The 288358-nt window shown below is 38.8% G+C and overlaps 1 pseudogene across 1 annotated transcript; it reads right to left on the bottom strand.

Annotated features, from left to right (window-relative positions):
• Positions 1 to 45269: 45269 nt before the first annotated feature.
• LOC308518282 (large ribosomal subunit protein eL6-like) lies at positions 45270 to 45800 on the bottom strand (annotated as a pseudogene). Its single transcript has one exon. The product of its transcript is annotated as a large ribosomal subunit protein eL6-like (transcript).
• Positions 45801 to 288358: the final 242558 nt, after the last annotated feature.

The raw sequence follows: 288358 nt of genomic DNA, 5'->3' as shown, positions 1-288358 counted from the left end.
TGTATTTCTCCTCCTCCAAGGCTCCACTAAATTATCAACAATATGCCTTACTACCACCATCCATTATTCAGTCAGTGAGATACGATTACCATATGCTCATTAACCATGACCCTTCACTGCCACCTTACTGTATTTTGCTATCTGTGGCCTTTTATTATTTTCCCATGTATGCTTTAAATCTTTAACCCAGAATTCCATCTAAAATAGCTCATGAAAAGGTATTTTATATTTTCAACATGCCCTATGATTTATGAAATGTTATTGTACTCTTTGTCTCATCATACAGTCAAAACAATCTGGAAGTGAGAGTAGATACTGTCATTATTTTTTTACAGGAGAAAAAAAGACTGAGACGTTAGGCATTTGTCAGACTTCCATGAGGAGATTTTAGAGCTGAGTCTCCACCTTCAGGATTCTATCTGCTCACTGCTTTTTCTATTGTACAACTTATAAATAGTACCGTTTGCAACAAGGATGAAAAAACAAACATAAAAATCCATAAAAGGTCATATATTTGCATTTCTCCGATGTTAGTAACTTGAGTTGTGGGACAGTTTCTAGTTAAGTTGGGAGAAACAAGATTCTCTTGATTTTGGGGTAGCAGATCATCTGCATTGCTTATTTTCAAGGACATTGAATGTGCTCTGTAAATAATGATAATGCAGTGGTACTTATCTGTGTTTTCTCATTATCTACTTACATAAAATGAAAGACTCAGACCAAGAAGAGTACTGAGAGATCTTCTGGTTGTCAGTTCAAACAAGTATATCATAGACAGTAGCTATATGATACTCAAATGCCCGGTCAATTCAACAAGTGGAGTGACCTGTTGTTGGACTGAACTGATCCAGGAAAGGCCCAGATCATAGAGCCCTGGTTGAAGCAGCTCCATCACTACAGACTGGGGATAAAAGCTCTCTCTGTGGTTAATTGACTAAGCAGCTCAGTCACAAAGCCTCTTCCTCATCTGCCTTCCTCTTGCAGTAGGGTCATCATTTACTTAGTAATTTACTGAAGGCTTACACTATGCAAGTGGCTTCAAAGACAAAAAAATAAATACAGCCTTTGACCTAGAGCAGTGATGGCGAACCTTTTGAGCTCGGTGTGCCAGCATTTTGAAAAACACTAACTTAACTCTGGTGCCGTGTCACATATAGAAATTTTTTGATATTTGCAACCATAGTAAGACAAAGATGTATATTTTTGATATTTATTTTATATATTTAAATGCCATTTAACAAAGAAAAATCAACCAAAAAAATGAGTTCGCCTGTCACCTCTGACACACGCGTCATAGGTTCGCCATCACCGGCCTAGAGGATTGATTAGTCACTATAGAAGGCAACTGTCTGAGACAGCAGAAGTCATAGTGTTCAGGAGGTTTCTTCAGACCCATAGAATTGGTGGAATAACATATGGAGAGGGTATTTCACACTTTGGGGAAACTTTGGGTCTGACTTATAAAATCATAAAACATTAAGTGAAAAATGAATTATCCTGCTCAATTGTGCTATAAACCTAAAAGTGCTCTAAAAATAATTAAAAATTAGGATAATTATAATCTCCAGAAAAAAAGAAAATGCAGGTGGGACAAAAATAGGTTTCTAATTGTTGAGTATGCAAAAAACAAATTTTATTCTTGTATTATTATTATTTACTAATAATTATATTATTATTCATATGAACAGCTATAAGCCTAATTTTTCGACACCCTGTACGTAGGAAAGAAAAGGAAAGGTAATCACCAGTACTATCTGGCACAGCTGTGAATAGCATTTCCATGCCTGTTATAATGTGGAAAGTGCAAACTAAATAAAAGGAATAAATTGGGAAGAGGGAGAGAGAGGAAATATGTGTCTGCATTGTAGGGAAAATTGCAATCCTATTAAACACATTCTGAACCTTATGTAATGAGTTTTTGAAAGCGGCTTTAGCATGCACTCCCGTACTGCTTATGTTATTAGCCTTCTCTATTGATGTACTACTGGTAACTAGAATTGTAATATGTTTTAAATGTGAATAAATATTGGGGAGTGTTAGTAAAGCATTGAATTACCACCAATCACACCTTTTAAGGTTTCCGACTAGGTGAATATTATGGAAAAATATGAAATGATAACATTTAGGTAAGACGGACTATCCAAAAGCAAGTAACAAAGCATGAATATTACTACTATTTTCCAAGATGCGTATGAATTAGTAGAGGTAATTTCCCTCACTAAGAGAAAAGTTTGGGCCTATGTACAAATAATGATAGTACTACAAATTATACCATTCATGCTGTATCAGAGGTCTCACTGTTCCCCGAAATTTCAGAAGAGAGATGAAACCTCATGAGGAGGGAAGATTACAGGAGTAGGTGGACTTTGTGTGGATTTGCACCCACAGAGCGACTACAGAAAGCTTCCTGTGCTTTGCCTACCCATGGGACTGTGCCTGCTTTTAGTCATCTTTCTTCTTTCTCCACCTGCTTTCAGTATATTTTGTTTTTGATGTTTTACTATTTCACTTTAATGTATTTAGATATGGACTCCTTTTATTCTACAGTTTGGGATCTATTGTCCTTCCTGAATCTACAACCAAATTTCATCATCATCAAGTACAGCTTTTTAATTGCCACCTTATAGAACTCCAAGAGATGTATTTAAATCTTTTCATTTTTATTGTTTACGTTTCCAGTTTTATAATTTCACTTTGTCTCTCTTGGATGCATTGTAGGATTTTTCTTTCAGTTCACGAATTGTATCAGTTGTTTGCTGCTGCGTAAGAAATAAACCCAAAACTCAGTGGCCTAAAACAATGAACCAGGTCAGCAGAATAGATCCTTCTGGTCCTGGTTGGTCTCCATTATGTATCTGTAGGGTTGGGCTCATTTGTGTCTATAGCCCGCTGTGGGTTGATTGTATAGCTTTGCTGGTTTTGATTGGTGTCAGCGCAAATGTCTGGGGCCTCGGCTGGGATAACTCAGCTCTGCTCTGGTAGCCCCCCATCTCCAGCAGGCTAGCTGTGGATCCTCACGGTGGTGACAGTGCGACAGTAGAAGAAACAGAAGCACAGGAGGCCTATGGAGACCCAGGCTAGAACTGGCACATTATCAGGTTTCATTATTACTTATGAAGGCCCGAGCTACTTTTACCATTGTGGACCTCGCTCCATAAAAATGTCTTCAAAATTGTATTTTACAATGATCTTGGCGTAAAAATGAATGTCACCCAGCCTCTATTTATTGCTGTATATCCTTTATCCTGTTTATCTTTTCTTCTTTTAAAAGAAATTAAGATGAACCTTGGCATTTTGACCACCATGCCTAATGTCTAAATCGGACCTGCACACCATTATTTCTGCCACAGTCTATTGGCTGAAGCCAATCACAGAGCACGTCCAGACTGTAAGGCTGGGGAAATGGACTTCAGCATTGATGGGAGGATCTGCAAAACCACATTGCAAAGAGTCTGATTAAAGGGAAGGATGAAGAATTGAGTCCGATTTTTAATCAATTTACCACATCAATTCTCTCTTCCTGTATATTTTATCTATTTAGTTCATCTGCTATTTTTCTTTCTCGCTTGATGTTTTGCTCATTTTTATGTTCTGTTTTGTTTCCCTAAACATTGAAAACATACTTATTTTGTTTCGATTATAGTAATTAAATACCTAAACTACTTGCAAGTCTAATTTGCGCTGTTGTTGTTTCTGCTAGCCTGTTCTTGGGGACTTTTTTTGGTACGGTTGGGAACTTTGGTTTGGTGGGATGTTCTGTTTGCCTTTGCTTTTGCCAGATGCCTGGGATATTAAACTCGGAACCATGTAAAGTTTATTTCTTGCTTTGGAGTTTTTTTTGGTCACACATTGACCAAACAGATTCAACTGCCAATCTGCAAGGATGCAGCTAATCCTTAGGCGAGATGTTTTCCCTCATCTGAAGCTGAGACAGAGAATTAAATTTCTTTGCCATCTCCCATTTTTTTCTGAAGCAAGTCATTTTTCCTTTAGCTTACCCAAAGGGATCAAGGCCTTTATTATTTTTTCCTGAATGATCTTTATAAAACAAGGCATTAAGGTTTTCTTATTAACAAATGGCACTAGGTAATGCCATCTCTCCTGCACTTACCCATCAATAGCATTTTCTTCTCCTCCTCCTCTTCCTTGTTTTCCTTCTCTTTCCCCACCTTCCCCCACAGGATAGTCTTTTAGTTCCTGTGAGTTTGACCTTTTATTTTTTTTTTTAAAAAGTTCGTTATATTGTATCTCTCATTTTTAGGCATTGTATAGTTGGGTGGCTTTTAAAATATGTAGTTGCCACATGCTACAAATGGAAGTCAGTTTTACCTGCTTTAAAATACACAAGTAAAGATCAGTGAATAAGTAAATTCTACAGCTGCGAGATAGACTTGAAGAATAGGAATGTACCAGAGACCCAGATAAGCTATTGCTAGGAACTCAGGCTAAAACTCTCCTTGACTTCTCTATGGACTTTGCTCTCCCCCCTCTCCTGCTCTATATTCATCTTTCTACATACATTGGGATAGCTGGTCAGTGTTCCCATTTCTTCAACATAGCTGACACTGGCCTAGGTCTGCTTCCCCTGGGCATGGCATTTTTGGAAACATTTATGCCCCATCAAATCTTATTTGGCCTTCATTTTATTCTTCTTGTAGGATTTTGTTTAACTCTAGCTTGATAAAGAAAATTGAAAATGAAAATTGGTAAGAGAACGTCTGTTTCTGCGCTTGTAGTTGATGATGGGTTAATGTGTATCTAGAGGAAAAAGATGAGGGTGTAGGTTCTTTTTCTGACATTTCATTACATGAGAATCCAAGGTTATAATTTATATTTTTGAGGTTTTCGCTTTTTATTTATACCATACAATCTTTTCTATCTGTTACGAAGGTCATATCATATAAAGTATATAAAGGCACTTCATGAATTCTGATGTGTCAAGTAACAGAAAGAGAGCGTTGTTATTTACTACCACTTAGTTCAGTTCAACAGATACAGATATAAAAACAATGACAACAACACCAGGACTGAATTTGATCCGTACTTTCAAGGTGTTCACTTTGCAGTGGGGAAGAGAAGATGGCCAGTCACAGGGCAGGCACGTCCCAGGGTGGAGAGGAGGCCCAGGCGGGCACCGTGGGGGGTGTTCCCACTGCCCCGCAGGGAGGGGAGGCGCTCTCACGAGTGCTAACAGGAGAGCAAAGCCCTTTGGCAGAGGAGGGAGCCACTAGGCAGACACGATTTGAGAAAGGCAGGATAGACATAACAAAGATTTTATTGGGAAACCGTGTCTTAAAACCAGTGTCAAAGAACAGAACAAAGGCCTCCAGAGCAAAATTAACAACAAACATCAAGTCTAACGGATTCACTTGCCAGGCAGGAGAGCATATGACAGGGAAGAAACGCAATGCACTGAGCCACTGGCTGAAGAAGAAAGTCGGGGTTGGGGGGGTTGGGGGGTTCTTTTCAGTTTATAATTACACTAAGCAGAGGAAACCAGCACTGTGAGCAGGCAGGATGACTCCCGGGTCTGTGTACATTTGGTTAAAGTTGTCCCATCTTTCATTTTTCAGGAAAGTGTCTTCAATTAGTTCCAATAGAGATCTGGCATTCGGGTCACTGAAAGTTCAGGGACACTTCTGTTGTTCAGAGCCAGCTGTGATAAAATAGGACAGTCCATGTGGATGTCTCCTGGGCAAGCAATGCTTGGAGGTGGGGAATTTTTATGTGCATTTGCTTAATGTAGATTCTGTATGTAAAGAGACATACACCAAGCTGCCTTCTAGATCAAAATGTGGTCCGTGAGCCAGAGCATAGGCATTAGCTGGTGCCTGCTGGAGGTATAGCACTTAGAGCCCATTCCAGTTCTACTAAACCAGAACCTGCATTTTAATAAGGCCTTTGGGGTTTTCAGGCACACACACACACACACACACACAGCAAAAACAATTTTACAATAAGGTTCTACAGTTGCGTTCTTCAACTTACGTGGGTTACAGAACCAATTGGAGAGCTAGATTCCCAGACTCCTTGGGGTAGGTTAGGGCCTGGGGTCTCTGTATTTTTACCAAGGAGGTCTTGATCACAAGCAAAGCTAGAGAAGCATTATTTTAAAACATGCTTTGTCTATTCAGAACCATAAACTCAAAACTGCACACCTTGAAGAGGTGCATTCTATTTAATATCCTGGTTTTACTGTAGAATCGAACCACTGTTTTACAAGGAATTCACCCTTTGTAATTACGGAGTAACAGGGTTTGTGACACCTAGATTTTGGTTACCTGCAAACATGTCTGGTACATTTTTCCTAAAGAAAACTATAAGAAAAAAAACGACTGTGCCTGTGAGAACATTACAATGAAGATAATCTACTAAGAAACAAATTCCCAAGTCTTTGGAAGTGGTGAAAATAGCTATGATAGCAGTTTACTGCAGCAGAGAGAGGACAAAACTTCAGCTTATATTTAGGAAATTTCTCTTTGTATTATATATCAAGTCATTGTGATTCTTTGTGTTAAAACATTAGACACTTCTTCTCTCAGTTAATACAAATTGGTTTTTGTTCTCATGATTTCTTTTACAAAAAAGTAAATTCTGGTGTGTCATACTTAAAATCCCAACCAAAAAAAAAAAAAATGACAAGCTTTCTTACTGTCGCTTCTCTCTAGGGCACCCTGAAGTTGGCATGAGAACAAATGAGGTCATGTGCCTTTAATAAACCCAAATGCCATCAGATATAGGAAATTATGTGGTTATTTCCTTTACTGGATATGAAACCTTATATTTATTAGTCATTTAATTATGAGTGCAGAAATGAACTTGTGATGTGGAAGAACAATATTTATTAATAATTAGGGATATGAGCAATGCACAAAATTTTCTAATAGGTTCAACCCTTTTATTTCCTGCATGGTAAATGTTTGTGAAGGAAATATGCTTTAATAAGATAAGAGGTTTCAGCATACTTGTAACTTCTCCCTGAATAGATTAAATATGAGATTGGCAACTGTTTTAAGAAATACACTTGATCCTGTTTCATTATTACAATATACTCTGCTTGCTTTTCAAAGCATTATTATAAAATCCTCAACTTCCTTTTCAAAGCACTATGTAAAGAGACCCTCATTTTACACACGAGGACACCATAAAGCCCCAAAACCAGAGAAAGTTAGCTGTTCGGAGGTATGAGTAAAAAAGAATTATTTCTAAACTTGGAACTAATATAATGCTATACAGGCAGTCCTCAGGTTATGTTGGACTTGACGTACGTCATTTCGTGGTTATGTGGCCATCTCCCATTTATAAAAAAAAAAGTTCTGTCATTTTGACGTATGTACAAATGTGCTTTATGTTTTTTTTGTTATTTATTTACCACAAGTAAAGATCAGGAACTGTTATCTTTCTTTTAATTTTTTTTACTGTTTCACGTCATTGCTGCTGTGTATGTGCTCCATGTGAGTGACGTAGTTGCTTATGTAGGTGGGTTCTGACTTAGGGTGAAAATCGTGTTACCTTGCACCGTAGAAACGGATCTCCGACATAACCCGAGGACCTACTGCATGTCAATTAAATCTCAATAAAAATAGTCTTTTGACTTTAATGCAAAGATCTTTCCAATAATACTATTATCATGTGGTTTGTATCTGAACAATCCTATATGATAAAGGGCTAATATGCAAATTGTCCCCTCGACTGGGAGCTCTACTGGGAGTTCAACCAGGGGGCAGGGCTGGCCAGCCAACTGCCCGCAGCCCCTACCCCGGCAGTCCCCACCCCCAAGTGCCCCCCATCCTGATCGAGGGTAGGCTGGCTGCCAACTTCCTGCGTCCCCTCTTCCTGGCTGGCTGGCCTGATCTGCCCCCATTGGGGTGGGCTAGCAGGATCCCACCCATGCACAAATTTGTGCACCAGGCTTCTAGTACATTTATAAAATAAAACTGAATATTGTGAAGAAGAAGAAGAATCTATGAACAAGTGGATACTTGTGGATTCAGTAATTCCAGATCAAGGCCTTTATCCTTAGGAAATAGTCAACAATAAGTATAAATATATCTGTATCAGAATATTTATTGCAGTGCTGTGAAACAAGACAAAATCTGTAAGCTGACTTAACAAAAGCAAACTATGTTAAAATTGGTGAAAATTTTAGAAAAATATTTGAGCCCATTGTCTAAGTTCACATACAAAAGTGTCAATGAAGTCTCAATTAGTCACTGGCAATTTAGGGTCAGAATACTCCTTCTGGAAAATGTGAAGAGCTACACAGCCAGAACACAGCATGAGAAAAGAGAGGCCACCTTAAAACTCCAACTACCTTCTTATTTCAATCTTGATCCTTTCAGACTATGGAATAGTGTCTTCAAGAAAACCAGTCTAAATCTCAGAGGATAAGCCATCCCATTAAGTATCTGGTTTATGTGAATATTAATAAACTATTCTGTGCAAATTAAATATTCAAAATTAGGATATAACTATTCAGTGGAATATTATTGGCCATTAAAACTCTTCTAGAACAGGGTTCTCAACCTTCTGGCTGAGATACAGTTCCTTATGTTGTGACCCAACCATAAAATTATTTTCGTTGCTACTTCATAACTGTAATGTTGCTACTGTTACGAATCATAATGTAAATATCTGATATGCAGGATGGTCTTAGGCGACCCCTGTGAAAGGGTCGTTCGACCACCAAAGGGGTCGTAACCCACAGGTTGAGAACCGCTGTTATAGAAGAACTAGAGGCCCGGTGCACAAAAATTTGTGCACTTGGGGGGTGGGGGTGGGGGGGTCCCTCAGCCCGGCCTGTGCCCTCTCGCAGTCTGGGACCCCTCAGGAGATAATGACCTGCTGGCTTAGGCCTGCTTCCAGGTGGCAGAGGGCAGGCCTAATCCCTAGGTGCAGCCCCTGGTTGGGCTCAGAGCAGGGCCGATTGGGGAGTTGGGGCGCTGCCCCCAGTCATGCACAGAGCAGGGTGGATTGGGAGGTTGCGATGCCACCCTCAGTTACACTCAGGGTAGGGCCGATTGGAGGGTTGGGGCACCGCCTCCTGTCACACTCAAGGCAGGGTCGATGGGGAGGTTGTGGCACCACCCCCTGTCATGCACAGAGCAGGGCCAATCAGGGGGTTGGGGCGCTGCCCCCTGTCACGCACAGAGCAGGACCGATCAGGGGGTTGAGAAGCTCCCCCCTGTCACGCACAGAGCAGGGTAAATCAGGGGGTTGGGGAGCTCCTCCATGTCATGCACAGAGCAGGGCCCATCAGGGGGTTGGGGAGCTCCCCCCTGTCACGCACAGAGCAGGGCCCATCAGGGGGTTGAGGAGCTCCCCCCTGTCACTCACAGAGTAGGGCCGATAGGGGAGTTGGGGCACCACCCCCTGTCACACACAGAGCAGGGCCGATCAGGGGGTTGGGGCACCACCACTCTCACACTCAGGGCAGGGCCGATGGGGAGGTTATGGCTCTACCCCGTCACACACAGAGCAGGGCCTGTGGGGTGGGGGGGTTGGGGAGCCACAGCCTATCACACACAGAGCCGCAGGGTGATCAGGGGGTTGGGGAGCTCCCCCCTATCAGGCACAGAGCAGGGCCGATCAGGGGGTTGGGGTGCCTTCCCCTGTCAGGAACAGAGCAGGGCACATAGGGAGGTTGTGGCCCCGCCCCCTGTCACACACAGAGCCGCAGGGCGATCAGGGGGTTTGGGCGCTGCCCCCTGTCATGCTGATCCCGGTGCCGGGAGGCCTCGCGGCTCCGCTGATCCCGGTGCTGGGAGGCATATTACCCTTTTACTATATAGGATAGAGGCCTTGTGCATGTGGGGGGCTGGCTGGTTTTCCCTGAAGGGTGTCCTGGATCAGGGTGGGGGTCCCCACTGGGGTGCCTGGCCATTCTGGGTGAGGGGGTGATGGCTGTTTGCAGCTGGTCACACACCCTTCAGGGTGCTGGGAGGCATATTACCCTTTTACTATATAGGATAGAGGCCTTGTGCATGTGGGGGGCTGGCTGGTTTTCCCTGAAGGGTGTCCTGGATCAGGGTGGGGGTCCCCACTGGGGTGCCTGGCCAGTCTGGGTGAGGGGCTGAGGGCTGTTTTCAGGCTGGGACTGAAGCTCCCAACTGCTCCTGTTTTTCTTTTTCTTTTTTTAAATCTGGGCCAGCTTTCGCTCTGAGGCTCCAGCTCTTAGGCATCCGCTGCTGAAAGCAGGTATCTGGTTTGTTTAGGTTCTATAATTGAAACTCTGTATCAATTCCAGCTCTGAGATCTGGGCTCGCTGAAAGCAGGTTTCTGGGGTTTTGGTTAGCTTCTATATTTGTAACTATGTTTCAAACTGCAGGCTCAGAGGCCGGCAAGGCAGGTGGGGAACGTTAGTTTCCTCTGTCACTGAAGCAAGCAAGCCTCATGTTAGTTTCAAGCTGCCTGGCTGCCGGCCCCCGTCTTGGCTGGCAGTTAATTTGCATATCGCCCTGATTAGCCAATGGGAAGGGTGGCGGTAGTACGCCAATTACCACGTTTCTCTTTTATTAGATAGGATGTTTAAAAACATGAAATAGTCATAATGAAGTGTAAGGTTTGAAAGAAAGGATGGTAAAAGTAGTGTGTTCAGCATAATCTAAAGTTTATACAGCTATATCTAACGCATACAAAAAAGGGAAAAAAGGGATGTACTCAAATGATTATAGGGATTCTCTCAAGTGGTGGCATTCAAGATTGTTCATGTGTTTATTGGAAGGTAGAATAGCATCTTTATCATCTGTTGTTAGTATAACACAATACCACACACGTAGCAGCTTAAAACAACACCAATTCATTGCCTCACAGTTTGTAGGTCCGTAGTCCAGTAGGCCTAGCTGATTCTCCTGCGTTAGGTCTCATAAGGCCAAAATCAAGGTGTTAGTCAGCCAGGGCTCCTACCTGAAGGTTCTGGAGTAAAATGCACTTTTAGGCTCTTTCAGGTTAAGAGAATTCAGCTCTATGTGGTTATAAAACTGAAGTACGCATTTCCTTGCTGGCTGTCACCAGGGTTGTTCTCAGCTTCAAAGTCAGCAACAAAGCCATGCCTTTCATGCTCCTACCTTTTTATGCCATGGCTTCTTTCTGACCAAATCCAACTAGAGACATTTCTCTGTGCTTGAGGCTTTTGCAAATTAGATTGAACACACTTGGAAAATCCAGGATTTTCTAAAATTACACTGATTAGTAACCTTAATTTCATCCTCAAGGTTCCTCCTTCCAATAAACATGACATATTATGGGATCCATGGATTAGGGTATACACATCTTTGGGAGACAATTCTTTGAACTGCCACACAGTATAATGGTTAATGGCTTGGGCTTTGGAGACCGACCACAGACATACTTTGTATTCCAAAAGCTGCCCACTGATACATGGAAATTTTTGGAAAGCAAATACATTCACATTCCAGTTTTCTCATATACAAAAAAGGAATAATAACTACAATTATTTCACTGGACATGTATGAAGATTAAAATGAGATACTACATTAAAAGTATATGGTAACAATTCTCAATAAAGATTAACCATAATACTATTATTGCTACCTTTGATACATTTCTGTCTTTTCTACAATGAACATATCCTATATAATAAAAGCCCAGTGACCAGACGGTGGAATGACCAGAATGACCGGTTGATCAGTTGCTATAATGCGCACTGACCACCAGGGGGCAGACGCTCACTGTGGGAGCGCTGCTCTGCTGACCAGGATGAGTGGCTGCTCCCGCTGTAAACCCTGGGCCGACAGGCTGGAACCTGGGCTGCGATCCTCTCCTCCTCACTCCCTGATGCTTCCTCTGGACGCCTGTAGGCCTTGCAGCTCTGCTGCCACTGCCAGGTTCCCAGAGCTGACCCTGGAGGCTGGGAGGCGGGTTCGTGGCTGCCGTGGGACTGAGGCCTCCTCTGCCTCCTCACAGTGCTATTGTCCCTGGGCCCGACCCCAATTGGGTCCCCTGGAGAGGCGAATGCTCTGCTCCATGGAAGGTACTGGACCAGGGAGCAGCCGCTCAGAGGGTGGGTCCACAGCCACTTGGCTGATCAGGATTAGCAGCACTCCCACAGTGGGCCAACCCCCACAGCCACGTCCCCCACCAGTGCACGAATCCCATGCACAGAGCCTCTTGGGTTAGTAATAAGAAAGACAATACAAATTACTTTAGAAGTAAGAAAGCTTAATCCCATGCATGTGGTTATGTCTGTTGGCAAATACATATTTTGTCCCTTTTAAAATCTTTCTTTTGTAGGCCTTACTAAATATTTAATTTCAAACATGTATATTGAAATGCATACAGATAAGTATATGTATATTTTTTTACATATACATATTCTCCAAGTACAGTAGTGTCCTCAATCTTGTTCCTTGATGTTTCCTTGGTTTTTTAAAAAAATCCTGACACTCAATAGGTACTTTATAAATATATGTTAAATAAATGAACTTTTAATACCCACATACAAGAGCCTAACTGAAAGAATTTTGGATCATCTAGCAATTTTTCTTTGACCTTAATTCCCTAAAAGGAAAAAGGCAAAACAATGAATATCTTTTTATTTTTAAGATGAAGTTACTTAAAATTTAAATTTTCACTTTTATAAAATGTTCTTCCCTGTTTGTATATATTGAAAATGTAATTGCTCTTATACAACATCTTATTTGCAGGCAAGAGAGGTAAATGTACACAGTAATAATATATTCACATGGGTTTGCTTTAACCCACAAAGCCTAACTCTCGTTTCGATTATAAAAACTATTATATATCCAAGCCAGTGAGATTTATTTATTTTCATTCATAAGTTACCTTGGCTCTCCATATGTTATGGGACCAGAGAGTTATAATTTCAGCGTCTGATACAAATTTGTCCAAAAACTCTCCATGAACTCACCTTCTGCCTAAAACTTCCCTATCTGCTTTCTTACAGCTGAAATGTCATAGTTGTTATTTCTCTTAATAAGAGTCCTTGCATTTTAATCGTGGATAATGTTGTGTGAGGAAGTCTTATAAAAACATGCTAGAGGGAGACAAAGGAGTAATGGGGGAGGATGCTGTGTGGAGGAGGAGGGAGGACCACTGTCAGCACAGGAAAAGAGATGAGAATACGATCGAAAGATTGAGGGTGCTGAATGCTTCCATTCACCTCCTAACTCTGGAGCAGCTTTGTTCTTAAGATAGCTGTGAGTTAAAACTTGGAAATCTTACTGCATACATAATCCCACTCTGACAAATGAGCCCAGAGCCTGATGAAGGACAGGTGATGACTTTGGTTTTCAGTGGGATTAAGGAGCCCTGGGAGAAATCCAATGCCCTCTGCTAAAGACTGCATATATGTGTTTTCCCTGGTTGGTTAGCAGTGGGAGAAACCCTGGAATGGCTGGGGTGTCTATTTCCTGCAGTGGGCGACTATGGGAAATGTATGACTAATGCACATTTAATGAGCCAAGTCACTTCGGCAGCAAACACCTTGGCTAATGTGTCTCCTCTGCATGTGTCTGAGAACATGAGATGAGGATGCTGGATTCTAGGCTTTGACTTAATCTTTACTAGGCCATTAGGTCAAAAGAAGCATGTAATGAAAATAGTCACTGAATACATCATTATGGTTCAATGCAACAGACATGAAAATCCATAATTATAATACAAAGGGAAATTTCTAACAGTTTTGTAAAACAAACAAACAAACAAAAAACACCAAAAACTTGATAAATGGATGAAGCGACTCTTGTTTTTAAAAAATAACATGAAGCTGAGTCCTGTCATCTCCACTACACTAGTGTTTTCAAACTTGGTATGCTCCATTAGTAAACCATGAAGTAAATTTAGTGGGTTCCTACAAGAATTGTAAAAAATAAACTGGACTAGAACGGAAAGCAGACTGCATGTTATGCATTAAGAAGCATATATATTACTGTACCACAATTTTTAATTCTTTGGTAACTATTTCAGTACCTTAGTTTATGTTGTTCGCTCTGTTTTTATAACTAAAAAAGTAATATTTTAAGAAGGTAATCATAAGTTTACCACACTGTCAAGGTCCCAGATCGCCCTGCAACAGCATTTTGGTGCTCTGTGTCTGTGAGGCTTGCTAACGTCTTATCGGCCAAAGAAGGTGGTTGGCCAATTCAGACTCACGGGGTGAGAAACAGATGTCACTTTTTGTTGGAGATGCTGCCATGTCCCATAGCAGGGGTGTATGTAGGAAGGGAAGGGTGATGGTCCTTCTTATAGTCTACCACACTGTTAAAAGCAAAGTGAAGAAAGCAGTAATTATTTTCTGTCTGCTACTTTATAGGTAGACCTATTAACGCTCTGGTAGAGTCTAACAAGAGTCTTACAGTGGGATTCTCCTCTACATGATTAAAAAGATCCTTTGTCAGGAGAAACTCCTGACTATTATAGTTCTGGGGGTGGGGGGGTATAATATCAGACAGTGTTAATTGAGTATTAAGGAGTCTTTCTGCTTTCATGCTTCAGTACTTGGAAATTGAAGTTCTAGAATATAATTGTTCTATTTTGACAGTTGTTTTTTTTTCCCCTTGGAGCTTTGATTGTACAAACCCTAAAAATATTAATCAGTTTATCAAAGAAAACAAACTATGTTTTAGATTTGTACTACATGGTGAATAAAATTATTACTTTACAAAAACCTAACACATACTCTTTTAAAAAAGAGAGAGTGGGTTTAATCTTGGAGAAATGGTAAATATTTAAGTCTCTCTAAGAAACAGAGCAGAATAATTACTCTAATGATATGGGGATATATGTATCTATATCTTTATTAGCCTATGAGATATTGGGAAGAAGAATGGGATATTTAAAAATTTAGTGTTTTAAATGAGCAAAACCAATGTATATTTCATATTCTGAGGCATGAGTGCATTGGATTTTATCTTTCCATCAATAATGTATAAAACCTAATTGAATTGTTCCTATATTAGAGAAGTGGGATTGAGTCACCTAAAGCAAGAAATTATTTGCCTGAGTAACATTTTATGGTCAAGAGGACTAGGAAGAGAAATGGGCCACTTTAAGCAAATTTGTCTCCCAAGCACCATTCTTTAATGAGATGACGTAACTCAGTTTATTTTATGACAGACTCTGTGGCTCAAGTAGTGGACTTGATTTTAATTTTATATGAATTAAAGAATTTAACTTTCCCCCAGCGTATTTTTAATGACTTTATTCACAGACCAAGTCTTTCTCACATTGTCTGAAAGTTTTGTTCCCTCTGACACCCAAGGTTGTGCATGGTTTTCCATGAATCCAGATATTTTCCCTTTTAGCTACTTTTTATATGAATGAAGAACCACAGATAAGTTTGAGTTGCTGTAGAAATTCAGTTGTTCAGGCAACACAACAGAAAATGTACTCAGCCTTAGTCATTTATTTTCCCTTTCTGACATTACTCTGAGTTTTTTTTTTTAAAATATATTTTATTGATTTTTTACAGAGAGGAAGGGAGAGAGATAGAGAGTTAGAAACATCGATGAAAGAGAAACATCGACCAGCTGCCACCTGCACATCCCCCACTGGGGATATGCCCGCAACCCAGGTACATGCCCCTGACCGGAATCGAACCCGGGACCCCTCAGTCCGCAGGCCGACGCTCTATCCACTGAGCCAAACCGGTCTCGGCTACTCTGAGTTTTTGGTTGTAAGTAGTGTTTAGATAAAAGTCAGTAGAATTCAGTCTTTGTGCATTCAGTGCTGTGTTCAGTAAGTACCATGTGCCACACATTGTGCTATGTGTTGGACCTGTGCAATTGAAGAAATTAACCCTTGGCAGTGACTTAAAAGGAATAGACACATAATACCTAGCACCAGGGACCCCAACCAGTGGCTATATGTACATCATCAAATCCGGTACCCAAAGGAACTACCCCAACCTGGCTTGATATCAGAATAACCTGAGGAACTTTAAACCTACTTAGATTTCTGAGTTCCATATCCAGAGGTTATGATTCCATAATTTAGTGGCAGGGCTGAGGATTTAGTCATTTTCTTTAAAGCTCCCAAGTAGATTTTGATGCAACTGGCCTAGTTCTGGTTCCAAGAAAGGCAATTGGGGACCACTTGCCTTGTTGAAATGTCTTAGAATAAAATGCTAGAAGTAGCTTGGATGTGCGTATTATTGATGTGAATGGCACCCTTTACCTACAAAGTACATTTTTTATACCTTGGTTTCTAAAGCCCAAATTGGCTCAAATCCATCTCTGTGGATGCTGCTGGTTTGTAGGCCAGCGACATGTAATAGTTGTCCAGCTCTGGAGAAAAATGTGTAGATTACTAATTGCTAGATTTTATTACTTCACAACATAAGGAATCCACTTCCCTTTTGCTCTATAATTATTTGTGAGAAAGGCTGGAAAAAAATTCCAAGAAAATGAAAAAAATTGGGAAGGATTAAAAGACAAGAATCATGTTCCAATAATTCTCTCCCTTCCTTCCTTCCTTCCTTCCTTCCTTCCTTCCTTCCTTCCTTCCTTCCTTCCTTCCTTCCTTCCTTCCTTCTTTAGTTATGAGCAAAAGTTTATTTAGGAAGTCACAGAGATAGAAGTGAGCCATGAAAGAAGTGAGCCAGCTGGTTATGAAAACAGAAAGAGCTGGAATCAGGTCCTGAAATCTCAGAGAAAAGCTGGTTAAGAATACTAAGGAGCAAATAGAATTCATTGCATACTTTTTTCTGGTAATCACTTATAGGCCAGTGGTAAAGGTAAACAAAGGCAAAAAGCTGAGGAGACTAGGAAAGCACCCCAATAATACATATTCATGCGATGGAGTTCTACTTTGAGAAGTTCAAACCCTATGATGACAAATCTTTCCTATATCTTCTTGATAATTACAGTCGATAAGTCCTTTACAAATATGTGAACTCAACTAATATCCACAAAAAGATCTTTGAGGAAGAAACCAATTTCTTCCTTTCATAATTTGAGATTGAGGCTCCTAGAAGCTAAGTGATTTTTCTGAGCTCACACAATTAATACCAGTAAGCAAAATAGTGTCTACAAAAATATCCTTTTTGTCCTTATTTGTTTTCCTTGAATGCATCTGCCATGTAATAATTAAAAGTTTACTTTAAGAAATAGTTTCTATCAGGATTGACCAATACACCATCTTGAGCCTGGGGCAAGTCTATCAGCTGCCTTTACAAAATGATTTTGTCCTGATTCTTCATTAACTGCAGCACCTGCTCTGCCTCTGGCTTCTACCCTTGAGGTCTAAACCCCATTCCTTTGGTTTGCCATTTCTTGTCCTTCCTTCCTTCCTTCCTTCCTTCCTTCCTTCCTTCCTTCCTTCCTTCCTTCCTTCCTTCCTTCCTTCCTTTCTTCCTTCCCTCACTCCCTCCCTCTCTCCTTCCTTCCTTTTTTAATTATGAGCAAAGTTTACTTAGAAAGTCTCAGAATAGAAGTGAGCCATGGAAGAAGTGAGCCAGCTGGGCTGCATAAGCTCAGGAAAGAAGTTACAGAAGCCAAAGAAGGATTCTTGGAGTTTAGGAGAAAGAAAGCAAGGACATATGTGCCTGGAGAAAGAAGGGGGGAAAGGCTATGGCATACTCTAGGGAGAACACACACTGGGGAAAGAAGAGGGAAAGGTGCTAGTGGAATATGACAGAGGGAGAGAGAGAGGGGAGAGAGAGAGAGAGAGAGAGAGAGAGAGAGAGAGAGAGAGAGAGAGAGAGAGAGAGAGAGAGAAACATATCTCAACTTTTTTCAGTTCTCAACTATCAACTTCCTCAACTCCTTTCACAGCTCCCTTATTTTCAAAGACCTGGCTGACTTCCACCTCAGCATCTAGTTTTGATCCAAGGGCCCAAGGTCTCCTGCACAAATACAGGGGACACTTTCAAATTATACAGCAAGAGCATCTTTCCCAAAGCTCATTACAAATATCCTCAACAAAGAATCCATCAGGGATTCTTTCTTCTAATGACCCCATTTCTTGTGAATGTTCTTGAGTCATATCTTTATAAGTAGAGGAAGAAGACACTGATACATTTATACTAGTCCATCAGCTCATCGGGTCAGTAAAATTAGAACTGATGGCTTGCTTGCATTGCTGAGTTAGATGACTAGGTGGATTCAGATTCATAGGTTCAGGAGAAACCTACCAGTGGGTTGGGTTAACTGATATCTGAGTAATTAAATCAGAAAACCTAGAGACTTATTACTGAATTTTAATATTGAAAGAGATCTCAGGAGTAATTTGGGTAAATCTCTTCATTATGTGGGTGAGGAAATTGAGTTCCAAGGTCACAAACCCAAATATTCAGCTCAGGTCAATGATTTTATAACAGCTATTCTTTTGTGTCCTAAATATTTATGGTTTTCTCCATGTGCTATATCGTCACTGACACCGACTGTTCTCAGCTCTTTATGCTGAGGACTGTGATACCATGTTGCTTCTATGTCCAAGCCAAGGCTATGGGGGAACTTAAAACCATAGCAGCAAGGTTGCAATCTTGGGGTAGGAGGACCAGGACTGGGCTGAGAACAACAAATTTAAATACAGTCCAGAGAATGATTTGTCCACACAAATTTGGTATCAAGGAAGAGAATTAAATCTGACAATGGACTGGCTATCAAAGGTTTAAGCATGCCCAGAAAACAGAATTCTAAAAAAATTTAAATGTTAGACTTTTATCAAAAGCAGAGGCACTTAGAGGCAGTGCCACACAGTAATTCAGAGTTTTGGTTTTAGAGCAGAAAACCCAAGTGTGAATTCCAGCTCTGTCACTTAATAGCTATGTGAGAAAATTGCTTCTCTGTGACTCTTGTTTTCTCTCTAATTCCAAACTGAAGATAATGATAGTACTGAATTCAAGCACTTGTTATGAGGATTGAATAAATCAAGCACTGTAACCATGCCAGGAAGATAGTAAGTATGCTGTAAATGAGTGCTAATAACCACTCTGCCGAGGTAGGTACAAAGATGAAGAATTGAGAACAGTAAAAATATTCCTTAGGAGGGGTTGGTTAAATAGATGACATTATAGCCATAGAAATGGACAGTATATTTTTGTTCAAGAATGTGAGGTTTTCCACAGGTAGATGATATATGGTTAGGTTAATATTTTAAGAACTACAACAGGATGATATGATTTTGTTGAGAACTTACAAAATACATGTTATGTGTGTAATGTCCCAAAGGTGTTGGTGTTTTTATATCAGTCTATGGAGTGTTTTCCCTTGAGGCCTGGCATTGTGGCTGGGGTGGGCAGTGACAGGGAGGAGCCATGGGAAGAACTTTTGTTCACTCTGTAATGTTTCAATTATTTCTCAATCAGAAAATAATATTTAGAAAATAATATAAATCTAGTAAAATCTGGGGTGAAAAAAATGCAGTAGTAAATGAGTATGAGGAGTTAGAAGCAAGATGCTAATGAATAATCCAAACTGACTTTGGAAACCATCCACCTTTATCTGTGAGGAACACATAGACTTGTGTTTCTTTCTGGTCATGAGAATATTTATGTGACATTAAATGACCTGTACAAGTGATGCTTTTCTGTACAGACCAGGAAATGCACAATAGAACGGGGAAGAACCGGCCTCTTATCTTTATAATGTGCGTAGGTGAAGTGGCTCCTAAAATATGACATGCTAGACCCATTTACTAAGCCCTGGATATATTTCTCCAGGGCACTATGACACAAATGTCCTCTGACACTAAGGTGATTTATTGGCAAGTTCATTACTGCTGTGCTCTCTTTCAAATTAGTGGAGCGTAACACAGGGGGATTGAGAAACTTTAGTGGTGAGATGTGAGTGGGGACCAGTGAGAGCCTGCAATTTGCATAGAGAGATGAGTCAGTGGCAAATCAGTTGGGTGGTTGTAGGGCTTTGAAAAATCAGTGCCTAATTGACTCCCAGAACATGACAGACTGAGTAAACAATTCATTTGTTTAGCATTATTTATGAACAGTTCGGCCTCAGCTGTCCTCGTGGTAAGCTTCCTGCGTCAGTTTGAAGCACGTCTTGTGATGGATTAAAGAAGTATGTCTGATAATATAAACCAGGAGCATGGTTTTATGGACTCATTGCTGCCCTTAATTTACCTTGTCTCCTAAATATTAGTGTAATAAAAAAAAGATTAAGGAGAAAATGAGAAGAGGCAGGAAAAGTAAAGCCTTAGTCCTCCTCTTTCATATTGATTTATTTATTGATTAATATTTACTTAATTCTATTTAACAAGCTCATATAATGCTTGCTTATTTTTGCATTTATCAATGTTGGGATGCTATGGTTTTCAAAACTATACAAACCATGTACAAATGGCACACCCATTTTCAAGATTAAGTTAATTGACCTGTTGATTACAAATAATTCCATAATCTTAGCTCTAAGGACATAGATGACCATTTAGAATCCCTCAGACCTTGACTGGTCAGTAACCTTGACCATAACTTTCTTGCCCAGCCCATGTATGCCTGTATTGATGCCTTTCTTTACTCTTAAGATATTACTCCTCCACTATTAATGTCATGAAAAAAATGAGACATAGGGTTTATAAAGAATTATAAACTAAGGAACCTCATCAAAACTGAATGTGGAAGAGAGACACACATACAGTAACTTAGCTAAACACAGTGTAGTATGTAATATATATATTTAATTTTGTTTTTTACTAAAACTAGTAGCCCTGTGCACGAATCCGTGCGTGAGTAGCTCACTGCCGCTTGCTTCAGCTGGCCACCCGCCCACCACCGCTGGTAGCTCTCTGCTTCTCCTAGCTCACTGCCCCGCTCTCCTGTAGCTCTCCACCTGCTGCCCCGCTCTCCTGTAGTTCTCCACCACTTGTAGATTGGTTGTGACATTACAGTGTAGTAAATAATTAGCATATTCCTCTCTTATTATATAGGATTATTTTCATTAGCCTAGAGTTATTTTACATGAGTTGGAAAGTCTCAGCAATAGGTCAATTTATCCAAATATGGCAGATTCAAACTCAATATTTATAACTTATAGTTCACTTAAAAAGTACCCATAACCCCAAATATTTTATTACTATTATTATAGCATAAATGTCTTCTTCTTGGTGTATAAAGTATGGTTGTGCTTTATTTTTGACATTCCTGATTTCATTTTGTAGAGCTCAGAGGAGAGTCTAATTTGGAATGAACTTGGGTCCTGAGTGAGAGCTCCAGTCTTCCCCTATATCATCCCACATATTTAGATTTTTAACATGGTCATTATGCATATTTTTAAATGTATTTTTATTGGTTTCAGAGAGGGAGTGAAAGGGAGAGAGAGAGAAACATCAATGTTGAGAATCATTGATTGGTTGCCTCCAGCACACTCTCTATTGGGGATCGAGCACATAACCCATGCATGTGCCCTGATGGGGAATCAACAGTGACATCCTGGTTCATAGTTTGATGCTAACCACTGAGCACCACTGGCTGGGCATGTCATGGATGAATATTTTGAGAAAGAATTATTTAAGGCACAGAAGTGAGAGTCTCCTCCTCCAACATTTTCTACTATATAAAATTGGCACAAAATGTGAGGGATATTTATAGAAGAGCTTAGGAACTATTCATGTGGTGTGTTTGCTTTGTTAAAACTGTAACAATCAAGTAGAGATTAGGCAGAACGTGGAAATTTTGAATTCTTATGTGTATAGAATGGCTTCTTGATATCACTCTCAATATTGGCAATCGCATTGTTTTATATTCTCTGAAAGTGCAATGGATTATAAATCCTAATACACAGAATCAATATTTTTCTTTTAATTACAGTCAGAAGTTTAGCAATACTAACATATTCTATTATTTAAGAAATTGCCTTTCCAGACCATAAATCTTCACAGTCTAAAATAAAATGGAAAAGTTTATTTCTGAGAATCATAAATTCAAGATTATGATCCAAAAATTAGCATTTGATAGATGCAATTGCAATACATACTTGTAAAGGATATACTTTCAGGATTGAAAATAATATTGTTATAATAGAAACAATATGAAAAATGTGTGCCATCTATCAGGGTTGGTGAACTTTCTATAAAGGGTCAGGTAGTAAGTATTTTAGGCTTTGCAGACCATGTGATCTCTTCTATAAATACTCGACTCCGCCATTGTAGCAGGAGTATAGCCACAGACAGTGCACAAATGAGCAAGTATGGCTGTGTTCCAGTTAAACTTTATTCATAAACATAGCGGCCTAGGTATGCCTGTGGGCTGCAGGATATCGACATTAAAATGTGTTATCATATGAAAAAACTCATTATACATTGGTGTGTGTAATGTAACATTATTACATAAAAGCTACATGAATAGATAGAAAAATATTTAACTATAAACAGTGGTTATTGTTGGTGAAGTTATTTTTGTGATGAAGTTATTTATATGATATCAAAGTACAAAAATAGAATGATTTTAAAATAAAAATATTTAATATTATAAAACAATTTAGAAACTAAAGCTTATAAGTGCATTGAAATGAATAAAGCAATGGTGAAGTAGTCTGTTCTACATAAAAGCTATATAAGATACACATAATTTTGTGTATGCAGTTAGAACTGTTATCATGTCAGGTTTTTTTGTGTTGTTTTTTTTAATGATGGCTATGCTCTTTATGTTGCTATTCACATGGGACTCTGTCAACTCTGGGTTTTCTTAATTATTTTGGGCTCTAGTTTCTGGTTGTTTTAAAATAGAGGTTTTATTATTATTTAGATATGACAGGGCCGAAAGGCCTGGAGGCACCAGCCATTGGAAAGATGGTTTGCTGCATTCATAGATCTGGAGAGGAGACACGCCTTGCCCTGGGGCCTACACAGGGAAAAAAACAGGGTCTGACAAGAGGTGAGGGTTGGAGGTGTTAACAGAGGGAGGGAGTGTTGGCCAGAGCCTTTCTTGTGGTTCCCATAGGAAGGAGCAGGTGAGGCAGGGTAAGTAAGTTTTGTTAGACTGTTTGAGAAGTATCACTGGGCTCTGGGCAGGCTGTCGCTCGTTGTCTTGGACCTGGGCCTTGGGTGACTGGGAAGGTGCAATGGCTCAGAGTATAGAGTCTGATTAAGGAAGTGTTAGCAGTATGGGCTCTTGATTGGCTGGTTTGCATAGAAAAGGCATGCCCTTGGCACATAGTTTGCTGTCTCTAGAAATCAGCAAGGTCCCAAGATGTCCAAGCATGAGAAGAAAAGAGGCCTGGCTAATCCACTGGTACACTAGTAGTTTGGATAAACACATGGATTATGAGGGGGTTAATAAATTTGGACCATTTGAAAAGAAAATGGTCGACATTTTACTTTTCATTTAAATAATCTATATGCAGTGTACTGAGAACCAAGTTATTGCTCTTCTTGTTAGAAGGGTCTAGGATCCTTTCACATGATCTCAGTAATATCTCAACTGATAATATATTCAGGCTCTGTATAAAACTTAATTTAAAACATAATTGAACTACTAGGTGGAAATGAGTGAATCTGGGTATCTTGGTTGATCATGTTGCTATGGCAATTCATGGCATAAATATATAGAATGTATCAGGAATCTTTAGTTTACAAGCTCTGCCATGAACTGAAAAATTTTCATCACAATTTGAAAAATTTCATCACAAATTTTCATCACAAAAATGGCTCAATTTTGAAATTTGTAGATTGAGAGTATGTATAGTTTTCCTGGTTGCTTATTGGGGTTGTTGTGAGAATGAAATTAAGTAAGCACTTGAAAGGCTCTAATGTATTAAAAAGATGGAGCACCATTAAACTTGTTTTTCACCATTTTATCTCTTTTACATGGATGCTACCTGGATAGTCTCATCAGCATGTCTGACCAGCGCCTAAAAGTTAATACTTTTTTTCCATTAAAAAAAAGTGTGTGTGTGTGTGTGGGGGGGGGGGGGGTGTATTTTGCCTTTTTCTCTCATAAAGTGTAATGTTATAGGGAATGCTTGGGAAAACTCAGGAAAACCCCTGAATGGTGTTACTACTTTGTGGTCATCTTACCAAGTAAAGTAAGGCAGCCCACAGAGAGGGATGATGAATTATGTATGCAAATACTCTCCTTGAATTCATTCTTCTTTAATCTGTTTAGATAAAATTTGTTTCCTTTGTTCAAAAACTGTTGGGATTTCTCTGGGCAAGGACTGGGAATTTCCCTGGGCAATTTCTTCTGAAAGATTAGCTTTAGGTTAGACTGTCCCAGATTTTGTTTATAGCCACTCATGGCCCAGTCACATTTCTATAACTAGGTCAGTACCTTCTTCTCCCTTGCTGGGATGAAAGATGAGTCAAGTCCTCTCTCTTCTATAAGTGCCCAGTCACCAGTTTCACTATTCCCTCACCCTCCAGTATTATCTTTGATCAATTAGTCACAAAAATGAACAATACTACACTGGGGCTCTGGGCCCTTCTGAAAAGTGATATTATTACCTTCAGGCTAAGGACTGAAAACAATGAAATTAATGAATTCTACCAATTATTTATGAGACTATGGTAAATGATCTCACTATAATTCACCATTACCTTTTAAAAAAATGGTATTAAATTAATTTTTTATAAATATACATTTGCATTTGTTTTTAGACTCTACTGTTCTGTTGGTCACTTTGTCCAAATTGGGACAAACAATAGTGTCTTATTTACTACTAGAGGTCTGGTGCACAAAATTTGTGCACTGGGGATGGGGGGGGGGTGAGGGGTGGGTGGGTGGGTGGGTGAGTTCCCCTCAGCCCAGCCTGTACCCTCTCCAATTCGGGACCCCTTGGGGGATGTCCGACTGCCGGTTTAGGCCCAATCCTGGCAGTCGGACATCCCTCTCACAATCCTGGACCACTGGCTCCTAATCGCTCACCTGCTGCCTGCCTGATCTCCCCTCACTGCCTCTGCATGCCGACCTGGTCGCCCCCAACTGCCCCCCCTCCCCCGCAGGCCTGGTCACCCCTAACTGCACCCCCTGCTGGCCTGGTCGCCCCCAACTGCACCCCCCGCCCCCGCCGGCCTGGTTGCCCCCAACTGCCCCCTCTGCTGGCTTGGTTGCCCCTCATCCCCCGACCCCCGCCAGCCTGGGTGCCCCACACAGCCTGCTTGTTCAGTCATTTGGTCATCCCTCACTAACCCCCCTGCTGGCCTGGTCATAGGCAGCCATCTTGTGAGGGAGTGAGGGTCAGTTTGCATATTACCTCTTTATTACATAGGATATTTCTTTTTTTTTTTTAATATATTTTATTGATTTTTCACAGAGAGGAAGGGAGAGAGATAGAGAGAGTTAGAAACATCGATGAGAGAGAAACATCGATCAGCTGCCTCTTGCACATCCCCCACTGGGGATGTGCCCGCAACCCAGGTACATGCCCTTGACCGGAATCGAACCCAGGACCTCTCAGTCCGCAGACTGACGCTCTATCCACTGAGACAAACCGGTTTCAGCATGGATATTTCTTATTTACCATTGCTTTACCTTGGGTCTTTACCTTTACCTTATCTGCTCAATAAGACTTTCAGCATTCTTCTTCCAAACTGCCTTGGCTGTTCTTAGCCCTTTGCTTTTCCATACAAATTTTTGAGTTAAATAATTAATTTAAGAAGAAGCAAGAACTATGATATTTCTTAGGATTCCATATAAAGTGTTGATTTATTTGGGGAAAATTGTCACCTTTTCAGAATTGGGTTTTCTAATCCATGAAATGATATGTCCTTTTTCCCTCCTCTTTTGTTTCTGTCTTTTTTTTTTTTTTTTTAATATATTTTATTGATTTTTTTACAGAGAGGAAGGGAGAGAGATAGAGAGTTAGAAACATCGATGAGAGAGAAACATCGATCAGCTGCCTCCTGCACATCTCCTACTGGGGATATGCCCGCAACCCAGGTACATGCCCTTGACCGGAATCGAACCTGGGACCTTTCAGTCCAAAGGCCGACGCTCTATCCACTGAGCCAAACCGGTTTCGGCTGTTTCTGTCTTTAATATTTTATAGTTTCATTGTTTTTCACATAAGATTTTGTACCTCTAATTTAAATATATTTCTATGTTTTTGAGATTTTAATGCTATTGTTATGGTATCATGTCTTAAATTTTTTTATACATAGTTGGGCTAAAACGTGGAAATGCAGTGAATTTGGGTATCTTGATAATCATGTTGCCTGTAACCTTTCTAAATTTACTATTTTTAAATTGTTATTTAGAAAAAAATAAACATACAGAGAAGTTGCAAAAATAGTACAAAGTACTTCTAAATATCCACCAGTTTATATTTTGCCACATTTGTTTTATCATTTTTACTCTATGTAAAATATCTATTATTATTTAACATTTATTATTATTACTATTATTTTAAATCTTCATTTGAGGATATGTTTTCAATTGATTTTTAGAGAGAGTGGAAGGGAGAGGGGGAGAGAGAGAGAAACACTGATATGAGAGAGACACATCAATTGGTTGCCTCTCTCATGCCCCCTACCAGGGCCAGAGCCTGCAACTAAGGTACATGCTCTTGAGCAGAATTGAACCCAGGACCCTTAAGTCTGCAGGCCGACGCTCTATCCACTGAGCCAATAGCTAGGGTTATTATTATTTTTTGATGTTGAATTACTTAACAATAAACTGCAAATACAAGGGTCATCTGCTCCTAAAATGCCCTATATTTATCTCTTAAAAATAAGAACATTTTCTTACACAAAAAGGGTAAACATTATAAAGTTTACTAAATTTAATTTTCATACAATACTATTATCTAATATACAGTGCATTATCAAATCTCACCAATTATCCCTTTAATGGTCTTTTTACCATTTTTATGTTTCCTGGTCCCGGATCCCATAAATATCACACATTGTGTCAAGTGGTGTCTCCTTAGCCTCCTCTGACCTGGAACAACCCTCAGCCTTTCTTTGTCTTTCAGGATGAGCACAAGCTGGTTGTGTTGTGAAAATAGCCCTCAATTTTTGTTTGAATACCTCCTAGGATTATGTTCAGATTATTAACTTTTGGTAGAAAACCACATATATGTTGTAATCTTTTCAGTGCATCACTGTAGGATACATAAGATACCAGTTTGTTTCAGTATTGATTATATAAATTACATGTTAATAGATAATTTTTAATGTATTGATTAAAAATATATTGCTAATATTAACTTTACTTGTATCTTTTTTTAAGTTTTAGCATGGTTTCTAGATAATTAAAATTATACACACAAAGTATCTGTCTGTTGGACAGGGCATTCACTAAAAATATAAAAGAGTTATAATAGGAAACAACTAGTAAAACACAAAACAAAACAAAAATAAATCTACAAGAAAAGAGGAAAAAGGAACAACAAAAGTATGGGAAAATAGAAATCAAATAGCAAGATGAAGACAAATTCCACAAGAGGAACTATTCTAGCTTTATTGGTATGCTTTTAACCAAACAATTAAGGAATAAAACAACATCAGTCCTACATAAACTCTTTCAAAATATATAGGAGGATAAAATACTTCACAATTTATTTTATAAAACAAAATTAATCTGATACCAAAGTCAGACAAAGACACTGTAAAAAAATTCCAGACTAATATCACTAATGAACAGATATAAAAATGATTTTCAACATAATGAATCAACTTCAATAATATATGAAAAGCATAATATATCAGTAACTAAATGACAATTATTTCAGGAATGCAAGATTTATTTAGTATTTAACCAAGTAAAGTTTATTTTAGAAATATAAGTTTTGTGCAATATTGAGAAATCAATAGTTACCATATCAACAGACTAAAAAGAAAAAAATGATTATATAAATATAGAAACTTTTTCTCATGATATTCAACATTCATTTAAAAGAAAAACTCTGTAAATTAGGAATAGAAGGGAATTTCCTTAACTTAATAAAATATATCTATAATGAACCTACAGCTAACATCACCTTAATTTTGAATTTTTGAACTTCCTATAAGGTGGGGAGCAAGACAATGATGTCCTCTCATCACTTATTCTCAACATTGTACTGAAGGTTCTAGCCAGTGCAATTATACAAGAAAAGAAAAAAAGACATGAATTGGAAAGTAGTAAAACTGTCTTCACAAATAACATTATCATATATGTAGAAAATCTCAAGTAATCTACAAGATATCTAAAAAATTTAATAAGTGAAATTAGAAAAATTTCAAAATACAAGTTCTATATACAAAAATTAATTATATTTCTACCCTTTAGCAATAAACAATTGGATAATGAAATTACTTTATGTATCTAAACATGAAGAGAGACCTTTCTTGAATCGTGGGTTTTAAACAGAGTATAGGGATAGCTTCATCTCCATTTATTGGATATTTTGCTGGCTTTATTACTTTTTTGTATACAGTTGACCCATGAATAACATGGTTTTGGACAGCAAGGGCCCACTTTAAAAAAAATTGTATAAGTGGATGCAGTTCAAAGCTGTATTGTTTAAGGGTCAACTGTCCATTCCACCTGCAGTTGGGAATCTGCAGATGCAGAGGGCCAGCAGTAGTTATATGTGGATTTTTGGCTGCGCAGGGGTTGGTGCCCCTAATTGCTATGTTGTTCAAGGCTCACTACTGCTTGAACTCAGACATTAATTGACTATGACTATATTTTCCCCTATTTTATCATAAATATTTAATGGGAATTTCAGAGAAATTTGTAACGTGGGATGCAATAATTAAATGTTATATTAAATCTTTTAAAAAAATCTTTATTGTTGAAAGTATTACATAGGTCCTCCTTTTCCCCCCATTAACCTCGTCCATCCTGCTCCCGCTCCTGTGCCCCGACCCCCACCCCGCCCCAGGCCCTCACCAACCCATTGTCTGTATCCACAGGTTATTTTAATTTTGACCTTTTAAAAGTAGAATAGTTATTCTTAAAATAATCTTAGTGAATATATTTGTCAACATTTATATAATTTTAAGATAAAATTTCCCTAGTGTCATGTACTTGACTAACTGATATAAACTAGTTTTTTGTAATTCAGAAACTGGTAGACCTGGTTGAGGAGTAATGGTATTGCTCTCAAATACTGGGACTGGGATGATTAAAGAAGAATCTTAAAATAACTTCTTAAAGACATAACTATTTTGCATACAACTTATAATTTTGTAAAAGTATTAATTTCTCATCTCTACTGTTAATGTTGAGATTAAGAGACTGATTTAAGCAGATGAAGCAAGTGCCAAGTTGTTCTAAAGAGAAAAGAAAATGGCAGTTTATTTCTTCATTTACATATAAATTTCCCAAAGTAATTAGTTTCAAATTAAATCTCTTATGTCTTCATCTCTGTTGTCACCAGATTATAATCATAGTTGAGTTTGCTTTCCTGAAGGGAAAAGGGAGACAAAATATCCAATAAGCCCACCCGTACTAACCAAACAGTTTAGATGTAGAAATTAATTCCATGTGTGAATGTGTATCATGACTAAAGCTGCAACTGCATTGAAGGTGAAATCTGCTACAGAAACAACCAGCTCATCTTGACCTCAGACATTAATGCCTTTTGTCCTGGATTTTATTTATTTTTTTAAACTGCAACTTAATATGCATATTGAATCTCAAAAAGGCAACATCATTAAGAAAGAAGTTTCCAAACATTAGGGGAGGAAAAGGTTTTTGACTCTCCTTTCTTAATGAAAGGACGTTTTCAGAATTAGGGCAGAATCCTGTGCCACTCAGAGGGTAATTCACCCTCCTTGTTGATTTCTTAGAAGCTTCTCTTGTACAAAAAGAGAAGGTCCTAGCTTAACCATTATCTTCATGTGCATTTGCACAAATATACAAGTGCACAGGGAGGTGCACTGGCTCTTCATTCTTCTGCTGCCATTGTGATATCTTCAAATATTTGGTGAAATGTAATAGAGATATAAAAGTATCTTTTAGGAATATTCGGTTAATAATGTGTGGGAATTGAAAATTTCCTTTTATAGGACATAGTTATTGAGACAAGCATTCTTTATTATAATGCTTCTAATTTATTAAAAAAGTAATGAACTACACTTATAGAAATGATTTTTTTAACAATAATTTAAGAGCTGGATGCAAACTAAAATTAATTATATGGTTGACCAACAGCAGAAGTCAAACACTTGAAGACTGATAAAAACAAAACAAAAAACAAATTGCAACAATCCAAACTAACAAAAATCTCTGTCATCTCTGTAGATCATCATGATGGCCAATGCTGTGGTTACTCTTCACTTACGAGGTAAGGTATTACACCAGCTCACACTGATTTTTGTGGTATGTATACACATAAACATTGTTGGTGCGTCATTATGGTGCATCGTTCCTGAGGAATAACACAAGGCCATGAGGAGGAAGCCAGTTTTATGCTCAGAATGAAGAAATAAATAGACCACCAGAGTTAAGCAGGAATTATGAAAAGAACTCAGTGCTAAGCTGAGAGAGACTTTGAATGAAATCTGATAGCTTTTAGAGGGCAGCTGAATGAAAGTCAGGAAAATAAAACTTGGTCTCAAGAGATTGTAAGGGAGTGGCTGTAGCAATGATGAGTTAAAAGCGAAAAGTAACAAGGTACAAAGCTTAAGGACCAAGGAGCCTACAGGTAATTATTAAAAGATAATCAGATATCAAACAAGGGTTGACTCTACTGAGAACATTGTTGGAGTTGGCTTCAGGGCATCCTATAGAGATAAGTTCTTTGTGTGGTAACTATTTGAGTCTGATTTTTCTCTTTCTTGCTATGGTCAGACGTGGTGGAATATCATTTTCTCTCTATGAATAAAATTTGTAATGTCCTTGTTGCAGATTTTAATATCGGTGCTACTTTATGGTCCCAGACTGTGCTAGCAAAAGATCAGAGCCCAGTTTAGGATCCTAGGGATGACATTGACTGGATATCAAGACTGACTTTACACACACACACACACACACACACACACACACACACACACACACACTTGTACCTTTCATGTTTTAAGTTATATACAGATCTGGGAAAATGAGGAGATTGATTGGGAAGAGAACAGATATGGAGCTTTGGTGTCAATCACAGGCAAGAAATGGGTGAATAAAAATTGACAATCTGGATGAGATAATATATTAAGTTTCCACTGGTCAGGGAAAAATTAGGATAGGGCATAATTATAAATCAGGGCACTTGAAGATATGCTTGTTTATGTGGCACACTGTAATGAGTCAATGAGAAATAAGAGAGAAAAAATCCTATATTGTTGTCAAAGTTGGTTGACATTTTTATTGAAGAATTTTGAGGAAAGCATTTATAATTCTGAATTTACAACCTGAGGTGAACAGTGTATCTAGCGGGATAGTTAGGAGCACATATTGATGAAGGCAAACCAATTATTGGACATAATTAGATTAACTGTGGTTCATTCAGGCTTCAGAGGGAATCATCCCTTGCACTCAGAGCTTACCTGCTTGGGGGCAGGTCTACACCAGCAAGAACAACAGTGATTTTAGGAAGTCTTTAAGAAGCACTAAATAGTAAGAGCCACTTTACTTTTGGAAACCAAGGAAGAAATACAGGATACCCATCTGTAGCAGAATTTTAATTCAACATCATTAATATTTTGACACTTCAGTGCTTTGTTTCCTTATCATGATGATCTGGATGTTTGTTGGCTTGAATGTTTTCCTTCTATGGTTGGCTCTACTCTAATATAGAATGAACTTTCTAAAAACATTTCCTGTTTCACATCCTTCCATTGTACCTCAAAGCCTTCCTCTTAAAGAGTGTGGCACACGGGGGCCCTCAGGACATGGCCCTGGATATACTGCACAATCCAGTCGGCATGAACTGAGCAAAGGGTCCCCAGTGCCCTGCTTTCTCTACACATTTTGAGTTCTCATTCACCTGGAGTACTTCCCTCTTGTGTGTTTTTTTCCTGTCTCCCCACACTCAGCTTCTATGCTGTGTGTGTACACATAATCCCTGTGGGTGGTGCCCCTCATGAAGCCTTCTCTGGCCTCTCCCTGTACCCTCAGTTTGAGTCCATCACAGACCGCATTTCATTGTGTTGTCATGGTCTTTCTTATCTGGTCCCTCGACTTGAATAAAGGTTCTTTGAGGATAAGAACTCTGTCTTATTCATCTTTGTATTTCCATTAACGGGACTACAGGCCACCCAATAAAAAGTTTGTTGAATAAACAGATTGTAATCTGGTACGAACCATATTTTGACTAACAGGCAGGGCCTTCTGAAACCTACACATTTTTGAGTAAGGATAATCCTTAAAACAACCCTCCATCTCCTCTTATTTGAATTAAACCTCTGTTAGGAGTTAGAGGGAAGGTCTAGGAGTTAAAGATCACGCTTCCTACCTCTGTTTTTAAAAGTCTCTTATTCAAAGCCTTCAATGCAATCTCTCTTCTCCAAGCTATTTTTAAAAGGTGTTTGAGTGTTTTTTTTCATAGGGAGGGGATAGGTTGTAATTAGTCATCCCAGTTCTCTCCTCCCAGTCACATTTGGAACAAGTAATAACTTACCACCATGACATGAAACTCCGCTCTGACAAGTACTGGGGTGAAGACTACATCTACAAGACGTCTGGTCAGATTAGGGCTTGAACTTGGGACTTTAGAATTGAAGTTTTGTAAGGAGCTATTGAAACTGCATTAAATCTCATAATTATAATAGTGGCTTTATTAGCAATTACTTTTGTTAATTTATGTTGTTTAGTCCGGACCAAGAGATATTAAATGGAAACCACACATGTGAAGAAAAGTCACAGTAAGAGAAAATTCTGTTATAAGAAATCATAATATTCTGTTAAACTTAATATTTTGATGATGCTAAAATTGGGGACCAATCTATCTTTACCAATATTGTGATCCTGTTACCTCATTTAAAAAATATGTTTCTTATCTCATTTTTTTGAAATTTATTTTCTGTAATACCCATGAATAGTTCCCCACATTTTTCAGAGTAAATTTATAGCATATGGAAAAAGGCTACAAAAGTAAAATAATGTACATGTTTTTATCAAATTGATTATTTGGAAAATTATTCACTGAAAAGGGAAGTATTTCTTAGAAAAAGAATAGGCTAATACAATAAGTATACTCAACTAAAGCTTTTTTTAAAACTCCAATTAAGGGGCAACCACTATTTCCTTAGTGTCCAGGAGTCTGTATTAGTAAGTCAGGGGGTTAGTCCTGAAGTGATGACACTTAGCTCTATTATATCCTGTTAAAATAATTAGTCACCCTTCCCCGAATTAACTGCATCCTCTGTTTGGCCTCACTTAGATCATCCAAGTGGTGGTGATAAGAATTGGTACTTTCAGATGTAGTCTTCACCCCAGTACTTGTCAGAGTGGAGTTTCATGTCATGGTTTTTTGTTGTTGTTATTTTTACGGAGATATCCAGTGACTGAGTTTTGATTTTATACCATATCATAAAAAAGACAAGCACAAGATAAAATTGGTATTCTATAAAGATACTTTTCTGAGAGAGCTATATAAGGTCCCTTAAGTGTTATTCTCAGGTCAGGTTCTGAGGGTGGGACTTGGGAAAGACAGTGTCTATTTAAATTATTTTACAATAACCTGTAGAAATGAAGTCTGAAAATAAGATTTGATTATTAACATTAGAATTTATTACTAAAGGTCAGTGTTAGATGGAACTAGTGATTATATTGCAAAATAATATGACCACAGCAATATATTAATGAATTCCAAATGGAATTAAGTTGTCCATTAAGTGTACGCAAGGTAGCAAAAATAATTAGCACATTGTCTGGCCCTCTTTTGTTTGCATTCAATAATATTAATTTAATTCCCTTTGTCTGAACTTGTATTTTAATCTATACCCATAAACTCCCCCCCTCAGATGTGTTTTTCTTCTACTCTAATTCAATTTAATAAAAGAACTGGTAGAAATTTTCCATATTCCCGAAAGATCTGTGTTTATAGCTTATGGCCAGTGACTTTTTTTCTTCCTGGCCTGGGGCATAGGTCTTTGAACATCAAATTTAATGTGTGGGCTTCAGCCTGGGTTGTGTAAATATTTTTTTATCAGCTCTATGAGACTCCTGGAAGTCTCACCTGAGGTGATTAAATATATTTTTCAAAATCTCCCTTGTCTTATGTAGTTGTAATATTAAGTAAATTGATAATTTATGGGTTCTACTTTCTAACAAATAATAAACATAGAGGAGGATTAGGAGATGGGATATTTTAATAAAGATTCTACATATATGTGTAATTTATATGTTACTGATTTGGGTAATTTTTGTATTTAATACAAAAATACATTCAGAACACTACCAATCTACCTAGCATCAGTTAATCAACTTCAATCACTCAACACTTTATTGTCTTACTGATCTTCTTGATATTGCCAAGGTTATTATTTGTCAAACTGTAAATATGAGGAAACACCCATTACAGTAATTTTCCAGATTAAAGAATTCCAGATAAACTGTGGCTATAGTTTTACACACATACATATACACACCATGTGCACATGTATAGATCTATATCTGGTCTCATCATTTCTAAAGACATCTTTAAAAAAATTTATATATATATAATTGATTTCAGAGTGAAAGGGAGATGGAGAGATAGAAACATCAATGATGAGAGAGAATCATTGGTTGGTTGCCTCCTGCACACTCCCCACTAGGGATCGAGCCTGCATTCCGGGCATGTGTCCTGACCGGGAACTGAACTGTGACCTTCTGGTTCATAGGTTGACACTCAACCACTGAGCTATGCCAGCCAGGTTCTAAAGACATCTTACTAATCGGTATTAAGTAATTTACCTCATAATAAATCTACCAACTAATAAGTTTAAATTATCTTAAACAAACAGTCATCATTATAATGACTGTCATCCATCCATAGAATCAAGATTTTTTAAACTATTCAAACCCTGAAACATGAATGTCCTTATTTTATAATCATCTTGTGATATTTACTCATGGATTTTGCTTTAGTAGCTTTTCATAATAGCACTCTTGGGCATGAGATTTCATTTAGCAAGAAAAGACATTTGATTCATACGTTTAAAGAACCTCCTATACAGTGGTTCTCAACCTTCCTAATGCCGCAACCCTTTAATACAGTTCCTCATGTTGTGGTGACCCCCAACCATAAAATTATTTTTGTTGCTACTTCATAACTATAATTTTACTACTGTTATGGATCGTAATGTAAACATCTGATATGCAGGATGTATTTTCATTGTTACAAATTGAACATAATTAAAGCATAGTGATTAATCACAAAAACAATATGTAATTATATATGTGTTTCCCAATGGTCTTAGGCGACTCCTGTGAAAGGGTCGTTCGACCCCCAAAGGGTCACGACCCACAGGTTGGCAACCCACAGGTTGAGAACCGCTGTCCTATATCATCTTTTCCCTAGGAGATGTATACATAAGTAGTTTGGTGAACAAACTAAGCAAATCAAACAAATTTTCTGTGACAAGGCAGCTGTTGTGTGCTTATTCATGGAGCTATGATCTCTTCAGTACTCTCTGCAGAGAAAAATTCTACTTTGCTTTCATGGGGCCATTAAATATGTATCACCACTAGCAGCAATCTTTGTTGTTAATCTTTTTTTCTTAATGCATGGACAGATTAATTTTAAAAAGTTTGCTTTAGCTTTCAATGTTTGGTATCAGTTTAATTTTATCTAAAATTGAAAATAAATTATTGTTTTTCTCACCATCTAGTTATTCCATTCATATTTAAAGGGCTTAGACTAAGGTCTGCTGAAAAGCAAATTAAAACCCACTATCATATAGACTCTACATGGCTCTGAGAAGTTTAAAGGGAGAAGTTATTGGTGGAGGAGGAGTGAGGTTGATGGTGGTGAGTGTGCAATATTTCAGACCAAATGATCAACACGAAACATCCAAAGCTGTGAGACTACAGTCACAAAATTGCCTTAATCTCTGAAGCCTCAATTAAATACCCAATCAAATTAATCAGGAGAACCAAGCCAGGCAAGAAGTGCTGTTGAATCTCATTTATGTCAATCAGTCTTGGCAATTGAAACCTGGAGGGCATATTTGAATACCGTATATGCAGGCACAGTGCTCCCCAAGAGAATGTGGAGATGTCTACTGGGAAAAGAGGCCCAACAGGCTGGTTAGTGGCTGGTTTCAGAGAAACTGGATGGGTTTTCAGTAGAATCCACGTATCTTGGAAGAGTAAGGTTAGCAATACCTCAAGTACCAGTTTCAGGATTTAATAAAATCCAATATATGGGAGCTTTCAAACTCTTTCAAGAATGAGAATGTGGGAACTAAATTAAATTGAGCCATTGCTGAGAGCCAGTGTTATGGTAGGTTTGGGATGTTTCCAAGAGTGCGATACACTTACTGGTAGAGGTTAAATGGTTAAGGGGCCAGGATTCCCTAGGAGTGGTCAGTTTACATGGACTTAGGTTTCTCTGCAGCATCTTCATTCGCCATGTCGGCATAGTTCTGCATTTGGATCTGAATCCTGGTACTAGCTCAGGGAAGAGCTGTATACTGGACTGTGTAAAAAGTGATATCTCATTAACACACCTTAAAAACATTCTGCTTTGAAGATTGAAATGAATGTTTTCCTGGAAACAAATAGATGTGTTTATAGTAAATCCATTAGAGAGATGGGTAATTTGACCACAGGTATTGCCTGCTGTAAACATTAATATTTTGTTTTGGTTATTAGAGAGGAGAAGTGGGTAAAATATTGAGATGAGAAAATCACACATTAGTCATTGGGGAATTTGGTAAAAAATGGACTCTTTGGGACTTACTCAAGCTGGGAAATCAGGGAAAATGCAGAAATGATATCTGTCAGAAAAAGGGTGAACTGGGTGAAAGAAGGTGAAGGGATTAACAATAAACCATATATACATATCTCATAAACATAGACAACGGTGTGGTGATGGCCAGAGAGAAAGGGGAGTGAGGGTAGGTAGGAGTGGGCAAAGGAGGGATAAATGGGGATGGAAAAAGACTTTACTTGGGGCAATGGGTGCATGGTGCACTGTGCCGATGATGTTTTATTAAGTTGCACACTTGAAACCTGTGTAGTTTTGTGAACCAATGTCACCCTGATAGATAGATAGATAGATAGATAGATAAGTGAGTTAAGTCAGGTTACATATACTGGCCAAGAGGCAAATAAACATATTTCTGTCCTTTAAAATTAGTCATAAAGATTTATACCGGGAAGAGTCCTTGGTGATGATTTTATCCATCTTGTCTTTTATCCAACTGGTATTACAGGTGAAGCACTGAGGGCTGAGCTCAGTGTCCTGGTGGTCAGGTTAGAACCAGGCTCCCCTTTTCAGGCCTGTTTTTTCTATTGTAGGTCAGACTTGCCCTGATTCTTCCTTGTTTGAGAGATTAATTCTTCAAATAATAAACATATAGTTAGTCACCACTTACAGAAAGCTTAGAGCACTTCAGGCCCTGAAGGTATTAAGAACATTTTTATATCTCCATTGTGCTGAAAGGGAACTGGGCACAGAGAAGTTCAGTTACCTGCTCAAGGTCCCAAGAGAGGAAGGCACTTCAGCAAGGATTCCAGCGCCTTGGTGTCAACCTGGGTCCCGAATGCAAATGTCCAACATTGTGTAAATGTGCAAAGTGTGATCAAGTCCAGCAAGAAGAGGGCCGTGAAATGATTCATAGCTTTAATGCATGACCTTTTATCATGAAAGTCTAAAGTCCCTCACTTTCTTTGAATCATTTTGGAGGTGATAGGTGAAAGCATCCCCCACATTTTGGGCAGGGCAGTACTGAGGGGGTTCTTTTAAAATATAGGCTGTACTGAATCTAAGAGGAGCTGTGGCTTTTATACTTCAGAACTAAAGAGATTTAAAGAGTAGCCAAGCAAACCTTTTCTAGATGGTTCGAGCAAATATATATGAAGAACAGCTTATACACAAAGGAAGAAAATTCCACCCAGAAATAATGTACATTATTTTTACTCTTATTATACAGGGTGGTGTATGACAAAGTATAGTCACTTCTGATCTTCTTAATGTCTTAGTAATTTTATGCTAACAGCAATGTTCTCCATCCCCACCTCCTTCTTGGGGAAAAGATATACCGAATAATTTTGTAGGTAAATGGGGAACAAAGTTCAAACTTACATATGTCATTAGAGACAGAAAATGTTCTCAGAATGTCCAAGTAATGCAGCAGGAAACCTAGGGGGCGGAAGCCTCCAGGTCCCTTAATTCTCTATGATGACTAAAAGCCGAGACAGGAGTGGCGCGCTGAGCGGAGGGGCAGTTAACCACACAGCAGACAGAATCTTTCCCCGCTATTATTACATTAGCATTACAAGCTGCCTCCTCCCGGGTTGTAGTCCCAGTGCGCTTTCTGTTTGTTTGCTTGCTTTCTCGTTGTTGTTGTTTGTTCGCTTGTCCATTTTGCAATTCTTATTTATACATTTTCACAGTGTTCTCTTCTAAATTTAAACCAGGGAAGATTCTAATAACTACAAGGAAAGACAAAAGAGTGCATTTTTACAATTTCACCCGTCACCGTGGCATCGTCCGCCATACCCCTTGCCGAGTTGGAGTGCCTATTTTCTCTCTCTTCATTATGTCAGCCTGAAGCCTGACTGCCAATGACTTTGTCAAAATGTATGATAAGAATGCAAGAACAGCAGCAGGGATTCTGCTGGCCTGAGGTAGATAATGGATTCGTGTGGGTGGATTCATATGTGCTTATCAGAAGAGAGGAAGGCATCAGGGTCTCCTGGGCATCAGGGAGGGCATAGGTAGGGAACTAGGTATTCCAACTGGGACCAGGAGCGTGGTAAAAGAACTTTGTAACTAAGTTCTGGAAGGGCTAGGGGAGTTAAAGAGAGAAAAGGAGGAAAACCAGAGGAGCAAAAAGGAAGAGGAGATGAAGAAATAACCAGCACCCCTGGACTGGAGCTCATGGCCGTCCCTGCTGCTGGAGATGCTGGGCCCCCAGCAGCTGTTGCCGCTGAGGAGCTCAGGAGTCTGCAGTCACCCCAGGCCACCGCTGCCATTGCTGTCAGTGTCTGAAACTGGAAGCTTCTCTTTTCCTGGGGCCTGCTCTTCTCCTGCCAGTGCCTTCCATTAACAGGACACAAACAGGAAGCCAGACAAAATGCAATCTGGGAAATGTAGTTTCAGCCCCTCAACCTCAACTGTTCAGAGCAGAGTATGGAAGTATAGGTGACTGGCTGTACTTACACTTGCAATAAACTGAAAAACACCACCAACTTGAATGCAGAAGTATCAGCATGCTAAGGGTTCTGAGGAAAACTAGCATAAACATTACTTTTAAATCCTGTTCACATGTTTGGCTAAGGGTATTTAATCTATAGTCTATTATAGATTAAACTAGAGGCCTGGTGCATGAAATTTGTGCAAGGGGATGGAGGGTGGGGGGTGTCCCTCAGCCTGGCCTGCACCCTCTCGCAATCCTGGACCTGGACTGGAGCATTACTCCTAACTGCTCACCTGCCTGCCTGCCTGATTGCCCCAACCACTCTGGCTGCCTGATCGCTCCTAACCGCTCACCTGCCTGCCTGATCACCCCTAACCACTCTGCCTGCCTGCCTGATCTCCCCTAAGTGCTCGCCTGCTTGCCTGATAGCCCCTAACCACTCTGCCTGCTTAACTGATCACCCCTAACTGCCTCCGCCTGCCTGTGTGATCGCCCCTAACCACTCACCTGCCTGCTTGATCGCCCCTAACTGCTCGCCTACTTGCCTCATCACCCCTAACCCCAAATTAAACAGAAAAATGCTTAACAGTTAGAAAGCTAAAATGCCTAAAAGCCAAGAATTTTGTTTCAACTCTCTGCTGCAATTTACATTAACAATCAAAACACTGCTGAAAATTTTGTATTCAAATTGGTGAGGATTTTGCAGTTTATGAAAAACACAAGGGAAGAGTCCTTTCTTTAAGCTTGTGTCCCTGAAGGACCCACATTCAGGTTCTCCAGGACAGTGGAATAAGACTTTCTACAGGGGCTATTAAAATCTTACCATTTGGGATGTAGAAATCTGCTTCCAATACTTAAATGACAAAGTTTTCTTGATATTTAAACGGTCAGGCTAAAATTTCTAGTGGGTCATTCAAATAAACAAATATATCTTGGAACACAGAATTACCCTATTTTAGTTTTTCTTTCTGAAAGCAAAGTACTATTGAAAGTTGTAAAACTGCATAAGTGAGTTCATGTTTAACAATGACTATTAAATTCTACTTTGCTTTTCTCAGAAGAAATACATTAGACCAAGTTTGTTTGTTGTTGCTGTTTTTAAAGGCCCAAAGATGTCCAGGTTTAATTTAAGATCATCCGGAGGTGGTGTCCCTAAGTTTCTTCTTTCATGAGGCATCAATTTGATCCTTGTTAATGAAACACCTCGATAATTCTAGTTGGATTGTGGTGATTTCTTGTGACTCCCGGTATCTGTCTTAATGGCCATCAGGCTATGAATGATGAGAAATGTAATACCAGAAATAATCACGAGACGTCTGCAGATTCTACTTGAATATCCTTTCTGCATAACTCTTTGCAACCAGGCCCAGTGATGATCAATTTGAGTAGCAGAGATCATGATGAGTGTCACCTGCAAAGACTGGTATTAAATGCTGCTCCTTCAGAACAGAAACCAGCAAACACCCTTCAAGATGAAACACCCAGACCAAGTTTTTAAAAGCCAAGACATACCACCTATGAACACTATTGATACATATGAGGAGGGGGATAACTTTATGACCTGTTGGAATTGATTTAGTTTCTCCATGTTGTTAGAAAGCATTTCATTAGTACATGTTTTCATTCATTAAAAGAGTTTCCTTTTGCAAAATCTACCTGAAGTTATTAGGAAATACTAAGCACACAATTTCATTTTAGGAAACTATGCCATAAAATTAATAACATTAAAATACTCAATATAATATTAATATACTAAAAATCATGATACTAAATAAAACCTTCTCATGTTGATAATTGATTAGTCATGGCTGAACAATGTTTGTAGCTCAAGTTCTGATTAGCCGATATCTATTAACAGTATAAACACACACATATATAAATATATATGAAAATACATACATATATTTTTAATATGTAATTTTTCTTGTGCAAAGTAAATACAGCACTGTCTCTACAGGATGATAGCAGGACTCAAGTGATTTCAAATTACAGAAGGCAACTAGGTAGAATATATATTATTGTAATATTGAGTATTCGTCACTTCCTTATTCCTTAAAAGTATTTTAATTGAAGTAGACATTTTTAAAGAGGGAAAATTGCTTGGGGTTGTAGCCCAGTCACAGAGGAAAGACTAAGCGAATGTTTTGTAATGATTTGGATTTAATGGTAAAATTCAATGAGCCCTAGGGTAGCAGTTCATGTTTAATTCATGTGGTAAACGGTAAATCACAGGTAGATGAAAAACTTTCTACTCTTCATGCATTGGAGCTTACCAAGATAAAAATAATATGTTTTTTATTAATACATTAAAAATAAAACAATATTATTATTTAATAATAATTTAATGATTCTACTTGGTTCTAGTTTATTGAGTAGAGGATTTCTTTAAAACCAAGTATGATTGGAGGAGAGAAAATCAGCTTTCAAAAAGGGAGGAAAAAATATGCTCTTGGGTGGCTGGCAGAGCTCTAAGCCAGAGATGTGTGGTCTGATGGGTCTGGTGGGTCTGGCATTTCTCCAATGTAAATCACAAGGAGCATGGGAAAATCGAGAGCAATGCTATGTGTTTATTATGGTCAGTGCCACACTGAGACGGTCAAGGCAGTAACCTTGGCATTGCCTTGTGAACATTAATGATTCTCACTCATAATTTTATGAAAGACCAATGGGCAGGAAAAAACAAAACGAGGTAATTAAACTGAGAGTACTGAAAATATTTTACTTGAGAGTTACTGAGCGGTCTCATCTGTGCCCATATTAAGGGGTTGATTTTAGCATTTTGTACTGCTAAATTCTGGTCCCCAAACCAAAAGGTTAAAAAAGTTCTGGGAAGACATTTGTTTCTGTCACTTTTTGCTTCTGAGCCATGTGAAAGTGAAACCATTTTTATCAGCTATAATTCAAAGTTACTTTTTGTAATATCTTGGGAAGAATCAAAGTTTTTGTAATTATTTCCATGGAAAATTATTGTGTGTGGGTTTTCCTTTACCTTTTACTGTACCACCTCTATTCTATAGATTTATTATAAAGTTTACATTGAAACATTGTCTTTAAATTGTCAATTTTGCCAGTAATATCAATTTTGGCATTCATTACACTAAGGAATATTTAAGATACAGTCATGGGCAATTGATTAAGTAAGATATCTGTGAAACTTAATCCATTCAGAAAAATACAGCTAATAGCACCTGCCCTGAACAAATATTATGAATTAATAATGGGCATAATATGCCTAGTTCATAGTAGGAATTCAGTAAATGTTAGCCCTTATTGAAGGTTCATATTTGCCCAAATTCCAGGTCCCCAAGACTAGTCAAAGTACCCCAATTTTTAAGTGAATAACTGACCAAATCAAATTAAAATTATTTTTAAATGTACTTTATCAAGGTGGGGGTGGAAAGGGCATAAGAACAATTTTGTAGAAAATCTGCAGTCATTTAATTTTTATTTTTTGTTAATCCTTGCCGGAGGATATTTTCCCACTGATTTTTTAGAGAGAGTAGAAGAGAGAGGGAAAGACAGAGAGAAACATCAATGTGAGAGAAACACATCGATTGGTTGCCTCCTGCACAAGCCCCGACCAAGGCCAGGCCCAGGGAGCCTGTAACCAAGGTATGTGCCCTTGACTGGAATTGAACTCAGGACCCTTTGGTCCGCAGGCTGACGCTCTATCCACTGAGCAAGACCAGCTAGGGCTTTGCAATCATTTTAATTTAAAGAATGTAGATTTTTCTTTCTCACATTTTTATACAAAATGGAAGATGGCAGTGAGTGGTGTACTATATGAAAGTCTGTTTGGAAGAGCAGAGACCTGGTACTGGTTAGGAATTTCCCCTTGATTCTACATTTGACAACAGGTTATCTTTATGGAAAGAGTTGAAGGAAGTGGGCTGTTGGTATAAAGTTGAGAAACAGTTGCTTGGGGCTTACCAAGATTAGATGAAGGCTTGGCAAATCTGACTCTCAATTTTTAAAAAAAAGCAACAACAATGAGGCTCAGCCCCAGTCCTATTCTGATGAAGATAAGGTGACCTATGACTAATAAAGCTCTCATGGTCTGTAACTCCCTCAAGGTATATTGTGGGAGCTTATCTTCCCCCCAAGTAGTTATCTGAGGCTAAAATTCTTAGCAAATGCAAACAGGATTTATGGGTTTACTATAGAACACAAATAGCTAGAGAAAAATTATGCTTCAGCACCTCATTCCTCAAGAAGATGGAGTCCCAGGGGGAAAGTTTTGCTGTGGAAAAGAAGAGGAATAGGCAAGCCAATCCAAGGAGACTCCAGAAGAAATGAAATGTGGGAATTGATTTTCAAGAAGTGATGAGATCAGGTGTCCTGGTCAGAGTGCACTGGATCTCCCCACCTTGTTGCAGCCCCAGCTTTTCTCCTTCATGTACTCTTTGAGGATCTTTTTCTCTCTGTACTGTGAATGACTTGTAGAAAGGTAATATATAAGCCACTTTCAGGAAAACTCCCACTTCTAAAGGAAATTTTTCAGAGATTATATGAAGATAAATAACTACTTCTGTCATTACAGAAACCCCAAATCTATGGCAGGCAAATGGGTACTTTCTTTGGGGCCAGATTTTTAGAAAGCTCTTGAATTTGTGCTACATTTTTCTAAGGCTGGTCTTGATTTGGACTTGTAGACATGAATATGAGTGCTCTAATTACATGAAAAGAAAGATTCAAAAAATACAACTGAAAATTCACCTTTATTTTCTTTTGTATATTTTAATTTAGTGTTTAACCTTTTGAGTAATTTTTAAAAAATATATATTTTATTGATTTTTTACAGAGAGGAAGGGAGAGGGACAGAGAGTTAGAAACATCGATGAGAGAGAAACATCGATCAGCTGCCTTCTGCACACTCCCTACTGGGGATGTGCCCACAACCAAGGTACATGCCCTTGACCGGAATCGAACCTGGGGCCCTTCAGTCCAAAGGCCGACGCTCTATCCACTGAGCCAAACCGGTTAGGGCTTGAGTAATTTTTTACCACGTGGACTTCAAACTTATTTTCTCCAATGAAAATATATTTTAAATGGCATCGCAGATTTCAAATAACCACATCTCTTTTCTCCTTTCAAAGTGCAGAATATGAAATGATTATTTCAGTTTAATTCCTTTCCCAGGCACCACCCTCTGGATCTTTTCCTCTTTTTAGCCTGTCCTTGTCTGTTCTGAAATATCATTGTTAGTAGCATTTTCCTGTTTCTAGAAACAAAAATAATTATACCTAAGCATCTCTATTTAAAAAACAATCTGTCTGTAGTGCTGACACCAGGTCATAGACAAGAGCTGACTCACAGGGTAATTGGGAAAACTTTTCTTTGCACATTTCTCCAACTTTGCACTGTTGTTTTCCCTACTGGCCACCCTGATTGTGTTCTTGCGTCCCAAACATTTTAGGTGAATTTACTTCTCCTTCTACTAATTTTCAGGTGTCTTGGTCTTTTTCTTCCTTGATTTTTTTTCTGTCTTTGAAAGTTAAGTTCTTGGACTTTATCCCCTGAGAGGTGTCTGCTGATCAAGACAAGTTCAGCAGGAGAGACACCTAATAACAACTTTCAATATCAGTGGGACCAACAGCCTAGTAGCAAGTTCTCAGTGACCTTTGGGTTCAATTTTTTAAAAAATCTGAATTAAAAGCATGCACATAAATTGTATACCATATACCTTTCTAGGTATCTTTGACTACAAAATAATATCACAGTTTGATCCCTAGTCAGGGCACATGCCCTGGTTGCGGGCTTGATTCCCCGGCGTGGGGTGTGCAGGAGGCAGCCAATCAGTGATTCTCTCTCATCATTGATGTTCCTATCTCTCTTCCTCTCCCTTTCTCTCTGAAATCATATATATATATTTTTTATTTTTTTAATATATTTTATTGATTTTTTACAGAGAGGAAGGGAGAGAGATAGAGAGTTAGAAACATAGATGAGAGAGAAACATCGATCAGCTGCCTCCTGCACATCTCCCACTGGGGATATGCCCGCAACCCAGGTACATGCCCTTGACCGGAATCGAACCTGGGACCTTTCAGTCCGCAGGCCGACGCTCTATCCACTGAGCCAAACCGGTTTCGGCAAGAAAAAATATATTTTAAAAATAATATCAACTTTCTGTTGTTGTTGTTTTTTTAACATATCAGTTATTTAATCGGGTTCTTATAAGAAATTCAGAACACCAGTTTGTGAGGATAAAGCCCATTGGTGAGAGTGAACAGAGAGTGGAGGTAGCCCTGGAGCTGAGGAACAGCTTTGATTTTTGGCAGAATTTGGGAGTCCACAGCTTTCTGGTCAACCTTGTGCTGTTCTGTAATCTCCTATTTCTCTTTCTCTGTGTCAAAGATCTCATCCTCCCGGTGTCTGGGCTTGCGCAGCTTCTTCTTGAAGTAAGCATCAGTGAGATGTTTGGGGATTTTCACACCACTGATAACAATTTTGGTGGAGGTGGCGATGACAGATTTCTGGTGTGTTCTACGAAGAGGAACTCGATTGAGGGACAGAGGTCCAGTCACAAGCAGCAAGCCACTGCCCAGCTGCTTCAGGAAAGCCACCCTCTTGCCTCTGTGGCGCCCGGTGAGGATGATCAGAATGGGCCCAGGAGGGATGCTGGCCCACAGACTCCGCACATGCTGACTGGAGGGTTTCTTGCTGTGGCTCAGCAGCTTTCGAGGCACATCTTCAATAGGGTAATATCTAGGCATTTTGCGGAGTTTAACCACTCGGGTACCACCATTCTTGTCGCCACCAACTGGTTTGTGACAGTAACAAGAACTTTCTCCTTTTTCTTTTCAATCCTGGCTTTAGGGGCCGAATACTTCCTCGTGTGCATGGCTTTTCGCCAATACATAGCTGACCGGGAGGATCTGCCTCCTCTGACGAGGACGGGGTTTCGGCTGCAGTGGGGCTTCCCCTTCTTAGGGGCCTTAACCTTGCCGCCTGCGTCAGCCTTCTTCTTGGCTTCCGGTTTCTTCTCCTTAGTGTCAGGCTTCTTCTCCTTGGTATCCGGCTTCTGTTTTCTTTTCACCCGCCGTCTGGCAAGGTGGGAAAAAAAGCAATAACATCAACTTTTAAGAGGCCTAGACTATGGCCACTACTCTGGATCATTCATTTGTTCCTAATAAAATACTGGTGTCTTTTCCAGCCCAGTATTGTTCCAGTAACAGGATGATATATATAATCTGACGGGTCATCTTTAGCCCTGTCACTTCCTAGCCCAGTGATGGCGAACTTTCTGAGCTCGGCGTGTCAGCGTTTTGAAAAACCCTAACTTAACTCTGGTGCCGTGTCACATATAGACATTTTTTTGATATTTGCAACCATAGTAAAACAAATATTTATATTTTTGATATTTATTTTATATATTTAAATGCCATTTAATAAAGAAAAATCAACCAAAAAAATGAGTTCGCGTGTCACCTCTGACACGCGTGTCATAGGTTCGCCATCACTGTCCTAACCAGTCAGTTCACTTCACTTTCTTCACTTTCTTATGTCATGTAACTGAATCACCTGTATCTTCCTCAAACCACGGTACAATCTTGAAGAATGCTTGCTTCCGTTACCTCTTGCTCATCCCGTTCAATCTCCTGCCAAGTCCAGCTCAGTATCTCTCCACAGGGGAACGCTTTTCTTGTATCTGGGCTTCATTCACAATCCCACTGTCATCACCATCAGTTAGACCACCTTTTCTTGCCAGAAATATTATGAACTTATCTCTCTGCTTCTTCCTATCTCTCCCCACTTCAAAGTAGTTTTTATCATGCTGCTGTCATAGTAACTGTCTAAAAATGTCACTATGAGTATGTAATTCTCCCATTAGGTGTATGGGCATTGAAAATAATAATTTCTGAGCCTTATAATTAAAGCATAATTTATCTAGAACTTAACTTTCTTTTTTCTTTTTTAAAAGTATCTGAGTATTTTTAAAAATATATTTTTATTGATTTAAGAGAGGAAGGGAAAGGGAGAGAAAGATGGAAACATCAATAATGATAGAGAATTATTGATTGGCTGCCTCCTGCATGCCCCCTACTGGGGATGGAGCCTGCAACCCCAGCATGTGCCCTTGACTGAATTGAACCTGGAACCCTTCAGTCTACAGGCTGATGCAGAGCTTAACTTTCTGACCTTTTCTTTCACTATTGACCTACAAAGTGAAACAAATCATGGCTTTTGCCAGGACCTGCATTGGAGATGGTGCCCTTGCAGTTAGCCTTCCCCGTGACCTCCTGACACTTACCTCAAGGCCTGTCTCAGATCACATTTCATTGACAACTTCTTTGTGGTTCCCACCTCCACCATTTGCACCCCATCATTCTCTAAAATATCCTTTGTGGAGACTGTACAGTACCGGTTCAGATAAACCTAAATTCAAACCCTAACTCTGTCCATTACTAATTTCATGACTTTGAATAGATTACGTATCTTCTTTAAGCCCTTTTAAAAATCTGTATAATGGAGGGAATATTTTCTTTTAATGTGAAGTTTAGATGAAATCATCTGTGTGTGATATACCCACAGGCCTGACATTATTAAAGATTGTATACAGGTTGCTCTTATTTAGTAACTCTTCTTTGGTATTAACTCTGGCTTTCCTTCTAGCCGCTTGAGGTCTTGGTACATTTTCTATTTAATTGCACATACACTGAGTGTATTACTTATTTTTTTAATTCATCAAAATAGCAATAAAATACCTAAATCAGGAGATTATGTAAAGTGCTGAAACTGATTATTTTAGGATGAATTAGATCCCCAAGTGGATTTAACATCTGTGAACAGATGCTACACATGGTCTGGCCACTCAAGATCTAGGCCTACCAGGTCTCTCTTAACCACTATTAAAGTAATTACCTGCATGCATATAAGCATAACCAATGGACACAAGACACTGGGGGTATGGAAGGCTAGGGGAAGGTAAAGGGGAGAAAAAAAAAGACATATATAATACTCTTTGTAATACTTTAAGCAATAAAACAATAAAAAAGTAATTACCTAAGCTGATACTTCTATGAGTTTATTTGATCAAATGTATAAAGGAGAGCTTAAGAACACAAAACTATAGGGCAAAAAATAGAGAACTGGAAGAAGTGAGAAACGAGAATGGTATTGGGCCATTGTCCCTGCACATTGCCCTAAACACATACATTCAGGCTGAATCCTAATTGGGAAAGTAACTCTATTATATTTTATTAAGAATGGAAATGCAAATGGAATTACCCACATTTCTAAGTGAAAACAAAATTATTTACATGATATACACAACCCAAGTGATTAGAGATTCATCTGCTACTATTAGAATTTGGGAGAAAGGGAGGGAGGAAGAAGCTGAGTACTTTATGACACCAGAAATAAATTAATCTTATGATACAAATGTGTTCTGGAATGCATTTACTGGGTGGTGAATATTCTATCCAAAACATGTAGTTTTATATACTTTTGAAGTTGGAAATTTTGATTTTTTATTACATGGAAAATAACTTTCTACAGAATTATCTCAAGCTTTAGAAAGAAAGAACAGAGTCCCTTCCAGGAATTTTCTTCAGTAGTAAAACTACTGTAAATTTGAGGGTATTTTGTTTTCTAAATGTTAAGTGGAAATTTAATCCTGGAGTAAACTTCTACTCTTAGGAGAGTGAAATCACTGTCATCTTTACATGAAAAACGTTGAATGAATCATGATCTATGATGGCTTATTTCAAATCTTTGGCAGTAATACAGAAATGTCTGAAAATCAGGCTCAAATAAATGACACAATGAAATGAACTTTGCTTTAGGACTGAAAAAGAATAAGTCTGTTTCATGTTGAAGGAGGAGAGGGCACACCCACAACAATCAGTTCACTGGTTATTTATGGAGGGTGGAATTCTAATAATATCAAAGTATATGAGCAAATAAAGGTTACATTGCGTATGTGACTCATCTAAACACAAGGGCCTTCCTAAAGGAATCCTGGCCTGGCCTGGGTGGTTCAGTAGTTGAGTGTCAACCTATGAACCAGTTCAATTCCCGGTCAGGACCTGCATTGGAGATGGTGCACATACACTGGGTGTATTACTTATTTTTTAATTCTTCAAAACAGCAATAAAATACCTAAATTGGGAGATTATGTAGAGTGCTGAAACTGATTATTTTCATACCTGATTGCAGGCTCAATCCCCAATGGAGGGCATGCAGGAGGCAGCCGATCAATGATTCACTCTCATCATTGGTATTTCCCTCCCTCCCTCCCTCTCCCTTCCTCTCTGAAATCAATTAAAAAGAAAAAAAAAAAGAATGATTCCTGAGGCTTGCCTTTTTGGAGTTCCAACTTTAATTTCCACTTGTGGATCTCAGATATTCTTTTTCATTGTGCCTAACATTTGGACAACTGAATACGGACACTGAATCTAGAATAGATCTTCCAGGAAGTCTCATTTCTTGAGGAAGGCCCTGAGTGAAGAGAAGGTGGGGAAATTGCAGTTGTGATTTGCATTTCTGTATCTCTTTTTCAGTTGTCATGAAATAATCCCATTCCTTCAATTGCTTTAATCCCTTTGTTATGCTTTGGCCCACTTTTTATTATTTCTTGCAAGAAAATAGCCCCCCCCCCCCCAACACACACACACACACACACACACACACACTTATTAATTGAATTCCTTTTTGATTCTTGTGAATTCTAATACATTTTTATCCATCTTGTGTTTTACTGCTCTTTATACTTTTTCTTATTTCATCTTGTTGTATTCTAAGGTCCTAGCACTAAATAACTTCAGATATGGCTTATTCTTAAGGCGAAGAATTGTGTCATTGGAGATTCTACATAGATCAGTTGACTTTGGTCTTTTCCATCTTAAGATGGGACTGGACCTATTTTCTGTCCATCTCAGCAAGGAGACCATGAAAACCATAGGTGTGAACATGTGTTAGGTTTGGGTGCTGGTAACACATAACGGGATTTTTTTCAGTCTCCATCTGGTTCTCTCAACCTCAGCATGATGATCACTTCACATCAGATAATTCTCTGTTATTGGGGGTCTGTGCTGTGCATTATAGGATAGATATTTGTCAGCATTCCTGGACTCTCTATGTACTCTTTGATAGTGGCATTTCCTGTCACTCCTATGGACACTATCAAAGATGTCTCTGACATTGCCAAATGCTCCCTGGAGAGCAAAATCACCCAGGTTAAGAACCTCTGCTTTAAGAGAACTGCACTGCAATGTAAAATTCCACATACCTTTTGCTTCCCAACTGAGTTTGTGGTTGATAAATAGAATACAAAGCAGTTTAAGTTGATTATTACTTATTAATCATTAGAGATCATTGATGATGTGCTTTTGGAAAGACTATAGTAGCCATTTCTACTAATGTCTACTGTATGCAGATGAGCCTTGTGAAGACCTATTTACGCTATGACAGGAATTTGTATTACCAAACCAATTTCTGTTCTGATTTCCTGTGAGTAGCTGTGACTTCAAACATGAACAAAGGTAAATGTAGCTGATGGTCAGACATCTAGCCAGGAATTTCTCCTTGAATGTTCTGATTAAAACATAGTCTGCCTTTTTTGAAGTATTTCCTTGAATCTTCTGGCTTTTATTGTACTTTCTCTTACCATGATTACCATCTGGGCCCTGGGTATCAATTATATATTGTATTACATTACTTTCTGACCGTAAAATAAACGTTAGAGTTGGCTTCCTAGTGAGATTACAAGCTCTATGAGCAAACATACTTCTCTTTTATAGCTCATGACATCAAATGGAAGTTACACTTATTAAAACAGGGCATAAACTTTGGAGACAAGCAGATGTGGTCTCTACTTAGGGTTCTATCACCCAAGGGCTAAGTAAACTTGCAAGCTACATAATCTCTCCATGAATAGTAGCCACTACCTGCCACATGTTTGAATTATACAACTAACTTTTGTGCATTCCAAGCAACCCTCTGATTTGAATTTAGCTTCCTATCCAATTTTCCATTTTGTCTAAAGAAAACAAATACACTGGTCATGCTAACTGGGTTGTCTGGATCCATGATTGCTATCATACTTAATTAACTGAATTAATATGTAAGCACCCTCATTTTGTACATTCATCTCTTGTGAGCCTGGTTCATCTAAGGCAGTGTTTAAGAGATGAACTTCTCCCATTATACTGATAAAATTAGATTTCAGAACCATGACGCTTAAGGACTTGGGAATGTGGGTAATGTTAGTGTAAATATCACATCCCCAGGCTACTTAGAGACCCTCTTTGGAAACCACCAACTTCCCTTCAGGGCCTCTTCAAATTGCAGGCTTGTTGGGTAGACCTTTTCTTGAAAGATTCCAAAAATGAATAGAGTCAGAGATCTTCCCTGTAGGAGCTTACCTTCAAGTAGTGTATGGGTTCTATAGCTGATGACTTTAGTCTACTTTTTTATACTCAAAAGTGATTTAAAGTGGTGCAATAATGTTTGTAGATTTACATAATTTAAAAAATTAAATTAGCATTGTATATATACAGAATTATTTTATATAGCTTGATTTCAAACTTTTAGACCACATTGAGCAAGTCAAAACTTTCTCTGTATGTCATTCTTGGCTTTATAGTTGATTTTATCTGGGGAGCATATTTGGGAGGATTATGTGAGCTGTAATTATGAAAATCTATTGTTCTGTACTTCAATAGATGTTTAATATTTAATAAAATATAGAAATAAAAATCCAAATAACTATCTGAATCTTATATTAATAAAGATATTTGTAAGAATGGATATTAGCAGAATTACATATTGACCATGAAACTCCTTATTTGACTTTTGGTCTTCTTTGCTATTGTAATTAAAAGTCTTACTTTTTTATGGAGCCACAATTTAGCCAAACTCCCATAAATTACCTTATCAAATTTTCAGAACTACTATATATGGTAGATATTGTCTAATTGTGCAAATGAAGACACTTAAGCATAAGAATATTAAGAAACTTGCACAATGAGATATAGAAAGGGCTAGGTAGCACCCTAAAAGAGAATTTTGCTGTTCAAGTTCATCTAGCCATATTTCACCAATACTAACTTTTAGACTTGTAGGTCACAAGAAACTATTAATATAATAAAGGCCATCTGTACTTGTAGGAGGTAGTGCAGCTTAAAAATGACAGATATCTGTGACCTCTGCCTAAGCTTGAATTTATAATAAATTCCTTATTTTCTTTCCCCATCCAACGAATAATGTCTTTACTGTAGAAGACATCTGAAATGATGTGACCTAAGGTGACTTCTAAGCTGGGATTTCCAAGCTACATTCTCATTTCTCCAGGGTCTCCACAGAATTGGCTCTTAGCCTTTAGATAAAGGAGGGTAAGGCCATTAGGTTACTGCTTTTCATTTCTAAATAGTGGAATACCTTCTATATATTTCATTTTGTGAAGCAAAGCACTTACCTATTTTTTAAGATAAAGTTTCAAAATCACTTTTCTGTTTGATCTCTGTTTGTAACAAAGGAAACTAAGGTTTGGGGCAGTGATGGCGAAACTTCTGAGCTCGGCGTGTCAGCATTTTGAAAAACCCTAACTTAACTCTGGTGCCGTGTCACATAGAGAAATTTTTTGATATTTGCAACCATAGTAAAACAAAGATTTATATTTTTGATATTTATTGTATATATTTAAATGCCATTTAACAAAGAAAAATCAACCAAAAAAAATGAGTTCGCGTGTCACCTCTGACTTGGGGAGTGTAAGCAATTGGCTCCAAATTGTCAGAGGGGAAAACCCAGGTAGTCTAAGTCCTAGTCCAATCTGCTTGTCAGCAAGACTTTGTATTGCTGGTCTCCAGGGATACAGTGTAGGTGTGGTACATTTGGTCACCCGACCTGGCCTGGCACTCTGCACACCCCCACGAAGTCGCTGCTAATTCACCTGACCTCAGTCTCTATTGGAACAGCAGATGCTCCTGGAATTTGTTCTTAGACACAACCTCTACTTGCAAGTATCTGATATAGGCTCTGACCTGCATTATTTGAAAGCCTCCGGGAATGTCAACACTGTACCTCCATGTTGTTTAAGGTCAAGATTAGAACAAACATTTGATGATAACACTTGAACTCAGAACTACAGCTAGGCAACCTGATTCATTCCACAGACATTTTTTCAGTGCCTACCATGTATCAAAGTTGGGATACAAAACAGATAAAGCTCCTTGATGTCACTGAACTTAACAAAAAATTGGGGTAAAAGGGATAAATCATGCAGAGAAGAGGAAATGGGAAATATTAGAAGGTATCCTACTATTTCACATAGGGTTGTTAGGACATTACGAAGATACATTTATGTTGCTACCTGATTACTAACAATATTTTCCTTTGCAATACTTCCAAATTAAGAATGGTGGTTTTAAAGTTTATTAAGAGAACACTTCTGCGTGCATATGAGAGAACTTCTTGAGTTTTAATCCTTTCTTGATTTCACTATTGTTACCAAAGAGTTTATGATTCATGCTTACAGATTAAAAGATCAACTCTCAAAGGATGATTCATTCTATAAACAAGATAATTTTTTTTTAATTTCAAGTAGCCAGTTATGCCCAGAAGCCACTGTCTCATTTTGAGATGGTCTTGCTGGGTCTCCAAGAAGATAGCTGGACTGGGCACTAATTCTGTCCTATGGCATCTGATTCCTAACCCGACTTGCATTCTGGCTAATTCTGTAGCCTCAGCTCTTCCAGTAGGCTGGTCTTAGACACTAATATGTCAGCCTGTGCAGGTTCTTGCAGAGCATGTTGAATAGCCTTTCAGTGACCCTAGACTCTTGGATGGGTGACTAGACTTCTGTTTATTCAATTCAAAACAAGAACTTAGATTGACTGAGTGCTTACTATGTACTAGATGCTTTATACCCGTAATTCTATTTACTAAAGGAAATTTAATAATCTTACTTTATGAAGAATAAACTAAGGTTAAGATATCTCAGCAACTTGCCGAAAGCCATGTGACCATCAAATGGATGGGCCAGGATTTGAACCCAATTCTGTTTTATTTCAAAGCCCAAGCTTGGAATTGTGGTGCAAGATTACTCTGCATAGGGCAGACTGTGTGCGTGCATATGTGTGTGTGTGTTAATTTCCTAGGCTAGGATAACAAATTACCACAATCATGGTGGCTTATAATAACTAAATCTACTCTCTCATAGTACCAGAGGCCAAAAGTCTGACATGAAGGTGCTGTCAGGGCCACACACCCCCAGCTTCTGGTGGATGCTCAGCATTTCTTCGCTGGTGTTTGTATCACTGCAGTCCTGCCTCCATCTTTATGTTGCCCTCCCCTCTGTGAGCATTTGGAGCTCCTTCTGAATTTTCCATTCCAGCTTTACAAGAAAATGTGGTTGATGTTACAGCTTCAATCCTCATTTAGACCTTTGGGCATGTCCTTGAGTACTTGGAACCCATAGGGGATGAGGGGTGAAAAATTAGGCTTCTGTAAGCTCCAGTTTGTAGGAAGCAATACACTTGGAAGTGGCTGCCTAGAGAATGAATTTGGAGCTATGTATTAATCTGCCGTCCAGGTAAAGGGTTTAGACATAGTTTATAGGTTTAAAAAAATAAATCAATCAAAAGAATGTCCCTGAGTATATCATCCACACATCCACACAAGTGTTCTTGGATAAGCATTTTTTTCTCAATATAAAGCTTCACAGAATTAAAGAGAATTTTTGCCTTGATATTACATATATATATATATGTAATATATATGTTTTAATATATTTTTATTGATTTCAGAGAGGAAGGAAGAGGGAGAGAGAGAGAAACATCCATGATGAGAGAGAATCATGGATTGGCTGCCTCCTGCAAGTCCCCCAGGGATCGAGCCCACAACCTGGGCATGTGCCCTTGACTGGAATCGAACCTGGGACCTTTCAGTTCCCAGGCTGATGCTCTATCCACTGAGCCAAACTGGCTAGGGCTCCCTTGGTTATATTAATGTGAAAATATGTCATTGTCTATTCATCAAAACTTATGCTGCCTTTTGTCAACTATAGCTGTGGCAACTCAGGATTAAAAACCACGTTGTTAATATTCTTCTAGAACCTCCATGCCTACCTTACTTTTCATTCTTGCTTCCTCTTTGCATCTCTGTGTTTGCCATTTAAAAGTCAATAAGAAAACCTTTCCCCAGAGCTTCAAACCCTAGGCTAAGTATCTTTACTAACCTGATGTCTTTACATTCAATTGTCAATGATTTTAACAATCTCACCTGGTTTCCGCTAACAGTATCTCCATATCATGTCAAGAGCTAAAAAGTGACTGGAAGCTATAAATCCAAACATATCAACAGATTGCTAGTTTGGTTTACTTTATACAAAACCTCTTATTTCATGGTTAAATTCTATTGCACTCAATTAAATCTCTTCTGAAGAAATGTGGTGAAGAAACCAATGATGACGTAGGGGGGGAAACTATGGCTTGTGGTCATCCAGTGGTTGGGATTGAAAATGTGCGGTGGTCATGTTTTGGCAGAGTTTGTTTGCCAAATAGAAATGTAGACGATTATCCTTACTTGTTATCTACAAGGTCTTTTGTTTATGTTACTTCTCCATAATGTGTATTTAAATGATCTGCTAAGAATGGATTGAGACATTTGATATTCTTTCTCTATTTCAGAATCTTTGTGCTCTGTCTGTGGTGACATTTAAGCTTGTCCTTTTTTTTGCAGTAACAGTAGTGATCATAGTATGCATTGTGTGTGTGGTTTTAAATCATTTCTCCTTTTCCTTTAAAAATTTTTTTTTTCATAGAGGGAGGAAGAAGGGAAGACAGAGAGAAACATCGGTGATGAAAGAAAATCATTGATCAGCTACCTCCTGCATGCCCCCCATTGGGGATCGAGCCCACAACCCAGGTGTGTGCCCTGACTGGGAATCGAACCGTGACCTCCTGATTCCTAGGTCGATGCTCAACCACCAAGACATGCTGCCAGGGCCTTAGTATGCATTGTTATAGGCACTTTTGATAGTGCTGTTGCTCAAAATACTTGATTCTCTCCCTGGAGGGATTGTAGTTTACATCTCTTTTCTGAAGGAGTGTTTTTCTTGTCTGTCCTCTTGAATTCATGCTGACTCTGGACAGTGAATTGTGAATAGAATTGATATGGAATATTTCTCTCCAGAAGGTTTTTTTTTAAAATAAATTCATAGTTGTCAATCTCTTTACCCCTCATAAGATCCAAAGAGAGAGGGAGGGAGGGATGGAGAGAGAGAGAGAGAGAGAGAGAGAGAGAGAGAGAGAGAGAAAGAGAGAGAGAGAGAGAGAGAGAGAGAGAGAGAGAGAGAGAGAGAGAGACTGTCCTCAGTCTGTGTGAGGAAGAGATAAACTGTTATAAGCCCACTGGAATCCTTTGAGTTGTTTGTTAGTGTAGAAAAATGCAGACTAAATTGATTGATAAAACCATTTTGACTTAGCAATTACATCTTTGGAAATTTATTCTCAGAAATCACTTCACAAATGAATCACCATGAAGAATTAGACATTCTCATGACATTGTTCTAAAAATATTAAAATATTAGAACCAAAACTTATCAACAATGATTTCATTAAATGATGACATATTTCTACAATATTGAGACATTTGATATTCTTTCTCTATGCAACCATGCCAAACCATGCAGTCATTAAAACTTAAAATGACAAATATTTACATATATACTTTTATAAAATCATATATGCACATATCTATATTGGTATAATATAACAGAAGGATATCCAACATACATTGCTAAGAGAAACATGAGGTCATAAAAGGATATAGCACAACTGATCATATTTCAGCAAAATGATATACTCATCAAAAGAATGTATTCTTTTTTAAAATTAAATCTTTATTGTTGAAAGTATTACATATATCTCCTTTTTACCCCCATTGACCTCTTTTAGCACCCCCAAACCCAGGCCTTTACCACCCTATTGTCTGTGTCCATGGCTTATGCATATATGCATACAAGTTCTTTGGTTGATCACTTCCCACCCACCCACCCTCCCCTGCCTTCCCTCTGAGATTCGACAGTCTGTTCCATGCTTCTATGTATTTGAGTACCAAAATATATTTGTGGGAGTATAATGATTATAACAAACATCAAAGGCAGACTGAAAGAGAAGAGAGGCGAACCCATAAAATTATGCCAGGAAGGCTTGTGGGCATATGTAGTATAAAAGATATGCTGTGGTTAGCTTTACCTTTTGAATAACATAGAAAAAGCACAGAAGGACTATACTGATTATCATCCCAGTTTTGGGGTTTCCTTTCTCCAGCTGAAGGAACGGGAACTTCAATTCAAGACCATGTACTTTAGGTCACATTTCTGATTTTAGCCACTCCCACGAAGGGTATTATTTCCTTACGTAATTCCTGCAGTCTTTGAACTTGGGATTGTAATTAATATGTTCTCTGAAAAAGAGTTGATGTGCCCTATGTCTGTACACAGTTGACACCTACTTCTTGTGATTATATTTCCTTCAAAATTGTAATAATGTGTATAAAGTCAAGAGTCATGGAATACAACATTATTTACTTATACTTGTAAAGACAGTATTGTATAATGGTAAAGACATTGGACATGTACATTTGTATCCCTACTTTGCCATTTAACAGTTCTGCAAACTTAAGTTACCTCAAATCACTAAGTCTTCATTTCATCATCTGTAAAATAGAGATAAAAGTATTTACAATACCTAATAGGAATTTTTGAGGATTAAATAAAATCCTATATAATAAAAGGCTAATATGCAAATTGTCCCCTCAACCAGGAGTTTGACCAGGGGATGGGCTGGCCAGCCAACCTCCTGTATCCCCTTCCCCCCCTAACTGCCCCCCCAGCTGGCCCGGCCTGATCAGCCTCAATTGGGTCAGGCCAGCTGGACCCCACCCGTGCATGAATTTGTGCACCAGGCCTCTAGTCTATAATAATAAAAGCATAATATGCTAATTAGACCAAACATCCTTCTGGTCATCCTTCCATCCTTCCGGATGAAGCTGGGGCTGTGAGGGAAGCCCTGGTCCCGGGTGCCTGAGAGAAGCCGGTGTTGGCAGCCAGGGGAAGGAAGGCCTACTCTTGCATGAATTTCATGTGTCAGGCCTTTAGTGTTATATAAAGAACTTAGCATAGGCCCAGCTGGCATGGCTCAGTGGTTAATTGTTGACCTATGAACCAGAAGGTCATGGTTCAGTTCTGGGTCAGAGCACATGTTTGGGTTGCTGGTTTGATCCCCAGTGTGGGGTGTGCAGGAGGCAGCTGACCAATGATTTTCTCTCATCATAGAAGTTTCTCTCTCTGTCTCTCTCTTTCTCTCTGAAATCAATAAAAATATATTTTTTAAAAAGGAAAGAACTTAGCATAGTACCCAGAACATTGGAACATAGTAAATCTTCAAGACGTGTAAGCAATTATGGCGATGATGATGATGGTGGTGGTGGCAATGCCTGTATGAAAGAGTCTACTGGGAAGACTGATTAAAAATAGCTAGGTATGGCCTGGTGTATTTTAAGTTCTCTGCAGAACTGGCATATATTTATAAGCATAGTTCTATATATGAGTTTTTATATATTTATCTTGTTTATAGAATGAAGTCCACAGAATACTTAGGACCCTTCCAGGGAAAGGTTCTAGCCAAATAAGGTCCTGTTTCCAAGTCAAGTAGGAATCTGTCGAAGGAGCTGGAAAACTAAAAAAGCCAGTGCAGTGCTGGGTCAAATTAACTAGGAGATGCAGCACAGACACTTGCCGTCTGCTCGCAGCATTCTTCTGGTACAGTGCAATGCAGGGCAATCAATTCCAGTCACAGAGAGCCTCTTCTCTAAGTTGCTCTGCAGTAAAATGGAAGAAACGGGCCATTCCCTTCCAACTGAGCATGTATTTTCCTTTTCCTGAGTACTCCTCACATTCTACCTGAGTCTAACCATCAGAGATCTTACATTTTCCAAGTTCAGTCGGCCTTCAATTGACATATTCTAATATCCCATTCTACTACCTCTCTTTTCTCATTTTCTTTTGTAATTTCATCCTCCTTTTCTCTGACTTTCTTAACTTTAAGCAGTGTAGTTTCCTAAGGTTCTACCCTGGGTCCTCTTCACCATTGCTCTGTGATTTCTTTTCCTAGACAATGTAGGATAGCCACGCCCATAGTCAGCTCTCCATTGATAATTCAAGCTTATATGTTTTAACCTTAACTTCTGAGCACTACACCATATATTCAACTATGAACAGGTACACTAGTATACTTTCTCAGTACTTAAAAATGGACATATCCAAAACAGTATTTATCTTCAACTATCGCAAATGAGTTTTCTTTCATTATTTTCTATCTCAACAAGTGGTACCAAAATACACAATCTTTACAGGTCAGCATCTTCAGTGTTTTCTTCTCCTTTTACATCATCCCATATCCAAAGAATTATTACATCTTACTGAAATTAAACTGATACTTTTTGAATATTTAACTGATTCATCTACTCCCTTCACTACTGCATTCACACTAGTCAAAGTAACCATCAACATCCTTCCCCAACAAGCCACAACTATTCTCCCCCATCTGTTCTTGTCGTTTTTGGTCCGACTTTCACATAGAAGCCAGACATCATTTTTTAAAAACTTTTTTATTTTGAATAATTATAGATTCATAGGATCTTGTCAAGAAATTTTCAGGGAAGTCCTACAACCCTTCCCTCAACCTCCCCCAATATTAACACCTTATGCAAGTATAGTACAATATTAAAATCAAGAATTTGACATTGCTATATTCCAGATTTATTCAGATTTTACCAGTTATTCATGCACCTGTGTGTGTGTGTGTTTGTGTGTGTGTGTGTAGTTCTGTGCAATATTATCACAAACGTAGCCTTGCACATCTACCATCACAATCAAAATCATTTTATCAAGGAGGTCTCCTTTGACTCCCGGCACCTGCTTAGACCCCTCTGTTAGGCACTCTAATAGCCACTCTGCCCTCCCCTTGTCCATCCCTCACAATTATAATTCAATAACTACTTGCGTAAATTAGTTATTTAATATCTCTATTTGGTGCTATAATGCAAACTCAGGGTTTAGAGCTCTCTAGTTCATTACTGTTCCCACTGCTCACCAAGTATTTGAATACATGCATAATTTTCATTGCTTAGATCTTTAAAATTTAGTATGTATTTGGAACTTTCTGTCTAAGACGTTTTATTGAATTTATTGGGGTGACATTGATTAATAAAATTATATAGGTTTCATGCGTACAATTTTATAATACATCATCTGTATATTATATAGTGTGTTCACCACCCAAAGTCAAGTCTCCTTCCATCACCATTTATCCCCCCATCCCCTCCTCCATCTCTGTAGACCCTTCTTTCCCTCTGGTAATCTCTGTCTGTGTCTATGAATTGGTTTTATTGTTTGTTTGTTTTTTGCTTAATCCCTTCACCTTTTTCTTTTGCTTATTCCCTTCCCAACACCCCCTTTCTTCTAACAGCTGTCTGTTTTCTGTGTTCCATTTTCAAAATGGTTGTAGTCATTAATAAGATATTATCAAAACAGTCTTGAAAGTTTAAGAAATTAAAAATTACACAGTAGTTCAGACAAAGTGTTTTGTTTTATTTTTTCAAAGCCAAGTATGAGGAAGTTCCTCCCAGCTACAATGGAGAGTTCATAGTGAAAATACCTCTTTCTCGTTTCATGGCAGGTCAATAATTTGTCCTAAAGAATAGCATTCAATAATTTCATTCACAGTTATTTACTTCAATCAGTCAAGCCTGGAGCAAGAATTGTGATGAACAAGACGGCCTAGTTTTGCTTTGATCAAACTTGGATGTGGAAAACACAAAGATTATCTGCATTAAAGGAATAACACCATGATGTCAGATTACTTTACCCCTTATTCGAATGAAAACCAACAACTATGGTGTTTGCTATTGAGAATTAGTTTCAGTTCCAATATTTCTAATTTTTGCACAACTAAAAGAAACAGAAAAAATATCTGTTTGAATAATGAACAGCAGAGTTCAGAGAATAGCAGCGTGTTTGAAGAGGAATGTTGGGATGTTCATAGGACGGTAATTTTCCCTAAATCTGTAGGGGATTTGGTGTATTCTGTTTGGATTAGTTACTTCAAAATAGAGGAAAAAGATCTCAAGTAACAATGTGTTGCATAATGTTGCAGGAAATCCTGTGTACAAAGTAATGCCACTACCAATGTAAAGTTGCTTTTATTTCTTTAGCAGAGTTTATAAACTGAATTTTTGTTCCAGTAAATAGACTGCAGCAATAGTTTTAAGGAGAGGGGAAGTGGTAGTTCCCCAGCATTTCCTAACATTAAATAAAACAAAACTCCAAACCCTCTGAGACTGTTGTCATCTTTCCTTCAGTAAAAACTAATTAACCTCAGTTCACTTGTTTGCCAGCATCCCAGTGAGAAGAGTAAATTGTAATTGCCGGGAGCGGGTCCATCCTTGCTGCTTCAAGGGACCTGGCATATATGGCATACTGTTCTTAATATGTTTGCTCACCTTCTTGGCACTATGTGTTTTAACCAAGGTCTCCTCTCTGAGAAAGGTTGTTTCCCCAGGTAGGGATTTTCCCCTGAAGTTAGGGAGGGAATAAAACCTCTTAACTAAGTGCCAGGCGGGTAATTAATCACTTTAACTACGAACAATCATGCTTAAGCTACAAAATCTTTACTCCCTGGAATGGAGATAAGAAACGCCCTAACCTTTGGAATAGAGATTGATAGGATTGGAATCAACTGGTATAAATACAGAAGTAAGAAGACAGAACTTAGAAGACAGAACCTACACACAGAACTGAGAAGACAGAACCAGGAGGCACAGAACCTACACAGAACGTTCTCTAGAGACAGAAGAACTTCGCTGGAGAGAACATGGCAAAAGATCCTGGACAGAAACTGGCCTCAGAACCTAGAGACAGAACCTAGCGAGAGAACATGGCAAAAGATCCTGGACAGAACCTGGCAACAGCACTTGGCAAGAGAACCTGACTAGAACCTGGTGACTGAACCTGGCTGGAGAACCTGGTGACTGAACCTGGCTGGAGAACCTGGACAGAACCTGGCTGGAGAACCTAGCGAGGGAACATGGCTACAGAACCTGGCTGGAGAACCTAGCAAGAGAACATGAACACAGAACCTGGCTGGAGATCCTAAGCAGAACCTCTCTGGAGATCCAGACCAGAACTTGGCTGGAGATCCTGGCTAGAGATCCTGGCTAGGCTGCTGATCAACTGAACGCTGCCTCCTTGTCATTCCTTCTTCGCCGACTCCGTCCACACCTTTGGGGACCCCTGGACCCGCTGGGGCTGGACCCCAGCATGTAACATTTTACTATTCTGGTCTTGACCGCTGGAAACATGGTTGAAAAAGATGCTGATGAGGCCATCGCAGAGCTCTCCGGCAGGTCCTTCTGCCGAGGCCGCCTCCTCATTGGGAAGCGGAGGAGGAGCAAAACTTGAAGATACTTCATTCTGACTTAGTCCTCAGTACTTTCTTACTCCTACTTTCTTCTATAATGCCAATTTATCTGTGGCCAATTCACTCTTTTCTCCATTGAGACACTAAATGACTAGTAATTCACTTGAAGGGAAAGAGGCAAGCTAAGTTCCATAAAGGTACCTCCATCAACTTTTTTACCTTCTCTGATCTTTATTTGTCATGATACCACACTGAACTGTTTGTTTATTAGATCCATTTGACAAATGTGTATTCAGGAACTACTACTGGTGGGTTGTGTGTTAGACATGATGGACACAACGCTGAGCAAAACAAAAAGGCATTATTTCTTCAACTAAAAAACATAGTCTAGTAAGGAAAAAAGACATCACTCATACAATTATAAAAATTAAATGTAAAAGTAATTTGTAATAATTGCTAAGGATAGACACATGGTACTATTGTAGCCACTAAGAAGGGGGATGGAATTAGGTGGGAGATAAGGACGACTTCTCTGAAGAAGTAACATTTGAATTGAAATCTGAAGACAAGTAGAAATAGCTATAATAGCAGCAGGCAGTATGCTTAAACACAGGGAGTAGATGAGGCCTAATTGTGTCTATATTTAATTAAAAACTTAAGGGTTGATCTGGCTTTTCCAAACATCATATTTTTCTTTCCAGAACAAAAAAATGGATGTTAGTGATACAAATTTAGTTGCCTATAGCCGTGGTCGGCAAACTGCGGCTCGCGAGCCACATGCGGCTCTTTGGCTCCTTGAGTGTGGCTCTTCCTAAGCCTTAGGAGTACCCTAATTAAGTTAATAACAATATACCTACCTATATAGTTTAAGTTTAAAAAATTTGGCTCTCAAAAGAAATTTCAATCGTTGTACTATTGATATTTGGCTCTGTTGACTAATGAGTTTGCCGACCACTGGTCTAGAGTATTCAATTATGGTAATACTAGCTACTAAAAAATGAGACACAATTTCAGCGGCTTGACGTTATAGAATTTCTTCCAGTCATGAGTCCATTGAGCATGTTTCTGCTTGGTGGTAGCCTTCCACAAAGTGTTCCAGGTACTCAGGATCCTTCTGTCTGTGACTCCACCATCCACGAGGGTCCAGCAGGTGGAAGGAGACAGTGAAGAAGGCACACCACCCTCTTTAAAAAAAAATTCAAGTTCCAAAGTAGCACATATCATTTTGCTCACATTTTATTGGTCTGAGCTAGTCATGTGACTATGCCTCTATGCAAATGGGTTCTGGGAAATGTACTCACTAACTGGGAAGATAAATCTGAGCAAAACCTACTATATTCTAGAAGGGGGAGCATAAATTCTTGTGTGGACAACTCACAACTTTGTCACACTTACTCAATGAATGCAAACTGCTGATTTGCTCTTTCAATACATTTTCAACCTTGAATTTCATCACTCTCTAGACAGTTCTGCAAACTTTTCAAAAAACCGTATCAATTTTTAATTTAACAAAACACATGCCATTTGACATTTTGAAATAAGGTATGCAAATCTTCATGGCGATAGGTATTTTTATGATATTTTTATAAGAGGAAAATATTCCTTAGCAGGAAGAAAGAAATTAGTCAGAATGCTTGTCTTTAATAATTTTTCTGAAATCTTAAGCAACTAGTTAAGTCTAATGAGTACAGAGAACATTCTTAATTTTTTACAGTTTCCTTTTTAACCGTAAACCTCTATTCATTTGTTACAGGAAATTAAACGAATTTCAATGTCTGAAAGTTCAGTTTGAGGTATTTTATTGTTATCATTCTTGAAAACCCATTGGTTCATGTGAACTTTTGCATAGTAGAATTTATACTGTGAGTTTTTATCAGCAGACTTTATAACGGAAAATACCACAGAAGTGTGTGTATGTGTTTGGTTTGCCTGGAAGGAACTTTAGAGAGATCAGATAAGAGTGGGGAAGGCTAATAAAGTGGGAGAAATTAGTACACATTGTGCCACCCAGAGCCCTGGAGTGAGCGGCAAATGTGACTTTCACCCCAGAAACCTTGAGAGTAGAAATAATATCTGACTCATCCATTCCAGTGAGGACAAGTAACTGGAAGTCTCCCGTCTAAGAACCATAAGGCAGCAGGGCTGAGATCCTGATCAGATGCACATAAATTTCAGCATAACTGGCAAATGTCTGGAGAGTGCTTTGGGATTTCCAAAGTGCTCCCTGGGGTTGATACTTATCACTCCTGCAGCACCGCCAGAAAGAGAGTCAGACAGTTATAGCATGGTCTTGTGTTCTAGGGGTGTGTGTGTGTGTGTGTGTGTGTGTGTGTGTGTGTGTGTGTGTTTTCTAGCACTTCAGAGTTTTGTGACCACGCCTGAATTTATTTCTGAGTCTGCTTCTTTAGCTCTAAAATAGGAACAAAATTCTTGTCCTTGTCAGTGTCATGAACCACACATGGAGTAATATATAAAGACAGACATATTTTTATAAATTTTAACTGTTCCACAAATATAAGGCAATGCTATTATTTGGCTTCTTCTTTCCTGTTGGTTTTTAGATTCCAATCAAATCCAGAGATAAATGGATCTAACCTAATGGGGTTGAGCCTAACAAAAATTGGTGCTTGGGATTATACATTTGTTTTACAATTTTCTAACATTAACATAAGTTGGCCAACTCTCCTTGTTTGTGCAAGATTTTCTGGATTTTATCACTGAAAGTCCAATGTTCTGGTAAACCCCACAGCTGACCCTACCTTTACTTTCTGATTGTAAGCATCTTACAGAGAAATGGCTTTTAATCTTTCTTATTGTTAATATGAAATATTCCTTTGGAAAGAATATCTTTGCCATATGAGTTTATCCATTTGTTTTTCAGAATATAAGACTTCCAAACAAAACAGATGCCTAAACAGTATATAATACAGTTCATGTGCCTACATAATGACATAGGACTTAGACACAGAGATCTATGTTCAGTTCCTTGCTCTGCCAGTTAGTAGGTATAGTAATCTCCATCCAGCACTTATTACATTTGATTGACATTATTTAACCGTCTGTCTCCCTCATCAGATCTCAGCAAAAATCCAGTCATGTTCCTCTTTGATTCTGTAGCATCTAGCAGGCTGCCTGACAGGTTGCAGACACCCGGGTAGTGTCTAAACTGAAATATGGAGCTTAGGATTCCACGGCTCAACCCTTATGAGAGTCAGGTTTTTGATGAGCAATCAAATGTACATAATGAAATCTTCATGTAAGCCTCTTAGAGTTTAGTGAGGCTTAAATGAAATAATATGAAAAATGTGAATTCCTTTTGTAAACTACAAAGTATAATACAATTTAAATTTAAGAAAAGATTGACAATATTTAATAGCTCTAACATTTAAATTTGTTAGTCTGCCATGACTCCTGGATTTTTTTTAATTTGGTCTTTGAATATTAAATTTGTTTTCCTAGACAAGAGTTTATGTCATCTATCTTATATATAAATGACCACAGGACAAGGAAAGCAGTCTTCCTGTCACGGATACAGGCACTTATAAATTAATATCATCGTATCTAAATATTAAAAGAAATGTGGATACATTTAACTTCAGTCCTATGTATTTCCTGGAAGACTTCACTCAAGAGAAATCTATATTAATATTGTGTAATAGTTGGTAAGTCAATGAAACTGAAATGAATTATATATATAATTCACAATTGTCCCGCCCACTGTATTCCTGTTTAGAAAGTCTTGCTTAAATGCTATCATGTCCAGCACTTGATTTTGGTAGCCAGTTGCTGGTACTATATTCTTATGACAATTCTCATTTAGTTTTTCTTTGGTTCTGAAAAATCTATCAAGAACTCAGAGCAGCTTCACTGATGTGGAAGATAGCCTTTGGCTTTGCATATCGATTAATTTAACTTAAGGGATAATTTTTGGATTATCTTGATGATGGAACAGGAGGCTTGCTGGGGCTGGCCAGCAGACCCTGAGTGACAGATGAATGGATTACTCTGACACAATGTTTGCTGTGAAGGAGAGGCTAAGGGACTGCCTGGCTAAAGGAACCAGAGAAACTTCAATCGCCTGGCTTGCTAGGCATTTGTTGTACCAGCAGTTTGAGATAAAGTTTATCTTTTAGATAAAAATCAGTGGGGTAAATAATCTTGAGAGGACACACATGTTATAGTGTCTTTTAAGCAAGGACACCCAAAAGATTAAGCATAAGGATTCCAGTAAACACCTGGGGGTCTGCTCGTCACAGACTTGTTTGGAAAGGTCAGGAAGAATTAGGGGCACTGCCTTTGGTACTCCCTTAAGTCAGAATTCTGATAAACAGGGCAGGCAGCCTTCCACACACTTCCCTTTTCTCACAATGTCCTCCTTACAAACTTCCCAACCAAGTCTCATGTGCTCCCCAATAGAGGCTCTTTAGTTTCTTCTTGCAGGATGCAATGTTTAGGATTCCTCCATCACTAAGTACTCTCCTATTACAGTGATCTCAAGTGGGGCCCCACACAGAGGAGATTATTCTAGAACCTACCATTTCCCCCTGGTACTTATACTACCTCCTTTCTGAGATAGTTGGAGGGAGAACATGGTGTTTGGAGTCCATAACTGGAGTTGAATTGAACTATTCTTTTGTATTACAGGCTCTCTAAAAAAGAGGACACAAGAGACCTGGGATAGACTGGGAGGACTCCTAACATCAACCTGAACTTTGAGTTGTAAAAGCTCTAGTGGAGGGTAGTGGGAATGAAGTAAAAACCAACATGGATATGGCCAGTAAAAGATAAGATGTGCTGACTTCCTAGGTCAAGTTGTTAGGAAGAAGGGTCTAGAATATTCATTCTTTCATGCATTCATTCCTTTATTCAACAAATATGTATTTTTTACCTGCTATGTATCAGGTGAGCTCTAGGCTTATAGCTGTGACTCTGATAGATCTTTGCTTTCATATAACTAGCATGTGTTTTTTTTATGTGTTGTTGACTGGTTGGAGGACACTTGCTGTAGAATGTGGTTTGGCCAATCTGCTTGATGAGAAATGGTATTTCGTCATTGTTTCAATATTTATTAGAAATTCATAAGGAGCTTGAGTCAATTTTTATATGCTTATTAGCCATAAAAAGTTTGTGGGTGATTTACTTGCTCTTATGCTTTTTCTGTTTTTCTATTGGCGTTTGGAATCAGGTAGGTCATGGTACTTCAGTATATAATGAAGTAATAATAGTATTACAACCTTAAAGAGAATGAGGGAAATGATATGAATTAAATAGAAATATAATTATGCCATATTGTTAAGTAAAAATAGTGCTGTATGGTATGGAAAGTATAATTTCACTTCATTTTTCATTTGGACAATATATATATATATCCTATATAATAAAAGGATAATATGCAAATCGACCGAACAGTAGAACAGCCGGTCACTATGATGTGCACTGACCACCAGGGATCAGATGTTCAATGCAGGAACTTCCCCCTGGTGGTCAGTGTGTTCCTACAGGGGGAGCAGGCCTAAGCCGTCAGTTGGACATTCATAGCGCCGCCGCGGAGGTGGAAGAGGCTCCCACCGCTGTCACTGTGCTTGCTGGCAATGAGCCTGGCTCAGGGCTTCTGGGTTATGGCCTAAGCCATGAATCAGACATTGCCCGAGGGCTCTCGGACTGCAAGAGGGCACAGTCCGGGCTGAGCGACCCCTCCTCGCCAAGTGCACGAATTTTGTGCACCGAGCCTCTAGTATATAAAGGGTGTCCCAAAATTCACGCAAGAAGTAATTTTAATAGAAAACAAACAGTTTATAATTGAAAATTGTAAACTTTTTATTGATTCATAAAATATACCGTATAAGGTTATGTATGGAATAGCATATCAGGTAAATGGCCTCCACGGCTTTGCTGGCACATACGCACTCTTGTTATTGCCTGAGCAGCCGCATTTTCAAAGAAGAATGGTCCAATGATGTCTCCAGCCCAAAATCCGCACCAAACAGTGACACGTTGTGGATGCATTTGTTTCTCAACAATCACTCATGGATTTTCTGAACCCCAAATGCAACAATTTTGTCGATTAACCAAGCCATCAATATGAAAATGAGCCTCATCGAAATTCAGCCACATTTATGCAAAACGGTCATGGAAAATTTCAACACAAGTGTGCATATGTGCCAGCAAAGCCGTGGAGGCCATTTACCCGCTATTCTATTCTGTACATAACCCTATACTATATACTTTGTGAATCAATAAAAAGTTCACAATTTTTAATTACAAATCTGTGTTTCCTATTAAAATTACTTCTTGCGTGAATTTTGGGACACCCATTATATACACAATATGAACATCCACTATTGAAAGGGCACTTTCTCTCCTAACTCCTATTTTTTGAACTTTTTCCTATATCAGTACTTCCTGTTCCATTATGTTCTATTATAGCTTCACATTCATCTGCACTGGATTATATTTCTAATAACAGCTATTATATCCAAGCTCTTATTAGGGAAAACCTGTTTGTTTGTTTGTTTTTAATCCTCACCTGATGAAAATTTTTTTTCCACTCATTTTTAGAGAGTGGAAGGGACAGAGGGAGGAGGGGTGAGAGAGAGAAAGATAGAGAGAGAGAGAGAGAGGAAATCAGAAATATCGATGTGAGAGAAACACATCGATTGGTTGCCTCCAGCACACTCCCTGACCGGGGTCGGGGATGGAAACTGCAAACCAGATGCATGCCCTGGAATCGAACCCAAGACCCTTGGTACTTGGGCCGAAACTCTAACCACATAGCAACACCAACAAGACAGGGCAAACCTATTTTTTATTTACATGTCCTAGGTATTTCCTTATGATAAATCATTTTTTTGCCATTCACTATATATTCACTGAGAAATAGATCTTAGAAGAGATCGATTGTTTATTTCTTCTTGAAACTCAATGTTTTAGCACTAGCAAGCAGCATTATTTATACTGGAGCTTCCAGACATGGCTATGCCCCAGAATCATTTAAAGGTTTTTATAAAACATAAATTCCCAGTCCTACCTATGCAAATTTGATACAAGAAGTCTGGATGGGCTTTAAAATATATATTTTAAAAAGTTCTCCAATTGATTTATATGCATGAAAACTTTGGGAACAACTAATTTAAAACTTAGCAGAAACATTTTTTTTAGAAAACATTTTCAATATATTTAAAGGTTTAGCTTCAAATATTTTTTTTCTCTCCTTCAACATGGACTATAATTTAAAATTTTTATTTTGGAAGTTTATCAACCCTTCAAGATATTTGCTATTTTTATACTGGCATATAGTGAAATGTAGAAAATAATCCAAATGTCTAAAATGTTCCAGTGTATGCCTGGAACGGTGACCCCCAAAACAGTAAGCATTGACTTCCCGAGATAAAAGAAAAGCAGCTGGTAATTACTGGAATTTAAGTTATGGGCTTAATGAGAGTCAGGCCTTAAAGGAATTAGTTCCATTCTATCTGTTTTTTCTAATGCCCTTTCAAAGAAGTTGGGTTTATTGATAATAGCTTCGGTTTCGCTTCTGGAGAATGAGAGAGATAGATGTGCACTCTTACTGTTGGATTCTCTGGAACTCTCCAGCACTCACATCTTTAATTGTGAGACACACTTTCCCGGGGGTTTCCATGGTTCCTGTGTACACATCTGTTATCAGACTCCTCGCTGAGTTCCTCTTGGTGACAGTTACCTTTGTCTTCTCCATGTTGGTATCCCCAGCAAGGTGCCAAGCAATACGACCTCATCCTGAGTTCTTTGCAGTTACTCTCATTTCTGGAATGCTTCTGATTCCCTTAGGCATGACGCTGGACAGTGTTCTACTGATACCCAGCTGAGATGTGTGGTCTTGCCGTCCCACATATGGAAGTTCTTAGAAGACAGTACATTTTCTGTCTTTGTTTTGCCATCACCTCTCATCGTGTCTTGTTTGTAGTAAGAACCAATGTTTGCTGGACTGAACTGAAAGTCTGTACACTAGAGAACATGTTCTATAACTTTTTAAGTTTTAAAAAAATACAGTTAATAATATAATGGGTGCAAAACTTGTTTGAATTCAATAGACTCAGATTTTTAAAGATTGAATATTTTTGAATGAAATAAACTTCATTTTGATCTCCCAGATTGCATTTTCCTTAAAAAAAGCACAAGAAAGCCTGGCCAGCATGGCTTAGTGGTTGAACATTGATCTATGAACCAGGCAGTCAGGGTTCGATTCCTGGTTGGGGCACATGCCCAGGTTGCGGGTTCAATCCCCAATGTGGGGCATGCAGGAGGATTCTCTCTCATCGATGTTTCTATCTCTCTCATCAATGATTCTCTCTCATCGATGTTTCTATCTCTCTCTCCCTCTCACTTCCTCTCTCATCAATGATTCTCTCTCATCGATGTTTCTATCTCTCTCTCTCCCTCTCACTTTCTCTCTCATCAATGATTCTCTCTCATCGATGTTTCTATCTCTCTCTCCCTCTCACTTCCTCTCTGAAGTCAATAAAAATAACTTCTTTAAAAAAGCACAAGAAAACTTCAATTTTTGGCTTACACTTCCTTTACAAATGAAAATAAATTATCAAATATTATTTAGAGTACATGAAAGAGATAGAATGCAATTTGTAAGTATATTTAAAATAATATATTATTTTTCTTCAAAATTATTTCTTTTTTATTTATTTTATATATATTTTTATTAATTTCAGAGAAAATGGGAAAGGAAGAGAGAGATAGAAACATCAATGATGAGAGAAAACCATCGACCGGCTGCCTCCTGCACGCCCCACGCTGCGGACCAAGCCCACAACCTAAGGAGGCAGCCCCACACTGGGGACCAAGCCCACAACCTGGGCACGTGTCCCTGACCAAAATTGAACCTGGGACCCTTCAGTCCGAGGCCAACACTCTATCCACTGAGCCAAACCTGCAGGGCTCAAAAGTAGTTCTTCACATTCAAATGGATGCATTTTAAAACATGAAACAGCAATAAAAAGAAATACAGTATTAGTTACTTAAAAATAAGAGTCAATATGTCTAAACCATAGATCCTTCTCCATGTTAAGAAAACCAGGGGCTACTGAAGAAAGCTGTTGAAAGGACTTGTAGACCCACTGAAGCCAATGAACTTCTGGTTCCATTAAGTTTCACTTTGAAAACTCTTTATTTAAGGAACATAGCTAATTGCATCTGTCATGAAACATTTAGTGCCAATACCCATCCAAAGCAATAAATAGAGAGAGTTTCTGCTGAAGAAGGGACTGATTGTTGACTGCTGAAATCTGGAATTAATGAATATTGGTGTGAATTAATGAATATTTGGGCACCATATCATCAAATGCACTGTTAATTATTTTAATGGTGTGGTGTAGTGTGGAGTCTGACAATTTTGGGGAAAAAATAATTTAACGTATTTTAAAATAGTTAGATAATCTTACAAAATCTAGTGTTTACTTTGGAAAGAATATACATGCAATTGTTAGTTTTAGTGCTAGGCATCTCTGATTAAATAAAAGAAAATCAATTAATCAATGGGGAACATATTCCAAGTACAATTTTCCAAAATTAAAATATTCAGGTGATTTCAATAAATAGTGTTAACTTAGGGTAATTGGGCATTGGATGCAAATCCTTGTCCCCCAACACAATATTTTGGCCAGTATCTTCACTTGATGGGGTTTACAATGGATATTTTTCATTTACTCCGAGAATAAAATATCTCACTTAGAGACAACGGCATTGTTTTTTTTAATGTTGGTTAGTCAACAAATATTCTAAAATAAGAATTCTCATTGGGATATGAAATTCAGTTTCCCAAAATTAAGAGCAAATGCCTTTTAAATACTTGTGTTGAAGTATTGAAGACGTGGATGTAGAATTTATCTTTGCAAGAATATTACTGAGTTATTTCAGTGATTAGAATTACTTGGAAGTGGGAGGTGACCATTTCAAAGTATAGATACTTGATCCTAAAATCATGTAGAAGTTAATGGAAATGAGATTGAATGGATTTTAGTTTTTATATTTGTAACCAGAATGCATCGGCACTGTTTCAGTGTTTAATGGCCTCTCTGTGGAACTGATTACATATCAATATGCAATCAAGTCTTCCCAGGATTTCTAAATTTGAAGTTGATTATAACATACTAGTGGCCCAGTGCATGTATTCGTGTACTTTGAAAGGAAATTAATTGGAAGAAATGTTTTAGTATCACTATTCGCCCTTTCTCTATAATAGAAGTGTCAACCAAATTCACAATCGACAATGACAGATCAAAACACATGCATGTGATTGGTGCTAGCAAGAGCTTTATATAAATCGCGCATGTGCATGTCAAGTTAGCCTTTTATATATATAGAATTAATTTGCTTAATTAGACCTACTTTCTGATGTAGCTAAGCTTTCTCCAGCCCAGTGAAGCACTCCAACTTGTCTTTCAGGTAATTGTCAGCAACACAGAGTAAATATCAACATGAAGCAGATTATTATTGTAGATCACGCAGGGAGACCAAAGAGTAAAATATTTAACTGCAGCAGTGTTTGACTATATTCTGTGCAGTGAGAAAACCTGAAGTCATTTTCAAGGTCCACCATTTCTTACTTTTCAGTCAGATCAAGTTTCTAAACTTTCTAAATCTCTGTTTTCCAGCTAATGAAAAGAAAATAAGATTCCACTAAGTCTCCTATCTACCTACTCTAGGACTCATGTGAGGATCAAATGAGATGAGGCATAGGAAAATACTTTACAGACATTTGGTTAAAGTGTGAAATGTTTGCACCTGGCTATAAAGCAAGTCGTGTTCCTGGGCTGAAGAAACTGCAAGGAGGCTAGTTGCTAGGGAGAGGAAGCTGGGCATTGCTATGTGACGTCATTACTCTCGGTACCCACAGTGACTATTTCCAGGCTGGGCTGGGCTATGGGCTGCATTTTGCACCATGGGGTCTCGGCAGTGTTGGCTGCGATTTGGTGGGCTGTCACTCCAGGGTGGTGTCAGGACCTGTGTCCCACTTGTGGGAAGCTGAGTGTTGCTTTGTGGGCACCAGGTCCACGGTGCCATTTCTCTGTGCACATCACGGCAGCTCCTGCATTGAGCATCTTCCCCCTGGTGGTCAGTGTGCATCATAGTGACCAGTTGGACAGTCAGACACTTAGCATATTAGCCTTTTATATATATAGATGTCATTGCCAGTTCCATCAGGCTAACAAAGCTACCTCTTTTCCTTGGTCCAGAATCTTAACATCTTTAGAAATGATGGTAATAGTGAGCAAGGCTCTTAGATCTGACATAATGATTAGTTATAGTAACACAACAGCCAAATGGCAAGATAATACCAACAACTTATGTGGTCAAGTTGTAACAGTCCTTGCAGCTGAAAAATAATAATTCAAAGGCACATTTGTCTACATTTTTGTGGCATGTCATGGAAATTACATGGCATTGGGTATGCTGACAACTCGAGATGATTACTGCATTTTTATTATGGAAGGGAGAAGAATCTTTGGCATTAGGGATGGGGAAAAGAGAATTGTCCCTCTCTCACAGCGCTTTAGGCTGGGAAATTTCATTTCTAATAAAGCCAGCGTCGGGAACTTGTTAATGCCTTGCAAGTTGGATGTGTTCACTGGGATTTTAAAATTTAAAGTTGTGACCTTATTGCAGATTTTGCATTACTTCGGGAGGTTATTACTTTCTCCGAGGGAACTGAGGTCTGAAGAAATGAATAAGGCAAATAAGAAGCTGTTTTGTAAGATCATTCTTGGAATGTTCCTCATACTTGAATTACTTCCGAAGTTGTTTAAAACCTGGCAGCTCCTGGGGACTGTTGTCTGTTTACCTCCAGACAAGCCTCTGTATGGAGATGCTTCCCAGTGCCTACTTTCAACCAGGATGGAATATGCCTTTTCCACGTTCCTAGAATGAAATCAATATAGTTTGAATTTTTTTGGATCCCAAATAACTAGACTTAGATATAGTGCATCTATGATTCATACTACACTCCTGGAGAAAACACTTTCTGTTCTTCCTACAGAATACCTATGAGGCCTTGCAAAATTGGATCCTAATGACTTTTTATTTTTTTTTATTTTTATTTATTTATTTATTTATTTATTTATTTATTTATTTAAAAATATATTTTGTTGATTTTTTACAGAGAGGAAGGGAGAGAGACAGAGAGTTAGAAACATCGATGAGAGAGAAACATCGATCAGCTGCCTCCTGCACATCTCCTACTGGGGATATGCCCACAACCAAGGTACATGCCCTTGACCGGAATCGAACCTGGGACCTTTCAGTCTGCAGGCCGACACTCTATCCACTGAGCCAAACCGGTTTCAGCAATAATGACTTTTTTAATGTCAGTGATTTGTATTTTTCAGTCTTATTTCTCCCCCTGGTGGTCAGTGTGTATCATAGTGACCAGTCGGACAGTCAGACATTAAGCATATTAGCCTTTTATATATATAGATGTCATTGCCAGTTCCATCAGGCTAACAAAGCTACCTCTTTTCTTTGGTCCAGAATCTTAACATCTTTAGAAATGATGGTAATAGTGAGCAAGGCTCTTAGCTCTGACATAATGATTAGTTATAGTAACACAACAGCCAAAATGGCAAGATAATACCAACAGCTTATGTGGTCAAGTTGTAACAGTCCTTGCAGCTGAAAAATAATAATTCAAAGATTATGAGACGTCCATATTATACTCCTAGTAGAATCTCTTAAGTGTTGGAAAAGTGCATGATTAAACTGTCTTTCTAATGGCCATCTTAGATATAATGGATAATTTAAATTCCTCTAGGCCTAACTTTAACTAGCACATGTGAGAATTAAATTTCATTAAACATTTTTTTCTTTTATTTTGCCTTGTTCTAAAATGATGTAAGGCAGTTAGCAAGATGCATACAAATAAGGACAAAAAAGGGGGGTATTAAAAGTGCAGATGAACAAATACGGGAAAATGAAGATGAGAAAAGTAAGAAGGAACTAAGAGTGTGATTAGTAAGCAAAGCATATGCTGTAAGGATGCTTTATGATTTCTACTGGTAGGAAATGGTTACATCTTAAGTTTTCAGACAGACCTTGAAAACACAGAACTATGGTTGGTTAACTATCTCAAAGTGTCCATACAATAAGAACAATGAGGTTACCCAGAAGAGCAAATAATTCTCCATATTGAATCTATGGAAATATTTTCATAGTATGTTCTCCAAAAGAAACTATAAGCTATGGTGCAATGTGTTAAAGGACTCTTTTAATAATACAAAAATATATTCAGAAAGCTTTTTTTAATAACGCCCTTCAGTCTGGGTCTGTCTGCTCTGAATGGTCAGTTTACTGTAATCCTTGGACCCTTCCAATCACCGGTTGCTTTGGCGATGTCATCAACAGCATCTTTTGGAGACAGACTCAGGGCAGTGATCTTGGGGGTCAGGGCAGACGTGGCACTGACTTCCCTACCTGTGCGCCTTAAATATATGACTTGATATAATTGGGATAGAACTTTAGGGGCATAGTGGAGGCGGTTGGTGTCAGATGAACTTGTATTAGTGACGACTGAAGAAGTTGCACCTATGCCCTTCTGAGTCAAAAGCCAAAAGTGGATTTCCTTCTTTTTAGGGGTAGAATAACATTCATTGGACCTGAAGTAGTGGAGGCTAGATTTTTAACTGGAATATACAATAAGAAGATTTTGAAACTTTAATTAGTGGCTTATTTGAAAGAACTTGGGATTGGCTTGGAAAAGAGCATGACCACAAGTCCAAGGGGAGATGCCGAGGGCCTTACAAGACAGATTCTCTGGGCTCCTGGAGTACAGTCTCCTATTTCTCATTGTAGTTGCAATTGGCTTTCTGGGGGGAAAAAAGTTGTATTTTTTTTCTTAAAAATTCTAACATGCTACAATTTTAATTTGAGCACTCACAAAAATTTAATGAAAATAACAGAGAAGTAGCTTCTCTGGGCTCCACAAAGACTGAGCAGAGAAAAAGGTACAATTAAAAAACAAACAAACAAATAGAAAACCCACAGATTAATTCGAAGCTCTTAAGGGCCCTCCCTTTACTAATGAAAAATGGGCGATCCATTATTAGTGCACAACACAGTTGGGCACAAAATTTAAGTCAAGGCATTAGAGGGTTCTGCTAACTCCCTTCTTAAATTCCAGTGGCTTTTAAGAAACCAGAGCAAACTGATTGATTTCTGGGTTGAATTTACTTGCCTCAAACACTGAGCTTAAATTGCACACACAGATGTCCAGGTGTGAGGTCTTTGTGGCTGGGGATTTTGGCAATGGTGGGAGACTACATCTTCTGGGAATGCTGATGGTAAAATATACCTCATCAGGAGTCCAGAAAATCATTCTATGGAAAAGGTGTCTGGAATTGCACAAAAGCATTATGTTGCTCTAAATCTATCTAACTTTTCCATTCCCTATAATAAGACAATGTACTCCTTGGTTACATTTTGGATTAAAAAGGCCCATTATTTTGCTACTTGGAATAATAAAATATTCAAAATGAAGATTTAAAAGTTGACCCTAATTGCCTCAATTTCCCTGATGTTTTTCTAGTTTCTCTTCTGCCTGCAGAATGGTTCAAGATTTTCCTATTCTAAAGAAGAAAAAGTTTATCCAGATAAAATTACTTTTCAAATTACACCCTCATTTCTTCTTCTTTTCATTTAATAAGTTTGTAGTAAACTTATACATACTCCTGACTCTATTGGTTACCTTTCACCCTCTTCTTCACCTCTTGCAATTTGGTTTTCCTTCCAGCAGATTCCTGAAAATGCTCCCATGAAGATCACCTCTTAAGCTTTGGGCATCACCAAATTAATCTTCAACTTTCATTTATTTGGGGAATTTGATTGAGCTAATATGTTCTTTATGAATTTTTCTCTTAGCTTCCATTCAGTCTGTATTCTCCCAACTTTCCCCTATTTTTATCAAGATATTTTCCCTCTTCACTTTATTTCTTTATGGACTCTTCCCCTTGTGGTGTCTATTCAATTATCATCAATATGGGTCCATTAAATCTCTGCATTTTTATTTTTTAATAAAAATATGCATCTTTAGACTTTCCTTCTTTTCTAAGCTCTAAACATTCTTCTACCATTTGATCTACTTGTGCTACTAATATCTCAAGTATATGAAGTCTCAGATCAAACTTAGTGCATCCCCCCCCATCTCTGTTTTATTAGGAAAATATCAATTTTCAGTTGGAAAAGCTAAAATTCTTAGATTACTTTTTGATGTGAGAAACGCTGATGCATTGTATTTAATTAGTTGCTGAGTTTTATTAATTATATAGGAGATGGCCTTTTCATGTGCCATAAGTAAGTTTATTGTAGAAGAGAAGCAAAAATCTAGAACAACACATTTTTCTGAGTCATTGGGTCAAGATTCGTAATGACCTAGTCTCTGTTCTGGACTACAACAGGGTTCAGTTTGAATGCTATAATGTGGCAATATTCATTGGTATCATATGGGTCCCTGAGTCCTGTATCAGGAAGGATATGAAAAGACTATGAGAACAATGATTTCCTGGGGAAGTTGTCTGGCAGGAAACATAGTCTGTAATCAGGCCCCCATCTTTCCTAGATGGTGTATAGGCCAAGCTGCAGACTTGTTGGGAAACCAAAGTGGGCATTGGGCCCAGGAGGCAGGGTAACCAGGCAGGTTGGCCACAGAAGTAGATCATTGGGATGGTGTAGCAGATGCTCATGTTCAAAGGACTAAACCTATCCCAGGAATAGAGACTATTACTCGCTCTTACCCTCTTATGAGGGTGGAACATACTGGGCATGCTGTCATTGGTTTAGGTCTTTATGTTGTTGAGCCAGCAAAAGACAGGTCTTTAATTTCTATGAGACGAAGGAGACAGGAAGAACTATTTGTGCATGTCTGTTAAATCTCTCATGTCTCTGCTCCAACCCAATGTTCACAGTTACTAACTTAGTTCTGACGCACTCTGATTATTATTCCCAAAGCATAGTTAATTTACATTAATTTCTTATTCAGAATCACCCAGTACCTAACTATTTACTTCCCTCTTTCAAATATTTTCACTCTAACTTTTCTTTTTATCTGTATCACCCATAATTTTCTTGCTTTTTAGTTGGATTAAAATGCTCATTTATTTGCTTTCTAATCCAATAACATAGCATTTTATATTCTAAAAATTATGATAGATTTTAGAGAAATAAAGATGATAAAAATCAAGTCTCTGTTTTTTAATGTTTTTAATGATTTTAGAGGGAGAAGAAGGGAGAGGGATAGAGAGATAGAAACATTGATATGAGAGATCAATCAGCTGCCTCCTGCACTCCCCCAACTGGGGATCTTAGCCCACAACCTGGGCATGTGCCCTGATAGGGAATCAAACCAGTGACATCTTGGTTCTTGATTTGATAATCAACCACTGAGCAACACTGGCCGGGCATTAAGTTTCTATTTTTGAGCAACACTTAGTCTTATAAGCACAAAGAAACAGAAAACAAAAACAAAAGCAAGAAACACCCATCAGATATTGTGACAAATGCCTAGTAATTGTAGGTACAGAACACTAGGAAGAAATGAATGTCCTGATTCCCTTTAAATATATGTTTTAAAGAAATTTTTCCCCCTCTGATCCTTTGTTGATACTATATCCTACTGGACAATGGTCTTCACCTGTAATCCATTTTTCCAAATTCTATTCTCTATAAAATACTTTTTTTATTAAATGCCAGCTTCTCCACGAAGCCTTCCTGATTTCCTACAACCCAATAGAAATTTTCCATAGTACTTTGGACATTTTATGTGATTATTCTGTGTCTAATAGTTGTTTATGTTTTTTATGTTATCTTCATCCCAAACCTTAAGGTCTGGACAAGTGTGGTCATTGTTTGGGATAGGGAAGGTAGGTGGAGGTGGAGGAGGGTAGAGGGGGGATAAATGGTGATGAAAACATAAAATAAAATAAATAGAAAAAAAGGTTCTCAGATTAGGCTTTCAATCTATTTAGTCATGTTTTAACCCCTAACAACTCTACCCATGGTTCTTTGTACTCAAAAGTATTTATCTTTCAAATTCCTTTAAATAAATTATTGGTGTGGTGGTTTAAGGTAAAAATGGAATTTCATTACTTTATCTTCAGATAATATGAATAAAACTTGGAGAAATTGAAAACAACCTTTAAAAAGTATTCATATCCAAATTTCTAAAACAAAGAAAAATTATCTGAACCACAATTTTTTTAATGAAGTAATCTACTAGGGAACATGAAAAAATCTTATTTTTTGATACTTAAAAATATTAAAACTCTTTTAAAAAGACCCATTAGACTAATTCTGACAAATAGTTTGTTAGCATTTATTATGTATACTTTTGATTTTAGCATTTCTTTTGGGACATTTTGATAAGACTTCAGAATGCTTCAAACAAGCATTTTTTTCTGTGTTAAGACTAGATTTTTTAGATAGAAAACATATACTGTTATACAAATAAAAAGCATTTAAATATATTCTGATTATCTACATGTTCATATGTGTTTCATATTATGTTGTTCAGATATTATATGCCAATAGTGGGTATTTTTTATTCTTGGATTTCTTGGGGAAATAACACCAGAAGGGAAAAATTATTATAAGGAAAATAAATAAATAAAATAGTGACAGGTGGAGAATTGAAAGCCACACACAGAATCAATAACTCAACACTTACATTTCAGCTCTCAAAACTGTCTTCTCTCTACTCCTCATTAAGTAGAATTTGTAAATATTTTGATTTCAAATCTAGTCTCCCTCTATTTAAAACCTTAATTCAAATTCTAATGATGAAATGATAGCTCTAAATGGTAATTTGTTATTTTAAGTTTGCTCTGATAAAGCTATATAACCTCACTCTCATAAACTCACTTTTAAATGTGTTCATCTGTTTAATCCATTGAACTTGTAATTTTTTTCAAAGTAGACCCTGCTGAAAAATTAATTTAAATGGCATGGTTCTAACCTTAACATTGATTAACAAGATTTTGTAGTATTACATGAAATATGTTACATTTTAGAAGAAAGATTAGTTTGAATATGGAACAATTTCAGTCTAGTCTATTAATCTGCAATTTCATTTTTTTTAGCCATCACAAAATGCTTTATAAATACAGCAGCTTGCAAAAAATGTGAGCACAGGTTCTAATGAGAGAAACCAAAATGGCTTCCTTGGGACAGAACATGAGTTGTGGTTTAACTCCTCACAAGGGCCAAAGAAAACAGGAGCCCACAACATGGAGAGGTCTGTGTCTGATACCAAATTGTTGATAGTCATCCTATATAATAAAAGCCTAATATGCAAATTGTCCCCTTGGGAGTTCAATCAACTGGGAGCTCAACTGTTCACTATGACGTGCACTGACCACCAGGGGGCGGTGCAGAACAAAAGGAAGTCCCCAGCCAATAGCCGGCAGCCAGGGGAAGGAAGGCCCCAATCGGCCCTGATGGCCGGCCAGGCCTAAGGACCCTACCCATGCATGAATTTCATGCACCAAGCCTCTAGTCGTAAAATAACTCATTGTTCACCGAGCAAGACATAAACTGTTCAAGTTGACTGGATGTGTTACTTATTAGAACTAGGCTAAGAGCTTAAAATGCAAGCTACCTCTTTATGCCAAGGATTGAATGCAATATTCATTTTCTGAGATAAATATCTTTAAAATTGTTGACATTTACCTCGGACATTTCCACTGATTTTTTTTAGTTCTCTCATAATTTTTAAATTTTTTAAATTTTATTATTTAAGGTATTACAAGTAATAGTATATATGTCTCCTTCTTTTTTCCCCATTGACCTCCCCCAGTCTCCCCTACCCTCCTGGCACTTGCCCTCACCCCCTGCCAGTGTCTTGCGTCCATTGGTTATGCTTATATGCATGCATACAAGTCCTTCAGTTGATCTCTTACCACCCCCCAACCCTCTCCTGCTCTCCTGCTGTAGTTTGACAGTCTGTTCAATGCTTCTTTGCCTCTGTATCTATTTTTATTCAACAGTTTATAATGTTCTTTATATTCCACAAATGAGTGAGATCATATGGTCCATTGATTTTTAGAGAGAGTGGAAGAGAGAGGGAAAGACAGAGAGCAATATGCCTCCTGCATGCCCACTGACCAGGGTGGTGCCCCAGCTGGGGAGGAGCCTGCAGCAGAGGTACATTCTTTTGACTGGAATAGAACCCAGGACCCTCTGGTCTTCAGTCTGATGCTCTCTCCACTGAGCAAAACTGCCTAGGGTTGATTGTACTTTTGTACTTCGGGATACATAGCTGTGGTTTTGAATTCTCTTTCTGTTGTTTAGGTGTATATCTTTCAACAATTTTTAAATCCTTTTGAGTCCCAATTTCTTTATCTTTGAAATACCTAAGGTTTGTCTTATTGGGATTATTGTGAAGATTAAATGAAATGATGTGGATAAAACCTCCAATAGTCTGCATGGAAAAGAGGACCAAAAATGAAAAGCCAGAGAAAGTAGAAGAAGCCAGGAAATTGTAATGTCCCTCTTATATGCTCTCACTGAACACAATGAAAAATCCAATTCTGATACCTACTGTACAGTGCTTTTAGACTTATCTCTCTATGTCAACAGTGAGCTTTTTAAAGGAAGTCCCATTGTTTTTTTATTTTAGTTCATAATTTGGCCTGGTATCTGACTCACAGTTAACATTATTAAATTTTACTAGTTTAATAAATAATAGAATGACCTCAGAGATTCTTTAATTTGAGAAAGATTTTGTCACTAGAATTGGTTAAGTCTTAGGACAACTGATCAATGGTTAAGGCACAGGTTATTTGTCTCAAATGCTCTTTCAGAAACTCTAAAGTAATGTGAGAATTCTTTTTCTAAACTACCAATTTCAAGAACTGGGAATCTATGAATCTGTAGTTTTAACAAGCTCCCCAGGCTATACTGATAGTCAGATTTTTCTTTGGCAATTCTAAAGCTCTTGGCAGTCATGATTCAACAAAAGTTCAGTATTAGAGTGACTAAGGTGAACTAGTCAGGACCCAAAAAGTGGGTAGAGTATGGAGCAGGCCATCAGAAAAGAGGATTCTAGGCAGTCAAGTCTGTGAAAATCATCTTGGATGATGCTTGCAAAATATCTGATTATTTGAATCAGGACAGAAGATCAGAATAGAAATATAAAAACAGTCTGGCAGGGTTAGAATCCTACCTTCGCTTGACAATTAACCTTTCTAACCTCAGTTTCCTAGTCTATAAAATAAAGATAATCCTATTTCTACCTTATAAGGTTCTATGAACACTAAATGAGATAACTTACGCAAAGCAAAGTGATTGGCATAGGTATGTGCTCAATTCATACTAATATCATGACCATCAACACCATTATCTTTCTTGGACCAAATATTATCTTCTTTATAAACTCTTAGCTGATGTTTCTAGGTCACACACATTTACCTCTATTTGAAATGTCTTAAATATAAATCATGAAACAATTTTAGAATTTAGTTCTATACTCTCGTATAATGATATTTTAGTAATGATTTCCTTGTCTTACCTTCATTCTTTTGAAGCAAATTACATTCTTACTGATTGATAGTCTATAAATTACACCTATGTTAGGCTGAATATACAGTAGTTTTCAAAAGCACATGTTAGATGGGAAATTGTATTCCACAAAGCAATGCCAATTATAGCTAGTTCCCACTGGAACATTATAGAACATCATCAACACTAACAAAAGCGGAGGTGATTCTTTTCACTTTGTAGCATGTGCTTCCAAAATTAATTCTAATCACTGAAACATATATAGAGAAGATGCTTTGGTCTTAAAAACTGGTAATACACAAGCTTTTGTGTTTGGAATGATAGACACTGGTTAAGTGTCTATATTTTCAAGAGAACTCTCTATGGGACTTAGATTGTGTAAGTATGGGATAAACTAGAAGTGAATCCACTCTGACCCATTGCTAACAAACTTGCTGCCCTCTAAACACAGTCAAAGAAGGCTTATTGTGTTTCTATTCTATATCAAAAGTGGGTAAAAAAATAGAGATTTAATATTAGCCATTGGCTCCTGCAGTCCTTCAGATATGACATTCTTGCAAGCACTTACTGAAGTGCATATTTCTTATTTTTAGTTTGAAATTCAGCTATATTCAATAGCAGTCAAATTAAAATATTTGACACTCTGAATTCTAGATCTGGAATGTACATCAAGGTCAATTTTATATATCTTTGAAGTCTTTTGTGAAGTCTTCATCTTTTTAAACTTCCTCAAAGGACTATAATTTTGCCTCTTTAATTTTCCAGGGTAAAGATTCTATAAATACATTAGTCCATTGAGATTAATTTTCATTCTCCAATAATCCTTTGTATGTTTAACCAAAATATTTTGTTTCAATTATATCCTTATCTCTTTGGTTCTGTCTATCTTGAGATACAGTACGTATAGAATATTTGATTACTTATTGAATGCAGCTATATTTTTTTTTCTGTGCTTTCTTTACTCTAGACTTAATATAAAGCTAACTCCTTTTAAGATTTATTATTGAGTTCATTACCCCTCCTTGATCATTTCTGGTGCTCTTCTTTGAAGCCTCTTTCATTATCCCATATTTTTTTCAAAAGAGATAAAGTGAAACTGACAATAACTCTCCTGTGCTCAATATGCCAGGCAACTTCAGAGCTTTGAAGTTTTTTTTCTCTTTAGACATACTTCTTTTTTAGCAGCGCCACCACATTGCCTAAGATAAACACGTCTATGGTGGCTTTGTTATGTTGTAAATCAGAAGATGCCTTAATCACTAAGCCAAATTTATTTGGAGTCCTTTTCATTTTTGCTAGTGCTAGCGGGCCCAGAGGAACTCTTGCTTCTCAAATTCTGGGGCCCAACATGGTGGAAGTCTTTCCTATTTATAGGTTTTTCAGCTCTTAGTTTTCCAAATTTGGAATGAGACTTCCGGACCTTCTGAGAAAGAAGCCCTGTGAGCTGGGAAGGGGCCCTGAGACCATCTCTCAAGGCCTGGCCTGGCGCCAGCACTGACAGCTCTGTCTGGGGCAGAGTTTATGGCCTCTCTGGAATGGGAGTAGTCTTATTTTCCTTATTATTTAAGCAAACAAGCATTTACAGAAGCCAGAATAGCAGGGTTAAAATTTCAAACAGTAGTTTTTACCCAAGATGGAGGTTACTGTGCTTCAGTTTTAATGCCAATAGCTGTTTGCCTTTATTTCCTTATCAATAGAACTCAAGTTAAAGAATGAAATGAAAAGAGAAGCTTTTGTAAAAGACTCTCTCTAAACCTCTCTGACTTGATTCACCCCAGAAGCCAGTTTTTTCTTTCCTGCTATGACAGAAATCTTCTGTTAGATTGTCCTTAGAATTTATTTAACAGCTACTAAATGCCAATGGTGTTGACAAGAAATAAGAGGTAGGATTAGCTTCTGTTGGAAGGGTTTCACATCCCATCCAAATAGCTTTTCAACGCTGAAGTGGGGAATGTGCTTGTTACATTTGTAGGGCATAAAAATAACTGGCTTACACTTGGCAAATTTTATCAAATTGATATACATTTTTTACTTGTTTTACCAAGTAGTCCATATATTTTGAAAATAATAACACATCCTATAAACCATTTTCTTCAGGTAAAAGTAAAATATTGTATTAACCAGGAAATTCACCAAATAGATGATATTCCCAGGCAAAAAGCTACTTGGGTTTTTGCTGAAGCAACTATTGCTGCTAAAATATATACTTGTCAGCCAAAAATACCAGTAACTGATACATTATAATAAGTAAATAAATTAATTAAATAACTAAATAAAATCTACTCAATCAATAAATAATAATACAACAATTAAAAATCTGCCAATATAGACAGTATAATCACCATGTAAAATTAACCCTTTTTCTGAAGAATTTAATGCCAGTTATTTTTATAGATCTGAAATATACCAGACAGGCAAAAAACTGTGTATGAAATGTTTGGTTATAAGTTATCTTTTTGACAATGTTATATTTGTACTTTTTCTCTTAACCTCATAGGAGCTAATATTATTAAATTATATGTAAAATAATCAACTTTGCATAGCTCCTTATATTAGAGTCTCTTTAAAACTTGAGATATTAATACAAATCCATAAGCACTGATAGATAGTTACTTGGTTAAAAGTGGGAATGATTGAATAGATATGTGTGTGGTTCTAATGAATAGAAAGCTCCAAGCTGAGTAGCATAGTACAGAGTAGTTTCTCTATAAGTTGCTTTTAATGAGAGGAAACATACTATAAAATTTTTTTTAAGATGAAAATTTTAAAAATAATGAAACACTAGTTGGGAGAAAAATAAAATATGTCTCATGAACATGTGGCATCAATTTTGTTGGTAGGACATGTGAAAATGAGATTTAATGTACCATACATTCATAAAAACAAACGTGGAAACTTCTTACCTGGTATTCCATTGGGAAATGATTAAATATGGTTCAGATCAGCCTTATGCTGGTCAAAAGAATACTTTTATTGATTTCCAATATTTTTCCTTAATTTGAATAATTATTAAACAAGCTTCATAATTATAAACAAGCCTTACCTCTTATTCAAAATCTCATTTGTCCAACATTTTTATTAATACCAAAGTCTCTACTCTTTTCTCTATTCACCAGGATTATAGCTATTTTCAGAAAATATTCAGTTGTACTTACCTGAATTGCATTGATTACATGAATCAGATAAGATTTCTTTAAAATATACACAACATCCCTAGCCAGTTTGGCTCAGTGGGTAGACTGAACAGTCCCAGGTTCGATTCCTGTCAAGGGTGCATGTCTGGGTTTTGTGCTCCATCCCCAGTGTGGGGTGTGCAGAAGGCAGCCGATCAATGATTCTCTCTCATCATTGATGTTTCTATCTCTCTATCCTTCCTCTCTGAAATCAATAATATATATATATACATATATACATATATATATGAAAATAAAATATACACAACAGAAGAAAAGATAATAAAAGTTATGACCAAATAGAGCGTGCTGCATCAGATCTAGAATTCAAACATACCCAAAAGGGGAAATTGTGTCTTAAAGCACAGGCTAACTGGTAAATATTTATAACAAGCATAACCTCTGAGATTATGTGTATGTGTTCTTATAAGCAAAAATAAATAAATTATTGAATCTTGGAGAAAGAATATGTCTTGAAGTTGGCCATGCAAGTAAAGCCAAAACAGATAACACTGACTAAAAGGAGGTGGGCGTGTGTGACTGGAAAGTAGATTTAATGCTGTAAAATAGCTCATTGATTATCAAGCAAGACATGCGTGATTTGAATGGACTGAGGATGTTATTTGCTTGACCTGGACTGGGAGCTCAAGGTAAAGGTTATGTATTCACTGATTTATTTATCCCAAGGCCTTGCTATGGTGTTAATACTTTGCATGGTGCCCTCACACAGTAAGTGTTGGGGGAAGGCTTTCGGGGTGGTTCATGCCGTGAATGCCTTTTGGTGACACATTGTCAAGTGCTGTGTTAGTCAACCTTAATGAGCTTCTCATCTATAAAGTGGAATTCATGATACCTACTTCATAAGGATACTGTTTGCATTAAGTGAGTACATACCTATGAAAAACAAAACAGTATTTCCGAGCAACATGACTCAGGGCAAAGTGTGTGAGTCTTATCATTAGACAAACAAATTTACACTTGGCCCATGAAAAATTGGGTTATTATTGGTTTGCATGAGAATCGGCAGTTCTTTGCCCCTTGATGCTGGGTTTGGCAATAAGAATGTTTTTGACCGATGGAGTGTTAGTGGAAGTGTCAAGGCCATGAGAAGCAGTGTGTGTTTCCACTCTTTCTTTTGGGCTTTGGCATTTGCAGGAGGAAAACATGTCCATGTTAGTATGCTGTTTCAAAAAGAATGAGAAGTAATATAGAGAAACTTGAACTCAACCTTTAAATTGGATCCAAGTGGTTGATTCTAGCTAAGCCACAGCTTATCTTTAGAAAAGTGATAAGTAAATGCTAGTTACTGTTGGCTAGGGAGGACTTTAGTAGAGTTGTTTGTTCCCTAGCACTATCTTAGCACTAGTTGACTACTATATGGCTCCAATCAATTATCTTGATTGAAGAGTTTGTTTTCTGCAGAACTGTTTACATGGTTTTACATTAAATTCCTAAACATGCCTGAAAGGTGGTGGCTACAATGCTTTCTCTGGACATTTATGGAATCCATGGACTAAGAAGCAAGATCTATCTTAACATTAAATAAGGTACCTTAGCATAATTTTGTATTTTTGCTAAGTAGTTGTATATACTTCATTATATGTATTTATAAATATGGAATGCAAATAGACTAATTTTATACCTAGCATATCTCTGCGAATCTCTGAAATTTACCTATGACAGGCATAATCCACCTCTGAAGGCACACCTGCTGACTTAAGGCAAGAAAACATTTACCCAAAAGTCTGGGCTCTCAAAGTCTTCGAGGTCTCTTTATTGGAAGAGATCCAGTGTGTTGGCTTAGTTATGTGGCTGAAATAAGGGGATAGGGATGATGGGGAAGGCTTTCTATCTTCACGGTGCTTACATGTATAGCTTTAACTTGACAGTGTCTGCTTTCCCTATGTATATAGCAATGAGATAAGCTAGAATTTAAAAAGACCCCAAAATAGAAGGTCAAAGAATATACAATACACTTTTTTCTTTCTTATGTAATGTTTTTGAAGTGAGCCACTCTCAAAGGGAGAAAAACTGATCCTCATGGTCACTGGTGCAGTCCTTTTCTTTGAGATGGAACTCCGCCATTAAATAGGGTGCTGTCGTCATCTATATGTTTAAAACTAAGTGACGGATATGCTCAGGTTTCAGCCAGTGGAAGAGAGAAGAGAAAGCAGAGGTGCCCCTACAGTTTTAAGACTCCTGCCAGAAAGTGACACATATCACTTTTGTTCATGTATTGTTAAGAATTTAGTCACCTGATCCTATCTAACTGCAAAGGTCCTGGGAAATGCAGTCTCCAGCTCGGAGCCAAGACCTCAGCTTTAGCCCTGGTATTATGAAAGTCTACAACGCGTACAATACGTTGGACGATAAAGGGTCTCCTCAATCTCTTCTCTACTAAAAAGAAGCCCCTTTCACTCATGCTGTTACCGTTTCTACTTTGTTCCTAATTGCTGATGTAAATTTTCGAGATCATATGTACAGAGCTCTTATTTCAATTCTCTTTTTTCTAGTAGTGTGACATTGGACAAGTTACTCTGGAGTACAGATGCCTTATATAGTATCTTTAAAATGGGAATGAAAATATTCATCTTGTAGTTATGAACTGTAATAAAATATTTGTAGAAGCACTTGGAACAGTGGCTGGCATTAAGTAAGCATCTAGCAGATATAGCCTAAAGAGGCTGTAGCCATTGTATAGCTTTTGTTGTCATTGTAATGGCCAGAGACACTCATCATTGGGAGGTACGAGTAATGCTGTTGCTGGAGGGAAGCTGAGATCTGGATTCCCACATGAATGAGATCCCAAGAAGGACCTCCCCTTTTTCCGCACCTCTCCCTGGCTGCTCCTCGCATCATTCCCCAGAAGGTCGGGCAGATTAGTTGTGTGACATACTGCATTGGTCGGCATGAGCCTCCATGGATGCTCACCTGTCCTCAGAGCCTCATTTCTGCAGCGTTGCTCTTCGCCACTCCCCAACACCTCCTCCAATGGTATGAAAGGTGCCAGGGCAAGCCATGCAATTCTCTGCAAGGGTCAGCTGGGCCTGCTTGTGACAGAAGAGGGTCTCTTCTTGCAGAGCCTCACCAGTTTGGCTTGGTCAGCCCCCAGACACCCAATAGAGTTCTGTGATCAGAGACATTCCAAGGCAGGCCTGTGTGGTCATCTTTACAACAGGCCTGGGCAGGGGTGTTCCCACTCAGATATACTCCCTGTCGTGCCTTCTCTCTCAGGAGGTTGGATGGCTTTGTCTAGGCTGCTGTGGGGACTGCCATCCTAAATGAAGGGAAACTCAGCCATTGGTTCACTGGAAAGTTCCTGGCCGATATGATAGTACAATCTGGTGGGTGGAAATTATCTTATGCTTTTTACCGGCATTGAGTAAGTATAGTCAAGCTTACCACTCGCTTCCCCCACAGCCGCACTAGAACTAAACTGTCCAGTACAGTATTGGACCATGTGTGACTAGTGAGCTCTTCAAATGTGCTGAACATTTAAATATAATTGAGATGTGCTGACATTTTAAACATACTCCTAGTTTCAAAGGTTGTTTAGTGTGAAAAAAAATAATATCATGAAATAATTTGAAATGGATTATGTTTAAAGAATATTTTGAAAATATTGTCTTAAATAAAATACATTGTTAATTTTATCTTCTATTTTTACTTTAAAATTGTCACTACTAGGAAATTTAAAATTATATATGTGGCTCAGATTATATTTCCACTGGACAGAATTGTAGACTGTGGACCCAAGCCATGTAGGGTTATAAATTTCAACTGTTTTTGTCCCAGTAAACTTTAAGAAATACTAGGCAGGTATTTAGATAGGACATGGTGGAAATGTAATTTGCAAAAGCAAGATGTTTGAAAAAACTGTTGATTACCACTAGCTGACTCTAAGAGCTTTATTATCATTGATCAAAACCACAAAGAGGAAACATTATAGTTAATGGTACCTGGCACTATATGAAGTGTTATTAAATTCTGTAAATTTCAAATGATGTCAATCTTTCCATAAGGATGACTCAGATAAGAAGATAATTTGGATGACTCAGTAACCCTTAAAAACTGCAAATTAGAAATGATGAGATACAAACTTCCAACATTAACTGTCAAAACATGTATTTTTGAAATAATTTTGTCACATAGTTAATCTTAACTGTTTAGTAAGAAATAAATAGTGACAATGTCTAAGCAAGTCATAGAAAGATTCTAATTAGTTGAGGGTATTTCTTTTTAGTTACTCTCTCTTCATACTATGATGGATAAAATAACTACTTTGTCAAATTAAGGGAACTCATATACATGGGACTCTGATTCTGAACTGAAATCCAGTAGATAGGGGGCGGTCTATACTAGCAGGCTGACAGTTCTTAAAGGTAAACACTAGGGGTATTATTCCATCAACTTTTAGAAACCTGATTTCTTGTGATCTGTGTCTGTATCAGTCAGACACAACCAGAAACGCAGAACTACTGGGTGCTATATTCATCCAGCCACTCATTTATGTATTCATATATTCGTTTATTCTTGTATTGATATTAAAGGATTTATTATGGGGGTTTGACCTTATGCAGTTGTTGTGGGAGCTGATTAGCAGAAACTGTGAGGCTGTTGTTTTTGTGTCTGATGCTAAAGCTTGAAGGATAAAGGAAGATGATGTAAAATGGAGGAGAGCAGGAACAAGCTGCCTTCCACCTGGATGGCCCTTCATCCTGGGCTACACACACACACACACACACACACACACACACACACACACACACAGAGTTGGAAGGAGAATTTAGTGGAAGGTGGAGCAGTTGTGGCCCTGGCCCCTGTCTCACATCAACAAGGTGGCCAAAGGATAAGTGCTGGTTTGTGTGACCTCCCACAATGGCTGTGGCTTCACTTCCAGCCTCCAAATCTGCATCTCTGTGGCTCATGGAAGGAAAATATGGGGAATGTAGTTCAACGTCACCAAATGGACACGATGCAAAGCTGAGTGTCTCTTCAACTGTGTCCTTTTCTGTGCTTTTCCATCTGTCCTCTGTGTATAGTGTCACCGGGTGCATGTGGACAGCCTTGCTTGTTTTTCTCTTCTCTTTTGTATGTTTTCAACACATCTGTATTGTTTCCTTGGTGTATTTCTTTTTTGTTACTATTTATTTTGGGCTTATTTTTTCTCTGAGACTTATTTTTTCCTTTCCGTATCTTGGCCTCTTGCCTCATGCACTTCCTCTTTTATGACCAAGAGATTCAGTTGCATTAAAAATTTTTAAATTCCATTTAGTGAATATATTTTTATGGTCTCTATTCTATGTTCAAAAAGACTACAGGGCAACTTAGATATCTTTCTAGAAAAAAATCAACTTTAAAACAAATTGAATGACCCTAGATTAATGTTTTATATGAGAAAACAGCGCTGGTAGCAACAATATAATCAACATGAAAAGGAAATGATGCCACGCTTTAATGGCTGCCTTTGAGCAGCTCTGACAGCTGCTGAGTGGTATCTCCTGCCACAGCAGCATTTAACCAGCACTCCATCTGGTTGTTAAAGGTTATTTATTACCTCACATCACTGTTATGCATTTTTCAGAAGAGAGATTGCCACAGGCATGTCAGAGCTGATAGCCACCACTAAAATAAGGGATCTCCAGAAAGTTTTATTGTCCAAGCAATTTTCTCAGAGACTATTAAAAACCATTATCCATTTGTATCAATTACCCAATTATTAAACAAAAAGTTGCCCATGTGGATGTTGTTATTGTTGTCACACTCCCATGTGGACCCGATCAATGGGACACTTTCTGTCTATAACCTAACTGCATGGGACTATGGGTTTGGGGCAGGGTTACTTGGAAAGCATCACGTGTTGTTTAGTGTGTGCTGGGACATTCGCCAACAGAACCGCAGAGAGCAGGGGACACTGAGGTGGAGAAAAGGAAAGGTCGGAATAGGCAGGATGGGAGCGTGCAAACACATTGTCTCTGCTTCTCAGCTTAGCTAGGACAGCGCTGTCCTGCCGTGTGTCTGCCGAAAACCTCACTGGTAATTAGTGAGCCGTGTGTGGGTCTTGCTTAGCTACGTGGGTTTCGGCCCTTTCTGGGCAGGAAGGAGTAATGGATCTCTCAGTACAGGACATAGGACCGTTTGTGACAGCTTGGCTTTTCTCTCAAGTAACTACACATGAACTCGCACAGTGCGCGCGTACCAGTCACAAACCACAGATTGCACAGAGATGAGTTATCATGATAGTATTGGTAGCTGACAGTGGCACAGAGTCTTAGAATTTACAGTGTTTTCACATATCTTACCTCAGAGTGAAGAGAATAAAGATAAGAACCAGTCACCAGCAGTAGGCGGAAAGGTGGAGAGAGTGACTAGGAAAGATCTAGGTAGGTCAGGAAGACAGTGCCCGTGGGCGGGAACCCCTAGAAGGCAAGAAACAGAGAATGGCAATTAACTGGGGGAACCTGTGTCTTATCTCTAATCTAACAACCCCTGCTGGCAAAAAAATGCCTTGAAAAGAGATGCAGCAGATTGGAGAGTGTAGAGATTTCACGGCCTAGATGCCAAATTTAGTGAAGAGCATTTGGAAAAAAATTAGTACGAAGACTTCAGAAAAGGACAGCTGTGCAGGCTGCTTTACCCAAGTTCATGTCAACCGTGGCCTGAAAACAAACCTTGGGCCTTGCGGGGCTGGGGACACTGGTGGAGGCCCACGCGTGTTTCATGTGCTCTTTGGCCATGGGATGGAAGAGGTGGACAATCAGTGGGCTGTCAACTCATTCAGCATTCAGGATCGTGAGGTGGGGTGGGGAGGGGGTAGGCAATTGAAGCAGCCTGCCAAGGGACCTGAGGCCTGGCAGCGCAAACACCACAATGGTCCAAACTGACTTCCCCAGCACTGCAGACATATGGCTCTGGCTGGATTGGCTTGAGAAGTGTGAGCAAACACCTTGCGGGTCCCCCCACCCTAGATGGCTGACATCAATAGGGAGGAAAGGATGGACATCACTTAGTTCCTCAGCGGTCGCTCTTGTGTAGATTAAATGTCATTTTTTAAATCTAATTCGTGGTGGTTATATCAAAGCTAAAATGCCTTTGATCTTGGCAATGGAGTTGTTCTCTCTTCTTCAAGGTTCGCACATTCATTGCTGTTCTCTTGGGAGTCTCCAGGCATCCTTAACAAGTACACTTGGGCCGAACCGGTTTGGCTCAGTGGATAGAGCGTCGGCCTGCGGACTCAAGGGTCCCAGGTTCGATTCCGGTCAAGGGCATATACCTTGGTTTGCAGGCACATCCTCACTGGGGGGCGTGCAGGAGGCGGCTGATCGATGTTTCTCTCTCATCGATGTTTCTAACTCTCTCTCCCTCTCCCTTCTTCTCTGTAAAAAATCAATAAACTATAAAAAACAAAAAACAAAAAAACAAGTACACTTGGATATTCAAAGCAATGGCTTCCTGAAACTTTTTCCTGATTTGCTATGACCTTGTCTATAGTGTGGGTTTCCCTGATGCAATAGAGGAGAAAATAAACAAGAAGTACACATTTTCAGTTCTGACTCTGCCCCTTAACACAGCATCAGAACTGGGCTGGTGTTTCCTCATGTTCAGCAGGAGGCAATCCTGCTGGGTGGTCTTCAGGTCTACTCGAGTTTTTATAACGTGTGACAGAAGCAAGCTCAATGCCTTCGGTTAGACTTTCTTTTTGTAATAAGCACTTGCTTCTTTCCAATAAACTTATCAGCAGATTGCTTCAATATTTTGGAAGCCTCCAAAACATAAAGAAACTTTATTCACATATGAAGAATTTTGAAGAGATTTGGACGTGTCTCTTAGAACAAGTCAATAATCCCATGAGAGCAGAAGGTACCAGCACACAGCTTGTCTGGGTGGATGTTGGGAGGCATGGGCACGGTGTGGTGTTGCAATGCCGTGACACGGAGATGAGCGGGCCAAATATGGGGTGTGATGCAGAGACAAGCTGGCTGCTATGTCATGGCTGGAAAGGGTCTGGGTCCATCTGGGTCCAGGGTGTGTGGTAACCAATCAGGGTGCTGACCATTGACTGTTACTGAAGAGCTATGTGAAAGCCATGCGCTGTGAAACGTGGGGATCAAAGACCCAGCCAGGGGACACGTTGCCTTTCACCCTGGTGAGCTAGTGCCACAGGCTGCGGGGGCAACAGTGAAGATGGTGTCACAGTCCCATGTTCTCCAGGTAGAGTCTCTCAGAAACATGCTCTTAGTGGAAGCCAGTCTTCTACTAAACTTCTTAAGACAGATCCCTGGGAGGTTTATAATGAGTTTCACTGTGGGAAGGTGTGAGTTCTTTCGATATCAGGTAGTATGTGGTGTCTTTGTACGTGCTGATTAGGTTGTGTCTACAGCAAGAAACCTACAAAGGAGAGGAAGAAAAGGTTACAGTATTGCTTATTCCTTCATTTATTTTGTCATCACAATGCTAAGGAACAGTAAACAGTTAATTTTAATCTGATCCGGCTGTTTGGGGCCTACCCATCATTTCAAGGATCAGCCTTACTTGGATTTGGTTTATGTGTTCAGCCTTGTATTATGCAGTTTAGGGAGGAGAAAAAAGAAAACTGAACAGGCATATTCTTGAATTATTTGCCAAGTTATCTGCAGTCATAATTCTGTTGTTTTCTTATGACCGTGCTCATTATTGCCAATACCTTCACCACCAGAGGTCACTGCTATTAACATTAGGAGACATTTATTTGTAGTTGTTTTCTTTGGCTCTGTAAATCATAGGACATATTACTAGCAAAATTTTTTAATTTTAAAATGGGCATGATTCTTATTTCCTCTCATTAAAGAGGGCAGTAACAAGCCAGTGCCCCTTCTCAGCCATTTTTTAAAGTAGACCACACTTATCTTTGCTGGCTCTGATATTTCCGCTTTGCCCTGCTGACTTCCCCAACTTCAAGTACCTCACATGGTGGTGCTTCTGCCCCACCCCAACCCCATTTCATCACAGCAGCCGTTGTGTCTCGATTTGACCTGTGGTTCTTTTGAAGATATTCCCCCACCATCTGTCCCACACTCCAGTGCTAACCTTCAGTAATCTATGTGTATTCACATAGGGATTTTTTGAATTCTCAGAACCTTTTGACATCATATGATCAATCCACTTATGAGGTGGAATGAGAAGCCCTCAAATCCCAGCATGTTGTACTTGGAGCCCTTAGTTGAGCCTCCATAAGGGATGATTAGAAAATGTTCTCAAGCTGGTGCCTCAGCGATGTGCTGCCCTTTTGGAGTTAACTAAGCCTTCGATTTATAACTTGATTATGAAGATAGCCTATTTCTACCTGAGTATCTGTCTATTTTTTCTTATTTCTCTTTTATAAACATCATCTTGTCTTCTCGCTCAGTCTCTAGAGGTCCCATCATAGGAGTTTACAGATATGGGGTATCAGCTATCAGACTATGTGAGACTATTCTACAGAAAAGTTTTAACCAATAAATCTAAGAGTCATTTCTGATTCCTCTCTTTCCCTCATCTGCACACCTCACATGTAGGTAATAGGATAAGGTGATATTCTTTATTCTTAGATTCTCCAGAAAGGAGAATCTAAACAAGTGATTTAAGTGTTAATACTGTAGTGGCAAGTGAGACCCAAGGATATGGAGAGAGGGCCAGGTAAGCAGGGAAGGAGGAAGAGCAGAACAGAGGTGCATTATGAAGTTGGAGTTGGCCACAGCTATAGACAAATAGTTATTTGAGCTCCTACGCCTGCCTAAAGAGTCATATGAAATGCACTCAAGATTACCAGTGTAGGGGATAGAAGGGGGATGGCAAATCCATCAGCATACATTTCCCATTAGTTTTAGGCTTATTTCAGAGGTTGATAATTTTGCAGTATTTTCAAGTTACACGTTTGTGAATGCCAAGAGAATTCACATGGGTTCGCTACTATAATGTAATTTTTAAAAGGCTCCTGGGCAGAAAGTAATTGACATGTGGTACAGATCTGAGGGGGGAGGCACCATCAGGTTGTACCAGCATGAAGCCCATTGGTCAGAATAAGAGATAGGTGAGGCCATGAGTACCTGCATGGTGTAAATAAATGTTTAAACATAAGGAAAGCAACAACATAAAAATGGAAGACAGAAGACACAGCAAAACAGAAAATAATTGAACAGTGCAACCTTGTACAACACAATTCACCTCTTGCATACTCAGACCCTTCCACTGTGAAATAAAGAAGTTAATGTTGCCTGAATGTTGAAGTAATCTGGGGATCTGTAAATTAATAATGCCTGGATCCATACCCAGTTATTGCAATTTAAGTAGTCTCTGGTGCAGCCTAAGTTTTGGGATTTTTAAAAAATATATTCTTTATTGATTTCAGAGAGGAAGGGAGAGGGAGAGATAGAAACATTAAGATGACAGAGAATCGTTGATCGGCTGCCTCTTGCATGCCCCACACTGGGAATTGAGCCCATAACCCAGGCATGTGCCCTAACTGGGAATCAAACTGTGACCTCCTGGTTCATAGGTCAATGCTCAACCACTGAGCCACACTGGCCAGGCAGCAAAGGGATTTTTTTAAACTGTCTAGGACTCTAGGTGATTCTGATATGTGGGCAAGATTGAGAATCCCCACCTAGAATCTCTAGAGTGTCATTCAGTTCTAAAGTGTTATGATTCTAGCTGCTATTTTAAAAAATTCTAAGAAAAAATATTTTTCAATCAACTTCTTCAGCCAGCTATGTTTTGTAAGAACTTTAAAACTCAGTGAATTTATGCTTATATTGGTCCATTTGGGGAACATATCTCAAACAGATGATTGTGGATTCCTCAATATTAGACAAATTATAAAATAAATTAATTATTTCCATTAGGCTTTGAGTGCTATGTTTTTGTTTCTCCAGAATAACTCTGTTGCAATTTCTATTGACTGCAGAGTATCATTCTTCAGAACCTCTGCCTGGTGATCTTTCTCCTTGCCAAATTCTTTTGGAGAAATTGTTAACTGGAAATTCTTTTTCCTATTTTGCAATATTTGGACTGATTTTTAGTTATTCTTCTCTAAAAATATGAAATACTAAGCAACTATAAAAATTTTAAAAATGTAAAATATATGTATGGTTTAAGGAAGGAAGATACCAAAAAACAACAACAACAGCAACAACAAAAACACACTCGTGCCTCCACTACCCACCTTAGTAAACAAAGTTACTAACATTCCCTGTGTGTATGCCTTTGCATCCTAACTTATTCCATTACTACTACTCAAAGGCGGTCAGCGTCATAAATATTATATCTATGGTTCTCTGGCTTCTCTTTTAACTTTATATGTTAGCAAAACTTAATGTGTAGATCAGTATTGCATATTTTTGAACTTTATATAAATAAGTAATATTATGTGAATTCTTCATCATCTTATTTTTTAGGCTTAGATTCATCTGACATTTACTTAAATTGCTGTAGCTGCAAATTATTCATTTTTGCTGCTGTATGGTATTCTACAGTGGGACTAACATACAATTCATCTATTTGTTTAGGTAAGATAGATAGAAAATGACCTTAAAACATCAAGTGGCTTATTTTTTGCTCCCATAGTGTCTGATGCAGATGTACCTTGTTGGGTAGCTCTCCTTCTGTGTGTCCTCCAACCACTGACCTCAGGGATCCTGGCTCCTTCCAACTGTGTGCGTCACCATCTTGCAATCTTGGATTGCAAAATGGAGATGGGAGTGCGGGTGTGGGCACTGTGTCTGTGCAGGTGAGTGAGCAGAGCGAGAGATGGAGAAGGACATAGAGACACAGGGAGAGCACATGGGGGACAAAGAAGGACAAAGAGAAGGTTACTGCGTGAGGCATGTATGACCATTACTAAAACAGATGCACATATTCTCTATGTTTTCTACAGAATTCAGTTACATGGTTCCATCTAAATGGCAGGAAGACTGAAATATGTAGTCTTTCTATGTGCCTAATATGAAAATAGCATAACATATTTTCTGCTATACCATAAAACCTTGATGAATATTTAAATTGTTTTCCTCTATTACAATTGAACTTCCATAGATATATTTATGTCTCTCAATGTCCACGTGCAAGAATATCTCTAGTATAAAAGCTTTTCAACAGTTTTTAACCAGGAGATATATTCTACATCATCTCCCATAAATATTTAAAACTGGGAGAGAATTTTCACCAAGAAAAGCTTACTGATATGCTTTACATAAATTTGCCAATTTAGAACTCTCAATTTCTAATATTTCCAATCTGTGTAAACTTTAATACTAATTCTCTTCAAGTAGAAAGAATTAAAAGCTAATGCTGAAATGTTACCTTTTATTTTTGAACAAAAAATAACATTTCCTTTATTTTTAACATTTTGAACTTATTAGTTTCCCTAACTTTCCAAAAAACACAATATCTATGATGATGTTAACTAAGAAATTACTCCCTTAGAAGCAAATCCAGAATTCTAGCACATTTTTATAAATAGCAAAGAAGTAATTTACTCGTACAGTTTTATAGAAAAATTATTTAATTAAAACAAGTTTACATGTTGACTCTTATGGTTTAACTAGAATAATCTGTTCACATTTTAACTGTACTAAGGACCAAACAGATATTTATAGCAAGATTTTCCTCAAAACATTGGGTTCTTGTTCTATTGTAAAACCTTGCAAAATTTAAGTTCCAATTATTGAAATAATTCAACTTCGTATGTATCGATGAAAAGCAAATTACTTGAGAGGTCAAAACATACAATGAATGCCACAGGCAAACACAAGTATTTAAATGCCTTTTTCCCATGTTCATGGTTTCAAAACGGAAGTGTCTTTTAGCTATTAAAACACACTAACTGCTCTTGGAAATATTATTTGTTAAAAGTTAGCCTTAAGTCAGGATGTTAACCTTGGTTCACCCTGATTTAGTCCATATGTGTGAATGTATATACTATAAAAAAACACTCCTTTATTTTGTCTACTGACTCAGAGCAACTAATGTTTCCACTGTTGGCAATCCTGTCACATGTACAACACAGAAATAAAAATTCCCTTCGAAGATAGCCATGTTTTCAAATAGATTAGTTTCCTTATGTATATTTACTTTTATTTACTGCATAAGTATCATGGGATGTTTTCCAATGAAAAAATACTACTTAAGGATTTTCTTAATGAGTGTGTCTTTTAAAAAATTTAGGAATGTCTCAAAAATAAACTTTTATAATTTAATTTTTAGTTTCAGCTACTAGTGTCTATAGAGGATCTTAGATGGCTACTTCTAGTTGTCCCCTTACAGCTACAAAAGGAATGAATTTAAAGGCTATGCAACTTTTTAGTAGCAGGCATAAACACGCTAGTTCCTTAGACTCACTGAATATAGCAGAGGCATGTCACATCCCAATAAAATTTGAAAGATGCAATTGCTATAATTTTTTGTCATCTTTAGGAGGTTTATTTTTGTTGGTTTACTTTGTGTAATAGAGGAAGATCTTTCTCAACTTTCTTTGCTGTTAAATCTACAGTACATAGAACACTCTCTGGCATACACTAGGGCTCAGTACTTGTAGAATAAATGAAACATGTTTTTTCTCTTTTTTAAATATATGTTTTTATTGATTTCAGGGAGGAAGGGAGAGGGAGAGAGAGATAGAAACATCAATGATGAGAGAGAATCATTGATTGGCTGCCTCCTGCATACCCCACACTGGGGATCAAGCCCGCAACCTGGGCATGTGCTCTGACCAGGAATCGAACCATGACCTCCTGGTTCATAGGTCAAAGCTTAGCCACTGAACCACACCAGCTGGGAAAGCATGGTTTTTATGATAGCTCAAACAAGTTACTAACACTAAAACTCGTTTATGTGTATTTAGAAAGGATGTAGTTGATCAATTCAAATATATTGTGTCAACAATTTTATAAACAATGCCAGCATTGTGCAGAAAAGAAAAACAAACAAAAACCCCACCTTTCTTGAAGTTCCCTTTGTTTGTGTTCAGGCAGGTGGAGGATGGAATGGGGAGAGGACCAATAAAAGTTCATGTTGTATAGAGAAGGCGCAAAACTTTCCTCCGTAGGCTCAGGGCAGCAAAGAATTCATTCCTAAGGAGGCCGAACATATGGGGCATGTCAACATTGAAATTGGCAATATAAAAAAATTATCAAGATTGTTTCTGAGACAAGGTGTTTAAACAGGGAAAATATAAGGACTAAAGTTATGAAGTAGACGTAGAAAGGAAGACAGACAGAGTTTCCCAAATTTTGTTTTTTATACCCAATCCCTTTTATTCTCCACATGAACTCTCCACCAATGCAAAAAGGCAAAGCAATGTTACCTTCTTGGTTTCATGTTTTTCAAGAAGCCCTCACCTGATTAAAGGTTGGACTGTTGAAATCAAATTCTGGCTCAGCTGGTTACTTAACCTATTGGAAACTTGGTCGCCTCATCTTTAAAATGTAATAATAATAATAATAATAATAATAATAATAATGTAGTTAAATAAATAGGTATGCAGCCAAATGGCTTGACACATAAATTTTCCTTATTTCCCTTCCTTCTAATTGTCTTTCATCACTTTCTTTCTCCCTCTTCTTCTCTTCTTTCCCTCTTGAGGAAAAAAAAAGCCTTTGTACTTAATCATAATACTCTATAAGCACCAAGGGAAAATTTGACTGAGCTAGATCTCTGATATTCCTTTGGGTCTCTCTCCCTTGATGGTGAAGCTGAAGCAATATGTGATGTGGGCCCTGCACAGTGTTTTGGGGAGTCAGGATTTATGCCCATGAAACAAATAGCCACAGGTAAGTGATATAATGCTAAATTTAATGCAAGCAAACATCCTTTTGTCCAAATAATAATTCCCCTGGCCAGTGAGGAAGCAGAAAGATAAACTCTACTTACCAGTTTCAGTTCAGGGAACTGGAACTGCCAGGCGAAGGCATTCATTCTGGGAAATGAGCTGCTTCTGCCAAAGAATGAGAAAGGCTATTTTGACACCACTCATGTACACGGTCTCTGCTTGAGCCTATGGTCTCATTTGTGTACCACACTTGTAAATAAAATGAATTATCATGTTAAGTAGATTCTGGATACTATAGAGAACATATTCACTTTCAAAGAGCTTTCTTAAAATCCTCTGAGTTCTTGAGATCGTAAATTTTCTCCCTCTCAAATTGTTGAATCATATGTAATTTGGGAACAGGATATTTTCAAGGTATCATAAAAATAAGACATCCCAGTAGAAACGAGAACAAATATAATCCTAGAGAGATAATTTCCTCAATTTTAACCTTTATTTCCCTGTCTTTCCTCCAAATCCCATGCTATTGGTCACAACATATCAGGTGAGAATGAGAGAGAAACGTGAGAAACTTCTGTTATGTTAAAAGTGCAATTAAAGAAAAAATATGACATCTGTGTTTTGTTAATTTCCTTTCGCTGTATATATAAAACTACCTGCCTATTTCACCAGACCTACCACCCCAAGCATATTTCATGCTGCTTCTTGGAGTAAAGTACAGCCACCAGAGTGTCCATGTCTAGGGGGATATTAGGAGATACAAAGGTACTTACCAGGTTTGCAAACACTTTGGTAAGAGTTTGAGATCTCAGCCCGGCTGGTGTGGCTCAGTGGTTGAGCCTCAACCTATGAACCAGGAAGTCACAGTTTGATTCCAGGTCAGGACACAAGCCCGAGTTGTGGGCTCAATCCCCAGTGTGGGCCTTGCAGGAGGCAGCCAATCAATGATTCTCTCTCATCATTGATGTTTCTATCTCTCTCTTTTCCTATTCCTTCCTCTGAAATAAATAAAAAAAATATATATTTTAAAAATAGAGTTTGAGATCTCACAAAATATGTGGAGATCCAGTGTACTGAGACCCCATTACTGGGAAAAATTGAGGTGCACATACATCAACTCTCTCTGCCAACCGAGGCTAGTTTTTGAAATGTTCATTTCTTTACCCAAACAACTAAAGCATGGGGAAGCAATAGTGGCAGAAGGAAATATTAATAATTTCCACTCCCCTAACTTTTATTTCATGCCTTCTGCTTTAATATTCAAGCACATATAAAATGATTTTGGAACCAGATCGTGTGCCTGTGAGTCAGATTTCCGTGGGGCATTGTAACAGGATCCTAGGCACCTAGTAAAAACACAGGTATGGAGATACAGATACAATGGAGAAAAATGTTCTTTGAAATATCAGGGAAGCTACGTAAGCCAGAGGTGTTTCTGGCTTACGGGTCAGTGTTCAACTTGCTGGTGTCACAAGCTGATTTTGTAAAGTGGATCCCAATGCAAATCATAGAGCTCTGCAGATCATGTTAATATTCTGGTGGCAGGTGCGTTGGCAGCATGGGGCATCTGGTTGACCTGGAGAGAAGTTAGCAGCTATCCTTCCCATTAAGTTGGTGCGACTTGACTTGCCACAGGGCTGGCAGGCATTTTTAAAGTTGAGTTACTTTCATAACAAATGCCAGATGCCAGCTGGATATATAAACACGAGGCAGGTTTCAAGTAAATCTGGTTGAACTTCAAAATATTAATGTGCTGCATTGGAAACTCGATGTTCTACCCATTTAGCTTTCCCAAGCTTCTCACACACAGTTTCAGGAAGGAATTCCTAAGGCTCAGGGGGTGGGAACAGAGAAATGAGAGCTGGGGGTGGGGCTTGGGTGCTGTAATGAGACAAGGAATGGACCTGGCTCCTGCTAGTCAAAGAGACTGGAGTGCAAAGAGGAGTTTTGTTCCCACCATTTAAAATAATAAAAACAAAACACAAAAAAACTTGGTGATTCTAAAGGATCATTGTGATAAAACAAGGGTCTCCTATTTCTCTCAAGGCCAAGTAACAGTGGACTGGAGTCTGTGAAGTTTGAGTTGTAGACTCAGCTCTTTTACAGATGATGGGAGCACCCCACTGCTTTCTGGGCCTCGGTCTTTGTTACCACGTGCCCTGTGAGGGTTTTGTCACTCTGATTGTTCCCTGCAAAGCCTTAGGAGTCCCACTGTATTCTCTAGGAATATCTATTTGCTTCTATTGCTATGTTTGAAAAGTGGTATTTATATTACTATTTAATTTTAAATTGTTGCCCAAGTGAGATAATGTATAAGCTCATCAGTGAATCCGAGTGCACATATCCTGTGCTTGTTTGTCATATGTGGAGATATTGAATAGAAATTTAAAGTGGAATTTTACTGTATGGGAAAGAGATATTTGTGAACAAAGTCCTTCTTCATAAAATGGTTCATTAAGTATTCCATAGATGGTATAGTATTTGGGGACATCAACTAAACTGCGGTTAAATTCTAATTTTTGCATTTTGTGGTTGGGTAACCTAGAGAAAGTCAGTGTTCTGAGCCTCTGTCTCCACAGCCATAACATGGGGCCATGTTTTGAGATAAAAAAGCATAATGCATGTAAAATATGTAGTATAATTCCTGGCTCATAAAAAAACTATAAATATTAGATATTAATACTGGTTATTAATTAGAAACTTCCAAAAACACTCTACTTGGGCCAACTGGATAAAATTGAATAAAATATATAATAAGCATGATGGCTTTGGTGCAAGAATAAAGAGAATTGATAAATATTTAAATTGAATGTTTATTGACTGTTTATGCAGTCTGCTTAACACTATGGTTCAGGGTTACAAAGATGAATGCAGCATGGCCCTTAGAGGAGGAAGTTCAGTGTGTGTGGGACTCAGCATGAGGGCCAATGATGCAGGGTTCAGGGCCCTGATGTAGGGAGCTGTCACAAAATTTCAGAGAAGAGACTCCTGAGTTTGAGGCGGCACCACCTTGAGGGAGGATAGGAGTTAAATGTCCAGAAAGACAGAGTAGAGTATGCTTGAGCTGAGTCTCCATGTGGGGAGGAGTGGGGATGATTCCTAGGCACAGGATGAACCAAGGTACAGAGGCCTGAAAATGTCTGGCAAGTTCATTGCTGGCAGTAGCTGTCAGGATGGCTAGTAGGAAGCATTGCTTTGGAAATGTGGGAAGAGAATGGACTGTCTAGGAAAAAAGGACACTTCAAAGCATGTGGGTTTGGTCTTAAAGGCAGGCTTTGGTAAAATGATTCTGATGGTGAATGAATGAAGGGTGGGGAGAAGGGCAGGGCGTGGACAGAGGTGAAACAACAAAACAAAAGCCCAATAAGGATGTTGTTACTGTTAATTCAGGCGAAAATGATGATGACATGACCTAAAGGGGTTGCAGATGAGGTGAAAACAATGGTAGAAAAAGAGCTGGAGAGCATTATGCTAAGTGAAATAAATCAGTCAGAGAAAGATAAATATCACATAATCTCACTCATTTGTGGATTATAATGAACAACATAAACTGATGAACAAAAACAGATCTAGAGACAGAGAAGCATCGATCAGAAGCTCAACCTCAGAGGGAAGGTAGGGGAGGGAGGGGGTAAGGGGAAGAGATCAACCAAAGGACTTGTATGCATGCATATAAGCATAAGGGATGGACATAGACAACAGGGGGTGAGGGTGAGGGCAAGACTGAGGGGATAAGGGGACAATGGGGGATTAAGACACATTTGTAATACCTTAATAAATAATAAAAAAGAGATTAGGGTGGTGGAACCACCTGGTGTGTGAGGGAGAAGATAAAAGATGACACACATTTCTGCCTTGGCCAATGCAGGGCACAAAGTAACACAATCTGTGCCTTAATATCTTTCAGGAATTTTTTCCTGATTTTCTTTCCGGTCTCCATACTGACCTAGTGCTTGAAGCTTTAAAGTCTTGTGTCTTAAAGTAACTTCCCAGAAAACATGCACCCTTAGGTATCAGATCCCGGAACCTGAGTATCATCAGATATCAGGTCCAGGAATTTGAGTAGCGCCTCATTTCATCCATCTACTCCCAGGCACATTGATGATGATCTTTCCTCCTCATTGAAATTCAATTTAATCATTCTATCTCATAAAATACACCTAAATCCAATGTGATATTTGGGGAAAATACTAAGCCTGAACTTAAGGAAGTAGGTAAAAAGCTTCAGATCAGAATAATGTCATACCTGACCTTTAACTTAGTTCACTTCTCTGGACCTCAGTTCTCTCATGTATAAAATAAATATATGTTGGTCTAGAATTTTAACTATTGGGACATAGAAGACTCTTTGAGAATGCACCTTTATTTCCAGAAAAAAATGGACATGTATATAAGCAAAACCATTCAGATTCAGAGGACATTCTGGATCCTTCCTAAAGTCTGCTCATGAATCCCAAAATAAAACTTCAGAGCTAGATAATCTATGAGGACATTCCTAGCATTCTGTGCTAGGAAGGGTATGTACATATATGCAGACAGAAATCCAAGGAGTAGGAGAGACAGAGAATAAGTGGAGGAAACTGTGGCCCTATTTCTATCATGTTTATTATTATTAGTAGTAATTATATAATAATATATTGTTATGTTAATTATATTCTGTTAATTTTTCCTGCTACCTTGGTTTAGTACAGTGAATTCTAATGCAAAGTGTACTCTCGGGTTGACTTAGTCTTGATGGCTCCATGAGTAGGTTAATGTGTCTCTTTCTTGAACTTATGCCTTTCTTTAACTTTCTTTAACTTTGCTTAGAGGTAAAATCTATTTCTTATATATAAATTAAAACCTAAACCAACCAAACAATTCTTTCTTTCTGTGACAAGATTCCTTTCCTCCACTTGGATATGCATGTTGTCTCAATGACATCTTTAACCAAAGCATCCAGAGATTTTGTGATGGGTTGAACTGGTGGAGATAAACATTCAGGCTGGGCCAGAAGTGTGTTGGCTGCATAAAGAAAGATGTTGAAGATGTTGTGCTTTTGCATTTTGTTATCTGACTTGATTCAGCTATCTTTATGCATTGCTGTTTTACAGACAGATATCAATTATAACTGCCAGGTTGGGGAGGGTCAACTCTTGACAAGGTCATGACAGAGAACTTTGAGTTCATTTTTAGGAAGAGAGGATGGGGAAAGTTTTAAAATATGCCTTTATATGTGTTTTCATTATTGCTTAACAAAATCACAATGTGCATTTATTTTTCTCTTTAAAGCATCCAGTTATGAATCATTTTCCAATTTCGTAATTTTCAAAATCAAACCATTTTAAAACAATCCATACCAAGTCCTTATTTGGTTATTTCTTTGGTCATCTAAAGTTCTCATCCTCCCCATAAATCTAAAGTTAGTTGCAACCTTGATATAATATTTGACTCTTGAATGAATGTCATAAACAGATACAGTGACAGAATTATGTATGAAAGTCAGAAGTTGTATTTAGTGCAAGGTTTCTACCGACTGTTTTAGTAAGTTTAACATACTGTGGTTTCAGAGTAAAATGGAAAGTGCACTTCGTTTCTCAGGATTTAAAATAGTCAGTGATCAACCAAACAAACAAAGCAAGAAAGATCACAACATTTATGAGGGATGATATATATATATATATATATATATATATATATATATATATATATATACAGCCTTTATAATAAAAGCCTAATATGCAAATTGACCAAATGGGTGGAACAACTGGTGGAATGACTGGTGGAACGCTATGACGTACACTGACCACCAGGGAGCTGACGCTCAACACAGGAGCTGCCCCCAGCTTGCAGGCCACAGGCCAGCCAAGGCAGGTGCCAGCAGGGGGCCCCTCGACTGCCCTGCCGGTCACCCCACAGATTGGCCCTGATCGCCGGCCAGGCCTAGGGACCCTACCTGTGCACGAATTTCATGCACTGGGCCTCTAGTATGTATATAAAAATCCCCAAGAAAATGAAAACTATTGCTAAACAGCATTTATATTTAATTACCCTAATTTGAGGTACAAAAATTAGCCATGCAATCTATGAAAAATTCTTTATTCTGAGCATGGATGTGTTGGGCTTTGCAGAGTAGCGAAGGCAAAATTTTGCAAATACCTGCAGGCAATTGTACTGGAAGGAGTAAACCTAGTGGTTAAGAGCTGTGGAGCCAGGTAGAGATGGATGCACATCTTAACTCCCTCTCTTGTTGATAGATTGAAAGTGGGCAACTAACTTAATCACAATATCAATTTTCATAACTGTAACATGGTGATGTCGCTTCTTTATGAGGTAATTTTAAGATTAAATAAGATAATATAGGGAATGTGCACCACCCTGCTTCAGTGGCTCCATAGGGCTGTTTGAATGGTCTGTTCCACTCCTCCTGTCCCTCTTAGAAAGTCAGTTCCACACACACAGACTTTACCTGTCTTATATGCCATTGCATTTCTTAGAACGATATGTGCACATTGTAAATACTCTATAGATAGCAAATCAGTGGATTAGCCTTTAATACCAGGCTAAAATGATTTTGTATTAGTTTTTGCAGCAATGAGCTCTATAGGAAAATTTTAAGTATGAGGAGGGGTAGGGAGTGGTGGTAGCAAAATAAATTATTAAGGAATATAAATCTACAGATCTGTAGTGGACAAAGGGTCCCTGCTTCCTGCAAGGACCTCACATCCCCTGGCATCTGGATCCCATGCCCTCTCACCTGTTCATTGACTCAGTTCCTGCAGCTACCTCACTCCCCACCCCTAATCTCTTCTGCATAGCTTCTCCTTCTCTATAGAATCAGTTCCGTGGACAAGCTCCAGTTCTGTGGACAAGTTCCCCTTAAGCAGCTCCTCTTCCTTGTTCCCCTGAGTCTCCAGCTGAAGTTAATTTCCATGGAACCCTTAACGGAAAATTTCTTGGAAAATTTGCATTCAGAGGTTTTTGTATGTTGTACCCCCATTTTTCCTTTTATGGCCCCAATTTGCAAATGAGATGGCTGAAATATATATAAAATATTTATATATTTATTAAATATATATAAACATAAGACTTTAATAAATTTTCGAAGTCTGCCTTCCATAAGATTATACTAATGTATATTCTCACCCAGAAGGTTTATTTCCACTGCATTTTTGTAGTTGTTAATCCTCACCAGAGGATATTTTTCCATTGAAATTTAGGTATAGTAGGAAAGAGAGGGAAAGACAGAGAAAAACACATCAATTGGTTGCCTCCTGCACAAGCCCCAACCAAAGCCCAGGCTGGGGAGGAGCCTGCAACCAAGGTACCTGACCTTGATCTGAATCAAACCTGGACTCTTTGGTCCACAGGCTAATTGATGCTCTACCCACTAAACCAAACTGGCTAGGGTTTTCATCATAGTCTTGATTCATTGAAAGAGTAAATGAAAAAGTCTTTTATCTTCTAGTGTGGCAAATACTGGCTGATCTTATATTGAACTAAAGAGGGTTCTTAATAGGAATTAAACTGAAACTAGGAAAACTTCACATTAAAATGCCTTGATTTACTTCAAATTTTATTATATTTGTGATTACAATATTCTACTTGGGGGAAAACACAGCAAACTAAGTACATAGACTTTGTCTTCATTTTCTTCTATATATTTTTGAAAATAATAACGAACTCAAGAAAGAGTACTCACATATTTTTAGGCCCATCTAGCTCTTCAATATTCTACATATTCCCTAATTTTATGGATTTAGAAATTATTTTTTGTACAAGAATAGCTAATTCACCCTCCATCTATTAGCATAAATGTTAATGTGCATATGTGTTTTTGGATATTATAATTCCTCAAAAAGCTAATTACAAAAATATAGTTAAAGCTAGTTTAACAAATTGATATTTTATTTCAATGTGCTTCAACACATAATTCATAATTACATCTGTCAACCCACAGATTACAGCCCCTTCCATGTGTTTAATAAATTTCTCAATAACCCTGGAAAGCATTTACACTGCAACAAATGCAGTTTTGTTTTGTTTTTCCTAGCAAACTGAAAGCTGACGGTAGCATCTGTGGAGCCCATGATCCATTTTATGCACCTCATAAACTTGACAGTTTACTTGCTTGACCATGTAATTGGGCTTGACAACTGAGAACAGCCTTTTAAAACAAATTAAACATCACCATGTCATCATCTCTTATGAGTAAAAATTTCCTTGTACAAAAATCCATTCATTGGAAGATGCCTAACAAATAATAACAGTTGTGTTTCAATAACTTACAGTTTTTAAAAGTTTATTTTTGAGACCTATGGCTGATTTTATTTCCCATGCAGTGCTTGTATCGGAGTGCCCAAGCACTCTCAGAAGGACATACATTCAAGTTGCAAAGAATGACAATTAATGACACTGATTTTTCTGGAGGTTCCTGACCAAAGCATTTGGTCATAAATCCATGGTGACTGCTATTCTGGTGAATGTTTTATAGTTCTGAAGACAACTGATACATAAACCACACTGAAAGAAAGTGTCAAAGTGTGAGAATTTTAACTATTAAGGAGAAGGTAAAGCAACTAGAAGGATTTTAAACTTCTTCATGACTTTGGAAGATAGTTTTTAATTATTAAACACAGTTGGAGATATGCCTTATTTTCTATTATTCAGAAATTCTATCTCTTAGGATACACCCACAACTGCTTATTTCCAACAAGAGTCCTGGTGCATGAAATTCTTGCATGGGTAGGGTCCCTAGGCCTGGCCGGCAATCAGGGCTGATCTGTGGGGTGACCAGCAGAGCAATCGGGGGAGACCCCTTCACCAGCCTGGCGCTGCTCATTCACTAGTCCTGCCCCCCACAATCACTGCCAGTCACCTCCCTCTGTGGGGAGACTGGTGGGGCGATAGGGGGTCCCTGCTGGCTCCTGCCTTGGCTGGCCTTGGGCCTGCAGGCTGGGGGCAGCTCCTGCATTGAGCGTCTGCCCCCTAGTGGTCAGTGCATGTCATAGCAATTGGTCGTTCCACCGGTTGTTCTGCCAATCGGTCAATTTGCATATTAAGCTTTTATTATATAGGATAGGATATGGCAACACAAATTCTATGGCAGTATTTTTTTTTTTATATATTTTATTGATATTTTACAGAGAGGAAGGGAGAGAGATAGAGAGTTAGAAACATCGATGAGAGAGAAACATCGATCAGCTGCCTCTTGCACATCTCCCACTGGGGATGTGCCCGCAACCCAGGTACATGACCTTGACCGGAATTGAACCTGGGACCTTTCAGTCCACAAGCCGACGCTCTATCCACTGAGCCAAACCGGTTTCGGCAGCCAAACTGGTTTCAGCTCTATGGCAGTATTGATCGAATAAAAAGAAACTGAAGTAAAAAATAAAGTCCATAAAGAGTTGGAAAAGTAAAGCATGTTGATCTTTAAAAGTAAAGTAAATGATGTTGATCTATCATTATTATGGAAATATTACACAGCAATGCAAATAAACACAAATAGCTACATGTAAGATTAAAAATTAATATCAGGGCATATTATAGAGCAGCAATAATTTCATGAGATTATGTAGAATGTAATTACATTTCCATGAATATTAAAAATACCCAAACTCAAGCATATGTTTTTAATGTACTTGGTAAAACTCTAACAACACAAAAGTAGAAGAGTAGAAGAAGAAAGGGAAAGAGAGGCACCAAAAATCCAAGGTGGTAAATATTCAGGTGTTTATTGTATTTTTACTTAATACAGTTTATGCAATTTCTAAATATTATTTCGTGGCTGTTTAGTACTTAACAAAAATAAATTGTTATAAACTCAACTGAACATTTTAAGAATATTTTAAAAGAACATTTTAACCATTGGGAAGGGAACATTGTTTTATATCTATTTATTGGCTCAATAAATTTGTTGCTTTAGCTAGGGCTCATACAGTAATCGATTTAGTCAACTCAAAGAACAACAACAACAACAACAAACAAACAAACAAACAGAGGTGGTTGCTTTTTTAAAATACTGATACCTCATGCAAATCATGTCCAGCCAGGCTTTGTGTGGCATGGAACTGGGACATAACACATAAGGGAAGGGGGGGGGAGGGGCGGGCAGGCCTCCATCTCTGTCTTCCTTGTTCCATGTCCTTCTCTCCGTCCTGGTCATGGTCACTTGTATTCTTTGTGAAGCAATCAATATAATACAATGTGACAGGATGAGCATGGAAATCGCAAGCCAAGGGCCAGAGAACTAAAATGGTCTTTGTCATCAAGTGACTTGCCCGTCTACGTCTCTTGGAGATTCTGGAGTTTTCAGAAGGTAGAAATGATGTTTGGGAAAGTGGACTTGAAAGACTGTCAGAATATTTCAGTCTGATCATCAAAACTCACCGAGGAAAATGGCCTCTCAAATAGACCCCCTTCCCTTGGTGATTATAATACGTAAATGCATGTCCTGCTGGCTTTGTTTCCTTGGAGACGGCGCTTTACAGTCCCATTTCACTGTCCAAGTCAACAAGGGTCATTCTGCATGGAAACAGTTTACCTTTTGTGCCCACTGCACTTCAAGGAGTTTGAAACATGCCTCAGACATATACTTCTAAATTCTTAACTATAATCCTGAAGAACAAATGATGCAGGGGGTCCCTCGGGGGTGAGGACGACGGAGCCCCAACGCGCTAGGCCGTCAGCATGCACGACTCCGGAGACCAGCTTTGGTGACGCAGATCCGTTTTATTGTGGAACTACAGGGGTATATATAGCATGAGGGGACCAATCAGAGGGAGACACGTTGCTACAGGCGACCAATGGCTGAAAGGCTGGGGTACTGTGCACGTGGCTCTAGGAGTTCGTTCAGGGGGCGTTGCTACTTCCTGGTGTGCCGAGGAAGCATGTCATGGTGGAGTGTGCTCACTCCATTGCATCAGCTGCAGCGCTGAGACATACTTCCCGAGCTCTACGTACAAAGGTCTCTACAGGTGAAATTTTTAAAAATTATAGAATCTGAATGTCCCACCCAACATTTAAAAAATCTTGGGGTGTCACCAAAACAGAACATTCTTTCAACACCCTTTTCTGGTTTACATTTTAATTGGTTTTTCATTTAAATTCTGGAGAAATTATCTTGGAAATCTGAAGGAATTGCATTCCCTCTCCCTTTGGATAGAAAGGAACACAAATCATTTCTTTCCCATGGAAAAAGCAAGACAGGTCTTTTTCTGGTCAGTGAATCTAAAGAACTCTAGCTATTTGGTCTTGTTCTCCTAAATCAAACACACTGTTTGTCACTAGCATTAACCATTACTTACCGTTGCTTGGACTAAGCCAATTAACCTGGCAGAATTCTAAGTAGGCTAAAAGCAAATTGAATAAAAGCTAACATAACTGTACCATCTTTCTTTCTGAGAAAAAGAAAAAAACAAATTGTGAAAAATTATTTTTAACCTGAGTTTGTGTGTGTTTTTTTCTATTGAGAAACAAAAATCACTTTGTTTTCACATAAACCATCTCTTTTCCTGGCCTGTTCACTCTACATCAGATATACTCTTATTTCACTCAATGAACACATGCCTAGTCTAATTTATCTTTTATTTTCTTTTTAATGTGATACCCAGGTATTGTTGAGTCCCACTGTTTTCTTCCTCCACTATATTTTCCACAAGTATTTAAATGCTTTTTAAAATAGCAATAAAGAATTAGGATTTTATTTGTGTGTGTGGTTGGGCATACAAAATCATATTACAGATTCCTTGTATCTTTCTGTTTCTCCATATTCTATAGCATTTGTCTAACCAACTTACTGATGTAACCATCTAATTTCAGAACTCCTCCAATGGCAGAGCTTTTCCCTAATACAACTATGTGTTCCCACACATACATAACAGTGAACAAAACCTAGTGTGATTGTTCTTCTTTCTACCTAGGTAGTTACAAATCTATTCCAAGGTTCTAAGAGGTTGGCACTAAAGAAATGAGGCCAGGCATTAGGAGTACAGAGACTAAGGACCTGCCTCTTGGCCCAACTTCTGTGTCTTTTTAAAAAATATATATATTTTATTGATTTTTTACAGAGAGGAAGGGAGAGGGAGAGTTAGAAACATCGATCAGCTGCCTCTTGCACACCTCCCACCAGGGATGTGCCCACAACCAAGGTACATGCCCTTGACCGGAATTGAACCCGGGACCTTCCAGTCTGCAGGCCAACCCACTGAGCCAAACCAGTCAGGGCCCAACATCTGTTGCTTTGCATTCCATCCTAATATTTCAGCTGTTACAGGGAAACAGTGAACTGAATTAGTTAACATTCCGCTGCCAGGAAAGATTTACTTTTGTGGGTGGAATCAAACTGTGAGCATCATAATTTCCTCTTTGGTGCTCTGTCAATGATAGAATAGCCACTTCAGCAAGTACTTGGAAACTGGGAACATTGATGAAAGTGAATAAAATACTTCAAGAGCTTTCAATGAGAAGTAGGGCTAAAGGATAGTGTTATATGGCTCAGTCAGTCAGGAGTTGTCAATTGTCATTTGATATCTTTCCCACTATCCTGTTTTGCTGCAGGGACCAGTGCTAAGGAAATCTCATTGATTGCTACAAATCAAGCTAGAAATGTCATAGAAAACCTCTTGATATCTCGATAGTGTTAATTGAGCTCAGAGAATCCACCTTCGAGGCTAAAATTTAAACTAGAGGATGGGATGTCCTCATTAAATGATACTCCCAGAGTTACCAATTTGAATTTAGCTAATATGAACAATACAGAAAAATACTACCAGCATCCAAAATTGGAAAAGAAATATAGATTTGAAATTATACTCTCCTAACAAGGTCTCTCATTAAAAATATGATTATATTGCCCATTTTAATGATTATATCTGGACTGTTTTACTCATCTTTTTCTTTTTTCTTTGAAAAATTTGTGAACATTTAAGATCTGGAGTTCATGTACAAAGAAATCAGAGCTATGACAACTTGGTAAGTCAGTTTCAGAGGCAGAAAGAAAAATGCGAGCCCTTTGTTCTTAATTTACAGCTACATTTAGTTTAGTGTTTTGTAATTCAACTCCAGTGCTTTCTGAAATGGAAGTAAGTTTATCTCAAAGAGAAATCTTTGTAATCAAGTAAGCATGAGTCACAGTGCATATTCTATTTAGAGAGACATAATGTAGGTTCTCATATTCAAGAAATGTTAAATGGCTCCTTTGGTAAAGAAACACAATTAATTTTGCTTACCCCAACAAACACAGTTTTTCTTTTTTTGGTTTAATTCCTCTATTAACATTTCCCAGAGTGCAGCTTGTAACTCTCCACTGTGTGCAGTGAAGTGTGTTTGTGTAAGAGGTGAAATGGGAATTACCAGAAGACCCATTTTCCATTGTACGGTCCTCACAGGGGAGAGGCATGGAGGAATGGACCAGCTGTTGCAGTGAGTAATAGATATGGAAACAGAATCAATATGCTCTTGGTTTGCATCACCTTTCCATCACTTCGTATGACTCAGTCTGTTTAAAACCATGTTACTGCTGTATCTTCTGAACTGTCCTACGGAAATGGTCCAGCCCAGGCCTCACGCTCGGGTAGCAGGGTAGGAATGGTGCACTGGGGAGGTGATGCCTTGTTTAACTTGGCATTGCAACGCAAATTTCTGAATTTGCACATTTATGGCATTTATCACTAAGGACCCAGGTGGCTGTCCTCAGTATGAATGAGAACTTGAGCTCATGTAAACTGCCTTCCTGCTTCTCCTTTGTTCAAAAGGAACTGATCACAATGTTCTTTTGCAAAAGTCTTGTATCATTTGAGTCAGCTATTACTTTCAGGGTAGTAGTTTCAAGAAAGAGACATGAGGACTGAAATATTCATTAATATAGTAGGAGGCCTGTGTCTTTTAATGTGTTCTTGCTTCTTGATGGTGATTTTGATGTGGCTCTTAAGGAAAAAGAAATTGAGTTACTTTTGATGTAGATGCCCACCTCCTGGTTATGAACATGGGTGAGCTGATTTGATCATTATATCAACCTAATTTCACTATGTGAAATCCAAGAGGATGATTAAAATGTTCTAGACAAAACTATCTCTAACCATTTAGGAAAAAAATTTAAAGAATAAGCAAACCCTCAAAAAGCCCAAGACAGGAATCATTTTGTACACAATTTTTTTAATGCATAAACCCGGAAATATTCTGTAATGTACTGAATGTTTGTGTCACCCTAACATTCATATGTTGAAGCCTGAACCCCCAATGTGTTCATGTTAGGAGGTGGAGATTTAGGAAGGCAATTAGGTCATAATGGCAGGGCCCTTATGAATGGGGTTAGTGTTCCTATAATATAGACCCCAGAGAGCTCCCTTGCTCCTTCTGCCACGTGAGGACACAGCTAGAAAACAGCTGTCTGTGTGCATAACCCATGGACACAGACAATAGGGTGGTGAAGATCTGGGGCGGGGGCCAGGGGGCAGGCTGGAGGGACTCAATGGGGGAGGGGGGAAGAGGATATATATAATACTTTCAACAATAAAGATTTTTAAAAAAGAAAACAGCCATCTATGAACCAGAAAACGGTCTTTCACCAGATATGGGATCTTCTGGATGCCAGGCTCCAGAACAATGAGAAATAAATGTATGTTGTTTATGAGCCCCCCAGTCTATGGTATTCTGTTACAGCAGCCCGAAAGGACTGCTGCAGATTCTGAGGACTATTCTGAGTAAATGAGGAAAAGATCGCGCTGCTTTTTACATTTGCTATAGTGATATCATAACAGATGCCTTCCTTTTTATCACATGCAGGGCCTGTAAGTAATTATGATTATATTCATAATCGAGGGAAACCAATATGACTGATTTTATACCCTGTAAATACGCTTGTTTCAAGAGACCTGCCGAACGTGATTTGGAATCAAGCACTTACAATTTAAGACTATCAGAAAAAGATGTTTTCCTTTAGTTTCCAAGAGAAAAGATGCAGAAAAAATTGTCACCCGACTGGTCGCCAAAGGAAAGTTTTATCAATTGCCTGGGTGATCTATTTTAGGGTTATCATGTCAATCAAAATGTCATGGTTAAGAAAAAGAACAGTGAAAAGCTTGCTATTTTGGTGCTGAAAAGAAAAAGGAAATTTCTATGACTTTATTCTGTTCTAAGAAGTGATTTACTGTTTGATAATAAAGTATGGGAACTTCATTGTTCCCATTTCCCAATTTCTGCACATTTGAGATAAACTTCCATGCAATGCCTATTGCAGAGCTTTTGTATTAGCTAATGCGCTGTTGACAAGTATTGTGCAAAATAGCTGAATTGAACTGCTTAGCGAGCTTTAGGACAGCATGTTTACTGTTACCCAGCCATAACATGAGGCTGCATCTTCAATTTTTGGGAACCTGGGCAAGCAGTAAACAGAAGACCATTCAAGTTCCTTGATTTGAAATTTTACTAGAATGACTAATTTTTTATATTTCTATTTCTTTTTTGTTTGTTTGCTTGCACATTCATTTCTTAATAGCTTACTTATTCATGTAGTCATTCCACAGATACTTATTTAGGGACTGTTTGTGTGCTAGACTTAAAGACCCCAAGTGGAGAGCATCCTTGACCTCGAGTAGCTTCCAGTCTAGTAGGGAGCAGAGAAATGTGCAGTTACTGTGCCACGTGAAAGCTTATGACTGCAGAAATCACAAGGCACCGGGGTAATGCTCCGAAATTAACACCAGTTCAGACTAGGGAGATCAGCAGAGGATCCTCAGAAGAGGTGAGCATAACCTCAAGTAAGCTGAAAGGGACGGTGGAGGAAGGGGTGTGGGAAGAGGCAGGAGAGAAGCAAATTAGGGGAGAGGAAGAATAGTTAGGAGGCTGGTGCAGTAATCTAGGAGAGAAATGAGCATGAACTGAACTGGAAAGGGGAATGGGAAGGTGAGGTTCCATTCAAACGTCCTTGGTGACTAGGGCATGGAGTGGGGACATTGATGAGCAAGCTCAAGAGAAGAAAGGTAACTGAGGTTGCCATGCAGAACATGATCCTGAAATTCCTTTTTTCTGACTCCCCCAAAATGGCTTCAGGGATGCTGAGCTCAATCATGGCTTCAAGTTCCTTACAGTTTCCTAATTAGAATGAATTAAATTAATTCAATTCTGTAAACTGATCCAATTCAGTATCCGTGTTTATAAAAGTCCCAGGAAAATGGATCATACACAGAACACAATGGTAATGAAGCTAAGTAGGTAGTGAAACTAAATTATATTTACAATTGCCTTCAGTTAGTTATAAAAAGTCCAGTGGAAGAATGTCTTTTCTTGCTTTGGAGGTCAGAATTTCTATTGCAAAAATATGGTTGATCAAAATGATTTATATAACATTGAAATCCACTTTAAAAGTTTTCTGTCTGGGCTTACCTAGAGCTCCGGGTATAAAGAATATCTTCACATGAGTCCCTGCCCTAAGGAGACTTCCATTTTCACTGAGATAATAGACGGTCAAAGTTTGAATTAGCAACAACCAACAGAATATCTAAGATCAGTACATCCCCCTAGGGAATTTTGTGGTCTATTTTGGACCGATTTCAATCCATGACTTGGTAAAATTCTTTCTCTTACACCATTTATCAAAGCAGCAGGGTGAACGAGAGATCACTGAATTTATTTTTAAACAGTGAAAACCTCCCATATCCTTTATCTTATTTGATTTTGTTTCCAAAATGGACATTAGTATCATATTCTCACAGAATATTACAGAACACTATACTCTAGTCAGAATTTAACCGAAGTATACAAATTACATAGAAATCTAACTGAAAAAGTTTAAGACAGAGTCATATATACATATAAAAGCCTAAGTGACTGTCCTACTGTTCGACCGTCTGACCATCAGTAGACGCTCAACACAGGAGCTGCCAAGCTGCGGTGACTTGGCAGCTGTGGTTGGGTGACGCACCTGGAACCAGAGAAGAGGGAGCCTGATTCTGGAGTGCTTCACCCGAGAATCACCCTCTCACAATCTGGGATGCCTTGAAGGATGTCAGAGAGCTGGTTTTGGCCTTATCCCGGCAGGCCAGGCTGAGGGACCCCATCGGTGCACAAATCTGTGCACCAGGCCTCTAGTAAGATATATTGACAATAAGGAGAAGCTGACAAAGGTAACATAGCAAAAGGAAAAATTTAAATATCCCTTTAATGTACAATTTTATCATGGCTTATTTCTATTGGGCATCTAATTAAAAGCCAGCTCCCATCCAATTGCACATGAGATAGGTGGTTTGCCTTTGGTAATTTTCTCAAGTGCTAAAGCAAGATCACTAAGATGATAGGGAAAGATTTTTTTAAGTTTCTAAATCTAAAATTTTTTTTAAGAGATTCGTTGCTTCTAAGTATTTTTAATGTTCTTCCAGGTCAATTCACACCCACTTTCCAGAAGCCTCTTCCCCACTTCTGCTTTATCCAATGTGGTTACAACCATGAATATCTTTTCTCCTCCCATTTCCCACTCAGAATCCAACAATTTATACAGTCTCACCTTTTCCGCATTCTTCCTTATTCACTTGTCCACATTTGTTGCTTCTATCACAGAAATCCTTAAACACTTTTTTTTAAGCAACACATTCTGAGTCGTAGAGCATCTTGTACCTGATACTCAACTCTGTTGACATAATGTGTATATATATATATATATATATATATATATATATATATATATATGATTTCTGAAACTAGTTTCTAAGGTCTTAGATAATAGGATGGTGCTTATTAGGTTTCTCTTTAGACAGACCTACAATGTTAAGACTATTGGCATGGCTCTGTCCCTTTGGGTACATGGTAGGAGTGTACTTCCTCAATCTCTTTAAAGTTAGGCACAACTTTATGACTTGCTTTGGACAATAAAATGTGACAAGCAATGTATGTCATTAAGCTTTGAGAGCCAATTTGTGGTTTACCTCATTGCCATCTCTGTCATGACACCATGGAAGCAGATATGAAGATAGACTCTCCATCAGCTGGCTCCTTGGATCCACTATGATGGTGGAGCTCACAGTTGCACTGTGTGGAGTGTGTGCTCTGAGTGAGAAATAAACAGTTCCCTTGGCATGCCACTAAGGTTGGAGCATTCTTTGTTTCTGCAGCATAATCTTTCTGATTAATCATCCCAGGTAAGTATCATACCTATAGAGGAGATCCCATAAATATTTGTGGAGTGGAGAGTTAAGAGTTAACTACACACTATAACTTACAATTCACTTTGGACAAGTCTGAGTGAAACTAGTAAGCATAACCAGGGGCACCCGTAAACAAGTAAAAACAGCAAAAAGATGATTTTGTGCTGACATGCAAAATAAAACTTAATCTCCCTTAGCTCGGGCTGACCTTAGAACCACTAAGAGAGTCTGGAACAGCCTGAAGTTGCAAATAATTGATGTCTCAATTCCTGGAAGAGTCATTTCTAGGGCCGGTTAGGAAATGGGGAGGAGGTAAGAAAGGAGAAACTGGAAGGAAGAATGTTTTATAAAGTTGGCAAATCATCTGAGTGAACACACTGAACAGTGGTTTTAAAAAAAAATACTGGTCTTGCTTTGACCCAGTCTGAGATGGGCTTATGCATTCTGCATGTATGCATTATATCCACTTAATAATACCTATTTTATACAGAAACATGACAAAAAGAAACAGTGGGAGGCTGGCATGTGTTTTAGGAAAATACTTTCAGAAAGATGGCTTGACAAAAAGAAGTGGTGACTCGGTAATTTAATTCTCATAAAAACTGTAAGTAGCGCCATCATGACAAGTTTTGTCCTACTTGCAGGCATCTTCATTTTGCATGACATTTTCAAATAAAACGTGTGTTTGTGCAGGTGTAATTCATGGTGAAGTCCTTAAACATAACATAAAACACTGCGATATCCTTTCAGTTCTCTGCATTTTCATCATACAACTCAGCCAATACTATTTCGCAGATATTCGTTGCCAGCTTTCTTCTAAGCAATATTGTTAAAGAACTGCTTTAAGAAAAGCACTTTTTTGAATGAGCTTACTAATTACAAAGGGGTCTTGTTGGACTGCGGATTCATATCCAGTGGGGTGGGGGCTAAGATTCGGTATCGCTAACAAACTCCAAAGTGATGTCAGTCATGATGGCGTGGACCACATTTTTGAGGAGCAATAAAGTTTCTCATGTTGCCATTGGTCTGGGTCTGCCTCACGATGTTAATTCCCATCTGAGAGGTTAGAGCTCACTGGAGCCAGTAGCCACTGTCTGGGTGCCCTCATCAGGAGATCCTCAGAGCTGCACCCGTGCTCATCCCCTGCATCTGCATAAGAAGCCACATCCAGCACTCACAAATTTGCCCCGCCTCCCTGAGCCAGGCAAAGGCAAAAATCCCCTACTTGGACAGTTAGCTAAGAGTTCCTCTCTACTCATCGCCAACACGTGACCCATTGGACTGATGGAGACTATGTGTTGCTGATTCTTGTGGAGAAATATTTGCAGCTCAAACTGAAGCCCATCAGAGAAGGGGAAGCAAAGAAACCAGTTGAGGACCCAAAGGAGTGGAGCACCAAAGGGCACCATTGACTATCTGTCTGCACACATGGCAGGGACATATGCTCGTTTGCAGCAGGTATGCCCTGGAGGGAGCAGCCTGCTGAGGATGGCTGCTCTGATGCTTATACATTCTGCGAAGCAGAGTTGCCTTGTTATTCTGAAACACTGGATAAAAATGATTTGGAATATTTGCATTATAAAGACATTCCAACATTATGCTTATTAATGAAAATAAGAAAGATCTGCTTGTTATGATAGATGCATTTCTTCTGTTGCAAACTGTTATCATTTCTTTTTGTGCTAAAGTTTCTCACTGATACTGTCAAGAATTTAAAGGTATTGTCATTAAAATGTCATCAGACTTTTTGCTGGTGTTTCAAGCAGAAAGCCTAATATGAGACCGTATGTTCAAGAAAGCCAGGTCATATTTCGTATTAAAAATTCATAAAGGTGTGTTTTGAAAACTTTATAAAAGTTAAATATTTAATGTGAGTCCTAGTATTTATATACTGTTTATCTTATCATAATATAATGTTTTTCATTAAGCCCCATATACTAGTAAAATCCCCTCTAAAATTTTATCATTTTGTCATTTCTTTGTGTCATATGCTGTCAAACAGTTGGAAAAACATGTTATTTAGACTATTTCAGTGACAAGGTCCCTGTTCTCAAGAAGCTCTCATTTTTGTGGGAGGAAAAGAAAGTAATAGTAAATAAATGTGTAAGCAAACGAAAATATTAGCGTTGTACCTCCCACAAAGATATGTGAAACAGGTTGTTTTGCTAGACAGTAATGGGATGGGTTCTTCCAGTCTGTGATCATGAAGGTCTGTTAGGAGGGAACCGTCAGACCTGGGGATCTGAAGACCAAAGGAGAAGCCAGCCACCCTGCAATCAAGAGGAGAGGCAAGATGGCAGAGGGGACAAGCACTGCAAAGAACCTAAGGCTGGAAGTCCTTGGTTTGTCAGGGACAAGAAAGGCCAGTGAGGTCGCAACATTGTAGGCGAGAGGAAGCAGAGAGATGAGCTTGGAAAGGTGAGCAGGCATCTGACTGCAGGGCCACCGTAGGAATGCAGTGCAAGCATGATCAGGGGCTGCTGAGGACTTCCATTTGGAGCTGGCTGCTCAGAGCCGGTGTTAAATGCCTGGAGCCAGCCTGCGGGCACAGCTCTCAGCTCTGCAGTTTCCTGCTATGTGATATGAGCAAGTTATTTCACTTCCGTGTCTCCATTTCCTCATTTTAAAACATAGATGGCAATAGCTCCAGCCTTCAGAGGGTTGTTGTGGAAATTAAATGGGTTACCATTTGTAGAGCACTTAGAACCTGGCATGTAGGGGGTCTGTATGTGTTTATTCAAGAAAACATCACTGAAACCGGTTTGGCTCAGTGGATAGAGCATCGGCCTGCGGACTGAAAGGTTCCAGGTTCGATTCCGGTCAAGGGCATGTACCTGGGTTGCGGGAATATCCCCAGTAGGATATGTGCAGGAGGCAGCTAATCGATGTTTCTCTCTCATCGATGTTTCTAACTCTCTATCTCTCTCCCTTCCTCTCTGTAAAAAATCAATAAAACATATTTTTTTTAAAAAAGAAAGAAAACATCAAGTCGCTTTCTGTTCTTAAATGATTATTCTGCTTCCACAGTGAACAGTATCAGAGACCCAGGGAGACTGAGATTTTGCCATTGCTTGCTGTCTCAACCACTGTCAATTATCCTGTTTTAGATTACCTATAATTTCAGCAAAAAATAGGACTCACTTGATAAAAATCTTGTGAACCAATTTTTTTAAAAATTTAGAACATAGGTAGCTTATTGCTGACAATTATTTTTTAGTGCAGCTCTCCTAAATTATCTTTATAAAACATTAAAAAATTCACTACAGACAAGTACTAGCATATCAAGTTTTGTGTTCCGATGCTTTGGTTCAGTAAGGACCAGGAGGAAGGTTTTATCCTTAAGGAACAGAGAGTTTAGTTTAGGAGACAAGAAATAAACAATACTTGCAAAAATCACCACACCCATACAAAAGACGTGGTTCATTAGGAAAGGAGAAGTGAGCCTATGGAGTGGGTCAGAGTGTATTGTGGACATTTAATTTCTTCCCTGGGAGGAAAGCTAAGGAGGTGAAGATAAGCCACCCAAAGCAATTGATACAAAGCTACATAGCACTGGGGGAGCCAGGTCTCAGAAAGAAACAGCTTCAATAAAAGAGTGGGACATTAAGATTTCTTTCCCTTGTTTTTCAAAAAACCTTTTTGCTTCCAAGAAAACAAAATATAGATTAAAATGTGCCCACAAAATACACTGCTCACTTCTTACTGCTAAAACAGCCCACACATTGCATGCATGACTCCATTATCATCCTGTCCCTGAAACATTTTTGTGTAACACCTTTTTACTCAGGAATTAAAGAAAATATTAGGAAGTTTTAACAGCATAGTATATTTTCTACTGTATATTATTATGTGTAAATACATATATATGTATATATATTTGTTATATATTATCTAGCTACAACTTTGTGAAATTCAGTTAAGAAAAGTAAATATTTCTCTATCAAATTATCATACCTAAGGCAATGATTTCTTTATAGAATTCATTTGGGTAGAGCTCTTGTTTTCCCACTCTGAGAACATACAAATTTTATTTATTTCATCTAAAAGAAGATAGCTCATGATTAACAAAATTCAAAGTATTAAATGTATAATATCATAACTTTCAAAAGTAACAAAATTTTAACAGTTCCTGGGGTACATTTTGCTTCTATAGCAATAAATATAGACAACTTGGGTTGATAAGTAGCTCTTCGCAGTCAAAAGATATTGTTTCATACCCAAACTTACAATACATTTCCCTTATATGAATTTCAGATGTAATAAAATAAATGTTTATTTCATTTAAGTTGGACAACTCTTTTTTTAAAAAAAAACAACCTTTGAACTATTTCTTTTTGGGAAAAAAAATAGAGTGCTGCAGTATACAATCATTTGTATAAGAAATATACAAAAGACAAATATTTAAGAATATGGCTACCTGGCTGTTAGGAAATGCTAACATATATAAATTATATTGAATAAATAAGACAGAACAATTTGGTTTCCAATTTGTTTTGGGAAGCAAATTAGATATTCTGTGCTCATTCAAGAAAAATCTGGGGATAATGCACATTCAGACTTCCTTAAAATCTTTATTTTGATTTCTCTCAAATTCATACACATAAAGCAATTTCTCTTAAAATCTCTTTTCTGCCCTCACTACTTTCTAAACTGCAGAATACTCCCACCCCTCCAAATTCAGCTGGCCCAAGCTCTGGTCTCTCAGTTTAGTGCCGTGTCCTGTATATCGATTTATTCCCCCTCCCCTCATGCACTTGGTAGTCTTTAGGCCCAGACCTAACCACCCACTGGTTCTTCTCCTCACCATTACCCAGCTTTGCAGAACACAGACCAATCAACTGGGCAGGATACAGTCCACAGAGTATGACCACTGATTGGAAGAGAGTTTAACTACAAATGTAAATATATATTAAGGGCAAATATCTTACTTTTTATTTTATAACATGTATAAACTTTTAATAAAACACATAGAAAACACTCTTGAAAAAAAATTAGAGTTTTCATTATATGGCTCAGTCCAATCTTATCTCTCTCTTTTTTTTTTTTTTAAATATATTTTATTGATTTTTTACAGAGAGGAAGGGACAGGGATAGAGAGTTAGAAACATCGATGAGAGAGAAACATCGATCAGCTGCCTCCTGCACGCCCCCTACTGGGGATGTGCCCGCAACTAAGGTACATGCCCTTGACCGGAATCGAACCTGGGACCCCTCAGTCCACAGGCCGACGCTCTATCCACTGAGCCAAACCGGTGCTGGCCAATCTTATCTCTTAAATAAGATGATAATAGAAAAATATACTTGCAAAATATTCTGCAAATATTAGAGAATTTTTATACAGGCTTCCCTGACCCAAGCCCATGTTTGAGATTTTCGGGAGCCAAACCTATATCCATACAGTGAAGGCCTGTACGTGGATTCAAATAAATAAGCTCTGATTCTATTTCGGCTTGTCGTGGCTCTTCTCTGTATAGCGTCATCTTTGTAATACATGTAATTGTAATCATTTTAAAGCATTGCAAATTGGAAAATAATTTACAACCTTTTCTAAAATACATTCCTTTCTAAAAATATACTAACTTTCGAGGATTTCACTGTCATTGTTAAACATGCAAAGCTTTTTGCATGGACTTTATTTTGGACTCAAATGAAGTATAATCTATGTAAAACCACGTGCCATTATTTTTTTCTGGCTCACAGTAAGTTATTGTTGAGGAGGAGACTGTCTTCCATATTCAGAGCCTTTCACATAGTCTCTTAAATAGGGTAGAGGTAAATTATAAACCTCCAGAGGACTAAGTTTAGACTTTGTCAGACCTAAACGTTTGTTGGTGTTTTGTTTTTTGTGGTTTTGTGTGTGTGTGTGTATGTGTGTGTGCTAGAAATTCTGATTGTCTTTAGACAAGAATATAAGAAAAGAGTGGTAGAATGAAAACAACAAAAATTAAAGAGCCTTGTGTTCTATAATATACTTAATACACAGGGTGTCCCATAATATACTTAATACACAGGGTGTCCCATAATATACTTAATACACAGGGTGTCCCATAATATACTTAATACACAGGGTGTCCCATAATATACTTAATAAACACGGTGTCCCAAAAATGTATACACACTTTAACAGCCGATAGCTCAATTTTGAAAATGAAATGCATTTTAATAAATACTGCCTTTATAATTATTCAAAGTGTGCATATACATTTTTAGGGGCACCCTGTATAGTATAGATCTATAATTTAATATATAAGTAATATGCATAATATATATCTATAATGTATCTATAACATATAGCTGTCGTTTCCTGAAAAATATTGTGATTCCCATCCCTTAGGTGAAATTCCTAACAATTTTGTGACGATTATACCCAATCTGTATCTAACCCTGCCTCTGCCTAAGAGAATCTATAAAAATGTATCTTGGACTCATCAAGCTCCACTTAAAACCCTTTGGTACATGTCCCAGTGACTTTCAAAATCCCTGCATGTATCATCTTTCAGATTAAAAAAAAATGCTGTTACTTTTACCTCTATGTATAATTTCTTCCATTTCTTAGTTTTCACTTGTATTTTATGAATATGTGGAATGTTTGAACTTTCCAGCGAACCTTGGTGTTTTTTGAAAGCAGGTGTATGTCTTATTACCTTCATACTAATTCCAAACGCTTTCCCCCACAAGACCCCCATATGTGGCTGGAATGAAGGGGTGGATGGAGAAGGATGGGGGAGGAGGCAGGAGTGTGCGAGGGCACAGAGAGTGGAGTGGAGGCCGGCACCTAAAGCGTTGTGTGGCCTTGTTTCTTGAATATGAAGTTCTCCTCTTGGGCTTATCTTCTTGAGCCTGAAGGGCATTGGGAGGCAGTGAAGAATTCTAAACCAGCAAATCTCATGACCAAATATGTCTTTTTTGAGGGATAAAAATAAGGAAGCACACTTAAGGGAAGTAGGTCCGTAAAGCACTAGTAATACTTTGTGTAAGAATTCCCAAGAACCAGAGTTAGGATGTGACAGCAACCCTGGAAAGAGGTATAGAACTGAGAGCTGCTAAGGAGATAAGAAACAATGCCATTTTCAAACTGCAGATTACTGCCCATTGATGGGTTTTGAAATCAGTTTCGTGGGTCTCACCTAGTATTTATTTGTATTGTTCATTGGGGATCTTCAGTATTTATTTAAATATTAATGAAATTATATTTGATATTTACTTAATGCCTTTACTTTATCATCCTATATAATAAAAGGGTAACATGCAAATTGACCCTAAAGGTGGACAACCGGGAAAGACCGGTTGCTATGATGCGCACTGACCACCAGGGGGCAGATGCTCAATGCAGGAGCTGCCCCCGGTGGTCAGTGTGCTTTCACAGGGGGAGAGCCATTAGCCAGAAGCAAGCTCGTGGCTGGCCAGTGCAGCTGTGGTGGCGGGAGAGGCAGCACTAAGGATGTCCAACCAGCAGCTTAGCCCGTGGGGAGCAGGCCTAAGCCATTAGTCGGACATCCCCCGAGGGCTCCCAGGCTGCCAGAGGGATGTCTGACTGCCAGCTTATGCCTGATCCCCCGGAGAGTGGGCCTAAGCTGGCAGGTGGACATCCCCCAAGGAGTCCCGGACTGCAAGAGGGAGCAGGCTGGGCTGAGGGACCCCCCGCACCTCACCCTGAGTACACACATTTTCGTGCACCACGCTTCTAGTACATAATAAGGATACACAGTCTTTTATGAAACTCTTTCACTTAGATATGTGTGTTATATGTATTTCTGTGTGTGCGTGCATGCGTGTGCGTGTGTAGTAGGTAAGCAGAGTGATTATGTAGAGGGAAGGTAGAAATTATGGAAATTAATGAGCATGTGATTTTTTTCTAAGGTGCACTTCTACTTTTTTATTCTCTTCCATTGGGCTTCTCTGAGGAGACTCTTACTCCTCAGGTAGAGGAAAAGGGAGGGTCTCACCTTCATTTTGAGGATTCTGTCTGATAATCTGGATCAGGTCCACTATCCATTATTCATTACTCATTTTTCTCCAATATTATGCAATTGTGCAGTGAGGAATTTTTCAGTAAGGCATTTCATCTATAAAAATAAATTGTTTTTACAGAAACTGCAGCTATGAATTTTCCCTGGGAGTTTTTTCACTTAAACAAAGAAACAAAAGCATTTTAAATGTTATCAAATTGGTCTCCTGTTGAGAGGCGAGAGCATAAGAAAGCTATCAAAAGCCTTCTAAATTTTTTTAGAAGCAATAGAGTTCTAAAAATGTATGATTTAAATGACGTATCAGAAACATATGGATTAAATTTTACTTTATATATGTGAGAATTTACATGTAATAAAAAGAAATGGTTTTAGCAAAATATCATTTGAGTTTTTCAGGATGATTGATAGTTGGCACAAGGTACAAAGGAATCCCCCTACCTTCCTTGAATATATAAAGAAGTTCTAGCTTCAGGCTGTACTGTAGTTCTATCAGAACAGCGATATTGGTGTAAGTTAACTTCTCATGTGATGGGAACAAACTCTTAAGCACAGATTTCCTTCTTTTCACTTGACCTAGTCTGGGTTGAACTTTATAGTAGTGATGATGGTGTGAGTGCCTGTGGGTGGGGACTGGAAGGGACTAGTCTTTCAGGATAGAGACCCTCAGCTGTGTACATAACTCCCTCTGCTGGTCACTAAACACAAGAATCTTCCATAGAAAATGAAGTTGAAATTTCTTTTCCTTACTGCACTAAAATAAGCATTTAATTATAGACTGGGTGTTAAACTTGCTTTCATTTTTCTAAACTCTGGGATAGGACAGCAATATATTCACACACTCTGCAGTATACTAGTAGATGTGTGTGTGTAAATAGATATTAAGTATGGTGATATACACATGTAACAGAAACACATAAATTCATGAGCAATATGCCTTTCAGAAAATCTTGGAACCTTCTTTTCTTTTCTGTAAAAAGAAGATGTTTAGACTAGTTAAATGTAATGTTTCTTATAAGCCTAAAATTCAATGCGTCTGTATATTCCACCAATTATACTTGTATATAAAAATGTTTTGGAAGAAAGACTGGGGAGTTTTTTTAAAATATATTTTTTATTGATTTCAGAAAGGAAAGGAGCAGGAGAGAGAGATAGAAACATCAATGATGAGAGAGAATCATGGATTCGCTGCCTCCTGCACGCCCCCTACTGGAGATCGAGCCCACAACCTGTGCATGTGCCCTGACTGGGAAGCAAACTGTGACCTCCTGGTTCATAGGTCGACGCTCAACCACTGAGCCATGCCGGCCGGGCAAGACTGGGGAATTTTTGAATTGGCAGAATGATGAAAATCATGTAAATCTCCTTCTAGGAAATTTCATGAAGTAGACCTTGTTTATGTAGATTCTTATCTAAATTTGGCACCTAATACTAGTACATACATTATCCAAATCCAGACAACTGATAGATATGTTTTCTTGGAGTTCATTTATGTATGTATTTATTTATTTTTGAGTTGGCAAAGCCTTACCTAGAGTTTTGAAAGAGAGAAGAAGTTGGATTTGAGAGGATTGGGGTGAGTATGATGAGTGAGGGACATCACATCATTTAAAATTTTAGACTTGAAAGGTTACTTGAATTAATGAACACAGTGTTCTACCCAGGCTCAAATTAGTGCTGAAGAGTCTTGGTAAGTTTTAGGGGAATACATGCTCAAAGTAGAATAATGTCACTGATGTGAAGTCCTTGAAAATGAGTAAGAGTTAGTCAGATAAATAAAGGAAAAATGAAACTCTACAAAGGGGACATCATGACCAAAGGCAATGGAATATATAAGAAGCATGGAGTAAAGTGGTATTTCCATGTTGAAAGCATTAGTTGTGAGCTAGGGACTGGTGGCACAAAAGATGTAAAGTTGGTAATTATGCCACACTCTATGCCAAGCTAAGTATATTGAGATTTATTCCATTGCCAGTAGGGATTTTAATCAAATGAGGGGTACAATTAGATGGGAATTGTAAGTGGAGCAACTAAGGTGTGGTATGGAGAGTGTATCTGAAGGTGGCAGGACTAGAAGCAGGGTCTTTCCATAGCCACATAGTGATTATTAAGTTGAGGATCTAGGGCAGAGTAGGAGGGATAGAGGGGAAGGAGGAAATGAAGAATGGAATATTTTGAAACATTAAATTATCAGGATATGCTTCATTGTTTGCTTTTGAAAAGTGATAAAGAAAACTCCATCAGGGAAACAACAACGTGGTGGATTTTGTTGAATTTTGTTGCACGTGAATACCTTTATGAATATGCTTCATTAATGCCATGTTTAAGGACAGAGGGACAGAGACAGAAGAAATTGGTAATTATCATCAAAAAACAGAATAGTAGCTAAACATAGGATTTGAAGTATTGCATGGAATTGAGTTTAAATTCAATAGAATTTAAACATTTTTATATTTTATTTTTTGTCACTACCCAATAAGTTAGCTCATGAAAAGGTTGGGAAAATTATAGGCAAAACATTCAACTTTTATTTTTCAGTACATGTGAATTTTATGAGCAATTTCCCCCCACTACTTAATAAAAGCATTTAATGCATCATAAATCTTCAGGAAATATGACTAATAATAATTAGAATTTAATATCAATTTGGAATTGGAGGGGAAAAATGAGATGTAATAATTACTGTTTTTCCAAAATCAGAGTCATAAAACTCATGCATGAATTACGCAATTAACAGATGCTTTCATAATTAGGTATCTGGTAGACGGAGAATGAGAAGAATAAACCGAGCTGAGATAAGAAGGGAGAACATCTCTGAAACAGAGGATTGGATTGGTTTTGAAGCAGGACAAAGAAACAAATGGAGGAGAAATGGAAAGACGGGGGAGGGGGGAGAGGGGATTGAAAAGGACGCAGGTGAAACCAAGGGGTATGGGCTTGGTCTGGTAGGCAGTGACTTCTACCATGAAGAGACTGGAACAGGTATGGGTGCTTCTGGTTTTGACTACGGCATCTGTGTGAAGAAGCACCGAAGCATGGAGAGGTCACAGTCAGAGGGAACAGGTAGGGCTAAGGTGATAGGAACAGCGTGGGAGCATGATGGAGGAAAAATCTATAAAAATGCTGTCTGGCTCAATGTTGGCATCTTGGCAGATGGATTTATATACTCTGAGGTCTCTACCTTGAGATGAAATAGTCTCTTTATGGTGTACATTTATTTCTCTTTCTTCAAACTTGGCAGTAACACATTTCATCTATTTTTTCTATGAACTAGATGAATGAGCGACATTTTTAATCTTTATGTTTCTCATCACTAGAAAAGTAAATTCAAATCACATCCTTGGAATTGGTTTTCGCATAAAATATTAATTCTGAAATAAATATTATTTTCCTCAGCATGCGTTATTTATTTCTTTTTTATCATTCTTGCCTCCATTAATATCACTGGGGACACTTTTCTTTTGGTTGCAATGATTACCTTTATTAATATTTATTTAATGTACAAATGTTCAGAAGTGGCCCTGAGTTCATGTTAGCAATATTGGAACAATTAAGAATGCAAAAACAAAGGAAACCACCCCCCACACACATACTCTGTAAGTGGTGATGTTATAAAGAAAGGTTCATATGTTTTTTTTAAATTTCTTTATTGATTAAGGTATTGCATATGTGTCCTTAACCCCCCAATTGCCCCCCCCCGCCCTCCACTTATGCCTTCACCCCCCCCCCCCCCGGCCGCATTGTCTCTGTCCATTGGTTAGGCTTATATGCATGCATACAAGTCCTTTGGTTGATCTCTCCCCCTTACCCCCCCGTCCCCGCTTCTCCCCTACCTTCCCTCTGAGGTTTGATGGTCTGATCGATTTTATTCATTGATTCTTTTTAATTTTAAAGTCTAGATTTAGATTAGATGCTGTTGACTCTCCATACTGTTTCTCATTGTTTTAAGCCAAAGCGGCTTGAGATATATATATTTCATATGTACATAACTACATACCTATTTCACATTATGGCTTATGAACCAGTAATTTTCTTTACCTTCCAGAATTCTCCAAACAGCCAGGCAAATAGTTTGGCTCCAATTTTTATATAGCCTGTAAACATAGTTCTATTTTAAATTGGGGTTAAGCGTTCTTCTAGGACAGTGGTTCTCAACCTGTGGGTCACGACCCTTTGGGGGTCGAACGACCCTTTCACAGGGGTCGCCTAAGACTATCGGAAAACACATATATAATTACATATTGTTTTTGTGATTAATCATGATGTTTTAATTATGTTCAATTTGTAACAATGAAATTGGGGGTCACCACAACATGAGGAACTGTATTAAAGGGTCGCGGCATTAGGAAGGTTGAGAACCACTGTTCTAGGACAATTTTTATTTTGTCAGGCAAAAACCATTTTTCAATGAATTCCCTAGAGCATCAGTTCTCTAACTTTCTGGCGCCAGACCTCTTTATGCTTTACACTTTTGCCGTGCACATCGTAATGTTTGACTCAATAAAAGATTTTCATACCTACTTCTACATTCAATCTGTTGCAATATGTTGTTCCATGCCAGTATAAGGGAAATATCTGGCTTTCCACAGATATGGAGTTAAAAAAGGGTGATGTATTTTAATAGGCTTCTCAGCTAACTGTGTATATGTTCTTTCATGCAACACCAAGACTTGGCAATTCTTGAAGGTTAGTTCCAATGCGGAATCTGACAAATAGCACTATACTTTTCATATTTTGTTACATTAAAATCTATTATCTATCTTGCACTTTGAGGGGATATTTTATCCACAAAGATCTAGTCACCTCATGTTTTGGTCATTTGGAGAACACTGAATCACTGAAATCTGACTATCTTCTAAATGTGGACACATTTGATGGTCTAACATCGTATGTCCCATAACCTCTGAAAAACTCCATTGCACACTAGTGGGAGAGTGTGTGTGAAAAGGGGGAAAAATGTCTTGACCATGTTTTGACATGTGAGGGTTTGAGGACCCCATAAGGGCTTGGGGGCCACACTTTGAGAATTAATATTCTAGGAAAATTGGCTTTTTTTTTTTTTAAATGAAGCTGTTGGCAAAGTTTTACCTTTGGCTCATTTATGTTCTGCTTTTAAATTTACTAATAAAATGAAAATACTAGATGTTAGTAGGTGTAGGAAGCCTGCCTGAAGATATCTGTGAAAGGTGAGAGCGGATGCTCATGCTTGCATTCCATTCCTCATGATCTAATTCTCACGATTCTTATGAATAAATGTCATCACATAGATTATACAAATTCCCATTTCATCATGACAAACCTAATAGGTATTATTATTCATGTAGTCTAGCAACAATATACGAGAGAGCTACTGTGTAAGAAATTGTTTTCTTGAACAATATGAGAAATAAAGAGAATTCAAAGTGCTATATGCAGAGAATAAATATAAAATATATAAGCATAACTCCTTTAAATCTCTTACTACTTTTTAAAACACGCCTTTTCCTTAGAGACAAATAAGAACTCCTTATTGATTTTTAAAGCATACACACATGCATAGAAGCTGCATTATTCAATGAGATATTTTTTCTCTCTAAAGGAGAACAACAGATATAAATTTTGTATGCTTGGTTTTCAGCTTACTGTTCTGAAAACAAGAGAGTCATATATTTATTACTAAAAGAGTAAATTTATCAAACTGGGGAGAAAAATAGTTTTTATAGTTTTTAGATTGGTTCTCTTTAAAGCAATTTTTCAATTCTTGTGTAGTTTTTGGAAAACATTTTTCTAGCTGCATCAATCTTTGCAAAAGAAGTTTTGAGAGTCATTTAATCTTGTGATTTCCACACTTTTTTATATCATGGACTTTATTGTAATAAATGCAATTTAATGACAGAGAAAAAGATTTTATTTTTATTGTCGACTCCTTATTTTGCCAAAAAGGAAATTAAAAACTATCAAGAAGCAAAGAAAAATCTTTACATATCATAACCATTAATCATAATGTAAAGAATTTCTTAACACCAAATATCCAAAAAGACAGTGTTGAATGTATGGAAAAGTTAATATATTATCTTCATTTATCTCAGCCCTACGCATACTTGATTATGAGAGCTATTGTCAATGTTTATAAATCACTGATCTAATGCTTTATGGCACTAACCCAGAAAATGAAAATTCATTCTATTTTAAAAGATCATCAGGGAAAGGTTTCTAGAACAGGTAAGTCTTTTGTAAATGTAAAAGGAATTCTAATTTTTAATTTCCCCCACTTTTCCTCCCAAACCTTCTATTTTTCCATTTAATGAAGGGGAAAGATGAAAATACATTGTAATTATTTTTAACAAATGCCTGTTTTTATTTCTGAAATGATCTTGTCTTGTTTGTGTCCTTAGGAAATTCCCATGCATACTCACATACTCAGTGCATCCATCACTTTCTCTAAAAGCCTTCTTTCCCTTCTTAGTGCCTTTTGTCTCACAGCTGGTTGTGTGTACTCACTATAATAGCAATTTCATTAAGTTGTCTGAATGTATTTGCCATTCCTATATGATAATGTCTGTAGTTACTTGTCAAATGCAGTCTGTTTATATATATTATGATTTTTAATATACTTTATTTTAACATCTATTTGATGATTTCTTTTTACCTACTTTTTCTCATATTTTTTTTCCCTCCTTTCCTGCTTACTTTTGGAATGACCAAGTCTAAAAAAAATTTTCCCCATTCCCATGGCTTGAAGTTATAAATGATTATTGTTAATTGATTATCTAGATATTTAGCACAATTTGCAGTCTATATTTAATTCATTTCTCCCCTCCTGCTAATTTTGAGCTACCTGGAGTACAGAATCTGAAGATTCCTGTCTTTCAACCATTCTAGAACATTCTCAGTCATTGATCTCTTTGAATATTGTATTTTCCCTGTTCTCTCTATTTTTCTCCTTTCCAGAATTCCAATTACACATGTATTGGGTCTTCTCTTACCTTCAACTTAATACGTTCTTTTTAAAAAATATCTTTTGATTTTGCAGTACAGGTAATTTCTCTCTTCAGTTTTTCCCCCCAACATATTATTCTTTCTGTAGCTCTGTCTTATCTGCCATTTAACCTATTTAATACATTTCACATTAAAATCATTATGTTATTATTTTAGAATTATTTTGTTTCTTTTAAAACCCATTCTTTTATAGAATATTATACACATGAAAAAGAGAAATCGCATAGTGTCTGGATTCACTACTGGTTTGTGCCTGAAAAAGCTCCATATTATGTTGGTGGTAATGATGGAGTGATGGACAGAGAAAGACAGCTCAGTTGTGAGCAATAAAAGCACAGGCCCTGTCTTCATGTATCACCAGAAAAGGCGGGGGGCGGGATGCAGAGACAAATAGAAAAATGGTGGTGGTTGCCATGTGGTCTCTAATGAATGTTGTACATAAGTGAACTTGAATTCCTAATGAATGCCCAGAAATAACCATGAAGGGTAGCATTTGCAGGGATATTATGGTCTCACCATAGCATGCAGGAGTGAAAGTCAGTGGGTGAGTTATTACTATTAATATGTGTTTATTTAAAACCCTAATTATCAGGGTCTGGAGAAACAGGCTATAAATCAACAATTAAGGTAAGGCTGGAGAGTGACTCTGAACAGTAACATTAATTCTGCTGGTGGAGTAACAGACTAGTCTCAAATAGGACTGAATATTTATAAACTTGTCAAGATAAATATTTTGTCATTAACTTAATAATATGATTTCATTGGTGATAGACTCCAGGGTGAATCTTTAGTCTCCCTCCCTCTCTGTCTAAAATCAATACAAACAAATTGAGCATGTGCAATTTATTGTTTGTCAGTTAAACCTCAACAAAGCTGTTTACATTGTTTTTATACTTCAGTATCACAAATATACAACTCAACTAAAAAAACACTGCTTGTCTTATGATTTGATCAGATAGTTCACTCAGAATCAAAACATCGTCCAGCAGTTCTTCGCTCAGGATGAGGGAACTCAGGCCGATCCTGAAGCCTCGGGGATCTGGGAAGAAGTTGTCGAAGTGCCCGTCCCACCTTAAACTCTCACACCAGGTTGCAATCACTGCCTCCCACAGGCAGTACTGCTCCCTGGTTTCCAAGGAAACTCCCAGGAAACAATAGGGGATATACTTTTTTTTTCTTTATAAAGATCTGTTTCTCATGGATTTGAAAATTGATTTTTTTCTTACTGTTTTGTTTTCTAATAACATTTTCTCAGAATCAGATGTGTTTAAATTACTAGTATATATTGGGAGCCCTGAATACGGTAATGACTTCACATCTGCCACTTGTAAAACATTAGAACATTTCACAACTCTTCCGAGTCCTTTGGTTTCTTGAATACAGTATTTTTAAAAGAAACTTCATTTTCATTTTCTTCGCCTTTTCCATTTGTGTAACCTTAGCACTGCTAATACCATTAAAAAGAATTATCACATCTTTCCCTTTTGATTTCGGATATGCAATTTAAAAACGTTCAGAAGTGTGTTTTGCACTGTGGGCTTGAATTTATTTACGTTTAAGTGAATGATTATTATTTCTCTACTTAAAATTTTGTAATAATTAGGATGAACAGTTCTCTCCCGGGTCCTGAGGGATTGTACTGAGGAGTAAAAAAGCAAGGGAATTAGTTCCCCAGTCTTCTCTCATCTCCACCTTTTCTCCAAGCCTGAGCCCAGGAAAGGGGTGGTTTACAGAGGAGGTGTGGGGGTCTTACATCCCCAGGCCTCCCGTGGAGAAGGCTGCATATCCCTCAGGGAAACCTGGCTTTTGGCTGGCGTCATGTCCATATAGCAAGGGAATAATGGGGCGGAGGTGGAATGAGCAGGCATTTCTATTTGCCTGTGACAATTTCAGTTTACACTGATTTTTTTTTTTCTTGGTCATAATTATCAACAGCTGTCCCTTTGACTCTCAAGATTATCCCTGTTTGAATGATGGAGTGGCCCGGATCTGCTTCCCTGAGTTGGTGCACCTGCCCCACAACAGTCACGAGGCTGATTGCTGAAAATTCACAACTGACTCTTTCCAGGATCCAACGTTGCCTGGGAGGTTATGCTCCACTTCCTTGCCCTCCACCCCAAGTAGCCAGAGGCGGAAACCTGACTGGTGCTGCCAGACTGACTCCCTTGCTCAAGGTAGGACCGACCCTATGATGCAATGTGTGTTCCAAACTCGCCATGAAAGCAGACTAAAGCTAATTAATCTCTTGCTGAGACCAGAGTCTTGTTTAGGATTTGTGGTTGTTTGTTTAGTGTTTTCTACACTATACGGCTTCATTTCCTCCCTTTCTCCTGAGAATTCTTCAATAATTTGCACAAGAATCTCGGGTGATGTTTCTAGAGAACTTGACCAAGATAGTGCTGGGATTAGGGCCAGGAAGCTGACTTTAAAAATGGAACTCAAGAGTTAGATAACCCACTAGCTGGATGGCAGTGAGACCCAGTCGCTGGGGAGAGGTGAAAGGTTAATAGACTGTGGCTTGCTTTGGCTTTGTGTTGCTAAGACTTTTACCAGTGGTGAACTTAGATCCGATACAGTCAGAAGGGCATAGATGAACTGGCCTGTGTCTATGATGTTTGCGATGTGTGGGGAAAATAGTAACTATACCAGTAAGTATAAAGGTACAATAAGTATTATTGGAATTGAGTAGCTCCTGCTAAACAGCATCTGTGAGTTTAAAAGAGAAAGTGTCAGACTCACATTTATGTATCATGAATTTAAAGTGAAGTCGGAAAGTTAGAAGGTCTACTTGGCATTATTTAAAGAGACTCTCAGCTCTTGAAGCCAGAGGAAAGACAGAGCTAAAAATCACACACAACACTGGACTATAAACAGGCAAAACTCTTCTCAGCTTAGGAAAGTCTCCTACCCAAGTCCTAGGGGTGAGAGGGAGAAAATACTATCTGAGACTTCAAATAGGGGATATTTAATAGATGCCTTTGAAAGCCTGATTCCCCTTACGTCTGAACCCTCCAGGCCTGCAAAAGCACCCACTTTCCTTGATGGGACGTAAGACCTGCCTTGTTTAAGGACAATTCAGAGTCCTGCAGTGTGGTAGGTGCCTCACAAGATACTGTTTTTCTTCTTCAGCACGCACCTCCTACACCTTCATGGCGAGGCTCTGTGATAGGATGATCTCACTAGGGAAGTGCTGGGTCTGATAGGGAAGAAGAGAATTATACACCAAAGAAACTGTAAAAAGCTGGATAACATGTACTGGTAAGAGACCCAGTGGTCAACACAATTACAGTAATAGTTGTGAGTTTGGAGTTGTAAACAGAGCCATGATTATGTAAACTGTGGGGTCCTGAAGATTGCTGATATTTTGCACTATTGTTAACAAAATGCTTTGTTTCAATTTTAGCAGCAGGTATTTTCACATTTCCAAGTTACGGCTTAGATAAAAGTTTCAATTCAATTTTAAATAAATAAATGAGATCATAAATATAATAGTCTATTTCATAACTTTAATTATATATTTTATCAAAGCATATAAAAAGCAAAACGAATTTATTCAAAGAAAATTATAATTAATCATTTTGTCCCCGAGTATATGATCCCCATATTCTGTAATTATTAAATATTCTGAAAGTATCTTAATTGTATCAAATTTGAGGAAACCTTAGTTTATGTCTTGTAATTACTCTAGGACCAGTTAAAGGGTCTCTTTTTCAGAACCAAGGGGCTCAAATTTTCAAGAAGATTCCTAAGGCAATAACTATATAACCAGATTTTCATAAACTGTATCTACCTAATGAAGAAAATAATTTAATATACTTTTAACTTGATTCAGAAACTATTTCAGCTGCATGTTAAATGTATTACCTCCATATATATTTCCACAGAGTAGTGCCAGTTTACGATCCTTTTATGGATAAAGAAAAAATTAAAAGTATTTCTTGATGAAGACAGCTCTGTTTGGCCTAGAAAGTCCTGGTAGAGGTCAGAATGGGTGGTTTGTGTGTAGACTGATGCATTCTTGCATAAAGATAGGGAAAGAGAACCAGCCTGTTATTATGCACCTGTCCACGTAAGGAAGTATCTTTTTAAAGCATGAATACCTCTGAGAACTTCCTCAGTAGTGCTTTATACTAATAATTTCCCACCAGTGACTCTTGGGTCCTAGGGATTCCTCAGCAGAACATCAGATACAGGTGAAGAGACAGGGATCTGGGCTCCCTGCTGTGTTCAATGAGAGCAACTTTATTTTTAACTACTGTATGCACTGGACTTCTGAATAGGATTGCATTTGACAGAGAAATAATTACATCTGTAAACTATTGCCTTAGATGTCAACTGTTAAGAGAAAGATAATTATAGGCTTTTGTCCTAATTGATTTTATCTGCTAGGGTGGATCTTTTGCTTGGAGTAGCTAGTTAGCCACCTCATCGTCACACCTTACCATCGCTTTCAAGGACCCGGGTGTTGTGTCTGTCTTTGCTTTATGGTTGTACTGTTGACCCATATTAGTGATAAATACCTTGATCAATTGATTAATAGGTGTCTTCCAGGCTTCTGCACTATAAAATTACTCTTTTTCTCTTTTTAATTAGTAAGCTTATTATGGTGGGGGGTGGGGGATGATATTTTTAATTAGGTAAACATCTAGTGCCTCATGAAGATTTTTATTTATTGCTTTATGTATATCAATATGGACTCATGGTTTCCTATTTTATTCAATGTGTCATATGACATTACCATCATTATTTATTTTGATGCTCACCTTGTCCCAGAGTTGTTCTGTGAAGATCCTTCAAGCTGGCTTCTATGAATACTTGACATATCCTATCTTTCTTTGAGCACTGTCTTGTTTTCTGGCATAAAATGATGTTCTAAGTTAATCACTCATTTCATAACAATATCTTCAATTCCAACACCAACAATATCTTCTTCAACACCAAGAGTTCATTCTACTTTCCCCCCAATTCTGTGTTTGTAACTCCCTTTTCTGCCAATGCCAATCTGGTCCCTAAGTATATTCTTAATATATTTAATTTGCTTGGTACCCCTGTATGTAACCAAGTTCCCATTGCATTTTGCATCCCATTCCCCACTCATACACTCTGGCTCTGGTGTCTCACACTGTCCCCTCCACACACACCTGCGCACTTTCCTCCCTGGGCTCATGCTCTGACTCTTCCCTCCTCCAGGCTCCTCCCTATGGGCACCCTCTTCCCACTCTTTCATCTGAACCACTGGATGTCTCCTCAGCACAACTGGCCTCTGAAACCCACGCTGGTTTCCTCTCCACGTGGACACCTCCCTTTCTGTTTGCGGTCTGTCACCCCACAGCAGAACTTCCCCCAGTCTTGTCAGCCACACCACTCCACCTGGGTTCCGACACCTAATGACAAGGTGCGTCTTTCCAAAGATACCCTCCTCATCCTGCTCTGGCTCTGACTCCCACTGCAGCATTCGTGCCTTTCTCCTTCTGTTGGGCTTTGATAGCCTACGCTCCTGACTTGTAGCTGCTCTCCTTAAGCTCTGGGTCCTCAGCTCCACACCAGCCTAGGCCTTCCCTGGAGACTAACTTGTCCTGCCTGACTTTAGGGCATCAGGACTGTATAATTCAGGAAGGAAGGAGGAGGAGAGAGAGAGAGAAAAAAAAGAGAGAGGTGTTTTTTTGGGTTTTTTTTAATCTTTTTGCTTGCTTATAGTCACCATGATTTCTCTATTGTTTTTTTCCCCCACAGTCACTTTCAGTTTACTTTGGAACTTTTATCCTAGTGATGCCTTTGTTTTCCTAACGAATGACCTCAAGCCTAGCTTCTCTATTATGTATTCTTATATGAACGTCCTTGCACAGGTAAAACTTGACACATTAGGTGTTTAAAACCTTGCAGAAATAGCACTCCCTTCATTTGATTTTCTTAGGGTACTTTTATATTACACTGCAACAATACTTTCAAAGTAAAAAAATCTAGCCCAGAAACCAGTAAATATGATTTTAATGGACCCGTGACTTTCAGCCCCATTGGATTTGTCATTATTTAATTATATTCTTTTAGTACCGAAATGCCCAGGTTCATTTTGAAAATTAAATATAAATGTAAATACAACACAAAAGGTAATGTTCTGAGGCAGGCGGTATTCCCAAGGATGCTTTTTTACTAACTGTGTATTCATCACATAATTATAGTGGAAAATATGTACATAAAATCATGAAGGTTTATAATATTGTTTGATAGAGTTTAAGGAAATATTTTGGATTCTGATATTAGCACATGTTCTAATCAGTTCAATATTTATTCATGTCAGAAGTAGCAAAGACACTGCATTCTAGACAGTTTCCCATTGTTTGCCACAATTGCCTTGTAGATAAAGCAGAACTCTAATTCGATAAACTAAGAAAATAAAGGATGTTTATTTTAAGCTGAGCACATGAATAGATATGCTGATTTCAGTAGGAGTCTTATGATTACCTAAATGCATATTATCTTTTTAATGGAAAGACAACCTTTGTTGTAGTGAACAGAATTTCTTTCTTACTAATTTTAGTCAAAAATAGTTCAGTGACTGGCTGAGCTCCAGTGGCTAAAACAAACTGAAGATTCCAAGCTATTTGAATTGAATCTGGTGGCAAAAGTAATGAGTTTTTCTCTACAAGATGCAGGCATCCACAGAAATTAAAAAAGGACATGCGGACAGGAGGGCATAATGTCAAAGGATAGATATGTGAACTCTCTAAAGCAGTGGTTCTCAACCTTGGCTGCACATTAGAATCACCTGGGAATCTTTTTAAAATCCTGATGTCTGGGCCTCAACCTCCGGAAATTCTGTTTCTTTGTTGTGGCCCCACCCCATCACAAAGAAACAGAATTTCTGGAGGATGAGGCCCAGACATCAGGATTTTAAAAAGATTCCCAGGTGATTCTAATGTGCAGCCAACGTTGAGAACCACTGTTCTAAAGGGTTCTTTCTATTTGACTTCCATGTATAGAGAGGCAACTTGGGACGGTGAGCTTGTGAGAATTCATAAGAAGGGTTTAAAATGGTGCTTAACTTTAGACACAGTTACGACAGCCAGATTCCTCTTTAATAAAGTGGCTTAAGGCATTGTGGAAATTCTTGCCAATAAAATGAACTCCGTCTTCCTTTGGGATTAAGCTGCGTCACTCACCTACCAACCTGCCAAGCAGTAGGATTTCCAGCGATTGCAAAATATACTGTTGTATTTTAAATGGCATATGATGAAAACTTTACCTTCTTTCACATCTGTCAGCCTTAGCTCTTATATCCATCTAGGTGGGTCTCCCTATCTCATATATGTCAAAGCTACAGTCACCTTTTCTTCCTTCTCACTGCCTAGTGGCCTTTAACCACGCTATTCCCTTGTTTATCACGCGTGCTCCATCCTTCTCTCCTGGGCGATCCTCCACTTGTTCTGTAGATGCAGCTTCACAGTCCCACCTTCTGGTGAGAGACCCTTACCAGAAACCTGCGAATGCCTTGGCTGACCCTCCTCTAAAGAGAGAAACTCACGGCATCGGTAGTTTTACAAAATAATGCATTTTGTAATTATTGCACTTGTGTATGCTTTATCTGTTACTTTAAATGTTTAAGAAAAGCAGTCCTGTTGAATTTCCAGGTTTTTTAAAGGATGTGGTCAATGGGACTGCCAGGTTTTCTCTGTATCTACTCTCACTTTTTTCCTTTAGTAATAGATTCCTCATATTTTAAGCTGAGCACATGGCTTCCCAGCTGGAAAATGCATTTTCAATCTCCCTTGAAGCTAAGTGGGCTGATGTGATTAAATTTGTGTCAAAAGCATATGAACAGATTTATGTTTGCAATTTATGGATTATTTTCAACTTAAGGACAAGCTGCTCCATGGAGTTCTTCTCTCTGCCCATAGGCTGGGATGCAGATGGGCTATAGCACAAGTTCTGTCTCCTAGTAATTGACAGCCCCCTACCGGAGGCCTAGGGCGGCGGTTCTCAAACTTCCTAATGCCGCGACCCTTTACTACAGTTCCTCATGTTGTGGTGACCCCCAATTTCATTGTTATAAATTGAACAAAATTAAAGCATAGTGATTAATCACAAAACAATATGTAATTATATATGTGTTTTCCTGTGAACCCTGTGAAAAGGTCGTTCAACCCCCAAAGGGGTCGTGACCCACAGGCTGAGAGCCACTGGCCTAGGGGCAGGCAGCAGGAACTGCTGTCCCTGAGCGACCTTGCAGAGCAGAGCTACCCTACTAGCTAGAACAGATGGAATTTTATATAGCAAATAAATATTCATCTTAATTTAAGCCATTTTATTTTTAAGTCTCTTTGTTTTAGCATCTTTGATTTTTCCCATAAAATGCAATAGAACTTAATTAAGTGTTCTGGTAATCTATTGTTGAATGACAAAATTAACCTCAAACTTAGTGGCTTAAAACAAACACTTATTACCTCTTGTGGTTCTGTGGGTTGACAGGGCTCAGGCTGAGTAGTTCTCTCATAGGATCTCATGTTGTCATCAGAGAGATGAAGAGGCCAGAGTCACCTGAAGGCTCAGCTGGTTTGGACATGCAAGATGGCTTACTCACATGACAAGAAGCTGACCCTGGCCAAGATCTCAATTGAGTTGGTACCTCTCCATGGAGCTTAGGCTTCTCACTGAAGGATGTTGGGTTCCAGGAATGAATATTCCAAGAGACTAGACAGCAGTGCCACCAAGGCTTCTTATAGTCCAGCCTTGGAAGTGCCATAACATCTCTTCCACTAATTCTACCGGTCAACAAGGCACTAAGGCAAGTTGACATTCAAAGGGAAAGAGATTAGACTCCACTTCTCAATGGAATGAGTAGTGAAGAATTTGTGACCATCTTTAGCCTATCACATTAATTACATGAGATCTCCCCACAGAGAATTTCTAAATTTTTAAAATGTCTTAATAAATTATTTTATTACATGAAACCTGTTTTATTTAGAGATGTTTAATAGTTTGGTCATTAATTATGTTGTGAACAATGGCCAGTGTTCCTCTTCACAACATAAAAGTGCCATAGACATTAAATAATCTTAGAAGCAGTTAAAATAATTTTACATTGGAAGAAAGTAAAATATATTTTAAAAACTACCTGTAAGACACTGGGATTCATGCTTTGTCTAGATTATTGCGTTAGTTCTTCATTAAACCAGTGATGTATGTTCTGTTATTTTTTAAAATATATTTTATTGATTTTTTACAGAGAGGAAGGGAGAGGGATAGAGAGTTAGAAACATTGATCAGTTGCCTCCTGCACACCCCCTACTGGGGACGTGCCCGCAACCAAGGTACATGCCCTTGACTGGAATTGAACTTGGGACCCTTGAGTCCGCAGGCTGACACTCTATCCACTGAGCCAAACCGGTTAGGGCGGTATGTTCTGTTATTGTTTTTACTATTACTTCATTGTGGAATCGTATGTTTACAATCGTTAGGACATGAAAAGTTGGGTTCAGTAAATTTCCCAGTCACAAAAATTTAAAATGGCTGACCTCAGTCCAGGATTGACTAAACCACAAGCTGAAACCTGGATCCCACAGCTCTGTTTTGAACAAAGATTGTTTTGTATGCTATCCTGTGGTGTGATTAGGAAAGTTTCTGCCTTGTGTTGTTTTTTAATATTGACTTTTCATATCAATATGTGAGTACATTCTTTTAGTTATCATGAAATCTCATGAGACACTAAAAGACACTAAAAATTTTTAATGCTTTTATATAAATCTTGCACTTTTATATTTTATAACATTTAGAAATGATTATATAGAAAAATCACTCATTATGCTACTTTCAAGAGTCAATTGTCATTTATATCTTGAACTGTTTGTCTTTCCTCTATACACTGAGTGGCCGGATTACTATGACCACCCCATCAGTACAATGAAATGAATTAGTTATGCAAATAATAATAATAATAATAATAATAAAACCTTGAGAGTATTTGCTTAGAAAGTTTTCAATATTCAGTATTTTTGGAAGTGTCAATGAAGTATTGAAGGGGTGGTCATAATAATCTAGCTAGCCAGTCATATTAATCTGGCCGCTCAGTGTATATTTTCTATAGTAAGTTTATATTGCATTTATCATTTTGTGGCCCACTTTATATTTTGTTTATCTTATCATAAAACATGTTCTAATGTTATTGGAAACATTTTACACATCATATTAAGAACTTACATATCAAATAGCATTCCAGTCACACACAAATATAGACTAGTGCAGTGAACCCCACGTACCCATTACACACCATCAACACGGCAAATATCTCATCTGAGACTATTCCCACTTTCCTTTGCTGCAGTTCCTATATCATTTCATGTAAACATTACTTTCAATAGTTGAATGTTATTCAGTTTCATGAGGAACTATATTTTGCTTATATAAAAAACCTTATTATAATTAGAATCTTATCATGATGTTCCTGACTAGATTATCCAAGGTTCTTTGATTATATTGAGCAGAAAAATGTTTCAGTGTTCTCAGATGAACATCTGTGCCTTACCAGGCTTCTTCTAATTAACTTTCATGCTGCTGATTCTTCAGCAAGATTCCCTAGTATACACAAAACACGTTGACACACCAAATACATCAAATTAATGAAAAAGCAACGCTTTGATATTAATCGCTCTTGAAACCATAAAATCCACAACTGGTAACTTTGAAGACACACAATAAATTACGAAGGGAAAAAACACAGTTTTAAGTTCTCATGCAAGTATCAGAAAGGGAAGACACCCTTCATCTTAAAAAAATGAATAGCTCTGCACGGTAAAATCCTCCTTTTCATTACAGACTCAATTTGTTGTAACACCAACACTGGCCCTCACCTTTGCCCGAGAGAATATTTATCAGGTTGATTTCTATCTCTCGTCCATGTAATGAAAGTAGCGAAAAATGCCTGCCTTTCAAATACTGCCCCAGAGGCCTTGATAAAATTCTCTCACTAATCCTTTGGGAAACAAAAGCAGCCGCAAAATAATTTAGAATAAAAAGTCTCTGTGAAGAAAACACACACAACAACAACCACTAGGAATTATTTCTGAAGCAAAAGAATGTTTCAGAGCCAATGGCAAGGACACCTGGTTGAATGACCATGGGCAAAATTCTGCCAACAATTCCATTTAAAAACCCATCTCTAAAAGGTTTACAGCTGTGTTGATTCAGTCCCCGTGGGTCCCACCTGACTTTAAAACAGTGGTGATCTTAAATCACATTTGCCAGTCCATGTGAGTGGAGAACTTAAGGAAAAGGACAATAGTGAAGGATTTTATTCTGGAACATAATTTACTCTTCCTATATTAATTACCTTTTCTGTAGATTGTGTGCTTATTCCACACCTAAGACAAATTAGGAGGTATTTTTGCTTCACTTTGCATATAATTCTCATTCTTTCTCTCTCTGGAGTCCATGAAATACCTGAACTTTCAGGCTGCACTTATGTCTGATGGTAGCTGTTGCCTGTGGAAATGAAGTCCTATCAGAGCCGCAAGGAAAGCATTCCATGGACGCACGTATGGGAGGTTGAGGCGTAGTAAGGTTTACTAAGTTGAAGTAAACACAAAGGGTCTGTCCTGCTGTGGAAAAGTCCAATCTTGTGATCATCAAGCCCAGAAGTAGGGCCAATGTCCAGAGACCCTGTGCCACATTAAAGCTTGTCCCCGTCGGGTAGCTCAGTCTGTTTCTGGCTGTGCTTCGGCCATGCTTATTCACTTGGACCCTCTCCCACTGTGAATGAACTACTTAGAGGCAGGGATCGAGTCATACTTATCTTTGTGTCCCTTATATCCAGCACTTTCAATTCTTAAAAATAAAATCATAGAACTCAAGCTTAAGAACATAACTATGTTTTGTAGCTTTTAAAGAAGTTTTACCAGGTCCTAACACATTTGGTTGGGAATGATGGATGTCCAAGGGACTTATCTTCAACTAAATTACTGTTATAAAAATTCTATGTCTAGCCACTGTATTCAGGGATAGCTGAGAGATATTCTTTTCTATTTAACATGAATGGGGGAAGGGAACAAAATCATGAGAAAAACATGTAAACAGTGAATTATACTGGGAGACACTGTCATTTAATACACATTGGTTTCTATGCCAGATAAAATAAGCCATTGTTCTTACCCCCAGAGTGCTTATAAAGCTCATAACTTAGGAACAAATATATTTAAATCTTTATAGATCCTTAGTGACAAAATGTGGATAAAATATGTATTAATGGGAAGGTGCTAGCAAATGCCAGAAGAAGCGGAGACCAAATTCTATTGTGGTTTAAAAAATGCCTGCAAGGTTTTGGTGATTAACAGTGATGACTTGACTAAAGACACTAGGTTAGAGTTGGGTGTTTTAAGAATAAAGGGGAGAAAGCAGCTCAATTTATTTTTTAATTTTTTAAAATTTTATCGTTATTGTTTAAAGCATTCCAGATGTTCCCTTTTTCCCCATCGATTCCCTCTCTCCACACTCATATCCTCCCCAGACCTTCACCCCACTATTGTCTGTGTCCATGGGTTATGCCTATATGCATACAAGTTCTTTGGTTGATTTGTTCTACCTGCCCTCCTTCCCCCTTTCCTCTGAGGATCTTCAGTCTGTTGCATATTTTAAATGGTTTGCCCAGAGTGTGGAAATCAGTGATGGTGAAATTATTAGGAAGCAGTTGAAAAAGAAAACTAAATCCACAGAGCTTTCATATCACAAAACTTGTCATTATTGTATTGATGAACATTGCCTTTTTATAAACATTCTTCAGCTCTGAAAAATGACCTGTCATGAGCATTTCAATGATAACATAAATGAAGTCTTCCCAGCACAGCTCAAAGTTTTTAATGGATAAATAACTAATTAGTCATAAAAAATGACTTATCCTTTTGTCTGGTTGGCATTGCAGTTGAAGTTCTGAGATTTAGGTCATGAGTCATCAGGTAATGAGGTTTATTCCCCGGGGTAATAATCAGGAAAGAAAAGAACAACATTTCTAGGACAACACTTACAATATCTTGATGTCAGGAATCTACTATTCCAAGTTTATAGGAAAATTCCTATTATCTTAAACTTACTTTATGTCATTTTATCCCATGCACATCCCATGGCATTATTTAATTTTTTCTTATCTTTTTAGCTCTAGGTGTTGTTTTCAACTCTTCATAGCCTGAATGACAGTCTATATTGTGTTCAATGGAAAAATCAGTGCACACTTTAGGTAAACCTCTTGGAAAATATGAATCCATCCGTTGATGTTGGCTGCAATTCCCTTTTGTTCTTTGATTTGGCATGGCTTACATTTCTCTCATATTTATTTTAGGAGATATATGTCCTAGCACACATTGCAAATTAAGAGCACAGAGAGTTCTAAACTAGTTTCTGTTTGACTTTGGTTAATAACAGATTATTTCGATAGTTTTATTGAGTTGAAGAGGTGTGCCTTGGACTCAAGTTTTTATATTCACTTATTACAGTTTTTCAAGACTTTGTTATAGATGATGGTTAGTAAGATTATTTTACCTGTTTTCCTAAAGGTGAATTGTGAATCAACCAAGAGATAATTACATTCTATGTATCTACTGAACGCTTTCAGATAGGAAGACATTGAAATAACTTCCCTCTGCATGCTGCTCCTTGGTGTATTTGAGCTCAGATCCCTTTCTTATTCAACTTTTCCTTCAACCCCATGCTCAGCTCTGTATTTTAGGGGTCCAGAGATGATCTTCCTCACTCATGTGTCAGAGAGCTGCTGGACGAGTTTGGTTAGTGGTAGGCATGATGAGATTGGAGGGAGGGGGAAGGGAGAGTCCAAGGCATTTCTTCACCTCTCCCTTTGCCTCATACAACATGTCCATTTGGAGCTGTGCCTCTCTCTCTCCAGCTCCCACCTAATAGGCCCACGTAACTCCCTCCATGTGAGCCAACTTTCTGGGTTCCAATAACCCATCTATTCCCTTTGTCACAGCTTATGGGTAGTAGTAGCACCTTCTGCTAGTTCTAATCTCAGGGTTACCACGCCGTCCTCTTGGCTGGAGTCTCAGCTCTACGAACAAAAGCCACATTGACTTTAAATACTTGAAGTGACTATGTTTTCCTGGTTGGATCCTAACTGACTCATTCTAACTGACTCATTCCATTTTACCCTTTCTTCACCTGACAATTGATAAAATCACGTAGTCCTCTTATCTGGAAACCTCTGTTGTTATTGTCACCATCACTGATAATGCAATATGTGTGTTGCTGTCTGCAGGGCACAGTGGTCAGTGCTGTAGATGGAATGAGGGATAAGACTGCTGTATCACTTTCTGAAGCATGGCATAAGACATGGGGTAGAGCCCAAGTCTATTCTCTCAGTTCAGTTCACAGAACCTGGCTTAATTTGAAAGAAAAGACCATTTTCATTTTCTTTGTTTGAGAAACTCTTTTTCCCCCAAAATCTTTCCATGTCTGGAATGAGGAGGTTCAGGTCAGTGAAAGGTATCATTGAAGACGCAGAAGTCTATGCAAACATAAGGAATTGAGTCAGTTGACCATAAAGTTTGCACAGGATATGTTTATATCCTTGCAGATAATAGCCATGATTTTTTTCCAAGTGAAAATACTGATTTATGTACCCATTTTAAATTTCTCACTTGAAATATATTTCTGCTCAACATTTTCCAGGATTGTGTAAAGAAACGTCAGTGACATTCGCTACAATTCATCTACAATGTGGCAGGCATTTTTTGGTATTATTATTAACTATAGGCCCAGTGCATGAAATTCATGCATGTGGGGGGGTGGGTCTCCTCAGCCCGGCCTGCACCCTCTCCAATCCAGTACCCCTCGGGGGATGTCCGACTGCCGGTGTAGGCCCAATCGCACAATCCCTCTCGCAATCCAGGACTGCTGGCTCCTAACCACTTACCTGCCTGCCTGCCTGATCACCCCTAACCACTCTGCCTGCCTGATGCCCCTAACTGCTCCTCTGCTTGCCTGATCGCCCCTAACTGCCGCTGCCTGCTGGCCTGATCACCCCAACTGCTCCCCTGCCTGCCTGGTCGCCCCTAACTGCCCTCCCCTGCTGGCCTGGTCACCCCTAACCACCTCTGCCTCGGACCCTCCCACCATGGCTTTGTCCAGAAGGACATCTGGATGGACCCAGTCTAATTAGCATATAATCCTTTTATTAGTATAGATACCCTTAAAAGCCCAAGCAGGTAGTTAATACACTCACCCATTTTATTATGAAGAAATCAAGGATCAGAGTACATTTATGGTAAATAACTGAGTTGGGATTTCAATTATGAGAATTTAATTCCAAATTATTTTGTTTTTCTATGATTTGTCTCTTTCAAGGGATATCACTGAAAATATCCTCCTATTGTGAGAGGTGCTGTCATCACTGAATTATCCAGTGAATGGGTTACCTAGTTGATACTCTAGACCAGCCGTGGTCTACCCAATATGTGGCCCCACCCCATAACAAAGAAACAGAATTTCCAGAGGATGAGGCCCAGAAATCAGGATTTTAAAAAGATTCCCAGGTGATTCTAATGTGCAGCCAAGGTTGAGAACCACTGCTTTAGGATAACTCATAGAAAAATCAATGATGCTATGCTCAGAGGAAAATTCTATGCACACCTTTTCTTTTATTCTTTAGACCACATGCCCTCTTTGAGTAAGTTTGCTTATACTTCCAAGTAAGCAAAGTGTTAGATGAATTCTCTATGCCATTTGTTAGACTGAAGGAATAGAAATAGGTGTTAGTTTTTAAAATGCTTTCCAGATATGAAATCGGTGTATGTTTAAACAGCATTTGCCCCAGGAAAGCACCCAGGGTCTCTTGTTGACAACCAGAGCCACTCTGATGCCTGCTATTTTGGCCACAGTCTTGGGCTTCCAACCAATTTTTGTGTTTCTCCCTGGGGACCCAAGTACAGAACAGGGAATGTGATATAGAAAAGAAAAGAAATACTTATTTTTTTATTTTCTCTTTTCTTTCCCCTGATTTCCATTCATATTTATAAACATACTGGGGCATCAAAATGGAAGACAGTAGAGTATTATAATAATAAATAAAATGAACCTGGGTCAGAATTTGTGGTTGAATGTCAGTTTTGCTTTTGCCAATTGTGTGATCTAGGGCAGATTCCTACATCTCTTGGAAGTTTTCTTCCCCTTGTAAAGAGAAAGTTGTAATATATTTGTGAGGTGGGTATTAAAGCTTTATGTTTAATGCATAATGGGTATTCAGGATATTGTTAGCTGAATATGAATATGATTTTATAAATGACAAAAGTTCACTTTAAAATATCTTTTTTCACCATTACAGATCAAAATAAGATGTCATTTTTTGCATTACATAAAAATTATAATATGCCTTAAGTTATAATTATCTAGGGAATGAAGTAAGAAACATGCAGGAGCAAACATACCTTACATAGGACAGAAAACTTATCATATAAGATGGCAGAGCATATCCCTGAAAAAAATGGGCACTGGGGTGTGTAATTCTCAATAGATAAGTGAAGGTCAAGAACAATTTGATTTTGGAAATGATAGCGTCTCAGTGGTAAGAGCTGTTGGCTGGGTAAGTGAATCTAAGAGCATTAGTTGTTTGGAAAACGTTACAGGGTCACTGAAAATAAAACTTAAGAACTCCCAGATAATTTATACTAACTACTGTCTGTCTCTGTGCTGACGTTTTCAAAAATCATGTAGTAGAGAAACAGAGCAGAAAAGGACTAACACTTATTGAATTATATGTTCCAGAAATCATGTTAAGCACTTTTTGCCATTAGAATAAGGTTATTTTGCAAATCATCTCCTGTTTTTGGTAACAGAAAAAATAACTCTCTAATGCTAGCAGAAGGATGCTATTGGAAATAAAAATTGTTTTATTATATGTGTACTTAAACTGCTAAGTAGCCTAAATTTTATTCATTTTCATCTCATATCCAAGGATGTAGAATTAAGTGTAAGATCTTATTGAGTGAGAATCATGAATGAAGTGATATTCATTGCTAGGGCTGCCATAACAAAGTACCACAGACTGGTAAATAACAGAAATTTACTTTCTCACAGTTCTGGGAACTACAGTTCCAGATCAAGTTATCAGCGGGGTTGGGTTCTTCTGAGGGTCATGCAGAAAGGATCTGTTCTAGGTCTCTCTTCTTGGCTTTGACAATTTCTCCCTGTGTCTTCACTCTGCCTTCCCTCTGTGTGGACCTGTGTCCAAATCTCCTATGTTGCAATCTCATAGGAAACCAATCCTCTTGGATTAGAGCCCAATTTAGTGAGCTCTTTTTAACTTAATTACCTGCAATGATCCTACTTCCAAACACTCACTGAGTTACTAGGCTCAGTTAAGACTCTAACATATGAATTCTGGTGCTTGGTGGGGAGGGGACACACGTCAGCCCATAACCACTGTATCTCTCATTGCTCTTCTTCACTATTTCTAGCAGGAATTAACTTGTTCCTGAGTGATGCTCCATAAATATTTGATAATAATTCGAAAATTCTTTGCATCAAATATACAAAATGTCAGTGTATTGTCCTGAAGATGTCATAAAGAAATGGCTTTCTAAATTGAGGGAAAACAGAAGCAAGACACATTGCAATACTTTGACCATTTGAACCAAGCCAAGCCACAAAAGCTAATTTAGGTTTGAGGACTGGATAGAATGAGCCTTCAGATACAAGGTCATTTCCTCTTCTGTTTATTACCAAACCAGAAACATAAAGTCAAAGCTACACACCAGATCAAGGACACAGATGAGTGGGCATGGCTCTGTGTCACCTCCTGTCATTCCTTCCCAAGCATTCCCAAAGTTTGGTGGGCCCACCAGGTAGACTGAAAGTCTGTCACCTCAGACAATTCCAACTGGAGTTTAATTACACTGTTTTAAGCTGAAAATGGTGAGATTGAGAAGAATGGATGTGTGGAATTTCAATATTCAAGGGTATAATCTATTTATAGTAAATAAATTCTTGCTAAATCACAATTACATGCTTCTAATTTTTATTTCTTCCTGCGTCATTGGATCTTCTTGAAGTTTCAGGGGCAGGCATGCCCTATAACCATTTTCCAATGAAGCATAAATTTGAGCATGAGATATGTGAAAAGCACTTTATAAAATCTAAGGTACTCTGTAAATCATTGATGTCAAATGTTGTAAATAAATGTCAGCTATAATTTTTATTCTTCGGTAAGGAAGATATATATGTTGAGTATTGATTATGTTCCAGGTGTTTTGCTAAGAATTAGAATAGGGAAATAAAAAAGACAAATGTGATCCCTTCTGCATGAAATATACAGCATAGCAATTTTGATATAATTTTCATAATGCCAGTTTTATCTAAATTACATACTTATTACTATGAACAGCTGAAAGAGAGCTCAGTAAACTTCCAGAATTTGGCACCAGTCTAGTAGGTTGGCTTTCTTAATTCCAGGCTGCTAAAATAAAATGTACTTAATGGGACCATGACATACTTCTCTCTTCTTCATGTATAGAGAGCACACTCTCTCCAAGTCCAGAAAGAGAGAACATTGCTCTTTGCTATTTTATGCATTTCATTCCATGGCTATAGATCCTGCAACTTTTCCATCTCTTTTTCATTGAGGTAGGCAATATTTAGGACTATTCCTTTGAGGGGGATCTGAATGACCCTAGGTCTTGGCCTAGGAAATGCCAGCTGGAGAATGCAATAGTAGGGACCTTTCATCTTGTCATACCAGTCACGCAAGAGTGGGGAACACCCAAACTCTCTCTATCCTGCAAATGTGGCCACAGGGGGTCTGTTGTATGCATAAACTTTTTACTCATGGATTGCAAACTGGGTTTATTATTGTCATGATTGTTATTTTAAGAAGTTAGATAAATTTATCTTTGTATCTCAGAAAGAAAACTACCTCAAAAATTTAAGGATAATTAATTGCATTCACTATTTTAATTCAAACTTTAACCTACCCAATACTCAGAGAACATCTCCTCAATGCTTTTGGTCAATAGTTTTTTAATTGAGATCTGATGAACTCTCTGTATATCATCTGTCTGGACAAAATCGTTATAGCTGCAGAGAATGCACATCAATGTCATTAACCTGCTTTCCCTGTCAGCACATTCAAGCTAAAGAACAAAGTCATAATTCCACAGGGACTGAAGATGGACTTTAAGTAGACTTGCGTGGGCTGTGAATTATCTCCAGCAGTACATCATTGTACAAGTAGCCCATTAAAGTCCACTAAAATTGGAAAGGTTAGGGTTCATGCAATTCTTATCTAAGTCCTGCGTGTTACTGATAGCCCATGGCCCTGTGGTAGCCTGATGTACATCATGTGCCTTAGAAAAGGAAAGCTCTTGTTGATCCTCTCTTTCCCACTGTACACTCGGGTGATCTGAGCAGCATTTAAAAATTCCTGTCAAAAATAACTACTGAGAGATCTAGAGTCCGTCCTTTGGAAAGAGCCAACCAAGAATAATCTGTGTTACTGCTCTTATTTGGGCATCTAGTTGAGCTGTTAGAGATTCTAAGTCTTTTAAGTCGTACGATTCCTGGTAAGAGCTTTCTGTAAAGATGATGGAAAGAGAGAAATTTTAACCTACTACATTCTAATATGTTATATTTAAATATATACCCCACTTCTCACATGGGCCTCTGTTAGATGGAAATTATTTTCACGTCCTTGATAATCTATGGTCAATTTATGTGGGTAAGCAAGGGGGCACATTAGTTGTGTGACTGGCGGATAAGAGAAATAACTGGTTCACTTCATTGTGAATAGGAGTTCATGCAAAAGAGTTTTCCTTAGAATTTCCAAATATTTATGACCAATAATTTTTTAGACAAGCACCTACAGGTTTAGGTTATCATGCAATTATTCCGCCATCCATTCTACCTGGTGCCCCTCCCCTTTCCCTGGTATTGTCTTCCTCCATTGGGAGTGGGGATTTGCCCTTTCCCTGGGTAACTCCTCCCTCACTCAAGGCCATGAGAACTTCCTAGCTGAAGCAGGGTTGCTCCTGTTTCAAGTTCTCCTTTGTCGCTGCTGTCTCTGTGTTTTCTATTTGGATTTCTTGCTTGTTTCTGACCCATTATTTCTCTCTATTCTCTTGTACTTGAGTACTTCTGAATTTTGCTTAACCTAAGGACCCTCTAGCTTCCTAATGTTTGCTTTGTGAATCTAGTTTCCTGGCCTATCTCCAAATCAATTGCCACACATGCTGTGCTGATGTTATTAACAGTTAGCTGCCTGAACTTGAACAAGTTGTCTCAATTTTCTCACTAACAAATAACAAGCTAGGTGGTACTCAGAGGCCTTTCATTCTAATGCGTCAATGTGGTTGACTTTTTTTTTTTCTAATCAGGTTAGTTTTAGAAAGTGCTTTTAGTGTAGTATTTTAAAACAGAAAAAAATTCGAGCACATGACTATTTCATCAGCTTTTTAAAATACTCTAAGGAATATATTTGGCATTAATTATTTGTAACTCTTATTAGACTTGATCTATCTCACACAGCATTATATTCTACTAAAAAAAATATAAATTGCAAATTACTATTTTTTGATCTTCTAATATATGCCGAGGACTGTTCTAAAAATATGTTTCATACATTAACTCATTTATTCCTCAAACCCTATCAGTGAATATTGTGATTACATCCACTTTCAGATGAACCGACTGAGGAAGAGAGGTTAAGTAACTTGCCCAAGGTTAGACAGAATGCAAGAGCCTTACATAAGGGCTTACACAAGGTGTCTGGCTTCAGAGCCAGTGCTTGTAAACACACTATCTGTCTTCACAACCCACTCAGAGGGAGTCCTTGAATGGAGTGTTCTGAAGTAGAAAAGGCAAATAGGGTGTGTATTTATATCACAACCCAAAACTTGTAACGCTCTCCCCTGCCATTCTACTCTTAAAAAAAAGTCCCACAGAATAAAAGCTGCTTAGCAATCTGCTCATTCTCATTCTCTTTTTCTTTCTCACGTTAAGCACAATTGATAGCTTTTCTATATGCTCTTCATCTCTTTCAATATCCAAAATATATGTTATTTTTTCCCTGAGGCATATATCCTCATATAACTTGGTTTAATTTCTTTAGCTTTTCCAATGCAGCATCTCTACTTGTTGCTAAATACAAGTCAACATAAAGACAGCCCAAGAGAGAGCTTCCAGAATTCTTCTTAGAGCAGAATTGAAGATTCATATTATCATAACACTTACCATCTCTGTCTCCATCTATATGATTTCAAGTGTGGATGTTCCGTATGCAATTTAGTTATCAGTCACTTGAAGGTATATGGGTTTCTCCACGCTAAGATTTCAATCTTTAGGTTTACTTTCAGCTCTAGAATTCCCTGGATGGTGAACATGAGGAAATACTTGGGGACAAATATTTGGACCCGTGTCCTGGAGGGAGATGAGTCAAGAGCCAAAAACGTGAAAATTTCTGACTACCATCCAAGCATTTTTTCCCCTTAAAACTCTCAGTAGCATTTCAACAGATTATGTCTTTTTTGAAGAAAACGTAAGCTATGAGTTTATCTCACATATATACATTTCTGGCTTTCCCTTAACCAACTCACAAAATGAACTGAATTTCTCACTCTTCTGGCTCTTGAGGGGCCCAGGAAGCACATTCTAAGGAAAAGAGATGGCTTAAGATAACTGGTTTTCCTTAGAAGAAAATGCAAATAAATTGGGGTTACAGAGAGAGAGGCCTGGAGATTTACAGCGAATTCTAGAGCATCACTATTTCAAGAATGGCACACTTGAAGCATGGCTTTCAGAGGAGTGATAAAAGTCTTCTTTAAAAGCGGTTTGAAGTTAAATTATAAGTGAGCAATGAGCACAGGACTTGCTACCTTGCAATTTGGAATCTCAGATTTACAAACTTAGTAACTGATTTTATTCTTTGGACATTTTAGGAATAAATAATCAGCACCTGCTCATACATGAGCCAGTGAGCTCATGTTTGCTCATAGAGGAGGGTAAGCCAGGCTGACTCACCAGTGGGTCAAGACGTTTTCAGGACTGCTTCAGACAAGAATAGAACTCAGATGAGTTTTCATCTGGACACACTGCTGATTAATCACTATGATAACATTTAGTGAGTGTTTTAAAAAGAAGCTTTATTTTCTAGAGATAGAACTCAGATTGTTTTTTTTTTTTTTTTGGGGGGGGGGTCCTTTTACAGAACTTACAGATCCTATTGGAAATAAATTATCAAAAATGAAAGGAAAAGATCCAGTTCAAGGAAATGAAAACATTATTGGTAGATTAGAAAAATATACATGAAAAGTCAAATACCAGTAGAATAAACCAATTCACTAATACATCATAGTTCCTGGAACTTTTCTTATCTGGGTAGATAAACTTGCTGGTTTGCTAAGAATAAACAAAAAAATAGCCAATTTATTTGCCAAATATTAAGTATTTAACACTCATCTTTTGTTCCTTAAATACTTCCTTGGATTTTCATGCAGAACCTAGTCATTCTTAGTTCACATACAATCTTAATAAATTTGACCATGTCTTATTCCAACCCTTAGCAGATTAAAAGCATCTTCATAGTCAGGAAGTAGAGGATCATCTACATGCAAGAACTTTAAGAATATCAAGAATAAAAAGTAGACTACTTAACTATCAGTCAATAAACAGAATAATTAGAGATTCAAATGCTCACAGGAATCAAATTAAAAATGCTCCCCCAGCTTCCCATAGACCATGCAGAATCAGAGCTTTAGAGCACAGTTCAGTAATGTGCTCCTAAGGGTATAACAGTGACCGTGAGTTCTCATGAAGAGGTTTAATACATCCTCTATGTGTGAATTTACTGGAAAAGATTTCAAGTCAAAATGGTTTGTTTTAATGATTGATATTTATTTAATTAAATCGTTACTAATATCAAACCTGGATTCTTCAAAATGGCTTTTTCATAAATTCCATTTCACATAAAAATACAGTTGTCACAAGGCTTTGTGCAAGTTAAGAATCAAGTATGTGGCAGCCATAGTGTTCTTAGAGCCAGACCGTCTCTAGCATAGTGTAGCAGGGGTGTAACATTTCAAATTAAACACAATTTTGCCAAGTTCCAGAATAACACTTTCAGCTAATGTTCTCCAGAAATACCATTAAAAAAGAAAAAAAAAAAAACAACTGAAGAGGGGAAGGTCTAGAATGAACCTGGGTGATCTGAGACTGACACATTCAGATGTTCATATGATCCTTGGCTGGGAATAGGGGCATCTTGAGAACTATGAAGCCCAAACAGGATGAATACAGGTGTTCTTTAAACTTTCGTTGCTGTCAGAATTGCATCTCTAACCCTATCCATTTCCTCATGGGAAAAAGTTATCTCAGTGAATATCGGAAGGAATATCTATGATGCGTACCTTTGCCCAAGATGTCAGAGATGACTCATTCTCCTAAAGCAGAGAGAACCAGGGGATTCTAAGCAGAATTCTTTGGCCAGACCATTACCACCTGCGGCTGCCCAGGGAAGCTCATGAACAATCATTTCTAGCGTGGCCTCTCTGAAGCTTTTGCTAATCATTTTACTCAGAGGACTTGGGGTCGTGGCAGCTTGTTAGCTGCATGACTGTCTTGATCATCTCAATTAATAGCTTTTGTCAGTGGATCTGTTCTGCTTTATGTAGGCAATATTGATGACACACCATTCTTTTGAAGACATACGTCTGAAAAAAGTTACAATGAGAACTACATTGAGGCAATATGCCTGTCTACCCACATAAAATTGATTCCTGACCATCTTTTTTTCTGAAAGAAAGATCAGAGGTTAGAGAAGAAACTGTGCATCCATACACTATTTGGTACTTTTGGTAGCTATTATAGGACATTAGAGTTTCAAGTTAAGTTCTGTGTCACTGACTCAATTTAGTAAATTTGTGTCGATTTGAGGTTTGAGTAGAGTCCTCTATTTTCCCCTGTCTGTCTGAGAAATTCATTAATTTCCAGGAAGGAAAAAAAAAAGGTTCATGAAAAAAACACAAAGAAGAAAAAATATTAAATTGGCTTTTATAAAAATGCTGAAAATGTTATTAAGCTCCCAGAAGTTTTTCTTTTAGGTTTAATATGAATTTTGGGGAATGATTATAATGATTTTACTTGGTATTTTTCTCTTAGTCATTGCTATAAAATTGTCTTCACATGAGAAACTCATAATTGTTCTCAAATTGTTTTCATGTCAATCCTATTTATTTATATTGTGTTTGGTAATGTGATTTAAAGGCCTAAAGAAAATCTTTTTAACTAATTTTCATTATTTGGTAATAATTAAAATAGTATAATTAATATTTTATAGAAAATTATTTTTCTTTAATATTTTCTCAAGAGAAAATAGTCTGTATTCCTAATTTTTATATTAGTGTATTTGAGGGCAAAGTTTATTTCTAAAATAGCACAGTTCATCTTGCATAATAGAAGTCAGAAAGTAGATGAAATTTGATAGAACTAAATAAAATTTTTAGAAAAGTATATTACAAGAAATGTACTTGTGATTTGAGATTTCTTTGTAGTTATCATGTCCATTGCATTAATTTATTGTTTTATAGGGGCACATAAATATTTGGAGGACATATTTTTAGGATCTCAAATAAGATCCTGAAACCCTCTCAAGGCTGAGAAATTCCTTTTATTTTTCTTGAATCTAATATCAGCTATTATACTTGATAGATCATATGAACCAGGTAGAATAGCCGTATTTCCAATGGATATAATTTACAAGGTTATTTATTTATTTATTTATTTATTCTCTCATCCATTCTTTTGTCCATAGCCACATATTTCTTGAATACTCAATAATATATGTGAGGTATCATATTTTATGTTAAAGGAAAAAAGATCCATAAGAACACATTCATAAGAACACATGTTTAAATAGTTTGGAATGCTTAAAATAATCACCCCCCTCTAAAATAAGATCTGTTTTTCCAAGCCACTCTATCATTCTATCATAATTCTGATACAAAACAAGGATAAAAATAGCATGAACAAAAAACAAACTATAAACCTACCTCACTCATAAATAAACAAAAATCATCTATATCTATAAAAGCCAAATGACTGAAATGACAGAATGACCGGAATGACTGGATCAATCAGTCGCTATGATGAGCACTATGGCAGCCAACTGGCCTGATCAGGGCCCCGATCGGCCCTTCACACCCCAACCACCTGTGGCCCCTCCCCCTAGCCAGCCTCACCCTCGATTGGTTCTTTTTTAACCCCCATTGGGATGGGTCAGCTGGACCCCACCCGTGCACAAATTTGTTCACTGGGCCTCTAGTAAACAATAATTAGCTGAAAATCATTAAGCAGTGATATATTGAATGATTAGTTTATTATGGACAAAAGAAGTATATCCCCTGAAATGCAAGCATGGTTCAACATTAGAAAATCTATTATTGCAACTTTTAACTTTATCATATTAAATAAGAAAGCACACAATATAAAACAGTCTGGGTGTATTAAAGATATATCTTTTCATTCTTGAAAGAATTAGGAATAAAAGAGAACATGCTTAAAAATTGTGATGGGGGAAATATACACTGATACCATAGTCAGAAATATAAAGGAGGAGATTTACTTGCTTGAAAGTTAGAAACAAGAGGTAGTTTGTACAGAGAAAGATACTATGGGTAGAATTAAAATAAAACTTACAGACTTATGGTTCTAGGAAAATGGAGTGAACACCTCTTTATCTTCCATTGAACTCAGTTACAAAATCTGGACAGAATGTGTGGCCAGCTATTTGAGAACTGTGAGAAATAAACACAAGAAGGGAGGTTGAGGAAAAACACCAGAATTCAAAGTACCACTGAGCCAGCTGTGAGTCTGCCACAGTTTTCCTCCTCTGGTATGTCCTGGCCAGAGCTCAGCACATTCCAAAACCCAGAAATGAGCACTGTGGGGAAGACAGGGAGAGAGGTGGGAGAAACCCTCTGGTTCTAGCTCAAGAAACCAAAAAATAACTTCCTAAAACTCAGAGATAGTCAGGGAAGGGGGTTCTTAGATTTCCCCTCTTTCTTCTTCTCCATTATCATAGGGGGAATGGTAGTAAAGGAGTAGTTGTCATTGAGTTGCTATTAATTCTTCCTTGAAGAAAACAATTCTTTCCTTGAAGCAAAAAATGTTGCAAAAAAATCTGTTCTAGAAATACAAGTGGACTTTCCAGTACATATTATTTTAAATAACAAAGTATATGATAAATAAATAAGCGTAACATGCTTACTATGTATAATACAGTATTTTAAATCACAAAATAAGCTCCATAAAGTACAACTGGCAAGAGAGAAACCAGCAGGAGCCAGAATTTAAGGGGACAGGAACCTTCTCTTTCAGTAGAGTGTGACTCCAAGAAGGTTCACCAAACCTGGTGTGTTTATCTTTTCCTTCCTTCTGTGTCCTGCTATGCTTCACCCCAGACTGGGTGGAAGTGGGCAGTTTCTTGTTGGAAGTGTAAAAGGGGCACTCCTTAGAGGAACTGGGATGTTCCTATGTGGTGATGACCAGGAGCTTAGGAAGGCCAGTTAGTAGAATTGTTCAGGAACTGGACTCACTAGCCATGGGACATCTTTACAGGTCGGAAGAAAGGAACTGTCAACTTGAATTTCATATCAGTGAAAATGTCCTTCAGGACTTCTGGTGAAATGAAGACATTCTCAGATGAAAAAAAAAAAAAAAATTAGAGCAGTTGTTGGCAGCAACCTTGCTTTAAAGGAATTGCTAAAGGAAGTTCTGCAGACAGAAGGGAAATGATGCCAGAAAGAAATTTGGAACCTCAGGAATAAAGAGAACCACAAAGGGGAAATATCTATCTACACTAATAAAAGAGAAAAATGGTAATTGGCGTACGACGATACCCTTTTCATTGGCTAATCAAGGCTATATGCAAATTAACTGCCAACTATGATTGGCAGTTAACTGCCAACTAAGATTGGCAGTTAACTGCCAACTAAGATTGGCAGTTAACTGCCAACTAAGATTGGCAGTTAACTGCCAACTAAGATTGGCAGTTAACTGCCAACAAGATGGCGGCTAATTTGCATATGTAGGCACAATGCAGGGAGGCGAAAGGGAAAGCAGGAAGAAGCCCTCTGCCACTGACAGTGATCAGAAACCCAGGGGGGAGCTAAGAGCTGGGGGGCAGGGCAAAGGCGGCCCTGGGGCCGCCTTTGCCCTGCCCCCCAGCCATGATCGGAGAATCAGGTGCCTTTGCCGCCCTGGCCAGTGATAGCAGGAAGTAGGGGTGGACACGGTCGAAGCTGGCAGTCCCGGGAGCTAGGGTCCCTTGCCTGGGCCTAAAGCGGAGCCCACGATCGCGGGGCCGCTGCAGCTGCGGATCCCCGCTGCCTGAGCCGGACGCCTCAGCCAGAGGCGTTAGGCCTAGGCAGGGGAGGAGCCTGCAACAACGGGGAGCTGGGGGTCCCCTGCCCAGGCCTGACACTTCTGCCGGAGGCCGCAGGCCTGGTCAAGGGGCGGCCGATCCGGTGATTGGTGATTGGAGGGTGATGAGGGTCAACTCCTTTGGCTGAGGCATCAGGCCTGGGCGGGGGGCTGAGCCGGGGATTGGGGGGATATGATGGTCCCCTTGCCCAGTCCTGAAGCCTGGGTCAGAAGCATCAGGCTTGGGCGGGGGGTGGAGCAAGCGATCAGAGGGAGATAGGGGTCCCCTGCCCAGGCATGATGCCTGGGCCAGAGGCATGAGGCCTGGGCTGGGGGAAAAACCAGTGATGGGGGGAAATGAGGGTCCCCTGCCCAGGCCTGACGCCTCTGCCAGAGGCGTCAGGCCTGGGCAAGGGGCCGATCCTGTGATTGGAGCGTGATGGGGGTCAACGCCTGAGGGCTCCCAGTATGTGATAGGGGGCAGGCTGGGCTGAAGGACACTCCCCCCACCCCCACCCAGTGCACGAATTTCGTGCACCGGGCCCCTAGTGTATATATAATGCATTATTCTTCTCTTGAATTTTGTAAAATGTGTTTTATGGTTGAAAGTATAAAGTATAACATTTTCAGATTGGAGTTTTAATATATGTAGAGGTCATATATGTACTGGCTAGCTGTATACAGCATAAAGGAGAGAAGTTAAAGGGAATTTATAATGGCAACATTTCCACATTCCATTTACGTGGTAAAACATTGATTTTAAATGGGCTGAAAAAAATAACTATGTATTTTGTAATTTCTAGAGTCAGCTCTAAAGAAATTATACAAAAAAAATATAGTCAAAATGACTAAGAGGATGGAATTTAGAAGAATGAATTAGAAAAGTATCAAAAGCAAAGATGGAAACACCAATGGCCAAATAATGTTAAGTTTAGAAAAAATACAGTCTATCTTCAAAGTCTTGTGGAGATTTTACATAGTATATCTCTCATAACTTAAAAGTATTTTATCTAATATCTTTTTAGGGATATGTTGTTGTTGCAAATGCAACACACATGCATCAAAGAACAGTGAAACAAGCTGACTGAAATACAATAGAATTTTAAAAAGTTTTCTATTTGGTTTATGAAAACACTGATGTTACTATTATTTAATGTGCTACTAGACACATTAAATAATAATTGATAACCATTACTACTTCCTTTGATCGATTGCTAAAATTTGAGGTGTGTGTGTGTGTGTGTGTATGTTTGGCTAAATTTAAGAAGTGGATATTATAATTTATTAAAATCCCTTTTTACATGAGAAATCGAGTGCCACCTTTCACTTAATTTTATTTCATTAATAATTATAGAGACATTTAACCAGGAAAGTTTCTACTATGTACTTTCTAGTCTGTGACTTAAGGCAATGAGTGTTGATTTCTAGAGCAGCTGAAACTCTCATACACCAGACACCGCTGGTGGGAATGTACATTGGTAACACTGTTGGCTGCATCTGTCACGAATACCTGCCAGCTCTCTGCAATGGTGTTGTATTGCCGTGTAACAAATCGCCACAGAGCTATAGCTTCAACAAAACCGTTACTAACTCACAGTTCTGTAGGTCAGAAGACCAACACAGTGTGGCCAGGCTATCTGCTCAGGAAATAGGAAGGCTGAAATGAAAAGTGTTGTGAGGTCTGAGTCCTCACCTGGGAGCTCTGGGGAGAAATCGATGTCCAAGTTCATTTAGCTTATGGGCAAAATTCAGGTCATTGCGATTGAGGGCTGAGGTCCTGCTTCCTTGCTGGCTGTCAGCTGAGGGCCCCCTCACTCCTAGAGGCCACTCAGTCCTTGGATGGGGATCCGGTATCATCAACCAGCAACAATGCAGCGAGTATGCCTTGTGCTTCAGATCTCCAACTTCTACCTGTGCTCCTGGAGGAAACTGCTTTTAAAGCAGCTTGTGTGAGGAGATTAGGCCCATGTGGATATCTCCCTATCATAAATCCCATCTCGATAATTTCCCTATAATTAGGCATGGACTTTTGTGGGCATTTTTAGTATTCCGTATCTCCTGCCATTACTGAGAAGTTCCAGTCTTAGATACACAACCCAACAGGAATGCAAATATATGTTCACCAAAATATAGCACAAGATTGCTAATGGAAGCACTACTCATATTAGCCAAGATTTAAAGAAATTATTCAATAACAATAGGATAACCTATAATATATTCTTATGATTGAATACAGAAATAAGAATGAACCAATTAAAACTACTTACACTGACATGAATAAATCTCACAAACATAGAGTGTAGTAAGCAAATAGCAATGTTTTATGGAAGCTAATAGAAGGGTACCTAACCCAGCACAGAAAGTCATAGAAAGCTGCATGAGGAAGGTACAGCTTTCACTGCGAAGAATTAGAATGAGTTTTGGGAGAAGAGAAGGGACAGGACTGAATTTTAAGTTTAAAAAAAAATGAACGCAAGTAACATCTGTAAAAATGATAAGCAGATGGGTATTATGCATACATAGTAAAGTGGTGCAAGTGGTGGGGTCAGAGCAAGGAAAACCTTGTGGTCTTATTTAGAAGACTGACTTTTATCCTCTAGGTAATGGGGAGGTCCTTGCAAAATGAAAGATATAAACCTATTTGTATTTGGAATCACTGACACTGCAAAGTGGAATAAGAAATTAAGAGGTTAGTGTGGAGGAGACTAGACTAGTTAGAAGGGCATTCAAGACGCACAGGTGAGAGGTGGTGGGACGCTGAGAAAGCAGGGGTGAAGAGCAGGAGGGCCACTATAACCAGCCTGGGTGCTTGTACCTGCCTCCCTTCCCCAAATCGCCTCTTGAAGTCTTAGTTCAGACCAAAGATTAAGTGCTAGAAACTACAGCTATTGAATATTTCTATGTTTCCCAAAATAAGGTGAAATAGGAATTCAGGCTTGAAGTTGAAAAGAGGGTTCCTGGTTGTGCAATGCCAGATATTTTCCTGAAGATGGTTTTATTATTGTTTTTTTTTTCTTTGTTTCTAAGTCACCAGGACTTGTCCAACTGCACCACACCTATGAGTAAGGGAACAAGATCAGAACGTACATCCCAAGGCTGAGGTGTCTGAGCGAAATCTATGCTTTAATTCTATGGTCTTCACAAAGTCAACAATTGCAGAGACTTGGGACAGAAATCCTTTAGGACTTTCACGTGCAACTGTGGCCAGTAGCGTGGTCATGTAAAAGAAATGTCCCAAGTCCCTGCTATAAAAGCCTCCTCAAATCAATTGTTATGGACAAATAATAGGCCAACAGAGGGGCCGATAACATTTACACAAAGTACTCATTTTGACGTGTATATTAAAGTGGTATAAATATTCTTTTCCTTTTAAGTTTCTATTGTGATTGTGTTTTGTAAAGGCTTCCCCAAGCTTTTAACCTGAATTAGCTAACAAAGAGAATAGAATTGACTTCTGAAATAAAGCATATGTGTTCATATGATTAATTTCACTCAAATTCTATATAAATTTAATTGTTGCAACTGTTTTTAATTGAGAAATAAAGAATTAATTTTCTTTTACTCTAATTGAACTGAAGTTAGTCTACAATTAGTTTGGGCTTATTCCTTTGGATTTCCCCTTCCATTCCCACCATACACACAGAGTCAGTTTCTCTCTCTCTCTCTCTCTCTCTCTCTCTCTCTCTCTCTCTCTCTCTCATATTTTGCTAAGAATTATTTGACAACATAAGGACCTTTAATCAGGTAAATATTACAAATTGTATCTATAAATAATTCATCCACAACAAGACTTAATTTTTTTCTATATTTTCATTGACTCCAGAGAGGAAGGGAGAGGGAGAGAGAAATAGAAACATCAATGATGAGAGAGAATCACTGATTGGCTGCCTCCCGCACGCCCCCCCCCCCGACTGGGGATCAAGCACGCAAACAATTCAGGCATATGCCCCCCCCCCTCATCAGAATCAAACCCGCCCTCCCCTCCACCCCAGTCCCCAGGCCAACACCCCATCCACTGAGCCAAACCAGCCAGGGCAAGACTTAAATATTTTAGAGAAACAAAATAGCAGTGCCTTTTAGCACAATATTACTTCTTTGAAAGTTTTAATATTGCTCACATTTTTTCATCATGGTTTGATAAAAAAGATCTAGATCTTTAAGCAGTTTTCCTATTTGAGATGGACTCATGCAGTGTGCACCCTTCGTCTCAGGCTTTCTCACTTAGGATGGTTTGAGATTCACCCCTGTTGTTGCCTTGTGAGTAGTCTGTTTTTTGTTATTGACACACTAGAGGCCTGGTGCATGAATTTGTGCACCAGTGGGGTTCCTTGGCCTGGCCTTCAGATCGGGCCGAAACTGGCTCTCTGACATCCCCTGAGGGGTCCAGGATTGCGAGAGGGTTCAGGCCAGGCTAAGGGACCTCATGGGTGCATGATTGGGCCGTGGGAGGTTGGCCAGCTGGGGAGGGACTGCGTGAGGGCTCCAGGGCATGTCTGGCCTGTCTCGCTCAGTCCCAATAGGCCAGACCCTAGCAGAAGCTAACCCACCAGTTGGAACATCTGTCCCCTGGTGGTCAGTGCATGTCATAGCAAGCAGTTGCGCAGCCTTAGCATATCATTAGCATATTACACTTTGGTTGAATGGATGACTGGATGACCAGACGCTTAGCATATTAGGCTTTTATTATATAGGAATCTATTGTATGACCATAGCATCTATTTATCCACTCTTGGGCTGGATACATGTGGGCTGTTTAAATTTGGGGCTATAATACAGTTGCTATAAATAGCCTCTGCAAGTCTTCTTGTGGACATCTGTTTTAATTTCATTGGGGTAAATATCTAATGGAGGAGGAGGGTTACCAAATCATAAGAACAATGTTAAGTTTACTTTTATAAGAAACAGCCAGACCTTTTCCAATGTGGTATCTCATTGTGGCTTTTGTAAGCTTTTAAACTATGATGTGCTTTGTGTTTGTGTCACGCCATTTAGTTAAATGCCATTTCTTTTACTAGAGAAGTTGAAGAAATATAGAATATAAAGTTTTCTATTTTCCAGCTTCATCACCAAAGATGGTTGTTGGAACCGCTTTCTCTAAATATAGTATTTTAAAATAGTTCTCCTTAATAATTGTTCTTTGTATTGTATGTAAGTTTTACTTTAGTTTTGAACTCTGCCTAGTAGCATTTTTTTCACTAACATTCAATAAGCTTTTGTGAGCACCTAATAAGGTCTAGAAAATTCCTACACTTGATTTTTAAAAAGGTAAATAAATCATAATCCCTGCCCTCAGTGGTCTTAACAAGAGACAGATGTGTAAACAGTTATGTGTAAATATTATAGATACAAGTTTGGTTGTATATATGTGGCACAGGGAGGAGGAGAGGAAGGAAGGGTAACATTTGCGTGGTGGAATGGAGAGTCACGAAAACCTTTGAGGGAGAGATGCTGGCACTTAATTTTTTATTTTGGACTTTTAGAAGATGTTATGGTGGTTTAAATCCTTTATTGTTATTTTTTGTAGTTTTGTGACCATATCAGCTTTCTTCCTTTGCAATCAATATTGTGGAAAGTGAGCTGGACAAAAGGTGCTCATTCTAGTCACATCTGTGTCTCTGAAGTTCAAAGCCCTAGTTTCCTAATTTGTGTCCTTGACAACCTCACAACACTGTGGGATTGTGGGGGAAGTATGGAAATGCACCTTTCTTAAAAATCTAAGCAAATGTAAGGCATTGTGAAGGTATACTATCACTAATGATAACATGTACCTTTTTTTATTTGATATTTTCTCAGATGTTCCTCAAAACACTTCCTCTTCACCTTATTTTTTTTACCAGTCTCATCTCTCCAGGTTTGCATCATATCCATGGAGTTATGTTTACCAAAGTGTGTTCTAATCTCAGATTCACTTTGTTTGTTATCCTTAGTCTGTTTATTAGCACAGATATATGCAGTAAACCAGTTTTATTAGTTTTCTATTGTTGCTGTAACAAGTTACCGCAAACTTAGTGGCTTAAAATAATTTATAATCTTATATTTCTGGAGGTTAAACGTTTGAAAAAGGTCACACTGAGCTAAAATTAAGCTTTTGGCAGGACTACATTCTTTTCTGGGGTCTTTAGAGGAGAATACAATTTTCATTCCTTCGAGTTTCTTCTGGCCACCTATATTTCATGGCTCATGATCTCTTTTTCCATCTTTAAAGCCAGCAAAGTGGCATCTTCAGATTTCTCTTTGGTCTTGTTCTTCTGTCCGCCTCACCCACCTTTAAAGAATTCTGATTACACTGGGCCCACTGGATAATACCGGGGAATCCCTTTCTTTTTAAGTCAGCTGATTAGTAACCTTAATTCCTTCTTGCCATGTAATAATCTTCACAGGTTCTGGAGATTAAAACATGAATATCTTTGGGAGTTACCACAAGCTTAGTGGCTTAAAAGAATTTGTAATCTTATATTTCTGGAGGTTAAAAGTTTGAAAAAGGTCACACGGGGCTAAAGTTAAGCTTTTGACAGAACTGCATTCTTTTCTGGGGTCTTTAGAGGAGAACACAAGTGGGCCAAGTTCATAGAAAGTCCCATGCATTGGATCCCCTGCTGTTTCTGTCGATAGCGGTCTCCAAAGCCTTTATAGACTGACGGAGCTTCAGGGTAGAAGGATTATTATGCTTTCCATACTGATACTAATTTTTTGTTTGTTTTTATCTAACAGTGTTCTTGTTGGAAACCCTGGGCACCTCCTTTATTGTTAACACTTTGTTCCTGATTCCATTTATGTTCTCCATAGTCACCTGCTTCCCAATGTTTTTGGACTCTTCTCTCTTTGTTTGCAAAGTTCCTTTGGTTAAATGACTTCTCTCTCCCCTTAAAGCTCCCTTTAGGCAAATAACTTGCACCCAGAACTTGAGATATCATCAGTCCCAAGGACAACTTTGGGCTTCAGTCTTGCTTATGGCTGCATTTTATTTATGTCATCCTCTCTCCTTTGTTGTTAGAGTGAAAAAATAAAAATAATATATATATTTTTTATCATTCCTTACCATTTTCCATTTCTTTTTTGAGTTCAGAAGTTCTTAATAACCTTTATTATCTTGATTTGTTGTTGGTAGGTGTCAATCATTAATCTCGAATAAGAAGTAGTGAGTAGTAGACAGAAATTTTAGTTTGGTGACAATCTCCTCTCTATCACATTATATATTTTTATTCCTGGTAGAGTGTGTGTGTGTGTGTGTGTGTGTGCGTGTGTTCAGGTAACACTAGTGTCTGTAATAAATAACCCTCAAAACTTTAGTGTTTCAATATAATAGAATTTTATATCTCACTAGCAAATCGTTCAGTGTGATTGTTCCTGATTGGCAAGTAACTTTTTTGCATGTGGTAATCCAGGGACTCAGAATCCTTCCACCCTGAAGCCCCATCAGTCTATAAGGCTATGGAAACCTCTATAGACAGAAACAGAAGGGGATATAATGCATGGGACTTTCTATGAACTTGGCCCACTTGTGAAATGTATAATTTTTACTTGAATTCTATTGGTAGGAACTAGTTCTATGGCCACAGATAGAGGCCAGGGCAATAGAGTTAATGGATGGACAGCTGCTTGCCAGTGATAACTACACTGTGGAAGGGAAAGCGTGAACATGGATGGACCTCTAACCATTTCAACCATAGCACACTTTTGACTGACTCCGTCGTCTCTCCATACCTTCCTCTCCAAGCCTGCTGCCTACCATCAAGATCTTTCTTAGTCTTCCCCAGAAATTCTCTACTCTCCTCATTTGGGAAGCTCATGCACCAGGGGTGGTTTTGGACATATGGATTACATATATCCCTTCTCTATGACGTATTCTTTAGCATAACCTACAATATAACTCTAGTTGTTATTCTCATCACTCTCACTAGTATTGTCCCATAGAAGATTAGATATTTTTGTTTTCTTTACATTCAGAAGTTTGGAGTCCTCTATTTCAAGAAGACTTGCATGCTTATCTTGTAGCTGCAACAAAGCTGCCTTCCTGCTCTCATTTTTTTCTATAATTTTCTCACCTTAGCATACCTTTCAACCTTCTCCACATTCTTTAAACTCTCATGATTAAAATTTTTTTTTGTATCACTTCATTTTGTGTATCTAATACCAGTTGATCCACTCTAAGTCAGATTATAGTAAAAGCATTTCCTTAAGGCTTTATCGTTTTCCCTAGCCAGACTCACCAAGTTGAATAAACACACAAAGGATTAATGATTGCCTCTGGAGGGAGACTTTGGAATATTTTCCTGGGATTCTATGTGGTCAAGACTGATTTCTCAACTATTTCTGCATCACCCTTTTGGTCAATGACATGCTGCAATCGCTAAAATTGCATGTGGGTGGTCAGTCCCCAAATTGGCCACTCTCTGAGTTAAAATAAATGAATAGAGAAACAACACTGCAAAACAGTTTAGGCTTTTATTTTCTAGCATGGAAAATACAAAGCAGGGTTGGTTATCATATTGTCTCTCAACTGAAGATAAGTAAAATCTTTTTTATTAGGAATTGTAAATTTCATTGTTTTAGATTTTTCTATGAAAGTAATCAAAACTATGGCACATCACTACAAAATCCCAACCTCATTCCAATCAAATATATATAGACATAGTTGTACAAAATTCTTTGTACAGATTCAGTGAAACCCTATTTTAGACTTATCTCAAAGAAGTTCAGCATCGTGGTCAAGATCATGGCCTCTGGAGTGAAGATACACAACAGGATTTATGATCTTAAGTTTGTTAACCCTTATGTGCCTCAGTTTTGTCTTCTTTTAAACAGGATAAAAATACTAGATCCTATGTTATAGGGTTGTTATGAAGGTCAAATTAAGTAAAGTTTCTAAAGCAGTGCCTGAACAGTGTATACTTACTTATTAATTAAATTCATAGTAAATTAATTTATCAGATGGTTTTCTTATTGAGTTCAAGGATCCAGGTATGACAGATCATCACTATAATCCCTCTTCATTTAAACGTCTGATCACTCAGGGTGTAGTGAAGCCACTGAATAATCTATTAACATTATTACACTGGCTATTATGGACTTTTTGATCTCATTGCATTAAAGTTGTCCATAGCCTACACAATTATGAGTCCTTTGATCTACTCTAACTGCAAGGCCACACTGTGTCCTATTTTTGGAGCCAAGTTTGTGTTCTTTGGAAATCACAAGATAGTTTGGCAGTATCAATGCTAAACCAAGCAGAGAGAGAGATTTCCTATTTTTATGAAACACCCACAAAAGTCAACATTCTGTTTTATAGCATCTACTCACCAACTAACAGAGTAATAAAACCAACATTGGAAGGACTTGAAAGTACTTAAGTTATTTTATTCTGCCATCTAATATAATTTCAACAAAACATCTGGCGGTCTAGTTAATAAAAAAGGAGCGAGCAGGAAAATAAGTTTTTCTTGAACATCTATCATGTTTTCTGAAATTTAAAGAAACTATAGAGTACATATAGAAAAATGACCCTACTTTGAAGAACTAGTAATTTGGTGGATAAGAAAAGATAAACATACCCCCAAATTAATTATACTCGGTTATATTAATTATATCAAGGAAGGTATTTTTCTTCAATATCTGACCGTTTCTTTTCTAAAATACATCATGAATATGTCCTTTTCTTTCTTATCAGAGGCCACCCATCTTTTGCCTGAAACACTTCCTTTTAACTGGTTCCTACATTTTCACCTATGGCCTCTCTATAATCTCCACATAGTAAACTAATCATTTGAGACAAATCCAATGATGCCATTCTGCTGCATAAAATCCCTCGGGGGATTTCCATTACATGTATAAAGCAAGCCACAGTCTTCACCATGCCCAGCATGAGGCAACCCTGCATTTCTCCAGCCTCTTCGTGGGCACCATTCTTCTCCTTTGTATGCTCACTGAGCTCAGTAGCTTTCCCACTGCTGTACTCCTCTTCCTAAAACACTCTCCCCGTAAGCCCTCCTGAGAGCTAGGTCCTTCCCATCATTTAGGATTCTAGTATCACCTTCCCAGAGAGCACTTCCTGAACACCGGATTTAAAGTCCACCTCTGCTATTCTCCACCTCAGCTCCCTATTTACTTCTGAGGACATATTCAGCTTGCAATTTTTGTCTATTTTTAAATATATTTTTATTGATTTCAGAGAGGAAGGGAGAGGGAGAGAGAAAGATAGAAGCAGCAATGATGAGAGGGAATCATTGATAGGCTGTCTCCTGCCTGCCCCACACTGGGGATCAATCCCACCACCCAGGCATATGTCCTGACAGGGAATCAAACCATGACCTCCTGGTTCATAGGTCGACGCTCAACCACTGAGCTATGCCAGCTGGGCACAATTTTTGTCTTTTTAAAAATAAAATTGCATTTTAAAATAAAATTGCACTGTACTTATCCCATCCCTTGCCCCATTTCAGTTCTTTGAAGCAAGAACTATGTTATTCTTATCCACATGTCTTCCAACCTGAGTACCTGCTTTGCAGTAAGTGCTTAATACATTTTTTGTTGAATGAATGACTGAAAAAATGAAAACTCAACTTTAAAAAAGTGGACTCATGTTTTTCAACCTACATAGTACTTCAGTTAAATACACATCAGGAAATGAAGTAGAGATGAGAAGAACCAGGCTATGAATTCCATCATCAGTGAAGGAGAAGCAAAAAAACAAACAAACAACAAAAAAACCCACTGAGGTTTGTTGTTAAATATTCTATATGCTTAGTTTGCAAAGCAGGAGTTTGGAGACACTGACAAACTCCATTTTACTATTAACAAAGTTGAAGAAAGTTAGGCTTACACAGGCTGACAGATTCAGGGGCAGGTAAGGTAGGAGAGAGGACTTAAGCTAATATCTTGAAGGAAAGATGGAATTTGGGTTGGAATGGAAGGGTTAAGAAGACATAATGAGCAAACATGCAAAACCATAGATGTAGGAAAACTGGCGTTATATAGCTTGAGGGGCACTTAGGAATACTAACTTCCTGTTTTATACACATAAAGTTCCACGGAATTGGATTTCTGAAATCTCTATCCACCCACTGAAATACTCTGATTTATTTCAAAGCAATTCTGTGCTTTTCTTAAATTATTTCATAGGTTCATAAAACCATGAAAAATGAAGAAACCAGAATCTTTTACTCTGTGACTCTTTTTGAGGTTTAGATTTTATTATAGATCATGTAATGCTTTTACCCTTATTAATTTTACTAAAGAGATGGTGACATTCAGAACATGCCTCATCTGACATTAACTCACAGTTAAGAAGACTCATTTATTACCCAGGGCTCTCTTATAATAAAACCAACTGGGAGGATATATATATATATATATATATATATATGTATATATATATATATATATATATATATATATATATATATATAGACTTTGTTATTTGGTTAACTCTCCTGAGAGAAAGTACTTTATCCAGTCCCACACTGTGCACCTTCAGAAGACATTGCCCTGAATTCATGCGTATCAGAGCTGGTCTCCAGTGTAGGGCTCCAGTGTATCTGACTAGTCTTATGTCTATTCAGATTCTATTTGTCCCACCTCTCCCTCCAGCCACTGCTACAAGAACCAGTTCAGAGGACTTAGCTTACTTCCACACAAGGAAGCACCTTGCTTTGACTCATCCTAGAGTTCTGCTTCTGCTGGGGCCTGTCCTATGCTACAGGGATATTCAAAGCACTCATGCAGGCATTCAGGGAAGGTTGGAGAGTTAATGACCATGACCCATCCTTGACCAATGGGGCCAGGAGCTAAAGGATAAATGCTTTCTCCTTTGTCCCCCGAGTGAACAGCTCTGAGGCATATTTCATATGTCTCCTCTTAAGGTCACACTGGATCTGGCTTTAGACACCCCTAGTGGATAATAAGTTAATTCTTGTATTGGCTTTTTCCTTCACTCTCCCACTTTTTGTCTTGTCTCCTTCCCAAGTGAACTAGTTTCAAACAAGCCTTTATCCCAGGCTCCCCTTTGGAGAATCCAATGCTAAAATGTCTCTTAAAACAAAGCAGAAATTATTCTAATAGCAGGATGCTAAGAGTACTCAAAAAAGCCTGTAATTTAACATAGCTGATGCAAGACAATTCACAGTTCAACATATCACCATTATAGACACTGGGCTTTGTTACAGAAATATTTTGGGGGCTGGATATTGGGGTGAGAAACTGAAGCCAGGTTGGCCAGACAAGAGTGGGATATTCAGCAAAGAGAATAGGTAAGTTCAAGCTCTTTAACAACCAGCGATCTCCTAATGGTTGTGGGGCTGAACGCTGAGAGAAACACTGAGAAGAGCAGTGATCTGATGCTGAATGCAATCTTTATATGTGATTCACTTTTGCCTGCAGTTTGCAAAGATATGGGACTCTAAGGGTTATTTTTTTTTCTTTGTCTTGTTTACTACTGGTCAAATGCATATGGCTTTTTAAAAAATAATTTAACATACTTTAATAATTGTGCCCCTGTCATTTCAATACAGGCAATGAGCCATGAATTATTGAGGTCATTATAGTAAAACATTATCTGTTTTATTCATAGAAAAGGGTATACCTAGCCTAATAGACTGGAGTAAGGTTAACTCTTTGGTGTGCCCTGCTCAGGCTGAGGAGAACCCCAAGGAACTTTGTCAATAGGAAAACGGGACTCGGGGCTGGGGGGAGGGGTCAGTGACCATGCTAACCCAGGGCAGGAAGCAAGATCTCTGACTTTCAAATTAGACTGTTAAATATTCTCTGCTTTGTGTACCTTCTCAAAGGGAAAAATGAGTAAGGTTGAGGTGACAAGGGCAAGTCTAGGTAGCAATCATATATCCTATCTTTCTTTGAGAATTTGTTGTTTTCCTTCTTTCATAAAGACTTTCATTTTGTTGCCTTCACATGTCTGTCCTTTCCTCTATTTCCTGCTCCTGCTTGCTAGAAATAAGTTTTTTGGTGTTTTGGTTTACCCAAAGCATTTATGGCATTTCTGTTCTCTTTAGCAAACACTTCCAAGCTCTAAGGTTTCCAAACATCTTAAAAATCAGCGCTTAGTACATGTTCCTCTCCCAACCAGCCACAAGCCATGGATTCTGTTGTGATCTAATGTTCAGGAGGACCCTCTGCTGGGCTCATCAGGATGTGAGATTTTAAGAGGCTTGCTTCTGCCTCTCTCAACGTAAGCTAATTGCTTTTTTTTATATTGTTGAAATTTCTGTATTTTTATTATTCTTTTTAAAAAAAGACATCTTGATGTCCAGAGCACTGAGTGCCTCTCACAGTTCACTTTTCCCTAGGTAAACCTGATATTTTAAAATCTTTCTGTTAAATATATATAAGCAAATTTAATGCATTCTCATTCTATGGGAAACGGTGATAGAACCCAGTTTTACCATTAATAGTACGTAGCTAGTTAACCTAAGGGGCTCCAGCAGTTCAAAGCTCACATAAATATTAACTTTAATCCCTTACATCTAGGATTTCCCGATGTTAGTTTAACCCATAGAGCCCAATAACTTGGCTCCCCTGGGGCAAACCCGAAGGAGCACTGTGCAATTCAGAGCTCCTGAATCACTTCTTGTACTCTCACTCTGCTTGGCTCACTGATTCTGGTTTTGTTGTCTCGGGTTTTATTTTTTTTTTCAGTTTCCCAAATATGTATGTGAAACAGATGAGAATATCAACTTGAGTATTTATGACCATAATATTTTTCATTTGATTGCTAAGTCTATTTTTGACTACTACAAGTAAAATGCCAACTTTCAGTCAGAAAATATTTCACAAAAGTCCTTTCCAAATAAAAATGTTGGAAGAGTCTAAATTGAGTTGAGCAGCGAGTCACTTTCAGTTATATTCTAAAGAGAAAACTTCAGATCTTTGAATACCTTAAATCCAAAGAGTTTAATCAAATGGATGTTCAAATACTCAATGGAAACTTGTTGACGAATGTGGGAAATATGCTCAAAGGAAAACAAAGAGCATGGAAAACATGTTATTTTCATATTATTTCCTGATGAAAGATTGGTTCAATAACACTGCCAAATCCTCTCCCTGCCTCTCTTTACAGAATTAGCCAAGTATTTGTTTCTCCAGACTCCTTTGCTTTCTTACTAAAAGGGACTCTCGCGATTGACATCACCACTCTATCCTTCAGCTCGTCCACAATGAAGGAAAATCTACCTCTAGACTTTTTGTACTTAAAGAAAAAAAATATTGAGTTCCCTAGGCCTGATCCAGTATCATTTGGGTTTCTGTTACAGTGTGCATTTAAATACCTCTGAACTGCCATACCTCCATATTCAAGATATAGGTCACCGGGACCATTAGGTTGTAGAAGACAGTAAGGATCACTGTCTTCCACAACTTAATGTGCCAAAGGAACCTACAGGCAAACTGGAACTCTGCTTAATAATAGAATAGAAATAGTTTCCTAACCAAGTATTCTGTAATGAGTGACTATTACTTGATTCAAGTGGCATTAATTAGTTTTGTACCAATTATGATGAAGAAGCAGTATAGAGATTTTATTCATCAATAATTAAGCCTTTTGTTTGTTTGGTTTTATTCTTGATGCATGCAATTCTTGTACACCTGAGTGTGGTAGTTCTTCTTTGAATATTGGGGAATATGAAGAAAAATAATTATCCTCAATTATGTTGGCAGTTAAATATTGAATTATAAATTTATATCAGGTCACTAATTGAGAAGCCTGGGAACTTCATGTCTTATTACCTGTCATATCGATGTCATTCCCCTGATCTGGACAGAGTGAGGTGTGAGCTAGTTTTATCCCTTTTAGCTTGTATTTATTGCACCAAGTAAAAAACAAACAAACAAATTTTTTTTAAGTATATTTTATTGATTTTTTACAGAGAGGAAGGGAGAGAGATAGAGAGTTAGAAACATCGATGAGAGAGAAACATCAATCAGCTGCCTCCTGCACATCTCCTACTGGGGATGTGCCCGCAACCCAGGTACATGCCCTTGACCGGAATCGAACCTGGGACCTTTCAATCCGCAGGCCGACGCTCTATCCACTGAGCCAAACCAGTTTCGGCCAAACAAACAAATTTTATACAGAGGTAAATACCCACCATTAGATACTATTACTCAGTAAAAAGTAGAGATTTTACAAAAACTAGAAATCCCATTATTTTTACCCAGATGAGCACACAATTCTTCTAGAACTACCAATTAAAGTGACATGTTTGACTTTATTACTAGAACTTTTCTTTTTATCTAAGCAGATGAAGGATTGCTCATAGACCTAATGAGTGGGTGATAGTGTGACACAGTAAGTAATAAAGCACATTATCCAAAGGCCAGGTGGAAAGAGCTTATTGTTTTGTCTCCCCCTTCTTCCTTTTAATTGATACCAACACAGAGATCAAATAAATTGAGCAGGTCTGTCTGCACAGGGGTCCATCCATGCTGAGGACCTACCCCAGGGATCAGAGGGTCCTTGGCATAAGACTGACTGTATTCAATACCACATAGACATCGTTTCTCTCAAAAACATTCTAAATCAAACCATAGTTCCATGTGAACAATTTAGGTGGAATTTATAATTTAAAGAAGTTCCTGTCTCTACGCTTAATGAGCTTTTGAGAGTAAATGAAGGAGAAGTAAACTTAAGAATAATGCAAGACAAAGGGATAGCTCCAGGTGAAGTTTTCTATCTCCATCTGAGAAGAATTACAAAAACAATAAAAACAAAAACAAAACCCAAAGGATTTAACTATTCTTATCCCCTTCCCTGTTTGTTGTTGCTGTTTTTAACTTCTAAATACTCAGACCTCCAGGCTGAATTAGAAAAAGGAGCAAAAGCTGAATTTTCTTGTTCTCTCTGAGCCAAAGGAACACTTCTACATAAATGTATTAATTTTCTAGAGCTGCTATAACAAACCACCCCAAACTAGGTGGCTTAAACACCAGAAATGTATTGTCTCATAGTTCTGGAGGCTAGAAGTCTGAGATCAAGGTGTCACAGAGCCAGTTCCTTCTGGAGCTGTGAGGGAGAATCTGTTCCATGCTTCTCACCTTGTGTGTGTGTGTGTGTGTGTGTGTGTGTGTGTGTGTGTGTGTGTGTGGTTTTCTGGCAATCTTTGGTATTCCTTGACTTGTCAATGTCTCACCCTAATCTCATACTTCATTCTCACATGGCATTATCTCTATGTGTGTGTCTATTGCAGGGGTGGGCAAACTTTTTGACTCGAGGGCCACATGGGTTCTTAAACTGGACCGGAGGGCCGGAACAAAAGCACGGATGGAGTGTTTGTGTGGGCTAATATAAATTCAAAGTAAACATCATTACATAAAAGGGTACGTTTTTTTTTTTTTTAGTTTTATTCATTTCAAATGGGCCGGATCCGGCCCGTGGGCCGTAGTTTGCCCACGGCTGGTCTATTGCTATGTCCAAACTTCCCTTTTTATAAGGATACTATCACATTAGCTTAGGATCCACCCCAATGACTTCATCTTATTACTAAAGATATCATAAAAGCACTTTAAAAAAAAAGTACTTTCTTTGTTTTCAGTTCTGTCCTTCTCTCTGTAAATGTAGAAGTCTTGGCATAATGACCCAACATCACCCATGATTAGTTCTAGGTGAAATGTGGGGAATTTTTTTTAACCTTGTGTTTTTCTATATTGTTACACTTTTTTGAATATGTAACATCAAAATGATAGCAAGTCAGTTTTCAAAATAATAGAAATGATCAAATTTGTATAGGAAACTAAATAACTAAATAGAGAACAGACACCACCAACTGTTTCTATGTCCCAATTTATTTCAACAATCAGATTCACTCCCCCTCTTTGTTTCACAACTTTATAAACCTGGAATTTTGAAGAATATTATTAGGATGTTTATTAACTTAGGAGCTCATGCATATAGATATTCTGTCACAGTATAGTGTTAAATATTCTTAGGTGATTGATTTCATGCAGGAAAATAATACATGTTATCAGTTACCTTAGGAGGAGAGTTTCCACCTGAATTTATTTGAGCCTTATTTTTGTTAATATTGCTGTTCTGTCATAATGAAATATTGCCAGCCTCCAGCTCAGTAAGAGTATAATCCCATCAGCTATTAGCTGGCTTCTACAAAGAGAGCAGACACATTGCTAAGGACCTGTCATCTTCCCAAGCTATGATTGATAACCCCTCACTGATTACACAAACAAAAAAGGACAGTTTTAAAGAAGCATTGTTGAGGAAACAATGTCTCTGTGTGAATGAAGAGGGGAACTGTTATGGGAGCTCCGTCCACCACTTTGGCAAAACTAAAAGGGGTCTAGACTCCTTATGACATATCTTCATGTAGCCTTTTCAACTTTTTCAAGTCTTAGACAAATGTTCAATTAGTTCTGGTTCAACTACAGTTGACTAGTATTTCTAAATATAAGCTTGACATTGTAAAAGCTTATCTTTCCTTCTGCTGTTCTTACACCTTGAACAGATTGTCCTGGAGGAACCGAAGGTACTTATGATGTCAGTTTATACTTTTGGTTGCAAGTGATCTGGTTGCCTAGTGACCAGATTACTTTACCCACCCATGTTGCCTATAGTCTCCAACGCATTGGATATTCCAACATGTAAAATCAATAAACAGAAGTTCTGAGTATCCAATATGCACCAAGCTTCATGCTGAGATTAAGACTTTAAAGATAAAGTCCAGATGATCTCTCATGTCTATTCAGATTTTATATTGTCCATGATACACCCCCCCACACACACACACACACTTTATAATAAAACTAGAGGCAGCTCCTATAGAAGGTGATTGTTAAAACTTCCACAGGTGAACTGGGATGGGGTAGTGGCAAAACAAAATTCATTAGCTGATGGGCTTCATCAGGCTCTTGAGAAATATAGGGGGGAATTGTATCGATAGGGACTATGACATTGAGTGTTTTTTTGCTAAATTTGACTGATTTACCGGACCAGGAGGCAGAAGAAGAGTTACCATTTTGGCTTGGGTAATTGATACTGGGCAGGAAGGAATATGTTTGGGACCAGATGGTAGGAATGGCATCATCTTGCTGTTTGCATTGTTGTCCCCTCTCTTGTCATGGAAACACTGTAGCTTTAGAAGCCAGAGACCCAAATGAGCTAAATATTTATCATCTATGTGAATTTCTACATATCTCTGATTTTCAGTTTCTTACCTATGAAAAAGGGAGGCTAGACTGCTGATACCTGTTCTTTTTCAGCATTATCATTACAAAAGAAAAAAGATATTATAACCTGACATTTAAAAGAAGCCACCAATTTCATTGTTTTATAAAAATGAAGCATTTCATGCGTCTTCTAGAGAAGAGAACATATAACCTTGCATTTTTTACTCTTTTTTTTTTTTTGGTATGGTAAATAGAATAACTCATTGTTCGTCTACTATGTGATGTGAGGAATGATCAATCAAAGGAAAATTTAGCAAAAGAACATATTGAGAAAGGTACCCTTTGGAATAACTCTACACTTTAAAGTGTCTTGTGCTTCTATTATACAGATGGAATGGATTAAAGTGGAACAGTGATAGAGATGGGAAGAACTCATGCTTCCAGATTGGGGTGGGAAGTTTCATTTGACTTCTCAAATCTGATTCAAAACAATTTATAAGAAATGTTAATACTTTCGTATTCTACTACCAAGCTATAATTTTAGAAGGCTTAATTTTTAAAAAAATCACCTAGACTAACAATTTGATAGAGTTTTTCTGGGTCTGTCTTAGAAATGGTCTCTATAGTAAGAAAAATGTTAAGTCCAATGGAACTAGCAGTACAGAAGAGGGTGGGTGATACAGGTATTCACACAGTTCCTTTTAACCACCTTCTAAGGTTGCTCAGGAAGCTGTGGAGTATCTAGCAATTTGCCAGAAAGGCCTAGTACATATTACATTTGCTCCGTGAATCAGGCAAGCTACTTAAACTTTCTGCACTAGGATTCTGTTAAATTGGTTTTAAAATAGAGATTGTGTGTGTGTAATGTACATAGCAGAACTCAGAGAATTGTAACCATTACTGATATGCCAGTTGTTGCGTCCTTCCCTCATTTAACTTTATTAGTCAAAGACTGTTAGAAAGTTTTAAATGACTATTTTTTTACTTCAAAAATCTTCAGCTGATAGGTAGCATTAATAACTCTATGTACCTCATGGCTGGTGTAGTGTGTTATATGAAGCAAACATCAGGAAGGGAATCCAGTTCAGCACATTAACTGACCATCATTGCTTCTCATTAGTAATGTCAACAATAGATCTGGTTTGCCATAATAGCTGTGGGCATGACATAATTATATTAACTTCCAAACAGAAACCTAATTGTAGGCATCATCTTGGCATTTGTGTTTTTAAATTTTTAGGGAAAGATTGGAATTAGTTTCTACAAGTTTTATTTTATTCATTATTCTTTTTTTCTTACAAATTAGCCACACATAATTAGCAACAGTACATAAAGATTTTATGTCATTTGCACAATGAAATGTTTACTACTTCACAGATTTGACTTTATATTTTATCTAAGGTGCTCATGTTATAAAGCTTTCTCAAGATCTTTAAATTTTTGTTTTATAAGAATTGTGTTTGATCTAAATATCTATATATATATAAAAGGATAATATGCTAAGTATTCAACCATCCAACTGGTCGCTATGACATGCACTGACCACCAGGGGGAAAACGCTCAATGCAGGAGCTGCCAAGCTGCAGTGACTTGGCAGCAATGGTTCTCAGGTGATGCACCCCGAAACCAGAGAGGAGGGAGCCCAATTCCTCATGGAGCCATGCGATTCCACCTTTGGCCATGGGTTATGTTGTTGCTGGGGCACTGTTGCCCCAAATCTGGTTTATTGCACACTTGCATTGGCGTTCCACACCCTGTACAACAGCAACTTTGCATAGTGCCCTCTCACACTTTGGGACCCCTCAGGGGATGTCGGAGAGCTGGTTTCAGCCCGATCCCCACAGGCCAGGCCGAGGGACCCCACCTGCCAGAGGGACCCTGCTCAGTCCGCAGATGCCTTTTGTGCCAGGGTGCCACCCCAGGTGCGGCTGGGAGGGACTTCAGGAAGTTGGCTCCAGCTCATCTTGCCCAGTCCTGCCCCATCAGCCACCTTTTAATTAATTTCTTTTCAGTGTACATGAATTCATGCACCAGGTCACTAGTGTAATATAAACCATACCAACATTTTCTAATCTTCCCTTACTCTACCTATTTCCTTCTGCTTTCTACTATGCCTTTTATTTTCATTACTCATTAGTATCTAAAAATAGATATAACTACTATGCATTTTCCTAAAAAATGCTGAAAAACTTAAAGAAATGTACTATTTCCATGAACCAGAAGAGTAACACTGTTAAAATATCAATTTTCCTCAAATTAACCTATAATTTTATATAATCCTAGTAATAATTTCATTGGATTTTATGGGGTAGAAATCGAGGATCTGATTTTATCAATTACAAGGAAATTTAAAGGACCTACAAATGACAAAACAATATTTAAAAAGATGAAGAATGAAATAGTACTTATACTAATTTACTTCAAGACTAACAATTAACATGGAATAAATAAGACAGAAGAATCTAAGGGTAGACAAATCAATCAATGGAATAGAATAAAGATCCTTGAACTAGACCCACCCTTATCACATTATTTCATTTTCTACAAAGGCGCTGCAGCAATCCCATGGAGAAAATAGTCTTTTCTAAACTGGTGATGGAAGAACTGGATAATTCTATTAGAAAAAATAAACATAAAAGCTAAAAACAGAACAGTATTTCTAGGAGAAAATACAAGAGAACCTCTTGACTAGAAGATAAGCAAATATTTCTTAGAAGACTACAGTGTTCAATAAGCATTAAAATCATTTTATTTTATGACTAATAAATTACTCTATCAGAATTAAATACATTATTTATTAAAAGATACTAGCAAGAAAAACTTTTGAATAGGCAAGCCAAACCCCAGGAGAAAATATTCACAAATTATGTATCTGACAAAGGATGATACATTTCTAGAGAAATCAAGATCATGATAAGATGCCACTGTACACCCACCATGTCTAAAATTTAAAGGCACAAAACAAAGTGTTTGTGAGTACATTAACCAACTAGGATTCTCAAACCCTGTTGTTTGAAGTGTAAAATTCTACAAACATCTTAGAAAAAGTTCTGGTAGATTCTCATAAACCTAAGTATATAAACTATAATCCTGCAATTCTGCTCCTAGGTAGCAACCAAATATAAATGAAAATGTATGTCCACAAGGAGACCTAAACCAAATGTTCATCACAGTTTTATTTATACTAGATAAAAATTAGAAGCAGCCTAGCCAAGTGTTGATGAAAAATATAGGTAAACCATGATGTGTTCAGACAATTGAATACTATTCAGCAATAGAAAGGAATGAGCTACTGATACATACAGCATGGATGAATCTGAAACATTTTTATGAGTCAAAGAAACTTTACCCAGAAATGTACATACCGTAATACTCTATTTATGTGAAATTCCATGACAGGTAAAACTAATCTCTGGTGGGGGAAATGAAACAGTGGTTGCCTCTCAGTGATATGTACAGGGATAGGCTTAAAAGAGGCAAACAAAAAACAAAACAAAAAAAAACCTTTCTGAGGAGATGGCAGTCCTCTTCCTCTTAAGGCTCTGAGTTCTATAGATGTGTTTGTTTATTAAAGTTCATCACATGGTGCACTTAGGATTTGTGCGTCTCACTGTATATGAATGCAAACTAAAAAGGAAGTGAGCTATAAACAAACATTAGCTCTGGTTAATGATATGCATCCCGAGTGTTCTGGAGTGAAGGGAACAGATATCTCCCCCTTTAAAATGCATCAAAAATGACAAAATTGATGGATAGAGAGAAAAAGGGGTGATTGGATAGATATATGTTAAAACACACAGAGTAAAATGTTTTAGAATATAAATATATCTTTGAAAATTTTTATAATAAACTGGGATAAAAGAAATACATAAATATAAACATCAGAGACACAGAAGCATCGATTGATCAGACCGTCAAACCTCAGAGGGAAGGTAGGGGAGGGGAGGGTAAGGGGGACAGATCAACCAAAGGATTTGCATGCATGCATGTAAGCCTAACCAATGGACACAGACACCAGGGGGGGTGAGGGCATGAGTGTGGGCGTGGGAATGTGTGGGGGGAAATGGGAGGATAAGGACACATATGTAATATCTTAATCAATAAAGAAAAATATTGAATAGTGGTTGTACTAAGTGATCCAATTTGAAAATCTTTTATTAAATATATTCTCTGTATTATGAAAAGATCATTTAAAAAATGGCAAGCAGAAAAGGGAGCCCTGAATGAAGACACTGTTTTAAGGTCTAAAAACATATCGAATACCATGGAATTGAGTTTGATTCTTTACCCCAAATTGTCAGTAAAACAAACCACAGAGCATATTTGATTTCACCACATAAAATAGGATCTGCACTTGAATTAAATATGTAAAATTTTAAATTTGGAAGGGACCTTAGCAACCATCTTCTACTCCCCTTGTTTTAAAGATCTGAAAGCTGATGTCCGCAGGACTGTGGGTTCACTCAAGGTCATGGAGCAAGTCGCAGTGCTATTTACCAAGAGGACTTGGGTATGGGATTCACTTCCCCTTGAAGGTCCCTTGTGCTACTGTGCATCAGTCAGACAGGACTCCAGACTATCCAGGAACAGCTACCTGTGAAATGGGAATAACCCACCTGCTCAGTTGCCGAGTAATTCACATGCACTTTGGGTTGTTCATGAAACTTGAATACCACTTATTATTTTCAACGTGCATGTAGCAAATCAGAGATACACATCTCATATCTGTTTATTTCAAAAGGGACTGAGTTGCCAGTTGTAATTTAACCCATTATTTTCCATAAACTATACATATGTCAGGATGCAATAATCCAAGTGACTGAGAGAGAGAAACCCATATTAAAGTGGAGGAAGCAGGGCTGGAACTTGATTAGACAGCTAGGAAGTTTGCCACTCTCCACCAGAACTTAAATTTTCCAAGTAAAGGAGAATTCATAAGTGATATCTTTCTAAACATTCTTTAAAGATATTCAAAATAAAATCAATGCAATCAAATGCGTAAATGTGAGCTGTTTTCAAAGTAAAATACTAAATCTGAAGAGAGGTACTGTATGATAGGAACATAACATCAAATAAGCAGAAAATAAGTTTCTAAAATAATTTTATTTCATGTGGACTCAAAGTATTCCACTTTCAATATACATCAACATGACCTTTACCACATCTTGTCCCTAGAGAGAAGGCTGAGAAGGAAAATATGCTTGAAAATTACTTTTCTTATAATAAAATTCCCAGAAGAACACTATAAAAAACACATTTTCAGATTGCCATAGAGATTTAAGAAACTTCTGAGAGTTCTGTGGAACACTATTTGTTAACATGCTAAATAAGTACTATTTTATTTGTTTGTTAAATAACTGAGTGAGTGGAGAAAATAATGAATTATAGTTTTTTACAGTTTTCAGGGCATTTCATTTGATTTGACCTTCATAGTATCAAATTATGGACTATCAAAAGATGAAAAAGATAATGATATATTTTATCTATTAAGAAATTGAGGTTCAAATAATAGTCTCAAAATAATAGCTTATTATTAACAAAACAAATAATAAAAAATAATATAGCTATTTGTCAAGTTCTCAGGATAAATAAGTATCAAAGGTGCTACTAAATTACATTTTCTAATTTCAAAATAGTGCTTTTTCTGAACTTTCTATCTAAATTTATCACTTACATCACGTAATTTTTTATTTAAAAAAATTGTTCCTATAGAAGCATACCAAACCTGTTTTTATGTTTTCATAATATGTTTGACAAAATGATAATGATTTCCAAAGGGGGTGCAACAATTTGATACACTCAACTTAGTAGTAGTGATTATGAAATAGTAAGCACTTGTCTTGTTGATCTTTTTCCCATCCTTTTCTATCAATATCTATTATCTATCTATCTATCTTTCTATCTATCTACCTACCTACCTATCATATATCTATATATAATCTATCTTTCTCCATCTACCTACATACATATTCGTATGTATTTATTATAATACTAGAGGCCTGGTGCATGAAATTTGTGCACTTGGGGGGTCTCTCGGCCCCTCCTGCACCCTCTCACAGTCCAGGCTGCCACAGAGGTGGGAGAGGCTCGTGCCACCGCTGCTATGCTCGCCAGCCATGAGCTCGGCTTCTGGCTGAGCTGCGCTCCCCCTGTGGCACTCCCCCTCCATTAATGATCAGTGAACATCATAGCAACCTGTCATTCCACTGTTCAGTTGATTTGCATATTAGCCTTTTATTATATAGGTTACTATTAACCATTTAATCTCTGTGTAGTGCTTTCCATGTTAGAATAATTATATTTTACCTCTGTGTTGAGTATTTTATAAGGAGTGGTACCTAAATCAAGTGGCTTTCTTTGAGACTAAGACATTTGCATAAAGAGAAGTATGTAGTACAGAAGAAATATAAGTGGGTAGATTTTGCGAACACCAGATCTTTTGAAGTTGTCTATAAACACTGCCAATAAATCATATGAAGGGTTAATTATGTTGCCAACTCTGCTGCAGACCTAGGAGCACAAAGAACAAAATGCTGCTTGTGAGAGGGTTTTAGCCTAAGTGACAGATTTGGAGCTTATTTCCCAGGCATCCTAAAGCCTCTGAAGGCTTTTATTTTATATTTAATTAGGAAAAAAAAAACACACAGAATAACCCATTTTGGATTTTTATACAATTTATGATTCACAGGAAAGAAAAGCAGAAAACATGGTGACCAGTTAGAAAGCCAATAGAGTTGGCCTGAGTTGGGATGGTTATAGTGGGTGTTAGAGAAGGAAGAGAATCAAGTAGTCCTAATGAAACAGAGCAGTGGGATATGTTGGATGAACAGAGATTTAAGTCAAGGAAAGAGAGGGGTCAGTGGTGCCTCTGAATTTCTCCTTTGGAAAAGTGGCAATTCCAATTAGTGTGAACATTGGAAGAATTGTTTTTCTTTTGGGTTCTTTTATTTTTGCCAAGGCAGTGTGTGTTGAAGAAAGTTGATTGCAATTCAATCTGGAAACTATCACTCATCTGCTCTCCTCAGATAAGTTGCAAGCACTTTATCAGAATTCTACACAGGACACAGTAGATGGTGGCTACTGAGGGGAACAGCAACTGGTTTTTGTTATGCACAGCACAGGAAGAAGGGGGGGATGGAGAAGGGTTGTCACTAAAGAACAGACACATCTGAGTGTTTTGGGTTCCATCAGTAAATAGAGAAACATTTTTATTTTTTCCCACTTTATATACAAAACTGATGGATGTGAATCTCTACGTACTTGAGTGCGGGTCACCCACTCAGCAGCCCGGATCCCCAGATATTCCAGTAGATCTTCAGTATGTGCACAGAGAGGTTCTGGACTTGGCCTCTGTGGCCTCTGGGGACACCTTGACTTGGTCAACTTCAGGGTCCTGCTGCTCACGCTCTGGGAGTCACAGCCTCCTTGCCATCTCCAGGCCGAGTCGTGTTACCACTATATCATTTGTTTCTCTACATTTCCAGGACACGATGACACCATTTTCCAGGTCAGAGGATGGCAGAGTTCAGCTCTGTCCTCTCTGTGTGCTGTGTGGTCTCCAATCACAGGAGTCCATGGCAGCACATGGAAGGCAAGAAAAGTTCCTTCAGCTTCAGATCTTTAAAATGTCTAAATCTCTGGACATGCACAGAATACCCAGGCTGCCCCCTTCCTTCATTATCTCTTTCCTCTCTCTAACCTAGTACCTTTGAACCCAAAGGATCTAGCTCTGTAAGATGAGCCATCAAAAGGGCGGGGGGGGGGGGGTAAGTGGGTGGGAAGAGATCAACCAATGAACTTGTATGCATAACCCATGGACACAGACAATAGGGTGGTGAAGGCCCGGGATGGGCTGGGAGAGGTCAATGGGGGTGGGGGTGGGGAGGGGAACATAAATAATACTTTCAACAGTAAAGATTAAAAAAACAAAAAAAAACAAAATGTCTGCTGCTCATATGTCACTCATAAACACCACCAGTCATATCAATGTATCTATGTGCTTGGGGAGGAAAACTTTCTCTGTCGCCCAGGCTTCTCTTGCCCTGGGGCGTCCGGATGGCAGATTCTGGGTAAAACTCAACAACCCAAGCCAGGCCACAGCATTCCCTTCCTCTCTGCTGTCAACATGGCATCAAAGGCAGCTATCCCCCCCCCCCGCCCCCCGCTGCCCCCAGCCGCATCCACACCAGTGTCTACAGCTCCTTACTCTTCTGCTTCATCTTCCTGTTCACCCAGTGGTCTGTGTACAGCGGTCAGTGAGAGCTGTGATTGCTTGGAGCCCACTACTGCCCGCCTGATCCGTGACTCAGCACAGGCTCATTGCTTTGCTAGTTTTTAAAGTTTCACTCAAATTCCCATAGAATTGAGAAGAGATGTGTTTGTTTTGGTAGCTATAAAGTTTCATATTTTAAAAATGTTTGCAAGGTTTGGGGGTAAGAGAGATTCCAAAAATGCAGTCTCAATGTCTTCCCAGAGGAGGACTCGCCCTTTAAATCGTTAGAATTTGTGGGTTTACTCTTTTTTTAAAACATCTGTTGCCTACTGTGTCTGTGGAAATCAAAGGTTATGTCTTTCATTAGTCAGTTAAATCACAGGATCTGCCTCTGTTTAATAACCGCTGGAAATGGAAATGAATTAGTCCTCTTACTTAAATAGTAAGTAAAACTACACAGCTAATGAAATTATTTTTGGGCCAATTTTTTCCCTAAGTTCAAAAAAAAGGATGTAGTAATATTTATGCCATGGTTTTCATTGCTCTCCTCTTTGGGTATCTAAACGTGTATTCCCACAGTACTCCTGAGAATTCAAGAGGCATGCTTATCCCTTAGGAAATAGAATTAAATGTATAGTAAATTTATCCAAGATTCTTTATGGACTCAAAATTAGTGTCAAGAATCCATGACTTTTCTGTTGCAATTTTCTGATCAATAAATTATATAACTACTAAACTTGCAAGAGCACTGTATAGATGAAAATCAATCTAATTAAATTTATTGTAGTATGAAGCAACTTCTATCTTTCCATTTACCCTTCAATGAACCTCTCCTCCAAATAAACACACCTGCACATTCAGTTTCTGGAATTCTGCAAAGACTTTCCTTTAAAAACTTTTAAAATTTCCCATTTAAAAAATTTAAGGATTCTTTTTTTTTTGCTATCTTGTTTCTTCTTTATGTTTGTATGTTTGTTAATCCTCACTGAGGATACTTTTTTCCGTTGATTTTTTAGAAAGAGTAGATGGGAGGGGGAGAGAGGGAGAGAGAGAGAAACATCGATGTGAGACAGACACATCGACTGGTTGCCGCCCACGTGCACTCTGACCTAGGCCAGGGATGGAGCCTGCAACAGAGGTACATGCTCCTAACTGGAATCAAACCCACGACCTTTCAGTCTGTGGGCCAACACTCTAACCACTGAGCCAAGCGGGCCAGGGCTTGTTTCATTTTTTAAATTGAGCTTAATCATTATAAAGAAGTACAACTATCATCTTCTTGTGCTTTAGTTTATGCTATTCTATTTTTAAAAAGTAAAGTCTAAGATAAGTAGAAAGCAACATTATCATTAATATTTGAATTCAGATATAACTTAGCTGTTATTATTGCATGGTATGGTTACTGGTTGTACAAAAATTTCCAACTTATTAAAATGACATAATTTGAACAACTGATTATATGTCACTGAGGAAATACACAAAGTGAGTAGAAGTGTTAACAATTTCTTTTTTTTAATATTTTTTTATTTATTTTTTACAGAGTGGAAGGGAGAGGGATAGAGAGCTAGAAACATCGATGAGAGAGAAACATCCATCAGCTGCCTCCTGCACACCCCCCACTGGGGATGTGCCCGCAACCAAGGCACATGCCCTTGACCAGAATCGAACCCGGAACCCTTCAGTCCACAGGCAGACGCTTTATCCACTGAGCCAAACCGGTCAGGGCAACAATTTCTTTTTTCTTTTTTTTTTTTTAAATATATTTTATTGATTTTATACAAAGAGGAAGGGAGAGAGATAGAGAGTTAGAAACATCGATGGGAGAGAAACATCGATCAGCCGCCTCCTGCACATCTCCTACTGGGGATGTGCCCGCAACCCAGGTACATGCCCTTGACCGGAATCGAACCTGGGACCTTTCAGTCGCAGGCCGATGCTCTATCCACTGAGCCAAACCGGTTTCGGCAGGGCAACAATTTCTTACTTGAACTATAAATGATGGAAAGAATAACTAAATCAAATACAGGGCTCTTTCTAAATTAATAGAAAATAAAAATAATTTATTATGGTTATATTTACTCTCAAAAGACTTCATGGCTTTCTTGATTTGACTGTTTTAGATTTTCCAATCTGTACCTTGTTTTATGCTAATCAATTTTTCATCCAAAAAGAATCGGAAAATGTGCAATTCACTTTAACCAGTTAACTGCAATGATATTTTGAATTTAATTTTTAAAAGTCTGCTGCTTGTGTTTATAGATGCTTATGGTGTACAAATGGTTAATGTGGACAGTAAAATGGCAGATTGTAATTCCATTATAGTGACATGTATGAGTGAGTTGCTTGGGTAAGATGTGAAATCTCTCCTAGAGATCATTGATGTATGGCTAACCTCTTTGCCAGCTAATACATGTGTGTGTTTAAAGATTAATCCAACTGTGCCCCAAAAAATTGAAATGAGGGAGGACTGAAGGCAATGAAATCAGTTAGGAAGCTCTCTCAGAGTTCAGTGAGAGGTAATGATTTCTGAATTGGAGTATGAATGGAAAGAATACAAAACTTGAGAAATATGGAAAAGTATAATCTATAATAATAAAAGCATAATATGCTAATTAGACCAGATGTCCTTCTGGGGCTGCAGCTGCCACGGCTGCGAGGGAGGGATCCAGGCAGCCGTGGCTACAAAGGCCTACTCTTGCACAAATTTCATGTATCGGGCCTCTAGTATAAAATAACATGGAGACTATGGGTGAAAGGAAATTTAAAAAATAAAAGGCAGATTTTTCATAAGGTATAAAGCCAGGATGAATGGAGATTTTATTAATGGATAAAGACTCAGAGAAAAATGCTGATTTATGATTGAAAGAACAAAGAATATTAGTTCAATGGTAAGTTTATGTTGAGTTTGAGGTCCTCATTGGAGTATACAGGGGAAGATATCCCACAAGTGAATGACAGTGGAAACAGGATAGAGCATAGGACAGGGTGAAAGTTTAGTATTCTTCATCAGTACTTCTCCAACACATTCAAACTCTATACACAGGTTTTAGAAGACAGTTTCTATTTCATTTCAAAGTTAGACTCTATGTTTTTTAGAGGCTATGATTTGGTTTCAGGGGAGAATTTCTTACTTTATGAGTTTATTTACAACAGCCCAAAGACTGCTCATAAAACAGTCAGGATCCCAGTCAGAAGTTGCTCAGCCACTCTGCTGTATGCCTCCCAGAAAGGGTTGTTGAGAAAATTCAGGCCTATTAGCTGCAGCATCGAGGCCTCTGAATACCAGTGAGACACACATACACAAACGTGATTACAAGGATTTAATAAGCAGCACTTCCGACCTTTCATTTCCCCCTTGGAATCTTTGTCTACAGGATGATTTAATAGCTGTCTCCAGCTTGGGCTCTCAGCAAGCATCTGACGTAACAATAACCATAACCTTTGACCGGTGCACTTGCTTCCTAGCAGAGAGGGTCTATAAAAGCACTGAGATGTGGCCCGTTTCACCCACCAACAAACTTCAGCACCAGCAGCAGTGCCAAGGGGAGGCTCACAAACCGAGGAATGCTTTACTGCTTCCTGTTACCTGTAGCCATGTACCTCACGAAGGATGACCCAAATCAATAGAATATCTATGACCCAGATACATAGAAACATGAACAGACTGTTGAACCTCAGAGGCAAGGCAGGGGAGGGTGGGTGGGAAGAGATCAACCAATGAACTTATATGCATATATGCATAACCCGTGGACACAATGGGGTTGTGCTGGCCTGGGGTAGGGGGGCAGGAGCGGGCTGGAAAAGGTTAATGGGGGGAAAAGGGGCCTATGTAATACTTTCAACAATAAAGATTTAAAAAGTTAACACACACAATCTTGGTCTACACAGGCATTCTACAATTTCTTAGGATTCATTCTAAACATATAAAGAGAAATATATTCTAGAAGCATTGGGGAGAAAGAGTGCAATAGAGCAGAAAGCATCATTTCATTATTATAGAAAAATGCGATACAGAGAAGCTGGGTAAGTTCTATCTGCATACACAGAATGATTGGATTATCCCAATGAACTCAACCCATCAAATCAGTTATATAAAAATTGCATCAGTTAAGAAAAATGTCATCATCATATGACATTCAGTCAAATACGCCTTTACCACTGTTAAATTGATCTCCATCCATCAAAACAGTCACACTAGTCTGTATACAGCCTGAACTTGTATACAAATTTCCTAATTCTACCTAGCTCAGTGTTTTTTGTTTTGTTTTGTGTTTTTTCCATTAATGAAGTCTACTTTAACTTTAGTCCCAGGAAAATATGTGCTGTGAAAAGTTCTGTCTCGGGTTCCATGTCCTACTTTAGGCAACATATGACTGATTAGCTCGGCAATGTACCTGAGTGATGGCAGGCAAGCCGGGGTTCTTTATGGGACCCTGTAAGCAAGTGCCCCTGTTCTGTGAGAGGTGAATGTGCTATTACGTATCGCCGCCCTCATTCCTGCTGCCAGCCCCGGCTGTAATTTGGCCGGGAAGGGTAAGCGTTTTCTCGCTGGCAGCAGTTCTGCTAACAGTGCCTAACCTAAAGTAAGCGGAGCACACGGAGATCCAGGCACAGGGCAGGGCACTGACAGCAGCTCCCACCCGCGGGAAGAGGCCCCGGGAGGGGACATTTTCTTGGGAACCTAGAATTTTATCTTTCAAAAGAGCTTTGCCCCCTTCTCATTACAACTATCACCACTACTTTTTAAATACCCAGAATATTTATACACCTTCTTATAGTGGTCGGTGTGTTTCTTTCCTTTATTCAAAGCAAATTGAATTATGTTAAAAATTCAAAGCAATGCACGAATTATGTTAAAACAGGGCGTGGGCAAGGGGAACTCTTTTCACAACTTTTCTGATTTTAAAGCTCAGACTGTATTTTTTAATATTCTCCTTAAAAGGTGTGATGGACTGAATGGTGTCTCCTAAAATTCACATGGGGAAGCCAAGCCCTAAAGCTAGTGTGACTATGTTTGGAGATAGGACCCCGGCAGGGTAAGTCAGGTTAAGTGAGGTCATATTGGTGAGCCCAGTAAGTTATGACTGGTGTCCATAGGGAAAGAGGAGGAAACACCGGGGAGGTGAGGAGGAGAATGTGACCATCTGCAAGGCAAGGAGAAAGGCTTCAGGAGAATTTAAACCTTCCAACAGCTCAGTCTTGGACTTGGAACCTCCAGAGTGTGAGAAATAAACTTCTGCTGGTTAAGCCTCTGGTCTGTGGGTTTTTGTTTGTTTACTTTTTGTTTGCCTCTCAGGTCCTTGACTCTTTATTTTTCTCAGAAAACAACTTTCTGTGCTCTTTGGGGCATATATGAGCAAAATGTAGTTTCCACACAGATTTTGAGTTCCATGTTTCAATTTCATCCAGTGAGAAAACTAACTCAACTCTCTCTCGGTCCAAATTCAAAAATCCCAGGAGAAAGAATCTGGGCAAGTTGGATTCAGATGTCCACCCCTGGTCTAATTGGCTATAGTCAGTGGAACAGGAACATGTAATGTGGACACAGATCCTGGGATCCACTGGTACTTACACCCCGAGTTGAAATGATCTGTTTTATATCTTTCACTCCAGTGGATTGCCATCCCCTAGAGGGCTGGGATGGGGTTTTACTCAGTTTTTTATCCTCACAGTCTAGCATGATGTCTGGTACACAGAAAGTATTGAATATGCATTTGTGAAGCTCAAAAGTACAAGTAGGTACTAAGTGCATCTGGACTAAAGTTATATTTATCCTTTGAGGAGCTATAACCAGAATATGTGAACATGGGTCAAATTTATTTATTTAAATATTTTCTTTATTTTTCAAGTATAGTCTATATCAGCCTATTATTTTGTATTAGCTTCAGGTGTGCATAGTGTGACAATTATATACTTTACAAAGTGGTACCCCTGATATTTCAAGCACCCACCTGGCACCATACAGGGTTATAACAGTATTATTGACTATACTAGAGGCCCAATGCATGAAATTCATGCAAGGGGCTCGGCCCTCACAGCCCCGGCTTCATCCAAAAGGTTATCTGGAAGGACGTCTGGAAGGTCGTTCGGCTGTCCAGTCTAATTAGCATATTATGCTTTTATTATTATAGATTCCACATCCCCATGACTATTTTGTAACTATCAATTTAATCTCTTCAAGTTTTTCACCCAACCCCTTAATTCTCTTCCCCTCTAGCAACCATCTCTGTATCTATGAGTTTGTTTCTATTTTGTTTGTTTACTTAATTTGGCTCTTTGGATTCCACATATAAATAAACTCATGTGGTATTTATCTTTCTTTGTTTGACTTTTTTCACGTAGCATAATATCCTCTAGGTTAGTGATGGCGAACCTATGACACATGTGTCAAAGGTGACATGTGAACTCATTTTTTTGGTTGATTTTTCTTTGTTAAATGGCATTTAAATATATAAAATAAATATCAAAAATATAAATCTTCGTTTTACTATGGTTTCAAATATCAAAAAATTTCTATATGTGACGGCACCAGAGTTAAGTTAGGGTTTTTCAAAATGCTGACATACCGAGCTCAAAAGGTTCGCCATCACTGCTCTAGGTTCATCCATGCTGTCACAAATGGTAAGATTTCATTATTTTTTATGATTGAGTAATACTTTATTATATATATGTACCACCAATTTTAACCACTCATCTATTGATGGGCACTTGGGTTGTTCCATATCTTGGCTATTGTAAGTAACACTGCAATGAACATAGGGGTGCATATATTCTTTCAGAATTATTGTTTTTGGTTTTCTCAGATATTTACCCAGAAGTTGGATCTTTGGGCAAATGGCAGTTCCATTTTTAATTATTTGAGGAACCTCCATACTGTTTTCCACAGTGGCTGCAACAATCTGCATTCCCTCCAACAGTGCACGAAGGTTCCCATTTCTCCACATCTTTGCCAGCACTTGTTGTTTGTTGGTTTATTGATGATAGCCATTCTGACAGGTGTGAAGTGATATCTCTTTGTAGTTTTTATTTGCATTTCTTTAATGATTTGTGACATTGAACATTTTTTCATGTCTGTTGGCCATCTGTATGTCCTTTCTGGAGAAATGTGTATTCAAATCCTCTGTCCATTTTTTAAATTGGATTGTTTGCTTTTGTTTTGGTGTTAAGTAGTATGAGTTCTTTCTATATTTTGGATATGAATTCCTTATCACATGTATCATTGGCAAATATGTTCTCCATTCAGTTAGTTGTCTTTTCACTTGTTGATGGTTTTATTTGCTGTGCAAAAACTTTTAGTTTGATGTAGTTCCATATGTTTGTTTATTTTTGTTTCCCTCTCCAGAGGACATATATCAAACAAAATATTGCTACAAGAAATGTCAGAGATTTACGGCCTATGTTTTCTTCTAGAATTTTTATGGCTTTGAGTCTAACATTTAGATCTTTAATTCATTTGAGTTTATTCTTTTATATGGTGTAAGAAAGTAGACTAGCATCATTTTTTGCATTTATCTGCCAAATTTTCCCAACACTATTTATCTAATAGCGTACCTTTATCCATTGTACATTCTTGCTTCCTTTGTCATTTATTATTTGACCACATAGGTGTGGGTTATTTATGGGCCCCTATTCTATTCCATTGATCTATGTGTCCATTTTTATGCCAGTACAATGCTGTCTTGATTCCTATTGCCTCGTAGTATAGTTTGATATCAGATAGTTTGATACCTCCAAGATTGTTCTTCATTCCCCAGATTACTGTCGCTATTTGGGGTCTTTGTGGTTTCATACACATTTTTGGAGTATTCTAGTTCTGTGAAAAATGCCATTTCATTGAATCTGTAGATTGTTTGGGGTAGTATTGACATTTTAATGGTGTTAATTTTTCCTCTCTGTCAACATGGTATATGCTTCCATTTATTTATGTCTTCTGCAGTTTCTTTCATCAGTGTTTCATAATTTGCCAAGCATAGTTCTCTTCCCTCCTTGGTTAAATTTATTCCTAGATATTGTTTTATGAAATTGAAAATGGGATTGTTTTCTTAGTTTTTCTTTCTAATAGTTCATTATTGTGAACTATTTCTTTCTAATAGTTCATTAAAAGTGCAACCAATTTCTGAGTATTTATTTTGTATTCTGTACTTTACTGAATTAATTTATCACTTCTAGTAGGTTTTTGTTTTTTGGTGGAATCTTTAAGGTTCTCTATATACATTATCATGTCATTTGCAAATAATGACAGTTTTACTTCTTCCTTTCCAAATCTGGGTTGAATAAGAAAGTGGACATCCCTGTCTTATTTCTGATCTTTTTGTAAAATATATTTTTATTAATTTCAGAGAGGAAGGGAGAGTGGGAGAGAGACAGAAACATCAATGAGGAGAGGAATCATTGATTAGCTGCCTCCAGAACACCCCACACTGGGGATCAAGCCCGCAACCTAGGCATATGCCCTGACCGGGAATCAAACCGTGACCTCCTGGTTCATAGGTCAACACTCAACCACGGAGCCATGCCAGCCAGGCTCTTGTTCCTGATCTTAAGAAAAAATCCTTTCATTTTCCCTTATTGAGTATGATGTTAGCTGTGGGTTTTTTAATATACAGCCTTTATTATGTTGAGTTATGTGTTCAACATGGGCCAGACTTCAAAAATTCAAATCCAAAGGCACTATGGTATGAGTGTAGCAAATGGCATTATGTTGATAAATACAAGTGCAGTTATAAAGGTGAGAGATTTAATTGTGTTCCAGAAAGATAGGACTCTTAAGATTTTCCAGATGAACTAGAGAATTAAGGCAATAATGATTTAAGTAAAAAAACAATTTGGTCTTTCTTACTTGAAGGTGAAAGTGTTAGATGAACACTATGGTATTTTATTATGGCAACCTCCGTGAACTGATAGAAAGGGGAATTATCTCATCATTTCGTACCTTGAGTTTGACGGTGATTTTCAGGGACTTTGAAACAAATTAGAACCTTTCGAAGAGATTTTCAATTAGTTATTCATAAAAGCTACAGAACATCGTGGTACTACTGATTTCCAAAAGAGGACCTTGAAACCGAGACTGTAGATAAAATTATTGGAAATTGCTTTATTCTCTGTCTCACTTTGTTTCTGGCATGGCTGAGCTGGGAACACTGTCCTCTCGGTGTTTAGACTACCAAAGGTGTTACAGTTCAGTTTGAATTTCCCAAAAGTGATACTTGAGTCTCTGCAATGTCCAGTAACTCACTTGTATTTATTTGAACAAGACTATGTGTTTATTCTAAGAAATAAAGTATTCATTAGGCATGTGACTTTAACTGACGTTTTTGACTCATTTTCGCTGACCAGGATCATAACTATTTCATTATATTAACAATGATGCTTTAATGTACATTTAAATTGCTCCCTCTAAATAGCCAGTAGTTGTAAATGTATGACGATCATTATCTATTAAATAAAAAAAGCACCACTAAGGCAATAACATTTTTACTTTAGCTCAAATAGTGTCTTTACAAAAGTAGAAGCAATGTTTTTTCTGTCTTATGAATGTATTTTCTGATGTAATTTTATTATCAATAGCTTCTTTTGGTTAGGTCATTATACAGCTAATTCTTGCAATTTGATTTTTTTTTGAACCTATTTTAAATACATTAAGATACTCTCATGAAATCTAATCTCTTCAACTGGACAGAAAGGGTTAGCATAATGGAAATAATGGGAAATTTTCACAAGTTTATTAGTTTCAAGGTTTCCCTAATCTGGCCATTTAAAAACTGTAGCTAGCCTGAGATGGCTTGAGCAGCAAAACCTGCTAAAAAGGGGTTTGAAAGTAGGGCCATCAGTACAAGTTTGTATTGTTGAATCTTCATTAGCATCCTCAGTGAATTAAGGGGATAAGTGCATCTTATAAATTCTTCCTAGGTGGCCTAGGAGACTGGAGAGAAAGAAACCAGAATAACAGAATCAAAGTCAGTATGAGCAATGAGCTAAATCTCAAGCAGTTATGAAATAGTCACATTTGGATGCTATTTCACTTTATCTCTTTCTTTTTTCATTCCTTTCTGGTCCCCTTCCTTCCTTCCTTCCTTCCTTCCTTCCTTCCTTCCTTCCTTCCTTCCTTCCTTCCATCCTCATATACATCTTGCTTGCAGTGTCAGTTCCCACACAGGAGTGTTTGAACAAGACTGGGGTATGTTCTGGACCTTACCTTAATGATAACTCCTATCACAAATTAGCTCCGTATTTTTTCTCTCAGTGCAGTGAGGTCTGTCTCTTAATATGTTAGTGAAAATTGGTTTAATTTTTTGGCATTATGTTCTATGAGATATTATGTATGAATTACATTTGAACTGAAATTTGAAAAACTGATTCTTAATTAGAAAGACTTCTTAAAAGAATAATCTAATTATTTATCAGCCTAGTAGAATAAAGAGTTTTCTATTTTATGGGTCTTTTAAGACTACCTTCTCCCACCCAACCACAGTAACTAGGTCCCTTTGAAATCCATTTCAGTACTTTTGTTATCTGCCAGTGTTGCATCTGATGATTGATGCCTGCTAGTGGTATAAGGGCCATGTAGGATGGAACTGATATATTAATTGGGTTCGGCATAGGATCGAAGAACAACCAACATTCTTTAAATTCTAAGGTAAGGAAGTATACAAGTATTTATAGCATTAGTCTGGCTTGGTTCCATCATTTTACTGTGTTAACAGGCAGCCACAAAGACATCATACCTGAACACAACAAAAATAATTTTTCATTCACCCAAGAATGAATTAGAAAGGACTGTACTCCACAGTCACACAGAACACAGGCTGTTCTAAGTTTCACAACCTTTTATCTACACTCTATGGAATATGTGGTCTTCTTGGTTATAGCAGCAGAACAGAGATTGATATTGTACATGGATTTGACACAATCTCTGCCAGTACGTTACACACATCACTTTCCCTCATGACCTATTGTCCAGGACTAGTCACAGCAACCTGTCCTATTATAAGCAGATGAAAGAGTGAACTCCAGCCATGTGCCCAGAAGGCGAAAAGAATTAGAAAAGAACTGCATACGGGTGAACAACAAAACTTTCTACCAATAATGCATATTGTCAGACTCCCTAGTAGAGTGATATGAATTCGTAATTTTAAACTACATATAAGCAATTTAAAGCAACTAAGAAGAGTTATATATGTGAAATCACTTTCTAAAGCAAACATACCCAATAGTATATATTCACTTTGGTACCTCTGCTAGTGTACAGACATATAAATGTTACAACTTAAGATACTTTTTGGAAAATCCATCTTGAAAATTATTTTCAGATTTAGTTATTTAGTACATACCATTTATGACTTTAACTTCATAATTTACTAATCAAATATAGAATTATTCACTTGATAACTTGCCTATGCTTGAGGCTTGACTACATATTTTATTTATATGTGTATGTATATATTTCATTTATCTCTTTAAAAAAAAAGCAAAAATGTTTAATTCAGACTCTCAAGAAAATTCAAACTAGCAAATTTCTAGAAATATGTTAACAACTTGATCATAGAATATATAGTTGACTTCCTCTAGTGCCCACCTGAAGAGAATACATTTGAAAGTACAATGTTAGTTCCAGCTTTTTATTTGAAACCTTTATTTTCTTAATTTTATAATTATATTTATTTAAAAAGTTAATTCAGGAGAATATTTAGCAAATCAGTAAAATTTAAAATCCCACCAGAACTCAGATGTGAATATAGATTGTTAATGAGCCGAGCTGATTGGCACTGCATAGCCTCCTGTTTTGTGTGGGCAGCAGCTTTTCAATCCTCTAACATTCATAATAAAGCAAAGTTATAAGAAAAGCCGAAAATGAAATATGAGAATTTCGAAAGGCATAATTCTCATAAAAAAAAATGACACAAAGGCAAACCAAATCATAATAATTAACTACTTCACATTATCACCAATAGAGTTCTTCTAACACACACAGACTAGTCAAAGGCAAATGATGAGTATATAAGGAGATAGACTCACTGGCCATTGGTAATTCCTGTTAACCTTTACATTTTTTGTACTTAAAGGTTCCCATGCCTACAAGGGATTTTCAAGACAACCTGCGCAATATAAACTTTACACACTGATCCTACTTTCATTTTATTCCTCAGAAACATGAGGCCCAGATTTAGTTACTCCAACCAACAAAACAGTGCCACGTGTCCCAGTGACAAACAAGAGACCCTGCACAATCTAACATCACATTAACACAACACAGTCCAGCCACCCTCATTTTCTTTCAAAAATATTTGTCTTGCCCCGCTGGCGAGACTTGGTGGTTGAGCATTGAACTATGAAGCAGAAGGTCACGGTTTGATTCCCAGTCAGGGCCACATGCCCAGGTTGCACGCTTGATTTCCAGTGGGCGGTGTGCAGGAGGCAGCTGATGAATGATTAACTCCCATCATTGATGTTTCTATCTCTCTCTCCTTCACCCGTCCTCTCTGAAATATATTTCAGCAAAGCAAAACAAAAATATTTGCATTGATTCAGATAACCTTTCCAGAAGAGTAACTTATTTCAAAAGGCAAGTTGGCTTTGAAATTACATGAAGAACCTCAGGTATGAAGATTCAACAAGGTAAGATGCTGCTTTAGAAGTCTCTGCTAGTGACCTCCCAGGATGTCAGACCATCTTTACAAGGGCCAGATTTTGGCACAGCTGTCCCAATGGTATTGGATACCATGTAGCATGAGAGGTGTTTGGTGTCCATGCTCTAGAATCTGGCTAGTGCAAATGTCTTCTGAGGTCATGGAACGTCACTGGGATTTCTCTGACAGAGGATATTTAGATCTTCCTGATGTCAGCTACTCAAAGATCTTCAGTCCATTCAGCAAAGATTTCCTGGAAAATCAGAATGGTGTTGTGGGGGGTTCTCTAAGTAATAAATCTGGTTCAGACATGAATCTCTGGAGATCTTGAGACACTTTGGTTAAAGGCATTTGAATGCTTAGAGAGGTCAGTGCTCTACTTGAAGAAGAGACCACATTAATTACAAGGCACTTCATCAGAAAGATATACTGCCAAGAAGTGAGGTTTTCAAAATCCTTTTTTTCTTACTTGCTTTTATCCATAAAAAGCTTTGCCAGGCTGCTGCTATGTTACTAAAGCCTGCAGAAGTTTATAATTCTTCACGAGGGGTGTGATGCGTCAAATGGGCTAGGATACAGTCCTCAGTGATTCAAACAAACACTGATGTAGGTGTTGCTAAGAAAGTATTTCGTGCCTGTGATTGAACTCTAACCACTTGACTTGAAGAAGGGAGATTATCCCAGATAATCTTGGTGGACCTGATTCAATCAGTGGAAAAGCCTGAAGAGTGGAGCTGAGACTTCCATGAAGAAGAAAAATTTCCACTGGTGGGCAGTGCCTGGCTGTACCAGCTGGCCCTTCCGGGTGGCCTGCCCTTCAGAATTCTGGACTTGTCTAGTCAGCCTCCACAATAAATTGAGCTTCCTACTGGTTGCTTCTCTGATTAAACCCTCACTACCACAACCCACCCAGTATTTGGGATAGATCTTAGACTCCTCTGAAATAATCACTCTGTAAACTGGGAGCATTGCATTATTGGTAGTTTCTGTTAGTAATAGTTCACAAAAGTACTATTTATAGACTGAACAGCTACAGAGAAATATCAGGCATCAGCTTGCTCGCTTCTGGTTGCATAAAGTCATCCTGCAAACAACAGAAGAATCTTTTTGAACCAGTCTAGGCATTCTTATCTCTGTAAACATTTTTATTTAAACATGAAAGACAGTTGTTTCAGGCATGACACCCTTTTCCTTTTCACAGCTTCACACATCTAGAGTATGTCCTCTTTCCCAAAGGGAGAGGAAACTGCCTGCTTCATTACAAAGCAAAGCAAAGCATTATTAGCTTATTTTAGAGTCTGTACAAGAGAAGATATTTCATCATTTTTTTTCATCATATTTTTGCACTCTACTTTTTAAAATATTCTTTTTATTGATTTTAGAGAAATAGGAAAGGAAGGGAAGAGGGAGAGGGAGAGAGAGAGAAAAAAAAAATCAATTGGTTGCCTCCTGTACTTACCCCAACCGGGGATGAACCCACAACCTGCTCTTTTGCCCTGACCAGGAATCCAACTAAAGACCTTTCAGTACACAGAACGATGCTTAACCAACTGAGCCAAATCAGCCACGGATGAACTCTACTTTTTTAAAAAGCTGTCAGGATTTTAGTAGCAGTATCATGGTATGGCATGGTATTCGAGATTTTGGATTAACCTAAAAGATGCAGATGACCAACTTGAGATGCAGTATATGTGCTTGGTCACCTGTCAGAATTCCTGGTTATGCATAAACAGCATCCAGACATCAGTTTTCCTGATGGGGCAATGTGGAGATACGGATACCATACCACCATGCTTCACTTTAGTACTTTTATATCTTGTCCGAGTTTACATTTTCTTTGTAGTAATTTTTTTCCAAAAAATGAATGAAGAGTTTTGCCAGATCAATCAATCTGTTTCTTTTTATAATACGACAGTAGTCAATCTCTGTCATTTCTTCTTTGAGCTTTGGCTACCTGGGAGTTGCAGAATAAAATTTGGTTTCCAAATATGGTTTATCTGGGTTAGATTTATTTTATTATTTTATTTTACATCTTCCTCTGTTGTTTTAAATGCTGTCTTTTTATTTAAATGGTCACAGAAACAGAGGCTGAGTTGAATACTTGGCCTCAGATTGTCTCTTATGAAGGAGGAAATAGAAACAACCAGATGATTCCTTTAAAATACTCCTCACACTGGTAAACTGCCCATTCACATGCCTGTGTGACCACAGAACCAAGCTTGCATCTCACCTGTCTGCCCTCCTATGAAGGACCTTCCCATCTCCCTTCTCCCATCTGCTCATAGGTAAGGCTCCAATGATGCCCCCTCTCTTTTGAATCATTACTTTCAATCAGGAAAGAAAAAGCAATAATATTTTTCTTTCAAGGGAAAACAAAAAATAAACACCCTTGGCCTGCTTTCCCCTGCATTCACTGCATCATTTCTCTTCTTATCTTTACTACAGAAAATGTTCAAAGACTGGTCTCTGTCCCTTGCTTAAAGTTTTTCTTCTTCCATTTTCCTTAAATCCATGCCAACCGTGCTGTCACCACCAATCCACTGAAATGACTTGCACATCGACTAAGCTGAGGTAACTTCTCAGTCTCCCCGCATACTGGCTATCATCAAGTTAGACACAGTTAGTCACCCAGCTGTCACTCAGCTCCCAGAACACCCGGCTCTCTGAGTTTTCCTCCTACTTCATGCTCACTCCTTTTCTCAGGACCTGCTCACAGGTGAGAGGAGGCTGATTGAAAGCAACAACCATGAAACCTCCCCAAAAGGCTGGTTAAAGATGTAAACAGGGAGTGAATATGGAATCTGGGACAATTTAGGGTGTGAGATACTTTTATGTGGTGGATCTGCTCAATGGGGCAGCAGACTTAACTCACAGCCCTCCTCTGGTGCAGATGGAATGTAATCCTGTGTTCCTAAAAGTGCCCAGGGACTAAGGAGGGAATAAAAATAATAATTTTAAAGCTCAAATCTATTAACTAATATAATTATTTTAATGTAAATCCTTTCATAACCAATATATATTTGTAAGAAGCCAACACAGATTTTATAAAGCACCACTTCTGGCCTTCTCATTACTATTTGTCTTGTACATTTTTCGCCTGAGTCTAGTAGAAGTCTAAATGACAACTTTTCTAAAATCACTGAAGAATCTGTTCATTCTTGGCAGGAGAGGAAACCACACATTAGAGAAGACAAGCCCGTCAATGTGGAGCTTGAATGGAGCCTATGAGTGGTTTCAAAAGCTATGGTCATCTATTCAGACAGTTGTGGGAAGGTGAAGAGTAAGACTTTGAGAGCCCTCATGAAGTGATCAGGAGTGCAGGACAGGAAGATTTAAAAACCTACCTGTCTATTCAGAGAGGAAGGGGGGAAAAGAAGGTAGTGTCAGTAAAAGACTGGAGAGCTCAAAATATAGAGTATCTCTCTGAGGTGCATGGCAGTGTGATGGAAGAAGAATGAGCAATGCTCTAGGGAAAAGAGGATGAACCTCCCATGCACAAGATGTGTTGGCCACAATATACTTCTAATTGTTCACACAAAATGTGTCAATGACATATATGTATCAGGAGGCATATTTCCATTTAACACATTCTCAACCCATGAGTCATAAAAAATAATTTATGAGACAGTTCCCATAAGTTAATCTTTCAAGACATCTGCTACAAGAGTTCCCCCAAGCAGATTCAGGAAAATGTAATTAAAGCATGCATGTGGAATGCTTGGAGCCATTTTTATGAGTTCCTTGTGGAGCTACAGATGTCTGGGTAAGGTAAAACATTGCCAAATTATATTCACATTCATCCCCTGACCAGGATCACAAAATAGTATTAAAATTCAAAGCTGTGTGTATATGGGCACAATTTCACCCAATTCAAGGAGATCTCTCTGAAGGAAGCAGGAAACAGGAAGTATTTCAGTGCTGATTTCAGGGTTCAGAGGGAAACACATGGATGCAGCTGAAAAAGCACCTCAACTCTGGAGAGTGCAGTCTCCCTGAGCTCCCACTGAACCCAGCTGATTCCCCTGAAGGAAGATCTAACTGACTTGGAAAATTGAGAAAACTAGACTTGCCTTGGAAGGCGGAAGCAATGTTCCCTTCTTAGACACATTCTACCAGACTATAGTTCCCACACAGAAGTTTTGAATCATTTTATCATAATGCTTCATTTTAAGGACATAGCAAACTTAGCACATCATTGGTACCAAAGATAATCCCAATGTGAGAAAATGCATAATCGTTCTTTTGAAACTACTTGGGGGGGAAAAAATCACAGTGCTGCATTCCAGTGACTTCCAACAAGAACATCTAGCATGTATAGGGAAAATCTGGCAAAGCTTTTGTGGGAATCTATTTTCATAACTTGTTTTTCTAGTGATCTGCCCATCTCCTTTGACCTTCAGTTCTTGACTCGATGTAGGACTTGCTTTTTGCCAAGGCATAAAATTTATTGTCCTTTTCTATTCAGTATACATTCATCTAAACAAATATAGATTTTTAGATAGTTATATTTATAAACTAGAGGCCCGGTGCACAAAATTCTGCACTGGGGGGTGGGGGAGGTCCCTCAGCCAAGCCTGCACCCTCTTGCAGTCCAAGAGCCCTCAGGGGAAGTCCGATTGACACCTTAGGCCCGCTCCCCATAGGGGAGCCTGCAGTCAGACATCCTTAGTGCTGCCACAGAGTCGGGAGAGGCTCCTGCTGCCACCACTGCGCTTGCCAGGGCCTCTCCCCCTGTGGGAGCGCACTGACCACCAGGGGGCAGCTCCTGTGTTGAGCGGGATCAGGCCAAAATGAGCTATCCAACATCCCCCAAGGGGGCCCAGGTTGCAAGAGGGCACAGGCCAGGCCAAAGGTCTCCACCAGTGCCTGATCACTGGGCTGGGACGCAGGAAGTTGGCCAACTGGGGAGGGACCACAGGAGGGCTCCAGGGCATGCCTGTCCCGTCTCACTCAGTCCTGATAGGCCAGTCCCCAGCAGCAAGCTAACCTACTGGTTGGAGTGTCTGCCCCCTGGTGGTCAGTGCACGACATAGCCACTGGTCGACCAGTTGACTGTCTGCCCCCTGGTGGTCAGTGCACATCATAGCAAGCGGTTGAGCAGCCTTAGAATATCATTAGCATATTATGCTTTGAGGGTTGAACGGACTACCAGATGACCAAACACATAGCATATTAGGCTTTTATTATATAGGATACTTTCTTATAAATTAGTCATAAATATCCTAAGAGGGAGTATCTCAGAATGGAAGGAGGGGCACAAAGAAAGGGACTTGCTTGGCCTGTTTTTGATATTATCCAGACTCAGGATGTTGTGATTGGTTATAAGAACATTAAGCTAGATTTGTCACCTGGAATTCACCTGACTCAGTGGAATGGATATCTTTTTTATGACTGTTAGTGGATAGAGACAATGGTTGAAGGATCTCTTTGTCTGTATGGTATGCATATCAGGTTTCTACTATTATGCTTAAGCCAGCACCAGTCCTGAATAACTAGACATTTTTTGTTCCTTTTCCATTGTTCCCTCTGATCATTATGGTCTATCTTTGACTAAGATATCTGCACCTAAGAAGAATCTCCTCATTTTAAAATACGTTTTTATTGATTTCAGAGAGGAAGGGAGAGGGAGAAAGGATAGAAACATCAATGATGAGAGAGAATCATTGATTGGCTGCCTCCTGCACACCCCCTACTGGGGATCAAGCCACAACCTGGACATGTGCCTTTGACTGGAATCAAACCTGGGACCCTTCACTCTGCAGGCTGACGCTCTATCCACTGAGTCAAACCAGCTATGGCGAATCTCCTTGTTTTATAAGAACTCCAGTTGTATTGGAATAGAACCTCCTCCCCCCACACACCCAGTGATCTCACTTAATCTTAACCACCTTTTTTAAAGACTCTATTTCCAAATATGGTCACATTCTGATGTACTAGGAAGTTGGATTCTACCATATGCATTTGGAGGGGCACAATTCATTCCATAATAGTCACTATTATTAACACTTTTATGATTGTAAAAAGAAAAAAAAAACATTTAGTAACATTTCATCCTCACAAGAACACAAGAAGGCATTTTATTACCCTTAATTTATAGATGAAGAGCAGGAGGTTAAATAACTTATCAAGTTTACACAGCTGCTAAGTGGTGAAGACAGAATTCAAACCCAGACAGATGGATTCCAGTGCTCATTAGCTTATCCAAAAAAGTTGAGAATTATAATCTTGAAAATATTCCCAAATTCGTTCTCATTCCCTCTCACCCCCTCCTCCTTTTTCTTTCTTTCTTGTATTATAACTGGCTCTTTCAATTGGCTTCACCACTTAGTCACACTTCAAAGTCTTCCTCCTTTGGCAGAAGCATGAAAACTGATTTATCTCTTCATGAAGAAAAGGAATTTTCTTTTATTCTTTACTGGTTGAGGTGGGCTGGCAGTACTGCCTCATAATCCATTTAGAAGTAGCTAGTAATGCAATTACATTGCCCAGAAGAATTTCTAAGGATCCATGTATACTTTGCCCAAGTATAAATTCATGTGGGCTCTGAAGAGAGTTTATGTAAGACTAGAGGCCCAGTGCACAAAATACATGCACAGGTGGGGTCCCTAGACCTGGCCAGTGATCAGGGCCAATCAGGGCTGGACTGATCAGGGCCTGCTGGCTGCGGGGGAGGGACAGGGCACGGAAGGTTGGTTACAGGCCTCAAGGAGGGAGCCAACCCTCGCCCCCCCCTACCCCCCGGCAAAGGAGCTGCATCTGCTGCCACCCAGCCATGGTTCCCTGTCCCAGCCCGGGGCCTGAAGTCCCCAGCAGGGTCAGGAGAGGAGGTGATGGTCACCGGGCCAGGTGCCAAAGGAACAATGCCAGATGCCAACACTGTTTCCCCACCACCAGGTGGTTCCCCACCTCCCCCCTCCCCTCCTTCCCTCGCCACTGTGCTGCCACCAGGGCCTGCCGGCCAGGGGGAGAGACGGGGGAAGGATTGTGGGAGGTTTGCTTGCCAGGGGGAGGGATTGCAGGAGGTTAGCCACTGGCCCCAAAGAGGGAGCTGGCCCTCAGCCTCCCTGGGAAAGGGGTCACATCCATCACCACCCACCCATCGGGCAGTCGGGGCCTGCTGGCCATGGGGAGGGACTGCGGGAGGTTGGCCAGCTGAGGGAGGTTGTCTATGGGAGCGCACTGACCACCAGGGGCAGCTCCTGTGTTGAGCATCTGCCCCCTGGTGGTCAGTGCGCATCATAGTGATTGGTCATTTTGGTCTTTCCGGTCGTTTGGTCATAACAGTTGCATAGGCTTTTATATATAGATAGATTATTTAGTAAAAGTTGTAACTCTAAATATCTACTAAGTCATTACATAGGTTAATAAGCAAAAATTCTAATGTTAGATTTAATTCAGGAATGATTCTCATTCCCTATCCCCTTCCTTACACCTACAGAAGCCATTTCATGCCAGGTATTATGGATAAGTTGACTTGATAGGCTGACTGAAAATGAAGACCTTCCACATGGGTTTTCCTTTTTTGGAGAGAGGGAGAGAGAGAGAGAGAGAGAGAGAGAGAGAGAGGGGGGGGGGAGAGAGAGAAAGGAAGGAAGGCAAAGAGACAGAGAGAGCAAAACATCGATGGGAATTAATATAAGAGAGACTGATTGATTGGTTGCTTCCTGCACATACTCCGACCAGGACCAGGGAGTAAGTCTGCAATGGAGGTACGTGCCCTTGACAGGAATCAAATGTGGGACCCTTTAGTCTGCAGGGCAGTACTCTATCCACTGAGCCAAACTGGCATGGGCCCACATCGGTTTTCTTACTGCAGGGACTGCTTTCTATTCTCTGTCTTCTGCCTTTGAGAATGTGCAGGACAGGGACTGTAGCCAGGAGCTGCAGCCTGATACCTGGCTTTTTCTGACCAGATCATCAGAGGGCACAGGGTTTGCTTCCCCCGCCTCACGTGAGCCACATCCTTTGTCTTTCCCTTAATTCCTTTTCTTTTTCTCTCAACTTTTCTTTGGGATCTTTTCCCCCATTTGTCCCAATGGGCTACACCTCAAGGATGAAAAGCCCCAGACATCCCACCAACTCAAGGAAAAATACACCAGAGAGGGAACTATTTGATGCGTTGGAGAGTCTGTCATAACAAGTGCAATCGCTGATGGGCAGTGAGAATTCTTTCAAGTCTTTGTGAGTAACGTTATAAATGTCTCTAGTCATCATTTCAAAAGCAACCTCCCACTTGGTACCCATTCTTTCAATATTTCACTATCATTTTTTATTATTATTCTAGGAAATCATTTGGATTAAAACAGGATGTTTATAGAAAGTCCCCTTGCCTTTACCCAATAAGGCTTTGGGAGTCCTAGACATACTTCTGCCATGAACTTAGTGCCCTTCTACCAAGGAATGTTGACTGCTTTCACTAACAGTGACAGCTCACCAGCCTGCCTCACATTTCTGCTCATAGGTCTTTATTTTCTTCAATTTTTCTTTACCATAAAATAAGGATATAAAAGTGAGATGTGAATATACATATATAATTTATACTGGAAAAATCCATGTTATTTCTCTTCTATTTTGAAATTTTTCCCAGCCTTCTCTCCTCATTTGTGACCTTTATTTCTACCAAATGTTTTAATGTTAAATCATTAGAAAATAAAAAGTATATAACTTTTAATGTCTCCCCCACTGTTACTATCTTAACTACAGTACAATGAAAACTAGGAAATTGACGTTGATACAATCCATAGCACTGATTCTGTTTTAGCAGCCATACATGGACTTGTTTGTGTGTGTGTATAGTTTCCTGTAGTTTTCTCATGTGTAGCTCTCTGTGACCATGACTATAATCAACATACTTAAACATACGATCACCGCAAGATTCCCTTGTCCTACCCCTTTAATAATACATCTGCCCAGTCTCAATACCATGCCTAACTCCTAGCAGCCACCAATCTGGTCTTCATATCTATAGTTATGTCACTTCACAAATGTTACATAAGTGGACTCATGAGTGAATCCAAAGTCTATATCCGCTTGAGATTGGTTTTTTGCATTTAGCATAATTTCCTTTGTGGTTTATCCAAGTTGTCTATATCAGTAGCTCTTTTTTTGTAACCATCTGGGTTGCTTTCAGTTCTGGACTATTAAAAAAGAAAAAGTAGCTGCTATAAACATTCATGTACACATCGCTGCATGATTAAAAAAAAATTCTGTATGATATATGTCTGGTCATGTGGTAAGTTTAATTTTAGTATGGAAAGTAACACTCAGCTGTTTTCCAGAGTGGCTGTACCCTTTTACATTCCCAAAGGCAATGGATGAATGATCTAGCTTCTTTAGTGTTGTTTTGTTTTTGTTTTAGCTCATTTGATAATTGTGTTCTAATATTTTGGTTTTAATTTTCATTTCTCTAATAACTAATGAGGATAATGACAATGATGATGGTGATAGGAATATTTTTCCTAGTTTCTTCTTTGAGTATGTTGGGAGACCCTGCTTTTGTTGACCCTCACTTGATGTTGAACATCTTTTCATGTGCTTAATTTTTACCTGTATATTCTGTTCCATTAATTGTCTATGTGTACCTTTTGCTAATTTTTAATTGGGTTGTTTTTTTAAAATTAATGCTGAGTTTTGAGAGTTCTTCATATATTTTAAATACAAGTCCTTTTTGTATATATGATTTGCAAAAATTGTTTCAGCTAGGATACCTCACTTTTAAAGAAAACAGATATACTCTGCTGATTCATAAAATTAAAACAGAAAGTCCAAGGCTAGTAGCCACATGTACAGTAACAAAAAAATTATGCTATCAGTTTTAAAAGTAGATTTATATAATATAAGGAAGAAAATTAAAAAGAATCTCAGTTATTCAATTGCTAAGATTTATTATAAAGAAGTAATCAGAAATATGCTGTCTAACAATATGAATTATGACATTGCTTTTAATAGTCCACATATAGACTCAAACCATAACAGATCAGAGGTATTCACAGTATGGCCTACTTTCTAATGTTGGTCTGAAAACTAGTTTTTAATGAGTCCATGACATGGTAAGGTAAAGAATTGAGAGTAAGCATTAAACTTTTACAGCAATCGGAAAGGTAATTTTCTATCTGTTGAAATTAATATTTTAAAAATAGCCAGGCCAGTGTGGCCCAGTGGTTGAGCATTGTCGACCTATGAACCAGGAGGTCATCGTTAGATTCCCAGTTGGGGCACATGCCCAGGTCGTGGACTCAATCTCTGTGGAGTGGGGGGCTGTGCAGAAAGTAGCCAATCAATGATTCTCTCTCATCGTTGATGTTTCTATCTCTCTCCCCTCTCACTTCCTCTCTGAAATCAATAAAAATGATATTTGGAAAAAAATAGAGACATGCATTTGATGCTTTTTTTTTTCTTTTCTTATTTTTTGTCATTTATTTTTATTGACATTTATTTTAATTGGTCATAAAAGTAGACTGAAGATTGATTTTTTTTTTTTTAATTTTCTTCATCACAGATAGTTTAAGAAGCATGGACTGGTCCAGGGCTTCCTAGCTTACATCATTTCATAGCACAGAAAAAAAAGAAATGTTGCTAATTTTTGTAGAGAATACTGGAGTCAAATCATGGGCATTTAATTGGTTTTAACTGGGTTTGAATAAAAAATATTTTATACTATATATTTATGATAAAAAGCATCATTAAAAATAGGAAAGACATTAGTTGTTTAACCAAATAAAAATATTTTCCAATTATTTTTAAATGAGAAATTTGAGTTTATTTCTGTGAAGGTGATCCTTTGTATCAGGACACAAAAGACCTCAATTTATATTTAAGGAATTTAACAAGTTTTCCTTTTCTTCAACCAACAAACAAAAACTAGAAATTATTTGTTGGAGAATGCTAATTGACTTTTAATTCAACTTGACTATTTTCATGTCAAGCACATCAACATACTTAGGATGCTCTAATTTGCAGAATGGTCATGCTTCAGTTCCTTGAACCCACCACTCAAAAGGCTCAAGAACAAATGGACAGAATTTTCTGATGTGTGGAGACAGAAATGGAGGATGCTACTGGAGCTGCCGTGACTGGGTCCCCCTATCTGGTGGCCTCCTTTCCTCTCTCTCACATCTAGCCACGGGTTGGTCTTTTCAGCATGTTCCTTGGCGCTTAAAATATAAACTCTTTTAACAGCTCCACTGGCCTTGGGACACAATGGGCACGTGGTGAGCTCTGCAGCTGGTCGCTGATGGAGATGTCCAGGTAGGCGAGCAGCTCCTGCCCTTTTCACCTGTCATCATGGAACAGCTTGTGTATGAGGCACCCATTCTGCTCACAGCTGATCAGAACAACAAGCCACCTCCTTAACCGCTGCCCTGCTCCAAGGAGCACCAACGAGGGCTGCTCACAGCCAGAGCTGCTGAACCAAATCCTTGCCTACTCTGTCAGGCCTTCCCAAGTTGCCTCAGGGGCAGAAAAGATGGGTTTTTCCTGGATCTTCATTTTGAGTCTCCGCACACCTGTTGGAAAGCTCTGCATCAGGCTGTATGCTCTTTAGGGCAGGAATCATCTCTACCTTGCTCACTGTAGTACCACAAAGTCCCGCACAGTTACCTATCACATAGAATGTACTCAGTAAAGACTTGTTGAATGAATGAATTTCCATTAACATGACTGGCTACATAAGTACGGCCTGTCCATTCATGGACTACTATACATGAATGATATGTATATTGAAGGAGGCTGTCAATAAATGGCATTGGGTGAAAAAATCAAGTTGCCAAATAGCATACATAATAAACCCAATTTACATAAAATATACATGGATTTGATTGTACATATAGAGATGTCATGAAGAATATTAATTATTTGAATTTGGTCTTATTTTAAGTTCTTTCTGGTTGTTTTAATCTTTTAAAGTGCTTTGCATATACTGAATTTCTAAGTGCTTTACAACTGTTAACCCAGTGATATTCAATTTGAAAACACCATGGAACTATGACTATTAATGACAGAATTCGGAGAGAAAAAAAAAAAACTGTTATTCCAGAATATTTATCAAGCAAGATCACAATTATAACAGCAAAGTTTGAAAATTTTATATAAGAAAACTTGGGAAATATAGCAACCATTGTGGGTAAAATCAGACCAATCAAGAGATAAAGTAAAGTACTCAGAAGTTGAGAAGCTTTGGGAAAAGAACGGTAATGACCATTGAATCAATTGAACATACAACCAATGTTAAAAAACTATGAGAATTATTTTTACAGAAATCTTAAAAATATTGAAAAGCAATAGTGATAATAAAACCAACAACAACATTAATTGAGGAAACAAGGAGGAAAGAGAATGTTAGATTTCTAAGCTCCTTAGAGTTAATTTTTCATAAAATTGGGAGGGGGGGGAAATTAAGAAAACATTTTGATTATAACATTTTCTTTTTTTTCATAATTGTTTGCTCCACCTCTTGGGTTGAGGAAGCATTACTCTAAAGCTGAGCATTTCCTTCACTTCAAATTCACTTTTCTTATTTTTTTTAGATTTAACTTTAAAAATTTATTGAAATTGTACATCAAGGATGATTATAATATTGTAAAATTAATCCTATCTATAGTGCTGGAGTATGTACATGTATATACATTTCTCATATTTCCTCTTAATCTTTCTGATAGTCCATCTTTTTCTCCATATAAATGCATAGACAATAAATATTTAATGATGCTCACCCAGTAGTTATTTTATGGTGGCAGGATATGGGGTTATTTTTACATCTTTGTATTTTTTAGAATTATTTGAATTTTTCATGATAAACTCATGTTTTTTAATAAAAAAAAATAAGATCCTTGTTTATAAGAAAAAAGGATACCATTCTTACATTCCAGTAGCCTTTCAAGACTGTGACCACATTTTAAAAGAAAGTATCAAACTATGTATGCAACAGATGGCATTCTTGCAATGCAAGAGTCATTTCTTTAGTTTCTCTGAAAACCAAATATATCTGTAACTAAAAATAACCTCTTCTTCTGATGTCATTCATGTTTCTGAGATGGTAAACCAAGACCTTCGAAGTAGTCCATGGTTTTTCTCACACATGATGTTTGCTTTCTAGTAGAATCATAAAAGTTTGAATTCTTATAAGAACTTAGGGGTCACCAAGCCCCATGTAAGAAATGGGAAAGGTAAGCCGGAAGAGGCTAGAAGCTTTTAACTGAACTATTATGACTACATTCACTGACAAGCCAAGGTAAAACCTGGGTTCTGAAATCAGCCTAACTTAGGCAAACATTACATGTTTGGGTTTTTTTCATACCATAGAGATGAATGTTTTACCTAATAAAACATGTTTTACCCAAGTACATAAAAAGAATTGCCCTTGTGTTCTTTTAGGCCAGCTTTAATTAAACTAAAACTTTAAACGTCTGTGACATAAATCTTAGGAAAGAAACTCTCTCTCCACTGTCCTGTCAACAAGATGAATACTGCGGTACTGACGGAGTGCGTGACTTCTCCATTGTTGTTTTTCCGTGTCTGTGTTTTATAAATTTTCTATAGTTGCCTTTATTATTTTGAAATATTAAAAGAAAAGTTTATGACTTAAGAATCAAAACCTAGGAATTTTTATTCTTCGCTTCATGAGAGAAGTTTCTTTTTCCAGAGAGGATAATGAGGCCACCCTTGCTTTATGAAAGCTATAGGAAATCTGAAAAGTCATTGGTAGAAAAATAACTTTCAAAGAGCCTGGTCAGTGTTCAAAGGATCCTGTGAGCAGCAGTGGGAACCAGCAGGAGAGGAAGTGATTCGTCATGTTCAGGGGCATCAACTCACGAGCCTGAGTCACGGGCCCGGGGCCTCCCAGGAGCTGCGGCTCAAGCTGCTGCCACCGATTCACTTTTTTCCAATATGAGCAGAGGAATATTCATCTGTTTCTGTGGTGATGGAGGCTTTCACAATATCCTCTGTCCAAAGCAATGAAACCACAGTCATAATGATTTCAGGCTCAAACTATCCGGCAGCAGCAACAACAGCAAAAACACAACAGCAGCCAGTTCCCAGATCCACTCATGTGAATGCTTCCTAAGTATTAGCTAATTATCAAGGGGCTTTTTATGGGAAACCATAGCAAGAATGTCCTGGAGCTTCTGCGGATGCTGTTTTTCTTTGCTTGGATCTGAAGAAGAAATGGAATGCCAGGGCAGTAGGGTTTATGCCGGGGGAGCAGGGATAGAAATGTGAGCATCCTAAGAGGGTCTTAGCCTGTGGCTTTGATGCTAATTAGTCCCATGACTCTTGGTGAGTCACCTAACCTCTTCCTATCCCCTCCCACCTATTCACCTCCAAACCTCCCATTAGAGAAAGGGATGGTATGCTAAATAAATATTCTCAAAGTGTTTTCTCCTGAGGCATGCATAATAGATGACTTTTGCATGTGACATTGTCTCTTGAGCGAATTCATATTTTCACATAAAAGAAAATCTGTTGGGAAATAAAGCAAATAATGCGACAGGCAGACCAAGGCACAGATAAAACAGATCATGGGTTATGCTGAATTCCTTGTATGTTAGTTAGAACTCCATCCCTTCTCTCCCACTGAAGGAAATATATTGGAATGAGAAGGGTGAAATTATAAGAATAACTGGGTTCCTCACTAATTTATATGCCAATAATTCTGGCTGATCTTAAGGCACAATGAGTGGTTTTTGTTAATTCTTTATTGTTTAAAGTATCACATATAGTATTACATATGTCTCTTCCCCCCATTGACCTCTCCCCAACCACCCCCGCACCCCAGCGCATGCCTGGGGGGCGGGGGGGGGGGGCAGGGGGGTGAAAGCAAGGCACAATGAGTTTTTACAGGTCAATAAGAAAAAAACTAACAATTTTTCTAAAAAGAGCAAGTGAAAAGGGGTATTTTGTAAAAAAAAAAAAAAGAACTATACATGTATAAAGAGACTTTAAAAGGTCCTTAAAATTACAGAAGAATATTTTTTTAATTTATAATATTTAATAATACACTCAGTCATAGGGCATGGGTAAACAGAAACTCCTGTATGAAAATACAATTGGCACAGCCTTTGGGAAGATTTTGTTGATACAAATAAAAATTTTAATGTATGTATCCTTTGAGCATCAATTCCTTTTTCAAGAATTTACCACACAAATACACCTGCTGAATCATTTGAATTGCATCATATTTTTAACAAGAATACGAGCACCTGTAGCCTAATGAAAGAATTCAAACTTGTCTTGATGAACCTAGATTTAAGTTCCAGCTCATCGTTAAACTTCTTTGTTAAACTTCTTTTATCCTCAGTATCACTTTGTAATTTATAGCACTATTTACCTTACAAAGTAATTGCAAAGATTAAATAAGAATAGAGAGGTAGAGTATCTTTGGAACTTGTCATTATCGATAATGTTTTTACCAACACCACCACAAATGAAATATTACAGTTGCACTCTAGTTGATGAAAATAATCAAATACATATTCCTTTAAGAATAAGACAGCATGGATTCTTATTTTTACTAAAATAATTTGCTCTTGGGTTGCTTCATATAAATCTTATTAGTCATATGTCTCAATAATAACCAGTAATAAAACATCAGTTTCCAATGGTCGGCAAACTGCGGCTGGAGAACTACATGCGGCTCTTTGGCCTCTTGAGTGTGGCTCTTCCACAAAATACCGACTTCTGCACATGGGCCACGAAGTTTCAATCGCACTGTACCTGCGTACCCGCACGTGGTATTTTGTGGAAGAGCCACACTCAAGGGGCCAAAGAGCCGCATGTAGCTCGCCAGCCGCAGTTTGCCGACCTCTGGTTTAAACTAAAGAAGATATGCCTACATCTTTATGAGGCACATTTAAAATACAGTACAAAAAACATGACTTCAAAATGAAATATTTCTCTTTGTTCCAGAGCAGACAAACAGGAGTCGCATGTTGCGGAAACTAAGTTAAAGTGAATTGCTTTATATTAGAAAAAAAACAACTGTATTGATCTTTGGGGTAAATATTGGAGAACTATGTAAAAATCAGCAGGGAGCATCTACTAGAAGGCTGTGTATGGTCTGAAAATGAATCATCCCCAAAATGCTGTTTCTCCAAGCATACCTCAGTGTTGGAGACTAAATTAATTCCAAAAGGGGATTATGACTTTCTTTGAGATTCCATAAATGTTAAACCTGATTAGGTCATCCAAAAGGACACCTGGGACACATTAACCAACTAAGTAGAAACTTAATATAGTTGCACCAAACAGATGGTGTCACTGACTTAGAATCAACCCTCTTTGGTTTCTAGCAGGGACAACGTTTCCCAAAGTGTTTCTTTCCAGGAAATATTTGACGAGTATTGTGCGCACACACACATACACTCACAATGCCCTGTGACTGAAAGTGTTTGGGAAGCACAGGGTGTTGTAATTCCCCTCTTGGGGGTTCCTGAGGCCTCATTAAAGGTTATGAGAGTTCTGGCTGGAAAGAAAAGTGCAAAGATGTAGCCTAGACCCTCCCAATCTTGTTGGAACCCAAAATTCTTTTCTGCTCAACACATCTATAAATTTCGGGAAAGCAGTAAATCACGTGGGATACCAGTTGGGGAGATACTGTTACGGAAATGTAAAAATGTTACGGAAATAATGGTTGCATATATGGTATTTTTTTCAAGTGGAGTGCATATTATGCTAGAAAACAAGACAAATATCTTTTAGAATTGGGAGTCATAACAATATTTGTCCTCATGAATTAATTTCTGTTTTTACTTTGATCAAATAATGTGATAGAAAATAAGAAACATGGCCCATATTTGTTGGGTGTCTACCCTGTGCCAGGCATTGCTCTGGGAAAGGGAGATACAGAACTGAACAAAATGGACAAAAATCTCTGCCCTGCTGTATCCATCCTATAGGAAATAAGTTACTATTGGTGCTTTAGGAATGACCAAGAAATGACATGACTAAAGATATTTTAGGTTACCTGTGGGACAGTCCATTAGTGATTGAAGCAACTTGAGTTTTCCAAGCACATCATTGCTTTTGATTGTCTTTTGCCTAATTGTTCCCGCATTATAAAAATTACATTTACCTCCTTAACCATTTTTCAGTGTACATTTCAGTCGTGTTAAGTACATTCACACAGTTGTGCAATCAATCTCCTGAACTCTTTTATGCTGCAAAATTGAATTTTGCCTATTTTGAATACATCATATTTCCAGGTACTTTATAAGAATGAGAAAAATAGGATAAATCCAGGTAATTTCCAAGTATTTAATAATGTATGAAATGAAGAGCCTTTCATACTATCTAATACTAGAGGCCCGATGCACGAAATTTGTGCAAGGGGCTCGGCCCTCACAGCCCCGGCTTCGTCCGGAAGGTCGTTTGGCTTTCCAGTCTAATTAGCATATTATGCTTTTATTATTATAGATGGTAAGTTGGATTGAAAATAATAGTTATAAGTTCTTTGGTTAAGCTCTTCCCACCCTCCTTCCCACCTTCCCTCTGAGATCTGTCAGTCTGTTTCATGCTTCCCTGTCTGTGGTCCTGTCTTGTTCATCAACTTATTTTGTTCCTTAGATTCCACATGTAAGTGAGATGATGAGAACTTATAAACATATATGCATAGCCTATGGACACAGACAATAGACAGGTGAAGGTCTGGGGTGGGAGATGGGTAGAGGGGCACTTATTTGCTTATTATTTGAAAAAATATATATTGTTGCTTAGCAACCTAAACAATTTGTATCCTTTCCAACAGCTTGTGAGCCAGTGATCAAATTCTGACATAGAAAGATGGACAAAATATTTGTACATGAGAGGGAGCATCACTCAGTAACTTAGGTGAAATTAAAGGGTCACTTATATTATTCATTTGCCAGAAGAACTTACTCATAACATGCTCTAATAGTCAGCAAATACTTATTAGTTAACCTCTACTGGTTAGCTACAGCTACTATCCTTTCCGAATGAGTGTGCCGCTCATTCTGACTGGTCTGTGACTACTACTTTTGTTTTCTAATCACTTGGAATGTCACTACTGCTTATGATTTATAACATGTCAATGTCCCTAATTTCATCTCTAAGTTAATTATCTCAATGGTTGGTAGTGGATAATTATTTGCCTGTTTGCTTTTCTGTCACAGGAATTCACAAATGATTTAGTTAGAAGTTTTCACCATCATCACCATAGCGGCTCCCTCCACATATCTAAAGACATAAAATGTAGTGACATCCCTCAAAAAAGCAGGGAACCTATTTTATGCTCACAATATTTGGAGACTTGCAGTTTTCGTAACATTACTTTTGTTTTAAATATGTCCCTGAAATGGTTTATTTGTAATTCATTTTAGGCAACCCAAGCTTTCACTGGTCTCAGATGCTTCAGGATTTCATATCGTCTTAGTTCATCATGTAAAATAATTTCACTGTGACAGGGTAGCAGCTTTTTGTCCTGTCTGAAAGACCTTTCCCCGAATTACTTTATATTACAAAATTACAAAATCCTCTTTAAAAGGACAACCACAGACATTTGAAATTTCAGGCGTTCAAAAGCTTTATTCACATTTAAGTGCTGGAAAGTTATAACTCCCGGACCGCGCTCCGGTTCCCAGGCTTACTGAGTTACTGACTCACGCTGACTCATGCTGGGTCTTATCCCTGGGTGCTGCGTACTTATAACCTGAACCAAATGCTCAAGTTATTTCTTAAGAAAAAAATTTTTTAAGAAAATAAAGCACAAAGAGAAAAATCTATGGTCTGCAGCTCTGATTGATATTTTGAGTGCTGTAGCTCATTTACGAGAAATACCTCAAGTGAGGCTAGAAAATCCCATAAAATATATGATAGTTATCAAACAAAATGCTTCCTGAACTATCATAATAGTGTTTTCAATTTGTATATACAAAAGTTCCTATGGGTTAGTTCATCTGAACTGCATAGTCATGTTTTGCACATAGATTGTACTGCAACTTTGTACCTCCAGGTCTGCATCATTTTCCTATTTTTAAATACATACATACATGTACACATGCTCCTGCCCCAAAGCCGCACCACTTAGTCACTGACACCTTCTGAGTCTACCCCGACCTCTACAACCAGCTCAGGCCACTGACCCCTCAGTGGGCATGAGCTCTGCAGGGTTGGGCAATAGGGAGGCAGAGGGTGGGGCTATCGCTTCCCCCAGGCTGATGCCTTAAGTTTCATACCCAAGAAAGATAGAGTCTGCCCTGCAGGGGAGTGACTTACCACAGGGGTCCCAGTGGCTGTCCCCTCTGCTCTCTCCCAGAGCCACAAACCCCATTCTCTTCTCACATGGGAAGACACCCAGGAACACGTACCCAGGTACAATGCATGTTGGTGAGAAGTGTGGCTTTATGGTGTAAAAATGGGAGAAGAGTGATTTCAAAGAGGATATTTGGATCACAGATGACTTATTTTAGGAGGTAACATTTAAAAGTTAATGCTGAAGATCTAGTACAGCAATTGATTCCCTTAAAATTATTATTCTTGCCATCTTACCTACATGGAAAGTCTTTATGTACCCCAGGGATTTACACACCCCTGTGGGGAGAATGCTGTTTTTGAAATGAAAGTCCCTGAAAATAGTGATGAGTATGTATAGTAGGATGAAAATCCCTAAAAACAGGAGTTGATATTGGAAGGAGAACGAATAAAATACATTGTATGGAAATAGCAATAGGCATGTATATATGTGTACATATAGGTATGTATTTAAAAATAGGAAAATGGTGCAGACCTGGAGGTACAAAGTTACTCTTAAACATCACAACTAAAACCAGAATATTTTCTCACCCAGAAGGTCTCTTCCATTTGCAGTTGCTCAATGGAGTCTAATCATACATAGTACATAGCTTATATTAACTCTTGATGCAATATGATATTTCTTAGAAATATGAACAGTACTACACAGCTAAAAATATATGTTTCCTTCTCATTTTTGTCACTTCTCCAATGCAACCAAAGGTTGTGTGTGTGTTTTGCAAAGGTGGTAGATGTCATTAAAAAACATCTATGGGTAAAACAGAAGGTATGTTTCTAGTTTGTTGCATTAGCCTACCCTGTATAAAACTATGATTTAATCTCACTACTTTTATAGAAGCAGCCCAGAGAGGTAATGATATACACAGGGAACTTGTTCAAGTTGAGTGAGACTAGTCACCTAGGGGTAAGGTATCTTCTTACCCTAATAATGTGGCACCATGCTCTATGGAACTACTTGAACTGAAAAGGGTAGAAAGTAGGTAATAGTTCACAAATTATGACATCTTTGAAAGTCAAAATTAAACAATTCAAAAGCAGACAAGTTGAGGTCATATATTTATATAAGAAAGGGAAAGGAAAACTATCTGTAGCACATTCCAGCATTGGCTGTGGGACTATTATTAAAACGAGATCTTGGTACAATGAGAAAACCATAGCTTTAGACAGACTCCTCTGTTGAATCATGAAGCTTGAGTCAAGGAGGCCAAACAATTGGGTGCAAGAGAGAGAAGATGACTGATGAGAGAGCTTTGTCACCAAGATTTTCTGTGGACAGCCTCACTCTTCATTCTTCAAATGGGAATAATGCATCATATGGAACTCCCTCATAAAGGACATAGAGTGTTAATCAGAAAAACAATGAATAATCAGTCATGAGATCTGCTTTATTGGTGGCATTTTACTCCATAATTCCGAACTCAATATCCAGGATCTTCACTGAAATTATGAATCATTTCTCATGTTTTAAAAGAGCACTTAAATAATTTATCTCACAACTATAGAACATTGCATGAATTGGTTTCTATATTATATTTTAGTCAAAATAATTTAGAACAGATGGTCCTATAGGATTTTCACATTAATGAAGCATTCACGGAGAAACAGCCCTTCCACACATCTGGCAAAAGAAAAATCTACACTATATCGAGGCTGTTAAAACTTAGACTCTTCCGATATTTGCAGGGTTGAGGCAAGAACACAAATAAAGGCCCGTGTGCCATATGTCTGTATATTTAAAATGTATAAGCCAAACTGCAAGCCCTTTATAAAATATGTCCCTTTATCCTATGTTAATTAATGTACATTGAAAATAATGAAATAAAAATTATGTGTCAGGATATGGATTTTTTTTTCTTTTTTTTTTTTATTGCTTAAAGTATTACAAAGGGTATTACATATGTGTCCATTTTATCCCCCCGCCCTAGACAGTCCCCCAGCCTCCCCTGTCTTATGTCCATTGGTTATGCTTATATGCATGCATACAAGTCCTTTAGTTGATCTCTTACCCCCCTACCTCCTGCCCCCCAACCCTCCCCGGCCTTCCCGCTGCAGTTTGACAATCTGTTTGAGGCAGCTCTGCCTCTGTATCTATTATTGTTCAAAAGTTTATAATGGTCTCTATTATCCATGAATGAGTGAGATCATGTGGTATGTTTCCTTCACTGACTGGCTTATTTCACTTAGCATAATGCTCTCCAGTTCCATCCATGACATTGCAAACGGTAAGAGTTCCTTCCTTTTTAGAGCAGCATAGTATTCCATCGTGTAGATGTACCACAGTTTTCTAATCCATTCATCTACTGATGGGCACTTAGGCTGTTTCCAGATCTTAGCTATGGTGAATTGTGCTGCTATGAACATAGGGGTGCATATATCTTTTCTGATTGGTGTTTCTGGTTTCTTGGGATATATTCCTAGAAGTGGGATCACAGGGTCAAATGGGAGTTCCATTTTCAGTTTTTTAAGGAAACTCCATACTGTCTTCCATAGTGGCTGCACCAGTCTGCATTCCCACCAGCAGTGCACAAGTGTTCCTTTTTCTCCACATCCTCTCCAGCACTTGTTGTTTGTTGATTTGTTGATGATAGCCAGTCTGACAGGTGTGAGATGGTACCTCATTGTTGTTTTGATTTGCATCTCTTGGATGATTAGTGACTTTGAGCATGTTTTCATATGTCTCTTGGCTTTCTGAATGTCCTCTTTTGAAAGGTGTCTATTTAGGTCCTTTGCCCATTTTTTGATTGGATTGTTTATCTTCCTTTTGTTAAGTTGTATGAGTTCCCTATAGATTTTGGAGATTAGGCCCTTATCAGATATGACATTGGCAAATATGTTTTCCCACACAGTGGGTTTTCTCGTTGTTTTGTTGATGGTTTCTTTTGTAGGATATGGATTTTATTGAACTAAAAGTCAAGGAAATATCAGACAGTGTATAAAAGTATTTTGGCACATCCATCATTCTGTTGATGGGTCAGTGATGTTTAGAACAGTTATAAAATAAAAGCATAAATGATTCATAAATTGATGTATATATTAAAAATTTACTTGTTTTATTTTTATCATAATCACTGTATTCAATTATAATTAAGACTTTCACATTATTTATTATATTGACAAGAGTGATTTGAGGGATTAAAAATAACCTGCAAATGTATCCTAGTATAACAAGTATAAGATATTTCATCAGAAATGTAAACTATAATGAAAGTAATAATGAATTACTGAAATTATTTTTATATACTCATTAAAATTTTTTCTAAATCATGCAAAACTATCTATTAAAATTAACAGCAAAATATAATGTATGAAATATCAAATTTCAAACCAATAATTTTAAAATTAGCTTTTTTAAATTTAATTTTGAGAAGTTGATTATGTTTAGCTTCTCCTTTTATAAAAATATTACCAATTTTACATATAGCAGCAGGAAAAAGTCAACACATTGTTTTAAAGTGACCTCACCTCTTAAAATACAGTCCCACAAATATGTTATAGCTAATTTCTTTGTTTTTACTACATAAACCAAGTCATGAGGTTATTTTAACCCTAAAAATGTGGGGGGAATAAAACCCTAAACATTATATTTATAAAACAAAACTAGCTACTCTCACATTAAGATCTCTAGTTGATAGTGACTTATCTAAGATCAAAATGGGTTTCATATCCCCTAATTTCTGGTTCTATTCCTTTTCACCTTGCCTTACAGAAAGTCCAAACAATCCCAATTAAATGGTTTGTAGCCAATGAAAGTTTATAAACAACAAACCAAAAATTATAGTGAAAATTGGATTTACTAAATCCCAGTATCCCAGAAAATGATTGAAAATTATTTTTAAAAATATCATGGAAGTACTTATATCAAGAAATTTGTAATTATTTCTGGTTTTCACAGACAAAACCACATAACACATCCAGCTGCTTTCAAAGGTGCTGTCTTCCAACAGCAAGTGTAATTGTGGTCTGGATGCGCAGGGAGACGTGAGGGAACAGCTGCTCACAGAAACGGGCAACGCATTTGCACAAAGCAGCAGCCCTGTGCGGGCGCGGGGGTCAATTTCCGGAGGAGTCTGGTCACAACTGAGCCTTGAATTCACATTGAACGTGTTACAAGTCTGCGATTCACAAGCTAATCTGTGTTCAGTAAGAATAAGTATTTTTTTCAGCATCATTGCTGACTGACATAGTGAAGTGATTCTCACCACGGGGAAGAGATGAGCTCTCTAAATTTGTGTTGTCTGTCAAGTCAGAAGGATTCTTGGGAACCGTGTAGGCCTGGCTGATAGAGCTGACGATGGTTGAGAAATTGTGTCGTCCCCACACTGATCTCTAATTTTCTTTGTTCCTTTCCAAGCTTCCTGAATGTGCCCTCCTCCCTATATATTTGTCTCTCCTTCTGTTTGTCCTTTTGTGTTCTTGATTCTAGTTTGACAGCACATTTGCGTCAGGGTGGTTGCAAGTGGTTGAGCCCTTTGGGGAGCCCTCCCCCCGGATAGGATAGCAACCCTCTGGCCCCTTCTCCAGACCCGACTTTCCTGTCGCCAGATTGCCACCCATTCTTGCCAGTGCTCTGGTCACAGGGCTGGGAAGTGTGTACAGTGCAGACACGCTTGCATGCGTAGCCGTGTCTGAATCACAGGCTGGTCATGAGTTCTTTCGCCTGATACCAGCAACCACAGAAATCACACCGCAGTCTCCCCTGGGCTGCATCCACTCATCTCAAAAAGGGACTATTCTGAGAATGTTACTACCCCGACAAATGAGGGAGGCAGTAAAGTCGCTTTATTTGAAATAACAATGGAACAGCCAACTCAGAGGAATTAGACCACTACGTAACTAGCCTCACCGGAATCAATTCCAAGAACGCAAGACTCTACTGGGAGACAGTCTGTTTTCTGGAACTAAAATCAGAGGTGGATGGCGAGAATGATAGGCAATAAAGACAGCCATGGGGAACAGGAACTTTCATCATCTCTATTAGAGTGTTTTCAAGTTTGAACTGTGCTTGGCAAGCAAAAAGCAGTAAAAGGTCTAGCAACCAACTGTGAATTTCATACACCTAAATCTCTTGCAATAGTTCTAGAAAACACTTGGCAATCAGCTTTGTAAATGAGTTTTAAACAAGCATAATGACGAAACAATATAGGGGAATAGCTTGCGGTAAGACAAGCATGTTGTTGGATGTCAAAAAGGTCAGACTGTTACCGTAATGCTAGCAGCACATGTTTGTTCACCCTGACGGTGGTCCTGCTCACAGGCTGATGTCTGATGCCTGCTTTTAACATTATCAGGCAGCGTGCATTGGAGAAATGTGGAAGCCTTAGGTTTGTTTAAAACTTGAAGCCCTGGCTATGTAGCTCCATTCCTTGGAGCATCGTCCTGATATGCCAGTGATGGCAAATCTTTTGAGCTCGGTGTGTCAGCATTTTGAAAAACCCTAACTTAACTCTGGTGCCGTGTCACATACAGAAATTTTTTGATATTTGCAACCATAGTAAAACAAAGATTTATATTTTTGATATTTATTTTATATATTTAAATGCCATTTAACAAAGAAAAAGCAACCAAAAACATGAGTTCACGTGTCACCTCTGATACGCGCATTATAGGTTCGCCATCACTGTGATATGCCAAGATTGCAGGTTTGATCTCTGGCCAGGACACAAACAAGAAGCAACCAATCTAATCTAATAAAAGAGAAACATGTAAATTGACCGTACCTTAGCTACACCCCAGCCAATCAGAGCGACTATATGCAAATTAACCCAACCAAGATGGCGGCCGGCAGCCACGGAGCTGGAGCAAGCAGGAGGCTTGGTTGCCCTGGCGATGGAGGAAGCCAAGCTTCCTGCCTGCCCTGGCCAGCTCTGACCTCTGCTGAAGGCAACAAAGTTTCAATTATAGAAGATAAATAAACCCCAGATATCTGCTTCCAGCCAGCCTCCATTGGGAGCTTGGGTGGCTGGGGGCCGTGGCCAGCCTGAAAACAGCAATCAGCCCCTCACCCAGACTGGGCAGGCACCCCAGTAGGACCCCTCACAATGAAGGGGCTGTGGCCAGACTGTAAACAGCCATCAGCCCCTCACCCAGGATGGCCACACCCTCATGGGGTGAGGGTCCCTACTGGGGCCAGCCTGCAAACAGCCATCAGCCACTCACCCAGGCTCGCCAGGCACCCCAGCAGGACCCCCCCGACCATGAAGGGGCTGTGGCCAGCCTGAAAATGGCCCTCAGCCCCTCACCCAGGTTGGCCAGGCACTCCAGCGGGGACCCCCACCCTGAAGGGGGTATGGCTGGTCTGAAAACAGTCCTCAGTTCCTCACCCAGGCTGGCCAGGCACACCAGCGGGATCCCCACCCTGATCTGGGACACCCTTCAGGGCAAACCAGCCAGCCCCCACCCATGCACCAGGCCTCTATCCTATATAATAAAAGGGTAATATGCAAATTGACCCTAATAGTAGAACACCTGGAAATGACTGGTCACTATGACACACACTGGTCACCAGGGGGCAGATGCTCAATGCAGGAGCTGCCCCCTGGTGGTCAGTGCGCTCCCACAGGGGTAGCTCTGCTCAGTCACAAGCCAGGCTGATGGCTGCCAGTACAGCGGTGGTAGTGGGAGCCTCTCCCGCCTCCTCAGCAGCACTAAGGATGTCCGACTGCAGCTTAGGCCTGCTTCCCGCTGGCAAGGGGACATCCCCTGAGGGCTGCCAGGCTGCCAGAGAGATGTCTGACTGCCAGCTTAGGCCCAATCCCCCGGGGAGCGGGCCTAAGCCAGCAGGTGGTTCTCTCCGGAGGTGTCCCAGACTGCGAGAGGGCACAGGCTGGGCTAAGGGACCTCCCCACCTGAGTGCACACATTTTTGTGCACAGAGCCGCTAGTCCTATATAATAAAAGGCTAATATGCAAATAGACTGAATGGTGGAACAACCGAACAACCGGTGGCTGTAATGTGCACTGACCACTAGGGGGCACATGCAGAACATGACAGGCATTGGCAGCAGGCAGCAGAGTGCAGAACATGGCGGGTGTCCGCAACAATGGGATGGTGGAGCAGGTGAGCGAGGGCGCCAGACCAAGGTGGGGTGTCAATCGCTGTCATCAGGGCAAGCCTCTGGTGGTTACTGAAAATTCTTCGCTCCCGCACACTGCGGTCCTGCCCAGAGCTCGCACCTGCTGCTGGCGCTGTCCCCACTCACACCCACTGATGGTGCAGAGCAACTGGGACCTGCACCAGCAGCGGGTGTGAGCAGGCCCTGCACTGTCAGTTCATGGGAGCAGCAGGGGCAGGAGTAAGGCTGCTGCCAGACAGCGGACCAGGAGCCATGGTAGGAGGGGTCGGGTGGGGGCATGGACGATGGGCTGAGACCCACCCCAGCCTCGAGGCCCACAGTTCCTTTCAAGGTGCACAAATTCATGCACTGGGCCCCTAGTGAATGTATAAATAAGTAGAACAACAAATCGGTGTTTTTCTCTCTCTCCCTTCCTCTTTCTCTCTAGAATCAATTTTTAAAATGATCATTTATTCAGTTAAAACAAAAGCTCAGAAATGTATATTATAACCCTGATTTATTGACACATATTAACAAGGAACAAAATAGACAATAGTCATTTTAGTCACCTAAGTGACATATTATGAGCCCAAACATCACTCCTCCTTTTAGCTCACCCCACTTAGTGGCCATAGATCTTTTATTTTTCACTAATTGCTATATCCATGCATTTTAATTCAAAATATTTACTATATCATTCTGATTGACATGTTATTTTGGAGAAATACGATTTGAAACATAACTGGATTTTTTTTCTGATTTAAATAGTACTTACTGACCACAGTTTTTCCATAGTACTATATTAAATTACTCTGCAGCATGTCAAATGATGTATTGTATGCTGTTAAGAGCCTAATACCATATTTAGGAGGAAAAAGGTTTAAATGAAAATAACTAAATAATTATTATCAGCCATAAAAAATCTATAACAATACCAAATAATTTTATTAAACATCATAATAAATCTTTTTGTATGTATTAGTGCTAGTGTATAATAATAGCTTTTAATAATTAAACACCAGAAACCATAGCATGTAGCATGTAATTTCTATTTTGTTAGAAAAAGGTAGAGAATATTAAATAATTTATGAAATAAAATAATGAGCATTTACTAAAATTGGAACAATAAGTCAAGATGTGATTTGATAAAGTCAGTTTTAATAGCTTATTGGCTAGTATGCAGTAAAGTTAAAAAAATTATATGAGTTTTGCCCATGGATTATAATATCCAATGTATATTGAACATTTTTAGTACATTAAAGCACATCTAATTAGAGATTAATTATAAGGATCAACATTATGACTGATGATGCATTGACACTTGAAAGTGACTGTTTTAAGAGAAAATGGATTATTTTAGGGGTGAACGTTAAGAAGTTCTGAAAATAATTGCTTGGGTTTAAACATGTTTAATTTTATTTTTGCATTCAACTTTTCTTTCTCATGCTTTCTTGGCTTTGCGCTCTCTCTCTGTCATAGTACCCTCTCTTAAGAGTGATGCTTTTTTTTTTTTACTCTGTTCATTTGAATTTGTTAAATGAGTTGCTCCCACCTGTGTACTCCACCACATGTCTGTTCCACATTTCATGCTTCAATAAGATATATGTCTATAAGACAGGGAATGAGGAGCCATCTCAAAGTTTCTGGACTTAATTATAGATGACAGTAACCTTTCCTTGGCATCTGAGAGATTTTCATACACCCTGTGACAAGGAGATACCTGGAAGTTAGATCACCTGATAGATCCCCCTGGATTTGTCCTTGCTGGAATATCCCTGGGGATGGCTTTTCCAATTTGAATGCTGCTGTGACTGAGTAACTAGGTTGAGGTAGGGAGTGACTTATTTAGATAGAATAGTTGGAGAATATCTCAGGGGTCAAGGTTTATGTGAACTGAGGCAAGGCATATGAAAAGGAGCAGAGACACTAAAAGCTGGGGGCAGACTAGTTTAAGCAAAGAAATGCATATACTAGTACAAAAATCCTGAAGTAATGAAATGAAAGGCCAGTGGGAACGGGCAGAAGAGACAGAGAGAGATTGAACTGCGGTTGGGGGAGGGACACAGAAGTGAAACAAGGTAAGTCCTGTGTGAAAATGTAAGAAGTTTGCATTTAAGTTGAAATACAATGAATCTATAGAAAGGTTTTAAGCATAAGAATTTCATGATCTAATTTACATTTTCGTGATATAGCTCAAACCATCGTAAATTGGGGACTGTCTATATCAATTACTACATCTTTCACTTGAATTCACCACATTATCATATGAAATGGCTCACTTATATCCAATAATAACTCTTGTCTGAAAGAAACTCTACTTTGATATCAGTATACCTACATCAGCGTTTCCCCCCCCTAGTGTTGTATGGGAAATCTTTTTCCTTCTTTACCTTTATCCTCTTTGTATTTCATGTATGCCTCTTACAAACAGCATATAATTTAGTTTTCTTTTAAAAATCTAACAAACTTTGCCTTAATTAGAATAGTTTTCATTTGCATTTAATATTACTACTAATACATTTAAATGTAAACACTGGGCCTCCTCAAAGGACTGGTAGGTCCGTCCAAGAGTTTAAGCAAACAAGATGAGTGGGATAGGAGCCTGGTCACCGCCACCTCCACCCATTTCTGGGCGCCTTAGAGGGGAAGCAAAGATGGTGAAATGGAAGATCTGGCAGCTCCTGAGTGGAAGAGCTAAGATTCAGACATGCACCATGTGTCTGAAATCTGAGATCTGTTTACCCTCTACCAAGATTTTTTCTAAGAATAGATGCACTTTTCTACTTTCAAAAGGCCTGTTTAGCCCGGCTGGTGTGGTTCAGTGGTTGAGTGTTGACCTATGAACCAGGAAAACAGGGTTCGATTCCTGGTCAGGACACATGCCTCCTGGGTTGTGGACTCAATCCCCAGTGTGGGGTGTGCAGGAGGCAGCTGATCAATGGTTCTCTCTCTCATCATTAATATTTCTCTCTCTTCTCTCTTTCCCTTCCTCTCTGAAATAAATTTTTTATTTTACCTTTCCTAGTCCAAGTTATATTCTTTATTTTTTATTGTCTAAAGTTTTACATAAGTCTCCTTTTTCCCCAATTGACCCCTCCCACCCCCGTTAGCCATTCCCACCCGGGCAAGCCCTCACCACCCCAGTGTCTGTGTCCATTGGTTGTGCTAATATGCATGCATACAAGTACTTTGGTTGCTCCCTAACCCCCCTCCCCCCAACCCCTGCCATTTGTCTCTGGATCTATTCTTGTTCATCAAATTATGTTGATCCTTATATCCCACATATGAGTGAGATCATGTGATATTTATCTTTCCCCAACTGGCTTATTTCACTTAGCATAATGCTCTCCAGGTCCGTCCATGCTGTTGCAAATGGTAAAAGTTCCTTCTTTTTATAGCAGTGTAGTATTCCATTGTGTAGGTGTACCACAGTTTTTTAATCCGCTCATCTGCTGATGGGAATGGAATAAATTTTTAAAAATATTTTTAAAAAGACCTGTTTAAATGTTGCAATCCGAAAAGATAAAAAGGAATGTTTATCTCTGTGATTGTGGTTGAAACAGTGGCATGGCTACCTGGAACAGACTGGCAGCTGGCAGAGGGGAGATGGGCGGTGGAGACTGGATGAAAGAAGGTGAAGAGATTAACCAAAGAACATATATACATAACCCATACATACAGACAACAGTGTGGTGATGGCCCAAGGGAAGGGGGGTATGAGAGCTGGGTGGAGGTGGACAAAGGGGGGGGATATAGGGACATCTGAAATAGTGGCAACAATAAAAGTAAAATTTTAAAAATCAGGTGAAAATGCCGGACACAGAGTCAGAACTCAGTAAGCGTGAATGACCTCTCCTTCACCGGAATTCCTTTCTGCTGTTTGAATACTCTGTCAGTGTTTAATAATGGCCCTCTAAGAGTAAGATACAGGGCCCCAAACTGAATAATTAGAAATGGCATTTTGGAAGAATATGGTGAGGGAATAGTTGAGGGGGGGTGTAAGAGTGCTAATTTCTCATCTTCTTTACTAGGGAGATAATAAAGGACATTTAAGATTTTAAAAATAAGAGAAAATGAGGATAAACATATTTTAAATTATGTAGGTAAATACCAGAAAATTTAAAAAGAAACATAAAAAGTTGAAATTTACTGCTTCAGGTCAATTGCATAAATTGAAAAATAAGACAAAAAGTTTCATAAACATAGTTATTTACTAAGAAATTGTATTTTATTCAATAATTTAAAAGGCTCTTAAAGAAGATAAATGTTTCTACTTTATAAAATATTATATTTATCTTGAAAAAGAACACATTTAAAGCCTAGAAATAGCTAAAATATCTTTATATTATAAAATTTTCTTAAGGAAATGACATTTTTTAGGAAAAAAATAGAAATGTTTAATTTCTGCCTACATCTGATTGGTGAATGTCTAGATACAATACAATGTCAAACTCAAATCCTTCCTTGCCTGAACTGAAGCATGAGTCTGCAATCTGAAATTAGCTACTCATACCGGATTGCAGCCCAGGTCAATTGCTTTTTGCTCAGGGGATCCCAACAAATACTATTGCATATGGGACATTTTCAATATGGTTCTTAAATTGTGTGATTATATTTTTTTTTGGTTTAGTTTTAAAGGAAATATGCACAATTCGCTACTGCCCCCTACTGCATGGAAAGGCGAGGCGAAAAGAACTACCACGGAAACTTGTTATCTAACCTACACTTACCCTGATTCGCTCCATTAGCACACCAGCCATTTTTTTCTTCTGTAAAATATGTTGACTGATACTCCTTGCAAAATGAGCCCTTGAGTTAGATTGTTAGTGTATTTAGAACACCCTCATACTTTTAGAAAGAAGATGGTAATTTAAAAAAATCATCAGACAAGAAGGTAGATCTTCAGGAAACAGTTACTATTTCAGAGATACGTTCTTGAAGAAAATTATCTCATTACTAATAGGTCAGTATAGTTTCTCTTATGGTTAGTATTTTATTATGAGAAGAAGATTTAGAGAACATATCATTCAAATACCCAATGATAAAAAAAAAATCTATTACTGCAAACAAACAGAAGTCCATTTTGTCTATTAGGAACTACAGAGTTCTTTTGTGTATGTGTAGAAAGCCTCCAGCTAGGAGAGGGTAAGGCAACGCCCCTCTTGCTAACAGATGGCTTGCTACAATAGAAGCAAGTCTTAAACCACCTTCTGCCAAATATGCAAACATTTATTGGCAAACAAGAAGTCATCCAATCTAGTCATGCAAGCTGAGAAAAGCCCCATTCTGACCTCACACATTCTCCCAAGCAAAGTGTAACGCCAGTTTGTTGGCAGAATCATCCACAAGATGACTGCTCTGTGAAATGGGGTGGAGTAGTCCTGGGGGGCGGGGTCAGAATCAAATATTACACAGGTTAATACCACACTCTAAAAACAGAAGTATGTTTTGTATTATCAAAACAATATCACAATAACACCTAACAAAACTAAAAATTATTCCTGAATATCATTGCCTGATCCATTTTCAGTTTCCAAATATACCCCAAAATGCACTTCTCAGTATCTATGCGGTGTCCCTCAATGCCTTTTCGGCGATGCTCTGACTTATAGAATGGTTTGCTATTAGTAGGGAACTTCCCACATCGTTTGGGAATATATATATTCTGCTATCCCTGGGTCCTTGTGTAAAAGGGTTATTTGGAAGCTGATGAAATGATATTTTAAGAGTAAGATCAATCCACTTTTTTTGTCAGATAAAGTAACAAATTGTCCTGTGATAGGAGTGGGGGCACCAAACAAGACAGAACTTTAGGATCACAATGTCTTCTATCCTGGATACTTATGTTTTGCTCCTTAAAGGTAATTGTCCAAAGTGGCTGAGGATAGAGTTTGAGGCCTTCCCTAACATTACAAAACAAACAAACAAACAAAACCCCAACAACACACACAAAAAACAACAACAAAAAGAAAAACGGGATACATGGCTTTACAGGATACAGGATATACATATACATATGCCTAAGCAACCTTTACGACAGAGTGACTGGAGTAATTAATCGGTTGACCGGTCACTATGATGTGCACTGACAGCTAGGGGGCAGACACTAGGAATGCCCCCTGGTGGTCAGTGCGCTGCCACAGTCAACCTCCCGCAGCCAGCCAACCTCCCACAGTCCCCATCTGGACAGGTCGAGATGGCCCTGATCGCCAGCCAGGCTGTGGGATTCCACCCGTGCATGAATTTGTGCACTGGGCCTGTAGTTATTTAATATTTGCCAGATATTGGCTTAAACTTGTTTTCACTATAGCATTCCACCTTAGAAAGAGGCTGCAAAGGAGTTTCTGAAAGCTGGAAGATCGGATATTTATCCCATCCAAAGAAAGAAAAACAAAACTTGACAACTGGTAAATGGTTGGCTTGATCAATTTTCAAACAGAACCAAGGACAATGACTTATTATAGCCAACAGATGAAGTTACAAAAGTTGTAGGGAACATTGTGAACAGCAATGGGAAACTTGGGATATTCTTGTAAGTTAAACCACAGGTAAAGTACAATTAGCAAGAAAACCATCAAAGCAACAAGTATACTAATATCAATGATTAGACCAAATTAAAGAATGATAGAGTTGATCAGAGAAAACTTTCTGGAGATGTCTTAAGTCAACTCTTTTTTTTTTTTTTAATAATACAGAGGTTTACTAATTCTGTAGATGGAAAGATCACTTGACTCCTGAGTTCTCTTTTATGCTTAGATGTAAGAGTTTACAGTGGAATCCATTTTAAAACAGATATCTCCATGTCCCATAGTTTCTAGATCTGGGGCAAGGACCCAGCAAAAATCTTGTTCTAAGGCTGAGCCTTTGGAGAAACAGTTAATGTCAGTATGAGCAGGGAACAGAATTCAGCCGAGTGTGTCCCGCCAGAGTTGCTTTGACTTTGGTTTGTTGCTGCAGCTGTTAGGGGTGTTGGGGGGCGGATTTTTACCATGCTGTAGCAGAGGGTTGTGTGTAAAGGTCACTTCCTAACTCTTAAAAGAAGTGTTCCAGGATAGGAGAGGGCCTCATCTCCACTGGTTGCTCATGGGGGTGGGGTACTTGGGGTGCCACTGGAATAAAAATTTCCAGAGTCCCCCACAGGAGGATGAGATGTAGTAGAAAGCTTTATTTCTATGGAATTAAATCCCCGAGTTTCCAAAGTCTCATTTCCCTTAGCTCAGTCTTAGAAGTGTAGCTGGGGCTTCAGTAGAGATAAAATCAGGATCAGTGTCCAGAGTTTCCTTTGCATGTTGGAGCTGGGTGCAGTCCAGCATCAGGCTAGTTTAGCTTGTGTTTCCCCACTGCAGTCCAGTAGTCCGTTGGGTGTGGGGTTCCCATGGCTGAGGGCCATAGGGCGAGTGCAGGGAACCAGGAGCAAAAGAGCCCCACAAGCCAACAGTCAAGCACAGCAAGAGAGAGAACTCCTGTGTTTAGATTAGGCATTCCCAAATTTTCCCGTGCTTGCTGTGGTCACACCCTTTCTAGTCAAACATTTCTGTTCCCAGGTGTGACTGACAAAGAAGTACCTTCTCTGTGTCACCCCAACTTTACTGGGAATGCATCTATCTTTCCTTTGCCCAGTTCCCTTTCCCCAGTGTTTTGCAGGAAACAGTCTGGGGTTTCCCCGGGGAGTGAGAAGTTGTAGCTTCCTGGTGATGCTGCCCAAATGACATGCCTATAACGTCTGGCTTCCTCCTTTGCTCCTTTCCTATATTAATAACTAGGTCATTGCAATGGTATCAGAAGGAAGATGTCTGCTTAAATTGATAGAATCAGATTTTTCTAGTTTGAAAGGGCAGTCCTTAATGTTTTAGGTAGATGAATAAGTTCTCTAGGTAGGAGTGCCAGGATAATACAGGTAAGACATGAATAGGAGAACTGCAGTGTACAGAGAATCTAACAAAATGAGGATGGCTAACCTAAGCCCTTCCTTGTAATACAATTTTGATGTTGGCAGCATACACAATTTGTGCAGCAACTATACAGTTTTCCAGCAAAGGTGACAAAATCCCCTTTCAGGCTGAAAAATTTTTAGCATGTTTTAGTTATATAAAATTAAATTCATTAAAATTATAGTTTTAGCATAAACTTGTATTTGGATTTTAATTGAGAAAGGGGAAGTTTAAGTGTTAAAAAATTAATCTACATATTACCATGTAGATGGAGAGCAGAAACAATTGTTAGAGGAAAGACAGGGACTACTGCAGTGATCAGTAGCACAACCAGTGAGCTTATTTACTTGTCAGGCAACGGAACACAGGCCAATAAAGCAATTTACTGAGGAATTTTCTACTGGAAAAAATCAAGGGGTTTTAATGGGTGAGAAAGATAAATGCTTATGCGACTTAAAGATTGAATAACTTTCCAGATAGCGCAGGGGGTATTACTAAGTCTGTGCTTGATTGGCCGAAACAGCGCTATTGTTCCTTGTTCAGGAAAGAATCTTCAGTTAGCTCTAGTAAGGGTGTGTGGTACTGATAACTCAAAGTTCTTGTCATTTATCACCTTCAGTGGCTGATCCTCTCCAAGTTCATCTTAGGTTTCAATGAGTTGTAATGAAAAATAGCATTTAGTTTTGCTATCTTTCAGGCAAGTGCCACTTTAGGTGGAAAGGTCTCCTTTTACGCAATGTGCAAGTTATCTAAATTGGATTTCTGTTATGATTAAGTTTCTCATAGGTTTTCATCCTTCTCACACCCACTATACTTCATGGCCCCAAACCGATAAGGCTGGCAAAATATGGTCAACGGCAGGTGTAATTTCTGATAAATGTTACATGAATAAATTTCCTAGGTAGAAGGTTCATTGCTTAACATTTCTGTACCTTGAATGAGTAACAGGATGGGGTGAGATAATAATGTTTCCTGCTCACTGGAAATGGTTCACTTGATCCATCTGTTCTCATACAATTTACTAGATTTACCAACACTGTGAAGTTGAATTTAGATCATGAAAAAGGAACTTTATGAGCCAACATGACTTTATAATAATACTTAATTCTATACCTGTTTCCTTTTACCAGAATAAGTAACTGATTTCACAATTTTATATTGCATAACTGTAACATTTAATATATAGCAAAATATGTTCCTTCCTGGAAATGGGATCTATAATTAAAGCACAATGATTCAACTTCTCCTTAACGGAAAAGGCACCAATGATTGGCATCTTCCAATGCGAGTTACACATCCTTTAATGTTTGCCAACTGGCATTTTGAAATGCTTCGCTTCACACATGCCCTGTTTTTATTCAGAAACTCACCAAGTTAAAAATTACAAGAAATTATATGTCAATAGCCAGTACCAAATGGAATGTATACCAGTAAATTCCAGCCCATCTACTAATCTCCATACTTAATAAACTAAGGTGGTATGCCTATGTGACTGCAGAATGTAGCTGTGTAGGCTTAGACAAGTTACTCAAATTTTCTGTGCCTTTATTTTCTCATTTGTAAGGCAAAGATAATAATAGCACCTACTCGGTGTTCTTATGAAGACCAAATAAGATAATACATGTAAAAGTCTTAGAATGGAACCTGACAGCTATTCATATTATTGCTACCAAATTGGTGACATCCTATTGTTCATCATCACTTTATTATGAAACCCTACAGCCAGGTCAGAGAGGTTCAGCACCTCACCAGTTTACTTGACCTTGGGTTATCACTGCCATTGTCACCTCTGCTTTTGAAGATACCTCCTGACTTACCCAGGCATCAGTATTTTATGTAGTGAGGTTAATATTTGCTAGCTAGCTGTTGTGTTCATACCTTATGCTCAGTCAGGGGCTACTCCACAGCAAAGGGGTCCCAATGTTTTGGAGCATTTTCTGTGCTCACACATTTAGTCCTCAATCCCAAGTCACACAAATACCCACGCGTTTTCCAACTAGAATGAGTTTCACAATCAGCTAAGTCCTGATAACAGCAGGACTATTTAATAAGTGTGGATGCACAATCCAGGCTCATCCTTCCATTCGGGATGCTGTTGTCTTTTTCTGTGATCTGGGCACTGTAGGACCTCTCAAGTTAATCAGATATATTTGTATATCATTTCTCAGTATATTAACATGGGTTACAGTATATTTCCTTGCCCCAGGAAGTCAACCTCTCTGCACATTAATAAATTCAAATATGTAAGACATCTACCAACTGGTATTAGACATAGAGGTATGCACTCTTGTCCACCTGAGATAAATTTCAAATAAGTATAGCTTCAGTGTGTTTCCCCTTCCCACAAAATGAAGTTGATAGCTCTGTTCTTCACCTCCTTTCTTTATTCCCAACTAGAAAACATGTTAAAATTCATAGACCAGATTGTAGTTTCACTGTACAGACATGAACTTTCAAAGCTCCCAGTTAAAGTTATTAATGTTTTTTACTTTTTGCTTGTTGTAGCTTTATTTGCTTAGTAGTGAGATGTAATCAATACATTTTCTATTTTAAATTTAAAATACAAGTATTGAAAGAATATAGGATGATATAAGGTAAAAGTATGGGAAAGAGAGAATCAGAAAAAGCACAGGAAAGTCAAGGAAGAGAGGTGCAGAAATCCTAACAATGGTTGTGATAAAAATGTTATTAGAGGAAACATTTGGGGAAATTTTCACCCTTTATAGAATGGTACAATGGTGTGGTGAAGGCTGAGTTTTACTATTTTTGGTAATATGAAGAAAATGTAATTTAAAAACAATGATTTATTTGGACCTTTAGGATACATGTTTTTAATCTTTGAATGGAACTCTGCTTATACTGAAGAACTTCACTAGATTGTGAAGTAATAGAAATAGAAACAACATCAAAATCTTTTGCCACAGCTTATTTTCAGTTTAAACATCCTGCTAGTCACCAATGTGTTACTACTATAGTCTAGTTTTTCCGTTCCTGAATGTTATTCTCAAATTACTAGATAAAATCAAAGTCAGTGGCTTTTTATCAGAACCTAAAATTGTATTTCAAGTGGCAGAAGAACCTATTTTCTATCAATTCAAAACCCACTTCTACTCTGTATAAAATATAGTGAAATAGTAGGGTGCACTGTCTTAGATAAGCCATTTGATTTATGTGGAAAACAAGAAATTCCGCCCAATGTTTAAGGATTTAAAGTCTGTGCTCTTGAAAGTGGATTTAGTTTCATATTTATCTTACTAATCTTCACTGTTCATATTCCCTCTCTCTCCTTCTCTCGTTGATATATTTCCTGATGAAAACCCACCTGGTATAAACATCAGGTTATGAAAAATGATCCCACTGATGTTGTGAACAGTAAGGTACAGTTCCTCACTTTGTTTTTGGATAGCAGTAATATTTCACGTGTATCTTCAAAAGCTACCACTGAGCGCTGTGCGGCCCCTAGAGATTGCAGTGATCTGTTTCTCTTTAATCTGTCTGTGACCTGACTTATGAACCCCTTATACCACAAATGAAAGCAAACATGTCTGTACTCCCATGCCCTACCCCAGCTCACACTCAGATACCCCAGGGAAAGAACAGTGCAGTCCTGGGAATGCAAACTTGAAGGCCTGCAGCAATGCTGTGGCCAGTGCTGGTGATCAGCTATGGAAGAGAGAAAACGAGACTCATTGCCACATTTTTCTTCTTTATAAGCTTCCTAGATTCCTCTGCTCTTTAATATACGATGGAGATAAATAGACTGGGGGCCCTTTTCTAGCGAACCCCAGGCCTGAGGTAGGCTAAGAATGGAACCCCGGTGGAAGAGACTAATGTGGGGATTCAGTCCCAGGCAGGGCAAGGAGCCGGGCTCATGACATAGGCTGCCGGCGGAAGCCACGCGTTCCTTTCACAGCATGAATCCTCTTACCCTTTATCAGTAGGAACAGTCTTGTGAACCTCAGGAGGAAACGCACCAAAGATTTTTCTTGAGCAAGGCAGGTGTCTAGTGGAAGAGTTTTCAATCAATCTGGTGGTTTTTAAAAATTCTTATTTGTCCTTTTGCACCAAGATAATACTTAGTGTTTCACCTGTTTCATTTTTTTCAGCAAGGAAGGATGGTATATGAGAAAAGATAAGAGTTTTGGTAAATCCTGTCCCCAAAACTATAAGTAGAATCCGTGGAAGTTTCCATGGAAATTACCAATTTATAGTAGATACATGTTAGGGACTGCTATTGTAAGAAATTTGAAAAGTTTGTGATTTCCTGTGTTTATCAAGTTTATCATTGTTATGGCAACTTTTTGTTGTTACCAGCTTTCCTGATTATCCTTGAGAATAACAAATATCAAGAGAAGTAGGGTGACTATACCTCATTTATGAGCTCCGTTTCAGAGGGCAGGAGCAACTCCAAGGGCCTAGGAGATAAGGTAGCATCTGTAAAGAAGAGAGCAGTTGAGTCCCTGGGATCTATGAAATGAAGTTTAAAGAACATGGTGACTGGCATGGTTTTGCATGATTTTAGGAATGATATTAGCAATAAAAACACTAGCTGAACACTTTAAAACAGTTTTAATTTCATTCAAAAATGTTGTGAAAACTTTTTGATTTCTATATCATTAGGTTAAAAGTTTTCACAAGTGGAAAGTCCCAGTCTATTCAGTAAAATCTGTTTTATTCTGTTTTCTCTGGGGAAGGCAAAATAAAACTTAAATATAATCAAAGATGAATATATATTACTAGAGGCCCGGTGCACAAAAATTTGTGCACTCAGGTGGGTCCCTCAGCCCGGCCTGTGCCCTCTTGCAACCTGGGGCCCCTTGGGGCCCCCTTCCCCTGGCTTCTGGCATCAGTTTTCCTTTGGCGCCTGGAACCCAGGCCTTCGCTCTTCGCCGGGAGGGGCCTGCACAGTGGGCGAGCGGCTTAGCTCTTTTAAAAATACTTCTGAATATTTGGTAAATAACCCTGTAGGAATCTACTTTCTGAAACATGCTGGTTGTTAAGGGCTGATTTGGGTAATCAACAAAATATATGTTAAAATCCTAATCCCGAGAACTTCAGAATGTACCTGTATATAGAGATAAGATCTTTAAAGAGGGGATTACATTAAATTGAAGCAGTTCCAGTGGGACCCTTAGCCCATCTCACTGAAGTCCTTATAAGAAGAGGAATGTTGGGGTCCTGCCTCAGCAGGTCCAGGGGTTCCCAAAGGTGTGGATGGAGTCGGCGAAGAAGGAATGACACAGAGGCAGCGTTCAGGTGATCATCATAGCCAGGTTCTCTTTTTATTGTCCTGTTACATCTATATTTATACTCTTTGATCCTATAAGCATGCCTCTATAAGCTTTTTTTTGCTGAGGAGAGCATGGGGTTCATTTATTGGGGGGTCAGTCAAAGGGGGAGCTGGCTAGGGTGGGGTAGGGCAGCTACTTGTCTGGCCCCTGAGAAACCCAACTTGAGTCCAGAGCCTCGACCGCTTTGAAGCCAAAGTCTTCCTCCACCTTTATCTGCACGGGGGCCAGCTCCGGAGTCAGCGGGACTCCCACCCGGCCCCCTTCCGGTGGCATTCGCCGCCTCTTCCAACCACTGGGCCCCTCGCCAGGGGCCGGGCTGCTGGCTTCTGTGGGTGCTGGCGTCCTCCTGGGTGGGGACAGCCCCTCTTTCTCTGGAGGCTCCTTCTCACCGTTGCCTGGGGTGGGGGTGTCTGTGCCCTGGCTGCCCTCGCCCTCCAGTAAGATGGTGGACTGGCTGGCCCGGTAGTTGTTGCTGTAGGAGTCCAGTGCCTTCATGAGGAACCTCCGCTCCTGCTGGAGTCCCCGTGTTATCCTCTGTATCTGATGGAGCCTCTTCAGGACGCGCTCCTTCGCCTGCTCCATCTCCCTGCAGCGCCGACCCAGCGCCTGGTACTTCCTGCGATTGAGTTCCCCTTGGCACCGCCATTGCCAGCCTCAGGCTGCCTCCTCCTCTTCATCTTGCTCCTGGAGGCTGGAGCTGCCCAGACCCCCAGACACGAACTCCACTTCGGTCTCAGGCTCGCTCTCCAGGATGTGACCACCTTCAGCGGAGGCAGTGCCAGCTCCCAGCTGGGAGGTGCTGAGAACTCCTCAAAGCCCACGACTGCCATGGACCCCTCTCTCTACTCCAGCTCCATTTCTCCCTGGCTCCCAGCGCAGAACTTCCAACCTTGCAAGCCTCTAGTTTAAAGTGACTTGCAAAACTACAGCCCATCCGATTTCACAGCCAGGCACCCAGGCCCGGCTGCTAAGCCTCCTGGGAGTTGTAATTCTCTATTTCCGCTTGCCTCCCTTGCCCCACCCCCACCCCAGTCCCAACTGAAAGGCCCTGCTGGCTGGTCTAACCCTGTGGCCAGGCATCTGAGTCACCTCGGGTCTTTATTCCTGTCCCGACACCACGCCATCTGGCCATGGAGACTCTCCTCTTGGGAGGCCCCTGGGTCTCCTTCTGGGTCTCCTCAGCCCAGGCACCGGATCCCGTGCCCCAGCAGCGATGCAGCCCTGGCGCCTGGGTCACCTTCTGGGGCCTGGCTGCGTCACCCCCGGGGACTGGATCGCGTGCCCCAGCTGCGATGCAGCCCCGGCGCCTGGGTCTCCTGCTGGGGCCTGGCTGCGTCACCCCTGGGGTCCAGATGGTATGCCAGGCAGCTATGCAGCCTGGCCTCTGGCCCTGCCTCTGGGTGTTCTCCCATCACTGGTGATCAGTGATCTGAGAAGCCAGGCAGGGCAGGGAAGAGGCTCTTCCCTTCCCCACCCGGCTTCTCCGATTACTGGCCCAGGGCCAGCAAAGGCGGCCAAGTTCTCCTATCACAGAAGCCAGCAAAGGCGGCCTGGCTTCTCCAAGCAAAGGCAGCTCGGTTCTCTGGCTCTTGGCTGTCACCTGGGTGTCCGATTGCAGTCAGCAGCAGGCGGCTTCTTCCCTCCTTCCCCTTTCGCCTCCCAGCATTGCGCCTATGTATGCAAATTAACCGCCATCTTTGTTGGCAGTTAACCGCCATCTTGGCTGGCAGTTAATTTGCATATCGCCCTGATTAGCCAATGGGAAGTGTAGCAGATGTACGGCTAATTACCATGTTTCTCTTTTATTAGATAGGATATAATCCTCCCTTCCTCAAATTATCTCATTCTCATTCTGGAAGAGACATAGCTGTGCTAGGGTAACATCATCACATTAGTAAAGGGCAAGCTCTTCCATTCACTTACCATAATTCCCAAAACAAATACATATTCCTATTTTAGTAGTAAGTTGTAAATTTCTTTTCAAATATGCTTTCTGTATATCCTGACACAAGTGGTCAGCAGGCTCCAGAAAGAGTAATAAAGCAGTCCTCTAAGAACTATCTTATTAAATCATTTCCCTTCTTGTGGTCCATATACAAGTTTCTTAAAAGAGTTCTAGAATATGAGCCAAAATGAAATATAGCATTATGCAATGATAAAAATTAGAAGGCTAAAAATACATGAATTCAGAATGCTGATGATCACTCCCAAACCAAAAATATAAATAATTTCAGTTATTAATTCATGTTCTTCTCCAGCCTGGAATAATTTTGTAGTTAATGGTCACAGTGATTGCCTGCCCACCCATAAATCCCTAAGGAATTCTGCCCACCCAGACCCCCTGCTGTCCAATCAGCCAAATGATTGGACTGAGAGCACCACTCTCATTCCCTACCTTGGCTAATTGAAGCAAGACTGGTCCCTGATTACAGGCAATTTATTCATGAGATGCTTAATCACTTGTCCAAGCACAAGGGTTAATCAGATTCTCTTTGTTGACTATAATGGGAAGTCAGGAAATCTCAGCTGGTAAGTTGGGAAACAGTAGGAGCAAAACGCCTAGAGTATGGCCAAGTCATAATTGCAAAGTCTTAGAAGACAAAATCTGTTATCTGAAAACCCTAAGCTTCCTAGAGGTCCCGAGAATCCAACCCCACCCCCTCCCCCCCAATCAAGCTCTAGGTTTCTAGGTTTAGTGAGACCTTAGTATGGCATCTCCTTGCAAATTTTCATGAGAATCCATTTTCCCAAGAGCAGCCTCATGAAAAATGGAATCAAATTAATTTTTTTCCTTCTCATTACAACCATAAGAGCTCGTCTAAACCCTACACTCTATTTTCCTTCAAAGAAAAGTCTCTTCTGGACATTACTCAAAATTTCCATTCTGTGGGCGGGATTCTTTTTAGGAAGCCTAGGCTATACATTCCCTCCTAATATAAATGCAGTGTGTATCTTATAAAGCAATCTTCATTAATTTTCTCTATTTGTTTTCCTTTCTGTCTTCTCTGAGTTTCACAAGAACTGGGAGCAAGTTTTCTTCTCTTGTACCTTACATAGGACATAATATACTCACATATTTTTTTTTAAAAGCTTTAAAAATATCTACACTAATAAAAGAGAAACATGCAAATTGGTGTCACTCTGCTACACCCACCAGCCAATCAGAGCGACTATGCAAATTAACCCAACAAAGATGGCGGTTAATTTGCATACACAGGCACAAAGCAAAGACTGAAGGTTCTAGCAAGAGTGAAGACTGAAGACTGAAGACTAAAGAGGCTTGGCTTCTCTGTTGCGGCCAGACTAAAGGCCTGGGTCCCAGGTGGCGGAGGAAAACTGGTGCCACCAGCCAAGGGAAGGAAGGCCTATTGAGCGAATCTTCATGCAACTGGCTTCTAGTTATGGTATAAGAGACTCAGCTAAGTTAATGGAAAAATACTATATTTGGGTTAAGAAGTAGATGAGGCTTTATCTCATATGATTCCACTTGACCTGTACTTCTAACCAAGAGCTGACTCAGCCACCAAAACATTCAATTGCCACATGTTCTGGGCCAACTCCAACATGGCTTACAATATTGTCACCCTCAGTCACCATTTCTCTAGTAAGTCCAAGTCTCTTGTATCATCTCATGGATTCCAGGACCCTGTTTTTCCGTCATCCTTTAATCTGGCTTCATCTCCCACCCTTCTCCCCTCTCCCAGATGCTTCCATGTGGCTTCTGGAATTCCTGTTCTATCCTCAACAATTGTTCCCACTTCTGTGACCTCTATTCTGAAAATTCCCTCTACCTTCTCTCTCTAAATCAGTGGTTCTCAACCTTCCTAATGCCGCGACCCTTTAATACAGTTCCTCGTGTTGTAGTGACCCCCAACCATAAAATTATTTTCGTTGCTACTTTATAACTGTAATTTTGCTGCTGTTATGAATCGTAATGTAAATATCTGATATGCAGGATGTATTTAGGTGACCCCTGTGAAAGGATTGTTGGACCCCAAAGGGGTCGCGACCCATAGGTTGAGAACCGCTGTTCTAAATGAAATTTGGCTCTTGCCTGAACTTATTTCTGTTTCTCCCTCAAGGATAGACACATTGTATCATCTAATCCCTGTGGTCTGGAAATTGCAAGAGTCTCCTCATTTTCTCTCCTTGTCACTTTTAAATTCTTTCATATCTTCTTTCAAAACAGCTTCTCTTTTGAAGCCATGTCATATTGCTTACCCCTCTCACAATCCCATGATACGTCACCAACCAAAATCTCAAACTCTATCTCATTGATGAACTTTGCTACCCCATTCATCAGTCATTGCAACTTTCACATCAACAGATAGCCATCTAACACCCTGGCCTCAATGCTTGGACCTTTCAGGGCCAACAGTCTTTTTCTGCTGTTTATCTCAGTTTCCTTTATAAATCTCCATCTAAGTCATCTCATTTTTTCATAGTTACTTATATTTTCTATCCTATTTTTCTAAGCTAGCTTCAATGTATTGATTTTGCCACTTTTTCTTTTTCATTATCTATACCTCTGCTCTAAGTCTGTATTTTCTCCCACATTCAGCACAGATTCTGTGGCCCCAAATAGCAACAACTCCTTTCCAAAGCCTTCCTTCCTCACACTGGGCTGGGAAAACTCCCAACCATAGTTAACTCAACCTGCTTCTTACTGTGGACAAATCCCACATGCTTCCTGACTGTACTCACTGTAACTTTGAGCGCATGCTAGTAGGCATTCGCCGCAGCTCTAGTAAATTTGCTTTCTACTCTGAGCAAACAACTAGTTAACTGAAGCAGGGGGTCCCTCGGGGGTGAGGACGACGGAGCCCCAACGCGCTAGGGCGTCTGCATGCACGACTCCGGAGACCAGGTTCAGTGACGCAGATCCGTTTTATTGTGGAACTACAGGGGTATATATAGCATGAGGGGACCAATCAGAGGGAGACACGTTGCTACAGGCGACCAATGGCTGAAAGGCTGGGGTACTGTGCACGTGGCTCTAGGAGTTCCTTCAGGCGGGCGTTGCTACTTCCTGGTGTGCCGAGGAAGCGTGTCATGGTGGAGTGTGCTCACACCATTGCATCAGCCGCAGCGCTGAGACATACTTCCTGAGCTCTAGGTACAGTTAACAACTTGCTCTCCTTAAATCTCGATTAAAACGCTCGATTCCCTCCCACATACAGTCATCAACTTCCAACTCATAATCTCAGAAAAAAAAGAATTTTTTTTTAAAAAGCCAACCTCATCTTTCTACTACTAATTTCCTCAGACTACCACCACACACTCACTCTCTCTCTCTCTCTCTCTCTCTCTCTCTCTCTCTCTCTCTCTCTCCATTCTTTTCTAATGGAATTAGTCTTCTTTCTTTTTTTTTTTAGTTAAATCTACTCCCCTCATCTCATGCCCTAAATCCTATTTTTCCTTGTCTTTATAAAGACGTTGCTTTTAAAATTATCCCTTTTCATACATGATCCATTTTTCTCTTTATGATGGATTATTTTTATTGTTAAAAATATGTCTTTCTCTCTATCATAAAACCAAACAAACAAAAAGCCTCTCTTGATCCCACATGAGCTTCCAGCCATATCTCTTTGTCTTGAAACTCCTTCACAGAAAACTCTCACCAAGACTTATCTAGACCTACTGTTCCCACTTTCTTATATCACATTTTCTTCTTGATCCACTGCAGGTGAGCTTTAATTCTCATCATTTCATTAAATTGACTTTGTTTGGTGTCACCAATACCCTGAATTTTGTCAAAGTCAACGATCACTCTTCTGTCCTCATCTTACCATGATTCTTCTATTCTTATCTTAGTAATTGACAAAATTGACCTCTCTCTTCTTTCTTCACCATATTTATTCTCTGATTCTGAAATGACAGTCTCTTAGTTTTCTTCAAACTTTACTGGCAATGTCTCACTCTCCTGTTCGTTCTCTCTCTCTCCCTCTCTCCCTCTCTTAACTTATCATCCCCCATATAATCTCTATCTTGATGTCCTTTGCCAACATTTCTATCTTGAGCCCTCTCCTTTTAACCAGTTGGAAAATGGTTAAATCTCAAACTATGCCAATAACTCATTTTGGGGCTAAGTAAACTATTTAACATCACTCAATGTTAATTTTCATGATATAACAATAATAGACCTAGAAATTATGGAACTATAATGAACCTCAATTAAGATAAGATGATTCAAAGTCCTATGTAATCATAAGGTACTATAATTATACTCCAATCACCATCTATGCAGATTATTTACATCATTAAAATTCTATAAGGAGCAATTAGAGTTTTATACAAAAATGGACCAAAATAACAAGTTAAAATGAAAATTTCTACTACAGAAATATATGCTTTTATGTAATAATATTTGATCTTTGAAATATTGTGTTAATGTGCTACTCTATTTCAAAGATAAGAAAATAATATTTATGGCAACAGTGGTTGCCATGCAATTTATTGTAATTTTATTTATTAAGGGAGAAACATTCATAGGGAATTTTGTTCTGTGTTCTTAACTAAATTTTGAAGTTTCAGACATAATACTTTAGGCCAATCTACCACCATGTCTCACTACCATTTCCCTTTTCAACTACATCATTTTACCACCTATTTACATAACTAATTAAAGTTACCATTGCCTAACATTGGCCAATTAAAATGACAATTATGTAAATCTGAAAATACATAAATTAAACTTTGACCAGAGTGTTAAGAAGATGTATTTGGAAATTAAATGACCAGAATTGTTCTGTTGGAAAAAAAAAAAATCAGTAATCTGGAAGCAAGAAATGCAAATTCTATTCCTGAATGTAAAGTTTAGTAACTTTTATGGATTTTCCACCTCTCTGGGGATTACTTCATTATTTTCACAAGAAAATGAAAGGTATAGGAGATGACCTAAATGATCCCCCTAGGTCTTTCTACTTCTGGAGTTGGAAGAAACAAACTTCAAGATGGGAGAAGGTGTTAAGAAGTTAGAAAGACAGCATAGTGTTAGAAAGCTGGAAGGAGCTTTCAGGGATGAGACACACACATTAGGTACTTAGAAAGAAATCCCACCAGGGCAGCCCAGATTCAATCCCTAGTTTCCCTGCAAACTCTCCAAAAGACCTGGGGGAATTTTTGCTTTATTTGGGTCCCCAAACTCCAGAGAGTTTTGGAAATTACATGAGATAAGGGTGGGAAAGCACCTTTTCCCCTTGGAAAATTCCAAAAGATAGCTATAAATATTTCTATAGCTCATTTCATGAGTATTTATTTAAATATTTTCCCAGACTTTTGCTATCATCGATGAAATCATAGATGATAGATTGCTTCTTTATTTATCAGGATCTAAGAGGAATGTACACACTTTGACACAGAATGTTGGGAAAATCAAAACTCCCTAACTGAAAAGAAAACAACTCTGAATTTTGTAATATTAAATAAATATAGCTCCAATAATGCAGGAATTTGAAGACATTTGTCTTCAGTGGATGTAGATTTTGCCAGGTTAGGTGGATTAAAATTACATTGGAAAATAACTTTTGAGACCTGATCTTTTTTCATTTCACCACAAATCCACTTGAGTAACTTTGAGAAATCATAGTTTTTTTTTATACTTAAAAAAAATTCTCCTCTCTCAAACTGATAGCGAGTTAATAAATTACACTTTTAGATTTAGTGGTAAACACAGCCAATCCAAAGTAGGTGTAACTATCAGTGAGAAAAATGTTTGGGTTCCAGGTTTAGTCTAGCTTGCCACATGGTATTTGCTAAAAAGCCTGTCTCTTGGCTATGCCAATTAATCAAGGGGTTATGCTTTGAACCTGAAGTTTAGTGGTCAAACTGTTGTAACATAGAAAAAGGTTGTGTTCTGCTTATAAAACATTATAAATTAAATTAAGACTATTATTTAATTACCCTTTTTCTCTTCATAAAAGGTATCAATAAAATACATTATTTTCAATATCCTATATAATAAAACGCTAATATGCAAATCAAACGAATGGTGGAACAACTGGTAGCTATGGCACACACTGACCACCAGGGGGCAGACAATGCAGGAGCTGCCCCCTGGTGGTCAGTGTGCTCCCACAGGGGGAGCACCGTTCAGCCAGAAGCCAGGCTCATGGCTGACGAGTGCAGTGGTGGTGGCGGGAGCCTCTCCCACCTCCGTGGCAGCACTAAGGATGTCCGACTGATGGCTTAGGCCCATGGGGAGCGGGCCTAAGCTGTCAGACATCCCCCAAGGGCTCCCGAACTGCGAGAGAGCACAGGCCGAGCTGAGAGACCTCCCCCCCACCCCCGAGTGCACAATTTTCATGCACCGGGCCTCTACTGAACATATAATATTGAATGATCATCTTCCTATTGATATAAAGTATATGTACTTTTCACAGGATCTGGATAATAATGAAATTTATAATTAATCTCATAGTCATATTGTTAGTTGAACTCTAATAGCTGAATAAATATGAGATATCACATGCAAAAAATTAAGTGTACATTTCTATGATACATGATCTATATATTGATTGCACTGTGTGCGTAGCACCCAAAGTCAAATCGTCTTCCATCACCAAATATTTGACCCCCTTTACCCTTTACTACCTACGCCCACCCCAATTTTTCTTTTCATAACTTCTTGCTTAATAATTTGTGTCTAATTTTCAAAAATTTTTAGTGTTTTTTAACTACTTTACCTCATAGGAATTGAGCTGCTTCTTTTATTAAACTCACAGTCAAGCAAGTGGTAGTTGGGTGATTTTTCATACCCATTGCCTCTTCCCAAACTCGAGTGTATTTTTACGAAGACAAGTACCTCAACTTTTAAGATATCACAATTACACTCTGATTATCTGCTCACTGTGTTCAGAGACTTTGAGGTTACTCAGACCTGTGCTCACAATGGGAAATGAGCTTGATGATCTTCATATAAGTGGATGCCATGGCATATACACTCTATATATTCTTGATGAAAATATACAGAGGGGTGATGAGACAATGAGACTATTTTAGTTTTTACTGCTAATATTTTAGTTTATTTGGCTTGACTTTTATTTTAAGTGCTAGGATTGACCTATGGGAAGAGGAAAGTAGGCAGAGTGTAAGGAAACTTAGGTCCCGGGACTAACTTGAACAGTTTGGTTTTGTTTTAATATAGACATTTAGAAATGTAAAGTGTCCACACTGGTTTCCTATTTGCTCTGCTTCGTAAACTATAAAACAGCTACAAAAATGCTGGCCATTGCTACAATTTTTTGTAATAATATTATCAATCCCATGATGGCATAATAATTTATTTCCATATGTAAGGTTCACCTACCAATTTATGCCATTTCTTCTGTGCCTATTTGTCCCACTTAAGAGACTGGTTTGATATAATTGTCCTTTCTATTACTCATCCTGGCTCACTTGTCATGTTTTCTCTCATTGGCAGTTGACCCCCAGTTCCCATTGCCAAGCCCCTGACATCTCTACCCATGCCCGTAGCTCTGCTTGCAGAGGCAGTGAGCTGCTCCCCACGTTTACAGGAGGCAATAGAGTTAAACAGACCTATTTACAATAACAGCCATGTGTTGCTATGAGATGTGCCATGACAGGACTGAAAATCATGATCAGTGCCCTGCAAGCAGAAGGTATAAATACGGTGACTGGAGAGTCTGTTTGCATTAGCAACAGATGCAGGAGAGCAAAACAGCTACTCCAGTAATGCTGCCCATTTGCCGGTGCAAACACAGGAAAGATGTGGCAGCCCCAGGCTAAATGAATTAGTGCGCCTGGGTGATACCCCGGGCGGGGAGTGATCTTCCTCTGCGATGCCTTTTCAGTGCCAAGTATCTTGTCAGTTCCCACTAACCAAGAGCCAGGCTGCCCTGGACAAATTCCACAGAGGGTGATTGCCTTACTCACAGGTTGTTGATGTGATCATCTCCTTCAACCTCGGATGCTCTTTGGGGTTCTAACAATGGAAATAGATGGTTCTGGTTTGCTTCCACTTTAGTTTTCAAAATCATCATTCTTGTCCCTGCCTTCACCTCTAGCTAGAATTCTGTCATCCTTTGTTCCATCATTTACTCCCTTGCCCCAAAATATAAAATAGCAAAGACTGACCCTGGCCATGAGGTAGACTCAGTAGTTGTACTTAGCTGAAGTTTGAGGGATGAAGGCCTTGAAATTGCACCTTAACTCACAATCCCCTAGGTTTGTACATTTTTTTCTAGCACGATTGATGTGCTTGATGAACAAGTCTCTCTTTCACACACAATCTCACTCCCAGATGCCCTTCTCATTCCCATGAACATCAAAAATAGTCTTGAAAGGAAACATAAATCCTATTCTGGGCAATGCAGTCACGAAGGAGAAACACACTCATTTTTATCTTGATATTAGTGATATAGCATGGCTTGCCTACTTGGCTATCAGAATGTCAGGATTTGAAAAACAGCCTTTATTCTCTGACTAGTTTCTCCAATAACCTTAGTAGATTTGTGGTGCTGTAGATAAGATTTTTGTAGTCCATATTTACCCACTCTTAAATCAAACACTTGTTTGAAACTAGTATTACAGGCAGTATATTATAGTAAATCCTACAGGGAATACAGAGATGAATTAGTGTATTTATCAAACAGATCACAGTCTAATAGAAGAGATTCATATCTATACATAACATAACTTTTATACATGCTTTATTCTCTTTCATGGAGAATGGTATTGCTATCAGACTCAAACTAGAGATCTTAGCATCATCCTTTACTTTTTCTCTTCCTCATGCATCACTTTGGTTATAAAAGCCATTATGCACATTATTTCCGAAATGTTTTTGTCTGTTTCTCTTCTTTTCACTACCAGTGTATTGGTTCATAAACTTAAACTTGTTCATTTGATGGATTGCAATGAATTTTTTTTTTGGTTATTCTGGGAGTGGTATGGAGCTATTGAAAGATTCAGAGCAGAGGGACTATGCGATTTGCCTGCTTTTTTTTTAAAAAAAAATATTAGTGTCATTGATAGCATCAGATCTGGATCACAAATAGAGAGCTTTGCTAGGAGTGACAAAAGCTTCTTTTTTTTCATTGGTGAAGAAAAAGAAGAGAGAGGGTAACAGTTAAATCAGAAATCAATTGTAACATGGAATTATCAGAAACTTAGTTTATTCCCTTTATTAGAGCCTTAGTAAATGTGTGACAAAATACAGTTCCCCCCCAAAAATTTAACACAGTATCCACTGAATTCAGAACATTACATGAGGTTTGCTCGATGGGCAGAGAGATGTGCCACCCAGATTCCCTTGTAAAGCCAGAGCCGTGATTGCCGTGGACGTACTTAGGAGTTGAAAGAACCCCTCTTTGGGGCCTTTACCTGTAAGGCAATATGTATCACACTGGAGAAAGCCTTTAAAATGATTCTTTCTCAAAGCCCTGACAGGTTTGGCTCAGTGGATAGAGCGTCGGTCTGCGGGCTGAAGGGTCCCAGGTTCAATTCCGGTCAAGGGCATGTACCTTGGTTGTGGGCACATCCCCAGGAGGGGGCGTGCAGGAGGCAGCTGATGGATGTTTCTAACTCTCTATTCCTCTCCCTTCCTCTCTGTAAAAAATCAATAAAATATATTTAAAAAAATAAATTAAAAAAAAAATAAAATGATTCTTTCTATGGCCAACATACCAAACCAAAAACATTATCAAATCCTAGGAGAGGACTGGTGAAAAGTATCAGATAACTTAGGGTGCTAGTCAAGGGCCTGGAAGAAAGAAAGACTGGAAGATCCAGGAAACAGATAATTGGGGTAGAGGTATGTGGCTAGACCTATTGAGTCAGCTGCACATGAAGATGTTTATATCATATGCTCACATGCACAAGAGCTCAGCCATCGGTAAAGAGGCACTAGACCACCAAGTACACAACATGACTTGGCACGCTGATGTTAGCCATTGGCCGCTCCAGTATTGGCACATGAAAAAAGTGATCACAGAGGCAAAGATGGACCAACGTTGATATAACCACTGCCACCAGTGAATGTCCATTTGTTAAGAAGATAAACCAGTGATTCCCAAAGTGGGCGCTACCGCCCCCTGGTGGGCTCTGCAGCAATCCAGGGGGGCGGTGATGGCCACAGGTGCATTTGTCTTAACTTTTTTTGTATTACCTTTCTATTCTAAGTTCAATAAATAGTTTCATAATTTCAAACTTCAATGTTTCTAATTTACACCTTTCTTTACTATATTTTACGAAAAATGTAGAAACATTAATGCATATATCTTTCTGTTTAATTGCTATTAAAATTTTTAAAAAATTAATTTCCAGGGGGCGCTGATTAATATTTTTTCTGGAATGGGGGCGGTAGGCCAAATAAGTTTGGGAACCACTGAGATAAACTCATGTTAACTGCTCTTACCAAAATAAATTAAAATAAAATTTAAAACAGGTACACCTAGCCCAGCCAGTATTGCTCAGTGGTTGAGCATCAACCTATGAACCAGTAGGTCACTGGTTCGATTCCCAATCAGGGCACATGCCCAGGTTTTGGGCTCACTCCCCAGTGTGGGGTGTGCAGAAGGCAGCCTAATGATCCTCTGTCATCATTGATGTTTCTATCTCTCCCTCTCCTTTCCTCTCTGAAATCAATAAAAATATTTATTTTTTAAAAAAATAAATAAATAAAACGCAGATACACCTAAAAAATATGGCACTGTTTCTCAAGGAGACCAACTGGCCACTTGTTGCATTATTAATCACTAGCACACAGGCCAACTGTTTGTTCTGATAGAAATGGATACATATGTACTCTGGGTATAGGTTTTTCTTTTCTCCCCACAGAGTTGCAACCAGAACCACTACCCAAGGGCTTATAAAATGTCTGATCTCCTGGTATGGAATTCCACATAACAAACATCATAGCAGACCAGGCAGCCCACTTTACAGTAAGGAACATGGCTATGCCATGAGATTCACTAGTTATTTCACATATCACACTGAAGGGGTTCAGGATGGGCCTCCCCAACATGTGGGACTTGGACATGCAAATTATTTTGAGCTGAAGGAGAAAATTTTACCTCCCCCTTAAAGAGTTTAAATTAGAGGTCTTGTGCCCAACTGGCATGGCTCAGTGGTTGAGCATCAACCTACAAACCAGGAGGTGATGGTTCAATTCCTGGGGTCAGGGCACATGCTTGATCCTCAGTGGGGGGTGGGGAGGGGATTGCAGGAGGCAGCTGATCAGTGATTCTCTCTCTCTTTCTCCCTCTCCCTTTCTCTCTGAAATCAATTTTAAAAAATTAGGGGTTTTGCTCATAATAAGAGTTACCACCGGAAATAATTTTGTATGACCTATCTATAGGGCAGGGCAATCTTCTAATTATTGAAATCTGCTTTTCTTAACACCATACAGTGACCCTCTGAAGTCCCAAGGTACCTTACTTCACCCTTAGCTCAGAATATCAGATAGACCTCATTTTCCCTTCCTGCCTCTCACTCTCGCATGTATGTGGGTCCCCACATGTAATTAAACTTGGTCATTTTCTTTTGTTAATCTGTCTCGTGTCTGCTTGGTTATTAAACCAGCCAAAAGAAGCCAGAAGGGTAGGAAATGTTTCTCTCTCCCACATAACACCACCCAGAAGCTCCTGGCCTCGCAGAACGCTGGAACACCTCCTGAAGGCGCACTTGAAGCATCAGCTTAGATAGTATTCTTTTTGAGGATGGTGCCTACATATTCTAGGATGCAGGATGTACCTCAAATCAATGAACTCTATATTATGATGTGGCCCCAGTAGGAAGAATATATGGGCCCAGAAACCAAGCAGTAGACCCAAGAGTGGCCCTGCCTATCCTCACTTCCAGTAACCCACTTGGGAAATGAGTGCTTCTCATACCATAACTCTGGGATCTGCTCAGTTAAGAGTTCATGATTCCCAAATGGAACTCCCATTTGACCCAGTGATCCCACTTCTAGGAATATATCCCAAGAAACTAGAAACACCAATCAGAAAGGATATACGCACCCCTATGTTCATAGTGGCACAATTTACCGTAGCTAAGATTGGGAAGCTGCCTAAGTGCCCATCAGCAGATGAGTGGATTAAAACACTGGGGTACATCTACACAATGGAATACTACGCTGCAGTAAAAAAGAAGGAATTCTTACTATTTGCAACAGCATGGATGGAACTGGAGAGGATTATGCTAAGCGAAATAAACCAGTCAGAGAAAGATAAATATCACATGATCTCATTCATTTATGGAAAATAATGAACAACATAAACTGATGAACAAAAACCTCAGAGGAAAGGTTGGGGAGGGTGAGGGTAAGGGGCAGAGATCAACCAAAGGACTTGTATGCATGCATATAAGCCTAACCAATGGACACAGACAACAGGGAGGTGAGGGTATGAGAGGGGGTTTGGGGGGCAATGGGGAGATAAGGACACATATATAATACCTTAATCAATTTTAAAAAAATTTAAAAATAAAAGAGTTCATGATTCCCAAAGACAGGACACTTCCTCCATGGGACACAGAAAGAGCCCCACTGATGGTTAAGTTACAGCTGCTCTCTGGGCACTTTCGACAGGTAACAGCAATAAAAAGAATCAGCATATTGCCCTAGCCGGTTTGGCTCAGTGGATAGAGCATCGGCCTGTGGACTGAGGGGTCCCGGGTTTGGTTCTGGTCAAGGCCACATATCTTGATTGCAGGTTCCCTGGACCTGCTCAGGGTGCATGCAGAAGGCAACTAATCGATGTGTCTCTCTCACACGGATGTTTTTCTCTGTCTTTCTCTCTCCCTTCCATTCTCTCTAAGAATCAATGGAAAAACATCCCTCAGGTGAGGATTAACAAAACAAACAAACAAAAAGAATCAGCACATTGGCCAGTAATTAACCCTGACAATGGAAGCCGGGAGGAACTTATCTGGTTCAGACCAGAGCACTTCTTGTTACTTCCTTGTCCAGTTGTAATGATAAATGGACAAGTGCAGCAACCAGAGTCTGAGAAGCCAGGGAGACCATGGGCTCAGACCACCGGAGGATATGACCTTTGTCATAGCACCAGACATGCCACTGAGGCCCGCAGAGGTGTTCAGTGAAGTGAGGGGAATCTAGAAAGGATAGTGGAAGAGGGAGACCATGGTAACTGGTTGTGACCCCCACATCAGCTGCAGTGGAAGGAACTGTCGTTCATCCCACTCACCTCCTCCTCCTACATTTGTCTCAGGAGGAGAGGCCCACCAGATGCCTGGTGTAGTTATTCTTCAAATGTATATCCTAGGGAGCGGATCTAAGCAGTGGAGGCATAGACTGTGAGGGACCTGGAGGTGTAACACCCAGATTATCTTCAAGGAAGGGCATGCTGTCCAGCTTCCAGGAGCTTATCAGTGGAGAGTTGCCAGCTGTTAGCCACTTCAGGGACTGCCTCATCTGAGGGGTCAGCTAACCCAAGGACATTTTCTTCCCAAGGGGGTCCCATTCAATGACTAATCCAAGTGGGGGTGATCCATTCATGTCCATGGGCCACTTTAATGCCTGAGCTCCCTGAAGGAAGCTGTTACTAGGCCTACACTGCAGCCTGACCTCTCTCTGTGTTCCCAACACTGTGTTTCAGTGTATGCTTCCCAGAGAAACCCCAAACTTAGAAATAGCTTTTTAGCGATAGATTTTGGAAAATGCCCTTCAAATGATTTGGAAAGCGTGTGTAACAACACGAAGAAAATGTAAAGTCATAAATTCCTTCAAGGGTAGAAACATGTTTTAATTCACCTTTATATTTTTTATGCCTGGTGTGGTAGCTGATGTATAACATTAAATTGCAATGAATTCAATCATACCAAACTAGGAGACTGGAATATTGTATAATGTTCAATAATTTTAGAGGTTCTTTTTATAATTAATCACCTTTACTTGCTCCTACTTACTTATTTGTGCTTATAGAGCAAAGTGTGAGATAATTGCACTTTGGGGATATTTCACTCTTGCTATTGAGGGAATCCTGATTCCCAAACCACATATTTCTGTAGTGAAATATCCATTAGCATTACGCTTACGGCCACTCTTTTCACTTCCTTATATGAGCTGTGAGGTGGGGAGGCGTTGATATGTAGTTTGGTCCCATCTCTATTTCAGAGCAATCTGCCAACAGCAGACACACTCTTTGTTTGCTTGCTTGTTTGTTTTGTAATTTTTAAGAGGTCTGCCCCTGTGATGAAGGGCTACTAAATTTAGGACTATTTAGTAATGATTCCAATGAGAGGAAATATGAAAAAGTTTTAGGAAGTCTATTTGGCTTTTAATCCAAGTCATATCATCTAAATTCAGTTTTATCGATCATAATGGTGTATTTTAATGTCTATCAATTGGAGTTTTATGTGCAAATATCTCAGATTGAGAGAGAGGAAGGATGAAACCCTGGACTTTAGCTGACACCCCAACCACTGATTTCTTCTCCTCCTATTTATAGAAGAGGAGAAGATCCCAAGCCCCTTTGCACCCATCCCACCCCTCAGTCCCCTGCATCAGCTCATCCCCCTACCCCATGTGGCATGGAGTCCATCTGAGTATTTACTAATGATCAGTGTATAGAAATTAGGGCTAAGGGATGTTGACAGAGGCAGGAAGCATTAGCCTTCCTAATCCACTGTGCTTGCTTCCACCCATAACCTGGAGGGCAGGTGACCAACCCTCACAGGCAACTATTCTGCTAAGGGGAGGAAGACCTCTGTGATGACAATGTGTTATTACCACCCACGTACCTTTCATTCTGAGGTTCACATTGAAAAATGTTTGTTCAGCATAGACAAGATTATAAGCACCGTTAACATAATGAAGAATTTACATTTTTTTAATTTGACTTCATTTTTATTGGGGAGAGCAAACATTTGCTTCATAATTATCTTTATTAAGTAACAAAAATAATATCTTTGAGAAACATTAAACTGGTATATTAAATTACTTTCTCATAGGCCAAGTTCCCTGCTCCCCACAGATTACAGATGTCACCCAAAACAAAGAAGTAAAAGGTAAATTCAAATTTTAAAATATATTTTTGGGTCTAGGTAATTATGGTCTTAAAGTGTTTTTTTTTACTACAATTTATTTTCTATATTATAAAAGCTTTCCTTTACATATTGAGACTAAATCTTAGAAGTCTGAGCTTAGAGGTTTACTGTAGTTAGAGGTTTACTATAGTTATGAAGGATGGTGACTTTTCAGTTTCGTATTTGTTGTATTTGTTATAATTTGTCTTAATGATAAAATTAAAGAAAATTATATTTCACTTTCATTTAACATCATGGCACATTGTCTTTCCATTTTTATAGTGCCATTTTTTAAATATGTCAATAGCCTAGTATGTAGAATCATTTCACTCATTGGTCCTTTTCATAGAATCACAATAAGGTGCTTTTGATACTTATTTTTATATCAACTTGTATAATACATTAAAGATCTTTCTTCAAGTTAGGAAGTTGCTCATTTTTAGCATTGCTTTATGAATTCTTTAAAAATTAATAGAATTTTAGAGCAGTTTTAGATTTTCAGAACAATTGCACTAAAGACCTCGCATATACCCCCCTCACCCACACCCACATCCAGTGCCCCCTGTTACTTACATTTTGCAACAAAGCAATACTAATGTAAACTATGGACTAGTATTATTAATAATAATGTGCTAGCATTGGCTCATCACTTGTATCAAAGGTTCCACATGGATGCATCATTTTAAATAACTACAAAGACATTCTATTGTTTGAGTGTATTTCTTTATTCCTTAGATAATGAAGATCCTGGCTATTCATAATTTTTTACCACTCTAAACAGTGCTATCATAGACATCCTGTATATTTATCCTTCTGTATCATGAATCTTACTTGTAAGAGGCTAATTTTCATATGAAAATGTCAGATGACACTGTATGTATATTTTACTTAATTACTGCCCGCTGTGTAATCATTCCCTGTTTTCATCAGCTTTTCAAATGTAAACAACATCTTCCTCGAGGTACATATCTATGGAGATTTTGAAGCTCATTTAACATGTTTAAATTGTGTACAATAGGATGACAGGTTTGACTAATATTACTCTAAATACTGGGTTCTCCAGGGATGTAAATGACTATCAGACTGATAGATAAGAACAAGAATCCACATACTTGCTTCTAAAATTTGTTTAAATCTTTAAATTATAGTTTATATTTAATATTATTTTGTATTAGTTTATGGTGTGTAGCATAGTGGCTAGACAATCATAAACTTTACAAGGTCCCCCCCCCTCCATATTTCTAATACCCACCTGGCACCATACATAGTTGTTACAGTATTATTGACTGTATTCCCTGTGCTGTGCTTACATCCCCATAACTGTTTTGTAACTACCAATCTGTACTTCTCAATCCCTTCACCTTTTTCTGCCAGGCCCCCAAACCCTTCTGCTCTGCCAACCATCATCTGTTCTTTGTATCTATGAGTCTGTTTGTGCTTTATTTATCTGTTTATATTGTTCTTTAGATTCCACATATGAGTGAAATCATATGGTATTTATCTTTCTCTGACTGACTTATTTCACTTAGAATAATACTCTCTAGATTCTACCCATGCTGTCGCAATTTGTAAGATTTCATTCCTTTTTTATGGCCAAGTAATATTCCATTATATATGTGTACCACAGCTTTTTTATCCACTTGTCTATTGATGGGAACTTGGGTTGCTTTAATAGCGTGGCTATTGTAAATAATGCTGCAGTGAACACAAGGATGCATATAATCTTTCCAATTAGTGTTTTGGGTTTCTTCATATATATACACAGAAGTGGAATAGATGGGTCATAAGGCAGTTCCATTTTTAATTTTTTTGAGGAACCTCCATACTGTTTTCCATAGCAGCTGCACCAATCTGCATTCCCAACATTTGTTGTTTTTGATTTATTGATGTTAGCCATTTTGACAGGTATGAGGAGATATTTCATTGTGGTTTTAGTTTGCATTTCTCAGGTTATTATTGACGTTGAGCATTTTTTCATATGTCTTTTGGCCATTTGTTTGTCCTCTTTAGGTAAGTGTCTATTTAGGTTCTTTGCCCATTTTCTAATTGGATTGTTAGTTTGTTTGTTTTGGTGGTGAATTGTATAAGTTCTTTATAAATTTTGGATACTATCAGATGTATTATTGGTGAATATATTCTCCCATTCAGTGGGTTGTCTTCTCATTTTGTTGATGGTCTCCTTTGCTGTATAAAAACTTTGTAGTTTGATGTAGTCCCATTTGTTTATTTTTCTTTTGTTTCCCTTGTATCCACATACTTTATTTGAATGTTGCAATATTTTTACTAGTAAGTTTTATAATAGTTCCTTTGAGGTGCTAATAATCCTTGGCAGAATTATTCTCTGTGTTCTCTACTAACTGATCTGTAGACAGCTGGTCCAGTTCAACTATCAAACTCTATAAAACTAATCTAGCTGGGCATTTTACATTGTGTACCCCATTATACATATACTCCTCATGTATTTGTAGTTATTGTGTAGGAAAATACTGTGAAGTCATATACTTACTATGAAATAAAATACGATGTACTAAGGACTCATATGTAGTCAACAGTTTGCCTATAGTATGTTGACTTCTTAACTATAAACTTGTTGACTCTGAGCACATATATGCATGGCACTAGAAAGTGGTGGAGTTACTGTTTCTGAATATATAGTTTCTGAATATGTACTTTAGTGGGCAAGAAAATCTAGAGACAAATCATTTTAACCAAAAAATTTTAGATGAAGAAACTCAATCTCAGACCAGCAAAAGGAATTGCTACAGATCACACAGTCTGTTATTGATAGGATCAGGACTAAAGCAATGTCTTCTTAAATGAAAGGTCAGGCATCTTATTTCATCAAGCCACACTTCGTCCATCCAGTATTTAGGATTGGTTCAGTGTTAACTCAGCTATCCCACCTCCTCAGTTTATTCAGTTGGAAAAATAAAACTTCTGCCTTTCCTCAACCTTGCAGTATTAATTAGTAAAGAGACCATTACATTCAAATTATAATAGCTAATTTCCTTTTTCTTTTTTTTAATCCTTACCTGAGGACATTTTCCCATTGATTTTTAGGGAGAGTGGAAGAGAGAAGGAAAGACAGAGGGAAACATCTATATGAGAGAAACATGGATTGGTTGCCTCCTGCACAAGCCTGGCCAGGGACCAGGGTGGGGAGGAGCCTGAAACCAAGGTATGTGCCCTTGACCAGAATTGAACCCAGGACCTTTTGGTCCGCAGGCTGACATTCTTTCCACTGAACCAAACTGGCTATGCCGCAGTGGTCAGCAAACTGCAGCCCCTTGAGTGTGGCTCTTCCACAAAATACCACATGTGGGCCGCACGTACAGTTTGATTGAAACTTTGTGGCCACACTCAAGAGGCCAAAGAGCCGCATGTGGCTCACGAGCCGTGGTTTGCCGACCACGGGGCTAGGGTAATAGCTAATTTCTTTGATCACTTACCATGAGCCTGGAATCATGGTTAATTTTTTAGAAATAATATATTTTTTAATTGTGGTAAAATCACATCACATGAAATTTATGATCTTAACCATTTTTAAGTGTACAGTTCTGTAGCATTAAGTATATTCACATTGTTGTGCAACCAATCTCCAGAACTTCTTTTGTTTTGAGAAACTAAAATTCCCTACCAATTAAACAACTCCCCATCACTCTTCCGAACTCCCAATAATCACTATTTTCTGTCTCTATGATATTGACTATCCTAGGTATTTATATAAGTAGAATCATAATATTTATCTTTTTGTGAATGGCTTATTTCACTTAGCATATTGTCCTCAATGTTGATCAATATTGTTGCATGTGTAAATATTTCTTCCTAAATGTGCCACATTTTGTTAATTCATTCATCCATCAATGGGCAGTTTGGCTATTGTAAATAATGTTACTATGAACACAGGTACACAAATATGGTACAGGCCTTGATTTCAATTATTTCAGGTTTATACCCAAGAATGGAATTGTTGGATCATATGGTAACTGTATTTTAGATTTTTTTGAGGAATCAGTACGGACTGAGTGTAATGTGAGCATTTCATTTTCCTCTTTCTCTCTCTCCCTCTCTCTCTTTGGCTCCAATAGATATGAATAATCATAGTAATAAATCTTTGGGAAAAATCACAATAAAATATTTACACAAGCAGTGAGTTTATAAATATAAAATTTTTGAAAGACTATATATCAAATATGTTGTGTGTCCCTTGGAGACTGTGTTGGCAATAAAATCGTGAGTTGAATAGATTGTGAATGGGAGCCAGGGTGGCCAGTTGTATCCTCTTGGGAACTCATCATGGGCCGGTTGACAAGTTTCCACGTAAAGATGGCAATATTGATCTGTTTAATATAAAAATCTGATTTTCCTTTCTGTTACCTGGATAATTCAGGGAAACAAGATATGTGTATTGTTTCTCTTTGAACGTCTATACGATGAAAAGCTGAACAGAAATGATAAAATGTTAACTTTTCTGAAGAGAGATTTTTGTTTGAGCTGTGATGGAGAATGTTCCTTGGAGACAAGTGCTACCAGATTGCAAGGGGCAAGTTTGCTGTTAGTCAGCCCAGGAAGGGAAAGGCTCCAGTGAGAGAGAATGAGGCTGATAATGTGAACCTGTCTGTCTTCCTGTCTCTCCAGTCCTGATAGCCTAGGGCCAAACCATATCTCAGGCTACGAGTGACGTGGGACTCACAGCCATCAGTCTGGCTGGAGCCCTTTGGCCATTTTTATCACAGAGCTATACTTAGCAACCTGGAGTCTTTGTGTGGAAACAGAAAGTTTTTAATGGCTGTAATGCTTATGATCTGGGTAACTGGGAAAGTTCATTACCACTTTTTGCCTCAATTTCCTTTCAATAAATTGGAGGTAATCATAGTACAAACCTGAAGAGGGTTTTGTAAGGATTTTAAAAGGTAATACATGCAAAGGACACATACATGGGACTCAGTAGCTCTTTTATTTATTATAATAAACGTAGTATATTACTTGGATAGGATATTCCTCTGAAGAAGAGAATATAGAGTGCCAACATGTTGGCAGCAGCTAGCCACTCTTAATGACCTCATAGCTTCCTTATGTCTACTCTCAACCCCCCCAGAGACCGCCAGAACAAATCTGGTGATCAAGTAAGTTAAGTTCATCAGATGTGGTTGCAGGCAGGGAGAACAATTGGACAGACTCTGAACTGTGTCAGGATGGAAAGTATGAGGGAGAAGACTTGTAGGGTTTAGGGGTTTGGGCTGCAGTGGTTTTTCAAGGCAAGGAATGAATTGGGACTGGGTCAAAGTTGTGACTAAATATCTCATGCTGAAGATTAGTTAGAGGAATTTGGAATATGCCAGTCTCTTTTCCTATATATATTCCATAATTAGCATCATGTCTGAAGGTAATGAGCATGTCATGTTGATCCATTTATTTTTTAAATTTGATTTTCCTTTTCATTACCTAAATAATTCAGGAATATAAGCTTTGTGTATTGTTTCCTCTGAATCCTTATACTATGAATACCTGAGCAGAAATGATAAAATTATAATTGCTTTCAATTTTGAATTAATGGAAGATACTGAGAAAATTAGTAATGGAGCCAAATGAGAAATTCCTAAGCTCATTGAACTATTAGAGCATGCAATATAGAAATATATATATCTATATATCTATATATATGTATAGATATATAGATATATAGATATATATATGATAGGTTCATCAATTAGAAAATAGGCATTAAATGTAAATTTGGTAGTGACCCTCGACTACATTATGAGGAGAACAATTTGCTAAAATCTTTCATTGACATGTGCTTTTTATTATAATGATATTTTCATATATAATATAAATTACTCAATAAATATTACAATATGTTAGAAACACACCATTAAATTAAGAACAAAAGCCTTCATCTTTTAAGAATGTTCTATACAGACTGGAAGACAGATTAGACTGAATTACTGAGATCTGGAAATCTGGAAGATCCAATTGAATAGCTCTCTATTTTTGCTGATTTATTTTATCAGGCTTTATTTCATAAGACAATAGTATATAAACCAAATTTCTCATGGAAATTTTTCAGGAGTTATGCTCTTGTTGAAATATGTTGCAACCTTACTTAGATCACCTTACTTGAATTTCATTTCACAGAATTCCCCATTCATGCTTGTTGAGACTACAGGTGCTTCTCAGAAACCTAGATTATTTTCTTGGAAGTGATTATAATTCACATCTCACAGTAATTAATTTCTACAACTGACCCTGTCACTTCTATTTATATAGTGTGTCAATACCTAATATTTTCATTGTTGTTATTGAAGTTCTGAGACAGCTATTTGAGGTGAAAATGTTGATCTCTTTAATCAGAATGCTTCTCAAATATTTGATGATTATCATTAAAAAGTCTGAAACCAAAATAATAGATAACTCACTGGACTGGTGTGGCTCAGTGGTTGAGCGTTGACTCATGAACCAAGAGGTTGTTGGTTTGATTCCTGATCAGGGCACATGACTGAGTTGTGGCCTCCACCCCCAGTGGAGGTTGTGCAGGAGGCCGATCAATGATGTTTCTCTCTCATTATAGATGTTTCTCTCTTTTTATCCCTCTCCTTTTTCTCTCTAAAAATCAATGAAGGAAAAAAATAAAAATAAATAATTTATAATTTGAAGGATACACACTGAATACCTGACAGGCATAGAGATTCTTTCTTTCAAGTAGGGAAACACTCCGTCTAGAAGGGAAGGAGCCCTTACATTAAGTCTTGTAGGCAAAGCATTGTCCATATGAATGTAATATAATAGCAAATAGTTTTTTTCAGGGAAATTATGATCCCAAAATGTGCTAGGTCCTCTCATAAACATTATTTTTTATCAGTTTGAAATATGAGGAAATAGCCTCATAAAGGTGACTAGCTTGCCCAAGATTTCAGCTCTATTACATGACAGAATACAGTTTCAATTATATTCTGACAGCCCAAAGCCATTTCTTTTCTATTATGTCATACTCCATTTTCTCAAAACTTTATTCTGTGAATCCTAAAATTTGTACTCTAAGGGCAAAGGCTGCTACCCCCGTTGCAGGTCTGAGCCATGCAGGTAAGAAAGTCAGCCTAGGGCTGATTTACGGTCTGTCCAAGAGGGCTGCCTGTGGGAGCAGGAAGTTCTCTACAGGAAACAAGCAAACAAGAAGCCAGGAACTCTGCTTCTGGATGCAGAGATGTGCTTGTCCCTGACAAGGATGGAGCTGTGACAACGAGACCCCAGTAACAACGGGGCTGAGGATGAGTGGTCTGTACCGAACTCATGGAAGCTTCCCCAGAGAGAAGCAATCTGTTTTAAACATTAACCAAACCCAGAGGACACCTTGCTGGATAGCTACAGTGTACAAATTAAAAACAAATTTCCTGCCCTAACCGGTTTGGCTCAGTGGATAGAGCCTCTGCCTGCAGACTGAAGGGTCCCAGATTCAATTCTGACCAAGGGCACATGCCCAGGTTGCAGGCTTGATCCCTAGTAGAGGGTGTGCAGGAGGCAGCCAATCAGTGATTCTCTCTCATCATTGATGTTTCTGTCTCTCTCTCCCTCTCCCTTCCTCTCTGAAATCAATAAAAATATATAAAAATAAATAAAATAAAAATAAAAATTTCCCTCTGAGAATGGTAGAATAATGCCTTTCCAAAATGTCCCTATCCTAATCCCCAAAGCCTTCTAAATGTTACCTTCCATGACAAAAGGGACTTTGCCACTGTAAGGATTTGGAGATAGAAAGAGGGTCCTGGGTTAGCCAAGTGGGGCCAATGTAATCACAAGGGACCTACAGGTAGGAGGCAGGTCAGAGACACACAAAGGAGGCAGGACGACAGAGCGGAAGTTGGGACAGTGGACTTCGGGGATGGAGGAAGAAGCTGTGAGCCAATAAAGGCAGGAGACTGTATCTTACTCTGATCACAGCCCTTAACAACACATTGGTTTTGGACATCTGACCTCTAAACCTGTATGAAAACATATTTGTGGAAGTGTTGTTGCTTTAACTAACTTTGTCCTAATTTGTTACTGCAGCCGTAGGAAGCTGTTACTACTTTCTGAACCTTCCCTTCTTCAATACTGAAGTCCCAGTGGGGAAATTTAGTGAGTAGAGGAGAAGGAACATAATTCTAGCTGGGAAATAGGCAGAACAATGCGGCTGGAGGAGTTCATGGTCCCTTCTTCCAGCTGCTGGTGTCCAGCCAACGAAGGGCAGGCTGACCTGACCCTGCAAAAGGAAGACTGAACCTCTTCAGAGGTGACAGACCAAAGGATGTTTTGTTACCTATGAGTTATGAGACTTGTATTGGACTATGTGAACTTCTAGTTTCAAACAGGTTTTCATTACTTAATCCTGTGCTGGATTGTGGTACATCCACTCCGCTAAGCTAGGATTGGTGTTTTCCCGAACCCCCTTCTCTGTATGGTCCTAGCTGTGGCGATGGGAGTTCATAGCAGCCATGGTTCTCAGAAGGACACAGGGACCAGTTACAGTGACGTTCCTTCACAGCGGCACCTAGGAGATCGCCTCCCCCACCTCCCTGCTCTCTGGTCAGCTTGCCTTCCCAACAAGGGCCAAGTTGAACACAGCTGACCCAGGCCCACAAGCAGGTGTCTGGCCATGGCTACACAGAGGTAGTAGCTCCTGTAGACATTGCCATGGCACCCCTCGGCATCCTCTTACTTGCTTGTCTGGATGTGCTTATCTGTATTTACCTTCAGGCTCTGCTTTTCCATTCTTGCCAGGGTTTTAGGCAGAGGAACAGGCTCATGACTCTGCCTGATCTCCATGCTCTGTTCCTGAGCTTCACGAGGCCAGCCCCTCCCACATTTCTGTAAGGTCTAATGTCTATGAGAAATCCTAAGCCCCAAATACTCAGAGTGACTCGCTTCCCTGCATTCCTGTTATTTTAGAACCAGGCTCTCTAATTTCAACCCTCTCAGATGAGATATTTCTAACCTCATTCTGACAATCCATCCACCAAAATGATGATAATGATGCTATTAATAATAATGATAATAATAATAATAATAGGTAACACAACTATTATTTATGAGGGGCCTGTCATTATTTACTGCTAAATGCTCAGGTGTTTCTCAGCCTCTTTAACACTGTGTCCTTTGTCTTTCAAAAGAATATTGTCCTGTCTTTTAGAATGTTAAAAGCATTCTTCTTAATCCTGAGGCCTTTTTGGTATGAAAGGATCACAGAAAATTCTAGAGGTGGAGTTAGAGGAATGGTGTCCATAGGTAGACTAATCGGGAGCTTGTTTTATTTATATGGCAGAGTGTCCTTAATTCAAAATCATTATCAGTTCTCTCAGATGTTAGGAACTAATGTTAAAAAGAATCATGCACACACAACTTTTTTGCCCCCAAATATGCTGTATATTGCTATATCAGAATTTGCTGGGAATTTGTCATATGTCAGATACTTCGCAAAGATCTCTATCTCTGTATCTATATATCTATATCTATATCTATATCTATATCTAATCATCATAATCCTGCCAGCAACTACAAAATGTAGGAACTAGAAGCTTCTTTATATAGGTCAGGAAACTGAGATTGAGAAAAGTAACTTGCCCAAATCACACGTTGTATATGTAATTATAATGGAGATTGCTAATTATCATTCTGCATCCATTTTCTCCTGCAACTAGACCCCTGAGTCTTAGCTAAACAGATATTCCTATTGTCCTTTACAACTAGCTACTGCTGTTTTGGTCAATGAGGTCAAAGTAGAAGTGGTGGAAAGTGGCCCTAGAAGGAGGGCCCATCTGCCCTTTCTTGTTTGGTTTCCTGATTGCTGTAATGCAGATGTAATGACTAAATGTTCAGCAGCCACCTTGGGCCGTGAGGTGTCTTTGGGAACACAGTGGAGCAATATGCCATATTAATCTTGACCTTTGGTACTGGAACATCTTAGCTGCCTGCCTCTGAACTTTCTACCTGAATGAAAGAATACATGTCCATCCTAGTAAGCCACTGTTATTTGTTTGTTTGTTTGTTTAAGTGGCAACTAAACCTAATCTCAATTAATGCAGTAATATAACCATTTTGTGTGCACACACACATGAAAATAAAACTGAATAACCATACCAGTACCGCCATTAATCCTGACATTTCCTTTCCTCCTTTGGGAGACAGAAAACTAGACATACATCTCTGTTATAGATTTCCCACCTACAGGCTGAGAACGTGCATGCATCAGGAGTCCTTGAAAAGGCCATTTCTCCATCATGACCTCTCGTCAGGACCGCCATTGACTCTGACAATTCTTTCCCCTTCTGGTTGACTGTACATTAGAAATATTTCTCTGTTATCGATTTCCAAGCTCAAAACCTTGGAACTTAATTTATCAGGCATCCTTGAAAATGCCATTTCTCTGTCAACAGACTCCCACTGGAGCTCTAAGAATGGAGAGCTATTGTTAACTGTAACTGATTTTTTCCCCTGTAACAGTACATTGGTGAAAAATGCAGTATTCAGGGTCTTGAAAATTAAAAAGACTTAAATTCTAAAGTGACATTCAATTGTAAAATTGGGCTAGATTCCTTTTTACAAACCTTAAGAGCATAGCCCTAATTTACTTCAAAATATATTTTGACTAAATTGGGGAGTTTTCTGCCCTTCCTTTACACCTGTGAGAGCTGCATCAATTGCCTTTGGCTTGTCAGCAGAGTACACAGGTTATATGATGAAAAAAAATTTTCTTAAAGTTATGAAAATCAAAGAAGAATGCTAAGAATAATAAAACTCACCAATGGGCATATGCAAAAATGCAGGCAACATGACTAATATACTACCTACTTAAGCTCACATAGTTTTCCTAGCTCTTACCATTCTTGGGGCCAAAATTTCCAAAACTGCTGATATTTACTGTGAACCACAATTTCAACTTGGAAGGTGGTGGGCCTTTAATTCACCAATTCCATTGATTTCTGGTAGGCACTAGGACTTTAACAAGCCTTGCAAGTTATGTACATAATTTATGGCCTAAGCACACAGACCTGGACGAGGGGAGATGCATCAACTCTGTTCTAAGAGTTGGTTTGAGATGGAGAAAACCTCTGATGCTTGGGATTTTAAGGTTCAGTGAGACAATCGCTCTATAGATGAGCTCTCCCTGGACTTCCAGATGCCAACATTTCATCGTCCGGGCTTCACTCGGGCATGAGATGAGTGTGTCTCTTGTTTAAATTTAAACACTTTTGAAGTGAGTAACATGTTCAGTTCGTCAGTTCTGCTCTACGTGTATATATAGAGAGGAGACTATAAAAGAATGAGGGACACTGGACTAGCACAGAGTCTCAGAGATCTGTGGGTAGGCAAGCACCTGTGCCACCCTCAGGGTCACCAAGAGCAGGAGGAAGGCATTTTGTACCTTTGGGCGGAGGTGGGGGGAAAAAAAACAGAACAGTGAGTCAAATGCAAGAAGAGGAGTCCATGGGGTCTGAGGCTTATGTCTCCTGACTTCCGTACTGTTTTCATTTGGCAAAGCTGACACTTAACCTCTCCAATCAATTCACTTCTCAGAATACTCTATTGATGTGGAGGGAAATGCTGTTGAATCCAGTTTAAAACTGAAAAATGACTCAGTCAAATGAATATCTTTTATTTTAATATATTTTAATTGATTTTTTTACAGAGAGGAAGGGAGAGGGATAGAGAGTTAGAAACATCGATGAGAGAGAAACATCGATCAGCTGCCTCCTGCACACCCTCCACTGGGAATGTGCCTGCAACCAAGGTATATGCCCTTGACCAGAATCAAACCTGGGACCCTTGAGTCCACAGGCTGACGCTCTATCCACTGAGCCAAACCGGTCAGGGCTCAAATGAATACCTTATTTGTGATGTCAAAGTGGTCCTACCAATATTTCTGTGAATTTACCAGATTGAGCAACCTTTTTGGCATCACTGGAACTAAGCCAGGAAAGGAAAACATGTGGTTGATGGTGCCCTCTCTGGGGGGGGGGGGGCAATGATCAGCTGAGGAAATCATCCCACAGGGAATCTCACTCTGGTTGATTTGCCCCATTTACTCCACAGTGATCCCCCATCTTCTTGTTGTGGCAGCCCGCTCTGCTTTTTTTCTAAAAAGAACCCAGGTTTTCAACATCTGGGAATCCATGTCCATTGCATCTGGGACAAATCCGAAGTCACGTTTCTGCTTGCACTTCCCAGGCCCCCTTTCAAAAACTTGCGTCTGCAACAGGGAAGAAGCACATAATTGAATGAACATCAGCCCACTGCTAATTTAAACTACTAGGATCTATTCAGAACTGAATAACATAGAGGAAACATCAAAATAAACTCATTAGAACTTGGCAAACACTGACCCCACTGGGAGTGCTCTGTCCAACCCTGAGTCCCTGCCCTGAGTACAGGTTCTGAAAGGTCCAATGAAGACCAATTTCAAGGTCTGTAAGAATTTGGGCTGTTCAAATGGAAAGTGGGGTTAATTGCCAGTAGTTTCCCTTTTGTTCTTACTATTCTTCTTCCTGCCCCCCCTTCCCGTTAATTTTTTATTAAAACAAGGATCCATTGGGTTGGGGTTTTTTTTGGAGATATAGGCCCTCTTTCTCCAGCCCCTTCCCTGTGAAATCAAATAACTGTGTTACTGCACATTTGACTTAATATAGCTGCTGCTTTTAATGTGGTCATCCTTGCAAATGCAAATTGAGTTAAGGCAGCCTGTCTGAGAAGGAGACTCCAAAATAATGAGTAACAAATGCACTATGATGGCAGCACCCAACAGCCCCGCGGAGTGCACTTGTCCTCATTCGGAATGGTCTGTTTTTGCTCACGTATAACTGGGGGACCCATCAGGGCTACAACAAAAGTTGAGCTGCCAGGAATTCTTTCATTTCCCTGAGACCGCCGTCTGGATGCCAGTGTCTTCATTAGGAGAGTACCAAATGGCCTCTTCCTAGAGTCAGCTCCTCTTTAAGATCATTTAAAGGTTTCCCATATTGCCAGGGATTTAAGCCAAAGTATACTGAGAAACATAACACAAGCATTTCTGAGTGATTTTTTTATTCATTTTTTTTGTATAAAATAATCCTCTTGTTGTATTAACAACCCTAATATAGAGGGTGACAGTGCACTGAATACAGCTCTGATTTTTAGGAAAGAAACTATGCTCTGCTTTTAACTAGTTTGATTTTACTCACATGAAATAGTTTCACGAATACCTTTCAAACTAGGTTTGTAGGCTCAGTTGTCATATGCATTTTAGAAAACAGATTCCTAGACAAGAGCGAAAAGAAACATACGTTCCTTCATTTCTTTAAACGTATATGTATATCACTTCTCAGCTTAAGTTTGTGGAAAGATTTCTCTGCTCTCTAATATCAGAGATAAAGCATTTGAAAAAGTAAAGAAAGTTGTTTGTAAAGGCAGATTACAGGGATCTAGATGTTAGAAGACTGGCTTACTGAACACAGATAAAACAGGTACTTAAGTGTAAAACTTTAAAATTTTAAACATATTAACTGAATTCAGACTTTATTCATAGTGGAAAACAACAGTTTTATCATTTGAATATTGTACCCACAATGTCTTCATATCAGCAGGTACTGCATTACAAAATTCAGGAACAGAGCTGTGTTAGTGGGTCAGAGTTTTCAACTTTTTTTGGAAGACTAGAATTCTATTGGAAGTCTGCCTTGCTGTTGCTGCTTGTTTTGTTTTGTTGTTTGCCCTTATCTCAGAATGCAGAGTGATGGTTCCCTTTGTTTATGGAAGTAAAGTTCCCACTTACCCATAATGGCACCAGGGCAAGCTATCATTGTTTTCACAATTTGATACACTCAATCTGATACAACAGAAATATTTTATTCTAGAGGCCTGATGCATGAAATTCGTGCAAGGGGCTTGGCCCTCACAGCCCTGGCTTTGTCTAAGTAGCATATTATGCTTTTATTATTATACATAATTCAGGCCTTAAAGTGGCACACATCCTTCCATTGCTAGCCCAGACCTAACTGACTGCAAGGGAGGATGGAATCTGTAGTCTACATGTTTATCCAGAAAGAAAAATAAATTGCTTTGGTACATATCTGACTAGTCTCTGCCAAAAAGTTAATTGCAACACAGTTTCCTTCTTCTAAGACATATACATTTAATAATGTTGTATAAAATAATCTAAATTTCGAGGAACAAAGACAAACTTGTAGTCAAAAGAAAGGACGAAAATTGTTCCACCACCAACTATGTGCTGTCTGATTGCTGCCATTTTGAATGTTCTCCACCCCTGCTCACCTCCTTTAATACTGACTGTATTCAGAAGATGAAGTATCCTATATAATAAAAGAGAAACATGTAAACTGACCATCCCTCTGCTACACTCACCAGCCAATCAGGAGTGAGTAGGCAAATTAACCTAGCAAAGATGGTGGGTTAATTTTCATACACAGGCTCCGGGCAGAGAGCAGAGCGGGAGAATCAGCAGCTTGGGACATGGCTCCCTCGGTCGCTCCCCCCAAGCCGCCAGGTGGAGAGCAGAGAGAGAAAGCTGGCAGCTTGGAGGACTTGGCAGAGTGGGAGGCCATGGGATGGAGACAGAGCAGGAAGGGAAAACCAAGAGCACAGGGAGCACCAGGAATTCTGGGAATAGTAGTTCTGGTGGCAGCCCTAGGACTGGAACCGGAAGCCCAGAGCATGGGGGGGGGGGGGCACCAGGAATGCTGGGAATCGTAGTTCTGGTGGCAGATGGATCTCCTAGACCAGGGGTGGGCAAACTTTTTGACTTGAGGGGCACAATGGGTTCTTAAACTGGACCGGAGGGCCGGAACAAAAGCATGGATGGAGTGTTTGTGTGAACTAATATAAATTCAAAGTAAACATCATTACATAAAAGGGTACGGTCTTTATTTTTTTTAGTTTTATTCATTTCAAATGGGCCGGATCCGGTCTGCGGGCCATAGTTTGCCCACCCCTGTCCTAGACACTAGAGCAAAGTGAGCCTGGAGCAAGTTACTGTTGCAGGTGGGGGATGGAGGGAAAGCAAAGGTGAGAGACATAAGTAAAATCAGAGTGTCTAGGAAAAATTAAAGGGAAGATATCCTACAACTTTCAGGAAATCTCCACCAATGAAGCAAAGAAAAAAAATGACTCTATTAGTCTGTGAACAACAAACCAAACTGAGCCGGGATCTCAGACAGTTCGCTCATATGATTGCAAAGACAGACAGAAACTCCCAGATTGGAGAGGGCTCCCCTGAAGGCTCCCAGATTGGAGAGGGTGCAGGTCAGGCTGAGGGACCCCCACACACCCCAGTCATGAATGTCGTGCACCGGGCCTCTAGTATCGTATATAATAAAAGCCCTAAGGGCATAATGACTGGAAAGACAACCAGGGTCCAGACGCTCAACCCAGGAGGAGGGGAGCACAGTGAAGCCTGGAGGCACATGCTATGGTCTAGGGATCCCAGGAACTGCAAGCCCAGAGCTTGCTTTCCAATAAAAAAAAAAAAAAAAAAAAATTAAAAACAAAACAAAATGGCTGATGCTGCCACCCTGGGAAGAACAGCTCCAGGAGGGAAGGGCCTCCCCAGGCCCTACCTGGCCTGGCTGATGCCCCATGGGCTTGCAGGGACTCACCGGTGAGGTGCAGCTACTTCCAGCTACTGGCTTCCTGCCAGCTCTGGCTTCCAGCTTCTGGCTTTCTACCCAACCCTTCCTAGACTACATGCGCTTGGGGGCATGGCTTCATCCTCCTCTCCCCCAGCCAATAGCACCGCAGCACAGCCAGAGTGTGGCAGGGCACAGCCAGCAGCACTGGCTGGGCATTGATTTGGCTGTGTGACTGACATCCAAGTGCAGTTACACTGCATGTTTTCATTTGTAGGGAAGCAGGGCAACCCGCTCCTGCCTCCTGCTTCACCTTCTAGGCTAAGAAAGACCTGCTGATCTCCATGTTTCTTCTCCCGTCCAGAATCAAACCTCTTGGGGATGAATGATTCCAGCAATGGCCTCAACACATGCTCGGTGTCACTGTCACAGACATTCTCAGCCATTACAGCCCGTTCCGCAGTCCGCAGTGCCCTGCTCCACCCACTGCCACTCCTCACCTGTCACCCCCTGAGGACCACCTTATGTTATCCTATCTGAAACGTGAGCAAGATCTCAAATGCCCCCCCACCCCCGTCAATAGCTCCCTTGTCCTACCTTTCTTCCTCTAAAAACCTTACATTTTAAAAATATATATTTGATTGATTTCAGAGAGGGAAATAGAGATGGAAACATCAATGATGATAGAGAATCATTGATTGGCTGCCTCCTGCCATTCCAAACTGGGGATCAAAACCTTCCCTGGCCCCTCCCTCACCTCTCCCCCAGCCAGCAGGCCCCCGGTTATGGTGCAGCACTGAGGGAAGGAGAGGGGGAGGCAGGGAACCGTGGGGTGGTGGGGCGCTGAGGGCAGCGTCAGCCTCTGGCATCTGTTCTTCTGCACCTGGCCCAGCCACAGTCACCTCTTCTCCCGACCCTGCCGGGCCTTCAGGCCCCAATCAACCTGGCCCTGATTGGCCCTGATCACCTGCCAGGCCTAGGAATCCCACCCATGCATGAATTTCATGCACTGGGCCTCTAGTAGTCAATAAAAGGACATCTGGCTGTCCTTAATGTCTAAATTATTAAAGTTTTATGCATCTATATCAGCCCCTTGGGTGTTTACTTTGAAATAGGTTCAAGTACAGTTCACTCTCACAGAAAGCCATACCGACTTCATGCATGAATTATCCTGGTCTAATGGGAAGAGTGTTAAATGAAGTCAGCAGTCCTGCTTAATAGTGCTTTTTTAGTCCAGCTTTGCCATATCTTGCTGTAAATATTTCTGAAGACTCAGGACTCATTTTCTCCAGCTGTCACACAGAGATGATCCTAGGGTAGAACAGGGCCTTACAGTTCTCTAGGCTCTGTGGGATGACAGACTTCAATGCGGCTAACTCAGCCATGGGCAAACTACGGCCCACGGGCCGGATCCGGCCCGTTTGAAATGAATAAAACTAAAAAAAAAAAAAAAAAAAAAAGACTGTACCCTTTTATGTAATGATGTTTACTTTGAATTTATATTAGTTCACACAAACACTCCATCCATGCTTTTGTTCCAGCCTTCCAGTCCAGTTTAAGAACCCATTGTGGCCCTCACAAAAAGTTTGCCCACCCCTGCGCTAACTCCTTCAGTGACTCAAAAACGTAGCAAAGTGTGGACAAAAAACCGTTGCCTTGGGATCTGGTGTTTCACAAGCCCTAGATGCCCATCTATTGAAGTGCTGTTCCAACCTGTGAATAATCCCATCCCGGAGGCTTGGTGTCAGTGCTTAGGCATCTGCACTGTAAATGCTTCACAGTCCTTTGCAACTGCCCCTCCCATGGAAACATGGATCTGCTTGTGCTCCGAAATGAACTGTATGCACACCACTGTCCAAGGTCATCCACTAGACCAGAACAAGGAAGGAAAATCTGCAACCACAATGTGTATTTAATTTTTATGTAAAAAGTGAGAACAAAATCAAGCTCAGCTAATCCTATATAATAGAAGGCTAATATGCAAATCGACCGAGCAATGGAACAACTGGTCACTATGACATGCACTGACCACCAGGGGGCGGGTGCTCAACACAGGAGCTGCCCCCTGGTGGTCAGTGTGCTTCCATAGGGGGAGCACCGCTCAGCCAGAAGTCGGGCTCATGGCTGGCAAGCGCAGTGGCAGTGGCGAGAGCCTCTCCCACCTGCAAGGCAGTGATAAGGGGGAGTAGGCCTAAGTTGTTAGTCGGACATCCCCCAAGGGCTCCCAGACTGCAAGAGGGCACAGGCTGGGCTAAGGAACCCTCCTGAGTGCACGAATTTTGTGCACCGGGCCTCTAGTATTGAAATAAAGCTTGGTGCCATCATTCAGACCTCTGTATCATAAAGGAGAGAATTATCCTGAGGGAAAAGGATGGGTCCCACAGCTTTGAGGATTAGCCAGCTAAGTGGATTAGCACATTATTCTATGTAGTTTTAATTACTGTAGGTCTTATTTTTAGGAATTGGAAAATACCTATGAAAAAACTGGAAGAATTATATTAACAGAATACTGTGCATGTAAACACAATGAGCAACCAGAAATGGCAACGCTGACTTCTGTCTGCATTAGCCCCAGTCAGAGGAAGGGTGAAGAAGAAGGGATGATCTTATAAACTGAGAGTAGTATGTTATCAGGATATATTTATGGAAAAAAAAATAATAAAGGATCTTCTATCTCTTTATTGCGAAGAAAATTTTTTTAAATGTATGAAATAATTGCTTTTCTAAAGAAATCTCAAATGTGGAAATGGATGTTGGAGAAATTTTCTTTATTACCTGATTTGATGCAGAAAGCAATGTGAAATGTATAAAAACTGAAAAAAATCACCTGGATATAAAGTATTCGGACTGTTTAATTTTTTTTCCAAATGAGGAATTTTAGTGGCTTTTGAATTCACTTATTAAAATTATAAAAAAATTCAGTTATTTTGTATGATTAACCAATTGACCTTGAGGACAATATAAATTTACTAATAAAATCACCAGATAAATCCTTTTATAGAATTTTTGGCTGAGACTTAAAAACAATACTATCCTAAATTAGTAAGTACAACCAACAAGGCATTCATTTTGTTTGGTTTTGCATTCATTTGTGGAAACCTTCCTTGGCTATCACAGGCAGTAGTAATAAGTTCACAAAGATTTACATAGAATTTTTTTTTTAAATTGACTTCTATTTAATTGCATTCCTTCATTCTCCAAAATGCCAGTCTGTCTGCAAATAACTAAAAGTAAAATTTGATTTTTAAATTATTTTCGTAGACAATTTTTAGTTTAAATTTGAAATTTACATAATATATTAAAACAAAAATGCATACACAAATTATAAATTACTGAAAATACATATACTTATTTTAGGAACATGCTCAATAGGTACATGTTTAAATATTTTTTACTGATAAAAAAGAATAATAAAAATCCTAGGTAAACAACCTGAGGATACAATGAAGGGTATTCTAGCTTCCATAAGAAATGAGCTTCAATATAATTAAATATCACTGACTTTTGTGTCCCCCCTTGCTCCCTAAAAATCTTGCTTCAACTGCTCCTATCATGAAAATTTATCCTACTTGCTTTATAGAGATAATAAAGTAATATACAACTAGAATTTCTATAATGTTCCCATTCAAACCATTGGTCCTCTCAAGGAAACCCTAAACAAAATCCATAAAAATCAAGTATGGTGCCTGATTAAATCAGTTATAAGTTATACAAATACTAGAGACCTGGTGCATGAAATTCATGTACTGGTGGGAGAGTGGGGGCTCAGCCCAGCCTGCACCTTCTCGCAGTCTGGGACCCCTCACTTCTTACTGCCCACCTGCTTGCTGCTCCTTAGTGCTGCCACAGAGGTGGGAGAGGCCACCAGCCGTGAGCCCCGCCTTTTGGCTGAGTGGCACTCCCCCTGTGGGAGCGCACTGACTCCCAGGGGGCAGCTCCTGCGTTGAGCATCTGCCCCCTGGTGGTCACACGCATCATAGCGACTGGTTGTTCTGGTCATTCTGCTATAATGGTCACTTAGGTTTTTATTAGATTTTTTTCTTAGCTCTATTTACTATTATCTAACTGTACACAAGCCATTCACCTTCCCTCCGGTTCAGTTTCTTCACATGCAAAATGAGGATATCTTCTCTGTGTCATGGGGGGTATTGAGGGGACCAGATAATATTCACATGCTCTATATAAGCTAAAATAACATATTTTATATCATTTAATATAGGATAGTATTGCCTTTTTTTATATAACCCATGTACCAAGCTCAGACATGAGATTGTAGACTTTAAAGAATAGGTGTATATATATATATGAATATCAGGATTAGAATACTCAATCACTGAAGAAGCATAGATTGGAAAGGCAGACAGGAAGTTGATTTCTGATGGATTAAGCTCAAGTCATATACAAACCTATGAAAGAAAACATTCTGCAATAGTAGTTCAGTTCATATTTTTTTCTATTTAAGTCCTAGATGAAGTTGACATTTGCAAGTAATCAGGTTATTTGTTGTACAAACACTCGCCTAGAAAATCAATAACAATTCAAAGCCGATGTACTCATCAGCCGTTCTTTTTGGAATAGGTCACTGCCCCAGGCTATAATCATTATATCTAGCTATGTTTTTGAAAACAATAACAAAGGCTTTCTTTGAATTATTTAGCTTTGCAATGAGAGATGTAGCTTCTCTGAATGTTGCATTTGACAAACAATTGCCTCACTGAATCTGGGTCCCTGAAAGTTTAGCAGGTTCAGTTGAGTTCATCTATCATATAACTCTAGTAAAATCCATGATCAGTTTATAAATCTTATCTTTTTGCCCAATTTTATAGAACACAAAAGGGCTTCGTTGGACAACTCTCTCGGGGTTATAAAGGTTTACCTAACCATGCCTGGGTTGCTCAGTTGGTTGGAGCATTGTCCAGTACACCAAAAGGTTTTGGGTTTGTTTCCCAAAGCACATACCTACCCTAGGTTTCAGGATCAATCCCCAGTGAGGGCGTCTGCGGGAGGCAACCAATAGCTTTTTCTCACACTGATGTTCCCCACTTTCCACCTCTCTTCCCCTTCCTTTCTCTCTAAAAATCAATAAAAACATATCTTCTTGGTTGAGGATTAAAAAAAAAAAAAAAAGTTGACTTAATGCTGACCATAAAAGGAGAAATAAAGCACACTTGCTTAAAGGAGGTCTTTTTCTTTAAAGTACCAGTAAATATTTTCAGCCCCATGGGTCATATGGTCTTTGCTGCAAAAACTCAGCTCTAACACTACAGTGTAAAAACATTTGTAGACAATAAACAAAGGGGCAATGCTGCGTTCCAATAAAACTTTATTTTAAAAGAGACCATGGGTCAGATTTAGCCTGCAGAGCACAGTTTTCCAATCCTGATCTAACGATTACTTGAGGCCTATACCAGGCATTAAATGAATGACTTTTATAGATTGTTTTATTCTCTTGTGACAATTAGCGCCTGCCTATTTTAAAACTAACTCATTCATATTTTAACCAGTGCCTCCTATATCTGCTCTTCTTATTAAATATTTTTACAGGGAGGTTTGCGGCTTCTTCATGATACTCACTCTTACTTGGATTAGCTTGTTAACCAGGCTATTTGCTTTTAATTAGAAAGCATGTTGCTGAGTGGAGTAAAAACTGGTGATGCCACTTTTTATAGTTCAAACTCAAAAGAAAAATGGTAGGAACAAAAAGAAAAGATGCAGACATAGGCGAAGTCCTGGGTCATGAGTGATACCTAACAATAGGTAATAATTTTTAAAAATGTACTAAAGAAACAATGGGCCCAATAAAGAAAATTAACCCCCAGATCTGTTCATGGGACAGTCATACTGAAAATGACCTACTGGATATTACATCAGCTTTCAAATGTGATCATTTTTCAATATAGTACTCTTCAAACATTTTCATTTTTCAATGCAGTACTCATCTTCAAAATTTTTCAAATAATATTAGGGAAAAGTCAGGTGTTGTTTTGAAACCTGTATTGTGGTGGGGGAGGAGGAGTTTCAGATTTCAATGGGGAAGCTCCCCATTGAAATCTGAAATTGCTTCCCCCCCCCTCCCGCCCCGCACTCCCCAACACACACACATATAGAGGGCAAAGAGAGGCCAGAGAGAGAGCAGGCCACTCCAGAGAGGTAGGTGGTGGTTTTATTTTAATAACCAGGGAAATCACAAGTCTTATCTTTAGTGGAAAGATGAGTAGATGTCCATTTCAAACTACTGGAAAGTAAAAATTTACATAGATGCCTCAGTTGGGTTCAGTCACATATACTGTTGCAATGGCCTCAATAATACCTTCCTCTCTCCAGGCTATGTCCTTGAATCCCCTCCTGTTGTGGGATCTGTGGGCAGCACTTATATTCCAAGAAAAGGTGGGGGGTGGGGGTGAGGGTGGGGGTGGGGGTGGGGGTGAGGGAAGGAGCCTCCAATTGCCCTGCTCCAGCTCAAGGGTCAACTGGAGGTCATGCTCTCTCAATGACCTCTTCCAACATAAGATAATATACATATTTTTAGAAACACATGATATCTTCATTTTTGATACATTTATCATTTGATTTTTTTTTCATCACTGATGACATCTGAGTTGATCTTCAGTATATTTTTTTCTAAGCATATTTTCTTAAAAATATTGAAATAAATCAGACATTTAGCTCACATTAGCTTACCATATTTTTATATTTTAATCAATGTAACATGTTCAAAATTTGTTCTTAATTTTTAAAATTCATGGTATTGGTTTTCTATTTTCATAATACTTTCTAGCATGTAAACATCCTAGTACTCCAAGACTACTCAGCATCTTTAAAAGAATATTTCCCCATGAAGAACCTTTCATAATTGCAGAACAATGTGCTCTGATGGGAAGAAGCTATCACTCACATCTCACAATTATCTTTTTGACGCCTCTCTGGATACTAAGTGAAGCTTTAGCAATTGACAGTGTGCTGACTTGGGCTTGGCGTTCAGCTCAGAATCTACTGGGACTAAGTGCAAAATAGATCCAGTCTTCTCATTAAATGCTTTTCAGGAGAATTCCTATTAACAGTGCAAATAACTATAATCCTCAATCTCTGAATTGTAAGAAATAGATGCCTAAATGCATGGCCAAGGATAGAAATGTTTAGTGTTTCTTACATGAAGGCTTAAATTACCCATTTTGATTTCATGATAAACATTGTCATCATAGTGCCTGAGTTTTAAACCTTTAGCTTGAGAACATTGCTTTTTCTTTTTCTCTTTGTGATTTTCCAATCTGGTTGACCACCGTATGAGTGCCTACACCAGAGACACTAACTTCCAGTGTAGCACACACAGTCTTGGCTCATCTTCGTAATCTTTAGTGAGTGGTGTTATATTCACACCTGAGCGTGATGTTTGTCCCAAATTCTGATATCTTCTTTTGTAGTGTCCAGAGACAAACACCTACTCTTGCCTCCCATTCTGCCAATAATTTGTATCTAGTACTTCTAGTTACCAATCATAGAGCATTTTATTCTCTTTTTCCATCATTCTTTTCAATGTTCTATGGTTTCTCAGTGGTCTTTCTCATGCTTCTGTCATCTGTTATACTTCCTTAAAAACTTAAATCTTCTTACCTAGAATATAAATGTGAAGAGACACATAACATTATTTGTTTAAATAAATAAGCACTTGAAAATTTGTTCAATTACTAAAAACATGTCTTGACATTAATTTTAACTTTAATTTTTGAAAAAGGGGTATTATATACAGTTCTCTTTGAGAGTAGCTGTGTTTCGTCTCTCAGTGTCTCTGTTTCTAAAGTAATGCATGTTTTCCTGTGATTCTGAGATGCAAGGTGCTTGTTGGCTGGAGTAGACAAATGAAAAACATACTCGGTTTAACTTGAGGAAACTTCATGCCACACTTCAGATGAAGAAGGTGATGAAATTTCACACACTCTTATTTTTGAATAATGTGTTCAGGGAGATTTGCCATAGAACCGCATCTGTGGAAGTTTTTAGAGCAGTGACCAGGCTCCGAGTGTGAGTGCAACAATGGGAATGTCGGCCACACAGAGGCAGGACCGCCTCATCTTCTGTTCATTGTGTCAGTGCGTGCACCAAGCTATCCAGACAGTATTGGTTTAGGGAAGCTTGACTTTGTTGTAAAACTAAAATTCCAGACAGCACAATATTTAAAATATTTCTATCACTAAAGCACTATTCCTGCCTTAAGAAAAGCACACAGCCATTGAGAGTTATGTGCTTGTGTGTGCCCAGGCATGTATGTGTTTTAATGGGCGTGTCCAACATAAATTATGATTCTCACCAGGTCATTCAGATAGTTTCTGAATTTGGCTGTGAACTATTTAGTCACATTTTGAGTAAATATTCTGACTCCTTTTGGTAAACTTTCTTTCTCTCCTGTATATTGATCTTTAACAATTTTAAGTATTTATTTCCCAAACATTCAGTTTCATGTCAGACTAGTGAACACAATGACCAGAAGAGCCACCACATTTTAAAATATTGCCCTAAAATCTTCCTCTTTCATCGGGCACAGACCAAATCAATCAAATAAAGAATAATTGTTAGTCCTTAGCAAAGGATATGGTTTCTCTTAATTCTGTGCTAACCATCATTTGGCTGGGAGAGACAGGCAGAACCTGACACAAAGCAGAGAAATCGCTTTGGCGAAGGAGATGGCGGCATTTGGGACACGGTGGGGTGGCTAACTTACCCGGCCAACCCTTGCTTATAGTTCACTACTTCATCCCAGAGTCTCGCTCTGTCTCTCCAGAGAGGTTAGCTCTCCTCATCATGTGTTCCCATAGCAACCTGTCCACATTTCCTTATATGCACACATGTCTTGCTTATAACATATACCTGCCAGATTATAAATCCCACGAAGGCAAAAACCTTGCCAATCTGGTTCATTGCTTTTGGCCCCAACACCTAGGACAATACCTGATTCTTTGTCGGCAAGTATTTGTTGAATGAATGAATGAATTAATTAATTAAATGCAAACTGCCTGGCCCTAGCTGGTTTGACTCAGTGGATAGAGTGTCAGCTTGCAGACCAAAGGGTCCTGGGTTTGATTCCCGTCAAGGGCACAACCTTAGTTCCAGGCTCCTCCCCGTTTGGGCCCTGGTCCGGCTTGTACAGGAGGCAACCAATCAATATGTTTCTCTCACATCAATGTTTCTCTCTGTCTTTCCCTCTCTCTTCCACTTTCCCTAAAAAAAAAAAAAAATCAATGGAAAAATATCCTCACGCGAGGATTAATAAAATAATAAAATAAAATAAAATAAATAAAAATGCAGACTGCCTGAAAGCTTCATATTATTAGAAGTGATCAATGTGCTATGCTTGTTGCTTATATAATGAGTAGAGGAAACAGGAAAGCCTGTGTTTTAAAATCCTCTCTTTTACTTCCTCCCCACAATGCTTAAAATTCCACCATTAAGGCGCCATCTGATTAAATGAAATTTGAAAACAAAGAACCCTGTTTCCAGTCGCACATGGTTTCTGGTGTAAAAGTCTATCCGGGCCCAGCTACTCTGGAAGTTAGCGAAGGGAAGGCCAGAACGCGGGAGACTGGGGTTAGTAATAAACCACCAGCCAGGGTGGGCCAGGTGGGGACGCAGGAGGAAGGGAAGGAGAAGGCGAAGGGCGGCCCCCTCCTGCCTGGAGGCGGCACTGCCATGGCTGACCGTCCTCGCCAGGGTGTTTCCAGGGAAGGCTCCTGATGGCGGCTGCCTTAATGGACAGAGAGGAGAAGTGTAACCAGAGAGCAGTGTGCTTTGGACACATTATGCTCCTCTGTGGCTCTTCCTCGGCTCTGATTTATGCCATCATGCCGTGTAGGGAACGGCTTCTCTTCACATAGCTAAGCTTTTCCTGCTGTTACTCAGAATAGTTACTGTTTCCTAAAATCGATCCGAAAAACCGATCAGAGGATAATGAGCTTTTAAAAATGAGCATGTAGGGCATTTACCTGGAACGTGCTCTGGTAGACGAAGGCCAGTTTCCTCGTTTGTGTGTTTTCAGAAAGCACCAGGAGCTCCAGGTAAACGCGCATCCTTTGACTGAGAAAAACACACTGTTCCCTTTTAATTCACCAGTTCCACAGGAGAAGACGGAGAGAGGACAGCCTTGACACTGGGCCCGTTTGATGTTGATTTGGCGCTGAGTGCATATGGAATGGCATTTCTAAATGGGCTCTGTGAGTCGAATTGCACTTAGATTACTTACACGTCTTAGTATGAACGTTATGATTTGCTAATGGTATGACACCAGACAGAGAGGTGTAGCCTAGTGGATTCATTTTATCCTTTATTACCTACCCCGCGCTATCTTTCTAGTTCCAAGAGTCTCAAGTCCAACATGCATTACAGCTGGTCCCCAACTCACAATGGTCCAGCTTACAATTGTTCACCTTTACTTTGGAGCAAAAGCGAGAAGCACTTGGCGGAAGCCATGTTTCCCAGGCTGTGCTCCTGGGTCTGATCTTCCCTCGTGAGGCTGGGCAGAGGCAGCGGGCCATAGCCCCCGTCGGGTACGCTCCCACGAGGGTAAACAGCCGGTGCTCTACAGGGTATTCACGTGTTGGATGTAAGTGGTCTGAGCACAGTTAAAGCAGGCTAGGCTAAGGGTTGATGTTCACTAAGTTAGGTGTAAGGTATATTAATTAATTGTGGACTTACAATTTTTTAAATTGATGATGGTTGTAAGTCAAGAAATATCTGTGTATTGATTTTTGTTAAGTATGAAATGGTTTAAGTTTCTTATCATTGTCATAAAATGACCAGGTGAGAATTAATAAAACAAAAATAAATACCTTACCATAAAAAATAAGAAAGTGAAATCCTACATAATAAAGAGATAACATGCAAATTGACCATCACACCCTCACACAAGATGGCCACCCCCATGTGGTCAAAGATGGCTACCCCCATGTGGTCACAAGATGGCCGGGGGGGGGGGGCAGTTGGCAGGGGGACCAGGCCTGCAGGGGAGGGCAGTTGGGGGGTGATGAGGCCTGCAGAGGAGGGCAGTTGGGGGTGACCAGGCCTGCAGGGGAGGGCAGTTAGGGGCAACCGGGCCAGCAGGGGAATAGTCAGTCATCAATCAGGCTGGCAGGGGAGTGGTTAGGGGGTGATCAGGCTAGCAGGCAGAAGTGGTTAGGAGCAATCAGGCAGGCAGGCAGGCAGGCAAGTGGTTGGGAGCCAGCAGTCCTGGATTGTGAAAGGGATGTCCGACTGCTGGTTTAGGCCTGATCCCTGGGATCGGGCCTAAACCAGCAGTTGGAAATCCACTAAGGGGTCCCAGATTGCAAAGGGTGCAGACTGGGCTGGGGGACAGCCCCTGCCCCCCCCCCCCCCCCCGCACAAATTTCATGCACTGAGCCTCTAGTATTCTTATAAAAAGAAAAGGAAAAAAGGCCCTTTAGCACCCTTAACAAACTTCAGTTTTTATGTAGGACTTTTAACTACATGATTCATGTTACAGCTCTGTTCACATCCCAAAGATGCCATAAGCACTATCTAGTTCATATATTTCCAGTTGGCTTTCAAATCTTAAAATTTATCATGGCTTTTAAAATATTGCAGCAGCAGCACTCCTAGAATTGGCCTTATTTCAATAGCTCCAGAGGCAGATTGGGATGTCTGGGTAGTATGTTTATTTTCTTGATTTATTACGCCTCTATTCCCCAAGTAATGACAAAGTTAAGTAAGAAAAACATGGAATAAATCTTAAAAATTAGATCATGTAAGGAAACTTGGGAGGCTACATGCAAATTTCCTTTGATTAGTATGCATATATTCTTTCACAATTTATAGCACTCATTAAAGTTATCTACATCTTTCTGGCACTACCATGTGCCATTAATTTTACACTAGCAACTTTGCCCAATGAGCTGATAAAGATATATTTGCATGCTAATGATGTATGTTTAAGTTCATCCCTTAAGAAATTAGAATTCAAAATGAGGAAAGAATACAAATCAGAAAGAAAAGTTAAAAACAATGTGTTATCTTAGAACTATATTTAGATCTTTTAAAAAAAAGCTTCTGAGGCATTGTTATTATTTTTTAATCCTCACTCCAGGATATGTTTTTATTGATGTTAGAGATAGAGGAAGTGAGAGAGAGAGAAACATCGATGTGAGAGAGAAACATAGATTGGTTGCTCTCCATAAGCACCAGGGCCAGGGATCAAATGAGCAACTTCATGTGCCCTGACCAGAAACGGAACCCACAACCTTCTGGTGTACCGGATGATGCTCTAACCAATGGAGCCACCTGGCCAGGGCTAGGACATTCTTTTTTCTTGCAGTTTTTAAAACTCCATTAATTTGATTCTTTACTGCTTGAAATAAGTAATGAATATGTGTTTTTATTCATGGATAAATTGTCACTAAAGATCAAAAACAGTACGAGGCAACGGCAGGGTTCCATTGCATTCTCTTAGCATGTCCTGTAGTTTCAGACTTTTTATGATCATAGTGAATTCACTGCCCTCTGAATGCCAGGGACACATGGGAAATGCTTCTTTTATACAGAGATGGGCAAGGGTAGGGTTACAATTGTAAAACAGATAAATAATACAGAATTTAATAAATAAAAATATAAGAATGAACTGTGTTTCACAGACTCACAACTATAAGCCTCTAACAACTAAACTCCAGCTGAGATGAGTCCTCAGGTGAGACTGAGAAGCAAGACAGGGACCCCTGAAGTCCTGGGCAGGGCAGTGGGTGAAATGGTTTAGCTGGAAGGAGAGCGCCACACTCTGGGGAAAGAGGATATTGTCTCCTCAAATGCTTCTAAAATGGCATTTAAAGGAGAGTTCTCAAACTGAGAGCACTCAAATTTCATTCTCCCCTTTCTTATTTTTTTTAAAATCTTTATTATTTTTTAAAATTTATTAAAATCTTTATTACATCTGTCCTCTTTTTCCCCCATTGACCATTTTTAGCCCCCCCTACCCCTGCCGACCCCCACCCCCACCCCCACCCCCACCCCCGCCTCGCCCCAAGCCTTCACCTCCTGTCTCTTATTTTCATTTCTTTGGCCGACATCAAGCACAGCGAATTGGATTTGGATTAGTCATGACCCTAATTCATGACGTAGAGTCATCACTGTTGCATGTAAGGAGAAATCTGCTTCTAGTTAATTGGCTCTTGAATTCATAAATTTTAATAACGTAATAAGCCTGATGGACCCACCATCCCAAATGAAAGCAAGGCCCCTGGCAACAACCTCTATACAGCCGTGCGGTCCACCCTGCTCTATCTCCTTGCCTGCGCCAGAAGGACCAGGCTCATGCAGGTCTGGACCACATCTGAGGCACTATTATTTACAGGCAGTAACATTTCTGGATTTTTGTTATAATGAACTAACAATTATTTTTTTATTTCATGATTTTTATACAATTACTTTAATCAAATTTCAGATTTAAACTTGAAAAGGCAGTAGAGGACAGTTTGGTTAAAGGCTTGAATTCTAGAGTCAGACTGACCTTGGTTTATATCAAGAGCTACCACTCACTCTTACCCTGGGCAAGTTGTATGACTTCTCTCAGCTTCCAGGCCCTCATAAGGAAGGACAATAGCTAGTCTTGTGAGAAAGTGATGATATAATCATGAAAACTGTTGAGCACAGTGCCTGGCACAGAGAAAATGCTCAATATGCACAAGCTATTATTATTTCTATCTACTATTCTCTGGGCTTTTAAGTATTATGTTTAAAAATGTATAGTTATAGCATGTTATAAAACAAATTTTATGTCACCGTTGGCCTTTAATTCCAAGGACATGATTACTATTACTACACATAATAGTAATGATATACTACATTTTGTAAAACAGCATGATTTTTAGAGCTCCTTTACCTCATCTGATACATAAAAGGGTTCTATGAGGTATGTTTCAGAAGGCAACATTATTTTAAATTTATACAATTGAGATTCAGTGCAGTTAAATAACTGGTGAAAATGCATGGCGCTCAGATGCCTGAAATCATCTGACATTCAATGAGTGATGTTTGTCTTCAGTCTCTCCATTCTGCTCTGAGAGTGTAGGCAGTTTTAGGGTCTCTTCTGTGTGCTACCTGATCACACTATGTTAACTGGATGAGGTAAATGCCTCTTTTCCAATTAGAGAAATGTATTACATGGTTTCCTAGCATGAAACATTTCTTTTGAAAAATCAAACACCAAGACCATTTTCTGAATTTCTTGTTATTACTATTACCAGTTATTACCTCCTGTTTATTAGGGACAATCTTTTCATTTCCTTGGAACCTGACACATGTTCTTGGCCATTCCTCTTGCATTAATCAACAGCGAGTCTAAACAGAGGATGCAAAAACTTCACCACACATTTTAATCCAGATCCAACCTAACCCAGTGGATATCATGAAATAAGGTAATGCAGGGAGATATATGCTGGAATGGACCACAGTCCCCTCTTCCTCCAGCCACCGCCCCCCAGTCAAAGGGCTGATTTCTGAAAAGCCCACTGATCTATAAATGACTTAGCAATGCACCTGAAATCCCAGGACTATCCAAATCAGAATGGACATTGGGACTTTCCCAAGTCTACATGAGTGTAAATGTCTAAAGCAGCGGTTCTCAACCTGTGGGTCGCGACCCCTTTGGTGGTCGAACGACCCATTCCCAGGGGTCGTCTAAGACCATTGGAAAACATATATATAATTACATATTGTTTTTGTGATTAATCACTATGCTTTAATTATATTCAATTTGTAACAATGAAAATACATCCTGCATATCAGATATTACATTATGATTCATAACAGTAGCAAAATTACAGTTATGAAGTAGCAACGAAAATAATTTTATGGTTGGGGGTCACCACAACATGAGGAACTGTATTAAAGGGTCGCGCCATTAGGAAGGTTGAGAACCACTGGTCTAAAGGGAAGCCAAAAACTGACTCTTGTCTGAGGGAAAATGGATGTTTCTGTTCTAAAACAAGAAAATACAATATAATATAATGACACTCTTTAAAAATTAGACATTGATTTCTCTCTCACTTATAAAGAAGAATTGAATGTCACAGAGTCATCCGAGGCCCAGGGTCTCTTCCTCTTACAACTCCAGGTGGCTTTCTCCTCGTGACCCAGTGTTGCTGCTGGAATGCCAGCCATCACATCTGTAGTCTATCTGGGAGGATGAAGGGGATTAGAACAATGCACCATGCCCCTTCCAGAAAATTTCCCTAATGTCATACGCAGCACTTCTGTTTATATCCCATCAGCCAAACCTTACTCACAGAGCTGTAACCAATGCAAAAGACCAGAAAATAAATATGTAACCTAAGCAGCATGATTGAAGCTACAAATAACTTCTGGCAAAAATGAAGGAAGAGAATACATTATCTGATGGCCAGATTCGGCCCACTGCTTGCTATTGTGAATATAGATTTATTAGTGCACAAATCCATTCATTTACATTTTTCCTATTGCTGCTTTCCTGATATAATGGCAAAATTGAATAGTTGTGACAGAGGTCATTTTGCCTGCAGAGCCTCAAATACTATGCAGCCCTTCAAGGGAGAAGCTCCCCGCCCCCTGACCTAGCACCCTGGAGCTGGAGACCCTAGGGATGACCCGGTGCACAGGTTCTCACCTCTGACCCTTCCAAACGCAGTGCTTCCCTTTTTCTCCCAATGCCTTTGCCTTTCAAGATCCCATCTACCAAATTACATTTATTAATAAGATAATTTAATGTACAAATGACTTTAGATCGGATGTCTGCTCAGCACAAAACAACTTATAGGGCCACACTAAGCTGCTATC

This window comes from Myotis nattereri (assembly GCF_964212035.1).
Source record: "Myotis nattereri genome assembly, chromosome: 4".
Lineage (NCBI taxonomy): Eukaryota > Metazoa > Chordata > Mammalia > Chiroptera > Vespertilionidae > Myotis > Myotis nattereri.
The sequence above is the reverse complement of the archived record's forward strand: the minus strand, read 5'-3'. Positions and strand labels throughout refer to the sequence as shown.